The following is a 261,993-nucleotide window of genomic DNA, read 5'->3' as shown; positions in this document are numbered from 1 at the left end:
TCTTTCCAAAAGTCTCCTTTCGTCACTGAAGTCTAGCTAGAGTCTAGTCTGATCCTTTTAAGATATTTCGTGACGAATTTTAATCTCACATTTCTTTCCTTTGGATGAATTTACGCTAATGCAGTTTTAGTTTATAAATTCAATTTCCACACGATGTCAAAATCGAAATTACTCTAAGCACAACAATATGTTAAATACCTATGTAATTACAATTAAGAGCATACTTCAGTGAAACGGCAAATAATTTTCAACTATAGGTGCGACGAAATTTTGCACTCGCTGGCAATCGGAGAGCGAAAGTAGAGCTGTAACCACGTCAATTTGTTTCGTGATGGCGACGGGGGTATTAATTCTTAAATCGTGCAAAGATGACTAAAAAACGTTACCCATTTACTTGAAAAGAAAACATGTCAATGAATATATTATTATTGTTACTAATAGAACAATAAACAGAACATTAAATGGATGCATGTTGGTTTTTTTATGATTAATTATGTTTTGTTCTGCAGGCGTCGTTTGCACAATCTTTGCGTCGCGTAGTCACGATCGTTTTAGACCATGCCCCAGCTGAAGCACCTATAGCCTAATTAATTACAACTTCATTTCGATGAAAAGAAAAAAAAAAGATGAAATGAAAGTGTCAATCGTATGCATTTTTATACCAATTCCAAATCGAAGTGACATTTATTTTCATAAGTGGTTTATTTATTCTGATAATAGTCGCCGAGGCGTCATTTATGTGAGATATTTATTAAGTATGTTAAAATATTGATAAAATATAATATATATTTCCGTCGATGAATTTACTGTAATACGGTCAACTGCATAATATATACAGATTTCCGAATACAGTCTGCCAGTAGCGAAGGGTGGAGGTAGGCTGTTAAGATCCGCCATAAATAGTGCACATTAAACTTTGTTTAGTCATACGTATTTGTTTTTATTAAACTGAGACTACAATAATTATTTTTAACTGATGGTATTGGTTAGTTTTAAAAAATCAATTAATCCCTGCCTAAACCAAATCATAATAGTTTGGTATATTTTGGACGATACGACAAAATTGTGCACACTTTTTCATTCATATTTTTATTTTTTGTTTTCGTATACCTCGTATTATAATTATTGTTGGTTCATTTTTTATATTAATTAACCCTGCTTAAACCAAACTACAATAGATAACAAATATTATTCTATCTGTAAAATATTCGAAGTGATTTGATTTAATTGCATAATTTTAGATATTTTATAGATAGATATATAGTATTTTTTGACTATTATATATTATTATGGCTTGGTTTTCGCATGGTTTAATTGAATTTTAAAAACTAACTAGCACCACCTGTAAACTGTAGTCTTGTTTCAATGAAAACAGATACGTATGACTGACAAAGCTTAGTGTGCACTATTTATGGCAGATCTTAACCAGTGATGTCCCGTGGGGGTAGGCAGATTGAGCGTCGAATGGGGGCGGCAGTTACTCGAAGGGCGGCAAATCGAGGAGAATCATTTGGTATCTATAGAAATAGCTATCTACACTTAGTAATAACGAAAATATCTTTCCATTAAAAAATTCAGTTTACTGGTTGGAAACAAAATGTATTAAATGACATAAAAGGTTTAATAAGACTGTATTTTTTTTTCTCGAGTTCGAGATGTCTAGTTTACTTCCGTTTCCCTTCGACTTCTATGGTGACTAGAAACGACACGTGCGCGGATGATACAAAATACTGTATAAAAAATGGGATGACATTGTGGTGCTGCCCAGGGGCGGCATTTCGTCTAGGGACGTTGCTGATCTTAACAGCATACCTCCCCTCCACCCTTAGCCACTGCGTTCTGCTCCAGAAGAAGCTTCAACATCTTTGGTTGCAGCGAATTTTAGTTTTTGTTGCTTCATTTTTTTATATTTAAATTGCTTCCACAATATAAACATTTCTTCAACGTCTTTGGTTAGGCCCTTAAATGTTTATAGGCCCTGTGGTGTACAATTGTGAATAATGGGTAAAACATAAACGGCCTCGCATTAGAGTGACATCAAGTTGTGAGTACCTATAGACCAGGCTTAGCGAACCTTTTTACGAATGCATGCCAAAATTTCCTAAATATTATTTGTCGACCATCTGACGTGCCAAGCAGTTTTTCATGAAGAAAAAAAAACAGTTTTTTAGGAATTCTATTAAAAAATGATAATATTATAGATTCTAGATACTACACACAAAACATAGCACACATAATATTATTAAAGTTATTATTATTACAGTTTGTTCAATTCTGCCAAAATTATTACTACTAGCTCCACCTAGTTTTTGTTTCTTATTTAGTACACCCATTTCTTGGGTAGAAACGTTTTTTTTGATACTGTATTACTTAGTTGCTCCGATCAGATGAGGCATTCTCTCGCTACAGTGTCTCAAACATTGTACATCGACCAAAATCAGAGGTTCGCGGTGCGCCTTCCTCCGCCGCCTGATGAAGTCAGTGCGATAATATTATTTGTGACACATAAATCCTAAGGACCGACCTATTCAATTATATATTTACATTACATGTAATGCTCATTCTTGAAGAGTATTTAGGCTGCGCGCAGACGGCAAAGCGAAGTTTCGGATTCATCCGCCAAACGTCGTTTACGGGTCGAATGCGTTTTGTTTGCGTTTCGTTTACGGCGATATATCGACGATGCTGTCCAAACATCTGGACAGAGAAAACACAGTTTTCAAGGAGATTCATAAACGCCTTTTTTTTAAACTGCACCCTGCTGCGAGAGTATTTATCTCTCATTACAGTGGTGTACAAGGGTAAATAAATCAATATAAAATCAGTACATAATATTGCATTATACCTACATTTATTTTCCCACTATTGCTTCTTTTGGAGCTGGACTGTTTTATATCGATAGCGTTTTGAAAATTACCTATTATTGTGCCTATTATGTATCATCATAAACTTTGTCTGATCAATACTATCGACCGAGGGTACTTGATGGAGTTTGAATTTAAATTATAATTGATTTAAGTTTTGTACTATTATTATTTATTAATACAATAAAAAAAAAAGATTATAAGTGAATACACGAAGAAAGGGTAAAAACCTTATTACCTAGATACCCACTAAGTAAAGGATGAAGTATAAAAACATAATATTGTGAATAATTTGAATACTTGCATTGTTTCTAAAAACTTGTTGTAAATACTATTAATACATTCGGTAGGTAAGCAGTTTTACAAAATAAAATAAAAAGTTTTGACACAGCACAGCTATGAGAAGAAGTATTTCATCAGAAGAAAGGCTCGCCATAACTAGAAGGTAAACTAAACTAAACTAAAAAATATACATATACCTATACAAGTACATAGGCACATACCTATCAATAGTAGTAGGTAGGTATTCATTATTCTCACTACAATATATTATTATTGGTACCCGTTTACATTTTAGTGTATATATATATAGATCATCTAGATGAACAGATTTTAAGGGAGATATTTCAAATGTTTATTTATAATATGTGACAAAACAGAACACCCGGAAAAAACCTGGCTGTTCTGTTTTATCATGTTCTGTATTGTTATTGTTTTGTTTTGTCATGTTCTGTTTTGTCATGTTCTATTTTGTCATGTTCTGTTTTGTATTTTTTTTACAATGCGATCTGTCATTATTGGATTAGTTTCGTCGTTTCCGTTTGCGAATCGATTGGTAAATATTAGTTGTAAAAATAATATTAAAACCGAAGAAAATGGTTACCTACGTGTAAATTGTACGTACTTATAACATTTCACCGGAGCACAGTTCACCGTGAGCTTTCTTCAGTGACGTCCCTAGATAAAATGCCTCCCCTGGACAGCGCCAAAATACCACCACATTTTTTTATACAGTATTTTTCATCATCCACGAACCTGTCGTTTCTGATCACCAAAGACGTCGAAGGGCAACGGAAGTAAACTAGACATTTTCATTTTTTTTTTTTTTTTAAACATATTGTGGACATTACAAATTATAAGTTTAAGACGTTCACAACATGACATTTAGAAACAAAGACATATAAATATAACAGTAGATACCTATTACATAAAAAAGAGATATATCAAGATAGGTACAAGGAAGTACACCGGATGAGTTAAGCAGACCCTATTTTAAGAATTAATAAAACAACATCCACCTAAACTCATTCTCACGTAGGTGGAATATATCAACACCCGAAGCAATTTCGTTGAACATAGTTATCGCTCTCCCAATTGGCATTACCAGTGGCAGGTTGGTTCTGCACCTTGGGAGAATAAACAACTGATGGTCTCTATTTCTAAGATAGTTATCAGGGACACACAGGTCAACACTGCCCAGAATGGCAGAGTTCTCATATATACCTCGTATAAGTCAAAAAAATACAGTCCTGTTAAACCTTTTATGTTAATTAATACATTTTGTTTCCAACCAGTGAGCTGAATTTTTAATGGAAAGATATTTTCGTTATTACTAAGTTTAAGTGGGTAGCTATTTCTATATATACTTTGGTACTGTTATTGTACTATACTTTATAATATATTATCCTCGATTTGCCGCCCTTCGAGTAACTGCCGCCCCCAAGCGACGCTCAATCTGCCTACCCCCATGGGACGTCACTGGCTTTCTTATCGGAAAGAGATGGTCATGTACTATGTTGCAATGACATATTCTATGTTGTCTGTATTTCTAATTTAATTGCATACATTTATTTTCTACTGTCTTTCCCTTGTATCCTGGTAGTTTTTATTATCTACGCATTTTGTAAGTGTTTTAGGTGTAAGTCAGTTTATATGAAGACAGGCGGGAACCGCGTCAGTTTTCATAGCCGAATTTGACAACATTCATGAATTATTCAAGAATGAAAACCTAACCCAACCTAATGTAATTAAATCTAGCCTAACATAACAAATAACCCAGTATATCGGCAAATTTCAACCGACAAGAATCGTATTTTATTTAGACACGCATTTTATCTCAGTACTATACGACCCGAAGAGGTTGGACGGTCTTTATACGACCATATTACATTTCCGATACAACATTTCACGGTGAAGTGTGAAACGGAAAACTGCATTCATATAGAAAATACGCATAGCTATGTCGTCATTATTTTTTAATATTATAAATATTTGTAAGATTTATTTTTTTAAATAATTACTTACCTATAGGTATTTTTTTCTTTCTTCAAAATAACACATTCGCTTGCCATGCAAAATCACCTCGTTCAGTGTCGCCAACCATACTATAACTATAGTATTTGTACTATAATTTTGGTCCGCGTACTATGTACGATATAAAACAGGTATAGTTCGCCCAAAATACTATAATTTTGAATATAAGAAAAAATATGTAAAAATTACTAAAATTTCGACATATCCGTTAAATAAATTGTTGCATAGTACTATAATTTTGCAATATAAGAAGATTTGGTGAACTTGGAAAAAAAATAGCTCGAAAAATGTTTTTTTTTTTAATTCTTCGGTAAGCATTTTTGGTTTGAAGAGGTACCTAAATAAAAAGGGGTCTCGGAGTTTCTCAAATTCTTCGTTATTTTTTTTCTGAGAAACAAAAAACTTATATATTTTGAACAGATGATAATGCGTACTATATTTTTCCCCCAAATACTATAATTTTGGAGGCTCTGTACTATAATTCCACTTTGAAAAGATGGCAACACTGCCTCGTGTGCCATATGTTCGCCATCGCTGGTATAGACTGTACATATTGTAACGTGTAATTATTTTTAATACGGATACATCAGATAAAATACCTACATGTCATTGAAGTTTTAGTCTAAATTGAAATAGGTATATACCTACTAGTATATAGATAGTAATATCCTACCGAGGTATTAGAATAATGCGACGTGGGAGTAAAGTAAACACATAGAACTCTATTGAGCAACTTCAAATCTGTTATGTACGTGATGATCTCATGTAGGTAACTGATAAGTGTTTCTGATTAGAATCGTTTCGGTCGAACTAAGTTTGAGAATCGTTACACTGACAGATTGTGATCGAATCCGTATATCGTCGGTGTTTTGTAAAAAAGGCTAATTAACCAAAATGCTTTTTTACAGGAGGAGGATTTTTAGCATTTGTAATTTATTTATTAATTACCTGTATATGATTAGGGAATCCAATCCCGAGCCAAAATTCTGATCCCGGGATTTCGGGATTACAATTTGACAATCCCGGGATCCCGGGACTGGTCCCGGGATTGACATTTTTTCCATTGTTAATATAAAATTTTTATATTTACAAATAACATTGATAAAATCGGTCAAAAATAAATCTAGTATAATTTATACTATTTAAGACATTTATTGTTAATATTGTATACGTTCAATCTTGGAAATACGCAATTTTAATAATAATGTGAATTTAATATTAGATTGCTGTTTCTGATAGTAAAGACTTAATGAATGTATTAGCGAGATTTAAAATAGTAAAGCAAATAATCATGGCGTACTTATGCTCTTTCCGCTTCATACATCTAATTAGTCAGACAAACATGAAACTGCCGTAAAACGTATGATATCATCGTGGAATTACTTTGTTAACAGTGCGAAGTATTGTTTTTTTTCCAATCTTTCCAATTTTAATAATTTATGTGAAAAAATAAAATGAATCGGCAACCTACACATGGGTATAAATCAAACTTCATTCAAACTCAGTTTATTTCTAATGTAGTTATTTTTTATTAAAAATATTTTTTCTGTTATATTTTCGCTTTCATTTTATTTTCCATAAAAATTGATAAAAAATCAATCCCGAAATCCCGGGATTATGTTAATCAATCCCGGGATTCATAGGTATCGAAAATAGCTCGGGATCCCGGGATTGGAATCCCTATATATGATTATTATTTATATGATGAGCAGATTGAGCGTCGCTTGGGGGCGGCAGTCACTCGAAGGGCGGCAATTCGTGGAGAATCATTTGGTATAATATATAGAAATAGGCACCTAAACTTAGCAATAACGAAAATATCTTTCCACTAAAAAAAACAGCTCAGTGGTTGGCAACAAAATGTATTAATTAACATAAAAGGTTTAACAGTAAAGTTGTCAGGTGTATCTTTTAAGGACCTCAGACTCTGGTGATTTGTGTAAGACGTGTCTAACTTAGTTATATTATATTTATGCGCTTTTTATATCTAAATTTAATTTTGTATGTTTTAGTGGTATTATTTTGTTAGTAGTGTGTACATACAACACATTTTTTAGATATTGGAGTCATGGAAGTATGGTAAAAAATACTGCACAAAAAATGGGGCGGAATTTTGGCGCTGCCTAGGGGCGGCATTTTGTCTAGGCACGTCACTGATGATTATAAATGTCTAAACAAGTTTATAATAAAGCTTAGAAAGAATACTGTCCAGTGGCGCACCCAGGATTTACTATTGGGGGGGGCCAAGGAGGAGAATGTAAATTAGTCCCATAGGCTCTTTTTCTTCTTCACACCCTAATTTCTCGTTTATCGGCCTTTAGTCTATTGCACTCGGTGTACCAACACCATGGTTCCCACATCCCATGAAATGGGCCCTCAGGCTAGGATATTTGGCGGCCCCTCTACCTACCGCTAAGAGAAAAGGCAGTGTGAAACACTACATTAACGTTGTTGAAATTGTGTTTTAGTACAAATAGTGATCTCATACAGTGAATTATTGGCGATTTTTAATACATCTACTTTAATAATGGAGCTGCCGAGTATCGACACATAATAATCAAAAAATATATTGCACAATTATATAATTGAAAATGTTCATGGCCATGAAGTATAATAGCACCGCAGGCGACTTTTTTTACTATTAAAGCTAATTTATGATGTGTGTTTATCTCACTTATCTGGTTAACCTGACACGCCGGGCCCCCCACAGCCCGGGCCCTCAGGCTAGAGCCCTGTTAGCCCTTCCCAGCCATGACCTACACCACTCCGGAATTCGGGTGGACACCGAGAATTTTTTGACAGTTCCATTAGGGATTAGGTTTTTTAGAAACCCAGACATTTATTAGTGTTTCGAAATTTTTGTGTTAGAAATTAAAATCTAAGAATTTTTTCTAAAAAGGGTGCTGGAGAATTACAAATCATTTTTTTCCGTGTTTTTATTTGTCTAAGCCCAATGTATAGTTTATCGGCTTTCAATTTCAATGTATAAAATCATTCTGATAATTTTCATGTTTGGGGGGTGCCAGGGCCCTTTGCCCCCCCCCTGGGTGCGCCACTGATACTGTCTTTAGGTATAATAGGCTTTATAATATAATATTTTAAAAGGTCTAATATGTCACATTCGCTTTTTATCCGTGACACTAAACTAAGGGGATATTCGCCCTTACGATTATCATTTGTAAGTGCCTACTTTCCTGTGGAGATACCTACAAATTTGCCGTTTTTACACAATAAAGCTAGTGAGGCACATTTGTTGTTTTTTCATTAAAATCTCAATTTCGCCAAAATGGTTGATTCGCCCTTTTTACAAAACACCGACGATATCCTACTTAATTATAGAGACGCACTTTCTTTCGTGATTCGTCGACTTGAGACGAAAGTATACAGGAAAAGCCACAGTGTCAGGCCGGAAAGTGGTCGTGGCATGACCCCCACAAGGAGTGGGCTGACATAAACATAAATAAACACACATCACAAATTTGTTCAAATAGTAGAAAACACGACTGCGGCGCTATTTTACTTAAGTAATGACAATTATCGAAGGAAATCCAGGGGGGAAAAGGCCGGTGGGAAAGCCACGCACACGATAGGGTGATAACATTACAAAAGATGCCAACCAGCTGCTAAAAATCAGGAACTGGAAAAGACGTGCGGAGGACCGTTCCGGCTGGAGGACGGTGGTGGTGGAGGCCAGGACTCGACTTGAGCTGTAGCGCCATCGAAGAAGAAGAAGAATGATGACAATCATTAACATTTTAAAATAAGTATGATGCACTTTTTGATTATTGTCTGTCGATACTCAACAATCCAAGTGGTTGCATTCCCTTAATTTTACCATTTGGAAAACGCTACTGTGGAACGTCACAACGCCTTTAACCTTAGCCATAGGTAGGGGGGCCCGCCAAAGGCCCCGCATCACGATGTGGGGGGCATGGGTCGTTGCAGTGACGTCCTTAGGGAAAGTGGGGCCCTTAGGATTACTTAGAATGCCTTCCGTTTTCAGTAAAGTTGTAGTCTCAAATTGTATGCAAACAAATGCATTATTTAGTTTCTGTTATCTTAAACACACAAATCCAACAAAAATCTTTACAAACAAAATGATCAACACAATATTATCAACTATCTACCGAGGATTAGAGCATTTCACGAAACCCATTCCCAGACAAGAGTAATTTTAGGTAAGTTGAGGTCTGGGGCACTAATATGCTTGGAAGCCCCTTATTGAAAATGTTGCTTCTATGTTAAATTAATTAATTAGAATACATAGAAAAAATATAAAAGTAGATATAGGTATATATTCTTTATAAGATGGTCCAAAAGGTCCAATGACAGTACCTAGCATGGCCCCCACAAGGGGGGGCTGACAGGGCTCTAGCCTGGGTGCCCGGCGTGGTCGAATAGTTAAGTAAGATAACCATACACCACAAATTTGGTGTAATATTGAAAAAAGTCGCCTGCTTATTATTTTACTTAAAAAATATTAACATTTAAAATGACTGTGCTACGCACTTAAGTGTAGGTAATAATATATTATGATGATTGATATAAAGGGGGTACATGCTCAGCGTAGGTCAAAATGGAACTTTTATTGCATTTTCAAACCATGATCCTGGACATTCCTTAAACGTCGTAGATAATCTATTTATAAAATTTTGAAGCCTTGTTATCCTTTATATTTATTTTAAACATTTGATGACTGCAAAAAGTATTTTTATCACATAAAATAGTGTTATTTTAAACCTCTCGCTCTAATGTTTAGAATATAGTCATATTTCAGTACATGAATGTGCAGCGGTGTTAAGATTTTTTACATTTATTAATTTTTAAACGCATTTATAAAACCATTAGTATAATTTATGACGAGATAATTTTTGTAAAATATTTACGATAAAAAATTATATTGATACTCTCTGTGATCCCAAATTTGACAAGAATTAGGCATTTTATTATTCAAAAAATGGGCAAGATTAACACATTTGAAGATAATTCTAAAGATACTTATTATAAGCTATGTCTTTGAGCATTCAAGTGTAATAAACATTCTACGAATAATGATTGCTTTATAATAATTATTGACCTAAGTATAAGGTAGTGTTTTTTTGAAATACGCCATTTCTTTTGTCATTCCCCATTGGTTAAGCTACGACATACGGCCGTATCCATAAATTGACAAACTAAAATTGAAGTAGGGAGTAAGATCATGTTACGAGTAACGCGCGTGTTTTATTTTCTAGTTATTTTTAGTGTATTTCTTGACTAATGACATTGACTATTTATCCAATATGATGAAGGTTAGCAAGTTACTTGACTGTAATCAGTGCTTCATAATATGATGCCAAGTAGTGCCGACAACTCGATAATTCTTGATTTATTTAAAAATACAAAGTATCGCAAAACAAACGAAATACCTACCTACCCATAATCCACGGAATACCAGTTGGGGAGCACTACTGTAGATCATCACACTGCCCTTAACCTTAGCGATATGTAGGGGGCCCGCCAAACATCTTGGCCTGGGGGCCCACTTCAGTATGTGGGGATCATGGTACTTAGTATAGTGAAACAGTAGTGTATTTAGTACGTAATATAAGTGAAACAATCACATACACCCAGGGTTTGAGAAAATCACATAAAATATATTGTGACCTCGCTTGGAATTGAACCCGGAAGTCCTGGATAAAATACTACCGCATCACGCACTGCACTACGAGAGCTGCCATTGGATATTACAGTATAAACATTCGATAGGCTACTAGGATATCTTGCTTCTGTTATTGAAGGTAAACGAAAAAGTATGGTACCTGTTCCGTGGTTGAAGCGACGTGAAACTAAAGTAGTAGGCGAAATAAATGTGGAAGTAAGTGACATTATAAAATATTTACGGAACCTCCAAACCATTTTTCTTTGTGCGCGCCTGGTGCATGATGACCTCAGTTTGTGGTAACTGCTCCTGAGGCATTCCCAGTCGTAGGAAAAATGCTGATTCAAACGTAAGGTCCCGTAAATCGGGTATGGATTGGTAGGTATATTAACTTCAATGTAAATAAATATCTTTGACTACATCCTCTCCGGTGATATGATGTAATCTACTGTCATGATTGCTGCTCGAATGTGGGCCGAAATCAGATCGGAGTCCTTACATTAAGGGGCCCTGCCGTCAGAGACAGAACGGCAATTTATTTTGGACTTCCTTAAGTCCATTAAAATAATGTCAAGCGAGCAAAGTTATATTTTCTTATTGTTGACTTTATTTGTCAGGGCTGATCGATCGGTGGCTCGCGGTTTGAATAAGGCCCAAAACTGCCAACTGAATAATGCGTATATTTATTGTGTATTGTGGAAACTATAATTACCGATAAAAAACAATATTTCACACATTTTAGTTGGTAGATCGATTGTGTGATTGGGCATACAAGTTGTAGGTATTAATTATCCTAGAGGCGGCGGATGAAAGTATGTTGAAGCAGGCAGGTTATATAAAAAAGTATGGCGAGGCAGGGCGGTAATCAATTTGCGGCAAAATTAACGTTAACATTATTATATTATATGGGTACGTTATAGTGACTAAAGTAAATCCTCCGTGATGCCCTGCATTTTTTTTTATCGCGTCGCTATTTCTTGTAAATTGTCGGCTGGTGTTAGCCTGCTTCATTCAGTTGTATGAGAAAGCCGATTCCTTGACCCTCTTTTTATTTAATACCTCTATGGTATTATCAATGTGTATGGGGAACAGATGCGTTGGTCGAATGGCTAACAATCGTTACTCATAAAAAGTTAATAATACAATATCCTACACTGTGGGGAGCATGCTGCTTAAATTCAGTCAAAGCACATTTGAGTTAATGGCGACCTCAGTCTTGCGTAATTTCTCCTCATAATTTCTCAGTCATAAAACCATGGCCCCCACAAAGGGGGGCTGACAGGGCTCTAGCCTGGGGGCCCGGGCTCAGGAAGGGCCCGGCGTAGCGAGTCGACCCGATAAGTGATATAAATACACATCACAAATCCTCGGCACTATTTTCCTTCAGTAATGTTATAATTCGGAATTATGTGTTTGTACGATACAATTTTTATTTGTGTATCGATACTCGACAACTCCATAATTCAAATGGATGTATTAAAATATTTAAAAAAAGCACTAAAAATATACACATTAATTTTACCGCGTACACCATTTGGAAAACGCTGTTGTGGAGCATCACACTGGCTTTATCCTTAGCGATAGGTAGGGGGGCCCGCCAAAAATCCTAGCCTGGGGGCCCGTATCAGGATGGGAGGCCATGCATAAAACATACTTATGCTTTACATTCAAACTTTCTTAAACAATTCTCGCGATACGCCCTATCAAGACCAGCGGGTCTATTCTAGTGATAAAGCGATAGTAGGCATTTGTTACATATTTGTATTGAAGTAGGTATTATAATTGTTACAATAAGTTAGTTGTCTAAACAGTCAAAACTGTCTATCACTCTCTAAATTTTATCACAGCCAAGAGAGGTGCTGTTAAAATATTGCACCTATTGCAACAATTACAACCAGCTTATTGTAATTGTTACAATAAGTGCTAATATTTTAATACAAACCTACCCTAAGTTTGATAATATTTATCACTTTATCACTTTAGCAGTCGATAAGTATAGAATAGACCCACAGGTGTGGATTAGACCATTATATCAAAAATACACAAAAAATATTATCAACCAAGCACTTTAAAAGTAGGTAGGTACTTCAGATAGGTAGATACTACCTAAGTGGTGAGTGCACACTGCGCATAGTGCCTGTAGATACCGTAAAGCGAATCCCGGATCGCAAAAATTGACTCAAATGGAATAACACAAAACTTAAATCAATTATATTTTACTTCAAACAATATTTGAGAACCACTGCGTGTTGTTATTCTATCGATAAAACATCTGCTCGACTGATATTGATTTTAAATTCGAATATTATTTTGTTTTGTGGGTCACGTATTTACTTTGGCGAAAAATTCAAGACTATAATGACATAATAAAAACATATTATAATATATCCAGGGTTTCCAATAACGGGTTTTCTACTATAAACCGGTATTTTACCAACCAACTTTATTGTTAGTGTATAATTATAATATTATTATATTTTTATCAAGTTTGCTTTTATTATGTCCTCACCTCAATACTGCAACTAGATAACATTTTTACTGTTTTTGAGATAGCTTTTGATTTTGAATATGATTAAGGGGGGACATGCTCGTCGAAGGTCAAAATTGAGTTTTTATTGTATTTTCAAACCATGATCCTGGACACTATTTAAACGTTGTAGATAATCTATTTATATAATTTTGAAGCCTTATTATCCTTTATAGTTATTTTAAACATTTAATGACTGCATAAAGTATTTTTGTTACATAAAATAGTATTCTTTTAAACCTCTCGCTCTAATGTTTTAGAATATAGTCATATTTCGGTACATAACTGTGCAGTGGTGTTAAGATTTTTTACATTTATTAATTTTTAAACGCATTTATAAAACCATTAGCATAATTTATTACGTGATATTTTTGTAAAATATTCACGATAAAAAATTATATTGATAATCTCTGTGATCCCAAATTTGACAAGAATTAGGCATTTTATTATTCAAAAAATCGGCAAGATTAACACATTTCAAGATGATTCTAAAGATACTTATTATAAGCTATGTCTTTGACCATTCAAGTGTGATAAACATCTTATGAATAATGATTGCTTTATAATAATTATTGACCTAAGAATAAGGTAGTGTTTTTTTGAAATACGCCATTTCTTTTGTCATTCCCCAGTGGTTAAGCTACAACATACGGCCGTAGCCATAAATTGACAAACTATAATTGAAGTAGGGAGTAAAATGATATTAACGCGCGTGTTTGAACATGTACCGTTTAAAAAAAAAATAAAAAAAAATTCAGTTAGGTACATGTTCAAACACGCGCGTTAACATAATTTTACTCCCTACTTTAATTATAGTTTGTCATTTTATGGCTACGGCCGTATGTTGTAGCTTAACCACTAGGGAATGACAAAAGAAATGGCGTATTTCAAAAAAACACTACCTTATTCTTAGGTCAATAATTATTATAAAGCAATCATTATTCATAAGATGTTTATCACACTTGAATGGTCAAAGACATAGCTTATAATAAATATCTTTAGAATCATCTTCAAATGTGTTAATCTTGCCTATTTTTTGAATAATAAAATGCCTAATTCTTGTCAAATTTGGGATCACAGAGATTATCAAAATAATTTTTTATCGTGAATATTTTACAAAAATTATCTCGTAATAAATTATACTAATGGTTTTATAAATGCGTTTAAAAATTAATAAATGTAAAAAATCTTAACACCACTGCACAGTTCTGTACCGAAATATGACTATATTCTAAAACATTAGAGCGAGAGGTTTAAAAGAATACTATTTTATGTAACAAAAATACTTCATGCAGTCATCAAATGTGTAAAATAACTATAAAAAATAATAAGGCTTCAAAATTATATAAATAGATTATCTACAACGTTTAAGGAGTGTCCAGGATCATGGTTTGAAAATACAATAAAAACTCAATTTTGACCTTCGACGAGCATGTCCCCCCTTAAGTATACATTAAATTTCCTTCTCTACAAACTGATAAAACTAGGTAACTAGGGAACACTATTAATTTTGTGTTTGTAAATATTAAATAATTAGGTAACTTTACTGTCAAGGCTGTATTCTGTGAGGACCAAATGTCTTTTGTTTAACGCGTGCGTGCTACCTGTGCTCCTGTATGGCTATGAGACAATATGGCATCTTACTAAGCTTCAAGAGTCTCGGCTTTTGGGCTTTGAGAATTCGGGTACATTGGTACGACCGCGTTACAAACACCCGAGTTCGTGAGCAGACCCAACAGCCTTCGGTGATTGAAGTTATCACGAAGAGACGCTTTACGTGGTTGGGACACGTATTCCGGATGCCGCCAAAGAGTGCGGCACTTCGTACCCTTGTGGCACAGTCTCAAGGGTTCCGTCGCCGTGGCTGGCCCTCCCTCACCATGTAGCGGTGCTACAAGAGCGACCTACGTGCTGCAGGTCTGACATGGCGGGAGGCGCAAAAGTTGGCGATGGACCGAGGGAAGTGGCGCCAACTTATGCTTGCCCTATGCCCCAATGTTGGGACGTGACAGGGTGGAAGAATAAGAAGGTAACTTTAAAACCATAAATGCATTAAATAAATAAATTAATATACTTACCTATTATCTACAATATTATTTTATACAATTGAACATTATTTAATTGTTCCCAATTAGACGAGCACAATTTGCCAATTTTTATTTTAAATTAATAAATATAGCCAGGCTATCCATGGAATTAGCAAAACCGAATGGTTTATGACGGTCTCACCTTACGCCGGAACCGTTTATTGCCGCAATAAAACTTGTCGAGTGTTCACTGACTTGTCTTCGGCTTTGTATACTCGGTTGCCGCGGTGTTCTATTATGCTCACAGTATGCTGCATTCAAATAACGGTGTTTGTATATGCACGTCTATGTAAAACAAGTATTCCTTATATTAAAACAGAAACATATTTTTTCTCTATGGTCAGTTTTTGATGTCTATGTGCACTTAACTGTCAAACAAACGATATTTTTTCACATTTTGCCGCTAGGTAGCCCTAGTAGTCCACATATTTTGAACTCGCTATTCAATGACATTAATGTCATTGTCGCTATTACATAATTTTATATTATTTCTTTTATTTTTCGATTAATACTATGTACATTATGGCCGGATAATCCGAATGCCGAATAAACGTTATTAAAAATAAATATAATCATTACAATATAAACAAATGAAAGGAAATGGTTACCTATCGTGATAGTATGCCTACCTACCCTATAATTATTATGCATAAATCGATTCCAGCATGATGTGAATTGTGTTGTTAAAAATATTGTATTATATTTATTTGATTTTCATGAATCTGCGCTAGATTAGCTTCATCTACGAAAGCAAAGTTTAGTACCTATAAATAAAGCATTCATGATTGAATAAAATGAAGCACCAATTATAGGATCAATTGTAAAATAGATAATACCATTAGACAATAATCAAAATAATTCACTGAATCATAATGAAATACGGAAGAAAACAAGTACCTAGGTATGACAATTATCAACAAACGCGGGCTGTCAGTTGATCTGTCAAACATCGACTCTGACAAATTTAGCAATCGGTTCGCTCAACTTATGGTAGAGGGGCATTCGGTGTACGGATTCGGCGAGATGCTTATATACAAAATTTGGATGAACGCAATTATACGGGCGTATTATATACCTGGCGTAAAATCGCATTCGAAAATTTTGGATGAACACCCTATTAGTTTATGTTAATCAAGAAAAGTTATTTTTTTTTTATTTTCCCAATAATGACCAAAAAATCAGAGTTATCCAGTTGTAGTATTGAGGTGACAATATAAGTACCTAAGTATACCTACGTCTTATTTTGCAGTTTTACACAATAAAGCTGTTATTTTGGCATTGTCCAAATGAAGATAGTTTCATAATTAATACATAAGTCATGTTTTTAAACTCATAATTTTATTGCATAGTGTTTGTTGCCTTTTAGCAATAAACTGTACAAGTACCTACCTACTAAATTGTTTATATTTTTTGTATGAATAAAATTTTATTTAAAAACAAGCAGTTTTCTGCAGTGGACAAAGTGTGCTGACAAATTACCTAGTTATAGTTTTATTCACAGGTGCCACTGTTAATTCATAATACTATGACGTGATCGATTAGAAAAGTAATGTGTACATACCTATTAAATTTAAGGGTTAACGAAATAAAAAAAAATCGAAATAGAAATCCAATAACTTTTATTGATTTATTTCGCTGCGCTCGTGGAGACGCCATTACAGCCGAAAATCGTACTTTGCCAACCTTAAATTTGGGAAAACCTGCATTATAGCATAATTGTCTGAAAATTACTCCGTACTACTCAGTCGATATCTCATTGGCTGTATGGGTACCATATTACATATACAGTGACGTCCCTAGGATGTGCCGCCCTTCAGCAAGTGCATGACTGCTTACTCCCGTGGGTCGTCACTGACCATATTATATTACTAATAACGCCGACCAGTGAAAACTTTTCGAATGGTCAGAAATTGTATAAACAAAAATGTCTATAATATTAATTTTATTTAGCTAAAGTCCTGTTCTAGAATATTATGGTAAATAGGTCATACGTAACTATTTCTTGAAATATTTGAAGTTGGGTAACACTATTATCAGACCGAGACCATATTACTTCTGTGTACACTCTGAGGATCTACCAGTTAATCCGCACCCTGCCAACTAGGTACATCAATTTACGTCTCCCGATGCTCGTTTTCTCCTCCAAGTTGTTTTTAGAGTTTTGGGTGGTTGTGACTTCAATCTCTGAGATGATTATGGCATGTCCATTGCTCAACTGAGACATCTTCCTTTCTATTTTTACATAATATAAAGCGATATAAGGATCGCTGTATGATACGATCATGCAGGGGTGCACACAAAAGGTGTTATGGGGGTGCGGTGTCCATATCAATCGCTGGAAAGGGACGGGGTACCATTGACCGCAATTACCCCACCTACTTACTACGTATAGCTTCTCGTCACACTACTGACTCCCACCGCAATTTCCGGGTGCATTCCTCATAGCGTGACACTCCTTTACTTTGAGTGTAAGAATGAGCACCTAGTTATACCTAATTACTGATTCTCATCCACGAGTTATTGTAACCTGAAGCATCCACAAATTACTAGCGAATGCACGTGGTCTAAAGGTCAAACTTATTAAGAACTAATGTCTTTTATATACCTATGCCGCGTCAGATTCAGACCAGTTAATTACGAGGGTGGGTCAATAAGTCCTTAGAAAAGCCGACAGGTGGCGCGACTAGTACTGTAAGCGGTTTGTTTTCATGCAGCGGCACTACCGATTCAGTATGCTGCGAAGTTTCAATCAGATTGGTCGGGTTGTTGTGTGTTTCTCGTACATTTAAAAAAAAATTTGCTTGTGGAAAATGGAAAAATGGAAAATGGAGAAAATTGAGTTTAGAGCTGTTATTAAACATTTTAATATAAAAGGGTTAACAGCAAAGGAAATAAAAAATGAGTTGGATTTAGTTCACGGCATATCTGCTCCTTCACTTGCAACTATTTATAACTGGTTAAATGAATTTAAACGTGGTCGTACATCAACAAAGGATGAACCACGCTCAGGACGTCCTGTAGAGGTGACTACACCAGAAATGATCAATAAAATCCACGATATGGTGTTAAGTGACCGAAGATTAAAGTTGAGTGAGATAATTGAGGTTACAGGGATCTCAAAAGGTAGCGTCATTTCTATTTTACATGACAAATTGGGCATGAAAAAAATTTCTGCAAGATGGGTGCCGCGTTTGCTCACAGTCGACAATAAACGCAATAGGGTGGTGGCCTCTAAAGCCCTGTTGTCGCTCATGCAACGCAATCCGGATGAATTTTTTCGTCGCTTTGTGACTGTAGATGAAACATGGATACACCACTATACTCCCGAGACGAAATAACAGTCAAAGCAGTGGATTGCGAAAGGCGAACCATGTCCAAAGAAGGCGAAAACCGTAAAATCAGCTGGTAAGGTTATGGCTACTGTATTTTGGGATGCACGTGGAATTATTTTCGTTGACTATTTGGAAAAAGGAAAAACAATAACAGGGGATTATTATGCATCTTTATTGGACCAGCTAAAAAACAAAATTGAAGAAAAACGGCCTCATTTAAACAGGAAAAAAATCCTCTTTCATCAGGACAATGCCCGTGTTCACACATGTTTACGATCAATGGCTAAAATTGAAGAATTGAAGTTCGAATTGGTCGACCACCCACCGTATTCGCCAGATTTAGCCCCTAGTGACTTTTTCCTTTTCCCAAACTTAAAAAAATGGCTAAGTGGACAACGTTTTTTTTTCAAATGAAGAAGTCATCGATCGGACAAATGCTTATTTTGAGGACCTTCCGAAAACTTATTTTTCTGACGGTTTAAAAAAAATTGAGAAACGTCTAACCAAGTGTATTGAGCTCCAAGGAGATTATGTTGAGAAATAAAAAAAAAATACAAAAATAAAAACTGTTTTAATGCTTTTTTCTAAGGAATTATTGACCCACCCTCGTACCACAACTCGATCACTGCTCGAAGACATGCCTGGCCTACTGTACCTACAAATTAACATGATAATTAAATGTTGTAATTAACTGATCAGCAGTGAAAGTATAATTAGTATCTAATGGCCACACGCCAAGCGTGTCTTTAGCAGTGAAAGAGCAACATTGGATGTCTTATTATGCAGCCCCTGGAATGGGTCGGGCATGAATGATCAAACAGTGACAAAGTGTCTCACGTTTAGTGGACAAGGAAAGCAGAATGGGGAGAGGCCACGACTTCGCCCAAACTATTAGATGTTTGTACCAGATCAACACATTGAAAAAAACAACAATTACCTAGGTACCTATTTGTTTTGTACACAGTACTCAGGATCGAAATTCAGAATCCACGGCTTCAAAGACGGCCACTCTAACAACTGAGCTACCGTGGGTACATGACGATAATGAAAGCTATGTAATTATTTAATTTAAATTTAATTTTGTATTAAAAAAACGTTTGTAATCATAACCAATAAAGTGTACTTCTCTATGACATTTTATTTCTTAGGTTGTCTGGCACTTTTTGATTCGTCAAGTTTCGTACATGGAAAGTCAAACAAATAGACCGTGGTGAAGTTAGCTATGGGAACAAAGGCGAATAGTGCAGACGAATTTAGTTTTATAAAACATACAGACAACAATAATAAGGACGGTTGTCGTCTGATTCCCGGTTCAATGCATCGGAAATAATTGAATCCATTGTGATAAGCGAAACTAGACCCTATTAATGCCTGTTTACGTATTAAAACAGTTGATATTTCCATGAATAAAATTCATGACTAACGAAATTCCTTTGCAATAGTCAGCACTGAGTCATATTGCATTAGTGATGGGCTGCGACGGACTTTCTATCTTATCTACCTATTTATAAATAAATATTATATTATTATAGGTATAGAGGTATAATGTTCAATTATATTGGATAGTGCTATGGAAACTAAAAGACCACATCATGACCGTCCTAAAACACAGGTACGACATGAAGTTTGGAGGATGTATGTGATAGTTAAGTAGGTAGTTACCATTAGGGACAGAGTACAGTGAAAAAAGCTAAGGGATGCTTTCATTAAGTAGTGGATCAATCTCGGCTGATTAAGATTATATTTGTGCATCTTATATAACGTGATCTTGGTTAAATGAATGGCTAGTTATATATCTTTGATTAATGTTGCAGGTTCATTATCATCTACTGACGATTAGAGAATTTCTACGAAACCTCCGCTCCGCTCCAGCTGATAGTCCATCGACACACAAGACGTGTAGCTTTGTTGCATTTGAAGGGAGGTTAATTGACGGAATTCTTGTATTTATGCCAGATGGGAGCTGAATGTCACACTCTATGGCAGCACCTAGCGAAAACGTCCAATCTACGCGAAGCGCCTCTTTGCGTCACAGAGTAGAGACTGACAAGACGTTTAACGTGAGGCTCCGCGGCAACGCGGCATCTATGCAGCGGAGCCTCACGTGAAACTTGACGGTCTCTAGTCCCTTAGTAACTCACGAAATCGAGTACCTACATATTTAAACCGTGTCCCTGAGCCATAAAACAGTTCGAGTGGCGGTGTGATGCGCGCGTGCCTCCCTGCACCTTGAACGCATCGCACCGCTTCTTGCAGTGTGCTCCGCCACTAATATTCAGCGAAGACGTACACTCTCAAAGTTCAATATTATTTTTTAACATTTTTTTTGTCTTGGAAAAAAGTCGTATGGAGCATAGGTAGCATACGCGTGTTAAACAAGGGGCATTTGGTTCTTTCAGAATTCTCCATAGTAGATTTAAAAATCTGGCTCTTCAAAATGTGTCAGACCTAGAAAGTTGTAACTCTAAAAAATGTTAGGTACAAAAATGATCAACTAAAAACGTATTCCACGTTTAAAAATATCACATCATTTAGCTAAAAGACATTGTAAATATAATACAAAACGACTTATCGTCTTTTGATGTAATGGAAAAAAGAAAATGGTTTAAATTATTTTGTAAATTGTAATATTTTTCATGTAATGATATTCAAGTCCGATTATTGACAGTTACGGGACCGCATCGTAAAAGAAGAAGACGTACTCGTGTTAAACGTAGGTAAAAAGTAATGCCCACCTCTATTATCTTGACACCGCGACCTAAAGTGAAGTGTTATCTTTAATGGAAGACACGCCCGCGGTTGTTTTGTATTTTTATCGGTTTATTACACTAAATAATTAATTAAAAACATTATTAAGATAATCATAAAGAGTGCACCTGACACACCTGTGCAATAATTCCGCTGGACTGTTCAATTTTGACACTTAAAAAGATGTGAGTAAAAAAACAAGGATAGCTCGCTTTCATACCTACTGTCATTTACATTGTTTTTGTGTCGTTTTTAATCAATTATATGCAGTTAAAATGTATAAAATGTGCACAATTACACGCAGGATCAATATATAATTAATTTTCACGATTTAAAAAGTGGTTTTCGTTAATATTTAGACATTTTTGTGACATTTTTCTTATCGCAGACTGACATTTGTATTATCCATAGATTCCAGACATTCTAAATTTGAATTGGTGAAGGTATTCAATTTTTTGTTTTGATTCCATAGAAAGAACAAAAGAATAGATAAAAATCAATATAGCTCTATGGAATTTACCTATATACTCTATTATTCGAATAATTTTACCGTTTTTCATAACAAAAAAATAATTTTGCAAGACTGACATTAAATAGTAATTAGCAAAAATGTACGAAATTCAGTTTAATAATTGATGTCATAGATTTATTAGGCAATATTTTTTATATTTCCTTTTAAAAACAATGCATTGTTACATACTTTACAATATAATTAGGTCCCTACCTAAAGTAATTTACTTATTTGTTTTACTAATTAGGTAGGTAGGTATACGAGTAATAATAATTATTGGCAGTTTAGTAATATAAATATACATTGTAATAAATAAAAAAACAGGGTAATTGTGCCGCAGAAGTGGCCATGAGCTTTTATGATTTTCTTTTTACGAAAACAGTTTATTCCATGTAGACAAATATTATAATAAATACCGTTTTCTGTCGGCACATCGGCTTTTCGATCCAATAACCGAAAAATTTTAAATTTTCATACATTTTTCACCATTATTACAAACTAAGATTATATGAGGTAATATTTGGTTGGGGTAGGTTGGATTAGGTTAGGTTAGGTTTGGTTTGGTCTAAAAAGAAAGTTGTAAAATCTCATGGCCGCCTTTGCGGCACATTTACCAAAAACAGTTATGACAATGATAATGGAAATGTTTTACGGTGTGTGTTCCTTTTGTCATCAACAACTTTTCGCCATACGAGTGAATGGATGAATTGAACAAATGATATATGAAGCATTTGTCTGTTTGCTAGAACATATCGTAGAAAGATTCCATGGGTCACTATTTTCATTGTTATCAATCCAATAACTAAGCGTATAAGTACTGTAGCTATGCATAACAAACAATGAGTGTTTTGCTACTCTTTGTATTAATTTGTCTATTCATTGTTACGCTTTCCTAATTGATCCTGGTGGTTACAGCTGATAATTTATTATAATCAGTTTTCTACTTTTAATGCTTGAAGAAATTAATTTGGAATAATTCGACTGGCAATGCACTTCCGAATTCACCATCTGAGATCGCCATTGTTGTTAACTACGTGGTGTATTCATCACATGCATACAAGGGCGGGTGGGGGTTTCAGCTCCGGAACCCCCCCTCAAGGAACGAAAAAAAATACGTATTATTTGGTGTATAGAATATTACTTCTTCTTCGTCAGGACCTCAAGACAGAGGATCGTGACTTCTCTCCTCTTGTCATTCTACAAAATGCGAGCCCTATGTCAGTGGAACTCATGAAAAAATGGAACCATCTGAGGCATCCAATATTTGTTTTAATATTCTGACGCAGTATGTATAAAGATAATAAAGCACAGATGACACGATCGGAACTAATGAACCGAATAATTATTATGATCGTCATGCACATTCGGTAAACACCAATTGATGTGACAGCTGTAGGCCAGTTGTTTATCGCTAGATTTATAGTGGGAAGTGTCTGGGTAAGGAAATGTACCTAGAAAAGTGTGGTATTTCGCGATTGAAGTGGCAAGAAGCTAATGGTAGGTGGGTATCTGAATATGAATTTCAAAAACTAACCAATACCATCTGCAATTTGTATTTTTAGTTCAATGAAGACAAATGAATGTGACTGACAAAGTTTAGTGTGCACTATTTATGTCGGATCTCCACAGCGTACCTTCACCGTTCGCCACTGTTATCACGTCTCATAGGCCCATATCTCAGAGTAATGATAGCGCCTGCTTTTCGGCAAAATGAAGCCGTGTTTCTTGCGTATAACACACAGTAGAACCTCAATTTAACGTTTTTCTTAGCTCGTATTCTTATTTGTCCGGTGGTTCTTTGTCCGGTACAAATCTTGCAATCGATTTTTAACTAACTTTCCTACTAGCTGGACATTTGAAACTTTTAGAATATATCAGAACACGATGCCAATGCATTTTTTTAATACTTTTAGCTATCTTTAAGTAGAATTGAATTCATTTTCAGTTAATTCTGTTTTGTATGAAAAGTTATTTCGACACCATTATTGGTTGTTAGGGGTCTGGGGTCCTAGCAACTAAATTATTAATATATACATGCGTTACTATGGAAATCAATATGACATGTCAAGTACAAATTTTTTTGATTGTTTAAGCTAATCAAGTCAAGTTTATATGGTTCAACAGAATTTAAAAATGTTGTATATAAAATCTTGTAATTATTATTATTATCAACATAACTATGAAATGTTATACCATCACGTTGTTTCTCAGCACGGCTACCAAATTTAAACACATCATAGTTAACTATAATTCGTCTCTGTTCTGGCAGAACACACTAACTGGAGAATACTAGTTTTGAGTAATTTGACTTTGAAGTTGTTAAAATGTTTGAAATAATGGTCTATCATGTGAGTTTATTAAGTAATCGTAAAAAGGATGACTTTAAAATAAAAACTGTCTATTTATTAAGAAGGTTTCCAGACGGTAAAGTTTAAAATAAGGAACATTTTGGTACTAACTCAATATGTCATTTTTTAGAATTAGTGTCTTCTGCCAGAACAGTGACGATATGTTCTACTAAAATAACTAAAAATAATAATTATCACTCTATATTTAACATAAAAACAATAAATTTCAGCAACACATGCTCGCAGTTTTAAAATGAATGTAATCATTCAAATCCATTTTTACCGGTGACGCTTACAAAAAATATTTAATTCAGCTGTAGAAATTCTATCTTTGCCGAATGCTTACTCACTCGCACTTATGGTTCGTTTTGTTTAGGCCTTGGCTCATATGCATTTTTCTCTGGTCCACCGATTCAATTACACCGCAGAGTTATCCCGTTTGTTATAATCTAAACTCGTTGAGAAACGCTACCATGTTTAATATTGAAGTAGGTAGGTATATAGATAATAACATTTTCATAAGATAAGAATGCAAACAGTGATTCCTTATTTATTTATGGTTCTTTGACAATGATTGATGACACATTGACTTGGTAATATATTATTTAAAAGACAAATTATTATATTTCATCATCAAAATTAGCTCCGATCAATCCACTCTTGGATGAAGACGTCAGTGGCGATGGTAGTCTGTCAAGATCAGATATAAATAGTGCACTTGAAACTCTTGTCAGTCGTACTTATTTGTTTTCATTGAATTAATGCAAATTGCAGGTGGTGCTGGTTAGTTTTTAAAATTCAATTACATCCTGCCTAAACCGATCCATAATAGTGAAGGTAGGCTGTGGAGATCCGACATAAATAGTGCACACTAAACTTTGTCATACATACTTATTTACATTCATTGAACTAAGAATACAAATTGCAGGTGATGTTGGTTAGTATTTAAAATTCAATTAAGCCCTGCCTAAACCTATGTATGATTTAATGGCGTACGGTAAAAAATAATAAGTACGATGATTCCATTGTCTACTTGCCACTTTCAAATAAATACTTCTCCACTGTTGATTTCTTGATTATTATTAGATTTTCCCATGCCATTCATAACACCGCAGATAACTGTTCTGTACACAGAACAGCACACTTAGATTTTGGAAACAACGAAACGGCGTTATTGGGTGTTATGGAGTTATGTGGTCGGAATAGACTTGCTATAAATGTACCGCATAAGCGAGAAGTTTGGTAGTTTTTAAAGAAAATATGATGTAGTTAGAGCGACGCCGAGTGAGAATAAACAATGCAATAGGCTGCATGTAAGAGCAGTCAGAAATAATAATGGTAAATGGTAATTCATGTGCAGTAGAAGAAATCGCAAACTGCGCCATTTCTAATTGACTCCGTAAAACATTATAGGATTTGTTTGCCAGTGTAATCTTCTTGACTAATTTTGTTTTGAGAATCATTCCTCAAAGTCGCCAAATAATGCCAAAAATGCCAAATATATGATTTCATGACCACATTCTCTGTTTAAAGATGTCTCATTTAGTTTATGTGCAATTTTCCAGATTCTAAGTAATCAAGCAGTTAATTGAAGAAAATGTCTGACCACTTTGGAACGCTGAGCCTGAAATGGGATCCCAAAAATTTGGAGATCCGCACCATGTCCGTGGAGAAGACCCTGGAGCCGCTGGTGCTTCAGGTGACCACACTCGTCAACACCAAGGGACCCAGCAAGAAGAAGAAAGGTATATTTACGTAATATGTGAATAATTACGATTCAGTTTCATATTGTGGAGCCGTTTGATAGTTTATCTCGCATGTAATCATTCAGGATAACAAGTTTTATACTTTCACTAGTCATTATAGCGCCTGTACACGTGCAACGATTTAACATAGCAATAGACTTGTCAAATCAATTAGAATGCCACCCACCATTTTTTTTGTGGCTGCCAATAGAAGAAGAAAATTATTAACATGTTACCTACCTAACAACCACATGTCAATGAAATGAATATAAGACTCCTATGTAGATAGTATTCCTTGCTATCGATTTAAATAGTAGTTATGAAACCAATATAATATTGACTTATTTTTAAAAAATGTTAAAATTTGGCTCCAGCCACAGACGAGTGGCGGACTGATTGCTGCTTTCTGATGGCATGGATTGCTGGTTTAAATCCTGTGTCTGCCAAATTCACATATTATTTTTGGATACAGCTCATGGACTTAATATTATAGCACCTGTACATGTGCATGGGTTTACTGGCACCAATAGTGTGTAAATTAAACTATCGCGATAATAACTGTTCACATGCAAAAGTGCTGACTGTCTCGCCAATCTCATTTTTCAGGCATAAGCAAAACACGTCATTGTCATTGTATGGTGCTCTTTGACTGGTTGTGAAAATTAGTAAACATCAAAATGACTTGGACGGTGTAGTTCGTATTTTTTTCCAGCAGGTTCACCACTACCGTTCTACTGAGAATGCGCATACGTCATGCAAGTTGCTACTATCGTGTGAAAATTCGGAAGCCGCTTAACTTTTTTGATCCATGCATGCAGTCTTGCAACGTGCACGATAATACATGTTTGCATTTTATTGTTACGGTCGCGACGGTGCACGTATAAACAGGCTATTACTGCGTACCGTCATATTGTAGTATGCTTATTACAAATCCCTCGTCATTCATCACTGTGTCCTTTCACACAAGACAGCACAATGACGCGTCAGCCACATTACAGAAGTCGCACTGTACATTTAACGTCTTATACGTATACTTATTGATAATTTTGATACTTTCAGGTAAATCGAAGAGAGCCAGCGCACTGGTGGGCACGGTGGAGAAAGCCACGGAGAACTTTATCGAGAAGGGAGAGATCATCGCTTACGAGAACCCCGACATCACCCAAGAGATGCTGGCCGCTGTAGAGGAAGTCAGGAAGACAGGTAAGACATTTGTCTTCATTTACAACTTTTACAATTACCTTTATTTATGCATTGAACCAGTATAATAAAGTGAAGAAGGCCCAGTCGCAGCGCATCCCGCTAATGGTTTCAGCTGTAAGCCTTCATCAAAAGACACAATACACCATTATGTATGATTTAATGACATAGTTCTTGATATTTTATAGATGGAAGAATATTTTTTATCTATTATGGTTTGCTTTAGACAGGGCTTAATTAAGTTTTAGAAACTAACCAATACAATCTGCAATTTTTATTCTTAGTTCAATGAAAACAAATAAATATGACTGACAAAGTTTAGTGTGCATTATTTATATCAGATCTTAACAGCCTACCTTCACCCTTCGCCATTGCAATAGATAGTAATAATGGTAATTTGTTTGTTCGAAGGTGGCGCCATGTCGCTTGCGGCTCGTGAGTTTTCTGAAGAGCCGTGTGCGTCAGCTAAGCGCGGTGCTATGGTGCGGGCGGCCCGTGGACTGCTGTCTGCCGTTACCAGACTCTTGGTGCTGGCTGATATGGTCGATGTTCATCTATTACTCAAGAGCTTACGCGTGGTAAGATATCGTCATTCATTAGAATTACTGAATCAATGTGTATTGCATTGTTATATTATGTTTGTATTAATTATATACAGTAGTACTGAATATTATCTTCAAGAGTGACCTACCATTATGTCTTAAGCGTAGGGTGATCAACCAATGTGTGCTACCCGTCCCCACGTATGGCTGCGAGACGTGGACCCTCAACACGAGAGATGTCCAAAGACTAAGAGTCGCACAGCGAGGCATGGAGAGGTGTATGTTGGGCATCAGGCGAAAGGACTGTAAGAGAAATGAAGGGGTTAGGAAGCAGACAGGAGTACGCGATGTAATAGACGTTGCCAAACAGCTGAAATGGAGATGGGCGGGGCGCATTGGTCGCCGAAAGGATGGCCGCTGGACAAATGCCGTCATCCAGTGGTACCCAAGGGGCACAAAACAGCCACAGGGTCTCCCTAAAAGCCACTGGAATGACGAACTGGTAAAGTTCGGTGGAAATACGTGGCAGCGAACGACACAGGACCGAGAGAGTTGGAAGAAGCTTGGGGAAGAAGCTTTTTATGCAGTATAACTTAGATATAACAGACTGATGCAAATGAGGGGGTGTCCATTATAGCCGAAAGTCTGTTATATTGAAACACAAACAAAATCTCGTTTGTTCGTCTTCGGATGATATATCCAGACACAATCGTTGTGGAGTAGCATTAATGTTCGATGTCGATGCCTCTGTTTTCGGTAATTCTGTTTTGAAAAAATAATCAAGTTTTGTAAAATTATGAAAATGCGTGTAATATAGTTAAAATTCGTCATCTGACAAATAGTCAATAATAACGTTATTAGATCGACGAGATGATAACTTGGTTTTTGGGTGTGCAGTTCTTCTTGCTACGAGGGTGGGTCAATAATTACTTAGAAAAAAGCATTAAAACAGTTTTTATTTTTGTATTTTTTTTTTATTTCTCAACATAATCTCCTTGGAGCTCAATACACTTGGTTAGACGTTTCTCAATTTTTTTTAAACCGTCAGAAAAATAAGTTTTCGGAAGGTCCTCAAAATAAGCATTTGTCCGATCGATGACTTCTTCATTTGAAAAAAAACGTTGTCCACTTAGCCATTTTTTTAAGTTTGGGAAAAGGAAAAAGTCACTGGGGGCTAAATCTGGCGAATACGGTGGGTGGTCGACCAATTCGAACTTCAATTTTTCAATTTTAGCCATTGATCGTAAACATGTGTGAACACGGGCATTGTCCTGATGAAAGAGGATTTTTTTCCTGTTTAAATGAGGCCGTTTTTCTTCAATTTCGTTTTTTAGCTGGTCCAATAAAGATGCATAATAATCCCCTGTTATTGTTTTTCCTTTTTCCAAATAGTCAACGAAAATAATTTCACGTGCATCCCAAAATACAGTAGCCATAACCTTACCAGCTGATTTTACGGTTTTCGCCTTCTTTGGACATGGTTTGTCTTCGCAATCCACTGCTTTGACTGTTCTTTCGTCTCGGGAGTATAGTGGTGTATCCATGTTTCATCTACAGTCACAAAGCGACGAAAAAATTCATCCGGATTGCGTTGCATGAGCGACAACAGGGCTTTAGAGGCCACCACCCTATTGCGTTTATTGTCGACTGTGAGCAAACGCGGCACCCATCTTGCAGAAATATTTTTCATGCCCAATTTGTCATGTAAAATAGAAATGACGCTACCTTTTGAGATCCCTGTAACCTCAATTATCTCACTCAACTTTAATCTTCGGTCACTTAACACCATATCGTGGATTTTATTGATCATTTCTGGTGTAGTCACCTCTACAGGACGTCCTGAGCGTGGTTCATCCTTTGTTGATGTACGACCACGTTTAAATTCATTTAACCAGTTATAAATAGTTGCAAGTGAAGGAGCAGATATGCCGTGAACTAAATCCAACTCATTTTTTATTTCCTTTGCTGTTAACCCTTTTATATTAAAATGTTTAATAACAGCTCTAAACTCAATTTTCTCCATTTTCCATTTTTCCATTTTCCACAAGCAAATTTTTTTTTTAAATGTACGAGAAACACACAACAACCCGACCAATCTGATTGAAACTTCGCAGCATACTGAATCGGTAGTGCCGCTGCATGAAAACAAACCGCTTACAGTACTAGTCGCGCCACCTGTCGGCTTTTCTAAGGACTTATTGACCCACCCTCGTATCTTCACTTCCATACTCATTTTCCAAGATCATAACTTCATCTTCAATTTCACTTTCAGTCATGATTAGGGATCCTGGGATCCCGAGCTATTTTCGATACCTATGAATCCCGGGATTGATAAACATAATCCAGGGATTTCGGGATTGATTTTTTTATCAATTTTTATGGAAAATAAAATAAAAGCGAAAATATAACCGAAAAAATACTTTTAATAAAAAATAACTACATTAGAAATAAATAAAAAAAATTAGAAATAAATGAATAAAATAAATAAATAAATAAGTTTGAATGAACTTTGATTTATACCCATGTGTAGGTAGCCGATTCATTTTATTTTTTCACATAGATTATTAAAAATGAGAAAGATTGGAAAAAAACAATGCTTCGCACTTTTAACAAAGTAATTCCACCATGATATCATACGTTTTACGGCAGTTTCATATTTGGCTGACTAATTAGATTTATGAAGCGGAAAGGCCATAAGTACGCCATGATTATTTGTTTTACTATTTTTAATCTCGCTAATCCATTCATTATGTCTTTACTATCAGAAACAGCAATCTCATATTAAATTCACATTATTATTTATATTACAATATTATTTACTCCATTAAACTTGTGTATTTCCAAGATTGAACGTATACAATATAAATGTCTTAAATAGAATAAATTATACTAGATTTATTTTTGACCGATTTTATCAATGTTATTTGTAAATATAAAAAAATTATATTAACAATGGAAAAAATGACAATCCCGGGATTGTCAAATTGTAATCCCGAAATCCCGGGATCAGAATTTTGGCTCGGGATTGGATTCCCTAGTCATGATGTGATATCTAGGGTCACCTTCATCTACTTTTAACCATTGTAAACTTATTGAATGGAGTAATAAATCCATCCATTCACTTTATGTAAACAAATTCAACTGCCGTGCAGCCGTGTGAATTAGCGGCCAGCATTGCAAACGTCAGTGCTATGTTCAGTTTACGAGCAAGACGGCATTATGACTCGAATTCGAGTGCGAGAGGTATGACTTGATCATCATGCGCAGAACGTTGTTTACAAGTGGTGATACTTGGATTTAAACATGTATGTCATTAACAAGATGTTATTAACAATTTTCACAGATATATTGAACTATCGGTTCTACTGTATTATATAAATGCTATGCCATCTTGTTGCTGCACAAGATATCAATGCTATTCAATGTTTCATAGTATTCTAGAAATATGATGGATGTTTTTAATACATGTTGGATTCAGTGTTGTAAGATGTCCCAATATTATTAAGGTTTGGTTCCATCACATCCTAAATCGGAACCTCAGGTCCTTAGTTTGCTTCCAGCTCTTTAAAAACTAATATACGTATCTACCTACTTAGTTATAGGTGTATTATGTTGAAGGTGAGGCATATGGATACCACAATTTGTAAGTCATTATGTTGAAATGTTGATATATTATTTTTGTGGAAACACTATGCTTAATTAACTCATTCACTGCTGACTAGATAATGACTTTTTAATTACCACCTTTAAAATACATGTTAATTACATCGATTGGCCGCCTGGTCATTACGCGCCAGGTGTGTCTTCAGCGTCCAAAGTATTAACATACTCCATTTTGAAACGAGTAGTCACAACAGTGGCAGCCACCAGTTTTGCCATTTTAATTGAAATTTCAGCAGGTCTATTGGTTACATTTGAATTCAGATCGAAGGTTAGATTAATTGCGTGATCTTTTTGAAGATTGTTGTGAGATTTTGACAGTGGCATGCTTTGTAGGCGATTAATCTATTCTAATTGAATTTTGAAAATTTCATCTGGCAACAATGCAAAATACTTTTTACCAAGCCTACCTACCACCATCTTTTACGCTCTAAAAAATGTATGTAATATTCTTTATAAACGATATTTGTCAAAGATCTTTGACAGTGTAATACCGGCCATACAAATACCAGCTGTCAATCGCGTAACTTCAAGTGATCTTTGTCATGTACACGTAGGGCGGGTCAGTAAAAGATGACCAACCCGACAGTGTATACTATTGTTGTGCTAATTTTTCTTTGTTTTGTTTCAGGTCGAGAACGATTTGGACAAGTTGAAGAATGCCTCTTCCCAGGGAGAACTGTTGGAGAACATTAAACAGTTTGGAAGGAACGCACGTAAGTTTTCCCAAAGTAAACTTAAAACTTGATTATGCCAGTGGCTTACAAACTTTTACATTTCACAGCGTCCTTTGCGTCTGAAGATTTTATCTAACTAACCCTTGTCTGTCTGCGTTGTTGGGATTTATCTCTACCGAAAATTTTATATCCCGCGTTGTCAAACTCTATTGCAGAACACAGAGGAATAATTCATTGAAATGCAGATATGTCCAGTATCTCTATTCTAACATAACATCTCATAATCATACAAAATTATGATAAAAATACTATGATGTATTCTATGCATTTAGTATGAAATAACACTTTTGACACCATTTCCGCCGGTTATGATAATTAGATAACCACTCAACCTAGCTAGTGACGACATCGTACTACGTGCACATCGCACAATCTTGCGACCACTCTCTGTACCAAAAGATTTGCTTTTTAGATAAGTAACTATTTTGCGTACAGAATTCGTCCGTAACATATTGGGGTTATCTCAGATTGTGGTAATAGTGTTATTGGGTGTTATGTTATTATGTAGTTGGAATAGACCTATTTATAGAAGTATGTTGTAAATTAATGCCAATTAAATTTTGAGTGTTGCAATGTTAGGTTACGTTGGAGATCCGGTTAAGTCGATGGGTCGTTTTATTGACATGTATTCTTTCATGTGGCAGATGAGCTGATGAATCAAGCGGCGAAACGGCAGCAGGAACTGAAGGATCCGCAGATGAGAGACGACCTGGCGTCAGCCCGCGCTGTTCTCAAGAAGCACTCCACCATGTTGCTCACAGCGTCCAAGGTAATTCCTCTTTTAAATTGCCTATGTAGTTGGCTGTATCACAGTTAGCTGTGATATGCTGTATCAGAAATAGATGGCTGTATAGTATTGAGATCAAATTTATGTCTTAATCAGAAGAGTGGAAGGAGTTAGGGGAGGCATCAACCTTGGTCGATGATGTTATCTTGCAGAGTAAACGTGAGAGGTTCGGAAAAGATGAGGAACAGATGGACGGATCGAAGGAAGAGTGATTTGTGTTATCCACTGCCTATTGGGGTGTAACCAAGCTGTAGTGAAGGCTGTCCGATGATCAAATTATCCAGGTCACGATTGTCAGTCATGATATTCTGACAAAGAAGAAGTTATATAACCACTACTCTGACTGTTTAGACATTTTTTACTACAATCTGAATTTTCATTCCAGGTATACGTGCGTCATCCAGAACTGGCCGCTGCCAAGGCTAATCGTGATTACGTTCTGCGTGCGGTCTGTGCCGCAGTGGGTGCCATCGCTAGCGTGGCACAGGGACGTGCTCCCCAGGCACCCAGGGCCCCCGGACCAGGGGAGCTCGCGCACGCTCTTGACGACTTTGATGTAAGTATTCCTTTTCGCACTGTTTACTTTGAACAAAGTCTCATACATTTAATTGTTATTTTTTATGTATGTTGAAGGTGGAGGAGATGGAAGGTCATTGTTGTTTGATTGTTGAGAGGAGAGTTTATTGGTTGATACAAGAATACACTGAATTCAATAATAAGGATGATAACATGAGATTATAATCACGGATAATAATGTACAGGTGAGATCGATATGATCAAGAGATTACTATGTCGAGTGGACTCGTGACGATAGTAGTACGTCGCATGATGGACTCAATGCGTTAAGTGAAGATTCATTGATTGTCCTTCTTATTTATATTAATCCTTTCAACGCGAATGGCACACCTGTTGTACACTAACCATGGCCATTCGATATAATTAGCATGTTATTTAAATGTGGTAATTATATAGTAATTAAAAGCTCCGCAGTCAACAAGTTAATGCAGTACATATAATAATATATGTACTGCATTAATATTATACAGAATTTTAAAAATTAACCAACACCATCTGTAAATTGAAGTCTTATTTCAATGAAAACAAATACGTATGACTGACAAAATTTAATGTGCACTATTTATGGCGGATCTTAACGCTTTCGCTGCTGAAGAGATAATGAGATTTTAATTGCCCCCTTTAAAATGCACGTTAATTACATCGATCGGCCGCCTGGTCATTACGCGCCGTGTGCGTCTTCCGCGTCCAAAGTATTAACACCCTACCTCCACCCTTCGTCACTGGGTCACAATATGTTTATGTGATTTTCTAAAAGTCTGGGTGTTAATTTGATTTTTTTCACTTCTATTACTACACTACCTTTTAACCATACTAATGTCATTAGGCCTCATGGTCCCATATGTATATATTATATTTTTTCATTTATCTAAATAATTTTTAAATTATTAATATTATATTATTTTAGGAACGCATGGTGATGGAACCTCTGGCGTACAACGAAGTGAGGACGAGGCCGTCTCTCGAGGAGCGCTTGGAGTCCATCATTTCCGGCGCCGCCCTAATGGCTGACTCGTCATGCACAAGGTATGTTTGAAAGACATTAGTATCATTCAACATCGTCATCGACACTAAAATCTGATTTGGGCTTGGCCACCTACAGTAAACGTCTATTATGGTTACATGTAAATTGTACATATTAAATTTCACCGTATACTATATGGTCATCTCTATTGCATCGAGATGAAAAAATTACGCGTAGTTCGTGGTGCATTGCAGACAATAATCTTCCAATTTTATTAGATTCAATATGAACATTAATTTGATTGATTTTAAAATATCTGATAATAACGCTATCATCATTGTTATCAGATATTAAATTTGATATGTTCGATTTGATATTTTACCTAACCTAACTTAACTTAATGTAACCTGACAAATAATCCAGTATATCGGCTATTTTCAAAATTAATTTGCCGCTGGCTTCCTGTAAACCGACAAGCACCATGTTTTATTTTGACATGAATTTTATCTATTACTATACGACCCAAACAGGTTGGACGGTCTTACGACCATATATTTCCTATACAACATTTCACGGTGAAGTGTGATATGGCGAATTGCATACGTATAAATTTCCGGACACGACATATTATAATAGCGACTGATCGCGGTTGGTTTCGTCACGTAAAACTATTAATCTGTTTTAAGGACAAAAACACAATGCACAAATACTTGAAGTTGCACAGTTTTGAAAAAGTTATTGAAATTTTTAGCATAGGCATTTGGATGCCAAAAATTCGCAGATCACCAAAAAATATCCATGGATTATCGGTTGAAAAACACTTGTCTAGACCTCTTCGCTTTCTTTTCTGGTCTACTGCAGAGGAGTCTTATTGTGACATGGTTTGCCTCATGGTGTCACCCCATTTTTACACTTGGAATGAACAGGGAATTATTCTACAACAATGTGCTTGTACTTTGCCATTAGCCATCTTTGTCTCGTACGACTCGACTCCGAAGATACGTCTCAGTATCTTCCTTTCAAAGGTATCCAGTTTCGTTTAATCTGTCATTGATAAAAGGTTTTTGTGCATCTTCATTTTAATTTTCTTTGAGAGCCGTCTAGATCTGAAGTGCAGTCAGCTTTGTTTGACAGAGTAATAATAGTTCTCATGATTGAGGAATGGTGCGTGATCGGATATGACCTTCGTCTGTATGGACAGATCCTCGTAGTCCGAAGCATAACGCACCGACTTATTTTACCGTAGTTCTGGATTGGATTCTCAGTGAGCTATTGTTTCACTTATATTACTAAATACATTACTGTTTGACTACACTACTGTCATTGAGCTTCTTGGCCTATCGTAGTGTAATAAAGAATATATGTTAAATATGTATTCATCGACTCTCTCATATTTGTAGTTATAAACGTGAACACTGGCATCTATATCGAAATAGTGTCACTTTTATATTCATGTTAATTTGCTGTCTCGGGTACTCACCCGATCAGCACTCACCTGTCTCAATATCTATTATTTTTTGCTTACAGAGACGAGCGTCGTGAGAGAATCGTTGCCGAATGCAATGCTGTGAGGCAGGCGCTCCAGGATTTGCTCCAGGAATACATGACCAACGTAAGTGTTGACTGATTATTAATACTATTTTTTTTGATGGTTTGTGGTGTTTAATATCGTGTCTGCACTAAAACAGTTCTGGAAGATAATAACTAAGTAACACAGTTGGGTCTATTATTTGGGCCCCGTATCAGTTGAAGTATAGCCATCAATAGAGAAGGTTCAGAAGAAATTCTATGTGCATTTGTAATAATTGATATGCATTATTTGACAGGCCGGCAACAAGGAGCAATCGGACGGCTTGGAGAGGGCCATCGATCAGATGTGCCGCAAGACGCGAGATCTCAGGCGTCAGCTGAGGAAAGCCGTCGTAGACCACGTCTCTGACAGGTAATTCAGTCATTAACACAAATAATCGTAACTAGACCAATATGTTAAGAACCTTTCTGAATGGCAGGAGAGGAGCTGGTTCAGAAGAACGATAAACCTGAAAAGTCGGGCCGTGAATGGCTGGCATCAGGTCTGAGGGACTTTCATCTGGTTATATGTGGATAGAATGGTAGAGAGAATACATTTTATACCATCACAGCATACACTTAGAACCTACCTGGGTATCTATACACAAGGCAGCTATCATCGGCTACCGAGGGTAGTTAATGTATTGAGGCAGCTAATTGTTACACTAAGTTAACCGCTGAACTGTCAAAAAGTGCTATGTTTTAACTACACCTCTCTTGGTTGTGTTAACTTTTAGAGACATTTTTTGTTGGTAGCAGAAGGCAATTGATGTGATTGTGTTGGAGCTGAGTGTTTTTATTTCTTGGACAGAGTATAGAACGAACCAGTCAATCATCCAAAGACTATAGAAGGAACGACTCACGGCAATATATTTGAGACGCATTCTGCAGTTTTTTGGACATTCGGATAACCTGGAGAGATTGTTTGGTAGCCTCCAGGGAAGGTGAAGCGGAGAAAGAGCATTGGTGCGCTGGAGTGACCGACTGAAGGAGCTTACTGGGGGAAGCCTTCACTCTGCACTGAGAGAAGCAAGCAGAGGATCGAGAGGGGTAGGAAGTCTTGGTCGCTCAGAAAATGACGGAATTTCAAGGTGGTCACAATCCTCAGCCATGAGGGAACGACCAAGAAAAGATAATAACACTATTATTTGTCGTTTGAACTTGCATATGCGATTACGGGAAATACACGCAAAAAATAATGGAATAAGAATAGGATGACTACATCATTTGGGCGATTTAGGTTATAAATTTATTTGAAATATCGCAATACTGTTCTGTGGTATTAATAATTTTATTATGTTGACAGTTTCTTGGAGACAAATGTGCCGCTATTAGTGCTGATGGAGGCAGCCAGGAACGGCCAGGAGAAGGAGGTGGAAGAGTACGCTGTCGTATTTACCGAGCACGCTAACAAACTCGTCGAGGTGAGAAATTTTGATTGGTTTTTCTTTTTGACCATTTCTTATGTGGTGCCTCGACGAACTCCTCACCACAACACGTACAATGGTGAGCTCTACGGCCTCTACCAGTGACGAAGGGTGCCTGTTGTAATAACTCGTACGACAGCCAAATTTAAAATCATGTTATATAGTATCATCATTTATGGCACTACAACCCTTGGCGGGTCTTGGCCTCCTTCAAAAACTTGCTCCATCCTGGGCGATCCAGTGCCGACACTTTCCAGTTGCTTTGACCGAGCATTCTTTAATCTCCCGTGGCGCAGTCCAGCCATTGCAATTTTGGCCGTCCAGGTCTTCTCTTGCCCTCGGGGGTTGCGTATATAGCATGCCTTGCTGGTATATTATCCGACATTCTATGCAACTGGCCAATCCAGCACAATCAGCATTTTCATATGCCGCACGATCTTTTCGTTCCTATAAAGTGTGTATTTCTCCTCACTATACCTTGACCCAGTGGCGAAGGGTGGAGGTAGGCTGTTAAGATTCGCTATAAATAGTGCACACTAAACTTTGTTAGTCATATGTATTTGTTTTTATTGAACTAAGACTACAATTTACAGATGGTGTTAGTTAGTTTTTAAAAATCAATTAAATCCTGTCTAAACGAAAGCATACTAGTTTTTGTCTAATTTGGGCGATACAACGAAATTGTGCACACTTTTTCATTCATAGTTATTTGTTTTCGTTGGATTAAAAATACATATTACACATATTGTTGGTTCATTTTTTTATTTCATTAAGCCCTGCCTAAACCAAACTATAATAAATAAAAAATATTATTCTATCTATAAAATATTCAAAGTTATGTATGATTTAATTGCATAATTTTAGATATTTTATAGATAGACATGTATTTTTTGACTATTATCTATTATGGCTTGGTTTCTCAGGGTTTAAATGAATTTTAAAAACTAACTAACACTTTCTGTAAATTGCAGTCTTATTTCAATGAAAACAAATATGTATGTCTGAAAAAGTTTAATGTACACTATTTATGGCGGATCTTAACAGCCTACCTCCACCCTTTGCCACTGCCTTGACCTCCAAATGCCACTTTCTTGAACAACCCCAAAGGTTCTTCTCAAAATTCTCCTCTTAAGGGAGGACATAAACATCCTACGAATAATGATTGCTTTATAATAATTATTGACCCAAGAATAAGGTAGTGTTTTTTTGAAATACGCAATTTCTTTTGGCATTGCCCAGTGGTTAAGCTACAACATATGGCCGTAACCATAAATTTACAAACTAAAACTGAAGTAGGGAGTAAGATCATGTTAACGCTTGTGTTTGAACATGTACCTAACCGAAAAAAAAAAAAAAATTTAAACGGTTTTTTAAATCATTATTCGTAGGATGTTTATCACACTTGAATGGTCAAAGACATAGCTTATAATTAGTATCTTTAGAATTATCTTCAAATGTGTTAATCGTACCCATTTTTTGAATAATAAAATGCCTAATTCTTGTCAAATTTGAGATCACAGAGATTATCAATATAATTTTTTATCGTAAATATTTCACTATAATAATGTCGACATAAATTATACTAATGGTTCAATAAATGCGTTTAAAAATTAATAAATGTAAAAAATCTTAACACCACTGCACATGCATGTACTGAAATATGACTATATTCTAAAACATTAGAGCGAGTGGTTTAAAAGAATACTATTTTATGTAATAAAAATACTTTATGCAGTCATCAAATGTTTACTATAAATATAAAGGATAATAAGGCTTTAAAATTTTATAAACAGATTATCTACAACGTTTAAGGAATGTCCAGGATCATGCTTTGAAAATGCAATAAAAGCTCCATTTTGACCTACGATGAGCACGTCCGCCCTTAAAGATATCCATATCTCTCTCATTCTGTTTGCTGAGCGCCTGGTATTTTGATCCATATGTTAATACTGGGCGCAAGAGAGTTTTATAAAAGGTTGTTATGGTTTTCTTTGAGAGTGCCTTGTTCTTTAGAACCCTTTGGAGACCAAAATAGTGTTTATTGGCGAGGGTGAACCGGCGATTTCATGTCATATATATATTTATATAAAATTCTTAATGATTCAAAAGGAGGTTAGCAAGTAAGTGCTCGTAGGTATCAAGTTCTAGCAATCAAATATCTGATTGCAATGACTGCATTATCGTCAGATATTTGATACCAATCAATATGTAATTAATGTCCTTATTGAATCTATTAATATTGGAACATTACTATCTGCAATGCTCTGAACAGTGCGTTATTTTTTTTATCTCAATGCTTTACGGCCATCTCTTTCCGGTAAGACAGCTCATGGTGAACTGTGGTATGGCGAAATGTAATACGTACAATTTATATTTAATCGCTGATAATGATAAATGGCTGGGTTTATGCACACAGAACAGATTAATAAACAGAATTTGCACCTGCGACCCGCAATCCGCAATCACCTAGCCACAATGTTTTTAGACCATGCCTCAACTGAGGTATAGCCTTAAGTTTATCTCATATTCTTTCCTACCCGAGATCGGTTGCCTGTTACTCCACACCCGTTAGTTATTTCAGTTCCCATTATTTATGAGTTCCATCGTCATGCATGACTAAGGTAAACGAAGAGATGATCGACCTTGTACATGATGGAAGGATAGTCTCGATTGAAAACTTTGGGTGTCCAAAACGGAAGGGTAGCGGCTTTGGACAGGCTTAGATCGAGACGGATGCCGAAGGACGCCGAAATGATTATTGTGTGTTTTGATTTAAATTCTAAATTAATATTATTTATTTGCAGGTTGCCAACTTGGTGTGCTCAATGTCAAACAACGAAGATGGCGTTAAGATGGTGCGCCACGCTGCCACTCAGATCGAGAACCTGTGCCCTCAGGTAATTAATACTTTTTACTGCTACAAGCGATTCTACAACGTTTTTAGTATGGTAGAATTATTGATCGCTTCTTTTTTTGTCCCATTGCTATTATCAGATCATTTGATAAATATTGCACGACATAGTCAATGCCGTTGATTGACTGATTTGTTCGCTGTCTGTCAATCATGTTATTTCCTCTGTGATAGCTACAAATTTACGAAATGTTAAATAATTCTTACTGGCTTTTTTCATTGAGTTGCCGTTCCATTGTTTCAGGTGATTAACGCGGCTAGGGTTCTGGCGGCCAGGGCCCGTTCCCGCGTGGCCCAGGAAAACGCCGAGGTGTTCTCCAGGGCGTGGGAGTTGGGAGTGCGTCTCCTCACCGAAGCCGTCGACGATATCACGACCATCGATGATTTCCTCGCAGTTAGCGGTAGGTTTTCAATAAAGAATTTGGATCTTAAATGGAAGTAGTCTGATATGCATTTTATAGTTTGAATTTTGAATTTTGGATTGAACGATTATAATATGTGTCGTTATATTGGTACCAAGTTTAATATTTTCTTCTATTGGCAGCTCTAAAATCAAAATTGCGGCTCACGTTTGTTGCTCATGTTTGTTGCTCAGTCTGTATATCTGTCTTCATATTTTACATGGACGATTTTTCAATCAGTTGTTTCTTGTATACACAGAGACTTGAAATTTGGTACACATATGCTAATGTGGTAACAATACAATATTCTATTCACATTCTTCTCAATATCATAAAATGGTTTCGAAGTTAAGATTAAAATCCTAGAAAATGATGCATTTGCAACATTTATAACAATTTGGCATCTTATTTATGTCTAATAACTTTATTCTTTTGTTTTTCCGCAGAGAATCACATTTTGGAAGACGTGAACAAGTGCGTTGTCGCTTTGCAAGAGGGAGACGCCGATTCGCTCGACAGGACTGCCGGAGCCATACGGGGACGTGCTGCAAGGTTGTGAATCACTTTCTTGATTGATAGTTTATAATCCACATGTAAATTTTAATTATTCGATTATTTTCTATATGTTTCTTCGCCGTATATTAAAAACACATTATTATGCATAATATGGGTGGAAGCAGGAAAGATGGCGGCTTACTTAGCTTGTTTGCCTGTGTATTTATGTGATGTTTCACTTATACTACAGCAATATTATTTCACTACACTACTGTCATTGGGCAGTGATGTGTTGCAGTTTTCAAAAAAGAATAAGAAGGGGAAAGACTGTCTTTGTTTGCGCATGACATGACATGTCTGTTCAGTTTTTCTACTAATTTTTCTGAGTAACTTCTTCATCTTATTGTGCCATCCCCTAGCGGAAGTCGGCCACCATCAGGGTGTTGTCAACTTCACTCTTCCAGGACTCATTTTCCTTCTCAAGTTGATCACTCTTAACCCTCGCAAATCGTAGCCTTTCCGCACTCTTTCCTTCTTGCCCATTAAACGTTACACGGTTTGACGGTTCATGTTCTCGATACGTGTCATGTGGCTAATCCATTGCAGACATTGGGTTTTGATAAATCTGATGATGTCGGTCATCGAATAGCATGTTAAGATTGTAGAGATATCGCCAACTTCTTATTTCTTCGATCTAAGATATGTACACATCAAAAATATGTAACCCAAGAACAATATCTTCTATCTTTCAAACTGCGGTATCCACTGAAATATAGTCAGTCGAATAAAGCCGTGGATATTATCTATGTGGCCCCGAGTACATACAAATTTATCATGCGTTTGATTGGTGACATAATGTATTTTGATTTTCGCAGGGTCTGCTCTGTGGTCACCCAGGAGATGGACAATTACGAGCCTTGCATCTACACCAAGCGCGTGCTGGAAGCTGTCAACGTGCTCTGCGATCAGGGTAAGTCGTTTTGAATGACACACGGATCCTTCATCAATTTTGACATGTATTTAATGAATATGCATTCTATTTATTTGTTATGTGATCATTATGCAGAGATGCCATTGTTAACTTAACCAGACTAGGTGTCAGATTATTGGTCGTATTTCGGTAAATAAATGGCCTTACATGTGTATTAACTTTAGATGGCCGAAATTGGACGTTTAGTGACTAGTACTGTCACGTTTTAATTGTTTCGAAGGGCATTAACTCCTTCGTGCGTGTCTAGCCACAGACTAGTGTCGGACTGATCGCTTTTGACGGCATGGATTGCAGTTTCAAATCCTGCGTCTGCCAAATTCACAAATATAATGTATAAAATATATACAAAAAAACTTTCGACTATCCAAAGCCTATGTTTGAATGTGTTAGTAGAAGATTCGATAGACTTGGATATAGTATATCTCTGTGTACGTGAATCCTGAATAAATTCAATACTTGGAGACGGATGGCTCTGTTCTAATTTTTTACCTTGAAATATTAGCGACTGTGCATGGATTTACTGGCACCAATAGTGTGTTAATAATAATTATACTATCCCAATAATAACTATTTACACGCAGGAGTGCCGATTATATCGCTAATCTCATTCTTCAAGCGTAAGAGAGACGTGTTGTTGTCATTGTATGGTACTATTTGACTCGTTCTGAAAATTGATAAACGTCTAACTGCTCTGCACAGTGTAGTTCGTATTTTTTTCGCCAGGTCCACCACTATCGTTCTACCTACTACGCATGCGCATACGTCATGTGAGTTGCAACTATCTCGTGAAAATTCAAAAGCCGTTAAACTATCTTGATCCATATATGCAGTCTTGATAATACGTGTTTACATTTTGCATTTTATCATTATGGTCTTTACAATACGTACTGTCGCCAGCACAGAACAGATTAATAAATTGAATTCAGATAGGTTACATCACAATATACTACATTTCGAAGCAGGGTTTTGAATGTGTGAGTGTCCTACAAAAATGAAACACGCATTATAGATGTACAATAGTGTGTGTTGCAACCTTCAAATACACCAATATTGATTGAGCATCAGTGCATAGACCGAGAGCAGTTGTCAGAACAAAGGACAAGCGTATTTTAAGTTTATCCCATATTCTTCCACACTCGAGATCGGTTGCCTGTTACTCCACACCTGTTAAAGTATTTCAGTTCCCATTAATCCGCGTTGTAAACTGGCTATTATAGTACTGAACTAATGGCTGTTTGAGAGGGGCTAAAATCCTTTCTGGATTGTAGAGCGTGTTAAAAGGTCTCTGTTATGTTGTGTTAGTGACTTTCATTCATCAGTTAATTATCACGGAGTAAACGATGTATTGTTTGAAAATAAACAATTATATAAACAAAGTGAATAATTGGCATTAGTTTGTTTTTGTGTAAGTTTATTTTGAAGTTTTATTCCTTGTCGAGGAATTGCAACACGCAATTATATTGACCGAAATGTCATTGACATGTTAAGTAGTAAATATTTTTTAAATCGATAAATAATTTTACAATTAAAAAATATATATATATAAGCAAGCGTTCAGTGTTCTTTGAGGCCAACTACTTTGAATATTATTGATCAAATTAAAATTGATATATTTTCCTCGTTATAGTATTGATGAAATTTTTTTTAAACATAAAATTTTTCATATAATGGAAATGCTATTCACTTTAAATCCTTGTTGGTTATATCTAACCGAGCTTTGCTATCGCGAAGGCAGTATTTAAAAATATATTTTATATAATGTATTAACTCATTTAGTGCTAACACCGCTACTGGCGCGTTTGGAGTTGTTGGCCATTAGATATAATTAACTTGTTATTTAAATGTGGTAATTAAAAGGTTACCAGTGATTGTGTTAAATAATTTTTTTTTTTATTCAATGAAAATATTTCTCAAGATTTAAGAATGTAATATTCTTTTATTGAACATTCATAATTTGAAAACACAAAGTATAAATCACTAGAAAAAATCTTTTTGAAAAAATACGACACCAAGCAGGATTCGAACTTGCGCCCCTCGGGAATTGTGTGCATGATCTTAGTTATATACGGAAACAACTCAAAATAACTTGTTCTAAGATAATGCCGTTTAAAAGTTTTGTACAATGTTGAAGCCTCGATTTTTTAAATAAATGTGCTTATTTTTTATTTAGTTCAATTGAACTTAGCAATGCAAGATGGAATTTTACAGTTTAACCAATAATCATTCCAGATGTTCCTTTTTATAATTGAATTAATGATTAATCCCAGATAGGGTTATTCGATTTTATGACCCGTTGAAGAAATTTTTGATTTTTTTTATTAAATTATAAAGAAAAGACATTTCTACATCGAATGGCATTATTAACTCATAACCTTGAAATTTTGAGTTGTTACCCTTTTCAACTATGGTGTCGAATTGTACACTGACCACTATTTTATGTTTTATTTCTAGTGGTTATGTATTTTTTAGAAGTGTTGAAAATATTAGCAAGTACAAGTACGTTATAACTAAAAATTATTATTTAAATTAAAAAGGTAATTCAATACTTTGATTTAAAATACAAAAGCAGATTGATTGTCAATTAGTGATACAATTTAGAAAGTGCTTCAGAAAGTACTGTAAAAACTATTAAAGTTAAATTTGTCGCAATTAGATTGGATACCAATAGCATAGTGTTCAGTGCGCTTGGGCGCGATTCCCAAGGTGGTGTCGTATATTTTTCAAAAAGATTTTTTCTAGTGGTTATATTTGTTATAAATGTTTTCAAATTATGTACCTATTTATTTATATTGTTTTATAAATAATAATTATGTAGTTTCTAATTGTATTAATATAGTGCTTCCAATTGAAATTATCTGGAATAAAAAAATAATGGTTTCCCATCGGTTGATTGATTATATCTTCAAATAATGTATCAAAGAAAATTCTTAGATGTCACTAGTAAGTATTACACCTTACTTGAAAATTCGAAAAGGGACGAAATAGGGAGGGGGTGTTTTTTGAAATTCAACGAATAAAACGATTGAGTAAAATTAACAAAAATACATATATATATATTTAATATTTTACATACATAGGAAATATACAACTCCGCATTGTTTTTTTTGCGCCAAACACCTCCGTATATAATATGAAGGCGTTTGAGTTTTCTGTCTACTAATCGATTATCATAAATATATACAGTTTTATTTAATTATACACGGCACACACGATCTATATATATATTTCAATAAATATCCCTTTATCATAAATATAAATATCAAACGCACGCACAAATTCACGCCGTCGATGTGGACGTACGAAAAAAATACGCAAACAAAAGCTATACAACAAACGAATCTAACATTTAAGTATTTTAAATGATTTATTTAAAAATTTTAACAGCAATTTGATCACGTCGTAATTTATTAAAAATAAATTATTAGTGTTGTGTTTGTTTTTTTTAATAAATTAAATAAAATATGTCAGAGACATCTGTTGGTACACTGTCGAAGTAAAATAACAATTATTTATTTCAAAAGCGAATTAACCGCATTGTTTTGAATGAATATTTTTTTAAAAGTACGGTTTGTTATCAAAGGAGCGCAGATGTGAATGCTTTTCGCGTACTTGACTCTTTTCCAATAGTTAGTTTAGTGGTTTGTCCTTTTTGCTAGTGAGATGTTGACTTGGGTTCGCTGACAGACGTCGCTAATTTACTTCTTGATGGGTGTTTCCTCCTCGGGGTGAGCGGCGTTCCATTCCAGAGACCTCAGAATGTAGTCTGGGACTGGGTGGGGTGTGGGAAGATGGGCGCCCTGCGTCAAACAGACAATACAAATTAGTAAATACTCCATTTTTAAAGACATGTTTAATAGAGGGGGATTCTTTCACGTTAAGAAATACAAAATCTACAGTGTCGATTATATCTAGAGGGAAGGACGTTTTATTAACAGATTTTTGTTTATACGAGAAATGGATGTTAGCCACTTGCTTAACGTATTTGGTAAAAAACAATATGTGAATTTGCCTGACCACTGATTCGAACCCGGAACTCATGACACTATAAGCCTACACGTTACCGTTTGTCTAAAAATACAATTATTAAAATCATCTCTGTTGTTTATATTGCCCTTTTCTAGGCTTGTAACTTTAACTGCTTTTCAAGACAGCCAGCCTGGCGAATAGATATCAGAGTACAACTGTGAAGATTGCTACAAATGAATCTGTAATGCAAAATGACTAACAGCTTAGCCGTAGCAATCATTTTTTAGGTTCACTTTCATTTATATAAGCTCATATAAAGATGGCTTATTATTGAATGGAATTCTTTTAAGTTTACACTAAAACCTGTGGAATAGCGGTGATGTAATCAACCGTTCGTAACTTTGATACAAATTGTATACTGTGGCGTGACGAACGTTAGACGCCATTCAGCTGTATACCAAGAGTGACTTCCTACACTATTAGTCCATGTGGGGATAGTAATATTAGAGCTTGCGGTGTGAATTTATAGAAGTTGAAAAAAGTTGGTTCTTTTTTTACCTGTGGTTGGTAACCGTTGGCATCAGCGGTGTAAGCGAACTGCACTGGGGTGCCATCGGGGGCGGTCCATTGGGCTGATCCTTGTACTCCCTGTGGGGCGAGACAAAACAAAAATCATCAATAAGGGTTGTTGAAAAATGAGAACGTTCATGCTATATGTCGTAATTTCAAAAGATAGAATATTCGTGCAACGATTGTGATCGAATATATATAGGGTAAACTGCAAGACACTGTTAATTTTTAAGTTAATTTATAAAATGATAAAACATTTAATTATTACGTACAATTATTAAGTGCAATATATTATAGTAGTTTATTCAATTTTATTTGTATTATTGAAAGTATTACATTCGAATTACGGGTTATTTTCCCGTACATTGTTTAGTGTTAGTTGTAACATTATAAATCACATAAGGCTAAAAAACCAGATGTATGTGCCGATAGACACATTAAATTTACTTGCAATACTTTAGCATATTTTGTCGTAACCTGCCTATTCTATAAACGCTGTAACACGTGTAAGGAGATATATTATGTATATGTGATATGCGTACCTCGCTGCCTCCCTGGGCCTGTCCAGCGATACCATTGCCGGTCTCATAGCTCCATTGGTAATGACCATCTTCGGCGATGTCCAAAACCTGCTTCAGGATTGGGGCGGCGGCATCAGCGCTGGCGTGAGCCAAGTGTGATACGTCTCCGAATACCTGGACGAACAGGAAGGTGGCGCAGGCCAGAGTTACGAGGAATCTCATCTGCGGGGGAGAAAAGAGGAGTTATACGTTGTTATATTCCTTTAGAACTGTGTTATGCTCCTATCTTTAAGAGGCCAATACAAGCAACGCGATTGCGTTGCCTACAGTATCCATACACAATGATACGTTGTTATAATATAGCTGGTTGTAAATCTACGGAAAAAGGCAGTGGCCCAGAACAAAACCGCGTCTTACTAAGTCAGGCTAAATTAGCAACTCTGGATGGTATTCATTGCCAAGTTAATCCAAGCCAAATTGGATCTGTAATTGTTGAATAAAGTCAAATATAATATTATGTTTCTACATCTATAATGACATATTGATCGCTGTCTAAGCTTGTATTGTTATTCTTTTAGTTTGCCGATAAAAAAAAAAGATTAATTATTTGTAACGTTGTAACGACTCGTTTATGATCTGTTATTAACGTAATAATTTATTTTTTATAACGATGCGTTTTAAGGCCGTCGTATTATCGCGATTATGAAAGCAATTTACGCATACAAACGACGTTCAGGGATAGTAAAAATGCAGCTACAAGCTATGGGATGCTTTTATTTACAAAAAAGACAAAAATGATAACACAATGTGATGCCGTATAGGTAAAAAGTGTATGATTGCTTTTAGTTCAAAATATTAGTGTTACTCGAAAACAACGCAATTTAAAAAAAATATTTTGTTACAATATGTATGTCTTTACATTAATTGTATTTAAATGTATTAATCCGATATATATTACGGGCCCAAAGTGTACTGGTGCTCAATGACAAAATTGAATAGCCGTACTTGGAGAAACTGTTAACATTTTAAACGAATTCGCAGTTAGTAGCCTATTGGAAAGGCTGGACAATCTCGAATTAAGTTTTTTTTTTTAATTTAATGAATAGTTTTTGACAATGTCATGCTAAACGGACGAAACCGGTACTGATCACAACTAAACAAAAGTTGAATAATGTATTGTTCAATAATTTTATTAATTTATTATTTCGTTATAACCTTTGTGTCAAAATTTAAATATTACAAGAGATACAAAAAAAAAACTGTTTAAATAAATGAAGATAGACTTTCAATGTTTTTTATAAGTATGGATAACAGACAGTAAAAGGCTTGTCACCATCGAGTTTTTGCAATAGCTCCGACGTGATTACTACGTAAATTTGAAGTATTACTTTCATATTAAAATGAGACATGTTTTACAACACTATGAAAGGTGAAATCAACGAATAAAAAATATTTAAAAAAATTATCTCTCAATTATTGTATAGATTTATGTTAATATGGCATAATAGTGCATTAACAAAATAATTTATTTTTTATTGAATTGAATTGCAGTTGAAATTAATAATCCTTCAACGGGGTAATAAAATAATTGATTGCCACTGCAGCGATGCGTTTATGAGCCGTTAACGTAAAAAATTGTTTTTTTTTTCAATACAGACGAGTTAACAAATTAATTTGTTAACAAATCGTTTGTTTGTTAATTTGTTTCTCACCTTGATGTGTTTGTTTGAACTGCACTGAAAGTGAACTGATTTGATAAGACCCGCGCCGGTCCTTTTATACGAATTTTTTTCGGCCGGCAAAACGAGATCTCCTCTTGATGTTGTATGTAACAGCATCGCGGAGATGTTGTGAATTATTTAATATGTAAATACAAAAACGGGTATGCGAGCGTCTTCGTACTATGTCAAAGAACATGCCAAATGCCAAATTGTATTTAATAATGTTGTATTTTTTGTAACCTTATAATATTAGCTTCAATTGGGCTCTATTTATGTCAGTGTTGAATACTTCTTACTAATCGATATTTAAGGCTTCATCGTCAGCCGGTGTAAATCTGCTGTTGGATGAATGCATCTTCTAGCTTTTAGCCAAATTGTGTGTATCTAACGCAACTGTGGCACCCAAAGGCAAAGGGTTACATGTAAATTGTACGTAAAACATTTCACCGTGGCACAGTTCGCTGTGAGCTTTCCATCGGAAAGAGATGACTGTACACTATACGGTTTCCGAACAGTGCCGTCCCTATACAAAATACCACCCTTAGGCAGCGCCAAAATGCCTCCCCTTTTATACAGTATTTTTAATCATCCTTTTATGACTCCAATATCTAAGAAATGTGTTGCATGGATACATTACTTAGTAAAAAAATATATACTTAACCACTATATACAAAATTTAATTTAGATAATATAAAAAGCGAATAAATATACTTAATAGATTTTAGATACTTACCCAAATCACCAGAAGCCTGAGTTTCTATTTGGTGGATATTTCTAACACATTTGGTCTCTGCCATTCAGAAATAAGTACACAGATTTATTATTTTCAAAAATTACAAAATAATGTTAGCTATTTCTATATACCTATACCAAATGATTCTCTTCAATTTGCCGCCCTCAAGCAACGCTCAATCTGCCTACTCCCACGGGACGTCACTGAATATGAATATTAATTCAATTTTCATTTTTCACGATTTTGGCAAAATTCATGAATTCAAGAATGAAAACCTAACCTAACCTAACAAATAATCCAGCTATTTTAAAAATTTGTTTGCTGCTGGCTTCCTGTAAAGTGTAAACTGTCAAGAACCGTGTTTTATTTAGACATGCATTTTATGTCTGTGGGTACTGTCCGACCACGGCAATAATATATTTCCGATACAACATTTTACGGTGAAGTCTGATACGGCGAACTGCATACGTACAAGTTTCCGGACACGATGGCAAAGGGTGTACAGTAAATTTTGTCACTCAAATGTATTTGTTTTCTAATGGATTTAAATTCAGATTCCATCAAGTACCTTTGGTCGATTTGTTTTCATTGAACTAAGACTACAAAGTGTAGATAATGTTTGTTAGTTTTAAAGATAATTCATAGAATAGGCCGAGCGATGTATCCTGGGTCTGGCACATATTATTTTTCAATTTCTGTATGGACCTAATTATGGCCACCACAAGGGTAGGGCTGACAGGACTCTAGCCTGGGGGCCCGGCGAGGCGACTCAACCAGATAAGGGAGATAAACACACATCACAAATTCGCTTTAATAGTAAAAAAAGTCGCCTGCGCTGTTTTCCTTCAACAATGTTATTATTTTAAATGATGTGGTTGTATGATACAATTTTTAATTGTATATCGATACTCGACAACTCCATAATTCAAATGGATGTTTTAAAATATACAAAAAAACACTAAGTATACACTTTAATTTTACCGCGTAGGTACACCATTTGAAAAACGCTACTGTAGAGCGTCACACTGTCTTTATCCTTAGCGATAGGTAGGGGGGGGGGGGGGTCCTCCAAAGATCCTAGCCTAGGGGGCGCGCGTCAGGATGTGGGGGGGCATGGATCTAATAGGTTGAGCAAGTGGCTAACATTCATTTCTGTTGTGTGGCGCATGAATAAGTGTCCCACGATGAACTGCATACGTACAACTTACATGTAACCTGGTTATGCGGGCTTTAATTGAATTTTAAAAACTAATCATCACCATTTGGAAATTGTATTTTTAGTTAAATGAAAACAAAATGAGTACTATCACTGACAAAGTTTCGTGTGCACTATTTATGTCGAATCTTAACAGCCTACTTCTACCCCTCGCCACTGGTTAATACAAACCTCCACTTTGTGGAGACCCATTATGATCGATTTTAGGATCGGATATGGTAAACAAAAAAATGTGAAATAAGTACTTACTGCACTTTATGTTTTATTTTAATGGATGCAATGTCTCTCTAGCAAGAATTGACAGTTAACACTATTAATTACGGTGACTATTTCAGTCACTAATCGAGCCGATGATAAGCCGTCAACTCGAGAACAAATTGTGGAATTTAATTAAATATTGGCTTAATAGATACCATTGATAAATTTACTAAGTGTATGCATATTCAATGCGTATCAATAAATTATGGTTCACTATACCAGGATCCCGATCGTTTTCTTGTTCGGTATAGAACGGGTCCAGAAACCATACAACATCCAGCGGAGAACGGTGTTTATTTAAAAAATACAATAGCAGCATATGCAGTCCGAGTGTCCCAGGTTAATATCCGGGCCCGAGAAGCGATGATTTTGACGTATATATTATTGTCTTATTTCAATCATATTATATTAGTATAACCAGGGAACTAAGAAATAATGGGAACTGAAATATATAACGGGTAAGGCGATAGCAGGTAACCGACTCGAGTAAGGAAGAATCAGTGTTAAACTTTCACACGTGTCAATAATACGTTTTACATCGAATACTGAAAGCTGCTCTCGGTTTATGCATTTACGCTCATTTAATGTTGGTGTATTACACACACTATTGCACGTGCATAATGCGTGCTTCATTTTTGTAGGACACTCACACATTCAAAAACCCTGCTTCAACATGCGGCGTATTGAATATAGCCTATCGGTATTCTATTTATTATCTGTTCTGTGAGTATAACATATGCGCGTACATACACATACACATGGAGTGGGGGGGGGTCCAATTAACAAAAATATCCATTATAATTTATTTTTGTTTTTTAAGGCGGCGGGAGGGGTGGTAGTAACAGAATTCAGCAGGTTTCTTAAGCAGAGTTGGTAGCTAAATTGATCACGACGATCGTTGAATCTGGTTCGGTGTGCGTGTCTGTTGGTGTAATAATTAGGCTTTTACACTTAAGTGCGTCCGCTATCGGCTATTGGCAAATGATAACTGACTTTTCGTGGCCGGTCGAATAGGATTCAAATAAGCTATACCCCAATACACTACATTTTAAAGCAGGCCTTTGAATGTGTGAGTGTCCATGAAAATGAACCACGCATTATTTATAGACGTGCAATAGTGTGTATTGCAACCGTCAATACACAATAGTGTGTATTGCAACCGTCAATACACCAAAATTAAATGAGCGTCAATGCATAAACCGAGAGCAGTTGTCAGTATTCGACGTATGACGCATTCTTAACACGTGTTTAAGCTTATCCCGTATTCTTGCACACTCGAGATCGGTTGTCTGTACAGACTAGATTAATAAATATAATTCAGAAAGGCTATACCCCAATACATTTTGACGCAGTGTTTAGAATGTGTGAATGTCCTACGAAAATGAGCCACGCATTAAAGACGTGCAATGGTGTGTGTTGCAACCTTCAAATACACCAATATTGAGTAAACATCAGTGCTTAAAACGAGAGCAGTTGTCAGAACGAAGACAAGCGTATTATTTACACGTATTTAAGTTTATCTCCCATTCGTCCATACTCGAGGTCGGTTGCCTGCTTCTCCACACCCGTTAGCTATTTCAGTTCCCATTAATTCTGTCTTGATCGGGCCACAAGCCATACAGCTCGCTAAACACTAGCTGTATTGCGTGCAAAAAACAAATTCGTACCAGAACTTACTGTCGAACAAGAACTTCTTGTCCACGTGTTAAAACTGTGAACTAACAAGCCCCTCCTGTTTAGTTAATCGCACTTCCGTATTCAAATGAGAAACACCCCTAAATATTTCATTTTACGCTTCCGTGGTGTACAGATCTATATATTTACGTAATTTGATGCTTTTTATAATTCATAAGAATATGTCTAAAACGATCAGGAGTGATGTTAGAATTATTATTAGTAAATTTTTTGATTATAGGAGTCGTAGATACCTACCTAAAAATAGAGCCGATGCATTATTTAAACACGCGTTGCCGCCATGACAGGTATGTCACTGAGAAGTTTTTTATATGCGACTACAGCGACTTCCGGTTATCATATTGTCGGACAGTAGATGTTCATTTATTAGGCCCAATTCTGTGAAATCCCGGCATGCTGAAAGGATACAGATGTGGGTCCGGGATCGAAAACCCTATCTCTTAAAATATACAATATACACCGTTAACTAAAAATACTATTGACATTTAGTTTAATTTATATTGTTGACATATTCGTAGTAATAAGCAGGTATAAAATATATATTTATGTAATATTTAAAATAGATTTGTTTTTATCAATATTTTAGCATAATAAATATATCACACAAGAGGTCTCGGCGACTATTATCCGAATAAATAATCCATTTTTGAAATGTCACCTCGAGTTGGAGTCTGCATAACAAATGCATCCGATTGTAACTTATGAAAAATTCATCGAAATCCAGTCGCACTAAACTGGATAAGTTCGATTTCGACATTGTTGGGAAGTTGGATTTATGAATTAAAAATGTTGCATTAGCGTAAACTCGTCCGAAAGAATGAAGTGTGACACTAAAATACGTCACGAAATATTGTAAAAGTATCATTGAAGTTTATCATTGTTTTATCATTGGACCAAGTGTCGTTTGTTTAACGCGTGCGTGCTACCTGTGCTTCTGTATGGCTGTGAGACATGGCATCTTACTAAGCTTCAAAAGTCTCGGCTTTTGAGCTTTGAGAATCGATGTCTCCGCCGAATGTTAGGGGTACATTGGTACGACCGCGTTACAAACACCCGAGTTCGTGAGCAGACACAACAGCCTTCGGTGATTGAAGTTATCACGAAGAGACGCTTTACGTGGCTGGGACACGTATTCCGGATGCCGCCAAAGAGTGCGGCACTTCGTACCCTTGTGGCACAGCCTCAAGGGTTCCGTCGCCGTGGCCGGCCCTCCCTCACCCTGCAGCGGTGCTACAAGAGCGACCTATGTGCTGCAGGTCTGACATGGCGGGAGGCGCAAGAGTTGGCGATGGACCGAGGGAAGTGGCGCCAACTTGTGCTTGCCCTATGCCCCAATGTTGGGACGTGACAGGGTGGAAGAAGAAGAAGAATCATTGAAGTTAATCCCTCCAAACCAAAACCCTCCCCGCACCACATTCGGTCTTAATCGAGCGTATCACGGGACCCTACTGTGGCGATGTGAAGCATCTATTTCAATTTTGTCTGGGAATGCCCTGGGAGAAAATACCCAAGACTGAGGTTGCTGTGCTCAAATTGAGCTCTGACTGAGTTTAAAGAATTTACTCTAATGCAAGGCGCCAGGGGGCGAAAAGCACATGGAAATTACTAAAAAGAACATGAATTTAAAGTATATATAACAAAGAGAACGAAGCTAATTATATGGACATCAAAGATTATGTGAAGATATCTTCCCGCCCGCAGTAAGACGCTGCAATTTTTTTAAATGCAAGATGATTTGCCTTAGCAGCTACCAAGTCGGACGGCCCGATGGGCCCAACAGCTGGTTGGACCGACCTGAGCATCTCCTCTCGTTCAAAGTATCAGACTAGTATGCTAAATGGGAAGGTGTTCGATTCGTTTCTATTCGAATGCAGCTTGAGTGACGTATAGGGCATGTGAATGCAACCGGCGCTAATGTCGAATGCATTCTGGCACATCCGGAAATTTGTACGTATGAAGTATAATCCCCGACCATGTCCGATCCTAATAGGATCATAGGTTTGTATTAACAGATTTTGTTATTACGATAAATTGATGTCAGGCATTTGTTCAACCTATTAGGTCCATACTCCGACTTATACACAAATTGAAAAACAATGTGTACTCGCCAGACCCATGATTCGAACCTGGGACCCACGACACTATAGGTCGACGGTTTCGGTTTGCCCGACTATCTGAATCTCTTTCGCCAGACGACAGCGAAAATCGCTCTTGTAATATAAACCCCTGTGACAGTAATATAAACTAGAATATAGATTTATGTAAATAATAGAAAATGCGCTATTTTTGTTATTTTTGAAGGCCAGGGGAATGTTCAACCAACCCATTGCGCCCGTCTGATATTAAGTTTCCGTTCAGTATATATAATACGTTCGTCTGTATCTCGTGTTTATCTTCCCTTCTCTCGTCTTGGTCGTCCCCTCATGGTTGAGGACCGTGACCACCTTGTAGTGTTATCATATTTTGAGCGACCAAGACTTTTCACCTCTTGATCATCTGCTTCTCTCAGCGCAGAGTGAAGGTTGACCCCGGTCAGCTCCTTCACTTGGTCGCTTCAGCGCGCCGACGCTCTTCCTCGGCTTCGCTCTGCCTGGAGGCTACCCAAAACCACCAGTCTCCCTAGATTATCCGGTCTGCGCCACGTAAAGATTTCATTCTTGAATTCATGAATTTTGCCAAAATCAGCTATTAAAATTGAATTAATGTTCATATTCAATCTAATAAAATTGGAGGCCGTATAGTGTACGGTCATCAGTTTCCGATAAAAAAGCTCACGGAGCACTGTGCCACGTTGAAATGTTTTACGTACATCTCTCACCGTTAGGGTTTATTTTTTATTAATTAGTTGGTAATACGTTTTGTACGATTTTTTTTCTGTACGATTGTGAAGATAGAACGTTTTACATAGATTATTTAATTAATTAATAACGTTGTATAATAAATATTGTTTAATTTTATTTTAATATATATTATTATTTATGACCAAAAATCGGTCAAAGACTTTTGACGATAGACATGGTGTTGAAATTTCTCATTAATAAAAAAAATGCCTATACGATTTTGGCAGGGTCGCACCGCAGAAATATTATTCATTTTTTTTAACGGATTTATAAGGCTATGCAGGCGATCCATTGACGATGCGAAAGCTCGCAAGTTTTGCCCACGTACTGCTAGTTCAACGTACTAATAATATTATTAGTACGTTAGAGCTGAAAGTCTGTAAGTCACGTGTTCAATATTTTGCAGGACAGCAGTTCTAACATAGTTTATCTTCTTCTTCTTATTGTGCCATCCCCTAGCGGGGGTCGGCCACCATCAAGGCGATCTTATCTTTGCCGTCTGCTACCCTGAACAGTTCAGTGGAGCTGCACTCGTACCAATCACGGGGGTTCTTAAGCCACGAAATGCGGCGCCGTCCTCTGGTATGCTTCCCATTGATCTTTCCTTGAATGACAAGTTGGGGAATGCTGTATTTTTGTCCTCTCATAATGTGGCCGAGGTACTGTACTTTCCTGGTTTTGATACTACGTAGAACTTCTCGGTCCTTCCCCATTCGATTGAGAACTTCAACATTTGTCACCCGGTCAGTCCAAGGAATTTTGAAGATGCGTCTAAAGTTTATCCAATCTATTTAAAATACTCACTCGTGTTCGGACTAAAACTCCGTATGTTGGACTTCCGCACTTTTGCAATTAATCTTTTTGCTATTGCTTAAAGAAAAAATGACTTAAAATGGACATCCACTCTTTCAGCTGTAAACAATGACAATGTCATTGGCTCTGAAGCATAATAATAGGACTCCCAAATTTTCAAAGAGAACGTGAATACACATTAAAATCTGCATGCTTAATTACGTAAATTGTACGTAAAACATTTCACCGTATCACAGTTTGCCGTGAACTTATCGGAAAGACTTGACCGTATACTATACGGTCTCCAATTTTATTCGATTCAATATGAACAATAATTCAATTTTCATAGCCGATTTCGGCAAAATTCATGAATTCAAGAATGAAAACCTAACCTAACCTAGTAAATAATCCAGTATATCGGCTATTTTCAAAATTTGTTTGCCGCTGGCTTCCTGTAAACCGACAAGAACCGTGTTTTATTTAGACATGAATTTTATCTCAGTAGGTACCATACGACGCAAAGAGGTTGGATGGTCTTTAATATACGATCATATATTTCCAATACAACATTTTTACGGTGAAGTGTGATACGGCGAACTGCATACGTACAAATTTCCGGACACGATTTGAAATTAGACATTGTATAGGAATATATTTATTTCGTATTTTGACAACCTTGCTAATGGCACGCGTAGAAAATTGAAGAAAAAAAAACATAAATCGTGACTGATGGATTTGGTATTTTAAATGCGAAACTGCATCAATGCAATGCCACATATATATACACAATAGTTCGTATCATTATTTGCTTTCTCTTCCACTAAATACCACGTCTTCGCATTATGATTTTGGGCGTATACCGCGGCCTAGCGAACGGTAGCTGGGGTCGTCACAGGAAGAATGGTACAAAACGATAGAACAGATTAACAAATATAATTCCGATAGGCTATAGACTATAATATATACCAGTAGCGAAGGGTGGAGGTAGGCTGTCAAGATACGCCATCCATACAGTTGCATCTTGAGTTGGGTATTTCCCGAGAAAACCTCATTCCCGAGATTCGGGATTTCCCGAAATGATGAAATTTTGAATTCTCGAGATTCGGGAATTCCAGAAAAGAATTCTCGAGATATCGGGAAATTTAAAAAAAAACCTGTAAAAATCCTAAAATCAGTGTAAAAACAAACGAATTCCATTTTTCTTATTTATGTAAGAAGACAACAAAATAGAAGTAGGAAAACAAAAATAATTCAAAACATTACTTATTAAAATAGTATTTCAAAAAATCAATCGCTGCGTCTGATAATCGCGTACGCTTTTGATACACAAAATTCCCTGATGTAGAAAAATTACGCTCATTTTGAGTCGACGTTGGCTTAATTGTATTAAATGTCCCGACCAATCTTTGAACGTTTTGTGTTTCCTGTCCACTTTTTTCATGTAGAAAATCGTTTTTTCAATTAATATTTGATAATAAAGAAATCTTGAATCACGAGTAAAGATTCTCGAGATCCGGGATTTCCCGAAATGTTAAAAATTTCAATTCTCGAGATTCGGGATGGAAAATCTCGGAAATTTCTCGAGAATTCCCGAAACCCATCTCTAGTTGCATCTCTAATATTTTGCCACATCAAAGAATGTACAATTTGAAACATATTATGGAAGAAAACTTAAAAAGTGAAAAACTGCAGTTATAACCGTCTGCCATCAGTCACCACAGTACCGATATATTATTGTCACCGTATTGCCACCTGTGCACCGAATAAGTTCAAATCTCTGATTACAAGTCAAACTTAAACGAAAAAACCGTTGACAGTTAAAACACATGTATAATATACTGTAGCCTCCTGAAATTTAAGATTCCGTGCTTTTAAAATACAGAACATAAATAGAATTCAGATAGGCTATACCCCAATACAGAGTTTTGAATGTGTATCTTACGAAAATGAACCACGCATTATAGACGTGCAATAGTGCGTGTTGCAACCTTAAAATATATCAATATTGAATGAGCGTCAGTGCATAAACCGAGAGCAGTTGTGAGAATGAAGGACAAGGGTCTTCTTAATACGTGTTTAAGTTTATCCCGTATTCTTCCACACTCGAGATCGGTTGCCTGTTACTCCACACCCGTTAAGTATTTCAGTTCCCATTAATTCTGTGTTTTCTGACATTACCTGGCATGGTATCTAGACTAGTGATTCTCCAACTGCGGGGCGCGGACACGTGCTGACATTTTCGTCTTAATTTTTTTAACAAGTTCATTGGGTTCCTACATATTTATTCGGCACGAACAAATTCAAGAAGTAGTTTTGAAATTTTGATTTACACGTAATTTTTCGACGTTTTAAAGTAGGAAAACATGTGGAATGTACAGCGTTACAATATACAATATCTGACCACAAAAATGGATACCTTTTCTAGAAAAGGTTATAGACATCTGAAAAAAACTCTAAGAATCGTCCTAATTGCAACGTACAGTTCAGTTTTAAGTGCATGCGTTACAGCGACGAAGGGTGGAGGTAGGCTGTTGAGATCTGACATAAACAGTGCACATTAAACTTTGTCAGTTATATTTTTATTCGTTTTCATTGAACTAACAATATAAATTGTGGATAAATCGGTATAAGTTAGCTTTTCAAATTCAATTAAACCCTGCATAAAGCAAACCGTAATAGATATTAGATACAATATTTTGTTATCGATTATGGTTCGGTTTAGGCAGGGCTTAATGTAAATTTTCCGGTGGAATCAATAAGTCAATCTCGAATAAAAATATCAATACTTTACAACAGTGATCGCCAAACGGTCGCTCTCGAGCTACCGGTAGCTCGCGATGTCATTTTCGGTAGCTCGCGTAGGAAATTTTATCATATTTATAAATCTCAAATTTTATTATTAAACTCCGAAATGCAATTCAAATTTTAGTTTGAATTGCTCTCAAAATGAAGGCATTGTTTTGTTCTACATACTTATGTGAATCAACGTTTTCCACTATGAAGGTGGTTAAAAGTAAATATAGAAACAGACTCACATAATATGTACATCTTGATAATTGCGTTCGAATGGGAGTGACAAGGTACTCACCGAGAATTAAGTTGTTGATGAAAGTGGATGCCATTATTTTCACTTTTACTCACACTTATTTCAATTATGATTTTGTTTATAAATAAATAATTAAAGTAGGCATTTTATGTTTTATTGGAAGTCCGATGTTTTAATTAATTTTAAGTAATATAATAATGTCACGTATGGTACGATAAAGGACGATAATAAAAAAATATAAAGAAGGAATATGTATAAGTAGCTCATCAGACAATTTCAATTTCTGAAAGTAGCTCACATCCTTATTGATTTTGGCGACCACTGCTTTACAAGTTCTACACTTAACCTACTCTCAATAGTTGTCATACCTATTTGGTATTCTGTCTTTCATCTGCCGTCTCTAAGCAGTGCATGATATACCAACCACCACAGGGCATCATTGATTCTTTATTTATTTTTTAATACCCATCACCTGAAGTCAATGTGGGCCTTATGGCAGTTGTGTAGAGCATGGTTTCCCAAACTATGGGTAGCGACCCACCAGTGGGTCGCGAGCGAATATTGAGTGCGCCCTCGCCACTGTATACATGAATTAAAAAAAATAGGAAATGATAAATTTGTTTCAGCTATTTTAATTCCTAAAAATTTAAATAAACTTAAGTTACGGAAAATATTGTGATAAAATAATAATAATTTGAATTGCCAATGCACTACAGATGTTTTGGGGAAGAGATGAAAAAGTTTGATTCGTTGCATTGGATTTGTAACCCATTTCAAGACGACTTACCAACTAGTATGTCAACAAAAGCAAGTGAAGAATTCATTGATTTATCAGAAGATCACTGAAAAATAGTTTTAATCGTAAACAGTTAACGAAATTCTGGCTCTCAGTTGCTGATAATTATCCTTGCCTGTTCGAGGCTGTTCGATGAAGCTATGAAAGTCCTCCTCCTCTTTACTACCTCATATCTATGTGAGGTCGGATTTTCGGCTATGGTTAACATTAAAACTAAATACCGAAATAAATTGGATATATCAAACTCACTGCGATTGCAAACTAAAGTTGAAGTTGATCCTAAAACTGTAATGATGAAAAATAAGAAACAAATACATCCTTCCCATTGAAATAACTTTGTAAAAAAACCTTGCAGGTGTAGGTATTTAAGTAATATTTTTTTTTATTTAAATTGTGTTTCTTATTTCAACAGTCTTTCATTCATATTGGTAACACTTATATATATATTTTTTTTTAATTTCAATTAGAACAAATAAGACAGCATTAAGTAGTTCCACGACTCGCCACTAGGGAATCTGAGCATTACCAATATGTATGCCCTCTTTTCTCTAAGACAGCTAAGAGGTGGGTCCCAAGATTGGAAATTTTTGTTAGATGGGTCGGAGCCCAGTCGACTTTGGGAACCACTGGTGTAGAGAATTACTTTCCAAGAAATGAAAACTAATCGCGAATTATCCAAAAGTAATCACATAATTAATGAAAATTTGGTAATGCATTCGTCGCCACTATTAAATATAATTTAAGCACATGATTAACACAATTATACTAATAATATTTTAATTGATTATTAATGTCAAGAAATAACCAAAGCACTCGAACATTGTACTTTTGATATTTTTTGTAAATTTTGATATCCGTTAAAAAAACCCACAGGGTTTTCAAAGTATTAATAATATTACAATTAGTAATAAATTCATAAACACAAATTCATGATATTGTTGGAACTAATTAGAAAATGTATTCTGTCTCTATCTATACGTATAGTATTTAACTCATTCGCTGCTAACTATATAATGAGATTTTAATTAGCACCTTTAAAATGCACGTTAATTACATCGATCGGTCGCCTGGTCATTACGCGCATGTGCCTCTTCAGCGTCCAAAGTATTAAGCAAAGACAAACGGCCTATCTGAATGCTACTCGAGGGAACTGGATCGACCATCCAAGCGCCGAGACCTGGACGAGGAGACGGAAGAATTCTGCAACGCCAGACGCCGAGAAGAGGAAGAACTGCGCGGCATGACCTGTATCGACGGACGCCCTTGTTTTGTTTGTTCAATTGGAAGCACTTTTTATTTACTAGAGACCCAATCATTCAGACCTGGCCTCGGTCGGTCGCGAAGCCGCCGAAACCAGGTTACATTCAACCGAACCATGCTAAACTACAGGTAGGCACTATATATAAAGGGGATAGGCCATAAACATAGCCTAGGTGTCCCAATAAGTATAGCACAATACCCTAAGCAAGCAAGGCTATCTGAATAGTCTTGATAATGGTGTTACAACCGAAATAGCTATCGACAAAACCTTTTTAAAAACCTGTAGAATTTAATATTAATTATATTTTCATTTCTTGTAAAATGGAATTATACCAAGTAAATGTATGCTAACTTAATTAATAAGAATTACTTTCGTTTTCTTTGAGAGGAGTCTAGATGTGAAGGACTCTTCGGTAGCTACGTGCTGATTCAACTCTGTTTCTGGCCCGGGTATTGCGAAATATTTCACACATAATATATGTGCTATAATATATTATATATTATTAAATTGAAACTAGGCGCTGAGTCGACCCCGGACCGGTTGACATCTCGGGCGTGACCCCGCGCATCCGAGAAATGTCACTTGTAGCCATTTTGAATCGTCCCATCGGTCGCCATTTGCTTTTTCCGTTTCGTTCAAGGTCGGCTGCATTTATATTTTTACACTACGATTCATTTCGTCGTTTTATGACCGCATAGCCATAGCCCCTCGATTCAACCTGTAATGTTTGTACCTATCGAAATAGATTTTATGTTTAATGTACAGCCAAGCGCGAAATCCCGTCAACAATCTATACTATTCTATACCAGTGGTTCTCACGTAAAATTTAACTGTGGATGCACAATTGACATTGACCACAGAACAAATAATAAATAGAATACCGATACGCTATATTCAATACGCCGCATGTTGATGCAGGCTTTTGAATGTGTGAGTGTCCTACGAAAATGAAGCACGCATTATGCACGCATTATGCACGTGCAATAGTGTATGTAATACACCAACATTAAATGAGCGTAAATGAATAAACCGAGAGCAGTTTTCAGTATTCGACGTACAACGTATTCTTGACACGTGTGTAAGTTTAACCCGGATTCTTCCTTACTCGAGTCGGTTATCTGCCATCGCCTTACCCGTTGGGTATTTCAGTTCTCATTATTTCTGAGTTCCCTGACATTGACAGTTCTATGGAAACGTCTGGTGGCCGCACCAAATTTCATTTTTGTTGTGATTGAAAAAAATAAAGCTAAATTTTATTTTCCAAAACATACTGCTTTTTTCCAATGCGAGCCGCATGGGGCTGCTACTAAGTTTACATCTGTCAATTGGCTTCGATATATATTTTTTATGAAGTGCATTACACTGAATGATCTTTCACAGTATACAGTAGTAGGAAAAATCAACAATATTAATAAAGCAATTGTTGCCAATTCTTTGAATTGACCTGATTCTTGGTCAACGTATAACTTCGACCAAAATTTTTCAACCGTGGTATTATTAAAATAGTTTTAAGTACTTGGTCATAACTCATTTCCAATAACGCATATTTAACGTTAGCCCAGTTAATTAAATTAGATACTGAAAATTATGTTGGTGGCTGCACATGAGAACCACTGTTATATACTATTCATAAAACCACTATTTCTTCATCTCCCCGTTTGATTAGTTATAAATAATATAATATAACTGAATAACTAATACACTTCGAAAATAACGCACTAGCAATAATATAAAGTAAGACACGTATTGAGAAATACGCTGGGTTCTCACCGGGTTCGATTCCGGGTGAGATCACAACAGTGACGAAGTGTTGATTGAAGTAGGCTGTGGAGATCTGATATAAATACTGCACAATAAACTTTGTCAGTCATACTTATTTCTTTTCATTGAACTAATGCTACAAATTGCAGACGGTGTTCGTTAGTTTCTAAAATTCAATTCAACCCTGCCTAAACAAAACCATAATAGTTTAAAGCATGCTACTGGAGATCCGAAGAAAATAGTGCACACTTTTTCAGTCACATTTATTTATTTTCGTTGATTTAAAAATATATATTATAGATGTTGTTAGTTACTTTTTTTTGAAATTCATTAAACCCTGCCTAAAGCAAACCATAATAATAATCGATAAAAAATATTCTTCTATCTATAAAATATCTAAAATGATGTATGATTTAATGGCATAATTTTAGATATTTTATAGATAACCGAATATTTTTTGACTATATTATCTATTATGTTTTGGATTAAGTAGCGTTTAATTGAATTAAAAAACTAACAAACACATTGTAGTCTTAGTTCAATTAAAATAAATAATATTATGTTTGACTGATAAAGTTTATTAATGATGCACTATTTATGTCGGATCTTAATAGCATAACCTCCCACCACCCGTCGCCTCTGATTCTATCCATGTGGATCTATTCTATACTAATCGACCGCTAAAGTGATACATATTATCAAACTTAGGGTAGGTTTGTATCAAATTACAATAATTATTATATTTATACAGCACCTCTCTTGCTGCTTTTAAAATATAGCATTTATTGCAACAATTACAAACATCTTATTGTAATTGTTACACTATGTGCTAATACTTTGATACAAACCTACCCTAAGTTTGATAATATTTATCACTTTAGCGGTCGATGAGTATGGAATAGAATAGACCCACAGTGATATTGCCAGGACGTGTTCTAATATAAGTTTCATACCATCGACACATTGTAGTCTTAGTTCAATGAAAACAAATAATATATTATTTGACTGACAAAGTTTAGTGTGTACTATTTATGTCGGAACTTAATAGCATACCCTCCCTCCACCCTTCGCCTCTGATTCCATATATACCTAATAATAATACATGTTAATCACACTTAAATGGAGTCCAATTGCCAGGACGTGTTCTAATATAAGTTTCATACCATCTACACATTGTAGTCTCAGGCCATCCGTTCACGTGAATACTTAGAATGACGAGACTGAAACTCCAGTATCTAGATAATGTATTTCAATGGCGGCTCGCTGACGGCAAGATTGGAATCTCTCAGTTTCAAAACGTCCGCGACCGAAACCGAAGAGACGCGGCATGCTAGTCTCCCAGTCTCTCAGTTTCCAGTCATCCAGGAAAAAAAACAGTGGTACCAATATCAGTACATTCGATGAAAAATCATATTTTCTTACAAAAATTGGTAGCACTGAACTGAACTAAACAAGCAATCAAGTCGAGATATCAAAATTTAAAGATGGGCGAACCTATTTTTAATTTAAAATATGTGGCAGAAGTTGAAATACTCCTGGTTGTATAATTACAGGCTGCTAGATATTACGGAAAAAGCTTAGAATGAAGTAAGAAAGACAATGCGTTTGACAGTTTAAAGTTATGAGATTATTAGGTTTTAGTAGCTTCGTGTGCGAAGCATCAGTCACTGGCCAGTTTATGAGTTCCATCACCAACCAGTTCGTCAGATTTTAGTTTTTGCTGGAACGGATGGTCTCAGTTCAATGAAAACAAATAATATATTTGACTGACAAAGTTTAGTGTGTACTATTTATGTCAGATCTTAACAGCCTACTTGAATGCTTGTCTTATGTATGGTAAATGACAATTGGCATAAATTCCAACAAGAGACAAGGTATCATATGATGATTATTTACGTTTTGTAGGGTTATAGTTCGAGCATACAATAATTATTATCTCTTCTTGGTGGACTCGGAGGACACTACTTTCGTGTCGTTTGTATACCCGCATCTTCTTTGTCACGCGATATTGTTTGTGCGAAATAAAAACGAAAGTGATTTTTTCCTCTCCCATGCGAAAAATATTCAAAATATTCCCCAGCTCCGTTTTATAATGTATTCCTGTGGAAATAAATTAAAATTCAAGTTATGCTAAATTAAAAATTAAATTTAAATTTGAAAGACAACGAGATGTATAATTTATGGTATTTGATTATGTAGATATGCGAGAGATACAACATAAACATGGAATTCACCCGTCCCGCACCACACTCGGTCTTGACTATCACGAGGCCCTACGTTTTTTACACCTGGGAATGTTTCAGCAGGGCTATTAACACAGTTAACACGGTAACGCGTTTGTGTTATTTTTATAGCTCCAAAATAACACGGATATTAACACTGAGAAATTCCATAAACAAGGCAATTAACTACGATAATTGTAAGCACAATTAACACGTTTTATTTGATTTCAAATGCATCTCATTAGAATCTCCGATTGGATAAAAAAAAGTCCAATTGAAGACGTGATAACTGTGCTCGCGGTTAACGTCATGGGTGGCCGTGTTAAAAAATATCACCCCTTAGATATTGTCAACTTCCCATAATAATTCACTGTCTGAGTAACATATCATAATTATCACTTTTTAAGTGAAAGAGCTAGATTAACTCTGCAGGAGCAGTTACTCAAGACTTAAGCCAGCCCCCAAAGAATTTGGACTATGAATAGAATGAGCCTTATACGTTATTTATGTTACGATATATTAAATTATTTAGCAAACACATGAAGCATAATGATTAAGTTGATATTGATCAATTAATATTAACATCGTCAATTTTGTAAATGGATTTACACAAATTTTACAGAACTTTTTAAAGTAAATAATAATGCCGCTGTGTAGTATTATTGGGGTGTCTGTATACGTCTTATAAATTGGCAGATACAGTCATGTCATAGCAGTAATGTAAAGTTGTCTGCGAATGAAGCTGCAATGTGAGGTCGCTTGTACTAACTTAATCATTTTTGCTTCAATTTCATACATTTTTGCTCCATCTCTACTGAACAAGGTTTTTTTTAACATCTTTAGTCACTACGCATTCATGTATGCTTTGACTGAGGTTAAATTGTCTTATTTAATAAAAAGTGCCCGTGGTAGATGGTAGCACTGTCAACCGACAACAATAAATTATTCTAATTAATAACTATATAGTTAGTATCTAGGAGCGGCAGGTTATATGAAAGTATGGTGAAGCAGGCTAGTGTGGTGAAAAAGTATGGTGAGGCGGGCTGGTAATCAATTTGTGGCGAAATTTCCACGTTGACATTATATTATATGGGTACGTTATAATGACCAAAGTAAATCCTCCGTGATGCCCTGCATTTTTTTTATAGCGTCGCCATTTCTCGTAAGTGGTCGGCTATTGCTGGCCTGCTTCATTCAGTTGTATGAGAAAGCCGATTTCTTGCCCCTCCGTTTATTTAATACCTCTATGGTTAGTATGCAAAAAACAAATCTAAAACAACACGGCCATACAAAACTATAAACTAAGTCCTATCCGGCGCTATATATTTTACTTATTTCTCTAGTACCTACGTCTCTGAGGTGCTTTATATTATATTTTTAATATATATGTAGTATTCATTGTCTAAGTTTCATTAAAATAATTACAAGATAAAAAGAACTTTTTATATACCTACCACGTTTTTAAATTTTCTGTTGAATCATATAAACTTGACAATTCTATGTACCTATTAATAATTTAGGACAAATAAGGCAATTGTCAACAAATCATTTTTTTGCTATTTTGCAACAAACAAATATAGAATACTGAAATGTCATTTTCATTTCTATAGTAACGCTCGTATATATTAATAATTTAGTTGCTAGGACCACCCCCTTAGCAACCACTAATAGTGGATTGGATTACGGATTTCTTCCGAAATAACTTTTCATACAAAATAGAATTAACTGAAAATGAATTCAATTCTACTTAAAGATGGCTAAAAGTATTAAAAGTATGCATTGGCATCGTGTTCTGATATATTCTAAAAGTTTCAAATGTCTAGCTAGTCAGGAAGATAGTTAAAAATCGATTGCAAGATTTGTACTGGATAAACAACCACCGGACAAACAAGAATACGGGCTAAGAAAAACGTGGTAAAAAATGTGATCGTCATTCCATTTATGGCTATAAATATGCTTCCGATGGTAATTGGGTTGGGAACCCTTCGTATGCAGAATCTGTAGACCGCACGCCACTGTTGCTGACCCTGCGTTAAATTATCATTTCATGTTAGGTATTTAAATGTTTTATTCGATTTTCAACCGCGATACAAAAATAAAACAGGTGGGTCCTTATTATAATAAATTCAATACTCAGTGACGAAGGGTGGAGGTAGGCTGTTAAGTAATAATTAGTGTACACTAAACTCTCAGTATATATAAGCGTAAACGTATTATTTGTTTTCATTGCACCGAGACTACAATTTACAGATGGTATTTGTCAGTTTTTTTATAATTCAATTAAACCCTGAACACCTCGCCATCATAGATAATAGTCAAAAATATTCGTCTATCTATAAAATATCTTAAATTATGCCATTAAATCATACACCATTTTAGATAGATTAATATATATTTTTTTTATCTATTATGGTTTGCTAAAGCAAAAGGTAGTATTTTTATGAAATACGCCATTTCTTTTGGCATTTCCCAGTGGTAAAGCTACAACATACGGCTGTAGCCATAAATTGACAAACTATAACTGAAGTAGGGAGTAAGATCACGTTAATGCGCTGTTAGAAATGACGTATTTCAAAAAAATACTACCTTATTCTTAGTTTAATAATTATTATAAAACAATCATTATTCGTCGGATGTTTATCACATTTGAATGGTCAAAAACATAGCTTATAATCAGTGTCTTTAGAATTATCTTCAAATGTGTAAATCTTGCCCATTTTTTGAATAATAAAATGCCTAATTCTTGTCAAATTTGGGATCACAGAGATTATCAATATAATTTTTTATCGTAAATATTTTACTATAATAATGTCAACATAAATTTTACTAATGGTTTTATAAAAGCGTTTAAAAATTAATAAATGTAAAAAATCTTAACACCGCTGCACATGAATGTACTAATATGACTATATTCTAAAACATTAGAGCGAGAGGTTTAAAAGAATACTATTTTATGTAATAAAAATACTTTATGCAGTCATCAATTGTTTAAAATAAATATAACGGATAATAAGGCTTCAAAATTGTATAAATAGATTATCTACAACGTTTAAGGAATGTCCAGGATCATGCTTTGAAAATAAAATAAAAGCTCCATTTTGACCTTACAGCACGTGGGCCGTTAATGAATTAAAAAAAAACTAACTAACATCATGTACAAAATGCATTCTTAATTCAACATAAACAAATAAGTATGTATGAAAAAGTGTGCACTATTTTGTCATATCGCCCATAGCATACCAAAACTATTATGATTTGGTTTAGGCAGGGTTTAATTAATTTTTAAAAAACTAACCAACACCATCTGTAAATTTTAGTCTTAGTTCAATGAAAATTTATACGTATGACTGACAGAATTTATTTTGCACTATTTATGTCATATACCTCCTCCACCCTTCGCCACTGCGATACATCGAAACTAGGCGAAGAACAGAGGTATATTATTTTTTTTAAATTATTTATTTTTAGTTCGCCAAAATAACATGTTATTTTTTATCGAAATAACATCATCTATCTGTTCGTATATTATTATAATATTGTAATCGGCCTATTGTGTTGGATAATTTACGATGGTTTTCAACTGTTGGTATTTCTCTTGCAGGAAACGGAATTCTATTTAAAATCTATGACAATATATTATTTCAATTTTTATATCTCTATTTTTCACAATATTATAATATTTTTTTGAATCGATGACGCATCGCTGAGATGTTTGCAAACTGTTTTCAATGCAGTGCCCGTTATTCGCACGGGGAACTCGCCGTACGCATTGTGCTTTCGGTTGTTTTATCTATCGGAAGCAAGACAGGGTCAATCTTCGCGCGTATATCGTTACACGCCATAAGGTGTCGTCTCCTAAGGATTTAATTCTATATAACCATAAAGAGCCCGTAACTATCGGGCTAACTAATAGGAATATGAGCATGGTTGACTGCGAGACATACCGATGAATTTCTAGCCCATTACTTTCGACAACAAAGTTGAGTAGAATTGCTTAATCATTAATATAACAGTATATAAATTCCTGCATTTTTTCATACACTCTAGAAAACTTAGTATAATTATTTTAATCTTTTTGTATGGTTTTATCGCCCCTTTGACGGCGACCCGCCGATCAGGTCCTCACTCCAATTCTGTTATAGAACTTTACAATTCTGCCAAGCTCTTCCGTTCTACCCACTGCCAGATCACCTTTCAATTTGTCGACATTCTTAAAATATCAGCAATTCGCAGCTGTACTCCGTGTCGTTCATATTTAGGGCGTTGTACTGCTACGAGGGTGGGTCAATAAGTCCTTAGAAAAGCCGACAAGTGGCGCGACTAGTACTGTAAGCGGTTTGTTTTCATGCAGCGGCACTATCGATTCAGTATGCTGCGAAGTTTCAATCAGATTGGTCGGGTTGTTGTGTGTTTTTCGTACATTTAAAAAAAAAATTTGCTTGTGGAAAATGGAAAAATGGAAAATGGAGAAAATTGAGTTTAGAGCTGTTATTAAACATTTTAATATAAAAGGGTTAACAGCAAAGGAAATAAAAAATGAGTTGGATTTAGTTCACGGCATATCTGCTCCTTCACTTGCAACTATTTATAACTGGTTAAATGAATTTAAACGTGGTCGTACATCAACAAAGGATGAACCACGCTCAGGACGTCCTGTAGAGGTGACTACACCAGAAATGATCAATAAAATCCACGATATGGTGTTAAGTGACCGAAGATTAAAGTTGAGTGAGATAATTGAGGTTACAGGGATCTCAAAAGGTAGCGTCATTTCTATTTTACATGACAAATTGGGCATGAAAAATATTTCTGCAAGATGGGTGCCGCGTTTGCTCACAGTCGACAATAAACGCAATAGGGTGGTGGCCTCTAAAGCCCTGTTGTCGCTCATGCAACGCAATCCGGATGAATTTTTTCGTCGCTTTGTGACTCTAGATGAAACATGGATACACCACTATACTCCCGAGACGAAAGAACAGTCAAAGCAGTGGATTGCGAAGACAAACCATGTCCAAAGAAGGCGAAAACCGTAAAATCAGCTGGTAAGGTTATGGCTACTGTATTTTGGGATGCACGTGAAATTATTTTCGTTGACTATTTGGAAAAAGGAAAAACAATAACTGGGGATTATTATGCATCTTTATTGGACCAGCTAAAAAACGAAATTGAAGAAAAATGGCCTCATTTAAACAGGAAAAAAATCCTCTTTCATCAGGACAATGCCCGTGTTCACACATGTTTACGATCAATGGCTAAAATTGAAGAATTGAAGTTCGAATTGGTCGACCACCCACCGTATTCGCCAGATTTAGCCCCCAGTGACTTTTTCCTTTTCCCAAACTTAAAAAAATGGCTAAGTGGACAAGGTTTTTTTGCAAATGAAGAAGTCATCGATCGGACAAATGCTTATTTTGAGGACCTTCCGAAAACTTATTTTTCTGACGGTTTAAAAAAAATTGAGAAACATCTAACCAAGTGTATTGAGCTCCAAGGAGATTATGTTGAGAAATAAAAAAAAATACAAAAATAAAAACTGTTTTAATGCTTTTTTCTAAGGAATTATTGACCCACCCTCGTATATGTAAAATGTCCTCCAAAACATCACATTCATCACAGAGCTGTTAGTCGTTTCTTCCCATGAGAACATCAAATCTTTTACCCATTGTGTGACCTGTTCTTAAGCCACAGTATCAGCTTAAGCTCATTTCCCTTCTGGTGATGGGTATGGTAGAATGGAATTACTCCATTTCCCCTTTTCCAGGGATGCTTGTGGTGAGAATCTATCCACATGCTTTGGCACATTTTCTTTATGGCCTCATTCCATTCCAGGTATTCTGGTACCCACTGATATGGCATCCCTGATTGGCCAGCTTTCTTTGCCAGATCATCCGCCCTTTCATTACCCTCACTACCCATTTAATGACCGTGATCTTAAAGTCGATAAATATCTATTGATTCGTTGTATAAATTAAAACAAGTAACAGCATGAAGCCTTATATAAAAATAATTAATATTATTTTTAAGTTATCAGCCTTCAGTATATTTCTTCTTCTTCTTTCTTCGGCCATATCCGCCCCTTAGTTGGAGCATATGGACACCACGCGGCGCCTCCAAGAATCCCTGTCGCTCGCCAGTCTTCTTGCTTCGTTCCAGGTCAAACCAGCATCCCGTAGCTCCGCCGTATACACTCTATAGATAGTACTTAGCGGCCTTCCAGGACGCAGGAATCCGGTCGGCTTGAAGAACAGGCAAGCCAGGTTGAGGACAGTATATTTGGATTAGTGTTAAAATCCTTATATGTATATTATAAACTTCAAAGATTTCACTTATTAAGTTGCGAAGATTGTTACACATTAATCTGCAATTCGAAACGACTTGCAGCTCATTCAATCATTTGTCTTAACCTATTTTAGGCCCCACTTTCATATTATATTTGACTTTAATTTTTGACTGGACATTCTGGCTTCGTTGGCAATGCTATGTGAGGTTGGTCTTGTTACCCGTTCAACATGTCTATGTGGTGGAGAAATACAGGATTGAAACCACATCTTACTAATGTCATAAAATTCGTACGAAAAGGGAAGAGCTGCTCAAGTCGGTTGGTTCAACCAGCTATTGTGCCCATCGGACCGTCCGAATTGGTCACCACAAAGGCCAATGTTGTAGCTTTATATACTTAGATTAGTCGGCAGTTTAGTATTAACTTTTGTTATTTACTACATTTTTTAATTTTGCTTCTACGTGCTCCTCTCTCTCATGTAATATATTCAGTCAAAGCACAGTTGAGTGCACGGCGACCTTAGTCTTAGATAACTACTCCGGAGACGTCCCTAGTTATAAATATATTCTGATGGTTCACATCCAAATGTATGGTTCCGTGATCGCCTGCTTAAGGACCAGCGCATCTATTCTATATACAAGGCTCACATCGGCGGCTATCAAGGGTAGTTTATAATATTTATGTATTGAGGTATTATAATTGTGACAATTAATAGGTTAGCCGTCTAAACTGTCTAAAACTCTAAACTGTCAAAACTGTATATCTCGCTCCAAAAATTTACACAGCCAAGATAGTTACTGTCAAACGTCAGTTCTGTTTTCCGTTCAGTCGAGGTTTCAGTCGCCAGGTTACTTCGAAATCGGCGGTGCATATTTACGTATTTTGTATCCACTAAAAATGAATATTATTTTTATAATTACTTTCTAAACATAATTGGTTGGTGTAATGCAGTACCTATGTTTGAAGAAATTATAATATTTCAATCCAAATTAGAAAAGTAGTAGGTATTAAATATATTTTTTTCGACCATATCCGATTCTAATAGGATCTTATGGGCCTCCACAGAGTAGAGGGTTGTATTAACAGATTTTGTTTTTTACGAGAAATGGATGTCAGTCACTTGCTCAACCTATTAGGTCCATACCCTGACTCACACACAAATTGAAAAACAATATGTGTACTTGCCAGAACCAGGATTAGAACCTGAGATCCACGGCGTGATAGTTCAGCGCTTAAGCCACGCGGCCACCATTACACCAGTACCATTACAAGATATAGATAACTTTTTATGTACAACGTTTTTAAATTTTCTGTTGAACCATATAAACTTGTCTTGACTAGCTTAAACGATTAAAAAATAATGTACTTGACATGTCATATTAATTTCCATAGTAACGCACGTATATATTAATAATTTCGTTGCTAGGACCCCCCCCCCCTTAGCAACCAATAATGGTGTGGAAATAACTTTTCGTACAAAAAGGAATTAACTGAAAATGAATTAAATTCTACTTAAAGGTGCTATTGAAAAAATGCATTGGCATCGTGTTCTGATATATTCTAAAAGTTTCAAATGTCTAGCTAGTCGGGAAGTTAGTTGAAAATCGATTGCAAGATTTATACCGGACAAAGGACCACCGGACAAATAAGAATACGAGCTAAGAAAAACGTGGTAAAATATGGCGACATACTAATTTACACGTCATATTAACTGGCAACTCTAAGAATGGAGACGATAACTGATAAAAAATCCATCCTGTCTCGTCTCCGCTTTGGTTTCCGTCGGCCGCTTCAGTTTTGCATTTACACGTTAGTTTATCTAACAGCTCGACGGTACTGGAGACTGATTGTATAGTTCAGACGGGAATGTCTTAGAATGTGCTCCGAATGGGAAGAGATGCTCAGATCGGTCCAACCACCTGTTGGGCCCATCGGGCTGTCCGACTTGGTTGCTACTAAGGCCAATTATCTTGCATTTAAAAAAAATTGCGGCGTCTTACTGCGGGCGTGAAGATTTCTTCACATAATTTTTGCTGTCCGTATGATTAGCTTCATTATTTTTGTTATATATACACTAGAATCATTTTTATTTTTATAATTTCCCTGTGCTCTTCTCTCCCCGGCACGTTGCATTAGAAAGTAACTTTAAACAGAGTCAGTCAGAGCTCACTTTGAACGTAGCAACCTTAGTCCTGGGTATCTTCTCCTAGGCCCTAGGGCATTCCCGGCTTAAAACTGAACTAGATGCTTCACATCGCCAATGTAGGGCCACGTGATACGCTCGATTAAGACCGGGTGTGGTGCGTGGCAGGTTTTGGTTTGGAGAGATTAACTTCAATATAGTTCAGACGGTTAACTTATTGTAACAATTAACCGCCTCAATACATTAATATGATAAACTGTCCTCAATAGCCGCCGATAACAGCCTTGTGTATAGAATAGGTGCGCAGATGTGGTACTGGGTGATATGATTTGGTGGGGCCATTACCTTCAGTGATCGCGCCATCGAAAGAAGAAGAAGTAATCTAACAGATGCCACGTGATATCAGCCTAGGAATTTACATGCATAATATAGTGTTATTAAAAATTATCGTATTGTTATTTATTGTCTCTAAGGAGGGACGCTAATAATCCGACCTTTCATTGCATAACCTGGTCCAAATTAATTATGGGCCATTAATATCCGGTTAGTTTCGCCTTGGGCACCTGCGCGCGTTCGTCATCAACCCCTGGGATGCGTGCCACCGTTTGACGTGAGCGGTAACCGGACAAAACAGAACAACCAGGGGAAAAATAAAACATTCATTTTTGTGGAATCTATTTATTAATTAAATACTTATATGTGTGGTTCATTTTCGTAGGACACCCACACATTCAAAACCCTGCGTCAAAATATAGTGTATTGGGGTAAAGCCTATCGGAATTATATTTATTAATCTGTGCTGTTCTTGTGAACGTAAAAGTTGTCCGGGTACAGCGCAGTAAAAGGTTTCCCTTCACACTCTCCAAAGACCTGTTAGAAGAGATTCACTTTTTAAAATGTCACGGTCAAAGATGGGATATTTTTTTTTCCAAAAAAGGCATAAATTAAAAAAAAATAGTAAGTAGGTACATACCGGCCGTGAGTATTCTTTTGGCTGTATGTAATTGCGCCGACTTAACTAGATTTAACGGTTTTTTAAACGACTGAAAAAAACTACAAAAAAACGTAAAAAAACAGGTCTTGGAGTATTTTCGATTGTTGTGCATATTTTTAATTTTATGTTTTTATTGAATTTATAATAATATAAGTATTGTTTTGTTTAGAAATCGTTTTGTGTATTTGTTGTCGATTCGTTGACTACAAGTAAGAGATGCACGAATATTGCTCTAATATTATAATAGTCCAGTTAATAAGGATTTTACATGGAAATAATACCTCTAAAGGGAGGCTTTTTATATTATGCACAGTGCGAGTGGTTACGTCATGTAAATTGTACGTATTACATTTCACCGTAGCACATGCAATGACCGTGTAACATCGAGATAAATAATTACAAGATAAAAAGAACTTTTTACATACCACATTTTTAAAATTTCTGCTGAATCATATAAACTTGACAATTCTATGTATTAGAATTTAGGACAAATTAGGCAATTGTCAACAAATCATTTTTTTGCTATTTTGCAACCGAAACACAGAAGAAATTAGGTTTGTAAGTAAATTAGAAATACAATCATAATTATATAAAATTCTGAATGATTCAAAAGGAGGTTAGCAAGTATAACATCTAATATATAAAAATTAATATTTGTGTGTTTGTTTGTTCGTATTTAATGCGCAGCCATACCGTTCATCCGATTGCAATAAAACTTTGTAAACTTATTGCTTGCACTTGCGGGAAGAGTATAGGCTATTCTAATATATAAAAATGAATGTCTGTCTGTCTGTATGTCTGTCTGTCTGTGTGTCTGTCCCGTATGCGTTCCTATACCATTCATCCGATTGCAATGAAATTTTGGTAAGTGGTTGTATGTACACCCATGAAGGTTTCTAAATTAGAAAAATTATCATCTTCTTCTTCTTCTTCATTCTATCTTCTTTTATTCGTATGGTCCCTATACCATTCATCCGATTGCAATGAAACCTTCGTCAGTTGTTGTGGTAACACCCGCAATGGTTTTTGAATTAGTACAACCATCTTCTTCTTCTTCTTCTATTCTATATTCTTCTATTCGTATGCGTTCCTATTCCATTCATCCGATTGCAATAAAATTTTCGTCAGTAATTGTGCAAACACCCGCGAAGGTTTCTGAATTAGTACAACCATCTTCTTCTTCTTCTTCATTCTATCTTCTTTTATTCGTATGGTCCCTATACCATTCATCCGATTGCGATGAAACCTTCGTCAGTTGTTGTGGTAACACCCGCAATGGTTTTTGAATTAGTACAACTATCTTCTTCTTCTTCTTCTATTCGTATGCGTTTCTATTCCATTCATCCGATTGCAATAAAATTTTTGCCAGTAATTGTGTCAACACCCGCGAAGGTTTCTGAATTAGTACAACCATCTTCTTCTTCTATTCTATCTTTTATTCGTATGCGTTCCTATACCATTCATCCGATTGCAATGAAATTTTGATCAAGTGTTGTGCTCACGCCGCAAAGGTTTCTGAATTGTTACAACTATTTTCTTTTTCTTCTATTCTATCTTCTTCTATTTGTATGCGTTCTTATATCATTCATCCGATTGCGATGAAATTTTGACCAGTTGTTGTGAGTACGCCCGCGAAGAGTTCTAAATTAGTACAACCATCTTCTTCTTCTTCTATTCGTATGCGTTCCTATACCATTCATCCGATTGCAATGAAAAGTTGATTAAGTGTTGTGTTCACGCCCGCAAAGGTTTCTGAATTGATACAACCATTTTCTTCTTCTTTTTCTTCTATTCTATCTTCTTCTATTCGTATGCGTTCTTATACCATTCATCTAATTGCGATTAAATTTTGACCAGTTGTTGTGCGCAAGCCCGCAAAGGTTTTTGAATTAGTACAACTGCCCTCTTCTTCTTCTATTCGTATGCGTTCCTATACCATTCATCCGATTGCGATGAAACTTTGGTGAGTTGTCGTGCGCACGCCTGCAAAGGTTTCTGAATTAGTACAACCATCATCTTCTTCTTCTATTCGAATGCCTACCTACACCATTCATCCGATTGCAATGAAACTTTGGTGAGTTGTCGTGCGCATGCCCACGAAGATTTCTAAATTAGAAAATCATCTTCTACTTCTATTCGTATGCGTTCCTATACCATTCATCCGATTGCAATTACATTTTGATCAAGTGTTGTGCCCTTGCCCGTAAAGGTTTCTGAATTAGTACAATCATCTTTTTCTTCTTCTATTTGTATGCGTTCTTATGCCATTCATCCGATTGTGATGAAATTTTGACCAGTTGTTGTGCGCACGCCCGCGAAGGTTTTTGAATTAGTACAACCATCTTCTTCTTCTTCTATTTGTATGCGTTCCTATACCATTAATCCGAATGCAATGAAACTTTGGTGAGTTGTCATGCGCGTGCCCACGAAGATTTCTGACTTAGAAAATCATCTTCTTCTACTATTCGTATGCGTTCCTATACCATTCATCCGATTGCGATGAAACTTTTGTCAGTTGTTGTGCGCACACCTGCGAAGGTTTCTAAATTATTATTATATAAAATACAAAGTTTGTTGTTTGTTTGTTCCATCCAATTTAATTTTTTTTTTACTACATATTAATAACATTAATAACGTTTTCATATTTTGGATTCGATTTTAATTTAGTGTTCTTATGTTTGACCTTTACTCCTATTAGAATTATTTTCATATTGCCATATTGTATTACAAAGATATTTTAATATTAAAAAAATAATTACCTATTATTATTTTTCAAATATCTAAGATAAATATAACCACGAAGCGACCCTGTGCGAAGCCGGGTACTTCAGCTAGTATTTAATAATAATGAGTGTTATTAACAGATATTTGATTCTAATTAATATAAAATTAATGTTTTTACTGAATCAAATAAAAAATTAACATTACTGTCTGCAATGCTTCACTAAAAACGCATTTTTACGACGTTTTTCTTAGCTCGTATTCTTGTTTGTCCGATGGTTGTTTATCCAGTACAAATCTTGCAATCGATTTTTAACTATCTTCCCGACTAGCTAGACATTTGAAACTTTTACAATATATCAGAACACGATGCCAATGCATTCTTTTAATACTTTTAGCCATCTTTAAGTAGAATTGAATTAATTCTCAGTTAATTCTGTTTTGTATGAAAAGTTATTTCGACACCATTATTGGTTGCTAGGGGTCTGGGGTCCTAGCAACTGAATTATTAATATATACGTGCGTTACTATGGAAATCAAAATGACATTTCCGTATTCTATATTTGTTTGTTTGTTTGTTTTTTATTTACTTCATATCAAGCACAAGTTTGAGCTTATTGAGCATAATAATTCAACAGAAAATTTAAAAACGTTGTAAGTATATAAAAAGTTATTTTTATCTTGTAATTATTATTTAATTTGTTTACCCTATTTTGATATCATTTTAATTCCCCCTATCGAAAATATTGAATGTCAGATACGAGGTGTCAATGTTAGACCATCGAAATACTACATTCAAGAGGTGTCAATACTGCGAATTTAATGGAGTTAACTAATGATATATATCAATAATACCTAAGCGATGGTGCCCATAGAACGCGTCGGGCGGGCGAAGTCGGCGTATGAAGTGTTTATTCATAACCATAATCACACGTCTCTTCCCGCGCATTACCCTTCACCTATGTAATAAGCGGCCCAAGCAGCACAAAATAATTATTTTTACAGCGTCTCTCATAACAAAGCAATAAAAATATTATATTATTTCGGGGCTTGTCATTAATATTTACGACGACATTATTCAACCAGCGAAATATAGGACACGGAACAATGACTTCTCTGTAATTAAAAAATTGCTTTTCGCCCGTCGATCGACGACGCTTCGCGCAGCGTAATTTTGGTAGCCGTGTTCAATGAATGGACTTCTTTGTATTTTCATTAAATCGTATCGCCGAGAAGCGAAAAACAGTGACTCATACGGCAGGCGGGGCGCAAGGCATCGTCAAGTCCAGTGTGCGCTGGCGTATTTGATTACGTTGTATTTTCGATGATTTACGCGCTACTAGTAGAAATTTTGCGCGAGCGCCGCACTCGCTGCGTCAATGGGCTTTATGCCTTACAGTCTTTAAAAAAGTTATATTAGTAAATACAAATATTCTTACATGCTAATTTTTATGCTTGCTAAATGCTACATACTACAAAAAACTACTCAAATGGAATAGTACAAACTTAAATCCATTAGAATTTAAATTCAAATTCCATCAAGTTCCTTTGGTCGATAGTATTAATATTAATCTATCAAGAAATTACTAAATTTCATTAATTTATTTAATACCATTTCGTTGTTAAAATGTTTTATTTAGATCTATCGACAATTTTTCTAAACACTTTGAAAACGTCTTTTTTTGACTTTATTAGCTAAAGCCTGACAAAGCGACGCAGTATTTGATGACATTTTTTAGCTTGTTAATTATTAGTTGTTTGATATAACTTTTTATATAACCCGACAGGTGGCTAAAATTAAAAATATTATAAAACCCAAATGTTTCAGACATCGTTGTGGAAGGTATGTAGTATTTGGGAATTGTTTTGTATGTCGTTATTTTGATTGTCACGTAATATGACTGAATGAATAGATGAGGTAATATAGTCGGTCCAGAAGATGCAGTGGCGAAGGGTGGAGGTAGGCTGTCAAGATCTTCCATAAATAGTGCACACTAAGCTTTGTCAGTCACACGTAACTAATATTACAATTATTTATAGATAAAATTCAATTAAACCTTGCGAAAACCTATAAAACATCTAAAACTATGAAATTAAATCATACATAACTTTGGATATTTTATAGATAAAATAGTATTTTTTTTTATCTATTATAGTTTGGTTAGGCAGGGCTAAATGAATTTAAAAAAATGAACCGACAGTATGTTTAATATGTGTTCTTAATCCAACGAAAACAAATAATTAGTATGAATGTAAAAGTGTGCACAATTTTGTCGTTTCGCCCAAAGTAGGTATACCAAAACTATTATGGTTTGTTTTATATATAATATATTGTATCGACCATGTCTGATCATAATAAGTTCATATGGGCCTCCACACAGTGGAGGTTTGGATTAACAGATTTTGTTTTTACGAAAAATGGATATCAGCCACTTGCTCAACCTATTAGGTTCATACTCTGACTCATACATAAATTGAAAAACGATTTGTCTACTTGCCAGACCCAGGATTCGAACCTGGGACCCTCGACGCTATAGACCAGGGGTAGTCAACCTGGCCCCTACGCCCACTAGTGGGCGTTCCAGCTTTAATGGTGGCGGTAGGGGTTTTAAAACATTTTCATTATGTTTTCATAAAATTCTCCGTGATAATTTAAATTCCTTTTACTGCAAATATTGAAGAGGCTAATACAACTTGCCAAGAAGAACTGTCACAAATTTTATATGATGAAGAAAGTAAACATAACTTTGATGGTGGTAGATATGAAAACTTATGGCAAAATAAAAAAATGCCTGTCTTATATCCAAATATGTGAAAAATGATATTTAGTTTATTGATACCTTTCCCTACCTCATATCTTGTGGAATCAGAGCGGAATGCAGAATTCAATATTTCGATCTTAAGGATAAGTTGCCGAAAAGGATGACTTAACTATAGACTATACTGACCATAGAGTTAAGGAATCCTTAACCATAGACTATTTTTATTATGAAGACGCCCCCTTCTGTATTACCATTTACCACTGACAGCTGCTGTCAAAATAAATTCGCGTGTCTATAAAACAGTCTATACAGTCATATTCATTTAACAATTTATCTCAATATGGATATTGATAGTGTTAATTTGTTTGGCATGTACATGCAGCATATTATTTTACTTTTTATACGCCAGTCCGCAGACATACAAGATGCCAGACAGAATGACACTTGACGCTAGTGTTACTATGTTAAAAAATATCTTGCGGTGCCTGTGAAATCACGTATAATGGCTGATAACGGAAACATAAGAGTATTATAATTAAATATTAATTATGTGTTTATAGTTATTGCATTTATAAAGTGCAGTTGTCATATTTTTGTCATCGTTTAACAATTACAAAATAATTTACTAGAACCATAGAAAAGAGAATTTTTAAATATGGTATTATTTTCAATAGAAATAAACGAACGAAGCTTTTAAGACGAGGTGAACCATAGACAACATGATCTTAACTAAGGACATGTTTCTGCATAGTGTTTTGTGCTAAGGAAATTTTAGTTATAATAAATGTTTCTGCATTCCGCTCTCAGGCTTTAGTGGTGTTAATCATATTATGACCAAAGAAAGAAACCGCCTGAATATTTCCGAAAGAGGAGACCTTCGTTTGTTCCTCACAAAAATTTTGCCAGATATCCAGTATTTAGTTTCGCAGCATCAGCGTCAGGTATCTCATTAATAATTAAATTGATTAAATGTAATTTCATCAAACAACATGCTTCTATATATGAAAAGTATAAATAAAAAGATGGATTTAACTACAGTAAGTTGTTTTATAAAGATTTATTCTGCCAAACTTAGCGAAAGTCTGACATATAGTATTTGGTAAGTAATTATTATTATATGCTTTAACTTGTTGTAACTCTGCTTTATAAATTTTATAAAGTAAAGTTACTTCTCTACTTTATAAATCACCATTGCCATTTAAACCATTATAATGGAGTTCGATCACATAAACACCAGTTCAATTATTTGGTTAGTTAATATATAATTTTCCTACACTTCCCGTATATGACTTATTTTAAACTTCGGACTTCATTCAAAGAAACCATAAAACCAGTACATAGTCAGTGGCGATGCTTATTACTGACTAATTTTTACTCTTTCATACATTGTTACTACTTTTTTTTTACTTAATAACAAGGTTGCCCGGGATACCGCGGAAACTTGGATGGGAATCTCTGATCTAAACTATGTACTGCTGAATTCTTTATCGGTTTTTACCACCTATATTAATCCTGAAAATATGACTGAAGGTCGACTACGTTTACTGGACGCTATGAATTATATTGCATTATTCATCTTAAAACTTCTTTCATGGACAACGTGAGCCAGGGATATCGTTATAGTACTTCAACACAGCCACATCTTGAAAGACTCCAGTTTTCTGACAGCCCTCTTTTGCTAGTTAACTGATTTACTTATTTGACATTAAAGTTATTTAGGTGTTTGGCAATTATCTAATCAATATAACCATCAGAGTTATACTGCAAGGAATTTATTTACAACTTACTTTGGTTACGGTGACAAAACGATTAGAATGACCCTTGGCATAATCTTTCGAAGTTGAGCACAGAAAAAATGCGTGTGTGATAACTGATAAATTATAAAAAAATCACCACGTGATGAATCTACATCTACCCTCAATTGACAAGTTTTCAGACAATTATTAGACAACCCTCTGTTCAATCGAATAGTGCCGCAAGTTCTAATTCAATTTTGAATCAATATTTCAGTATTATTAATGCTATTGTAAAAATTGTCCATATTGCTGTGTCAATTGTTTATAGAGTGATGGTTACTGTGATGGTTTGTATGTTTTAGTACTAGTGTTGTTGTTATTAGTCTCCCGAGGTCGCACCAAATAATACCATATTTTTTATCAACAATAAATGATTTCATTTCTTACTGGACATTTAAAAACACCTTACTCGCTAAAGTATTAAAAACGATTGCAAAACCATCGAAATAAAAGCTGATTTGATAATGGCTCAGTAGATAGTTCCCAAAATTATTCACCATTTCAACCATGACGTTAAACAACGATCGTTGTTAGCATTTCTCACTGTTATTATGAACATTTGCATTCAATGACATTATTAATGGACAACGCACTCAATACAGTAGCTAGCAAGTAAATTCGCGCATAGGGACATTCACACATGTATAGGTAGACGTCACGCAATTTCAATTATGCGATATCACGCATCGGGAATTTATAGCAATGTCACCTTTATTGTAAAGGCGTTAGAACAGTGTTTCTATGTCAATGTTAATTTGAGCGAACCCGTTCGAACCGATCCATTCGGCCGACCGACAAAAAGCATCGGGAATTTACAGCAATATCACCTTTATTGTAATGGCGTTCGAACAGATTATGCCATTCGGCAGACCCGACAAAAAAGTGAGTGTCATTTTTTTAATATGGATATAATCTGGAAGCATCTGATCGCACTCGAGTGCCCAGATTTATGTCTTTAAAACAGAATAGTATATTATTTCTTTCAAAAGTGCTTCTTCTTATCTCAATTCTGATCTAGATTATCAATGTCTTCTCGTACATGGGAACATAAGTATTTTGCGTGATCTATTTTCTTTTATAATTCAACAATAATTGCAATGTCAATATGTTAAAATTGATGATTAGTGCAGCTTTGGAACATACACATCGTTGTAATATCACATAAAGTATCATGGACAAATAAAAAACAGCTATATTATCACACATTTTATTTATAAATATATACAAATATTTTTTGTTGTTTTTTTTAAAATATATTTTACGTGTAAAAAAATAATAATATTTACATTTTTATACGTGAACTAGGAGGGTGGATGATATATATGCATATAATATATATTATATTTGAAGGATATATATATAATATAATAATTAATAGGTGAGCAATGAATCGTGTATGACACGACTCAAAAAATCACACCGTTTACATATATATAATTTACGATACTATATATATACAGGATACATATATTTATAAAAATTTATTTTGTTCAAATCCGTTTCATAAATTTCCAAATCTTGCCAATGTTCAATATAAGATCTCTTGGTTGGACCATTGCCAGAAGAGTTGAAGAAGTAGTGTTAGAACAGATAGAAGATTAGTCTAGATCGAGTACACCGCGCCAGAGTCCCGTGCATAATAATACATGAAAATAGATTCAGCAAAAATGATCAAAATTTTTTGACCACTTTTGAAGAATTTTAGTCAATTTTGATATTTTTGCGAAAAATAAAAACATAATCGATGACACATTTTGTATGCAATATGATGATGTCTTTCGTTTAAAAATTGGAGAATTTTTAAAGTTTTTACATCGAAAATACTGTTTTACAAAAAAATAAATTTTTTAGTTTTTTTTCGCTAAAATATCGGTGCATAAGTGATAAATAATATATAAAATAATATAATATAAAGAATATAGAAATATAACAGGTGTGCAGTATAAAAGGTTTGGGATCTGGATCGCGGTGTACCGAAAATATATTATGATCTTCGATGTCAATTTAGAGAAGCCAGCTGGGGTCTGTGAGGTCACCACGGCCGATGGATGACATATTGATATGTTTGCTGTGGCGATCGTTGCGCGTGGTGACCGTGATGTTATAATCTATACATATTTTAATTGACTAGGTGAGGTGTTGACGTGGTCACTTAACGACGGGTGTCGGGCTTTGGGGGGTGTTGTCTGATGTACTCGAGAGCCTTCAGGATGGCTTCTGGGACGGGGGGAGGAGTTGGGAGATGGGCACCCTGTAACAAGAAAAAAACATTCGCTATTAGTATACACACGTTTGAAATAATGTCCATTTTTAGATTAAATATAGTCTTTGTAGCAAGCCAAGATTGGAGAAACAGAAGTAGATTATCGTGCAATAGTAAATTCGCCCAGCTGCGACTAAAGCGACAGCTGTCACACGCGTGACATTTAAAGGAATACATTTAAAGTTATTGTTTTTTTTCATTATTTTCATGTTAGAACAAATATTCATTGATATGCTTTCTTTTTCAAGTGCAAGCTTAGACTGTCTTAAGTTCTTAATGTGTGTTATCAGTAGCGAAGGGTAAAGGTAGGCTGTTTAGATCCGCCATAAATAGTGCACATTACACTTTGTTAGTCATACGTATTTGTTTTTATTGAACTTAGACTACAATTTATTTACAGATAGTGTTGGTTAGTTTTTAAAAATCAATTAAACCCTGCATAAACCAAACCATAATAGGTTTAGTATACTTTGGGCGATACGACAGTATACGAGTATTTTTTGACTAATATAGGCTTAGTTTTCGCAGGGTTTCATTGAGTTTTAAAAACTAACCAACACCATCTTTAAATGGATCTTACCAGCCTACCTCCACCCTTTGCAATTGCAATAATTAAGCCCACGATCAAAATTGCTGCAAAAAGATATTAGGTTGTCTATGCTACGTCGAACGTAGTAGTCGCGATTCTGTACCCAATTAAAATAGTTCTAAAACAATGCTATATTGATGTATAAAAAGTTTGCGACACATGAATCTTAAAATTTATTGCAGCCGATTTACATGTTAATCCACAGGTCCTTTTCAGTTGGAACGTTTTTGTATACTTAATAGATATAACTGTACGATTGTCTTCTTCTTTACCTGTGGCTGGTATCCGTTCTCGTCAGCGACGTAAGACAGCTGGATTGGTGTGCCATCGGGTGCGGTCCATTGTGCGTTTCCTTGTACGGCCTGGGCTTCATTTTCCTACAAACAAATCAAAATTAACAACATCGTGTCAGTATATAGATAAAAATACTTTTGACAAAGTCCTACATACAACAAGATTCGTGGAAAACCATATATCTACCACAGTGTTTGAATATTAATCAATGAATAAACATAACTCATTCAATAAATTATTTTAAATGTGTAGGGAGACATGAATGTACTACACGCACAACAGCACAATCAATTTCAATAGTAGTCAATTCAAATTCATCATCGTTCATTGACAAATGGACTCTATCATGGGCCCCACATCCTGAAGCGGGCCCACCTACCTATCGCTGAGGTTAAGGGTAGTGTGGTACTCTAAAGTAGTGTTTCCTAAATTATATACGGATGTTATCATTTAAGTATCTATAGGAATCATCATATAGGTGTCACATCAAATTACAATGCACAACTATATATTAAAATTTTTAATAGTCTTGAAACAAAGTAGCGCCGCAGGCGACTTTCTTTAAAACTATTACACTAAATTTGTGATGTCTGTTATGCCCGGGCCCCCAGGCTCTTTATAAACAATGCATTTGCAAACTGCAAACCTGTGGCTACATTTGTGTTAAACTTTTCGCGCCTCCCTTTGCAACACTTCGCGTCTCCCAGTTTGGAAATCGCTGACTTAGGTGTTATTTCAAAGCACAGTATCCGGAATGCAATATTTATGGCTTTTCTAGTCCCAGTCGTACAGTATGTTACTATTGTGATCACTTGTGATTATGACATAATGAATGGATGAATCACAGTCATAATATTTATTGTCTTTTACATACCTTTCCGATGTTCTGGAGGGATCCTTGTTCCTGGGCAGCGATTCCGTTTCCGGTTTCGTAGTTGAACTGGTAAGATCCATCGACTCCGATGTCGAGGCTCTGCTTGAGGATTGGCGCGTCAGCGTCTGGGCCTCCTTTGTTCAGGATGTGGGAGACATCGGCTGACACGAATGCCACCATCAGGAAAGCTAGCAGGAATTTCTGGAAACAGATTTTGATATTCATCAATACATGTGATTAAGATGTGATTTTATCAAAGTCTCGATGTTTTCTGTGATCGTTTCCCATCGGGCTACATAGGCATGTTGTATATTAAAAAGAATTAAAAATAAACTCGTTACTAAGGGAATATAATTCAATGTTCACCACTGACGTAAATTATATATGATATGATAATTCTACATGATAAACTGATACTAAGCGATTATTTTTTAACGTTTAGCATTGAAGCGTGCTGGTTTTTATTATTTTCCACTAATTTTAATTGCATGGCGCCATCAATAACCATTGCTCGCTTTTGACGACAAGAAACCATGCTTACAATAAATATAATTCAAGTTTTTTTTTATGCTACAGTATGAATTACACATTATATTATATTCTTTTTAATAGTACGACAGTCCACGTGGCCCTCATATACCCCGGGTGAGAGCCTGCGCCTTTTGCACTGGACCACGAGGGCGTTGTGTTGGGTTAGAAATTAGGTGATAATATCATCTACTATAAAGCACAAAATGTCTCTAATTAAGTGGACGTTGGTGGATTATTTTTAGCACTGTTTCGTCAATAAGAAATCGTGCCTTTTGAAAAACGTATAGTAAGCTTTTGATTCACTATATAAACAACATCAAATTAACTACACCAATGCTTTATTTATACTGAACATTTTTGCGTAGTGTTAGGTTAAGTTAGAAATTAAGGTAATCATAGGTGTTATCTACTATAATGTACATAATGAATTATTTAATTAATTGGGTGATGATTGATTTATTTTTAGGGTTGTTTTGTCAACAAAAAATCATTACTTTAGAGAAACGTACAGTACTTACATAATGTTGCAACTTGTATATAATGTTTTTACTTATGAATAGAAATAATACAGTAGTTTACGTTGATCACAATTTTATAAATTTATAAACGACTTTTATGCGTCTGCTTATAATGCCGTGGATACCATGTTTGAATCCTCGGTGTGGCAAATACACAATATTATATTGTTTTCAGTTTGTGTTTGGAGCCAGAATATGGACCTATTATAGGTTGCATAACGTTAATTACTCGTAAAAACAAAAATCTGTTTATACAAACGTCCACTCTGTGAATGCCCTTAATATGATCGTATTAGGATCGGGCATGGTCAAAAGAATATATCGTCACCTCAATACTACAACTAGATAACTTGATTTTCACTGCTTTGAGATATTGAATATGATTCTACATTTCCTTCTCTACAAAATGATAAAACTAGGTAATTCAGAAGTTAATAGGAACTGTGTTAATTTTTCATTTAATAAATGCATTAAATAAATAAAATAATACCTATATTTACAATAATTTATGATACAATTGAACATTATTTAATTGTTCCCAATTAGACAAGCACAATTTTTCATTTCTATTTTTAATAATAATAATTTTAGCCTAGATTTGTGTTAATCATGTAAGGTTTAAATTTTATTTCCCCATCAATGACCAAATCAGAGTTATCTACTTGTAGTATTGTTGTGACGATATATTTGTTTGATTTAATTTTTCTACTTGTCCCCAACTGATATCTACAACATAATATAAAACAAAATATGCAATATTGGTTTGTTTCAATTATCTTTCCTGTCAATGTCAATTATGAATTTTGACGACAGATCAAGAGAAAGTTTGCATATTTTGGATTCGATTTTAATTTTACACAGTTGATATTTCAATATTGATTGTGATGTTAACTAAGGTAAATAAAGCGACCTCGTGCGAAGCCGGGTACTACAGTTAGTATAAAAGTTATTTAACCAATTCGTTGGTGATGTATAGTTAATTGTACGCAATGTATTTAATCGTGCCGTTAGAAAAGCGTACAGCAGTTAATTTGTAAATAACGTTTAACACCAAATTAACTAGTTGAGTTTTTGTTATTATAATGAATTGTACTGACCATTTTTGCGTTGTGTTAGGTTCACAAATTTAAGATGAACTGTGTATTTTGAAGCACGACCTCTCGCTTTTATACTGGGCCCGTCCTGACTCCCTCCCTGTTCGATTCGTGTATTTCGTGTTGTAAAAACATGAAGGCCTAATATTCTTGTGTGTAGGAAGAAGAGCCATTTTTTGTTTGTTAAAATTGTGTTTAGTTACTTGTGTTTTTTTTTTTTTTTTTTTAAACAGTCTACGTAACCCAATGTTATGGATATTGTAAACTGCTAATGAGCCGTTTTATCAGACTGAGTTTTTTTTTGTTTTTGCTTAAGTGAAATAAAGCTTTGTTATGTATTAATACGGGGAGTCCTTGTGATATCAATAAATTATAGACATCGCATAGCATTCTACTTACATTATTTTATATTTGATCAATCGGTCAATAATTATATAATCTATTACATGTACAGATCGCAGATCAGATTAATGACCAATGCTTTGACGATGGATTCGGTCTATTACTTTATAATAGTCAGGCCATAAATCGCAAGAAACACAGCAGGCGGAGGGTTCTCAAGTATTACCAATATTATGAATATAACATATTCTTTAACACGTGTTAAGGTTATTCCACATTTCTCCACACTATCGATTTAAACCTTGTTATAACTTCACCTAAAAGGCAATCCACTACCTATTATTTATGTACAGATATTGACAAGAAAAATCATGTATGATAAGCAGTTGTGACGGGTGGAGGTAGGCTGTTAAGGTATGACATAAATAGTGGACACTAGACTTTATCAGTCATACTTATTTGTTTTCATTGAACTAAAAATACAACTTGCAGATAGTGCTGTTTAGTTTTAATAATTACAAGATAAAAAGAACTTTTTATATTTTCTGTTGAATCATATAAACTTGACAATTCTATGTATTAATAATTTAGGACAAATAAGGTAATTGTCAACAAATCATTTTTTTGCTATTTTGCAACAAACAAACAAAATATAGAATACTGAAATGTCATTTTGATTTCCATAGTAACGCACGTGTATATTAATAATTTAGTTGCTAGGACCATCCCCTTAGCAACCAGTAATAGTAGATTGGATTACGGATTTCTTCCGAAATAACTTTTCATACTTTATTTAACTGAAAATGAATTCAATTATACTTAAAGATGGCCAAAAGTATTAAAAGAATGCGTTGGCATCGTGTTCTGATATATTCTAAAAGTTTCAAATGTCCAGCTATTCGTGAAGTTAGTTAAAAATCGATTGCAAGATTTGTACTGGATAAACAACCACCGGACAAACAAGAATACGAGAAGAAAACCGTGGTAAAAATCGATTAAACGCTGCCTAAACCAAGCCATAATAGATAATAGTCAAAAAATATTCGTCTATCTATTATGGTTTGGTTTAGGCAGAGCTTAATGATTTTATAAAAAAATTATATAACCATCTGTAATAAATGTATCTTTAATTCAACGCAAACAAATAAGTACTTATTACTGAAAAAGTGTGCAGTATTTTTATTCTATACTTACATAATCTATTATGGTTTGGTTAGGCAGTGTTTAATTGAATTTTAAAAACTAACCAGCACCATCTGCAAATTGTATTCTTAGTTCAGTGAAAACAAATAAGTATGGCGGACAAAGTTTAGTGTGTACTATTTATGTCGGATCTTAAATAGCATATTTCCACCCATCTACATTGATGACAAGGAAATCTATTTATTATAAGCCAGTTTCAGGGTTTTTTGAGGCAGGATGTTTTTATTCTGCCCTGGTCTCGTTTACAGAAAACATTCGCGTAGGAATAATAGGAATTATACAATGATATGATGTTATATGCTCCTATCCTGATGTATCCAATCATGGACTTACGTTGTGAGACACCACAAAAGATTAAACAATATAAATAATAATAGAAAAAAATCGTGAAATCAAGTTTAACCGACCATATCATATTGGTGATGATTTCAAATTGATATCAACACTAATAAATAAGATAACAGATTTGGAAGGACATCGTATGAAAACACCGTGCCAGGAACTTAAAATAGTCTCCAATTTAGAATAGAATAATATGTTTATTATTGTCATTGCATTGGCACCTGTGCACAGTAAGTCAAGTCTCTAGTAACAATTCAAATTTATGCGAAAAAACCGTTGACAGTTAAAACCCAGGGCTCGAAATGGACCGGAGCGCACCGGAGCACCGTTCCGGTTCATGAAGTCCACAAAATTATCGCTCCATCTCGTAGAAAAATTAATTTATATCATATAACAATAAATCTAACACACTTTTTATTAATATATATATATATATACATAATTAGATATGTACCTAACAATGTTGGTATTTTCGGAAAATTATTGAGCGCTCCGGTTCGTAAAATTTCCCATTTCGAGCGCTGTAAATAAAACCACAGATATAATATACTGTAATCGTACGCTTACGACTTCATCAGGAAACACAAAATTAATGGGAACTGAACCTAACCTAACGGGTGTGGAATAACAGGCAACCGATCTCGAGTGTGGAAGAATAATGGATAAACTTATCACACTTGTCAAGAATACGTTATTCCAAGCTTGTCCTTCGTTCTGACAACTGCTCTCGGTTCATGCACTGACGCTCATTCAATATTGGTGTATTTGAAGGTTGCAACACATGCTATTGTACGTACGACACTCACATTCAAAATCCTGCTTCAAAATGTAGTGTACTGAGAGGCATATAGCCTACCTGAATTATATTTATTAATCTGTTCTGTGGACTTCACGTTATACATTCCTCTATTAGGCATATACCCACCAGATGAGATTTAAATTCATGATTCTATTTTTTTTTTAATATATATATACAAGGATTGACAATTACCTACATCAACAGATCATATTATTTTGATTTATAATTAAACATAATTAAAAACTAACGTGGGTTTATTGCGTCTATTATACCCTCGACCCGGAAATATAGCGGATAAATTTACAATATTACATTATATTTATTTTAACAATATGTTTGGTCGCATGTCGCATATCAAAAAGGATATGTGCTGCGTTTTATGACAGCGGCCATTTTGATTTAGCCATTAAAACAGGCTCTGAGAATTATTTGAAACTTTTTTTTTTTACTGATGTTAGTTAGCCTTCGAAAAATATGTTTAGTTGTTCGACCTTTTGTCAGCCTCCTTGTCCATTGGTTTATTTTTAGTATGTTCACGTTATACCCCTTCGTCGGCTCTCACATCAAGACACGTCTCGCCTGCAAAGTATCGAATACGTCGATGTGATGTCATCGTTCTTCACAAAAGACACGTTGCCAAATGGAGTTCCGAAGATTGATCGAATGCGACTGTTTAGTATTAAAAAAATCTGTTGTTGCAATCGACAAGTTGCATGCTTCTAGGGCTCGCTAGAAGCGCTAAGACGCTAGGTCGCATACAAACACCTACGAATTGGTCATTCCTATACCGGTCCGCCGATCACCGTATCCAAATATAATATATACGTTTCGAAGGTTACGTGCGACTGTCGCTAGGTGGATTTGCGCGGTTTTCTTATGCAACACCGGGTCGTCGTCAGACGAGGCGAGCTTAGATGTGAGAGCCGGCTTATGCTCTAATTATGCTACTCGTAGTTTATGGATTTCTTTTACATTAAGCGTCCTTGTGTCACACTGATTGCAATTCATTTAAAGTCAAGTAATTTTAATAATATGGTTTTTAAAACAATGTGTTTATTTCTTATGTCGTTGGAACATCATTTGAAATTAGAACGCAGGTCATGTTGATCTTCTCTCCATGATGGATTGCGAGAAATAACACATTAATAACACTTTTCGCGTGAAAATAATATTTAATAACACGCGCGCAAGTGCTAAATTCGACTGCATCTCAACACTGGCATTTTAGATGTTTCAAAATCGATCAATCACACGAAAAAACTCGAATTATTAATTATTGCTGTTTTCAGTTAAGTGATGTCGTTGTTATGTTGTAATATAACTACCAGTTCGCGCTGAGAACTCGATCTCACTTCGATGTAATACGATGGCCATTGCGACTACGCATGCACTATGCATGTACGACTCATGTTCTTTTGGTGTAGTCTTCCACCGATTTTTTTTGTCAAAATTGCATTAGCAGATTGCCAATTTGCACAGCCAGGAAAATCTTCTTCTTCCCATGCCTTTAAGACCCTGAATTACAGTAGCGAAGGGTGGAGGTAGGGTGTTAAGATCCGCCATAAATAGTGCATAATATTAAACTTTGTTGGTCATACGTGTTTTGTTTTTTTTTGAACTACGACTACAATTTACAGATGGTGTTGGTTAGTTTTTTTTAAATCAATTATACCCTGCCTAAACCAAACCATAATATAATTAACTATTTCTTTTATTCAACGAATAATTCACAAGATTTAAGAATATATCATTCTGATTATTGAACATATATTATTTTGAAAAAAACACTTTCTGATAGAGTATATCTATAATAACCAATAGAAAAAATCTTTTTTGAAAAAAATTATGAAAAAATGAGCTGATTTGGAAGGCACGCTGATGGGTAGGTATAGAAATTGACCAATAGTTAAAATTTGTTCGCTATTAGTATGTCACGCCGTAGCATAATGGCTTAATGCGACGGATGAGGCGTATACTCGGGAGATACAGGGTTCGATTCCCCGTCGGGGTGACTTACTTCAAAAAAGATTTTTTCTATTGGTTATTATATACTCTATCAGAAAGTGTTTTTTTCAAAATAATATATGTTCAAACCATAATAGTTTTGGTACTTATACTTTTGGCGATACGACAAAATTGTGCACACTTTTTCATTCATACTTATTTGTTTTCGTTGGATTAAGAATACATATTAACATATACCTATTAATTGTTGGTTCATTTTATTAAATTCACTAAGCTCTGCCTAAACCAAACTATAATAGATAAAAAATAATATTCTATCTATAAAATATCCAAAGTTATACATGGTTTAATTGCATAATTTTAGATTAGACGAGTATTTTTTAACTATTATCTATTATGGCTTGGTTTTCGCAGGGTTTAAATTAATTTAAAAACTTAAATTTTTTTAGATTTTTTTTTTCATTTTTTACGTATTTTGTCAAAACTTTTTTTTGGATTTAAGAAATTTCGTCTACCTTTTTTTGTTATTTGTTTGTTAATTTCTCGACTTCTCGAGAACCTCATTGGTGATTTCTCGAGATTGGCATTTTCTGATTATTTCCCGAGAATTCTCGATCACAACCTCTACTTAAATATAAACCTAATCGTCGTAGATGAGTGACTTTTTTATGAATTTTACCAGTACTTATCGACTTAATCCAACGGCTATGTTTTAAGTTTAAGTCTCGAATGATCGCACTGATGCAAGAATAGATGCTGTTTCATATTTTAACAATGGGCTCGCTCGGTTCCGTGACAGTAAAAGCCACAGTGTGTATATACTGTCTTACAAAAATGGTCTCTATTTTGATTTAAAATATCGTATCAATCACCCGATTGACTTGTGACATTTCAACATTTTAAACACTGGCATAATAGGTGTTCGAAAATAATCATATTACGTGTATTATGCAAGGGATTTTGACACTTAATTTGCCTTTGTTGTGGTTTTACATTTGTTTGACATTTCAGCATACTTTGAGATGTTATGTGTGTTTGTTTGTTACGTGGGGACAGAGTGTACCGAAAATCATGTCTATTCAGGCGCTAGAAAAGAATATATAATTATTCGATTAACTATGGGGATGAAGAAATCCGTTAAGGTAATTACATGAATCAATGCTTGGACAGTCTGTAGTGAAATAGAAAAGTCCAGACAATATGATAGATATAAAATTCACAAAAAGGTCACATACCGAATTAAGATTTTCCGGGATTATTACAATTTTCAAACAGCCTGCGGCGCCGCAGTAACCCCCATCCGAATGTTGAACACCACTGTTCTACGATTTGATTGCCATGTGAATCGTTGTGTGCAATAGTTTTTTTAGTGATTGATGATTGATCACGACGATCGTGGCTGCTAATCGGCGAGACTGTTCGTTCAAGGCCGGCCCCGGACTATCGCGCCCCGGAAACTTAGAAATCGACATTGCATAATTACATCGAATGTGTTAATACAATAACAATATTACATTATTACAACCGTCGTCGTTATAACTTTGAGAATAAAGCCATATTTGAGGACATTAGTTTCAAAGTCTACAACCCAGTCCGTGATGGGGCTCAGGACAGAGTACACGCACATTACACAGTCACGCACACAAATCTAAATGAACACCTTTGACTATCGTCTATTTGAGTTAATTATAATCTTGGACTATAACGCCGTAGGTCCCAGGTTCGAAACATGGGTCTGGCAAGTACACATATTGTTTTTCGATTTGTGTGTGTCAGGGTATGGACCGAATAGGTTGAGCAAGTGGCTGACATCCATTTCTCGTAAAAAACAAAATCTGTCAATACAAACCTCTACTCTGTGGAGGCCCATATGATCCTATTAGGATCGGACATGGTCGAAAGAAAAGAAAGAAAGAATAATGTATAATGTAAATTGATAAACGTGTACAGCGCGACTCTATATCAAGCCTTCTACGTCACCACGATCGTTTCTGGAACTAAAACTTCAATTACTTTTCCCGTTACTACATACTGTTACCGCGCCCATAATTCAGTGTGTGTTTGATATCGCTTCGATTTTTATTAACATTAAAATGCCTAAACCTTTGCGGAAGCAGATGAACAGTATTATTTCTAATGTGTATTGTGAAAAGAAACAGAAAAAAAGCTTTTAATTTCAGATATCACAATAATTTCAATATTAAATGTTATATTTTTCCTGAAAGGTCATAGTTCTATTTATCACTTCTATTTTTTCATGTTGTGTTTCTTTGTGTTTTGTCATATTATGTTCTGTTTATTCATGGAACCATCTGTGTCTACCAGTTAATTTCGTTGTAATTAGCATAATAGGAATACATATATATATATATAAAATTATCCCTGGACATGGAAGATCAGTGCGATTTGTAGTTCCGCAGATCGCCAGCAAGATATTCGCAGCCATAATACAATAGTACTTAAGTCTACAGTGCATGATGAATTAATATTCATTTGGTTCCTTGCCAGGCGGATGCGATAGATATACCTATTATTATGTACGTGAAAAAATCTCGATAGCGCCAGGGATATAGTGTCAGCGAAGCTATTCTATACACAAACCGGCTATCGACGGTAGTTTATCATATTTATTTATTGAGGCGGTTAATTGTTACAGTAAGTTAACCGTATAAACTGTCAAAAAGTGATCCGTTTTAACTTTTAGAGCGAGATATACAGTTATGACAGTTTAAACGGCTAACTTATTGTAACAATTATAATACCTCAATGCATTTATGATAAACTATAATATGATAAAATACCGTCGATAGCCGCCTTGTGTATAGATTAGACCCACTGCTATGACAGGTCAACACGCAAAGATCACGTGACGTAACGGGTATAGTGCGGGGCGGTTCGGTTTGGTGTGCTATAATATGTTTGTGTTGTCGCAGTAACATTCCGGCCTTGGAGAAACATGAAAACCAAAGATATTCAATAAATATATTAAAATCTGTCATTTCTAACACATTCTGTCCCCGTACAACATCCAAAAGGTGCAAATCGAATTCTAGAAAACGTCTCCTCCAAATGTATATTAATATATAGGCATCTATCTATACACAATGCGATTTCGCAATAGGCCCAGAATACACAGATATCTCTACAATATTGAATTCTCGCCGGAGAGGACTCGGCGCAATGTTGCGTAACGCGGCGCGACCGCTTACGACCTTTCGGATGCTGGCCCCCGCGGGTTTCGCAACGCCTCTTTGTCGGGCCGTTAATTATGCGAACGCGTCAAATGCCGGCGTCTTGGCTTGGCATATCGATCTCAGTTAACCACGAGTATTTTCATGTTTTTTTTTTTAATTTTTGTTTTTATTGTTCGCAGTAGATTTTTTCACGTACATAATAATAGGTATATCTATCGCATCCGCCTGGTAAGGAACCATATGAATATTAATTCATCATGCACTCTAGTAGGTACGCAGAGAGTGATTACACTGTAGACTTTGGTACTATTGTATTATGGTTGCGATTGTCTTGCTGGCGATCTGCGGAACTACAAATCTCACTGATCTTCTATGTCCAGGGATAATTATATATCGTCTCTGTTCTGGCAGAACACACTAACTGGAGAATACTAGTTTTGAGTAATTTGACTTTGAAGTTGTTAAAATGTTTGAAATGGTTTATCATGTGAGTTTATTAAGTAATCGTAATAAGGATGACTTTAAAATAAAGACTGTTTATTTATTAAGAAGGTTTCCAGATGGTAAAGTTTGAAATAAAGAACATTTTGGTATAACTAACTCAATATGTCATTTTTCGAATTAGTGTCTTCTGCCAGAACGGTGACGATATATGTATTCCTATTATGCTACGGTCGTCCTACCTAATTACAACGAAATTAACTGGGAGACACAGATGGTTCCATGAATAAACAGAACACGAAGAAACACAACATGAAAAAACAGAAGTGATAAATAGAACTATGACCTTATATAGATATAGAATATAACATTTAATATTGAAATTGTGATATCTGTATAACACAGGTTTTCAATACGCCGTAAAAAATCAAATATCATTTGTGCATTCTTAATCGCTGCAAAGCCTCAATTAAACGGGACTCCACTCGGTGTTGCCGGCGAGCTAGGTATATCTCGTCTTAATCAATCTAATATGTTCAAAATGCTTGGGTGAAATAATGAGCTACATTGGACGCCAAAGACGCGCCCAGCGAGAAAAGACTAGGTGGCCATTCGATATAGTTAGCATGCTATTTATATGTGTTAATTAAAAAGTAATTATCTAGCCAGCAGTCAATGTAATTCTGTGGAGTTGTGCATGATTATCGAATTCGGATTATCGAAATGAATGTTTTATTTTTCCCCTGGCTGTTCTGTTTTTTCATGTTCTGTTATATTATGTTCTGTTTATTCAAGTTCTGTTTTTCTCTACCAATCAATTCTTGACTGGGTACGGTGGAAACATTCAATTATGTACTGCATCGAAATTGCTGTACCAACGATTTTATATGGATTTTAATAATATAAAAATATATAAGTACTTTGAAAAACTTGTTTCCAAGATAATCTTTTTTATTATTTTTAGAACTTCTTCAAAAAAATATATTTTTCACATATGCTTGGATCTTTTTCCTTTAAAAAAATTCACCTTAAATTCAGCTCGAGAGGTTTTTAGCTTTCATTCTAAAAGTTTCCCACATTACATCTGAAGAAAATATCCATGCAAATACTCAGTCGATTAGTTTGCATGCGCTACGTTTTTTCACATTACAAACAAGAGACATCGACGAACGGTGAAGACCGAAACCTAGTCGTATTTATTTAATTAAAAATATGCTTCGAGTTGTTTCAGTCTATCGGCCATTATTGAGTATAATATCGCGGGTCGTGTTAATAAATTAAAAGATTCACCATGAAACATAATATACTTTGTATTGACATTGGTTACGGGAAAATATAAATAATAATGCCATAAAAATATTTTTATTAGTTTTGTGACTTTTTAACATTGAATTTGTGTAGAAGCTTTAAATATTTTACATTTATAATATTAAATATACCGAGCTTAGCGATAAACTAACAAATTCGGTGATATAATGATCGTTGAGCTAAATGAACTTTGACATTGGGAAGAGAATTCAATGGAGCCCGTTGTTATGGAATTTTATTGTTTGAATTAATGAATTAATAAATGCCGGTTTGCTAGGACCGCATTAAGGTGTTTCAGAAACCTTAGGCGTGAAATCCACATAACGCAGCGAGTGGGGCGCTCGCGCAAAATTTCACAAGTGGCGCGGTGAATCATCGAAAATACAACGTAATCAAATACGGCAGAGTACACTGGCTTTGACGAAGCGCTGCGCCTGCCTGTCCCATAATTCAAAGCAAATAGGTGGAGGCGCACGCGTTGTTTGGCTTCTCAACGGGACGAATTAACGAAAATACTACTTATTCAAATATGTCAAAGCGGCGACAAGGGACGCGCGCTTTTTTATTTATCCGCTTCTGGAAGCGTTGATGATAGACGGGCGCCTTGACATTCTTTTAATAACAGTAAAGTCATTGCTTAGTTGCTGGGTATGCGATATATTGCTAGTAGAATTATGTCATCGTGAATATGAATTACAAGCCGCCGAGAAATAAAATAATATTTTTATTGCTTTGTTATGAGAGGCGCTGATATTAATAATTATTTTGTGCTTCTCGCGCTCCTTATTAGGTACATAGGTGAAGGGTAATGCGTGGGTGGAAGGAATGTCATTTCGGTTGTATTCACGCTTTACGGGCCTACTACCTAGTGAGCGCCCCGATTCGCCGCGTTTGGTGGGCTTTGTCCCTTAAATCCATTGAATATTTATGTTGTTGAAGTGTTTAAACCTCGATGTTACAATTTTGTCATTTATTTTTTTATATTTCCTGTTATTGTTACACTGCATCATGACTACCTACCACCCAACGCTACGGTTAAGTGTAGTTTATCAAATGGTATTCTGCGAGGTAAAATTGAGGGTATTCCGTGTATTTTGCAACGTTTTTATTAGATAGTATTCTTGTTTGTCCGGTGGTTGTTTGTCCAGTACAAATCTTGCAATCCATTTTTAAGTAACTTCCCGACTAGCTAGACATTTGAAACTTTTACAATATATCATAACACGATGCCAATGCATTCTTTTAATACTTTTGCCACCTTTAAGTAGAATTGAATTCATTTTCAGTTAATTCTGTTTTGTATGAAAAGTTATTTCGGAAGAAATCCGTAATCCAATCAACTATTACTGGTTGCTAAGGGGGTGGTCCTAGCAACTAAATTATTAATATATACGTGCGTTACAATGGAAATCAAAATGACATTTCAGTATTCTGTATTTGTTTGTTTGTTGCAAAATAGCAAAAAAATGATTTGTTGACAATTGCTTTATTTGTCCTAAATTATTAATATATTATAGTATTGTCAAGTTTATATCAGAAAATTTAAAAACGTGGTATATAAAAAGTTCTTTTTATCTTGTAATTATTTATCCATTATTTTTAATTAAATTCACTAAATCATTGAGTTTTCGGCAGTCGGCATCATATTATGTAGTACTGATCGCGACCCCTTTTTGCGGTAGTCAAGTAACATGCGACACGTCGCCATATTGGATAATTAACAAGACTTTAATCTCCTTGTTCATATTGCCTTCGCAGGAATTTAATTTATTGATAAATTATGGTTGCAATCATTTGTATTTTATAAAATAATTACATTTTTTAAATGTATATTTTATTATCTTCGTTCATAGATCTTATCTTAGCTGTTTGACCCGCCACGCCTATTCCCCAGACTGGATCATTATTAACCCCCCTGCACTGTATAGTTTAGTAACATACAGTGAACGCAAAAATAATGAAAAGTCGTTTGGCTTCTGGGTTAGGCTGAAGCATTGGTTAAGAGCGTACTTCAGTGAAACGGCAAATAATTTTCAACGGTAGGTGCGACGAAATTTCCCACTCGTCGCCTGGCCTCGCCAATCGGAGTCCGACAGTAGAAGTCTGCGCACGTCGATTTGTTTTGTCATGGCGTCGGATGAAAATATTCTTAAATCGTGTAAAGATGACTAAAAAACTTTACGAATGTACTTAAAAAAGATAACATGTCAATGAATGTACTATTATTATTAGTAATATAACAATAAACATAACATTAAATGGACGCATGTTGGATTTTTATGACAAATTATATTTCGTTCGGCACGCGTCATTTGCACAATCCGCGCATCGCCTAGCCACGATCTTGTTAGACCATGCCTCAACTGAAGTATAGCCTTAAATCTGGAATGAAGAAATGTGGAATAAACTTAAACTCGTAATTTTCAAAAAGTTTGCAGCATTTCACGGCGAGCGGGCGAGAAAGTCCTTTCCTAGTGCCACACCATCCAGAATCTCGGGAAGTTGCTTCCGGGACACGCTCAGCACAAAGGCGTCTAACGTTATTTACGTCACGGTATACATGGCGTAACGCAGGTTACGTCTGTGTGTTCATATTCATTAAAATTAGTCACGGAAACGATTGCTTTGATTAGATTAGAAGTATTAAACCAAAGTTGTCTTCAACGTTGTGGTCTATGGCGACTGTTTTTCGCATTTCCGTATTATTAATCTGTTAGGTGTTTGTGATAATTGTTAACAGCTATCAAGTAATAAATCGAGTCGTAGATTTTAATATACCAATTTATATTATCATTGTGGGCCATTTAAATTAACCGATCCACCCCTGTTTACTTGTCTACACATTATCTATGGTACTATCCTTAATTTAATGTCTACTCGAAGCGGCAGAGAAGTCTAGACGTGACCCAGAGGTCGAGCATCATTTGGCCACCCCTGGTTTATATTGTATTCCGTGTGGAAAGTAAAAGTTGTTATGACTCTTCTACGAATAATACTTACTTTTGAAATTTCGACCTTTTTAACGATATCTACTTAATTGTTGTGGTTACACGCAGAAACTAGAAACGTTTGAGATTTACCAGTCTGCTATGAATTTCAGAATTACTAGTAAGGTACCTACCTATCTAGCGCAACGTGACATGAAAAATGTATAATGGGCGAAACGCAAAAAAACTACAAAATAAACCGATCAAACAACGTTTTAAAGCAGGGCGCTTTATGACGGCAAGGCCATAAAACCCAAGTAGAAAAGGTGCGCTGATTGTCAACAAATATTGAAAGCGCGTTACATTTACGTGACAAACTTTAATGCATACTTATTATGAGACAGACGTAATGACATATTCTTTAACACGTGTTTGAGCTTATCTCATATTTTACCACACTCGAGTTAGTCTGTTAATGTCATACCCAGTTCCCATTCATTTTGTGTTCCCTGATAAATACTTTTAAAGGGTTTTCATCAAATGTGAAAGGTCAACTATCATTCTTACGGTTTATATTTTTTTAACAATGCTCGATCCTAATACGATTGTGTGGGCTTCCACGGAATGGAGGTTTGTATTAACATTTTTTTTAATACGCGAAATGGATGTTAGCCACTTACTCAACCTATTAGGTCTATACTCTTGAGTCCAAGCACACATTGAAAAACAAGATTTGATTTTTTAGCAACACCCGAGATTCGAACACGGGACCCACGACATCATAAGACTGACGCGTAACCGCTCTGCCATATTGGGCGTCAAAAAATGAATCCCAAGAAAACTTCATTATTAACAGTATCACAAATAATTGAATATTAGGTATGAATCCAATCCCTAGCCAAAATTCTGATCCTGGGATTTCGGGATTACAATTTGACGATCCCGGGATTGGCATTTTTTTCTATTGTTAATATAATTTTTTTATATTTAGTAACATTGATAAAATCGGCCAAACGTAAATCTAGTATAATTTATAGGTACTATTTAAGACATTTATTGTTAATATTGTATATCTACGTTCAATCTTGAAAATACATAAGTTTAATGGAGTAAATAATATTGTAATATAAATAATAATGTGAATTTAATATGAGATTGCTGTTTCTGATATTAAAGCCTTAATGAATGGGTTAGCAAGATTTAAAATAGTAAAGCAAATAATCATGGTGTACTTATAGCCTTTCCACTTCATAAACCTAATTAGTCAGCCAAATATGAAACTGCCGTAAAACGTATGAGAGCATGGTGGAATTACTGTGTTAAAAGTGCGAAGTATTGTTTTTTCCAATATTTATCATTTTTATTAATTTATGTGAAAAAATAAAATGAATCGGCAACTTACACATGGGTATAAATCAAACTTTATTCAAACTCAGTTTATTTCTAATGTAGTTATTTGTTATTAAAAGTATTTTTTCTGTTATATTTTCGTTTTTATTTTATTTTCCATAAAAATCGATAAAAAAATCAATCCCGAAAGTTTCGGGATTATGTTTATCAATCCCGGGATTCATAGGTATCGAAAATAGCTCGGGATCCCGGGATTGGAATCCCTAGGTACTACTATCGACCGAGGGTACTTGATGGAATTTGAATTTAAAGGCACTATGCACACACACCGATGCTAAATGCACACAGTGTAAAAATAATCGAGTTTAATTCCTATGATTTAAATCAACACCATTTGCAATGTGTATTCTTGGTTCAATTAAAATAAATAAGTATGCCTGACAGAGCTTAGTGCAGTATTTATGTCGGATCTCCACAGCCTACTTCCACCCTTTGTCACTGTCGTGCTTCATGCGTTTGCCTGCAACGTCTGTCAAGATGTTATATTGTGCACAACTATTGTGATTGGCAATTTGCGTCGGGCCTACGAGATATTAAAGAAAAATGTTAAGTATAATAATATTATAGGAGATAGAAAAAAAACCACGTTAGAATGCCTTAAGGCTGTATGTCACGGCCACGTCGATGTTAAACACAGGTATTATGTGGTTATGCAAGCACGAGATCGGAAATTATTAAGCCCGTTTATGAAGATGTTTTTACGTGGGTGGTAGTTGTATAAAATTAATCTATTACATGCATAAATAATTTGTGAGATGTTAGGTAGACAAAAATATAATTAATTTGTACCGAACGGTTTGACGTTAGTACAAGGTTCGGTGCGAATATTTTTATGCGCGATAGAAAGCTCATCCAAGGACGGGCGAAAAATGAACCGTACCCAGTGGCTATCACCAAATGAAAACATGCAGTGAACTTTTGTAATGTGATTCAATTGTGGCGGAAGTAATTTGTTAATGTAGTGGTGTGACTTCGAAAAGAGACCCATAGGTGGCGCTAGCGCTATGTAGACGGATTAGGATTTAACTCTATGTTAACTCCATAATTTTTATCTTCCTTTCTTAACTTCTTTAAGCACTACGGTGCTTGGTTGTAGCATCAGTCCGTACGGCTCCGTTTCGGGACAGAATGAGCACTTAAAATCTCTTCTTTCAGACACGTTTATAGCGTCATAAAGGCGGCCGAATATCCACGGCTGTACATACATGCCGGGTGGTGGTAACAAAGTAGTCTTACATCCAGTTAGCTTAGTTTGATTAGCTCTGACCCTTTTACCATCTTCGTGGTCGTACACTCATGGCTGAGAATCGTCACCACTTTTAAATTTTGTCATCCTTTGAGCGATCAGGACTTTCCATTCTTCTCGATGGTCGCTCCAGCGCGCAGACGCTCTTCCTCTGCTTCGACTTCCCTGGAGGCCACCCAAAACCACAAGTCTCTCCAGGTTATGTGACGATATGACAATATGTCCAAAAAAAACTGCAGAATTCGTCCCAGACATATTGTTGAGAGCCGTTCCTTTATCTGCAGTCAATGGATGATTGACTGGTTCGTCCTGTGCTCCGTCCAAGAAATACGAAGCATTCGACGCCAACACCACATCTCAAAGACATCAATTGCCTTCCGTTTCCTTTTGATCATACAGGTCCTCTATTTCGAAACTAAGCACCTTACCGAGATACGTTTCTAGTGATAAGTGTGATTTATAGTTGTCAAATGTGATACCTACCTGAACTAATCCTTGGCAAGTTCGTCTGGTTATTTGGTCGAGCGAGTCATCTTATCTTGTTAATCTGTTTTCGTATAGGTACCGTTTGAAGTATTATCTGTTATTGTTGATTTATCTCTGTGAACTCGGAATAAATACGAAAACCGGAAGTGTTTCTATTGTTATAAATAAAAAAAACATACTAAGTGTATTAAGGGCGCGTGGGTTATCTTTATATTTTATTATTATAGGGTTATCGAATTAGTACTATTGATTTTCACAACGTCATAATAGCCATTTTCTCCCTTGATTCCCACCAAAATTGACATTTATGTTCAGTATTATTTGGGAAATCATCATGGAAAGATACACACAGTTGTACAGCATATACGAATTGTTAAAATTTATTACAACGGTAATGAATCTATTCGAGATAATACGTTTCGGGCATTACGTGAAATGTGTGTTCAAACTAATCGACCTACAGAGCTTACTGTTCGTAGTTAAATTGGAAAATTCGGTTCAAATGGTAATGTTTGCGATGGTAAGAATCCACCCCGTCAAAAACGTAAACGTAATAGGTACATAGGTACTCAAAATGGTTAAATGTTAATTGTACGTAAAACATTTCACCATGGCACAGTTCGCTGTGAGCTTTTTTATCGGAAAGAGATAACCTTATAGGTACTATACGGTCTCCAATTTTATTAGGTTCAATATGAACATTAATTCAATTTTCATAGCTAATTTTAGGAAAATTCATGAATTCAAGAATGAAAACCTAACCTAACCTAATAACACAACGTCAGGGTTGACGACTAGTTCAGTGACGTAGGCGAACCCCGGGGTGTCAAAAATTAAATTGTATATTATGTAGGTTTATTTTATTAAGTACTAGCTGAAGTACCCGGCTTCGCACAGGGTCGCTTCGTGGTTATATTTATCTTAGATATTTGAAAAATAATAAGAGGTAATTATTTTTTTAATATTAAAATATCTGTGTAATACAATATGGCAATACGAAAATAATTCTAATAGGAGTAAAGGTCAAACATTAGAACACTAAATTAAAATCGAATCCAAAATATGAAAACGTTATTAATGTTATTAATATGTAGTAAAAAAAAAATCAAAATTGGATGGAACAAACAAACAACAAACTTTGTATTTTATATAATAATAATTTAAAAACCTTCGCAGGTATGCGCACAACAACTGACAAAAGTTTCATCGCAATCGGATGAATGGTATAGGAACGCATACGAATAGTAGAAGAAGATGATTTTCTAATTCATAAATCTTCGTTGGCATGCGCATGACAACTCACCAAAGTTTCATTGCAATCGGATTAATGGTATAGGAACGCATACAAATAGAAGAAGAAGAAGATGGTTGTACTAATTCAAAAACCTTTGCGGGCGTGCGTACAACAACTGGTCAAAATTTCATCACAATCGGATGAATGGCATAAGAACGCATACAAATAGAAGAAGAAAAAGATGATTTTACTAATTCAGAAACCTTTGCGGGCAAGGGCACAACACTTGATCAAAATGTCATTGCAATCGGATGAATGGTATAGGAACGCATAAGAATAGAAGAAGAAGATGATTTTCTAATTCAGAAATCTTCGTGGGCATGCGCACGACAACTCACCAAAGTTTCATTGCAATCGGATGAATGGTGTAGGTACGCATTCGAATAGAAGAAGAAGATGATAGTTTTACTAATTCAGAAACCTTCGCAGGCGTGCGCACGACAACTCACCAAAGTTTCATTGCAATCGGATGAATGGTATAGGAACGCATACGAATAGAAGAAGATGGTTGTACTAATTCAGAAACCTTCGCGGGCTTGCGCACAACAACTGGTCAAATTTTCATCGCAATTGGATGAATGGTATAAGAACGCATACGAATAGAAGAAGATAGAATGAAGAAAAAGAAGAAAATGATGATTTTTCTAATTCAGAAACCTTCATGGATCTGCATACAACCACTTACCAAAATTTCATTGCAATCGGATGAATGGTATAGGAACCAAGGAAGAAGAAGAAGATACTTGTACTAATTCAAAGACCATTGCGGGTGTTACCACAATAACTGACGAAGGTTTCATCGCAATCGGATGAATGGTATAGGAACCATACGAATAAAAGAAGATAGAATGAAGAAGAAGAAGAAGAAGGAGAAGATGGTTGTACTAATTCAGAAACCTTCGCGGGTGTTGGCACAATTATTGACGAAAATTTTATTGCAATCGGATGAATGGAATAGGAACGCATACAAATAGAAGAATTTATAATATAAGAAAAAGAAGAAGAAGAAGATGGTTGTACTAATTCAAAAACCATTGCGGGTGTTACCACAACAACTGACGAAGGTTTTATTGCAATCGGATGAATGGTATAGGGACCATACAAATAAAAGAAGATAAAATGAAGAAGAAGAAGAAGATGGTTGTACTATTTCAGAAACCTTTGCGGGTGTTAACACAACAACTGACGAAGGTTTTATTGCAATCGGATGAATGGTATAGGGACCATACGAATAAAAGAAGATAAAATGAAGAAGGAGAAGAAGATGGTTGTACTGTTTCAGAAACCTTTGCGGGTGTTAACACAACAACTGACGAAGGTTTCATCGCAATCGGATGAACGGTATAGGAACCATACGAATAAACGAAAATAGAATGAAGAAGAAGATGATGATTTTTCTAATTCAGAAACCTTCATGGGTGTACATACAACCACTTACCAAAATTTCATTGCAATCGGATGAATGGTATAGGAACCATACGAATAAAAGAAAATAGAATGAAGAAGAAGAAGAAGATGATGATTTTTCTAATTCAGAAACCTTCATGGGTGTGCATACAACCACTTACCAAAATTTCATTGCAATCGGATGAATGGTATAGGAACGCATACGGGACAGACACACAGACAGACAGACATACAGACAGACAGACATTCATTTTTATATATTAGTATAGCCTATACTCTTCCCGCAAGCGCAAGCAATAAGTTTACAAAGTTTTATCGCAATCGGATGAACGGTATGGCTGCGCATTAAATACGAACAAACAAACACACAAACACACAAATATTAATTTTTATATATTAGATGTTGTGACATAAGGAGCACGGATAGATGTTATAAATAAAAGCACTCGGTGTCTATTATCAGTTTGTATATGTGCTCTGTTCTTGTTTAAACTTTAAATTATATATAAGATATTTCTTTGATAAGTACCTATACTTCTGAAATGCTTCAAATTACATATATACCTATCATCATGGGCCCCACATCCTATAGCTGGCCCCCTACCTACCGCTAACGTTAAGGGCAGTGTGATTGTCTACAGTAGTGTTCCCTAAGAGGTTTCCACGGCACCCCAGGGTTAAGGGTATTCCGTGTATTTTTAGCGATTTTTAAATAAACCCAGTTGATTTATTGAGTTGTCGACACTCAGCATATTATGAAGCACTGATCGTGACATCGTTTTGCGGTACCCAGGTAACATGGAATCCTTCGCCATATTTGATAAAAAGCCATTTCGTAAGTCAAGAAACATAAAAAATAATTATAAAATAAAATTCTACGCATGAATTATCATTTAATTATATCAGTCATCATATCACATCACACAGACACATATTTTGAAATGGAAAATAGCGCCGCAGCCGACTTTTTTACTAAGTATTAGAGCAAATTTGTGTATTTAACTGGTCGACTTGCCACGCCGGGCCTCCTCTAAGCCCGGACCCCCAGTCTAGAGCCCTGTCAACACCCCTTTGTGGGCGCCATGCCTGTCATATGTTCAATAAAGAATGTTTCTCTTTCTTTGCAATATTCGTTATGGAATTTCCCTGTCTGTTGGTATTATAACTGGGAATGGTGTGCTGACGATGAATCGGTCTCTGGGAGACGTTCTTCAGCAATGGTCTCACTTATTGGAAATTTTCCCGTGAACAATTCGATGCAAGAGTTGATGTACGGTCTTGAAACCCTAACCCCTTGTGCGGGCGCCCATATATTATATATTAACCGCGATGTCTCAAAAGTTTCCCTTTCATTTTCGAAGCGTCCATTAGGACAAGTTTCGCCATCTCCGGCTGATTTAGTGGTCGCACATTAATATCAGCGACGGGTGTAAATCGAATGCGGAGCCGCAGTCCACTTTTGACGTCGATAAATTATCCGAAAAGAGGCTGAGAAGGCCTTCAACTTTGACACGGGCTTACGGCTGCCGCTGTCGGCGTCGAACGAAAGTAAAAACGGACCAACCCACACACGCGCGCCGCTGAATGATGTTATCGACTGTGTGTTGCAGAAAGGAGTCAATTCCAAAATTTAAAAGATGTAAAAAAATATTTTATTAATCAATGAATAATAGAACGAATAATACACAAGATTTTTGAATGTGGCATTCTTTATTGAACGTAAATAATTCGGAAGACGTAATCGTGTTTCTTCTTAAGAAAAATATTTTTTAATCAAGTAACTATTAACGTTTTTGAAAATAACTTATTTATTATTACTATTAACTCATTATTTTCTATTCTAAAAAAATATATTATAATTAATTTACCAACGACATCAGCTATCTATAGGTTTATATTATAAAGTTGAGCTTGGATTACCAGGTATCTCAGTACAAATTTATAAGACGGTATTGTGTAGATTTTTGTGCTCAAAAATAATAATTTAAACTAAAAGATTATATACAATAAGATTTAATTAAAATAACTGATAATACTGATTATTTATATCGGGAAATGGGTAGCCATATAAAGCAAATTCTATCGCATAACAAATATTATGTTGGTGTTATTTACCGTCTTAAATATTAAATTCACCTCTAAACAGGACACAAACATGGTATTAATACGCACCTACCGGCTATGGCACAATACAATCAAAATATGCTCCAAATTTAGTAAACAAGAGTACAGGAACGAGCATAAAACTCTTAACATATTTTTCGTCATCCACCAAGTGTATGAGCGAAGCGTAATAACTGATTTTATTAGTGTTTTGTATACAGTGCATTTTTTCTTCTTATTTTTTTAAACATTACAACTGGCTATGACAGTATATACGAGGAGTAAGTCAGGCAACCACAGAAACACACAGGCTTGAGAAAATCACAAATGTGTCGTAACCTCACTAGGAGGATATGTATTGGACTAAGAGGGTCTACACCAGTGGTTCTCATGTGCGGCCACCAGAGGATTTTGCTGCGACCACCAACACCATTTTCAGTATTTAATTTAATTAACTGGGCTGATGTTAAATATGAGTTTTTGGAAGTGAGTCATGACCATTTTAATAATACCACTGTTGAAAAATTTTGGTCGAACTTATACGTTGATCAAGAATCAAGTCAATTCATAGAATTGGCAGCAATTGCTTTGTTAGTAATATTGTCGATTTTTCCTACTGTGAAAGATTATTCAGTGTAATGCACTTCATAAAAAACAACGCCAGTTGTCATATGTAAACTTGGAAGCAGCCATGCGACTCGCATTGGAAAAAATAAGTATTGAGGAATTTCCATTTGCATTATTTTTAAATCAATAGATATGTACTAAATTGTTTAAATGTCTTTTATTAAATGGATTTGTCTTTTTGTAAATAAAATTTAGCATTAATTTTTTCAATCACAACAAAAGCGAAATTTGGTGCTGCCACCAGACCTTTCCATAGAACTGTTAATGTCAATTGAGCGGCTACGGTTAAATTTCACGTGGGAACCACTGGTCTACGCTATTTATTTTATTTCAAGTGTAATTTCAATGCTTTATATTTTAGTTATATTGTTACTTTCGGTGGACCGAAGCGATATTATTATCCGCTGCAAAATAAATAATGTTTCATTTTGACCTCGGTGCCTTTCTGTAATCGCACATTTCTTTATGCATATTACCATAGTGATAATAATGTTACATCCTCGCATTTTTTATGAGTCAATATTGTTAATACGTAAAAAACACGTGAAGAGGAGGAGGTCGCTATCTGAAAGGTCATTCACGTCTCAGCGAAACAAAATTCACTTTTGACAATTTATTAACTATATTTATTTGGGTGTCTTTCATTGTATGCCGTCGCAGGGCTCTTCAATACAATTATAGCTTATTCATTATTTGCTATTAAACACCTGTAATTATCAGTTATTTCAACGCGTGCGTGCTACCTGTGCTCCTGTATGACTGTGAGACATGGCATATTACTAAGCTTCAAGAGTCTCGGCTTTCGAGCTTTGGGAACCGATGTCTCCGCCGAATCTTAGGGGTACATTGGTACGACCGCGTTACAAACCCACAAAGCCTTCGGGATTTAGGTTATCACGAAGAGACGCTTTACGTGGGTGGGACACGTATTTCGGATGTCGCCAAAGAGTGCGACACTTCGAACCCTTGTGCCACAGCCTCGAGGGTGTCGCTTTGGCCGGCCCTCCCTCACCCTGCAGCGGTGCTACAGGAGCGACGGAGCGACCTACGTGCTGCAGGTCTGACACGGCGGGAGGCGCAAGAGTTGGCGATGGACCGAGGGAAGTGGCGCGAATTTGTGCTTGCCCTATGCCCCAATGTTGGGTCGTGACATGGTGGAAGTATTAACAGTGGCGAGGGGTGGAGCTAGGATGTTAAGATTCGACATAAATAGTGCACACTAAACTTTGTCAGGCATACTTATTTGTGTCCATTGAACTAATACTATGCGAATCGTGGTAGTTCATTTTTAAAATTCAATTAAACCCTGCCTAAACTAAACCTATTGTGGTATTATGACATTAGATAAAAAAAATATTCTTCTATATAATATTACATATATTACACCCACGGTGGACGCGCGGCTTAAGCGTTGGATTACAATGCCGTGGGTCCCAGGTTCGAATCCTGGGTCTGGCATGTACACATATTGTTTTCAATTTGTGTGTGAGTCAGGGTATGGACCTAATGGCCTAATGTGGCCGACATCCATTTCTCGTAAAAAACGAAATCTGTTAAGACAAATCTCTATTCTGTGGAGGCCCATAATATGATCCTATTAGGATCGGGCATGGTCGAAAAAAAAAATAATATTATTGTTTGGTTAGGCAGAGTTTAATCGAATTAAAAAAAAAACATGTGCAATTTGTATTCTTAGTTCTCACTCTTGTATGACTGAAAAAGTCTGTTATTCATATTATTTTTGTCGGATTTCCACAGCCCACCTCTACTGTTATGGTTTGCTATAGGCAGGTTTTAATTGGATTAAAAAAAAACTAACCAATACCACCTACAATTTGTGTTATTTATTCAATGTACATAAATAAGTATGATTGACAAAGTTTATAGTGCATTATTTATCTCGGACACAGCCTACCTCCACCATTCGCCATTGTTAGGTAGTATAAGAAAAAAAAAATATGGTTAAGTTCGAAAGACGGTAGATCCGATACCTAACGGGTGTGGAGTAACAGACAACCGATCTCGAGTGTGGAAGAATATGGGATAAACTTAAACGCCTTTCAAGAATACGCTTGTCCTTCGTTCTAACAACTGCTCTCGGCTTATGCACTGACGCTCATTAAATATGTGTATTTGAAGGTTGCAACGCACACTGTTACACGTCTATAATGTATGGTTCTTTTTCGTAAAACACTCACACATTTAAAACCATGTGAAAATGTAGCCTATCGGAATTCTATTTATTAATCTGTTCTGTGGGGTCTAGGACGATTTGGCACCGGGACAACTGGACGCCACGGAATTCGAAAATAAATAGACGTTCGGTACTTATAGGTACTTAAAAAAATAATAATATTATTATTTATATTTAAATGATTATATTATGATTTAATAGTTGGTGAGAATGTAAATATTCAGACGTAAATAATGATTTAATCGTGCATATGTTTAAGTTCTAACGAAAAAAGAGTTTTTTTATTTTATATAAAGCCTTAGGCATGGTAATTCTCAATCCGCAATAAAGAATACATTATGTTAAGAGTAAAATGAATTAAAACTACTAAGTAGTAGATAGAAACTGATAAAAAACCTCGTCTACGTTCTGTATACCTGTCTACAACAGTACGGCGTCCAATTGTCCGGAGTCCAGTCGTCCCATTCCCATTCTGTGGTTATCAGTATAAGGGTGGTTAGCAGTTTTTAAATCCTGGTACTGCAAGAGTTTTTATATAAGGTCCCGAATGTAGAAAAAGTATTTTATTTATACATGCAATCGCTTACAATGAAAGAATGTGATGTGCCCAACTGCATACGTACAAATTTCTGGACACAGTTTTCGCAACCTCGTTTTATTATCATTACGCAGATACTTTCTTGTCTTCTTGCTGGTTCTGGTTTTAACGTGCATGTATACATTCCGCGTATTTCATTCATCAGGACGGTGCCCAGATATCCGTCTTTCAGTTGTCACGTTTCCCCCCATGTGGAGAGCTAGAAACACCAACATATGTTGAAAAAAAAAACGTATTTTTTGTCAATTTAAATTAAATAAATATAACTTCACAACATCTGAATACATCATATGAAATAGTATGTCGACTAAGTTAGTGTGTTATTCATTATTCATTTAGAACGTATGCAAATTTATCTTTGATAGATGCCATAGGATGAAATAAAATCAAGAATATAAATTGAATTTTATAATATGTTAATGCCTATATATGCCAATGACAATGTATTTATTATTTGCCCATTAAATTTGAAGGAAAAAGAAGAAGGTACATATTAAATATTATAATAAAGCCTACAAATTTGTTTTTTAATCGGCTGCCATTTTGGCTATAGCACCATTATCAAGACTATAAACATAATTCGATACGATTATGTTTAGATATCATTGCCAATAGGCTTGATTGTCCTTGTCGTCTTTAAAACTCGTGACTTGTCTATACCAGTGGCAAAAAAACCTACTTACTATTAGGAGGGAATGGGACAACTGGGCGCCGCATAGTCGAATGAAATAAATATACTGAACATACATAACTTGAAAACACCTCAGATATATTATACCCACTAGAAAAAAACATATTTGATTAAAAATACGATGCTCGACATGATTTGAACACATATAACCACTGATATCGCGCCACTGTGCATTAACTATTTATGCTACAAGCCTCTTATCTTTTTTCAAACATGTTTTTTTCTAGTGGGTACTGTATAGTATACGTTCATCTCTTTCCGATAAGAAGCTCACGGCGAACTGTGCCACGGTGAAATGTTTCACGTACAATTTACATGTAACCAAGCAACCATACAGCTCGTGACACAATCAAATTATTTGTCTGTATCATCGTCAGCCTGAATCTATCCACTGCCGGATGAAGGCCTCTTCAAGCTGCTTCCACTTCTCTCGGTCCTGTGCGTTGCGTTGCCACGTACTTCCGCAGAACTTTATCATTTCATCGACCCAGTGGACTCTAGGCCTACCTTGCGGACGTTTTGTACCTCTTGGATACTACTGGATGGCTAAACTTGACCAACGATTGTTTCTTCTTCGAGCTATGTGTCCAGCCCATCTACATTTGAGGCTTTTAATGAACTCTATCACATCGCAAACCCTTGTCTGCTTCCTTATCCACTCATTCCTCTTTTTGTCCTTTCGCGTTATGCCCAGCATGCACCTCCATACCACGTTGTGCTAGTCTAAGTTTCTGAATCTCTCTTTTACTTAGGGTCCATGTTTCACACGCATATGTGATTACGGGAAGCACACATTGGTTGAACACTTTGTGGTTTAGGTACAGTGGAAGTTCACTTTTGAAGACATTATTCTGGTGGCCAAAAGCACTCCAGTCTAGCTTTACTCTGCGAACAATTTCATCAAATATACATACATCCATCTATAGACACTTTGTTATCCCATACAAATGTAGTTTTTTAACTGTTCGAGCTGAGTGCCATTGATGAGGATCTCTTTTTGGCCCGCAAAGTTTTTGTCTTTGTATATTGTCTATCTATACTTAATATATTTCATATTTGATAACCGTTTACTGGTAGGTTACAATGATTAAGGGTTGAGACAGATTTTGGAGATCGATTTTAGTTGGTGAATTTTATTGGGCAGTCATTAAAATAATTTCGTTCGAATGCTAGAAATTCGATGAATTTTGTTCGAATAAGACGCTATTAAAATACCGTTCTCACGCCTTCAATTAATCGGCCAAACGTCATAATTTGTACGCCTCCGTATAATAACATGGTGTATAAAATATTATATTGAATGGACACGATGTAAAATCATGTTGAATCTTCGATAACCCGTTGTTGACGCAATTCAGCTCGTTGATTTGTTTCGACATCTCTCACAAATGCACCTTTTATAAAGTTTTAGCATCATTTAACGAACAGGGTTAACAGAAATTGAATGTCATAATTAAAATAATATATATGTCGGCGATGGTATCGATAACGGAGGCCTGTCTAAAACAGCAGGTGTCCTATTGATTGACGGCACCCGAGAATTTAATGGGGTGCATTTTTTCAAATTCAAATTTATTTATTTACATAATACAGTCGAACTTGGTTATTACGATCATGGAAATAGCGAGATCTCGGATGTAATGAGTAACAATCGTTGACATTTTACAACGTTTTTCTTAGCTCGTATTCTTATTTGTCCGGTACAAATCTTGCAATCGATTTTTAACTAACTTCCCGAGTAGCTAGACATTTGAAACTTTTAGAATATATCAGAACACGATGCCAATGCATTTTTTTAATACTTTTAGCCATCTTTAAGTAGAATTGAATTCATTTTCAGTTAATTCTGTTTTGTATGAAAAGTTATTTCGACACCATTATTGGTTGCTAAGCGGATGGTCCAACCAACTAAATTATTAGTATATACGTGCGTTACTTTGGAAATCAAAATGACATTTCAGTATTATTTCTATCAGGTACAAATTTTTTTGATCGTTTAAGCTAATCAAGTCAAGTTTATATGATTCAACAGAAAATTTAAAAACGTTGTGTATAAAAAGTTCATTTTATCTTGTAATTATTAGGTTATGATTTTCTCCATACATTTATTCGCTTTTATTACGAACTCCTTCTCGGGTATACCGAACAAAACTGTCAATGTGTCGATCGTTTAAAAACAATATTTTCGACCCTAATTGATAAAATCCGACCGGGCAGTTAACTAGACCGATGCCGCCGGGATAGGATTACGTTTATGACACTGGTTAAGTGTCTAAGTACCTAATTGGTGTTTTCGCCGACAACATTGAAAAAGTATCCACGCATATGGTTCAAATTGCATGTAAAAAATGTAAGTTTTGTGAAGTCAGGAATCCATGCTTGTGTCGGGGATTTTTACGATGGTTTTTCAGATTTTTTATGTTCTATGCTGAAATAGAACGTGGCGCAAAAAATGTTATATAACGAGTAATGCTTATAACGAGCAAATTCAATCGGTCCCATCTTCCTCGTAATAACCAAGTTCGACTGTATAGCAGTGAACTGGCGAAGGGTGGAGGTAGGCTATTAAGATCCGACATAAATAGTGCAAATTAAACTTTGTCAGTCATTTGTATTTGTTTTAATTGAACAAAGACGACAATTTACAGATGGTGTTGGTTATATTTTATTATCTAAATTCTAAACTCATTCATAATAGATTTGGTATGTTATGGGCAATCCGACAAAATAGTGCACACTTTTTCATTCATACTTATTTGTTTTCGTTGAATTATGAATGTAATAATATTATCACATACATAATTTTGAAAACACTTCTGAAAAAATATATTATAACCATAGAGGTATTAAATATAAAGAGGGGCAAGTAATCGGCTTTCTCATACAACTGAATGAAGCAGGCCAACAATAGCCGACAACTTACGAGAAATAGCGACCCGATAAAAAAATCCAGGGCATCAGGGAAGATTTACTTTGGTCATTATAACGTAATCATATGATATAATGTTAATGTGGAAATCTTGCAGCAAATTGATTACCAGCCTGCCTCACCATACTTTTTCCCCATACTTGCCTGCTTCACAATACTTTTATATAACCTGCCGCCCCTAGATTATAACCAATAGAACAAAGTAAGACACTCCGCATGGAATCTGCATCTCTCGGGTTTCGCGCCCATGCACATAGACCACTATGCTATAGGCGCCATACTTATTTGCGACAAATTTTAATTAAAGCCTCTTAATACTCTATGAAGCGTTTTGCAAATTGAGTTACTATTGGCAATCGGCTTTTGTATTTAAAATCAAAGTAGGTATTACTTTAATTACTAACCGACGTCACGGATCACTCCCAAGATTTTTTGTTGTAACTAACCATAGAAATCTAAAATTCTCCATAGTTATTTTAGAGACCAATTATTCTTCTTCTTCTTGGTGCATTTTCACTATTTCGCGGATTTTTTTGCTTTTATCATTTTTTTGCGGTGCACCGGACCGGTTAAGAACCACTGCCGTATAGTATACGGTCATCTCTTTCCGATAGAAAGCTCACGGCGAACTGTGCCACGGTGAAATGTTTTACGTACAACTTAGGCGTAAAACCCACTTAACGCAGCAAGTGGGGCTCTCGCGCAAAATTTCACAAGTGGCGCGTAAATCATCGAAAATACAACGTAATCAAATACGCCAGCGCACACTGGATTTGACGACGCATTGTGCCCGCCTGCCCCATGAATCATCGTTTTTTGGCTTCTCAGCGATACGAATTAACGAAAATACAACGTAGTCCATTCATTGAACACGGCAAGCAAAATCACGCTCCTAGCAGCGTCGTCGATAGACGGGCGAGAAGCCATTATTTCATAACAGTGAACCCATTGTTTAGTTTGCTGCGTGTCCAATATTTCGCTGGTAGAATGATGTCATCGTGAATATTAATTACAAGCCCCGAGAAATAATATAATATTTTTATTGCTTTGTTATGAGAGACGCTGATAATAATTATTTTGTGCTTCTTGGGCCCCTTATTACATAGGTGAAGGGTAATGCGCGGGTGGGAGGGGGCCTACTCAGTAGTGAGTGCACCGAGCGCTTTTTTGGTGGGCTTTATGCCTTACACGTAATCGAATATGCTCACCCAGGATCCATCAAAAATGAGTGTCGATAGGATAGGCAAATCTTTGTAAGTTATCATCCATGTTTCGCGAAAATCACACAACTTTGTGAACACCGTGTAATGGTACCTATGCAATATTTATTTTCATTGTTTATCATAGCAAGTTAGTTGCAATGTAGTGTTATTAAATTTCAAGTATGCAGGCTTTCGATAGCTGGTAACACAGCAAAGTTCGCAATAGGTCAAACTATCGTATATCTATTAGGAACGTTTTATATAGACATATTATGTGCAGTAATCATTAATAATTACGAATGTAAATTAATCGATTGATAATTTTATTACATACATATAAATATACACATTAAATTATTTTGATTTTTGTAGACTTTGGTATCGCAAAGTAGGCTTAAATTGTCTCGAAAACAAAAGTAATGAACTGCTTTGCTGAACCAAAAGCGATCCTCGTCGATGGGTCAACAGCTAAGTCTATCTCTGACGACAAATCGTCGCTGTAGGATTGGTTTGTCGAATAGACCAAATGTCAAATGTTCAGGAGATGAAAAACAAATTTCATTATCCTATATTTAAATACATGTAGGTACTTATTTAAATTGTTGTTTTTACAGCATATACATGCTGTATTCATTACAAAGTAATTTAAAGAAAAGGATGGTTCTGGTCCATTTAGATACAAAAAATGATTCTGCATTAAAAGGTCGATTTTGCCAACAACGGATATTCGACAAACCAATGCTATAGCGACGAAATGTCAATAATATACATGGCGCCTGAATAGTATCTTAAAATTTAATTACTTACTTCACTCTGTCATGTCTCGGAATTGGGGCACGGGGTAAGTACGAGGTCGAGCCACTTCCCTCGGTCCATCTCAGCCGCGTCTCACGCCATGTGAGACATGCAGCGCGTAGATCGCTTTTGTAGCACCGCTGCATGGTGAGTGATAATAACGCTGTCATTATTGTCAGATATTTGATGGGTACGTTTTGATACTCTACGTATACGATATGATTGTATTTCTAAGTTTCTTCTGTCTTTCCCTTGGTTTTTATTACGTATTTTAAGTGTTTTATGTAGACTTGAATTTGATCTTAATACTATACGGCCATTTATTTCATACGGCAGTTTACTGTGATACGGCCAATTGTATACGTACGAGAAACGGAGAACTGTGAGAGGAAGATAGTGGTCGCGATAAGAAAATGCAGTTAAAAGTGTAATTTTCTTCTTTTTTTCTTTCGTTTGACCATGTCCCATCCTAATAAGATCATATGGGCCTGCACAGAGTGGAGGTTTGTATAGACAGATTTTATTTTTACGAGAAATGGATGTCAGCCACTTGCTCAACCTATTAGGTCCATACTCTGACTCATACACAAATTTAAAAATAATATGTGTACTTGCCAGACCCAGGATTCGAATATGGGACCCACGGGCCACGATGCTAAAGTCCGACGCTTAAGCCACGCGGCCATCGTGGGTGTAATTTACCTCAATGCAATACTGTGGATTTTCGTTCACGTCTTTGACCTATTCTGGTAACGTGCACAATTGAATATTGTGATTTTGTATGTGAAGTAGTATCTTGGTATTATAATTATGGAACCCTTTCGTCAACCTTTTTGGTAGAATATAATATTATGATGAAATTAATACTTATGTTACATAATATTACTTATTATGTACGTATTTAAATTTAATGTCATACGATTTTGAAGATTTACGCGGCAGTCACAGAATCTTCGGTGTCTTATGCTACCTTTGCCCTTGACCCAAAAGCGTTCATATTAATTTTATTGAAATGTGCGCCGGTTCCGAGAGAAGAAGCATTAAAGTCCGCTCAATCGAGTCGTCGTAAATTATTTACTACACACATAAGTAAACATATTTTAATTTTATAGCACAGTTAAAGTGCGTTTTACACTTGTCAGTTCCGTAGGCCGTTACGACGTGTCGGTTAGGTATTCACATTTACGAAAAATTTCTGAACAGATTTCAGTGGCGAAGGGTGGAGGTAGGCTGTTAAGATCCGACATAAATTGTGCACACGAAACTTTGTCAATTTGAATTTGTTTTCATTTAACTATGACTGCAATGTGTAGATAGTCTTTGTTAGTTTTTAAAATTCAATTAAACCCTGCCTAATCTAAGTTAGTAGATAATAGTAAAAAAATATTCGTTTATATATGTCAGGGTTTCCCAAACTATGTTCCGCGGAACACCAGTGTTCCGCCGAACCTGAATAGGTGTTCCGCGACCATTTGGAAAGGTTTTATACACTGCAACACATTTAAAGATCTTCTACTAAGTAGAAGTAAAATAAGTAAAACTAAAATAATTAAAGAATCTACTTCATATTGAAAGGCGAGTGATGATCAATCTCCACTGATGTTTATGACGTCAAGTATCTAGAGAGGTCATGGCTCCCAAAAGGGGGGGGGGGGGGCTGACAGGCCTCTAGCCTGGGGGCCTGGACTTACGGGGGGCCCGGCGTGAGAAATCGACCAGCCAAGTGAGATAAACACACATCACTTCAAGCATACTAATATTTAACTATTTAGTTTTACCATTCTTACAATTTTTGATTATTGTCGATATTTGAATCGATTATGCTTTGATATTGGACAGGGCTTAATGGACATTACAAAACTAACCAATACCATCTGTAAAATGTATTCTTAATCCAACGAAACAAATATGTATGACTGAAAAGTGTGCATTATTTTTGTCGGATCGCCCATATCATACGTAAACTATTGAGCTTTGGTTTAGGCAGGGATTAATTGAATTTTAAAAACTAACCAGCACCATCTGCAAATTGTATTCTTAGTTCATTATACACAAATTCGGATGACTGACAAAGTTTAGTGTGCAGTATTTATATCGAATGTTAATAGCCTACCTCCACCCCTCGCCACTGACAAATTTATATTATTATTCTTTCCAATTTAAAATGGGGCAAACTCTGTTTTAGCGGGGTAAATGATTATAACAATCGAATATAATAACAATGTACCTACACTTAAACCCTGGTCAATGGGTAAGGTTAGAATTCTTCTTTTGTTTAAATTATATATGGACACTTACTCAATAAAAATCGGTGTGTGTACTTATGTATGCGCGTTAGAAGTTATACTTCTTTGGCGTAACAAAACAAAAACAAAACTTGTGATAAACTAGATTCTTCGACTAGCTCTTAATTATATTGTTAAATTACACACTCAAGAAAAAGGACCGCTTATTGGAATGCCGTTGGTTTATTTCTATATACTTTAACTTATATAACTAAATTATATAATTATTTATCTTTTTTTTATTTTTAAAGTAACAACTGTCACTATGACGTTTAATAGTTTGTTTACGTAAGGAATTGCAAATGGCCGACAATAATAAATTCGCTGCCTAGCAACGGTATAATTCTAAACTATAATAAATCATACTGTATAATCGTCACTATTGCAGTATCATTCTGTGGCGTAATGGTTGTGCTTTCGGCTGATAAACGAACAATCGTTGGTTCGAATCCAATCGAGTGTGTTTTTTTGTGTGAAAAAATAAATTATGTGTTACATGTCACACGCCAAAAATACACTCTGATCTGATTTTTAAACGCGCCTAAAGAAGTATAACTTCAAAAAAGTTAGGTATTTGTTTCAATATTATTTTCAGTATTGATGATGATGTATGATGATGATATCAGATGATGATATGATTCAGTGGCGAAGGCTGCCTGTTGAAGGAAGGTAGGCTGTAGTAGGTAACAGATTCTGTTATTTTCTGAAAATAGTATCTTTTCACAATTTTCGCTCCTAAGCAGATCACATTGTCCTCCACAGAATGGAGGTTGAATTAACAGATCGTTTTGTATCACAAATAGATACCTTTAAATCACTTACTCAACCTATTTAGGGTATTATATTTCTTACGAAGGTAAGTTTTAAGTAATGCTAAGGAAAACAATGCCAACAGATAGGTAGGTGGGGAGGTTAATATTAGCGTGCGTCTGATGATAATACCCCACCCCCTACCTCGTTCCGCTCCATGTTATTATAGAAGACATTTCTATTAATAAACACTAGTGCAGTATTCCCAGATCGTGGAGAATTTCGAAAATATTTCTCACACGAACAAATTATGGAAAAAAGAAAGTTCCAAGGAATTCTGCCCCTTACATAACGTGAATGAAATATGTTATCATCTGCGCCGGATTTAGGCTTGACCTTGGATTAATACATATCGGGGGGGGGGATAGAACAGCAAATTACAAAATGCTAAATATGCCTTTGTTATAACAAATTGTGATTAGTTTGAATTGTATTGAAAGCTAGTTTTGTCGAGATTTTGGAACCTGTAGTTTAATTGCGTGGGAGTGGCAAATGTTTTCAAAATATATTTTTCCAACATGGAGCCCCTTACCACTTTAGCCAATTAGCTCTATGGTAAATTGTACCCTGATTATCATCCAGTGCTGTGATTCTGGCAAATGAATCGAAATACTTACTGCCTTGCAGTTAATTTAATCACCTTTTATTAACTTCACATTGAAAAACACCATCTGCATAGAAGAAGGATTCTCTTCAACATCAATTTATTCGATTAGTTATTAATTTTAAATCTCGAAATTGTTTTTTTTTTGGAAATAAAAGTGACCGATGAAGGCTGACCACTTGCATAATTTAAAAAAAATGTTATTAGTGATCTTTAACGAAAAGAAAAACACAAATTTAATTTCAAGTTTGACCTATGTCAAAAAAAAATCGGACGTACCTGCCTAATATGATTGAGTGTGATATGTAGTATAGCCAACGATAGATTAGGCAGGCGGTGCCGAAACCCTGGAAAAAGTGTTTACATGTAAATTGTACGTAAATATTTCACCGTGGCACAGTTCGCCGTGAGCTTTCTATCGGAAAGAGATGACCTTATTCTATACGATTTTGGCAAAATTCATGAATTCAAGAATGTAAACCTAACCTAACAAATAATCCAATATATAGGCTATTTTGTTTGCTGCTGGCTTCCTGTAAACTGTAAAGTATAAACCGACAAGAACCGAGTTTTATTTAGACATGAATTTTATGTCAGTACTCTACGACCCAAAGAGGTTGGACGGTCTTTAATATACGGCCGTACATTTCCGATACAACATTTCTCGGTAAAGTGTAATACTGCATACGTACAAGTTTCCGGACACGGGGGAAAGTGCCGCCCACAGATCAGATTAATAAAAAAATAAAATTCAGATAGCCTATGCCCCAATACACTATATTTTAACGCAGTGTTTTAAATGTGTGAGTATCGAAAATGAAACACACATTACAGATATTAATACTATCGACCGAAGGTACTTCATGGAATTTTAATAATCTAATGGATTTAAGTTTTGTGCTATTCCATTTGAGTCTTTTTGCGACCCGGGTTTCGCCTTTCGGCATCTTCAGGCTCTATGTGCACTTGTCAACAGGTAAATGACAACGAATGTAATTAATTATAACCTATATAATAATTCAACACAATACAGCAGGTAAAAACTTTATCACCTACCTATTAAGTCAAGGATCACAATACAAATATAACAAACAAATTATGAATATAATTTCTAATTGATTTAAGATTTGTACTATTCCATCTGAGTCGTTATTTGCGACCTGGGTTTCGACTTTCGGAATCTTCAGGCACTATGTAGGTACCTACACTCACCAAAAGAAAAATATACACTAATTTTAGTTGAGTTGAAACATTGCATTAGAGTTTTTGATTTATGATCATGTCGCAAGCGAGACGGTTTACTATGTGCGACCGGGCATGATAATGGGACAACTATCGTTGGCTTTACTATATAACCTGTTACAATAATGTGATGGTCAATCGATTTAACCCATAAATGTCAAATTTAGCAAGGGCATATAAGTATTTCTAATTGGTTTTTACCATAAGAAGATTTGGCATATTTTTTACACTGGCAAATTTTTATTGATGTGTTATTTTTTTTATAACTTCATTAGTTTTTTTTTGTCCCCGGATTAAGAGATGGCGCCTTCATCATCAGCGATCAAAGACGTATTGAATAAAAAATATTGATTAATAATTCTAACTACGGTAAAAAAATGGCAGAGCATCCATTTCTGAAGACGTGTGTTCGGGTCCGAATCCCGCGTCTGGCAAAAATAGTAACTGTGCTTTTTTCAATCTGTGTTTGATCCATAGAGGTATTAAATTAAAAGAGGGGCAAGTAATCGGCTTTCTCATACAGCTGAATGAAGCAGGCCAACAATAGCCGATAACTTACGAAAAATAGCGACGCGATAAAAAAAATTCAGGACATCACAGAGGATTTACTTTGGTCATTATAATGTACCCATATAATATAATGTTAACATTCAAATTTTACCACAAATTGATTACCAGCCCGCCCCACCATACTTTTTCGCCATACTAGCCGGCTTCACCATACTTTCATATAACCTGCCGCCCCTAGGTTTGATCCATAGCGAGGACCTATTCCTAACAGGTATTCCTCGTAAAATAGTCCGTTGATTCACTAGGAATTCATTAGTAGTAAAAATGTTATTTTACAAAAGATGTTGAAAATAGGGATTGCAAAATACCGAATGAATATATTTTCAATATCGGTATTTCTTATTGAATCAATATCTACCTATCAATAAATATAACTATTTACATATATTTAAAACTCTATTTTATAGCAACCTAATTTACACCTACACACATTTATTATGCCGACCTTTGTAAATATGTATAGATCATAATATTTTAGTACTGCTAATTTTTACAAAATACAGGAAAATCTCTCTGAAATTCAACGTTTGTTGGATGTACTATCATCGTTGGATCAATGGTTATAGAATAATCGCGAAAATTCTATAAGTATATTTGAGGGATTTTATATTATTATTTTTATTAACCCTTGTTGATTTCAGTCGATATATTTAGGTTCTGGCAGTATAAAACTTAAGGCTATACCTCAGCTGAGGCATGGTCTAAAAAGATCGTGACTAGGCGATGCGCGGATTGCAGGTCGCGGGTGCAAATGACGCAAGCCGAACAAAATATAATTTGTCATAAAAGTTCAACGTGCGTCCTTTTTATGTTATATTTATTATTATATTCGTAATAATAATAGTATATTCATTGACATGTTTTCTTTTTCAAGTACCTACATGCGGAACGTTTTTTAGTCATCTTTACACGATTTAAGAATATTTTCATCCAACTCCATCACAAAAGAAATTGACGTGCGAACAGGTCGACTATACCTCTCCGAATGGCAACGCGCGCTGCAAAATTTCGTTCCACATAGTGTATAGTAATTTAGTACTTAGTAAGTAATGAAAAACTAATATTAAATTCATTTTCGAAAAACATAAACGTGTATGCTTTCTTAATACCGAAAATACCGATAATTTTGATTTTTGAAACCGGTATTTCGGTGTCGATTAAAAAATGAATACCGGTTTCGAAATACCGGTATTGCAATCCGTACTTGAAAACACCTTCTTTTCTATACAGATGGAGCTTGAATGTATGAAATTTAAGCAAAAAAACGGACTACTGGTCCACTGATTAACTTAGCTGCAAGTGTCTAGCATTGCATGTGCATTTGCAGAGAACTTCACACTACTGCTATTATATTTATTTGCCAATGTATACAAAGACAATCTGTCACAATGAGTAGATAAGCAGCCAATAATACTACACTTCGGCATTATTATTTAGTTGAAAAATCACGTAAAATTTGTGTAAAATCGTTAATAACAGCACTCGAGTTATTTAATCACAATGGACATAAAAAAATAACCACCATTGGTTGGCGGCTCTCGTGGTGCAGTGCGTAAGGCGCTTGCCTTCCACCCGAGAGTTCTTGGGTTCGATTCCCGATCAGGACACACAATATTCATGTGTTTGTCTCAAAGCCTGGGTGTTTGTGATTGTTCAAAATTACTAACAAACCACCTTGTACGAAAAAGCAAGGACATGGTTATTAATAATTCTAAAAAAAAAAAAAAAAACCACCATTGGTTGTGTAAGAAAATCAGAATGACAACTGAGCGATCTTAATATTTGTGGAGTTTTCCCAACTTAACCATGCTTCATGCGCTTTTCAAAATAATTTAAAATGTCAACAGAAATAACGTATAACGATTTTTAGCCGCGTTAACGTAAAATCGACAGAATTTAAAGAATGCGAGACCAAAATTCGTCACAAAATATCATAAGGGCAGCTTGATATGTGTGGGAGATGTTGTAATATAACATTCGAAAAAAAGAAATTAGTTTTCCTGTCAATTCAATGAATTGATCGCAGCACAAGAATGAAGCCATACATATTTTTTTAATATCATCAGCAAAGTGGTACCTACAGTCCACTCAAGTATAGTCCACCCCGAGATACTGTGTCTCTTGCTAAGCTGACCAACCACCTCAGATTAGACTTTACCCTTACACTGAAGAGGCGTCTCTTGAGTGGTTGAGTGTCTTCCATCCCTTAGTCATGGTGTACTGTCCATAAAATGCAAGAAACACAAAGCATGCCGAGAGACTTCAAATATTACCAATAGTGAATGCCGTTTCGTTTACATTACAAACTTTAATAGACATAACTATCACTCAGAAGGCAATCCACTTCCTATTATTTGTGTTGCAGTTGAACGTACTAACAGATTGTCATTTCTATTTTGTTTGCAGTGATGGGCAAGTTTGCGGCGCGCGTGGAATCCGCTGTGCAATCGCTGGCTGGTGGTCAACCGAGAGACGTGGACGAGAACGACTTCATTGATGCATCACGTCTCGTCTACGATGCCGTCAGAGAGATCAGGCGAGCTGTCCTCATGAACAGGGTAAGAAAGACCTGATGGCTAAATTACTAAATGATTAGCTCAACGACACGTCGATTTACACTAAGTACCATCGATCATAGACAACTATTATATGTGACAATTCAGATAATAATTGGATCGTTTCGACACTTGGCTGTCATCGGCTTACGCCAGTACTTCTCAAATGTTTTTTTTTTATTTATTAAATTTGAAAAAACTATTCAAGGCCCTCGGAAAAAAAAATAAATTGAAGAAAACAGGGAAATTTCAATATACAATTTAATCGACCATACAAAAAGTGCTTTAGTGGAACAATTTAACTTTGAACATGTGCAGATGTGATTTATTTTAGTGGGCAATAATTGGGTAAGGCAAATGTGATTAATGTTACGGATGCCATCTTTTTTTATTTTGAACATAACTGATTACTATAAATAAAGCAATGGTGCACAACGTATTTGAAAGTAGGATCAGTTAATCCTTTTTCTAATTATTCGCGGGCCACAGTGGGTAAAAGTGTTGAGAAATAATGATATATTATACTAGATGAGACATACATTTTATTATTTTAAATTTAATAGATACATATCAGCTACTCCAATCGCTCTCCACTCTGTATTATACATAGTATAATAGGAAAGTAGAATTATGTCATATTCAATGAAAAATTTAGTGATGATGTACTTGTTATTTTGGGCCACATGTGGCCTGCGGGCTGTGGTTTGTGCATCACTGCTCTAAAGCCATTACACTACTGAATTTACATAACTTCATCGAGGTTAAACACATTCTGTGCAGACCAGTGTTGCCAACCGTACTATAATTATAGTACAATACTATAATTTTGATTCTGCAAAAAATGTAAAATACTATAATTTTACGCCAAATATGCCAAAATACTATAATTTTAAAGGATTCGAGCCGAAAAATGTTCCTGTACTATATTTTTTACAGAAATACTGTAATTTTTACGCCTTTGTACTATAATCAGCATAGAAAAATATGGCAACACTGGTGCAGACATCACAAAAAATTATAATCAATAAGTTTTATTATTGATGGTTTTATTATGAAGTTCTGTTAATATAATACATAAGTATTGTTGCATAGGACGATGAGGAGTTGGATCCGGAGGATGTGGAACTCGACGAGCACTACACGCTGGACACCAGGAGCAAGTGTAAGGGATTGTGGATGCATAATGGATGGACTTTGGACATGTTATCTGTTGCTTGCTAACGTTTATGTTCACAATCCACACTTATCCCTTTTAATTTTGTTAACATATTGGCATATTCCAGTGGTGCGCACTTTCATATCAATAGTGCCACTCAGGGATGTTGGATTTCCAACCGTCTCATGGCAATAATTGATAAATATAGCTTTTGTGCATATCACTGGTATATATGCAAATGATTTTGCCATATTTTTAAATTAGTTGACCAACGATGTTGGGCAACTGTCACTTCAGTGTGTACAGACCTTTATATAATAAAAAATATTTCTGATAATTACTAAAGCGTGGACAACACGATTACGACGTAATAAATATGACGTATTGGTGTCGAAGACTTTGACTAAAATATTCTTTACTAGTAAAAAGAAAGAATTTCTATTGCCCAGCCGTAGGATCGAACTTGTGGCCCAAGGTTTTAGAGATGGCCACATTACCAATCAGGCCACTGTGGGTGTTGACTAGCCTCTACTAGGCGACCTTCGTAGTCCTGTGCGCAAGGCGCTGGCCTTTCATCTGGGGGCTCCGGATTTGATTCCCGGTGAGATCACAATAATATGTTTACCTATGTGATTTTCTCAAAGCCTCCGTGTTTCTGATTGTTTCACTATTATCATTGGGTCTCATGGTCTGTTATAGTGTTAAAAAGAATACAATATATATGTTCAGACAGATTCTAAATATATGCTAGTCAAAATGAAAAGAAAATTTAGCTGCAAGTCATTTCGCATTGAGTATTCATTTGCAACTTTAGATTCACTCAGTCAATTCCATAAATAAATTATTAAATCTACATAATGTATTGACTAGAATCCTAAAACTTGTATTTGTTATGAATGAATGGTTATTTTAAAGTTGACCATTGGGTGAAATATCTTCGACTTGTACTGGAACCAAAGCATTCACATTACAATATAAACATAGCTACGACTGGTTGTGAAAAAAAAAGACCACGTTAATTATTGTGCATTAATTACAGTCAAATACGCCGAACCATCATTTAGAATATTCGGATGAACACCCAAAAAATTTCATTTTTCTTATGTATATTATCGAAATGTCATCTGTCGACAATGACGACTATAAACATTGCTGTCATGCTTCAATGCACCAACTTTCAAAATATTATTTTTCTGTGACTACCAATTCAACCGCACTAATAATGAATGATCCGGAATTTATTATGATCAAGTGCTGTATTATGAAAAGTTAATTAACTCTTTGATTCGTACTTTTATTATCATAAAGGTTTGCACCCACTGAAGTAACAACACGTTTAGTCAACTATCAATAAAATTGACTGACAGTTTTCAAAATTAATTTTTGTATTTTAAGTTTGTAGCTGTTTTTGTTTTCGACAGTTAATTTTATAATGTTATAATCAAGAAATATTGGCACACGTTTGTATGAAAAATTATTAAATTTAAAACGAATAAAAATAGTTCTGCATGTTTGTATGTGTTTCCCGATGTGTCAATAATAATAATATCAAATGTCTAATAACCATTCGTGTATGGTTTCGGTGTCGCCATTAATCCTGCATCCTTCGTTTCAGCCGCCGCCATTTTGTGTTGTCGCCCCCATCCGCCATTTTGTTTTGTCTTGTTTCTGTTTTTTTTTTTTCAGCTGTTTTTTTGATCTCCCAGCACGTAATAATTTATGAAACAAACATCTTTTATTTGTTGTATTAAATAATGGATTTGAATCAGTAATATTGAGGAATTCCGTGATCAATGCTGTTATTTCATCTTCTCAATCGTTAATCAATAAATAACGGACAGATGCTCCCATCCCATAGCATATTTTGAGCCGAAAATTAATAGTGTCCATTAACAAAATTTGCCAAAATGTATCAGAACCACACCCGAGGTCATCTCACGCTAAACCACCAACCTGGCGCTTGCAGTTTATGCACTTTGTTGTCACGTGATCTCACGTAGTGTTTATTTAAGTGGTTTGGAATATTCTGATAGTTATAGCATGTGAGCACATGCAACGTGATGGTGATGTGTTTCTAGCGTAAGTCTCTTCGCCCCTCATGATCCTTTCCTTGTATCAGGGCAGAATGAAGGCTGCTTCCAGTAAGCTCCTTCACTTGGTTGCTTCAGTGCGCTGACATTTTTCCCCTGCTTCGCTTTGCCTGGAGGCTGCCAAAAACCAACAGTCTCTTCAGGTTATGCATTTCATACTGAATAATATATCAAAAAAACTGCAGAATATATCTCAGACATATTGTCAAGAGCTGTTACTTTATCTGGAGTGTTTGGATGTTTGCCCGATTCATCCTGCGCTCTGCCGATACAACATTTAGAAAGCGTAATTATTGCCTTCTATTTCATTGGCCTCAGAGTCTATGACTCAATACATTTTCATAGCAATTGAAATTCCTAGATCCTTCCTTGTTATAATGGTAAAACATAATATCGCACTTTTTGCAATTCGTGCGCCTTCTTATTTCTGCTTCACATTCGCCTTCGCTCTAATACAAATGGAAACCGAGTTAAAATGACAAGTTAATGCGAATCGTCATCACTCCACTTTTGATGATGTGGTAGAGCAAACTAAGTCTAATGACTAATTAAATAAGATATAGGAGGACTACGCCACTGTTGTCAATGAGAAGAGAGGAGAAACAGATATTAAGAATTGACATATATACCGTGTCTTGCTCTATCATAGTCGTCCGAGGTTGGAAACAGTTTGTCAGAATGTTCATCTTTAGTTATAGTCAACCGTTCCAATGATGGGCTTATAGTCCGAAATACCTGTCGATGTAAATGACTCATTTAAAGTAGAATTAATAAAAATAAATTTCTTACAAAACCATTAAATCTAATGATGATTATTTAAAGGTCTGTACATACAAATAAATTGGTTGACCAACAAAAGTGTTGACATGCGTTGCTGAAATGTTCCAATTAATATAATGTCGAATGGAAGATGTTTGTTTTATTTAATTGAAAATGGTGGTTATGTGATATTTGCATCCTGCTTATTTTAAATTATGTGTTTGTGCAAGGAACAGGTATACTATATAGAACAGGGGTTCTTAACCTTTGGATAGCTTGGCATTGAGTTGTAGTACATATGTCTAAAATGCATAAAATGTCATGCATAGACCAAAGTAGAATGACAGTCACACAAAACTGTTAATAATGATATCACATCATGATTGTTGCCAATTTAAAAAAAAAATGATTTCCCATTAATTAGTTAAGTTATCTTTTAAAACTCCACAATATAAATTAAAAGTTAATATGAATACGTGTATTAAATAAGGCTCTAAGTACCAAAAAGTAGTATTGCCTGTAGTTACAAAATACCGAGTCGTTGCAGTAAAATTTCATGAAGCAGACCTTTTGAAAAATGTAGTTTTACAGTGTGAAGCAATTACGGCAGTTTCTATAATTTTAGGTATTAAGAACTCGCAAGTGTCAACACACCATCTTCAGCTATTTTATATTGAATGCCGTTGACCACTGCAGTGCTACTTACACCATTATAAATAAAACACGCCAACGGACTTACAAAGTCGACAGGTTTAATTATTTTGCTGTGTTTTTTGACTTGCTTGAGGCACTTAGACTATAGTTGAAGTTATTGGCGTTGGTATGTAGAATATTTTTCTATAAAAATGTCAGTTTTTATTATTTTGGTACTTAGCGCCTTAATTAATACACGTATTCATATAATGAACTTTCAATAATTTATTTGTTGCTTTAGTGGTTAACTAAATCAATTGACGCATTGTGGATACAGTATACCTAGATATTTTTTTATTGACATGACAATTAAAACGTATGTCATGCTATTGTGTGTTTACGAATGTAAATGATAATATTCAGAGCTCCAGACTCCGGGTTAGATTCCCGGCGAAGTCACGATATAGTTATGTGATTTTCTCAAAGCTTAGCTGTTTGTGATTGTTTCACTTCTATTACTACACTAAACTGCTGTCATTGGGCCTCATGGGGTTTTATAGTGGTGAAAATAATAATAAAAATAATTTATATCTGCGCATTAAATCAATAGGGCTTTGGTTGTTGTTTGCATGAATGCTCGTGACTCGCAATTAACTGACAGATGTCATCTGTCGCCAGTCCTACGAGCCTGTTCTTACAGGCACCACATTTGTTTACATTTTTTCCACTATTCGTTGAATAGCCGATATACGGCAAAATAGCCAATTGCGATTCATGACATTCAATGGATCTGCGATACAATGGTTTTGTTTAATTCTTGTTTTATAGTATACCTGTCCTAAGTGTTTAATTATTAATTTATGCTTTGTTTTCTGTGTTCATTCCTTTGTTTGTTTGTTGTCTATGAATAATAATCATTGCACGTTCCCGTTTCTCTGTGTTGTCCATAGACAAGCGAAGATCTCGACACAGACACGGAGTTTGAGCCAGTCGAGGATATGACCATAGAGACCAGAAGTAGATGTGAGACTGTTTGAATTATTGTTTATGGTTTAATTTTTTCGCCTCCGCTTTGTACCGCTGTCGATGTTCATGCTATATGTGGCTAAACGCATGCTTATATGTTGTAATGGAGGTGTGATTGGACATAATATAATATATGGAATATAAGGTGACGTTTTTGCTAATCTGAAATAATTGGCATTAGCGTATTGTCTTCGTGCACACGTTGCAAATCATTTTGCACCACCACAACAGTTGGTCAAACGTGTGGCTGTTGTCACTGAGGAATATTACCAATTATCAACAAACGATACACTTTTCAACAGTGATCAATAAAGTTATAATAAACTTGAATCAAAATTAGGCCCCCTGTGTGTAAGAGTGTCCCTATAGTCGTGGGTTCGAATCCCGCGTTAGATATACCTATTCAAATATTGTTTTTTCAGAGTAAAATAAACCAATAAAAACTGCAGTTTTTTTAATAAGACGCTGAATTCTAAATTTGCTATCATGTCAATCGTATGTACGATCCGTGATTCGCCTTTCGGCATCCTCAGGCTAATAATGGTGTAAATCACTGTTTATTGGCAACAAGGAACTACAATTAAATGAATAAGACTTATATATTCTATAATTTTTCAAATATCATCACTCCATTTCTAACTTGTCGTAAGTGCGATAAAATTTTTTGAGTTTGAAAATTCGATCCAAATATGTAAGATGTTTGCATATAAGACAATGTAGAATGTATTGCAGTGCTTACTGAAGAGATACAAAAAATCACGTGTTTGTCATGTCACTTCTAAAAAGTTATTTTTCACATACAACATGTTAGAAATGAGGTGATAATATGACATTATGACAAAACTAATGAAGATCACGCATTACAAAAAACTATGAATGAATATAACACTCTTATTTGCAGTATTTTTATTACGGGGTGCCATTTTTCACCACACCAATTTAGTACCTACGCGGTTCAATTATGGGGTGCCAATTTTATTCGCATAAATTATTATTAAAATTGTTGTAATTCTACGGTGGGTGCCAACTTTCTCCACAGTAGTCGTATGTATAGTTTACTAATTACGGGGTGCCAATTTTCTCTCTCTCTTTCTAAATTTGGCATGATAAATAATGCTTTGTTCTTGTGAATTACAGCGAGTGCCCATACAGGAGAACATGGCGTCGATGAGTATCCGGATATCAGCGGAATCACAAACGCGAGGGTAAGTCAGCATTAAGTCAGCTAAAAAGTTAACATAATTAATGTGATTGCGAATTGTACATTTTTGATATTCTGCAAATGAGGTTTCATTCTCGGATGATTCTTTAAGACAAGTTGGGCTAAACACTCAAATTAGCTATGTTGCTATAAAAATAATAACAATATGTGAAATCCATTGTAGGTATAAAATGCTTACCTATAACTTTTGATATAAGGCGGTTTGAATTTTGTTTCAAAGTGTTTATTAATCGATCGATTGTACATTGTCAGGAGGCCATGCGGAAGATGACTGAAGAGGACAAGCTGAAGATCCTGCAGCAGGTAGAGCTGTTCAAGCGGGAGAAGATGACTTTTGACTCGGAGGTGGCCAAGTGGGACGACGCCGGCAACGACATCATCGTGCTAGCCAAGCACATGTGCATGATCATGATGGAGATGACAGATTTCACAAGGTATCATCACTTGGGCTTATGTTTATGATTATGTACTGTTTTAACTGCCGTGAAGTTAGACGCACAATAGTGATAAAACTTTATGCCAATATACCGGCAACTGGAATTGCACTAAGCGAAACATCTAAATCATTCTAAAATAATGTTTTTTATTCCGGGGTTCTCAGGGTTTTTGTCAGCGTGAAACCTATGGCATTCTTGATTTGGTCCGTCAATCTGGAGGGAGGTCTTCCTCTTTCACTCCGACCTTCAACCTGATGCTATATGATTCCACGATGGCCGAGCGGCTTATCACACATCAGGGTTATAATGTCGTAGGCAAATTCTCATTGTTTTTAATGTGTGTTTGGACCCATAGTATGGAGCAAGTGGCTAACATTCATTTTCTCGTAAAAAGAAAATCTGTTAATACAACCTCCGCTCTGTGGAGGCCTATATGCTCTCTTGGGATTGAATATAGTAAAAAAAATATTACCAAAAATTTGAAGAGAAAGGTGAAAGCAAACAAGTTTGTCTCGAATCTAGAGTTTGCTGATTAAGGAGTCGTTGGCATGTTAGGTCACCCACAAGATTCTCAGCATACGCCTCCAGTACCACATTTCAAAAGTGTATAGCTTCTGCCTTTCTCTCGCTTTTATATGTAGAAATCAGAAAGATTAGATGCATGTAAAACCATCCGCATTATTTTTGCGGCATCTCTTCATTGGGACATTCCTAAAAAATGCTGATACTTCACATCCAAATGTAGCAACGCGTTGAATGTTGAATGCTGCTCTAAGTCATTCACATTTGGATATCGAGCACTCTATCCTAATGCTGGAATTGCCATAACTAATACATCTGATTTTGTTTGTTATTCCAGAGGCCGAGGCCCCCTGAAAACGACCATGGACGTCATAAATGCAGCAAAGAAGATCTCGGAGGCAGGAACCAAGCTCGACAACCTGACGAGAGAAATCGCTGACCAGGTATGGTTTAGATAGCCGTGAATGTCACCTTACAACATTCTCCTGCCATTTTGTGAATCACTCACCTGTCAACATGTCATCTTCATAGATGTCATGAAGTGTCTTTACCAATTAAACCAGCATACTAGTTTTACCGATAATAACTGTCGTTCGATGCAAATGTAGAGACAAATCTCTCACTCAATGGACAACTTATACTAGTAGATTGTATAAATTATTTCTTTGTGTTTCAGTGCCCCGAGTCGTCAACGAAGAAAGATTTACTCGCCTACCTTCAGAGGATCGCGCTGTATTGTCATCAGATGAACATAACCTCGAAAGTGAAAGCCGACGTGCAGAACATCAGTGGAGAGCTCATCGTCAGCGGGGTAACCGTTTTCTTGCACATTTATTCAAATGCCCATAATTCGAATTATGCTGTCTTCATCTAGCAGTGGATCGACTCCAGCTGAGTATTAATTCAAAATTTATTTTGCTATTTTAGTTGGATAGTGCGACGTCTCTCATCCAGGCTGCCAAGAACTTGATGAATGCCGTCGTGTTAACGGTGAAGTCTTCCTACGTCGCCAGCACCAAGTACACGAGGCAAGGAACAATCGCTGTGAGTATTCCCAAAGTTTACGTGATCGTTATATATATTTACTGGTCGTATAATTAAATTGCAAGGTATAAAAATAATAAGTATCGATTATTAATTGCACTAACTCCATTATAATACTTTTGAAATAAAGTTTTTATTAATTCTTTATGATAATTGAGTTATTTACTTTGTGTGGAAGAGAAGCGGTATGTATTTGCTACAGTGTGGAACTTGTATAACAGTGTATCTAGGCCAGACAGGTAGAAGCTTTATTACCAAGTATAAATATGGCAGGACAGATTCACAATTCGCCAGGCACCTTATAAAACAATGATCACATTGCATATTCAACTCATGGTTCTATAATACCTGTCTATCTATGTGACATTGGTCAACTGAAGGGACGTTCATAGACAGAAATCACATATTGTGGTTTCGTTTGAATTGTCAGCGTTCCCTATTTGAATTAGGATTACTTATCTTTTGATCGTTCTGAGGAGTCCTAAACATCTGCCAATGTAAATGACTCAAATATTAAAGAAATAAAAAAAAAAATGTTTCAAAACCATTATTACAAACTTACAAAACCGATCATTATTGATGTAATTTAAAAACACCTTAGATAGCATAGTTATTAGGTAATATCTGCAAAGTACTATCTTGGATCAGGAGTTTGGTAGTGAGAGCTCTTCGCAGATGAGCCAATGACTTGCGTTTGAATCCCACTGAAGATTTTTTCTATAATTTTTCTAATATGTAAGTATATTGTTTCTGAGGCTTTCCAAACTATTTATGATGAAGTCTATATCGTCTCTGTTCTGGCAGAACACACTTATTGGAGAATACTAGTTTTGAGTAATTTGACTTTGAAGTTGTTAAAATGTTTGAAATGGTCTATCATGTGAGTTTATTAAGTAATCGTAAAAAGGATGACTTTAAAATAAAGACTGTTTATTTTTTATGAAGGTTTCCAGACGGTAAAGTTTGAAATCAGGAACATTTTGGTATAACTAACTCAATATGTCATTTTTTCGAATTAGTGTCTTCTGCCAGAACAGTGACGATATTATATATTTCATATCGTTATCTTTTCTTATTGTCCACTACAAGAGAATGCATTGACAACAGTGGTGAAGAGTCAGTACTAAACGAATATTTTAACATTTTGTTTGATTTGTAAATTACGAAAATATGTTTAACCTGTATATTAGTGATGTGCCAATCTAACAAATAGTATTGTAAAATCATTGTCCAAAAATCCTAACTCAGAAATGTATTATTAATACTATCGACTGAAGGTACTTGATGGAATTTGAATTTAAATTCTAATGGATTCAAGCTCTGTACTATTCCATTTAAGTCGTTTTTTGCGACCCGGGTTTCGCTTTTCGGCATCTTCAGGCGCCGTGTACACTCACCAAAGGGAAACACACACTGACAACAAACTCTCTTTACTCTAGCTTCGAGAGTTCGAGACTCGAGAGTTTGTTGTCAGTGTGTGCTTACCTTTGGTGATGCCGAAAGGCGAAACCCGGGTCGCAAAAAACGACTTAAATGGAATAGTACAGAGCTTGAATCCATTAGAATTCAGAAATGTATATCTACAAATAATGCCGCACCACAATGAAAAGGCCCCATGATGGCCGAGCGGCTTACGCATCGCCTTATAATGTCGTGGGTCTGGAATAATATTGTTTTTGAATTTGCGTTTGACCGAATACGTTGGGCAAGTGGTTAACATCCATTTCTCGTAAAAAAACAAAAATCTGTTGATACAAACCTCCACTCGGTGGAGACTATGATACTATTAGGATCGGACATGGTCAAAAAGAAAAAAAGACAGTAAAATAAGAATTCTTCAACTATTACGCGTTGATTCGAACAATTTTGTCACCCATTACTGTTCTGGTAATGTTATGTGTACTGCAGTGTCGAGGGGTGGAAGTAGGCTGTTAAAATTCGACATAAATAGTGGACGTAAACTTTGTCAGTCATACTTATTTGCTTTCGTTGAATTAAGAATACATAATATGACAAATGGTGTAGGTTAATTTTTTATAATTCATTTAGCCCTGCCTAAACCAAAACATAATCGATAAAAAATATTCATCTATCTATAAAATATCTAAAATTATGTATGGTTTAATTGTATAATTTTAAATATTAGTTAAATCAATATTTTTTGATTATTATATTCTATTGTGGCTTGGATTGGGCAGGGTTTCATTGCATTTTAAAAACTAATATACACATAGTCTTAGTTCAATGAAAACATATACATTTGACTGACAAAGTTTAGTGTGTACAATTTATGTTGGATCCTAACAGCCCACTTCCACTTTTCGCCACTGGTGTACTGGTATATGTGTACTCTTCGCCACTGGCCAACATAAGATGATCTCTTGTTCATTGAATTTCAGTTGCAGGCTTTAATCAAATCGTAATTCGTACATTCAAATAAAATGATGTATTCTGAATTAAGAATTACGAATTATTTTATTTAGTGACGGTTTTCTAATATATTTTTTTGTATTCCCGTTTTTCTAAAATGCGGTGACGCCAGAATCAGTATGTAAGTACAAGTGATGACATTCCATGCACTTGTTTTATGCCATCGATCGCTGTCCACCATTTTGTAATATATACTCAACAATCCCTTCAATCACGCAGCATCATGTCAACATCACTCTTCTGTTTTTTTTATTATCCATTTTTCTGTCACATTATTCATGTCTTTTTTTAAACTGTCAACACTAACGCAATACTAATAATTGTCACGCACTGTCAATGACATTATTAATGGACAACGCACTCAATATAGTAGCTAGCAATTAAATTCACGCACAGTGACATTCGCACATGTATAGGTACATCACGCAATTTCCATTATGCGATATCACGCATCGGGAATTTATAGCAATATCACCTTTATTGTAATGGCGTTAGAATTGTGTTTCTAGTGTCAATGTTCATTTGAGAAAACCCGTTCGGCAGACCCGACTAAAAGCATCGGGACTTTATAGCAATATCACCTTTATTTTAATGGAGTTAGAACAGATTATGCCATTCGGCAGACCCGACAAAAAAGTGAGTGTCATTTTTATTCCCAGATGATCCGTCCATATTAATGTCATTGCGCACTGTTAACATGTATTATTTCTCTCACGTGAGACAAGATCTATAATCTGCGCTTGATGGTTCTCTTTTATTGGCTTATAAAACCGCGTCATTGGTACTGTGATCGATCTGAGATATATTCATTGTACGCCGATACAGTTGCATCTCGAAAGCCTCCAATCTTCTGATGGTCTGTTCATTTAAAGTTCGAGCTTCGACTCTGTTAAGGAACCTCCAAAAACACCCATAGATGGGAAGAAAAATTACAATATATTGATTTGTAATTCGTAATTTTTATTTTGAATAATAAGTATTATTGTGTAATCCGTAAAGTAAATTTGCACAGTATTAATTTCGGTAAAACAATGTCTCACGAGTTATAAATCTCACTGAAATAATATGTCACAGTGGAAAACGGTGCTTGAGAAAATGTATATGTATTAGTATTGTGCGGTGTTCATCTTTTTATTTTTGTATATATATATCTATCACCTAACTGTTGTCTATATATATATTATTTTACCTGTTTATTATCCATGTTTTCTAAGGTTCAGTATTGTAGAGAATGTCACTAATCAGCTGTTATTCAGGTAAATAGTGAATAGTGATCAGTATAAATTAGTGTGCGCATGTATTTAGCACAACTTGTGACGAAAGACTAGAAAATAAATAAAGCATAATTGTTTTAGATAGCAATTATCTATGCAAATACAAAAGATTAGCAGTATTAAATTTGTTTTATTGTCAATAAAGAAATATACTATACTTTTTCCATTGTATGTCAATTAAGAAATGTTTTAATAATCATCAGGGAATTGTAATTTAAAATAATTGTAACATTTTCGTATCTGTCATCCATTTTGATTTTTGAGTGGCTTTCGTCGTTGGTTTGATTTAACGTAACGTCGAAATTCTACGAATCTCTGTCTATATTTAGTATTCTGTATACTATACAGAATTGAAAATTTATATAGATTAAGGCGATACTTCAGTGAAACGGCAAATAATTTTCAACTATAGGCGCGACGAAATTTTGGACTCGCTGGCAGTCTGAGAGTGAACGTCGAGGTGTCAATACGTCAATTTGTTACGTGATGGCGACGGGGGTATTAATTCTTAAATCGTGTAAAGATGACTAAATACTTTACCCATTTACTTAAAAAAGAAAACATGTCAATGAATATATTATTATTGTTACTAATAGAACAATAAACAGAACATTAAATGGACGCATGTTGGATTTATATGACAAATTATATTTCGGTCGGCATGCGTCATTTGCACCCGCGACCCGCAATCCGCGCATCGCCTAGCCATGATCTTTTTAGACCATGCCTCAACTGAGGTATAGCCTTAAACAAAAGTGAAGCCAAGTCTTGACCACTAGAACTAGTGATGAATATTGGCTGCAAGAAAATAAATCAAACCGAACTTGAAAAATTACCAATTATTATTATATTAATGCTATCGACCGAAGGTACTTGATGGAATTCGAATTTAAATTCTAATGGATTTAAGTTATGTACACAACTTAAATCCATTAGACTAATTATTAAATTAACACTAAGTTATTCCGCAATGTGGATTTATTGGTGGCAAACTTCACACTATTATCTGTTATCTTGTATCTGTCAGAAATTGCAAGCATTACAACATAACTTTACATCATCTATAACATGGAAGGTTTCTCTTCAATATCTTCATTTGTTACCTATCTTCTTTACAATGTGTAATTGTTGTTGATTTTAATTTGAACAGTCACCGATTGTGGTGTGGCGGATGAAAGCCCCCGAGAAGAAACCGCTGGTCAGACCGGAGAAACCGGAGGAGGTCCGCGCCAAGGTCAGGCGCGGCTCGCAGAAGAAGCAGCCCAGCCCGATACACGCCCTGTCAGAGTTCCAGAGCCCGACCGAGAGTGTCTGAGTGGAATTTTAGGTTAGTTTTTCATTGGAGTGAATTTTTTTTACATAGGGTAGAGTGAATCATGCTGAAAAACGTTGTCGGAATGTCCTGACAGCTAATACACCAGTAAAACTGCATTTTACCATTCAAATTTTCAAATTTATTCATTTTTCATAATATAGTGAACTTAACAAATTACAAATTCAAGACGATCACCCGTGATATGAAGAAAAATTAAGAAATATGTATCTAATTAACTGTTTTTTTAAATTCACAAGATTTAAGAATGTAGCATTCCTTTTTATTGAACATATAAATTGAAAACATTTCTGAAAGCAACAATTTGGAAAGCGCTTCTGAGAGTATCGCATCAACCATTAGTTAATCCGTCGCAATTAGATAACATGCCTATTGCATAGTGGTCAATGCTAATTCTAATATAATATGTTTTTCTTTTTTTTTCAGAAGTACTCTGTCGATCCTTGGCAGCTTCAAGCAAGATTTTAAATATATATACATATATATATATAAAAAAAATATATATATCTACATATAACAATAAAAACTAAGTATTTGTATTAAAAAAAAAATTAATAATATATTATAAAACTTAGCGATTAAACATTGAGTAAATAGATGTCACTGTTTTAAGTATGTAATAATTTAATCGTCGTACGATTTATTACTTGATGAAGGCCTTCCCATACTCTTCCTTCCTTTCTCCTCAGTACTTAATTTTTTCGATTCATGGTCGTTTTGGATTACACCCAACATGCGTCTCTCCATGCCATTCTTAATTTTTCGATCTGGCCTAATTGAGAGTAAGTGATTCAGAGCACTAGAAACGCATATTGACTAAGAACTTACGTCTGCAATGGCGAATGGTGGAGGTAGGCTCCGGAGATTCGACATGAATAAAGCACACTACACTTTGTCGGTAATACTTATTTGTTTTCGTTGAACAAATAATACAAATTGCAGATTGTATTGGTTAGTTTTAAAAATTCAATTAAACCCTGCCTAGACCAAACCATAATAGTAGAGGTAGGCTGTGGAGAACCGATACTAATAATACACACTTTTCAATCATATTTATTTGTTTTCATTGTACTAAGAATACACAGTTTAGTGTGCACTATTTATGTCAGATCTCTGTAGCCTACCTCCACCCTTTGCCACTGCTAGTCAATTAAAAATATCATATTGTTCTCTTGCCTCTTTCAATTTGAATTATTATTATGTACTTAAAACAGAATTCTATACATCCTTTTAGAGTGTAAGCATTTTTTTTATGATTACTACCATTGTATCACTGTATAAGAATCAAAATTGCATAACTCGATAGAAATACATGTAAGATATTGTCGTTTTTTCTTCTTTTGTCGTATTATTATTGGATACGTCTAAATTAACGTACGGTACAATGACACACTCATTTATTGTCACAATCAAAATACGAATGAATTTTGTTCGTTTATTATTAACTTTGTTAATTTTCGTCTAGTCGACGTCTGTGCATCTTATGATGCATCGAATAGAACTACTTAATTAAACCAGTGTTTCTCAAAAATACAACAAGCACAGTCTCACATGGTTGGCATCACTGCTTGAATCGACATGACAAATTGAATATTTCTACGAAAAAAAATGTTTCCGCCACAGTATGGAAAATATTAATTTAAATATTCAATATAGATATTGATTTGTGGCCCATATAGCGAAATAAATAATAGCACTGTAAAACTATATTTAACAAAGTATTGCCGTCATAATCGTCAGCGTTACAGTCTACTATGGGCGTTTGGCCACCCCTAAGAAACGTCTCCGATCGACTTTGTTATCCTAAGATGCTATCTCTTTTTACTAGTTAGTTTTAGACTGTTGGGTGTCGTGCATCATTGTGCCGTGTTAATTTTGACTAACTCTTTCAATGCATTCCTAAAGTTTTAAAAAAAATTTTAATCATTAATGGCGTATATATAATTTTTTGATTATTTTTCTTTCTTATTAAGATGTAATTAAATCTGTATTAAGTGTACTATTATACCAACTGGTAATTGGGCGATACGCATTCATAGGTCAAGTAATGTTTTGGCGAAAATGACTTTTCCGTTATATATTATATATGTGTACGAATATTCTCTATTCAAAAAGTATCTGTCCTTTGGCCGTAAAAATATAATTACTCACATCTTCTTTCTTCTTCGATCATATCAGCTCCTTCGTTAGAGCATGTGGACACCATACCGCACCTTCAAGAATCCCCGTCACTCATCAGACATCTTGAGTCTTCCCAGATCATGTCAGCGTCCCGTAGATACGCCGCCGTATACACTTTGTCGATGGTATTTACTGGCCTTGCAAGATGCCGGAATCGAGTCTACTTGAAGAATAGGAAAATGTGGTTGAAATTCTTTTGGGGAATCCACAGTAGGTCCTTCTTCACTTTCGAAGTGATGAGAGGCTGCATGATCCGAATTCTTACCTCCTCGTTACTATTTAAGTTATATCATCGTATACCCAGTATCCGACGTAAGCATATTACGTTATCGAAGCTCAGTATACGGTTACTCTAAGCCTTCATAAGGTGCCATGACACGCTACCGTAAAGCACCGCCGTTGTGACCCAAGTACAGTCCTGAGTACGTTTCATAAAGTCCGATCACGGTTGATTTCGTCAGGTTTTAAAACCATTAATCTATTTTAAAAACAAAAACACAAAGTACTAACACTTGCGGTTCATGGGTTTTGAAGATTTTATTGGAATTTTTTGCATATGCATTTGGACGCCAAAAATTCGCAGACCATCAGTAACGTGTGAATTCGCTAGATACGTTATTCAAACCCACAACCCATTACAACACTGTAAGCTGACATTTGATCTATGATTGCGTAACGCCATCTGAATGCCGTAGATTTTAACGTGTGTATTAGTTTTAAGTATATTTGTAACAATAGTAATTATTAATATTCACTGTAGGAGTGAAGCCAAAATTGAGAAGGACTTTATCATAGAGTTAAAAAATAAAATAACGATTCTTTTTGTAATATTTTATAATTAAATATAAATATATTTCACGATTAAATATATTTATATTTCACAATAAAATATATTTGTATATTTCACATGCACAGATTGGGTATAGTTACGGTATAGAGAGCTAAGTATCACAATAATTGTTTTCTGTGCAATAAAGAGATAACCCCTTTGCGCGTGATTAGTTTCTGTTTGTATTTAATAATGTCCCAATTTTGCTGAGGTTACTTACACATTTTCGGTATCTATATAGCATCGGCGAAGGGTGGAGGTAGGCTGTTAGGATCCAACATAAATAGTGCACATTTAACTTTGTCGGTCATACGTATTTGATTTGAACTAAGACTACAAATTGCGGATGGTGTCGGTTAGTTTTTAAAATTCTATTGAACTCTGCGTAAACCATGCCATAATAGATAACAGTCAAAAAATATTTGTCCATCTATTATGGTTTGGTTTAGGCAGGGCTTAATGAATTTAAAAAAATAACTAACTCCATCTGTAATATTAATTATGTGTTCTTAATTCAACGAAAACAAATAAGTATGACTGAAAAAGTGTGCACTATTTTTGTTGGATCGCCCGTAGCGTACCTAAACTATTATGGTTTGGTTTAGGCAGGGTTTAATTGATTTTTAGAAACTAACCAGCACCATCTGAAAATTGTATTCTAAGTTCAATGAAAACGAATAAGTTTAGTGTGCACTATTTATGTCGGATCTCGACAGCCTACCTCTCCACTCTTCGCCACTGCTATAATCAGATATCAAAAGTGTGGTAAAACAGGAAACAGCTTTATCAAGTATGTTAGGTAATTAATATTACTTGGAAATTTTGGAAAGTATGTAGTGCTTATTTTTTGTATGTATGAGTACCTACTATTAATTTAGTGTATTTTTAGTTTGTAAAAGTATGTTTTTTCTACTGGTAATGATTTTCATTTGTAAGGGCGTCTCCATACGTAAAATCAGACTTCATCGGTTTGGAGGGATACAATAAAATTCTGCCAAAAACATTCCAATTAGACATGTTGCTATGAAAATAATAAAAGCATTTTATACACAGAGCAGTTCGTGGGGTGAAATCCATTTTCAGTTATAAAATCAGCGCTCAAAATGGTTTCGGTCCATTTCGTGAAATTCGCGAGATTATCGTTCAGTCTTGTTTAAAAATTAAATATTGTATTCCGGTACGTGAATTATTTAAAAGTAATAAAATGCGAACCTTGTCAGAATCATAGTAAAAAAATTATATTTATGACGTGACAGAGTCCTCGATTTTAGTATGCGGCACCGACAATATTATGCCCTAATCTTGCATGCGACAAGTTAGACAGTTACTCCATTTAACGGTTTTGGAGCTTGGCAGGTTTATTCATATCGCACCGTGGGTGTAAAACCAAGGCATCTGCAAATTTTTCAGTTTCGAGATTAAATGCAAAACAACTGCAAAAGTCGTGAACTTGATAATGTAAAAGTGAAGTAACTGAAAGAACATGCAATATAATGTAGATATAAACCAAATATTAAGGTTTTTTTTAGAAACTCTATTTCTCCTAACAAAACGAAGACTTCAAACCCTAATATATCCAAAATATGTCTTTTGCAGATGCCTTGGTTTTACACTCACGGTGCGATATGCAATGCATAAATATGTAAATATTTTAGGAAACTTCCTTTTTTATCAAGCACTCCGGTTTGTATGTCTTCCATTTCGAGCGCTGTATAAAATGCTTATAACTTTTCACACAAACCAGTGACATGTTTAAAAATCCCTTTTCACCATAAATGTGAAAACTGCCATTTGTACTCCTTTAATCCTCATTAAAATGACAATTACGTTAATTTTACTTTGTCATAATTGGTTGAAAATAACGTCATTTGTCTCAGGAACGCAGTGTTTTGAAATTTAAAAGCAGCTAGTTCGTTATAATTGCGTGTTGTTAATATTAAATGATATTTTATAAACGTTTAGTGATTGATATAATATGTCAATTAAACCCCCTTTTCTGTATTTTGTGTTCTATGTTGTGTACCTATCTTCCGCAGATTTGAGGTCATAGTACCCGCACCCACGTCTTTAGAGACAACCACTCTACCGAGTACTACATACTACTTTGCCATGTTCGATCCTTAGATAATTATAATATGGGCCTCTGCAGAGTGTATTAACAGATTTTTGTTTTTACGATGAATGGATGTTATCCACTTGCACAACCTATTAGGTCCATATTACTCTGACTTAAAATACAAATTGAAAAACAATATGTGCATTTGCGAGAGATCGAGGATTCAAATCTGGGACTAACGACATTATAAGCCGCTCGGCCATGGGTACTGCGGGGCTAAAAATGTAGAATTTAATATAATTTTTAAACTTCTTATTAAAAAGGTGTTATTATTTAAATATTATGTTTTATTATCATGTTACTTGACATATCGACTGCTTAATATGCAAATTTGACCAAAAATGGGATTTTGATGGCATTTTGCAATGACATTAATATGGACGAATCATCTGGAAAAGAAAATGACACTCACTTTATAGTCGGGTCTGCCGAATGGCATAATCTGTTCTAACGCCATTACAATAAAGGTGATATTGCTATAAATTCCTGATGCTTTTTGTTGGGTCTGCCGAACGGTTCGGTTCGAACGGGTTCGCTCAAATTAACATTGACATTAGAAACACTGCTCTAACGCCATTACAATAATGGTCATATTGCTACAAATTCCCGATGCGTGATAGATATCGCATAATGGAAATTGCGTGACGTCTACCTATACATGCGAATTTACTTGCTAGCTAGTATTGAGTGCGTCGTCCATTAATAATGTCATTGGCATTTTGTTATAAAGGATGTTTTCTATGCTCATGCAAAATTTCAAACTCCTAAACCTATAAATAAATGCGTTATCTTTCTTCAAACAAAACAGTCAACTGCAGGTGTCAAATTTCCAATATCGTAATTGAAACAACTCCGCTCTTTATATAAATTTTTTTTATATATAAAAGGGAAGCAATAATAGTGTATTAATTCATAGTGCAGCTTATTTATAAAAAACAAATTTTTACTAAGTGTATTTTTGGAATTGTTAAATTCCGCTCGATAAGTTTATAAGTTAGCTAGTTTGCAGTTTAAGCATTCGATATGTGTATTATTTATATGTACTATTAATAAGGTGTATTGTTTAATGCTGTGTTTATTTTTTTTTATTATTCTTCATTCATATCGATTATACCAAAAAATAAGTGAATATAATTGTCTTATATTAATTAATAATTCATAATTCGTCTCTCTATAATTCGAATTATATAATTTTTATTACCTAGAACAAAAAACTAATAATTTTCTCTCATTCCATCAAAGTGTTTCTATTAGTACGTAGTTGAAGAGAATACATTGTTTATTTTTTGAAGTTTTTCTAAATTGTTTTTATTTTAAATATTCAAAATAATAAAAAAAAAATGATAATAATCTAAAACAGTATTAAAATATTCAATAAGACTAAATATAAATGTCGAATGTGAACATTTATGAATTTGTAATTGTAATTAGCGGCTAATTTATATCAAGTTTTTATCTAAAAAGTATTTAAACAAATAAAAAGAAAATACAAAAAAATCATACATTTGGAGTTTTTATTTTTGTGACAATACTTCCTGCCATCATGTTTTGGCTGACTCAAACTCAAAAATCAATCAAGTGGCCAAAATATTAACGGAAACTTGTACGTGTACAGTTGGCCATTTCACAGTTCACCGTGAGGTTTATAATAGATCGGTATGCACTTATAGATTAAATTCATGAATAAATAAAACATTTATTACAGTGATTTTATTTGACGCAGACGACCCGATTGATTCGTCGAAGAATTTAAACCAGTCATACATTTTTTTTTTTGACCATGTCCGATCTTAAGTGTACGGCCTGAGTGGACAGCGTTCGGCGGGGCGTGTGCAACTAAAACGTATACTCATCAACAGAGGTTATGTAATTTACATTCCACTGACGTTAAAGCGTCAATGACATTGAGCTACTTGTTGGCGAATTTACAATCTGCCTGTAAAGTCGCCCAGTGTCATCATTGAACAAGCTAACAAGCAGGTTGTAAACAATCTACAGAAAAAAGTTGAAAGCCGGTCAACTTTACATGCTACACGCCGGCGTGTGGGCCTACTGCGTCTGCGCAGTAGAGAGTAGTAGCGACCTCCCGGTAAAAAAACGAACTACGTTCTGTCAAAATAGTCGCTAGCTTGTTGGCTTCTCAGCGAATGGAAAGTTTTGTGTGTCATCATCACAATCGCAGTAGCTGAATCGCCCGCTTTTAAATTCGCCAACAAACAGCTTGTAAAGTAGCTCAATGCCATTGACGCATAAGAAAGTTTTTTTCAGGTGAACTCAAAATGCTAAAAATTTAGATATGTTATTTTGACCCTAAGGGGCCGAAATATTCTTTGCTAGGCGTCAGTATGTGTTGTTAAAACTAGCAACAATACCTCGAGATGAATAAGTTTAAAAATAAATTAAACTAGGTTGGGACCAAAGATGTTTCGTGTAGAAGATGGAACCTTCCCTATCAAAATCACAGACTGAAGCAAGTTTCTTTTTTATACAACAGCCTTTCAAACTCATCGAAAGAGTTACTCAGTCTCTATGAAAATTAATACACCTAGGGTCGTATTTTTTGATTCATTTCTATATGGTTAGGTTAGGTTAGGTTAGGTTAGATTTTTATTGACATATTTGGATGGAACTAAAAAGTCATAAAATAAAATGTTTTAATAGAAGTCATTGTTTATTGAATCCATAGGTACAGCTTTGATCTCGGAGTAAGGTAAAATGAATTTAATGCAGAACAATAAAAATCATGTTATAAATACGTCATCATATATAGATGAGGATTGATTCTTTACTCATTGCGTTAGTGTTGACTAAATCTGTATAATATTGATTTGTGACATTTTTTATATACATATTACATCAATGGCAGTGTAATGGGATTTTGTACATGATTTCATTCAAAAGATCAATTTGAAAGTGAAAACACAAAATGTACGCTGGTTAAGCATCAGACGCGCGTCTGAACTCTTCATATGACACATAGCCGTCTTTGTCCAGGTCGATTTGAGCTAACGCCGGGTCGACGACGCTCGAAAGTTGTTCATCGGTGTGGATGCTTTTCAGTTTGTTGACTTCACCAGGTTCATCTATATATAGATAGAATTACGTAAGGTTAAATACGGACGTAGCAAAAGGTTATACGTCTGATACAAAATAAGTAATTTGCTAAACTTTGTCAGTGACACTCATTTGTTTTCATTGAACCAAGCATACAAACTACAGATGGTGCCGGTTAGTTTTTAAAAATCAATTAAGTCCTGCCTAAACCAAACCACAATAGATAAAATTTATTCTTCTATCTATTAGCCGGCTCGCACATCTAAACTCGTCTCGTCTATTGCACAGCCATAAATCAAACCTCAGAACTTTGCTCCGATGTTGCATATGAAGACCGTGCACATAGGCGTCTAGCAACAGTCGCGCGTAACCTCTCGAAACGTTGATATATTGAATGCAATCGGCTAGCCGGTATAAGAATGACCAATTCGTAGCGGATGCTTTTGCGTTCTGGCAGCTTTGACTAGCAGCCTGAGACGCATGCGATTTGTTGCTAGCAGCACTAGATGTTTTTTTCATACTAAAAAGTCGCATTTCATCAATGTGCGGAGCTCCATTTGGCAACGTGTGTTTTGTGAATAACGATGATATCACTTTTGCGTATATGAGACATTGTAGACGCAACAAGTTTAGATGTGCGAGCCGGCTTAAATATCTAAAATTATGTATGATCTATATTTGGGTTTAATTGAATTTTAAAATAACCAACACTACCTGCAATTTGTAGTCTTAGTTCAATGAAAACAAATATGTACGACTGACATAGTTCGGTGTGCATTTTATGCCGGATCTTAACAGCCTACCTTCACCCTTCGCCAACTGCTTCCTATAGAAACAGGTTTCTTCAACGTCTTTGTTTAACGGATTATCCATGACATGTAGTAGGTATGTATAATATAGAAAGATTTATAACAAAATGTGGTGACTGCAATTTTGTTTGTTGAGATTGTTGGACATTTCATATGTTGGGGATCGGAAAGAATCAAATAGGTAATTTTAAATAAAAGACAGAATTGTATAAAAAAATTTAACATAACAAAAACAGAATATTTATTCACACAAATCGAACGACAGAACAAATCAATTACACTAACGCTCATTTTTCATTGTAACAATATAACAAATACCTACACCAATAATAGGACATCACAAAAACAATAATATAATATAAAGAAAATTGTGACAATACTTTCATTAAATCAGCACAATACGATTATATCCCTCACCCACCGACAGTAAAAGGTAGGTTGAGAAATTTAATATTGACATTCTCAATCAAATGTGAAAAGACTTAGAAATTCCGCATAGTATCAAAACCAAAAAACTAAAACACCTCGGACACATTACGAGGACAAAAATAGTTATCCTCGACTTGTTATCCAGACAAAGATAAATGTCAAATGTAGCAGAGAACGACGCCGCATTTCGTGGTTTATGAACCTCTAATTGGTACGAGTGCAGCTCTGCCGAACCGTTCCAGCTTTATCGCCGTGATGGTTAGGGGATGGCACGATAAAAAGATTATGTTTGATATTTCGGTATTGACAAGATGCCGAGTATCGAGTATCGATACCTTTTCTATCGATATGATAGCCTTAAGGCGATACATCAGTGAAACGGCAAATAATTTTCAACTATAGGCGCGACGAAATTTTGGACTCGCTCCCTACTCGCTGGCATTCTGAGGGAGAACGTCGAGCTGGGCACACGTCAATTTGTTTCGTGATGGCAACGGGCGTATTAATTCTTTAATCGTGTAAAGATGACTAAAAACATTACCCATTTACTTTAAAAAGAAAACATGTCAATGAATATATTATTATTGTTACTAATAGAACAATAAACAGAACATTAAATGGATGCATGTTGGATTTATATGTCAAATTATATTTCGTTTGGCATGCGTCATTTGCACCCGCGACCCGCAATTCGTGCATCGCCTAGCCACGATCTTTTTAGACCGTGCCTCAACTGAGGTATAGCCTGAAGGCCCACTATAGGCAGGCCGTGACACGAAACTGTAAACTTCGATGGTAGTGCTAGTTATTATTGTTCATACTTCGAATGTAATATGGTAAACTGTTATATAAAATAATGATTGATGCATATTGAAATAAATGGTAAGAATTTGAACGAAATATGCAACTGAAAATCTTCAATTATTGCGAATAGGTTATCACATTGGATTTGAAGATAATCAATAATAACAATTAAGGGAACACACGAAACTAATGTGCTTACCCTACTGAGTGTGGGTATGTCAAGCTACGGATCTCAAGTGTGGAAAAGTTTGGGATAAATAATTTAAAAGTTACATTCGTATCATAATAATATGCATTATAATATTAATACTATCGACTGAAGGTACTTGATGGAATTTGAATTTAAATTCTAATGGATTCAAGCTCTGTACTATTCCATTTAAGTGGTTTTTTGCGATCCAGGTTTCGCCTTTCGGCATCTTCAGACGCCGTGTACACTCACCAAAGGTATACACACACTGACAACGAACACTCTTAACTCTAGCTTATATAATAAATCAATACTGACGATTTACACCTCTTGAGTGTAGTATTTTTATTGTTTATAAAGAATAATGATCTATTATTAGGTTTTGATGATTTATTATAAGATGCTATCGAGTGTATTGTTATTAATAAGATAGGGTTTTTACTAATTAGGTTTTTTACTGACACTTCAACTATTCATAATTTGTTTATTGTATTTTTTGTGACTTTTGACTTGATAGGTAGGTAATGGAGTTTTTACCTACTTTATTGTATTGATTTATTATATAAGCTAGAGTTAAGAGTGTTCGTTGTCAGTGTGTGTTTACCTTTGGTGAGTGTACACGGCGCCTGAAGATGCCGAAAGGCGAAACCCGGGTCGCATAAACGACTTAAATAGAATAGTACAGAGCTTGAATCCATTAGAATTTATATGCATTATAGTTTGTCACGTAAATGTAACTTACTTTCAATATTTGGGGACAGATCTGCGGACATTTTTACTTAGCTTGACCGTCATAAAGTAACCTGCTTCAAAACCTTGATCCACTCCGATGGCTTTTAGAATTCTATCTTATTAATCTGTTCTGCGTAACTAGCACTAACATGATTGTAGTTCACAATTCATTGCCATGGTTTGCATATAATCGGTCTTGCCCTAATCCCATTCGGTTTCATGGCTTTTCACAGTTGTATATTATTTTCAATAAAGAATGCCACATTCAAAAGTATTGTGTATTCAGTCTTGAATAAAAAAATCAATCATTAGCCTTGACATTCATAATATATGAAATTTCTATCTCCATAGAAGAACGTTTATCTTCAATATTGTTGGCTGAAACCTTGCAGATGCACACCGTTGATACTTCTGTCTCAACACTTCTTCATTGGTGATATCACCAGACCAAGATGTCTTTAACCTTTTCTATGCCTCACGATATTACTATACAGTATCTGACAGGCCGCAGATTTTTAACGACACATGTTGAATGTAGAGCGAAATACTGATAATTTGTGGCTTAGTAGTTCTTAATTATTCAAATAGATGTCACTGTGTGTTTAATTTTTTAGATTATGCAAATCAATTGACAGTGGCTAGTAATTTGTGTTTAAAGTCGGACGAGATAACTATATTTGTATGTGCGTCCTGTTGATTATGGCCTCATAGAGCGAGAGAACTCGCTGAAGGCATAGAACCAGTTAAAGACCTTCGATAAAGCCAAACCTCGAAAAAACTAAAACAAAATCCTATTTGTGGCTCCACCATAGATTATTATAATAAAAAAACAATTTTGTACTTTAAAAGCAATAAAGAATAACAAAAACTATACAATAAATAGAATTACATAACAAGATTAAAAACTATGATATTATAATATGATACGTCTATTTTCAAAAACTGATAAATCCACATGTCAGAATTTAACAAAAAAATACATGTGTAATTTTCAAAATCTGCTGAGAGTATCTGAAAAAAATGATTGGAGGTGTCACAAGATTTTCGGTATTTTTTGAAACTGTCCCCCATTTTTAAACCACCCTATAATTTGTTAATAAACGCATTCATTGAAAACAATCAAAATCAATATAATACAATGTTATCATGGAAATATTTATTGAGTTTGTATTATTTTCACATTTCCTTCAACGTCCCCCAATATTTAAGTCACAAATAATTAATTATCGTACTATATCAGACTCCCTCCCTCCTTTAGGGTATGACATCATATGTGGGTAATACCAGCCCCTTAAAGAAATAAATCAAAATTTTGTTTACTACAAATATTAAATTGTGGATTTGTCTGCATTTGAAAATGGACGCTTCATATTTTTGTACAGCGTAATTCAATCATACATCAAGTCACATAACGAGGGCTTAGTGTCAAACAACACTATCTACAAAAGTGCAACTTTACAGGAGAGCCAAAAATCGTTATTTTAGATTCTTGTAACTCAACAAGGGAAATGTTTATTTAAAACCTAATGTTAATATTTTATGATTTATTGTGTATTGTACATTTATCTTACTTATAATGATGTTAAAATTTATAGGGATAGTTTTTAAAAAATATGAAAACAAGGGTAACTTATGTAGTTAGCGTTAAACTTTACTGACGATTTAATAAGAAATTAGAAAAGATTGACATAACGTTGTTTGACTATCATGTAGCCGTAAATGTAAAATAACGTTATCTAAAAAATAAAAAAAAACACTTTTTTGTAGATAACGTTGTCTGACTTTAAGCACTCATTAAGTCCTATGAGTTTAAACTGTAACTGGGCGGAGTCTTATGAAGTTTTGCAATATAATACAATTCCACAGTGATTTTGGTGTGGTCGAATACGTCTACGTACAGAAAAAATCTGTAATTTGTCACATTAAAAGATGGTAGCTTATTTTGACGTTTCATTACCGTGCACTTTTGATATTTTTGTGATTGTTCATCTAAATATTATAAATAATTAAAAATAAATTACTAGGTATATTCTGATGAGACCGTTATATTGACAATATCTACACAGTGCAGGTTATTTATTATCAGACTTTTTTTTAAGAAGAATAGTTATTAGCCATTCGCACTGACCCATTGGGTCATTGCACTGGATCAAACGCACATTGAAAAAACAACATGATTTCTTTAGGAAGATGCGGCTTCAAACCTGTGACCATAGAGGTATTAAATTAAAAGAGGGGCAAGGAATCGGCTTTCTCATACAGCTGAATGAAGCAGGCGAACAATAGCCGACAACTGATAAAAAAAATGCAGGGCATCACGGAGGATTTACTTTAGTCATTTTGTACGTACCCATCTAATATAATGTTAACGTTCAAATTTTGCCACAAATTGATTACCTCACCATACTAGCCTGCTTCACCATACTTTCATATAACCTGCCGCCCCTAGCCTGTGACCCACGGCTTCGTATTGATACAAAGACAGGTACTCTCACAATTAGGGCAACGCGGGTGTATTATATTTAAGTTAGATTTTGTTAACACGCCCCATCCTGTCGCCTTATCAAAACTAAATTATTACAGATATTTTTCCACACACTATTTTTCTGTGTGCACGTCTGAACTTGGCGTATATTACGAACCAACCAAATCAAGTGTCAAAACCATCGAATTGATAGTCAGAATTATTTCATGTAATTGGTATTTACAATCCAACGATCAACGTGGATCGTTGAATTTGGTTTGGGTCTCCCGGTGTAATTAAACTTTGACAATGATTTTTATATAATAATTATAATCTGTCAATGTAATGACGGCTTAATACCAACTAGGCCGGTGTTGTTTTCTTCAATATCTCTGCAATTAAAACAGTTTTAGATATACATCACTTGATATACAAATGTATGACACCGTATCAGTGGCGAAGGGTGGAGGTAGGCTGTTAAGATCCACCATAAATAGTGCACACTAAACTTTGTAAGTCATACGTTTTTATTTTATTCGAAATAAGACTACAATATACAAATGGTGTTGGTTAGTTTTTTAAATTACAAATAAACACTGCGAAAACCAAGCCATAAAAGATAATAGACAAAAAATACTCGTATATATATAAAAATATCTAAAATTATGCAATTAAATCATACATAACTTTGGATATTTTATAGATAGAATAATAGTTTTATCTATTATAGTTTGGTTTAGACAGGGCTTAATGAATATAAAAAATGAACCAACAATATGTGTAATCTGTATTCTTAATTCAACGAAAATAAATAAATATAAATGAAAAAGTGTACCAAAACTATTATGGTTTGGTTTAGGTAGGGTTTAAGTGATTTTTAAAAACTAACACACCATCTGTAAGTTGTAGTCTTAGTTCAATAAAAACAAATACGTATGACTAACAAAGTTTAATGTGCACTATTTATGGCGGATCTTAACAGCCCACCTCCACCCTTCGCTACTGCACCGTATATTATTATGCGAAACATATTTTTATACAAAATTATTTTACAACTATGTGTATATAAAATCATATAAATAAATTAAAATAAATGAGTCGATAATGAGGAACAATGAATTGTGTAATATCAGAGTAACAATATAACGTGGTGACCACGCAATCATCATATTTACAGTGGTTTTCAAAGTGTGCACTATATTATGTCTGTAAGTGATGCAGCTTAAAATACTCGGGCAAAGAAGTAAATTTCTTGTCATACTATAATAAGGTCTTTACCAAGACAAGTGTTAACTTGTCGTTGAGAAACAGCAGTGTTCAAGGGAGGAGGTAGGCTGTGGAGATGCGGCAAAAAAGATGCTCACTATACGTCAGTCGTATGTTTTCATTGAACGAAGAATACAACTTGCAGATGTAACGTATGTAACGATGCCTACGTAACCAAACCATAATAGATAATAATTAAAAAATATTCATATATATATAAAATATCTAAAATTATGCCATGAAATCATACATAATTTTGGATATTTTATAGATATAAAAATATTTTTTATCTGATACGGTTTGGTTTAGGCCGGGTTTAATTTAATTTTACAAACTAACCATCACCATCTGCAATCTGTATTTTTGATAAAATGAAAACAAATAAGTATGACTGACAAAGTTTAGTGTGCACCATTTATGTCGAATCTTAATAGCCTACTTCCACCCCTCGCCACTGCTATATACACAGGATGTACGAGTAACGCACGATAAAGAAACCTATATTCGAGAAGCCGCAAGGGCTGGTTAGCCTCATACAAGTTGGAGGGATAGTGTCGAGTTGAATCTAAAGACATGAATGTCCAAAACCGTGGCATTTTAAAGACCTCAATGGAGCGGATGCTGGGGGTTAAGACCCACATTGGGTAGTAGCGCCGGGAAGAAGAATAGTATAGAGAAATTCACATGGACTTACGCTGTGAGTGAAGCAATTTAATTATAACTTTTGAGAGTACATACTATTATATATATTATTTTTAACATTACAACAAACCACAATGTCCAATGACAGTAGTGTAATGTATTTTGTAATTGAAGAGAAACAAACAAACACCCCGGCTTTGAGAAAATCACATAAATATACTGTGACCTCACCGAGTTGAACTCGGGGCCCCCGGATGAAAGGTCAGTGCCTTACGCACTGGACACCGACTAGATCGGTTAACAATAATAATTCAATTCATTAAAGCGTTTACATAAAATTTGATAATGAAAATAGTACTATAGCTAGGTGTTTTTACTCAGTAGCTGTGTCTAACTTGAGAATACTCATAATATGTCCACTCATCCCATTAACTAATGGGTATTTTTTTATAAGAACGCTGTGAAATGAAAAAGTTTGAAAACCACTGATATAAATTATTAAAATGTTCTTTCTTTTATTGATAATTGTATGGTGACCACGCGGCACCTTCAAAAAGGCTGGCAAGTGGCGGAGATAATTTCATTTAATCGCTACCGGACATTTTGAATTCCAAATAGTCAATGTATCCGTCGTGGTCGAGGTCAGTTTTCGACATCACCTCGTCAACGGTCTCAGCTAGACTGTCGTCAGGTATACCAACCGCGTTCGCATCCTTGTCACCTAGCAAAGCATAGACAAACAGAACAGATAATGACAATAGACAACAAAACACAATGCGAAGAAAGCCAGATCAATTTATTCAATACGGGTCATACTTGAACTTATTAATGGAAACCAGCTTATTAAATTGGACATCACTATCAAAATACGTTAAAGACATTAACTAGATTTTTCAATATGCACCTTTATAACAATGTAGGTTTATTAAATTCAGGTGCTGAGGGATGAAAGTGAATAACATATAAGTAAAAAACTAGTTTTCAGAATAATATTATCTATTTATGCATGCTAAAAAGATTCACACGCCACGTTTGTATGTCAAAGTTATACCTAAGCATTTTATTACCATAACAATACGTTTAGTTGCTACGTAAACGTAGCATGTGTGTGTGAAAAGTCTGTTTTACAGGATACAATAGTATATAATATAGAATGTTGTATTCATTGTAAAACTGTATAATATTATTATACAGTTTTACAATGAATGCAACATTCTATTCATTATCAATTGGATATTACAAAAAACTTTTGCAAAGACAAGCACGAGAAATTATTGTTTTTAATGTGACCGAATATTTAAGTGATGAAAAAACAGTACAATTTGAAATATAATATTGTTAAATCGGCAAACGAAGCAACTGACGTACCTATCAGCATCATTCAGGGAGTAGGAAAGGCAAAGAATTGATAGATATGACGTAACATAAAATTTTTGATCGGTTATTCCTTTAACCCATTCACTGCGGACCAGTTAATTACCATTTAATTACCACATTTAATTAACATGCTAATAGTATCTAATGGCAACGCACCAATTACGTTGGACGCACGGGATGGGTTAATTACACTCCGAATAGATGGAAAAATGCTGTGAGCACGATATAAAAAAAGAAGATTCTTATAGGGCAAGTGATTTAGGTATAGACACACATATCGTCACCTTACTATTAAGACCTCGTAAGTCCGATACTATGGAAAAATGAAGTTTGTTCGACAAAATTTGAACAAAAAAACATTTTAAATCATATCGAAACCTCAGTTATCTAGACTATGCTGTCCATCTATCGACAAATTTTAAAAACTCATAGGTCCCAGGGTTTCAAACATGGAATTAAAATCTCGTATTTCACAATTTATACGCCCACGGTGGCCGCGCGGCATAAGCGTTGGACTACAAAGCCGTGGGTCCCAGGTTCGAATCCTGGGTCTGGCAAGTACAAAAATTGTTTTTCAATTTGTGTGTGTCAGGGTATGGACCTAATAGGTTGAGCAAGTGGCTGACATCCATTTCTCGTAAAAAAAAAAAAAAAAACAAAATCTGTCAATACAAACCTCCACTCTGTGGAGGCCCATATGATCCTATCAGGATCGGACATGGTCGAAAAAAAAAAAAAAAAATTTCACAACCAGTGTTAGCAGATTCATCAATTGGAGAGGTGTTTAACCCATTCGATGCGGACCTTTTAATTAATATTTAATTACCTCATTTAAATAATAACATGCTTATTATATCTAATGGCCACCTGATGGGCAACGCACCAGTCGTGTTGGACGCAGCGAATGAGTTGAAATATTGTTTTTATTACGTTTTTCCTTCCCCTCAACATTCTTCTCAAACAGACTTACGAGGTTTTAACAGTAAGATGACGATATGGAAAACTTGATAATAAGCATTGGTGCGGAGTCGGATGACAGCGATGATTATTATTTTCAGCACAGAACAGTGAATCTGATGAGATGTCATAGAAATGCGCGGTTTATATTGGAAGTAATTTAATAATTCATATTATTGAAAGTATTTTTAATGAATTGCTACGTGTAATACGGGCTGCCGTTTTCGTAACTGACCAAAAACTAGCGACCCCACTCGATCTAAAAAAATTGTTGTCTAGTTATAATGTGTCATTGATTCTCACAGTGGTTTAATTTATTTTGAGTAAAATTAAATAGTTTTCAATCAATTGAATCAAAAAACCCTTGAATGGAATATCTGCTTTTTGCTTTACATAATATAAAAATGTGATGTGGAAATACGGAGGTCAATTCTTGGAGCGTTGTGAGAGGAAAGGATGAATACGGAGGGGATGACATTACAAACACCAAGGCCTGAACAAAAACGATGCATGAGTGCGAGTGAGAAAGTATTCGGCACCCTTATAATCTCTGCGACACGCGCTAGAGTAAGATAAAAGGTCTACATATGTATGAGTTAGTTTCCAAAAGTGTCGCCGGCAAATCATGGCGAATCACTTCACTTAGCGTCGATAACCTGCGAGCTCGTGTTGCTAAAATTGCTATTTTTTGTGTTAAACATAAAGTCAGTGGTAAATATTTTTAGTTAATTAAGTAGAAAAGATGGTTCTGTGTGTTGCATTAAAATATGGTAGCCGTACTGATAAGCAAGAATATGATATTAGTTTCATAGGTAAGTTGATACATGTTCGTGATAATTTATTTGTATATTATTATATATTTTAATATCAGTGACCTAGTGTTTTTTTAAAATCACTTAAATTATGGGTATTTTTACCTAATGGTTGCATTTTGACCGCTTAAAAATACTATATAACTTAAAAAAATAGAAAATTATATTTTAATTCTGAGCGTCTAGTGCGAGCACTAGCGAAATGGTCTATGGTCTCGAACATTTGTAGACGAATGCGTTCGCTCGCCCACAAACCAAACGCACGGCACGCGGCTTCATTTAGCAATGCAACGGATGGCGTCTAGATGTATCTATAGTCTATGACAAACACCAATGCCCTGAATCGAAAGTTAAGCACAAAATTTAATTAAAATGCAAATTAATTACAATTTGATTTTCACTTTGGCATGCGATGAGTATTATGAAAGTTATGCTTGTGCAAACATTAGTCTTCTTGATATTTTTAAATATGATATCCAATAATGGCAATAGAAGCTTTCTAAATGTTGTGTTGATGATGAACGCTTTGTATTTCTTGGACAGAGCACAGTCATCCGGAGACTACAGATAAAGGAACGGCTTTTGACAATACGTTTGAGATGCATTCTGTAGTTTTTTGGACATATTGTTCGGTGCAGACCGGATAATCTGGAGATTGGTAGTAGCCTCTAGTGAATGCGAAACAGAGGAAGAGGGTCGGTGTATGGAGCGGCCACGTGAAGAAGCAGACGATCGAGAGGAGTGGAAAGCCTTGGTCGCTCAAAAGATAACCAAATTTCAAAGTGGTCACACTGCACCAGTAGCGAGGGGTGGAGGTAGACTGTTAAGATCCGTCACAAATAGTGCATATCGTCACTGTTCTGGCAGAAGACACTAATTCGAAAAAATGACATATTGAGTTAGTTATACCAAAATGTTCCTAATTTCAAACTTTACTGTCTGGAAACCTTCATAAAAAATAAACAGTCTTCATTTTAAAGTCATACTTTTTACGATTACTTAATAAACTCACATGATAGACCATTTCAAACATTTTAACAACTTCAAAGTCAAATTACTCAAAACTAGTATTCTCCAGTTAGTGTGTTCTGCCAGAACAGAGACGATATTAAACTATGTTAGTCATGCGTATTTGTATTTATTGAACTAAGACTACAATTTACAGATGGTATTGGTTAGTTTTAAAAAATATAATTAAACCCTGCCTAAACCAAACCATCATAGTTTTGGTGTATTTTGGGCGATACGACAAAATCGTGCACACTTTTTCATTCATACATATTTGTTTTGCGTTAAATTAAGAATACATATTACACATAGTGTTGGTTCACTTTTTTAAATTCATTAAGCCCTGTCTAAGCAAAACTATAATAGATAAAAAAATATTATTCTATCTATAAAATATCCAAAGTTATGTATGATTTAATTGCATAATTTTAGATATTTTCTAGATAGACGAGTATTTTTTGATTATTATTTATTATGGCTTGGTTTTCATAGGGTTTAATTGAATTTTAAAAATTAACCAACACCATCTGTAAATTGCAGTGTTATTTCAATGAAAACAAATAGGTATGCATGACAAAGTTTAGCGTGCACTATTTATGGTGGATCTTTACAGCCTACCTCTACCCTTCGCTACTGCATTGTACAAGCATTATAGTAATAATAATGAAAGCTTAGAAATATAACTCTGCAACGTGACATGCACTTATTTATTTGAAACATAATATTATTAACTGTGCCATGCCAAAAAGGTGTTATTGACGCTACATGGGAATAAAATCAAATATTATGACAGGCCTTTAGCCTGGGACTAGCCAAGTGAGATAAACACACATCGCAAACATGCACTAATAGCAAAAAAATGTCACCTGCGGCGCTGTTTCACTTCAAGCATACTAACATTTAATAATATGTGGTTACTTACAATTTTTGATTATTGTCGATATTTGACATGTCCATAATTGTGCATATCAACATAATAGTGGGTGTATTAAAAATACAAAAAAATTACTAAAAATATCCTTAATTTTACCTTGATCACCATTTGGAATATGCAACTGTAGATTGTCACATTGCCTTTAACCTTAGCGATAAGTAGGGGGTCCGCCAAAGATCCTAGCCTGGGGGCCCGCTTCGGGATGTGGGGGCCATGATCTAGGTACAGACGGAGGACCATCTTTTCTCATGAACCGTGCGCATGAAAAAGATGGGGTATATTGTTTTTAACTGACCGGCTGACAAATCTTGTCAGTTTAACGACAGTTGCCAAAATTGGCAGAACGGTTAGCTGCGCTAATAAATAACCTACAAAATAAACTAAATGTTCTGTTAAAATTTCCGGGTTTGCGAAGTGTTCCATTGCAGAAAAAGTTTGGGAAACCCTGAGCTAGATAATGCGCCTCAAATTTGATGGTCTCGATTAGTAGGAAAACCGAGACAGTTAGTCCTTCCGCTGACAAGAATACTCAAAAAAGACGCGACTGAAACTAAAATTCCAGCCAGTATCTAGCTAATGTATTTCAATGGCGGCTCGCTGACGACAAGACTGGAATCTCTCAGTTTAAAAACGTCTGCGACTGAAACCGAACAGACACGGTATGCTAGTCTCCCAGTCTCTCAGTTTCCAGTCACCCATAAAACAGTGGTACCAATATCAGTAGATTCAATGAAAAATCATATTTTCTTACGAAAATTGGTAGCACTGAGCTGAACTAAACAAGCAATAACAAGTCAAGACGTCAAAAGTTAAAGATGGGCGAACCGATATTTAATTTAAAATATGTGGCAGATGTTGAGAAATACTCCTGCCTGTATAATTACAGGCTGCCAGAATATTTCCGTAAAGATATTACGGAAAAAGCTTAGAACGAAGTAGGTAGGAAAGACAATGGGTTTGACAGTTTGAGGTTATGAGGTTATTAGGTTTCAGTAATGCCGTGTGCGAAGCATCAGTCACTGGCCAGTTTGAGTTCCATCACCAACTAGTTTGTCAGATTTTAGTTTCTCCATGAGAGAAGGGCGGCTTGTTTACCTACAGAGAGACTTATGAGTGCTAGGGTTGATCGACTGGAGAAGGAAAGCGAGGAACCGGGCAGAGTGAAGGAGTCAGTTTGAGGCAGCCAAGGTCTATCCTGGGCTGCAGTACCAGAGAAGAAAAAATAGCTATAGAGGTAATTCATACAAAAAAAATAACAGTATATATTTTACTTAACAAACATGTTTTTTTATTTATTCATAACTATTATAATTATTACATCTTTTAAATACAAAATTCAATTTATTTATTACTTAAATATACACAGGTGTTCAGTTCTAAAGTGAATTGAGTCCAAAAAATAAAATAATATATTAGTTTTTTTTTTAATAAATAGGTACCTGCACAAACTGTTGGCCATTTTAGGACAGTCTTATGAAGAAGTCAAACGAAAGAAAACACCACCGTAAACCCTGGTAACTTTGTCCATATGTCGAAATACGTCATAATATGCTTTTCATTCACAGTATGCCACAGTGGCGAAGGTTGGAGGTAGGCTGTTCCGAGATAAATAGTTCACATTCATTGTACATATAGCAGTACAATGCCCTAAATATGAACAACACAGAGTACAGCTGCAAATTGCGGATATCTTGAGAATGTCGACGAATTGAAAGGTGTCCTGGCGGTGGGTAGGACAGAAGAGCTTGGCAGAATCGTAAAGTTTTTTAACAGAATTGGAGTGAGGGCCTGATCGGCGGATCCTCTTCTAGATGAGAAGAGGCGATATGACAGCGAGTCGCTGTCAAATCCTCAAAAAAAATTGTCCACATTAAACTTTGTCAGTCAAGCGTATTTTTTTTCATTGAACTAAGACTACAATTGCAGATAGTGTTAGTTAGTTTTTTAAATTAAATTAAACCCTGCGTAAACAAGCCATAATTTAGATAATAGTCAAAAAATATTTTATAGATAGAAGAATATTTTTTATCTATTACGGTTTGGATTAGGCAGGGCTAAATGAATTAAAAAAAAAACTAACACCATCTGTAAGCAAACAAATAAGTGCGACTAAAAAAGTGTGCACTATTATTGTTGGATTGCCCATAGCTTAAAAGCTAATAAACATAATTTGTAGTCTTAGTTCAATGAAAAAAAATAAGTATGACTGACAATGTTTAGTGTGCACTATTTATGTCAGATCTTATCAGCCTACCTCCACCCTTCACAAGTGTATGCCACGTCTACATATCCCGTCAGGCATGTACCGTGACATAGTAGCCGTAAGAAGCCCTTTAAAGTTGTACAGAAAGTGTCCATGATTATTGTTTCAATAAGGCTTCAGAGTTCACTTTGAACAGACTACGCCTCAGTTTAAAGCGCGGAGATTCACATTTTCTCTTTCTCTAACTCCTACGGTACACCATCAGTGATACCGTACGAATCAAGTGATATTATGAAGTCACGAGAGTTAACATAAACCGGTTAACGAAATAAAAATAGGAATGGTTAATGTTTTCCATTCAAAATTTTAATGAAATAATATTAATTTTATTTATTTTCTATATGGTGTGATCGATCAATATCTATTCCGCATTCGACCGGTCGACATACCTGGTGTGGACGAATCCAAATTGGTTTCTATCTAAGAACCAGACATGGACAAAGAGAAAAAAAAATTAATAAACGAGACATCAATCACTAAATCGTAAGTCATACCCATTGAAAAGCCTTTATCTTCAAAATGAATTATATTTGGACCTGTTACGGATGTCCTATATAACTGAAGAAAAGACAATGTTAGACCCATGAACAAAGTTACCAGATTACAGAGTAAATAAATAATAGTACACGTTTCTTATATGCCTACTACCTACTCGGTAAATTACTTCAGCATTTAACCTTCCCTTTACGATACTAATAAATTCCATCCATTCCGGTGATATCAACTTGGGTTACCATACGAGATTGACAATATTACAGTAAGTAAAATGCCTATTTTTGCATGTGTCCGAAAATTTGTACGTATGCAGTTTGCCATATCACACTTCACCATGAAATGTTCTATTGGAAATATATGGCGGTATATTAAAGACTGTAAATTCATGTCTAAATAAAACACGATTCTTGTCGGTTTACAGGAAGCCAGCGGCAAACAAATTTTGAAAATAGCCGATATAGGTACTAGATTATTTGTTAAGATTAGATTAGGTATTCATTCTTGAACATTATTGTCTGCAATGCTCCACGAACAATGCGTAATTGTAAAAGATGAAAATCTCGGTGCTATAGTATACTATACGGTCATCTCTTTCCGATAAGAAAGCTCACGGCAAACTGTGTTACGGTGAAATGTAATACGCACAATTTACATGTAACCATTTTTGCAACATAGATGCGTCTAATAATTTTAAAATCATTATTTGCTAGTTGTTTGTATTATCTATAAAATTATCAAAACGCATCAAAAATTAATTATAATCACACAGTGCCTGAAGATACCAAAAGGCAAAACCCGGTCGCAAAAAATGACTCAAATGGAATAGTACAAAACTTAAATCCGTTTATATATTTAAATTCAAATTCCATCAAGTACCATCGGTCGATAGTATTAATATAATAATATCGTTTTAATTAGATGTAATATTGATGATTCTAAGAATAGCTGAAATATGAAGATGACGAAATGCATATTAACTGAAATATTTATATTTTAATGGGCTGGGTAACCTTAGGTGACATCACGGTAACGGGAATGTTAACAGTGGAGAAAACTACCAGTTTAGCGATTATAACAAATGAAAAGAATAACAACACAGACATAAATAGTATTTAATTCAACAATATTTTTTTTTTTTCGACCATGTCCGATCCTAATAGGATCATATGGGCCTCCGAAGAGTAGAGGTTCGTATTAACAGATTTTGTTTTTTTACGAGAAATGGATGTCAGCCACTTGCTCAACCTATTAGGTCCATACCCTGACTCACACACAAATTGAAAAACAATATGTGTACTTGCCAGACCCAGGATTCGAACCTGATACCCACGGCGTGATAGTCCAACGCTTAAGCCGTGTGGCCACCGTGGGTGTTTTTTTCAACCATATTTGGCCAAATTCAAATAAAAACAAATGACATATTAATTTTTGTATTCACTTTCTTATTTCTTCAAAGTGTGACGTCAGTTATATACATACAAATATTGGTTACTATTACAGATCCAATAATTTCATACCATTTAAAGACGTCGCCAGTTTTTCACTTATTTTAATTAATTAATTGCAGATGTAATAATATAAATCAAATTTATGCTATTCGTTGCGTGAGTTGAGGTAAATATTAGATAATCGCTTCGCAACGAGTTTTTGCCTCCGGAAATTGACGGTAATCGAATACCAAGGAGTTCCACTAAGTGTTGGACACATAGTAAATCGGTACTGTGTCAAAAAAAACTTAATAAAACACGAAACGTTAGGTACAAAAATAATTATTAAAAATACTACATATCTTAGAAATAGTTCAATATAAAATTATTTATAAAACTATATATTGTATAGAAAGTGAAAGAAATGGTTACGTATCAAAGAGTTTGGACCATAGCTAGAGGGAGTCATGTGAACTTTTCGTATTACAATACTCAATAGCAGTGGCGAAGGGTGGAGGTAGGCTGTTAAGATCCGCCATAAATAGTGTACATTAAACTTAGTCAGTCAAACGTGTATGTTTTTATTGAAATAAGACTACAATTTACAGATGGTATTGGTTAGTTTTTAAAAATCAATTAAGCCCTGCCTAAACCAAACCATAATAGTATTTGTATATTTTAGGCGATACGACAAAATTGTGCACACTTTTTCATTCATGCTCATTTGTTTTCGTTGGATTAAGAATACATATTACACATATTGTTGGTTCATTTTTTTAATTCATTAAGCCCTGCCTACGCCAAACTATAATAGATAAGAATTATTATTCTATCTATAAAATATCGAAAGTTATGTATGATTTAATTGCATAATTTTAGATATTTTCTAGATAGATGAGTATTTTTTGACTATTATCTATTATGGCTTGGCTTCGCAGAGTTTAATTGAATTTTAATAAACTAACCAATATCATCTGTAAATTGTAGTCTTATTTCAATAAAAACAAATACGTTTGACTGACAAAGTTTAGTGTGCACTATTTATGGCGGATTTTAACAGCCTATCTCCACCCTTCGCCACTGCTCAATAGTAGTTCTACAAAGATTTTAGAGTGAATAATTTGGTAGCCATAGAAATATTAATATTCTGTACGTTGGAGCATTGAAAAATGTTTTCATTGATTGTTTTAATATTTTACATAATTATGGATTCGGCTGCATATCTATGTGCAAGAATAATTGACGCCGTCTAACCTTTCACAGGTTACATTAAATAATGTATTATAATGTGAATGTTTTAGTTTCGGTGCAAGTCGAACATGTTTCAGATTCAAAATGGTTATAAAAACAAATGTTCGTAACAAATGTCAATTGCAGAATTTATTTTGCACATTATAGAACAAGGCCTGAACAAAAACGATGCATGAGTGCGAGTGAGAAAGTATTCGGCACCCTTATAATCTCTGCGAAACGCGCTACAGTAATATAAAAGGTCTACATATTTTTAAGTTGGTCTCCAAAAATATCGCCGGTAAATCGTGCTGAATCGCTTCACGTAGCGTGTTGTTCGTGTTGCTAAATTTGCTATTTTTTGTGTTAAACATTAAGTCAGTGGTAAATATTATTAGTTAATTAAGTAGGAAAGGTGGTTCTGCATGTTATATTAAAATATGGTAGCCGTACTGATAAGCAAGAAGACGGTATTACGTTTCATAGGTAAGTTGATACATGTTCGTGACAATTTATTTGTATATTATTATTTATTTTAATATCAGTGACCTAGTGTTTCTTTAAAATAACTTAAATTATGGATATATTTACCTAATTGGTTGCATTTTGACCGCTTAAAAATACTATATAACGTAAAAAAACAGAAAATTATATTTTAATTCTGGGCGTCTAGTGCGAGCACTAGCGAAATGGTCTATGGTCTCGAACATTTATAGGCGAATGCGTTCGCTCGCTCACAAACCAAACGCACGGCACGTAGCTTCATTTAGCAATGCAACGGGTGGCGTCTATATGTATCTATAGTCTATGTTATAGAATCAATTTTTTGAGTGAATATAAAATTGTTTTGAAATTCTTGCAGTTTTTGACAGATGCCAGTAATAATAATGGTGTGAAATTACTACAAATGAATCTGCAATGCGAAATGACTTGCACATAATTCAAACGTTAGTAGTTAGAAGTAGTGTTTTTTCATATTCACATGCGTGTACGTATTTATGCTCCATCTAACAAAAAGCAGATTTTTCCTTTTCGTTAACATTTTTGTTCATAATTGATTTTTTTCGGCTGTGTCACTTGATCTGTTTTTACAAAATGTCTACAATATTATAAATGAAAAAAATACATAACATAATTCTTATATAATAAGATTAAAAAAAAATAAAGATTTAAATTCATTTTTCCTAATACGACCCTGTAATATATTCAAATTAAAAACTCAAATATATTTTTTTTGCACAACCGAAAATTTTTTATCTAAATAATATAATTTTTTATATTTTTGTAAAATAATTAATCTACAAAATGCATTTGACGGTAAAACTAGAACGGTGCCTTTCAGTAACGTTTACGTTATTCGAACTGACGATGGTTGTGCGGTGAAACGAAACACTTCACTAGGCAGAAACTCTATTACATTTTATGTCGTATTTGATCATTTTATGGTAAGTGCAAAATTGAAATGTTAAATGTACGTAGGTTACACAGTTTTAGTAAGTTTTTTGAGCGTTTTCATTTGTTCAATGGCATAGGGTTTGTACTATACATATAATTAATATTTTGCAAGTTGGCACATAGAAACATGGCTTCAATATTAATAGCCGACATGTTTATCGTTGGCAGTTGACGTTTTAATACGATAAAAAAGTGAAAGCCAGTCGCCATAGACTGGGGCTTTGAAGCCAGTTTTGGTTTACGACTTAAGGACGGCTAGGCTATAAAACATGCGAAATACAAAGCCTGCCGAGTGTCCTCAAATATCACCAATATTGAATGCGCGTTTCATTTACGTGACATACTTTAATGCATATTATTATGATACAGTTATAAATATTGAAAAGCAACATAATATTGTTGAACCCTTGTTAAAGTTTATTGAATTTTATTTTTCCACACTCAAAATTGTACCTTTCTATAGCCACACCCAAAAAGTAACATATGTATGCATGTAAAACATGGACTCTTAATGTAAGAGCAATCCAAAAATCATGAGTAGTGCAATGTGGCATGAAAAGGTGCATGTTGAGCATAATACTTACAGATCACAAAAAAAAACAAAAGGATCAGGAAGCAGACAAGAGGTTGCTGAGCAGATGAAATGGTAATGGGATAGAAATCGCGAGTCGGCGAGTTGACAACCGCTGGATGAATACCATCATACAGTGGTACCCGAGGGGCACTAAACGCCCTAAAATCCACTGGATAGACAAACTCATATAGTTTGGTGGATGTACGAGACAGCAAAGAGCTAGGGACCGAAAAGAGTGGCAGTGAATCGACCCCGACGGATGATGATACGAGTGCTATGGATTACAAACACTTGTGCACTTTCGGTTAACCAGGTGACATTGAAGGTCTCTTTTAATGAAAAAGAATTAGTTTTACGCATATTATAAATTGATCAAAAACCACATAATCTGACTGATTTCTGTTTACGAGTACCTACATGACATATTATCAATTTTCTGTGTGATAGTAATAAAAAATTAATTTATTGGAATGTTAAAAACACAACGCACGTTTTTCAGTATAAAATCTATATAACGGGTGGCTTAAAGAGAATAATTTATTCAAATGTCGTTGACATTACTTTGAAATGAGCAATTTATACTATCTATGTTCACACTTAAACGGGATATCTTTGAAAGAAAAAATTTGCAGCATGTTTATCTGCACCGCAAGAATACCCCAGTTTAAATTTGTCGAACCAGCCTTTACTTGGTTGAAATTCCACCTTAGAATCTACATTTAATGGAGTGACATCTATGTTGATCATTAATCCATGATGACAAAGATCTCTCCATTTCATCCATCACTATGCCGTGTCTTTTGGAAAAAACCTTTGAAGATATATTTCTATCGTAGGCCGATTGAAGCAAAAGATTCATTTTGTCCGGTTCAACACTGCAGTTTCTCCACTTATCACTTATGTTTATAAATGTATACTGGCAAAATATTTCAGGTGGAAAATCTAAATGTTAAATGTACAAAATAGCGAACGTACAAAAGTCGAGAACGGCCTGTATATGGAAGATACTCAGTTAACGAAGAAGCACGTTTTTAATAGAACAGAAGATCTAGACTGCAATGGACCAGCTGTGTAGAAAAAGGTGCAGTAACCCTGAGACTAAGACAGTAGGAATAACAGTGGAGACGTTTCCCAAAGACGACCGAGACCCATGTTGGGATGTAATACCAATGATGACGATGATGAATCGGTATCCATCATTGAAATACTGATGTCTTTTTATGCATACCAGCGGCGAGGGGTGGAGGGAGGTTGTCAGTCATACTTGTTGAATTAAGAATACACATTTTAATAATTACAAGATAAAAAGAACTTTTTATACACGTTCTTAAATTTTCTATGTATTAATAATTTAGGACAAATAAGGCAATTGTCTCATACTCAATCAAAAGAATATTTTTTTTGCTATTTTGCAACAAACAAATATAGAATACTGAAATGTCATTTTGATTTCCATAGTAACGCATGTATATATTAATAATTTAGTTGCTAGGACCACATTCTTAGCAACCAATAATAGTAGATTAGATTACGGATTTCTTCCGAAATAACTTTTCATACAAAACAGAATTGACTGAAAATGAATTCAATTCTACTTAAAGATGGCTAAAAGTTTTAAAAGAATGCATTGGCATCGTGTTCTGATATATTCTAAAAGTTTCAAATGTCTAGTTAGTCGGGAAGTTAGTTAAAAATCGATTGCAAGATTTGTACCGGATAAACAACCACCAGACAAACAAGAATACGAGCTAAGAAAAACGTGGTAAAAATCAATTAAGCCCTGCCTGACCGAACCATAATATTGGTCAATCTATTACGTCTGATTTAACGGCATAATTTGAGATATTTTGTAGACAGATGAATATTTTTTGACAATTATCAATTATTATGCTTGGTTTATGCAGGATTTATTTGAATTTTAAAAACTAACCGATACAATCTAAAATTTGTATTCTTAATTCAATGAAAACAAAATAAGTGTGACTGTCATAAGTTTAGTACATATGCACTAATTATTTCTGATCTCCACAGCCAACCTCCACCCTTTGACACTGCAGTGGAGGCAGCCGGATATATACGATATATAGTTAATTGGTGGCGAATACTAACAAAAAACTAAATTCATTGATCTGACAGATGAATTCGTTTCATTTGTTTCGAATGTTTTATATTCATATTCAAAAGGTTTGTTTACTTTGTTCAAATATGTGTGCACCGGATACATTTAGACTCGATGAGTTAATTTTGGATACAATACAAGCTGTAAATAATGTAATAGCAGTGTTCATATCACCAGGTAAAAAATATTTGACTTTAATAATTAATTTCGAAATCTCATTCTCTGTCTGTATATGAAGCAGCGGGGTTAAATCATAAAATTATCCCGTGGATTGAAGCAAGATACTTGTACATGACAAAGTACATCTTTACCTGTTTGCCGTATTGATTTACGTATTCGTAGATCAAACTACTATTTTGTGAGTATGATACGTAATTACGCAATAAACGCATAACAGTCAAATTATTGTTAGCCTTCACCACCAATTGTGTATAATCGTACGGATTCTATTGTAACGGCTGCCTCCATTGAACAGTCTAAAAGTGAATGATGGTGACACTCTTGGTTATATTTGGGAAACATTGTCAATATCAAATCCACTCCTTGTAGCGAAACAAGATTTCCATACGATAGTTTGAGACTAGTTGGTCAAAGGTCTTATTAAAACAGCAGAATAGCGCCATGTCATGTAGGTAAACTTTTAAAATTTATTACTATCATTAACGCTATTAATTTTTGTTATTTTGTTGCGCCTGCGCTTTCTGCTGCGCCCTGACAAATTCTGGATAGTCTATGTAGCCATCTTTGTTTCCGTCGTCCATAGACAATATTGGATCTATCAACCCGACTAATTCTTCATCGGCAAATATTTTCTCTTGTACTTGGTTTGGCTTCTGGTGTTCTGTTGTGTCATCGTGCTTATGTTTAGAACCTTGCTCTACGGTTGATTCAAGCCATAAACAATTTATGACAACATTTAATTCATAAGGAATTTACGACAATATATTATGACGCATTTATAATAGAAACAATAGAGAATTTAAATTTATTAGAAATAATAAAATAATTTTTAATAGCATTGACATTTACCATAAATTTAATGAAGTATGAATGTATATAAAAAATTGATCGAAAGGTGAGAAAAATATTTAAAATAATCAATAATAGTTCAAAGATCAATTTAACAATGAACATAAAAGAAAAGAATACAATTAAATTCACAATAAAATATAGATAGGTAGGTAAAGCATCAAAACAATTATAATTATTATGTATACATGATACAATTTGTTTACAATGTATATAGCCATAATTATTTTAAAAGCATAATCAAAACATTAAAAAAATACAGATAGCAGATTAACCAAACCAATTATTGTGGATACATGATACAATTTGTTCACAATGTATTTAAAATAATTAAAAACATTTTACCATACCCAATTAAAATACATTTGTACACAATAATAACCAAAGAAATGTAGTTTATTAATTGGTTTGAAGCATTGACACCAATAAAACAAAAAAAACCAAACAATTATTATGTATACATGATACATTTTGTCCACATAAGCCATAAATTAAGATTAAAAAAAAAAATACATTACCACAGGTAAAAGATTTCACAATACCAAAACAGAATACACAAACCAAAAATAACGTTATTGTATTTTATTAAATCCACAAGCAAGCGCGATCAAAACAGCCAAACAATGCAGCCAATAGGATCCCAGGAAAGTAGCAGGTTTTGATTGGTCAGGGCGACGGCGGCATCGCGGGACGTCCACAGACAACACAGGGACAGAACAGAGAAGCAGAATATTTAGTTATTTGTGACATAGACAAAAAGCCAAATATTGATTACAAGTTACAAGTGTTTCCCACAATCACGACACCCTTTTAGAGACACACCCCGCAACCCATTTTTGATAACAAATAACGAATCATTTTTTCATGTTTTTAGAAACCAATAGAAGATTTCCCTGTTCAGAGCCAGATTATACTTTATTTTAAGTCGTCGGACCTGTCAACTGACAATTTTTTGACTGAGACAGATTAGACACCTTTTTTTAGGTCTTCTGATTTGTCAATGAAAAATTTTCGATTCCAAATACAGTCGAACTCGGTTATTACGATCACGGATGTAGCGAAATCTCGTATGTAATGAGGAAACATTCGTTGACATTTAAGTTTATGATTTTCTCCATGCATTTATTCATTTTTATAACGAGCAACTCATCGGTTATACCAAGCTAAAATATCATCGAAAATTTTCTTAAATCTGTTAATGTGTTGATCGTTTAAAAACATTTCGACCCTAAGCAATAAAATCCAACCGGATAGGATGCCGCCGGGATCGGATTACGTTTATGACACTAAGTGTCTAAGTACCTACCTAATTGGTGTATTCACCGACAATATTGAAAAAGTATACATGCATATGGTTGAAATTGCATGTAAAAAATCCAAGGTTTGTGAAGTCACAAGGTTCATTACAATAAACAACTTCTTTTGTACCTAGTTTATGAATGCCATGCTTGTTTCGGGGAAAAATTCTAATTGTGTATTTTTGTTTGAGTTGCGACTTTTTGTGTTATGTGACCGCTCATTTAAAAATACCTATTCTTTGATAAAACGAGTAACGCTTATAACGAGCAAATTCAGTCAGTCCCATCTTCCTCGTAATAACCAAGTTCGACTGTATGTAATATTATTTTATTCTGATATTTTAAATTAAACCATTGTTTTACTGACAAATTTACAGTACAGCAATGCTGAACTGAAGTGTTTTGCCGTACTATATACATTTAGTATCAAATTTATAGTACAACCACTGTAATTGAGGTGCTGAGTAATTGAAGGCCAAGCGGTAATGTGTTGGCTTATAATGCCGTGGGTCCTGGGTTTGAATCCCGGGTCTGGAAAATTCAGATGTTGTTTTGAGTACGGACTCAATAGATTGAGCAAGTAGCCAACATCAATTTCTCGTAAAAACAAAAATTTGTTAATATGATCCTCTTAGGATTGAACAAAGTGATGTAATGTAACGTTATTAGTATTTTTAGTGTTTCAAGGACGACAAGTCAGACTTAAAACATTAAAATTTGATCAGTTGTTATAAAAATAATAACAATGATTTACATATACACAAAAACGTCCATAATTATTTATTTTGCATGTACATACGTCACTTGTAGCAGTTTAACCCTCAGCAGCTCAATTATAGTATCGTTGGTTATCTCTTCAGATAGTTTCCAATACTGACGAAATTTGACATACATGTCAAATGTGTAGTTGTTAAGGAAATATCTACGTGGATAGTACAACAGCTTATTGGTAAAGCAGTCACCTGGCATGCGATAGATGCTGTATCGAATCCAACTCGATCCAAGATTTATTCATCCAAATAAGTATTTTTATTGAAGAATATTACACTCTTAAATATTGTATCGATAGTTTAATTGATAAAGCACCGTGCCTTAATTGTGACGGTTGTGGGTTGAAATCCCTTTCGGGAGGAATATCTTTTTAATTAAAATTTAAATGTTTCAAATGATGTAAGTATGTTGAAAAACAAAATAATTAATTTGAAATTAACTGTGAATAGAATAAGTAGTCTTACCGTGCCAATGGATTAGGGATTTGATGAGCTCGCAGCCGTCGAGTTTATTATTATTGTCTGCGTCATGCATCTTGAAGTAGTGGAACTGCAGTTCCTGCTCCGACATTTTGCTGGTGTCCATCGGTACCTCCATATGCTCGGCTATGTGCCTGCAATCAACCATTGAACCGTTGTTAAATCAGAGAAAATTACAGGACTTTAACACAACATTTCGTAAAACGTATATATACTGAAAAATGAGGTTTGAAATTTGTCACTGTGCTTGTAAAGAGTCAGTTTGGGGTCACCGAAATCTCATTGGCTGCAAGCTGTTCCATGCCAATTGGCCGACCAATGAACAGCGCTGATTTTTCACAAAATGATAAAAAATATCTACGTATTATAGTTAGTTAAAAAACAGATTAGCTAAACCAAAGAATTTTGACACTTACTAGATAGAATAAGTCTTATATGCATTCTGTATGAGGGATTTTAAAGGCAGTTCGATTTTGGAGTGCTTGTATTGGTAGTGTTCATTATTTCGTTTTTCTATTGGCAGTCTTGAAAATTAAATGGCGGCTCACATTCTTGTTTGAAGTCTATTGCTTTGTTTACATAACCTATGAACGCATTTCGCAGTGTATGTATTGTTTTTAGCTGTCTACATAACATTGTTGAGGAAGTATCTTTCTAGAGGTATTTATTGATAAATTTTATATTGAAATGTCTGCTTTGATATACATAGAATCCACATAGAATCGTGGATGTAAATAACTAATTGGGTAAATCTGAAATTATATTGGAATGTCATAGTAGAAGTGTGAAATCCACTTCAAATGAAGTTGCAATGTGATGTCACATGTAGTTAATTTAATCAGTAGATCAGAGGTCCCCTCTTTTGCTTCAAATTACATTAATTTAGGCTTCGTTTCTATGGAAGAAGGTTTTTTTTCAACATCTTTGGCCAACACTATCCAAAACGGTAAATCAAAGTAACGGAATAAGAATATTTTTAAATTAGATTTGGTTGAACACAACTATTACTCTCCCCAATTGGCATTACCAACGGCAGGTTAGTTGTACATTTTGGGAGAACAATTAACCGATGCTCCTGATCTTTGCTCACGGCACACAGATCAACACAACTAAAAATGGCAGAATTTAAACTTATATCATTAAACCCGGCCTTAAGCATCGTGGGTCCCAGGTTCGAATCCTGGGGCTGGCAAGTACACATATTGTTTTTCAATTCATGTATGAGTCAGAGTATGGACCTAATAGATTGAACAAATGGCCGACATCCATTTCTCTTAAAACAAAATCTGTTAATATAAAACCTCCACTTTGTGGAGACCCATATGATCTTATTAGATTCGGATATGGTCGAGAGAGATTAATAAATTGGAAAAAGTATATGCCCAAATAAAGATCTCTTGTAACATTCAAACTATAGTACGTAAGCATGAGAGAATGTCAGTCAGATAATGAGGATAGTCGCCATATGGCCTCAAGTAAAGAAGTCTTAAAAAATTCTTTCGAACCCCTTCACCATAAGGTCGTACTTCGACTGGTACAGGGCGAAAACAATCGACCCACTCTGCTTCTAACTATAAGTATTGTCGAACAAGAACTTCTTGTCCACATGTTAAAACTGTGAACTAACAATCCCCACCTATGCTGGTAAATCGCACTTCCATTTTTAAATGAGGAACGCCCCCAAATTTATCATTTCATTTTACGCTCCCGTGGTGAACGGATCTATTAATTTAGCTTTTTATAGTAAAAATAAGTTTAAAACGATCAGGAGTGATGTTAGAATTATTATTAGTAAACTTTTAATTTATTGCAAAGGAGAAAAAGAGTCGCACCTAAACACGCCTCTAGCACGTGTTGCCACCATGACAGTGAGGAATCTTCTACATGCGATTACAGCGACTTCCTATTATCGCCGATTTCTTGTTGTCGGACAGTATGTTAGCAAATCCAAGAGAAATTCATTCGGATAAAGACACGATATCTGGATGGATAGTATCCATACAGCTTCTTGCGATCAATTGGTCAACGGTTTGAAGTAATTTAACAATGCTTACTCTTTCTCATGGGCTATATTTCCTGGGCTGAGTAGTTGAGGATTGTGATGCCCCGACTGGTGACCATCGTGACCATGCGGAACTGAAATTATAAGTCATTTTTTTGTTTAGTATTAGGAAAATTTGACGTACAAAACACATCCTTGAAGTAATCAAACAAATGGGAAAGGACAGAGGAGTTCTGCATAGTATCACAACCAGAAAACTACAGTATCCCAGTCACATTATGAGAAGGCAAGTATAGGTTTCCCTAACTCCAAGAAGGGTCAATGGCAGTGGCGAAGGGTGGAGGTAGGATATTAAGAGCCGACTTAAATAATACACATCAAACTTTGTCAGTCATACTTATTTATTTTCATTGAACTAAGAATACAAATTGCGGATGGTGTTGGTTAGTTTTTAAAATCTGCAACTTGTAGACATAGCACATGTACACATTCATTGGTTTACTGACACCAATAGTACCTATGTAAATTAAACTATCGCGATAATAAATGTTTACATGCAAAAGTACTGACTGTCTCGTCAATCTCATTCATCAAACGTAAGCGAGACGCGATGTTGTCATTGTATGGTGCTATTTGACAGGTTGTGAAAATTGCTAAACGTCAGAATGCTCTCCGCGATGTAGTTCATATTTTTTTCGGCAGGTTCATCATTATCGTTCTACTGCGCATGCGCATAAATCAAGCGAGTTGCAACTATTGCATGAGAATTCAGAAGCCGCTAAACTTTTTTGATCCATGCATGTAGTCTTGTACGATATTACGTGTTTACATTTGCATTTTTCGTTATAGTCGCAACAATACGTACTGCCGCTAGTAAATCCATGCACGTGTAAACGGACTATTTAGTTCAATCAAAACAAATACGTATGACTGACAAAGTTTAGTGTGTACTACTTATGTCGGATCTTCACAGCCTACCTCCACCCTTCGCCACCCTTTTTTCCCAACCATAAGTTAACACTGGCCTTATTTTAGTTTTATTTAACAAGAATTTGCTTTTTGTCCAAGTGTTATAGACCCCATCAGTCACTTGCAGGCATTAATATTGTCTGAAATTGCAAACTTTGTAAACCACTGTAATATTATAATATGATTCTGTGGTCACCATGTTATATTGTTTCTCTGACACCACACAATCAATATTCCTCGTGACATACATCCTACATGCAGGACTATTAGAAAGTGTGTCCGGATTAGAATGGTTAATACAGTTCTTCATGAGATGTATCGGAGATAGACAGATGTGTAGTATGCAGCCACTGGATCAATGGTAAATGTAGCAGAGGACGATGCCGCATTTATTGAATTTCCTGATTGGTATAAGTGTAGGTTCACTGAGGTGTTCTGGGTAGCAGACGATAGGGCAAAGATCATTCTGATAGTGGCCGATCTTAGACAGGGGAAGCCGCAAGAAAATCTACAAAATTTATAAACACCTTGTTGATGTGGCACGTGTTGTTGTGGTTGCTGTTGCTGTTGTTGAAATTGTTGTTGTTGCTGCTGCTGTTGGACATGTTGTTGTGGTTGTGGAATGTGTTGCTGCTGCTGCTGTTGCGGTTGTTGCTGGTACTGAGGCTGGACAGGCACCTGCTGCTTTAAACAAAAATAAATTCGTAAATTATTAAGACACGTTTTAACATATGCTGTAATTTGATATTTTAAATGTTTGTTCATCTAATCGTTGATGGGCATATATACATGTTTCATAGACATCGAGTATAGTAGAGGAGTTTTTTTGAACAATTTGTTTGAAACTCGGGTGACCGTACAAAAGTATGAGACAACCTAGAGGCGGCAGATTATATGCAAGTATGGTGAAGCAGCCAGGATATATAAAAGTACGGTGTGGCAGGCTGGTAATCAAGTTACGGCAAAACTTTCACGTTAACATTATTATATTATATGGGTACGTTATAATGACGATCGAAAGCCCAAAGTAAATCCTTCGTGATGCCCTGCATTTTTTTTTATCGTGTCACTATTTCAGTCGCCTCATTTTTCAAAAAAAACGTTTTTTTCGGTTAGGTACATGTTCAAACACGCGCATTAACATGATCTTACTCCCTACTGCAGTTATCGTTTGTCAACTTATGGCTACGGCCATATGTTTTAGCTTAACCACTGGGAAATGCCGTATTTCAAAAATATACTACCTTATTCTTAGGTCAATAATTATTATAAAACAATCATTATTCGTAGGATGTTTTATCACATTTGAATGGTCAAAGACATAGCTTATAATCAGTATCTTTAGAATTATCTTCAAATGTGGTAATCTTGCCCATTTTTTGAATAATAAAATGCCTAATTCTTGTCAAATTTGGGATCACAGAGATTATAAATATAATTTTTTATCGTAAATATTTCACTATAATAATGTCAACATAAATTTAACTAATGGTTTTATAAATGCGTTTAAAAATTAATAAACCTAAAAAATCTTAACACCACTGCACATGGATGTACTGTAATATGACTATATTCTAAAACATTAGATCGAGAGGTTTAAAAGAATACTATTTTATTTAATAAAAATACTTTATGCAGTCATCAGATGTTTAAAATAAATATAAAGGATAACTAGGCTTCAAAACTATATAAATAGATTATCTACAACGTTTAAGGAATGTTCAGGCTAATGCTTTGAAAATACCATAAAATCTCTATTTTGACCTTCGTTGGGCATGTGGGCCCTTAAGAATACATATTACAGATGGTGAAGATTAATTTTTTTGAAATTCATTAAGCCCTGCCTAAACTAAACCAAAATAGATACAAAAATATTGTTCTATCTATTATGGCTTAGTATACGCAGGGTTTCATTAAATTTTAAAAACTATCTGTAATTTTTAGTCTTAGTTCAATGAAAACAAATACGTATGTCTGACAAAGTTTAGTGTGCAGTATTTATGTCGGATCTTAACAGCCTACCTCCACCCTTCACCACTGGTTACTAGTACAATCAGTGCTTTATTTATTAATGTTAGCTTTACATTTTTTTTAAAATTTGAGTACAATCTCTCTGCTTTTATCAAAAGTGTTATTGATATCGTAGGTCATTAACCAACGTGTTCATGCGGGTTATTTATTTAATAATTAAATGGATTTATACTCAATTATATTAGAAATTTCTAACATTATAAACTTTTTATACGTAAACTTTTGCCCGTGCTCAGCATTATACAACATTTTAAAATTGCCAAGAACGTTGTAGAAATATTTTTTTAACTGATTTAACCCTTAAAACTTAAAAATATGTAATATCTCGCAAGCACAACTTTCCACCAACTGGCACGTTGGCATGAAAGAGCAAATTCTTTTATTGCAAGAGGAAAGCTCGGCCACACATCTGCATTTAGAACATGGGTGGCCAACCCGCGGCCCACTGGGTGTCAACTTGTGGCCCGTGGAGCAGTGAGAAAATAAAAATAATATCAAATGCTGCCGCTAATTGTGCTAATTTCGCAAGTTGAGATTCGACATTGGCTCACGATTTTAAAAAGCACCGTGTACTTTTTCCTGGATTTGCAAAGGCATCCGTAGACGTGAATTTATTACCGGGAAATTTACAAATGGAATATTGTGAAATATGTTGCGATGAACATTTTACAAACATGCTCTAATGATGACTTTTCTATTTGGAAACACTTACACGTGTGAACAACTTTTTAGTCGGATGAAGCATATCAAATCCCGAGTGAGAACACGAATCACTGAATTTGGAAAACTGTTGCTAACTGTATAGGAACAACCTCTGCTAACTGTGTAGCAACAACCTCACTCGATATCGATATTAATGCACTTAGTTCTGCCACACAAAATCAAACGTCTCACTAAAAGTTATTATTTTTATATTATTTTGATTTTTTATTACTTATTTAAAAAAAGTCTAATCTAATGAATATGTTTGATTCTCATTTTTGTTTTATTTTATTAATATATACCTACTTAATATATATTTCTTTTTTTTGTATAATAAAAAAATCAGTTGTGAAATCTCATTTTTAGAATCTGGCCCAGCTGCTGAAAAGGTTGGCCACCCATGATTTAGAATAAGCCAACCCTCATGAAGCACGTCTTCGTGATTACGTCAGTCACTGAGGACTAACATGACAGCTCACAAACTCTATGAGTGTTTGTAATGCAGTCGTACTAGTATGCCCCTGAGAATTGGGCGGAGACATTATCGTACTCAAATTTCAAAACTCAAGACCTTTGGGCACTGGCAACATAGCACATCTCACCGCCATATTGGAGCACAAGAAGCATGCATGCGTTGAACAAGCGGAATTTTTCTTCACAGAATACAGCATTAAGATACTGTTTGCATAAGAAAAGATTGAATGTTAATGTCAATTATATCAGTATTACTGATTACTAACGTTGAGAAGGCAGAGGTTAGTTAATCGCAAAAATACTTGTGTTGTTAAAACTTTTAGTAATCAAATGCAGTATGCCAATCAACTCGAGTAAAGAGCTACAACTTGTTTCGATAAACAAACAAAAAAATCATTGATCTGACAGGAAAATTCATTTTGTTTGTTTCGAATGTTCTATATTATTGTAAATTTATCTTTTCCAGGGTCACTGCATTTCAGTTGAATGGATGACCTAACAGATTACACTTTATGAAATTATAGATGAATTGGGTCTGGCAAGTACACATATTGTTTTTCAATTTGTGTGTGTCAGGGTATGGACTCACTGGTATCACTGTTTCTGTAAATTCAATGATGGAGAGTGCCAACTCTAATGTATTGGTATTTTGTATTTTGAATTATTATTCAATATCTATACTAATATCACTTAATTTTAACATTACATTAAATTGTTTGCGATATTGCATCCATAGATAATAGACAACATTCTTATAGAAAATACATAGTGCCAGCCACTAAAAACAATAAACAAGAGATTTTGACATGAGTCGAAAATGTGTAGGCATGTAGAAAATGATAAAAATCTTATTGAGTCATGCGGGTGTCGATGCAGTGCAGAACGCGTGAGGTGACCGCATTGCTGTACTGGTGATTTCGGCAGATTTTGCTAACTGACAATGTTCGTTTAAAGGTTTAACATGTGCTACGGGATGGGAGGATCAGTTTGATAACATTTTAAACACCAAGAAAAACGACATTACACACTTTTTTCCAGTAACGGCAGTTTACAGCAGTGATAAAATGCGACATATATATAATATATTTGAACCTTTAAGGTCTCACAATTCTGGTATGTATTTATTAAATATATCTGTATTTTCTTACGTGATGCTGTACAGGAACGTGTTGTTGGTGTCCTCCCGGATTGTGCTGTGGCTGAAAAAAAGAGACGGATCAAGTTCAGCAATGTACTAATACCATGGCCCCCACAAGGGGGGGGCTGACAGGGCTCTAGCCTAGGGGTCCAGGATTAGGAGGGTCGACCAGTTAAGTGAGAAAAAAAGTCGGCCTCGGCACTATTTCACGAGTGGATTTTAATTTTATAATTACTTTTAGTGTGTTTCCTGACTAATAAAAAAGACTATTAATCCAATATGGCAAAAGATCGCATGTTACTTGGCTATGACATAAGGGGGTCGCAATTAATGCTTCTTAATAATATGATGTTGAGTGTCGACAATTCAAGTGGATTTATTTAAAAATACCAAAAATCGCTAAAAAAAACGGAATACCCTTTATTTTACAAGTAACCCTGGAGTTCCATGGAATACCATTTGGGGGAACACTACTGTATAACATTACACAGCCCTGAACCTTAGCGATAGGTTGGGGAGCCCGCCAAACATCCTGTTATGGGGGCTCGCTTCGGCCCCTACTACACCCTCTAACGTTAACTTGAGTCCAACGGGCTGATTTTGTCAATTATTGATTCTGGTTTCATGAACAGAACTAATGCATCATGCCTCCTATTTTTGAAGAAAATGCTAGCAGTGTCGTTGGCTATTTATGTCAGGAAAAGAAAAATGGCTTACGGAACAAAAGCAACTATTTTATGAGCGGGCGGCTCTCGTGGTGCAATGGGTAAGGCGCTGGCCTTCCACCCGAGAGTTCTGGGTTCGATTCCCCCGGTCATGACAAAAATATTTGTGTTTTTTCTCAAAGCCTGGGTATTTGTGATTGTTCAAAATTACTAACAACCACCTTGTACGAAAAAGCAAGGACATGGTTATTAATAATTCTAAAAAAAAAAAAAACTATTTTATGCGACGTATAGCTTTTAGTGATAGAGGTCACCAAATTGATAAAATGGCGGTGGGCCAAACATATCGCATGGCGAACGGACAACCGCTGGATGAATACAGTCATTCAGTCGTACCCGAGGGGCACTAAGCGGCCACAGGGGCGCCCCAAAACCCGCTGGATTGACGAACTTGTCAGGTTTGGTGGAAGTACGTGGCAGAGAAAAGCAAGGAACCGAGAAGAGTGGAGGGAACTGGGGGAGGCTTTCATCCAGCAGTGGATTGACCCCGGCTGAAAAATATATAGCTTTTTGTGAAACTTGAGAAAACCAAATATATGGGTGTATCAAGAGGGCCGGAAAGACCTTGTGTTATGTTACACAACAGCCTTGTTTCGTGTACCTGGTGACGGTAACCTAGAAATCGAAATTAAAAGAAGAATTATCCTACGTAACAATAATGACACTTAGGTCAAATGAGGTTGCTACGTTCTAGGGCTTTGCACTGACACTTGAAACGTATCTTGCACAAAACACTAATAAAATCAGTTGTCATGTATAGCTCAGAAGCCTGGTGTATGACAAAAACATGGAAAGAGAGTTGGGTTCATTCGAGCGAGATGTGCCGTACTTTCAGACCCATCAACGAAACAGTCAGCGTGGAGACGAAGATACACTTTATAAGGGAGCGTGCACATCATACAGTCCATCAAATTGGACTGCCTTAAATGACTAGGCCACTAGGAACTGGAAAGAAGTAGCTTTGGATAGACCTGGATAGATGCAGATGAAAAAGGAGATGGCCAAGACACACATAAAAGACAGAAATGTAGCTTTTTGTATCGAATTAAAATCGGATTGCTGTTGAAACACTCGACAACGTTATAAACGCTGATTGACAACGCTGTTAGGCGACCGAATAGTGTTGTCACCTGACATACAATCTGATATTACGTTTGAAAAAATCAAAGTGTCCATATTATGACATATTAATATTTTTACTCAGTTTATAAAAATTGCTATGTAAACCCGTTTTCTGCTGTTTTTCAAATTGGAGCGGAAACCAGCTTGGGAATCTCCAAACAAAAGTGAGCCCTTAAGAGTGTGTCCGTTATAAAGAGAAGAGAAAGTGTTTTTACCTGGTAGTGTTGTGGTGGAACTCCTGGAGCGACCCGCTGCGCAAAGCCGATGGCCAAAAAGTTCAAAATGACTCCTAATAACAAGTCTGTCTTCATTTTGGAATGTATTTTTATTTCTTATGGTTAGTTACCGTTGCTATCTGAAAAAAAGCATAATGAGAACTTATCGTTTATGAAGGATGCACATTTTAAATTACATACAATGTTTGTACGTTTTTGTCAAAAAATGCTCTGTAATTCCGGCAGTGCAAATGTACACTTGTCAAAATGCGAAATTGAAATATATTGCAGTTTTCTGTTGTTACTTTCATGCTGTGACAATAATTCACTGCAATCTTTTCATTTTCGAGTGCAAGCATAGAGTTTTTCATAAGAAATTTTGTTATTATAATTGCAATTAAACACATGAAATTGTGTAATGCGAAGGATTTAATGTATTGAGCCTATGCTAGATGTAGCTCGTCTGGTACATTTTAATTTACTGTGTGTAGAACCGGCAATAAAAACTTGAAAAAATATTTAGTCAGGTAAGTAAATACTTATTGAAATATATCTGTCAAATTTTGATCCATTCGTTAAACGTTTGCTACAATATGAAAGATAAACAAGGAATTTTTAGGTTTCACTGAAGTTTCCACTAGAATTTAGATATTTGTTAAATTAACCCACAACATCGGATATCTTTCACATTATTTTATAGTTTCCATATGCTACGTCTCTGAGAAGGATACGGAAACAGAAACTGTAGATATCATAATAAATGATTTTGAAAAGAAAGTTATTAAAAGCACCAATATAATTTAAAACAAAAATATGTTTACCTACCTACCTATTTACAAAAAAAAACACTTAAAATATCCGAGAATTTTTATTTAAATATTGTGACTTTACATTCGAAATAATCAAAATTGAAACCGCATAAATTTAACCTATGTGGTAAATGTCAAGAGTTTAGTCAGATATCTACGTGTACAACGGATAAAAAATACATTTTTAAGTTGTAAAAGGAGTATTTCATTAAAATATAATATTGATAGTTAATTTTTTATACAGCTATATAAAAAAAAACAACAAACAAAATTATGCCGGGCTATATTTTTTTTTGAAAATGGAACGCAACATCTGTTTTAACATCGAAATGGCTAATAAGTTATGTTTTATAGTATTATTTAGTATACAATTATGATAAGTGGCTCGAATGTGTCGCGTGTGTAATGCGTTATATTTTCTATTATTTTACCAGCATTTAACTCACCTGAGTTTATCGCAGTTACACGTGAACATAAATTAATTTATTACCTATAGTTTTGTTTTCAGGTGGTTTTCTGTGGACACGTCAGTCTGTCAGATTTGTAAAATGTAGCCACATGGAAATTAAAAAATAAGTGTAACCATTATTACCATAAAGCAGGTCCAATAAATCTTTCATAAATGGCCCACAACAAAATAGTCGCAATATTTTTAGTGATAGTTTAATTAATTTAAATGTAAAAGTTTTATACTACCACAACTACAAAACCGGTATTCAAGTAAAAATAAGGTTATTTATAGTGACCTTACTTTACACTTTCAATAATCCAATATATTATAATAGCTTTTTTGAAAGGCTCTTATTAAAAAATGTTGTAAATAAACAATAAAGATATTGCATTCTAACAATGATTAAAAAACTAATAGGCAGGTAGTCAAATAACAGTTCTTTATTATTTAATAGACAAATTATTATTACATTAAAATAATTATTATTATGTGATTGTATTGAGTAAACCAAATAATAATTTGTGGAAAAGTAATTGTGGTAGAAACACTAAAATTGAATGTCAAAAATGGCAGCTAATAAACATTGACTATTAATTTCTTGAAAACTGTCAAAAGTTGTACAAAAACTCGTTAATTTGTCATTTCTAGTCAATATTGTAACAAATATATAGTAATTATACGCGTTGTTTCGATCTAAGAATACATTTAAGCTTTTATAATTGAAGAATAGTTTAAAATGGAGTTAAAGAGAGAACCAGACATACTGCAGCTTGATGGTAAAAGTGATTTGGATACTACGACTTCTGTGAGCATTCAATATCAAGAAAACGTAATGATTTCCATAAAGGAAGAATGCTCGAATCAGAATGTAAAGGTGAAGTTGGAACAAGATGAGAATTGTGAAGGATATACTAAAAAAACAGAGGTAACTTAAAATGCTTGTTTTCTTTGATTAGATCGTTGAATTGAATTTTTTTAATCGTTATCAATACTGCAAGCTAATGTGGGTTTAGCTCCTTTCAGAACATGCCTACTTTGTCCTCTGTCTGCCACAAATTACGTACTGCAGAGCCACAGTGATGTTTGTCTCTATTTACACACTACAACCACTTGTTTTACGTCTTTCGATTATTGGTAAATGTGCCGCAGATTCCGTCATGAGATTTTACAACTTTCTTTTTAGGCCAAACCAAACCTAACCTAAGCTACACCAACCTAATATTACCTAATATAATCATAGTTTGTGATAATGATGAATCAAAATGTATGAAAATTTCAAATTTTAAATTAACAATTATTGGATCGAAAAGCCGATGCGCGGACAGAAAAAGGTATTTATTATAATTGTCTACATGGAATAAACTGTTTTCGTAAAAAAAATTAACAAAAAACATGATGGCATCTGCGGCAAAATTACCTGATTATTTTATTGTGAACTCAATGTGCAATTCCCAGTGGTGCTCGGTTATGATTGGGAGACTGCGCTGGCTAGGTCTAGAATAATGTCTAACTAAAAAATTCTGTTAATGACTGCCTTGTACTTGGGGTTGCAAACAGTAAAGCAGCCATTTTTAATACGGATAGGTGGACGCAGTTGTTGGGCGAAGAGAGGACCCACCACAGGTTGACACCCAGCTGATAATGATGATGATGAAACCAGGCGCACGAATGATATGGGAGGCGGGGTCCATTTTAGAAAAAATATAATTATTGTTTTTTAAGGTGGCGACGTTAACAATATCTAGCAGGCACCACTGACTTCTGTATTTACCCCGCCTACTACTTATCGCTTATAACCGCAGAACCTCCTCACTTTATGGATACCCACATTCCCCATACCCAGACACTTTGCACTTTGATGAACAACTGCCCTGCAGCTATGACTACGTGTGCTCACCTACGTATTATTGCAACCTGTCACATCCACAAGCGCTTGTTGAATGTGCATAATTATTATCGTTAGTGTCCGTTTGTGTCGTCTGCGCTGATTTATCTTTTAGACCTACTGTGTTAGATTATTAAAGTGAATATTGGATGCCCCAGATGGTGGCACCATTTCATGAATGCCACCGTTTGTATCGAAAATATTCATGGATCTGTAAAATGCCGTATAACTCATTGAAAAGGCTCTTTGATAGCCAAATCATCTTTGGTCACGTTCCTCAGTCATGAGGCCCTATGAAGTAGAAGTGGAAGTAATATTTCATTCATCTAATCTAATTTTTTTCGTTCTTCGAGGGGAGTCCTAACCCCCCCCCCCCCGGCCCCCCTACTTCATAGATTAAGTGGATAGAGGTCTGTTAAAGTAAGTTATTTTCATCGAGTTTTTTTATTTTGTTTCAGGACATCGACAAGGAAGATAGTCATATCAAATCTGAAATAGAAAAACAGTGGTTACGATACAAGAGGAAATTTTTAGACATGGATAATAGTCATCATGACCTGTCTCCGAGTGAACGGGAATATATTAAGAGTGAACCGGAGACTGACAGAGAATCTAGTCGAAGCCCTGAGGTATAATTATTTTATAATGACATTCAATCAGTGACATATCCAGAAAATAATCAGTCACTCTCTTCTCGGATCATTCCCTTATGGCTTAGGATCATGACCACCCTGAAATGCAATCATCTTCTGACTTACTAATGGTAAAAATACAGTCGAACTTGGTTATTACGAGGAAGATGGGACCGACTGAATTTGCTCGTTATAAGCGTTACTCATTATATCAGAAAATAGGTATTTCTAAATGAGCGGTCACATTACACAGAAAGTCGAAAAAAAGTTGAAAATAAAAATTCTGAAAACTATCGTAAAAATACACGAAACAAGCATGGCATTCATAAACTACAAAAGAAGTTGTTTATTGTAATGAACGCTGGTAGGTACTTACGGACTTCACAAACCTTGGATTTTTCAACCATATGCGTGGATACTTTTTTTATTATTGTCGGTGAAACACCAATTAGGTAAGTACTTAAACACTTAATTAGTGTCATAAACGTAATCCGACCCTGGCGGCATCCTGTCCGATCGGATTTTATTGCTTAAGGTCGAAAAAATTTTAAACGATCGACACATTAACAGTATTTTAGCTCGGTATATCCGATATGTTGCTCGTTATAACAGTGAATAAATGTATGGAGAAAATCATAAACCAAAATGTCAACAAATGTTTCCTCATTACATCCGAGATTTCGCTATGTCCGAGATCGTAATAACCGAGTTCGACTGTACATTGTGATCACGTCATGTGAGTGCATGTGAGCTCACAGTAAGTTCGCTCCATGGTTAGAAAATGTTATCAGACAGATGCTCCATTCTGTAGCAAATTTTGAGTCGAAGACAAATAGTGTCAGTTAGCAAAATCTGCCAAAATGTATCACTGCACACTAAGGACACCTCAAGTGTGTAACGCCACACCACCAACCTCACGCATGATAGAAAGTAAATTTACACATTTTCGAGTCACGTGTCATTGTTTTTAGTGGTTTCGAAGAGCGCTATGCTATGAATGCTATGAAGAGCACTATAAATGATTGGTAATTGTCACAATGTTTTTGTAGGTTGTCAGTTTTTATTACTGAATGTTGTGATTGTTATCGCACATGAGCTTATGTGACGTGATGGTAATGTGTTTCTAACATTAGATTCTCTATCCTTCACGGTCTGAGTGACGGCTGCCCCCAATAAGCCCCTTCTCATGGCCGCTCCAGCGCGCTGACACTCTTCTGAGGCTACTTAAAACCACCAGTCTCTAATGCTGCAGAATGCGTCTCAGACATATTGTCGACCGTCGTTTCTTTATTTGGAGTCTCTGAATGATTGACTGGTACATCCTGTGCCCTGTACAAGAAATACGAAGCATTCGGTGTTAACACCACATTCAAAAGACATTAATTGCCTTCCGCTCCCTTGCTCTCAGGGTCTATGACTTGACACCATACAAAAATATGAAGAACACTAATGTTTGTACAAACTTTATTATTAACGATCATTAGATGACACCTTTGTGGTTAATAATTTTGACTGTGGAGTCAACGTTACCCCAATATTTTACCATTTTACACTATTGCTATACTATGCATAATTTTTACACTGTGTCGATTTAACCTAACTCGACATTCAATGCTTCTCGGGCTAAAATTGCAGACAGTTCTATCGCATTGTTACTACTACACTACTGTCATTGGGCTTCATGGTCTGTTGTACTTCTAAATCTTCTCTATAGAGTCAAAACTTTTTGATATAATATCATCATCATCAGGGGCGCGACAACCCGGTGTGGGTCCTGGCCTCCTCCAACAGCTCCCTCCACCTGTCCCTATCCAGTGTGGCCGCTTTCCAATTTGGTACCCCTAGAATACGGCAGTCACTGGCAGCTCCATCTAACCAGCGAATCTTTGGCCTCCCTCTTCTTCTACGTCCTATTGGATTGCTGGACATCACTCTCTTTGCCGGTTCATTGTCATTCATACGGTGCACATGACCTAGCCATCGCAGTCTCCCAATCTTAATTGATTGAACTGCGCTGCAATCTTCGTACAGCCCGTAGAGCTCAGCATTATATCTTCTCCTCCAATTGGTGCCATCCCTGATCGGTCCATATATACGGCGGAGAATTTTTCTTTCAAAAATGTTCAGGGCTCGTTCATTTCGCAGAGTTAATGTCCAGGTTTCCCATGCGTAGGTGAGCACTGGCTTTACAAGTGTTTTGTAAAGAGTGCTTTTAGTTCGGCGAGATAGTAAGCGGGACTTAAAATGTCTTAACAGATCAAAGTAGCATTTATTCGCAGACATGATTCTCTTGTTGATTTCTTCTGTAATATCGTTATGTCGAGTTACAAGAGATTCAAGGTATATGAAACTGTCGACAGTATCAAACTTGTATGCACCAATATCTAACTTTGGTGCGACTTCTCGTGGTGTGACATAGACAGGCATGTATTTAGTATAATTAGTTTTGATATAATATGGCTTTCGTTATTTTTTTACAGATTCCTCAGTCAGAAGATGTGCGGAATGACGACATCAGGTCTGAATTTAGGCCGAACTATCAAAATGTAGCACAAGACAGTACTAAAGCGAATTATTTCAATTTTGCCGCCAATGAATCCAGTGCTGCCAATTGTTATAATAATATAGAAATCGTCAAAGATGATAAGCTTTTGAACTGTGAACTATGCGGCTACGTTTGCAAGCAAAAGGCAGCGATGCGGCGGCACCGGAAATTTCATAAAGATAATGAAATTTTCGAGTGTGAATTTTGCGACTTTAAATGCAAGCGTAAACAGAATTTAAAAGCGCACGTTTCAATACACAGCACGGAGAAACCGTTTGCGTGCAATCTATGCGAATACACGACACGGCTTCATAAACATCTGATAGCTCATTCGATGGTGCATAGCGATTTAAAGCCTCATAAATGCAGTCAGTGTGATTATCGGTGCAAACGGAAAGAGCATTTGAAGATACACATGGTAGTTCATAGCGAAGATAAACCGTTTGTCTGCACCTCTTGCGATTTCCGCTGTAACAATAAACAGAAGTTACGGCTTCACGATATGACGCACACGGGTCTTATGCCATACTGCTGTGATCAGTGTCCGTATAAAAGTGGTCAATTGAAGCAATTGAAAAGACATAAATTGGTTCATAGCGAGGACCGGCCTTTTAGCTGTGACGAGTGCCATTACACGTGTAAACAGTTGGGTCACCTGAAAAATCACAAAATGACGCACAGCGATTGCAAACCTTTCGCGTGCGACCGGTGCGATTACAGAACCAAACGGTCTACGTCACTCAAGTATCATAAGATGGTGCACGAGGCTGCGATATCTTGAGATACTCGCTGTGAATTATCACAATGAAATCGAACGCATACGAGAGATGCGATGGAATGTTGTCTGTCTATTTGATCTGATGATATCCCGAATCAGAACAGTGTCACTGATATAGCGATAAACAAATTATAGATGATATAAATATCTCGAGGTTAGATTATTTATTTGATGTCACAGTCAATATAAGGAGAGTGATGCGAATGTTAGATTGTGATGTTGTGGAATCCGTAGTGATAGATACATAATTTTGTACGTTGATGGGGTATTATCTATCTACCGGATGCGGCGAAAATCCTGAGTCAGAAATGCAATGGTGTTGCTGTTGTCATAGTGATAAAAAAATCAAGCCGTGCAGAGTAAAGAAGCTGAAAGTTTCGAGGTTTGATTGTGATGTCGTGGTAACTGTAGTGATAAATAAGTTATTATCTGTTCATGGGGTGCTATCTATCCTGAGTCAAAACAGTAGTGACGTTTCTGTTATCATAGCGATAGTAAAATTATAGTCTCGCAATCGTGTGCAGAGAGTTGTAAATGTGGCATTGATTTTACCATAGCGGTAGATAAGTCACGGGGTGTTATCTGACTACTAAATGTGGCCATATCTTGAGACATGGCAGAGATGCGAATGTCTGTAAATTAGATTGTGACGTTGCAGTAGCCGTAGGGATAAAACAGTATTGATTATCATGCGGTACTCTATCTATTTGAGGCATTGAGATATGAAAAGATTGCCAGGCTCTGGCTACACGGTATTTTCGGTTTCACCAATAATAACACAGTCGGAGTAGAGACTGAGATACACAGAATGGAAAGGGTTACGCATGATAAAGAAATTGATATTCAGGAAATCGGATGTCAAACGAAGACCTGGTCGACCTCGTACAAGGTGGAAGGATAGTTTCGAGTTGTCTTTAACCCGGCCGGCGCCGATGTCACACACCTTGTACAAATCGGCCAAATTCGCAATGCGCATGTGTATAAATCGATGCCACCGCGTCCATATTCATCATACGGGACTGATTTTTTCACGTAAATTTGGCCTGATTTGTCCTTCTCCTGCCACCTATGACATATTTTAAAAGCATTGGTTCTAAATATAAAATAATCACCAAAGTTTCGAACCAATTCGTACGGCCAAGTTTTGCCGGTCGACAGAAATCAGTTTGAACTGCGCGCCGCGACTGCGCAGTATACAACAGACTTTCAACCGAGCGGGCCATTGCGCGGGATTGTATTTATCGCATACAAGTTGAATATTTACCGCAATCGTTGATAAATACTTTTTTTGCTGTCTGGTGTACTTATCACATTAAAACTGGCATGATTAACTATTGAACGTATGATTTTATTTTATCGCGATTTTTAAAATACTTTTTGTACTGTCTACCGTGTCCCATTTTAGTGAATGTGAAAATTAATACTGATATCAATAACTATGGTGTGTGAGTTTAATGGTTTCTGTGATTTGGCGTTTCTTAATACTGTAGTTAAACATTTTAAAAACATTTCATAGTTTTATAGTGCGTAAATATGGAGGAAGAAAATGTGCGTACTAATGAGGAATTGGACTCAGATTATGACATGTCGGAAGAGGAATTGGAACAACATGAGACTGATCATGATGTTGACGATACGGACTCTGACGAGCCAATTGAATTTTTGCGGTCATGGAGAACTGGTCCGTATATTCCAATAGTTCACGAATTCAATGATTGTCGATCTGGCGTGACATCGAACGACTTGGACGAATCCTCTCCCGAATGTCTTTTCTTTGAACATTTTTTGAATAAAAATATAATGTCGGAAATAGTGAACCAAACGAATACATTTTTTAACCATTCGTACAGTGCGGGAGACCTCGGACCGAAATCGCGGTCACACAATTGGACAGACACGTCAGTGCCGGAGTTGTATACATATTTTGCCGTATCAATGCTGATGACTCGAAATAAGCACACGTCGATAGAGGAACATTGGAGTACCGATCCTTACCTGCATGCAGACATTTTTGGGAAAATAATGGCTAGAAATCGATACCAACTTATTTTACAAATGCTTCATTTTTCTGATCCTAGTGTGACCGCCTCAAATGATAGACTAGCTAAAATTAGATTACTGTTAGAACACACAAGAACAATTTTTAGGGAAACGATGATACCGTATCAGAATCTTTGCATAGATGAGAGCATAATCGTGTTTAAGGGTAGATTAATTTTTAAACAATTCATTCCTTCCAAAAGACATCGATTTGGAATAAAAATGTTTGTGATGTGTGACGTAATGACAGGATATATTATTGACTTTATAATTTATTGTGGGGAAGGGACTGACATACAAGACAATGAAAATCTCGGTATTTCCGGTGCGGTAGTGACAACGCTAATGAAAGACTATATCGGGAAAGGTCACACCTTATGGTGTGATAACTGGTATTCGAGTCCGGCGCTCTTTAAATACCTTCACTCTCACAAAACGAATGCTTGCGGTACAGTGAGAAAAAATCGTAAAGATATGCCAGAGTTCAGCAAACTGAAAAAGGGAGATACCGAGGCTAAGTACAATAGTCCACTTTTGGCTCTGAAATGGCACGATAGGAGGGATGTTCACATGCTATCCACCCTCCACGATGCATCATTTGGACCAACGGGAAAAGTGAACTATAGAACTGGCGAAAACATTGAAAAACCAAAATGTGTTATAGATTATAACAAAAATATGGGTACGGTAGATAAGTCCGACATGATGCTTAGCAACTTGTCGTGTATGAGAAAATCGATCAAGTGGTATAAAAAGGTCGCATTCCACATGATCGACTTATATTTATTAAATGCTTTTTATTTATATAAATTTATTAAATCTGACAAAAAAACATTGGGCGATTTTCAACTCTGTGTAATAAAACAACTAGTGGACAAATATTGTGTGAGAATTTCAAATGCACCCCTGCCTAAGCCGACAGCGTCAACTAGCGATAATCCCGTACGATTATTGCCCAAAAGTGCAACGGGACATTTGCCAGAATACATTTTACCGACACAAAATACCGATAAGCCTAGAAGAAAATGTTTCGTATGCGGGAATTCTAAAAAAAATCCGAAAAAAACAAAACTCTCTCGCTATATGTGCCCAACGTGTGATGTTGCGTTATGTCTGTCACCTTGCTTTAAAATATATCACACATCTAAAGAATTTTAAAATAGGTTTATTATTGTATTTGTTTTTTTTTTAATATGTGAGTTCGTGTTAATTTATCAATAATATTCAATAAGTGAAGTGTTTGTGTAGTTTAAATATATTAAAAGGGTCCCCTTTATATTTGTTTACGACTCAACCCGAAGACATTAATATGTGATTTATCGATATGCACTTGAAAATTAGTAATGCTCGATTCGTGGGAACGTATGCACAAGTGTCGAAATATTACACACCGCGCAGAGCTCTAACTATTTGCTACAAAATGGCGACTGCGGTAAGTTCTTTCAAATTTGGATAGCATTCGTTTGTTCGAGTGTTTCTGATATTATAACTGATTTATTACGGTTTTTTAGTGTGTCGAAATTATCTTAATGGCTTTGGGTTCTCGACTGGAGCTGTGACATATTTTTTATTGCTTTTTTTAGTATAGAACAAAGACGATAATGAAATTCATGCGTAGTTATGGTGCGTCATACGATTTTTGAGGCAGGTGCCGGGTTAAAGACCTTGAGTGTCCTAAACTGGAGACAGATGCTTGAAAATTCAAAGAGCCACAAAAGGTTGTAGTGGCAAAAAGAAGAGGTTTGGAAAACACTGATATAGTAGAAGGTTTTTATTCAATGTCGATGATAATCTCTCGTATCTGTGTCATGTTAAGTTATAAATGAGGGGTCTAGAAACAAAATTGACAGTTTTCTGTCTCGTAAACTATTGGATAGTCAATGCATTATAATTTCTGAAACAACTATTCTAAAACGCTATTTATTGTTCGTATACGAACAACACTTTAGAATACTTCGCTTAGAAGTTATACCTATAAGAAAGCAGTGGCGAAGGGTGGAGGTAGACTGTTAAGATCCGTCATAAATAGTGCACATTAAACTTTGTTAGTCATACGTATTTGTTTTTATTGAACCAAGACTACAATTTACAGATGGTATTGGTTAATTTTTTTAAATCCATTAAACCCTGCCTAACCAAACCATAATAGTTTTGGTATATTTTGAGCGATACGAATTAACAACCCTTCGCTACTGTAAGAAAGAAATTTATTTTATGCAAATGGAAACTTCCGTTTTTGTTTCTAAAGCCCTCGAATTGAAGCACTGTATATCACTTGTTGTGTAATAAATGATAATAGGCATATTATTTTATCATTTAAGAAGAATATTTTGGTTGTATGTAAATTGTATGTAAAATATTTCACCGTGGCACAGTTCGCCGTGAGCTTTCTTATCAGAAAGAGATGACCGTATACTATACGGTCTCCAATTTTATTAGATTTAATATGAACATTAATTCAGTTTTCATAACTGATTTTGCAAAATTCATGAATTCAAGAATGAAAACCTAACCTAACAAATTATGCAGTATACTCGTATCAGCTATTTTCAAAATTTGTTTGCTGCTGGCTTCCTGTAAATCAGTGTAAACTGACAAGAACCATGTTATATTTAGACATGAAATTTATGTCACTACTATACGACCCAAAGAGGTTGGACGGTCTTTAATATACGGCCATATATTTCTGATACAATATTTCACGGTGAAGTGTGATACGGCGTACTGCATACGTACAAGTTTCTGGACACGGAATATTTCTACCATTCTATGCATCTGTAGGTTTGCAAAGATTCTCAGCGCTCACCGGCACGTTTGCATTCCCAACACACAACGGAGAGGTACTTCAAGTGTCTTGAGTAATTAATTTTTTTCTATACATAATAATTTATGTCAATCTACAAATTCATATTGCAATCAAATTAGTAATGTTTTGAAGGAAATAAATGTTGTTTCAAATTTCTAACATGGTGTTTTATTTGTTTTTTTTGAAGTTATACTTCTTTAGGCGCGTTTGGAAAATCAGATCAGAGTGTATTTTTGGCGTGTGACATGAAACACATAACGACTGTGTTTAGGTAAAAGGGCATAACCCTTGATTTTTCAAAAAGTGCTTTTATTAGATATTAACAATGTATACAACTAAATACACGTACAATGCCGATTTATTATCTAAATTCAGGTTTTAATTGAGCTTTAATTAAATTTTAATTTAAAGTAAAAAGCATTTACCCTCAATTTTAATGATTTTCTGTAATAACTTCTTTAATTATTAGTAGATCGAAAAGATATTACACCAAATCATCAATCATCATGCACCCAATGTCTTTGCCTATTTTTTTTTATTAATATTATACCAAAATCATTCAAAAAACGTTTTTTGCCTCTTGTAAAATTGGTTCTGTGTGGGTTACATCCTTTTTCCTAAACACGGTCGATAATTTATTTTTTCACACGAAAAAAAAACGCACTTGATTGGATTCGAACCACCGATTGTTCGGTTATCAGCCGAACGCACTACCTTTACGCCAAAGAATAAAACTGCAATAGTGACGATTATACAGTATAATATCGTCACTGTTCTGGCAGAAGACACTAATTCGAAAAAATGACATATTGAGTTAGTTATACCAAAATGTTCCTTATTTCAAACTTTACCGTCTGGAAACCTTCTTAATAAATAAACAGTCTTTATTTTAAAGTCATCCTTTTTACGATTACTTAATAAACTAACATGATAGACCATTTCAAACATTTTAACAACTTCAAAGTCAAATTACTCAAAACTAGTATTCTCCAGTTAGTGTGTTCTGCCAGAACAGAGACGATATGATAGTTTAGAATTGTTCCGTTGTTAGGCAGCGAATTTATTATTGTCGGCCATTTGCAATTCCTTACGTAAACAAACTATTAAACGTCATAGTGGTAGTTGTTACTTTAAAAATAAAAACAACGATAAATAATTATATAATTTAGTAAAATAAGTTAAAGTGTATAGAAATAAACCAACGTCGTTCCAATAAGCGGTTCTTTATCTTGAGTGTGTAATTTAACGAGATTATTAAGAGCTAGTCAAAGAATCTAGTTTATCACAAGTTTTGTTTTTGTTTTGTTACGCCAAAGAAGTATAACTTCTAACGCGCATACATAAGTACACACACGATTTTTTTTTGATGTATTAAATTAATGTGTGATGTGTGAGTGTGTGATTAATATTAATAAGATAGAAATGTGAAAGCCATCATAGATTAAGGTTTTGAATATTTTGTGTATTGCTTCACAATGGACAGGCCATAAAATGCAAGAATTACAAATACGTGTTTGTTGCCTAACACAATTATTCCACTTTTCTTACATCTACCTACTTGATTAAAACCAAATGTTTACTGTTTGACGCTTGCGTTTTGATGGTGCTGATTTACAGTAGCGAATCATGGTATCTTACGAAAGCTTAGAGAAACTGTATATGTACTGATTTTCGAGATCTGATGCCTTCGACAATGAGATAAGAGGGTGTTTTGTCAAAACTCCAAGATTTGTTCGGCTGTGTTCGGCGATGGCTCAGAAGAGTCAACATGGCCCACATTTTCTTCAAGACGACTAGATTCTGGCGTTTCACCGGAAGGTAGCTAAATACTGTCATCAGGGTGTATACGGTGAATAGGGTGAGTTACTGTACGCTGGCAAGACCTGGGAAGGCGCAAGAAGATGACGAGCTCTTAGCAGACACGGGTTTAGAGAAAGAACATTTTTTATATACCTACACATATTTATACCTGTCACGCTCTACTCTGGATTATGTCCATAATATTTATTTATTTAAGAAACCAAAACATTGTGGACATAACAAATCTAAATTCAAGACGTGCACAACATGAGATTTACATTATAACAAATATTACCCTCACAAGAGAGAAGAAGAGAATAATAAAAAAAAGAAAACATACAAAATACATAGCATGTCTGTGAAAATGTCTACGTCTTTGGGGAGCGCATTGACTAGTCTTGCACTCCTCGCTAATGGTCCCTGATAGGCTTGACACAAGGAAACGGTTCCGATCCAGAATAAATCATGGCTGCAACAAAATAGGTAATTAACAGGCGCATGTAAATTCAGATTCACTAGGACACCAGCATTGGAAACCATCCCTCGCGATAACAGGCAAAAGTGTTTCAAGAGGAGAAGAGACCTACGAGATTCTACAGAGTGAAAAGTAAGCATGCCTTGTAGAAAGGCAGTCGGAAAATAATCATTTGACGAATTATCGAAAGGAAAATATTTATATGTCTTAAAATAAAGACATCGAAGAAATTTCTTCTGTACGCGTTCTAAAATAAGCTTATAGAAAACCATATAAGGACACCAGATAATCGACCTATATTCAAGAATGCTATGCACTAATGAGACGTAGAGTATACTACGTAAGACATTTGGATTCGTGAATGGTTTGGATTGTCGCATAATGAATCCTAGAAGCTTACTCGCACGTAGAGCTGTAGAAGTTATATGCGAGTGAACAGATAATGAAGAATCAAAAATTATCCCGAATAAAAAGATCTTTCGCCTCAGATTGACTCTTTAATGTAGGTACTTTTTGACATAATATAATTATATTTAATCAGGGTTCTTGACCTAGAAAAAGTAATACAGAAACATTTATTTTGTCAGTATTAAATTCTAATTTATTCTTTATTGGCCAACTTTCAAGTGAACAGAGATTTCGCTGTAATATGCAACAGTCCAACTCATTGCGAAATATATTATGTAAGATGGAAGATAATGGTTTTATTAAACTGACAATAAAAATTATACTATACCCATTCAATATACAATTTATTTCTACAAACAGCAAAACCACTTGTATCAATTCAAAATATTTTTCATTCAATTATCATTTTTACTATAAATTGATTCATAAATCAAATCATTCATACGATATACAAATTATTCATCAATCAACTCGTTCAATACCTACTCGGTATTGATTCATTCTAACAATTAATTCATTCCATAATTATTGCAAATTCATGTCAAAGTTTTATCTATTCTGTTAATGCATTCTTCAATTTTGAGATTTTCAAAGTGCGAGAGTGTCCTGTTGTAAGTAATTTTTTTATTTGTCACCTGTCTGTCAAATTGGTCGCATGGATTATACTTATGGTAACCGAGTTGTTAGAGCAGCTGTCGGATAAATCCATGATTTTGTATGTTTGAATCTGCAGTTGGATAAAAAAATACATGCTGTTTTTTAATGTAGGTATTTCATTCAGAGGCGAGCGGCTAATAACCATTCGTTATAAAAAGGATATTAATATTATAACCTCCACTTTGTAGGGGCTCATATACAACGCTTGAAAGAATGAACATGGTTATTCAATTTTCATTACTGCTTCATCTTATCAGACTAAAGCGTCGAAATGCAGAACAATCACAGTATCATGCCGATTTCCTCTATATTTAGTATAATTTCCCATGTGAAACCTGAAGTACGAAGATTGATTATGTAGAACCCCTTGAGACGGTCGGCAACAGTGATGGAATCCATGCAGCTGTGTCACTAGAGTACGAAGTGTCGCGCTGAAAGTCATATTCTGAAGTGCTTTGAAGTGTTTCTACCAATGTACTGGTAAACTAAAGCTTATAAGTTTTGGTAAGGTACCATGTCGTCTCACTTCCACACAGAAGTACAGGTATCACGCACATATGCGTTGAACTAGTAACATTTCACAGAATATGTACATGCATTGATCTCCACACGACTGAATGCCCATGTTTTTTGTTATCATCATAGGTGATGGATTTTGTAATGCGCAAGACGGTTAGCTTCAGAAGTTCAATATACATTAACTCATTTAGTGCTAACACTGCGACTGGCGCGTTTGGAGTACTTGGCCATTAGATATAATTAACGTGTTATTTAAATGTGGTAATTAAAAGTTCAGCAGTGACTGTGTTAACGGCAGAAAGATAAGATTTTGTCATTATGTTGACTGGTAGCTCAAAATAATAACAAAAGCACTCGCCTGGAAAATGAAAGATGCATGGTACAAATCCTACTTGTTCTACTTTCTTTTCTAGGGTTTTTTCTAACAAGTATGTTATCTAAAACTTTTAAAGAAAGATACCTGTAGGTAATTATTATTATGGATAAAATGTTTAACTATGTTCCTAAGTTGTTGATGATGCCAACAATCTTCTTTCTCAACAATCCAGCTAGAACGATCCTTCACTTCATCTTGTAGCTTTAGTTATTATTGTTAATTCACTCGCTTTCTTGATGGTGTCGCTCCATCTGGAAGACGCACGCCCTCGCAACTTCATCCCTTCAACTCCACCAGAGATTACTCAACTCTCCAGGTTGCTCGGATCTTTTCCTACCACTTGAACGAAAAAAATAGAAACACAGGAGATGAAAATTTTAAACTGGCTACGTACTCAGAATGTAAAAAAAAGTCTTCAAAAAGAACAATACTGTAATATTTATAAATAACCAAAGAATTTGGATTATAAATAAGAGTCTTATCAGTACGTTATTAATTCTGTCATGACATTTGAAATTATTAAGCAAGAGCATGAAGCGTTATTAAGTTGGTAAACTCAACAAATATTAACATCGCTCAGTTGGCATTATGATTTTCATACTCAAGCAATGGCGGGCATTTTTTATATTCATTATTATTACTCACTCAAATGCAATAGGTACTTAGGTAGGTAATAATTTTGTAAACGGTTTTACAAAAATTTTACTTGATTTTTCAATTAGATAGGTTCCTATTTAATAATGCTGAAGTGTATACCTAGTAATAGAATTGGTTGCTTATTTAGGTATTGTGATGAATTGTCTTTTTATACGGCCTGCAGTAGTGTGAAGTTATTTGTAAATGAACCTGCAATGAGTAGGTAGTCACTTGTAGCTAACTCAATCAGTGCAGCACTCGAAATGGAAAATTTTACAAACCGGAGCGCTCGTTTATTTTCTGAAAATATTAACATACCTAGAATCTAGTTTTGTGTTTTATAAAAATAAATGTGTTCGATTTTTTGTTATATGGCCATTCTAGCTCAAACGGTAAATATATTTTTTCGACGAGACGGAACGACACTGTTGTAGATTTTACGACCCGGAACTGCGCTCCGGTCCTTTCGAGCCCTGAATTAGTGAATCTTATTTTCGCTTCAAGAAGGTTTTTTTTAAATTTGGAAATAACTTATTCATAGCATTGATTAAATTGGGTAAAAAATATAAATATATGGCAACATCGTGTGTAACAAAACAAAATAACTTTTGTCTATGATAAATAAATGTCAAATAGCTGAAACGTCAACCACTTCTGCTATATAGACTGAAACGTTTAAATGGACATCAAAATAGAGCTGGAAGAAGATGCAAATGGTGTTGCAAGACAGCCGGCGTCTCCCAGCTGGCCTGACGTGCCGATAGAGCATCCAGAGAGTCTAGCAAAGGACAAAGTTGACATAAAGGAAGAAGTCAATGACAGCCCTAATGAAGTCTCTGGAGTTAGTCTTATGATAATAATTTCTATTAGGGCCCTATGCATAGTCGTACTATAATAATGTAAATAAATGGGGTTATGCGTTATCCATACGACGTATTTTAATACAATAAATGGTCTAATCTAAGAGTAATACATACTACTAGAGAGAGGATATTCATCAGTTATATGCGTATTAATTTGTATATATAAATTAATAAAGACATGATTAAAAGCAGAACCTTAATTATCCGGAATAATTAGGTTAAAAGTACTTACTTCAGATAATGACATAAATGTTCGGACAGTCGAAAAAAATAGCCCGTTTTATGTCTTTTTTTATTGCATTTAAAAAAAAATCGCGTTTAATACCTACTATTTTTTAAAGCTCATGGGATTGTTTTTATAATCATAAACTGATCAACTGATGAATCCACAGAACAAGTTAATAAATATAATTCCGATATGCTATAACCCAATACATTACATTTTGACGCAGGGGTTTGAATGTGTGAGTGTCCCACGAAAATGAATCACACATTATATACGTTCAATAGTGTGTGTTGCAACCATCAATACACCAATATTGAATGAGCGCCAGTGTATAAAACGAGAGCAGTTTTCAGAACGAAACACGTGTTCTGTTTATCCCATATTCTTCCACACTCAAGATCGATTCCCTGAATGGGTCAGGTTTGATTTTTTTGCTGCGATCGTAGAGACGTTCTTACAATCGAAAATCGTACATAGCCCACTTTCAGTTTGGGCAAACCCGATATAAAATCTCCAACAAGTAAAGCATAACGCGTTTATTTACATAAGTATCACTATGCATAATGCCCTTAGCCAAAGGGCCACATGCTCAGTCATACGAGTGTATGTACCTATTGTAGAAACGAATTATATATTCACGATATTTAAGCAGATGTAATAATATTTATACTTTATCTGAAAGGATCCTGTCGCGGTCTCAAAAAACATAAAGTCTCAAGGATACTTCCATGGTGATACAGAAGTCACCGCCCAAGAGACGATTCCTATAGAATTTCACTTTGGGGAATGCTCCTATTCCAAGACTAGGACTATGAAAATGGTAATTATTATTTATTAATTTGTAGACGATCTAGAGATAATGTTGCATTGTGAACAGCAGATATTGAAAGTCTATAACCAGTGGCGGCTCGTCCATATGCACTGCGGAACTGCAGCACCCCCAAGCAAATTGAGAAAAATGTAATATTATAATATACATAAATTGCACCGATACATCCAATAATTATCATATACCGCGGTCCTAATAGAAAGTGTCGCATCACATGATTTTGTGCAGTACCATTTTAGATGGAATATGCTCGAGTGGGCGAAGGAAGGGCTCGCAGCTAGAAGCTTGGTCTGGTACTGCCACTCCGGCAGTATTTCGTGTTGCATCCGTGCGGATGCAGCGGCTCTGAGCACGCGCGCGACAGCTGTCGAAAGCAACGTAAAGGTGATAGACCCTTTTTCAAGGAAAAAGATAGACGAATCAATTTTATAATGAAATAAAAATACATAATACACCTAATGTTTAATTTTAATAATCTTGATGTTGATAGTATAATATAATCCAATTAAACATTTATTTTTATTTTTAATCAACCGCAGCACCCCCAGATATAATATCCACGAGTCACCACTGGTTATAACTAACATGTAAAAGTGGGTTGACACTCGACTCCGTTGGGCAGGTCGTGTCTCAAGGATGGAAATACCCCACATTATTTTAATAGATCGTTAAGGAATTTTAGTTGAAGTCGTTGGACTGTTTGGTTTGACTCTGGATTACATCAGTAAATTATCTGGTGACTGAGCTCATTGAGCCATCCAACCTATCCGCCACAAAAGACAATTTTGCTGCGGTACAATTTGCAGCGTCATACTGCGAACTTTTGACATTTATTCTTAACCCCCACTCTTCTCGGTCCCTAATTCCCTAATTCATCGCTGTCATGTATACGCATCGAACTTTATGAGTTCGTCTGCTGTATGACAGCATTTGTCCAGCGATTGTCTACCTGCCGAGAGACATGTCCAGTCCATTGCCATTTAAACTGCTTAGTGATCTACGTCATTTCGTGCACTCTTGTTTTTTTTCTTTATCGATTTGTTTATTTTATGGTCTTTCCGTGTTATGGCCAATATGCACCGTTCCATGCCACGTTGCGCTACTTAATTGTAATAATTTGATTTGGGTATTATAGTCTAAATTCTTTATGTAAATCATTATTACTATTTTTTTATGAATACATTTTTGTTTTTGTTTATAGAATCATTCTCCGATAGATATTGGTAGAAGAACCAACGAAACACAAATGGTAATTGAGAATTATGATGAATGGATGGGAGGCAGTGTTTCCCGACATAAGGACACTATTCCGTCATTTAATGAGATTAATATACACGTAAAAGACGTTAAAAAGGAAGATACAAGTATTCAGCAGGAAGTTCGTATACATTTGGAAAGAATGAAATTTTTTAAAAACAATTTTATTTGTAGTATTTGCCATGATATTGTCTCGACGCGTGCGTGTTTAAGACAGCACAGATTAATCATCCATAACGAAAAAGTGATCACACCCAGAATGATCAAAAAAGTGACCACATCTAGAATTATCGAAAAGCGCCACATATGCCCCGACTGTCCGTACAAATCAGCGAAGTCGTTCGACCTCAAACGGCACCGTTTGACCCACACGGGCGAGAAACCTTATTCCTGTGACGTCTGCCCTTACAAGTCAACGACTTCCAGCGATCTGACAATACATAAACGGACACACACGGGCGTCAAACCGTACGCTTGTGACGTGTGCCCGCGTACTTGTAACACCAAAAGCCATTTAAGAAAACACAAACAAATTCACACCGGAGAAAAGCCACATACGTGCGATATTTGCAATTTGAAATATACGACTTTCTCTGATCTTAGAATACATCTTATGATTCACACTGGCGAAAAACCACACCACTGTCCGATGTGTACATTCAGGTGTCGAAAGCCTGGCGATTTGAAGGTTCACATTAGAAGCCATACTGGTGAAAAACCTTTCTCTTGCGATATATGCGAATTTAAATGCTCTTCTGGTGGCGGTCTAAGAATGCATAAAAAGATCCATAGTGGCATTAAACCGAATCAATGCGATTTATGCCCGTACAAATCTGTGCTATCTGGTGATCTAAAGAGACACAGAATGACACACACGGGGGAAAAACCGTTTACATGTGATTTTTGTATATACAAATCGATAACAGCTGGCGATCTTAGGAAACATCACAAGACTCATCATATGGGAGAATAGTTATGCTATTTAGACACGAATCGTTTACCTACGACTGACCTTAAATATGTAAGTCACTGGCTGATCGAAGTCAGACATACAATATTTTGTCAGTGGATGCTTCATGATTGACTAATAAATAAAATGTGAAATTAATTCCAGTCAGTGTTCTTTATGAACGATCTGAAAACATAAGTGAGTCAGTCAGACGCCGTTGTGGACGGAGATATGGAAATGCCTCATACGGTGAAGATTACAAGAAAGTACGTTCTTCATGATTCGATGACTTTATAACCACTCAGATTAAAAGAAAAATTGGGAAGACGCCTCATCTTTATGAGTCGCAAGGAATTTAAATCGTTTTGATTCGTCTCATAATTGTAGGAGAAGATAGAGTAGGAAGAAAGATATTCTCTTGGCTACGTAACCCTCCGTAAGTGACTTAATGTCCAAGGCATCGGGGATCTGATACGACTGGCCCGGGATAAAGAAGTGTACTGCACGCCGGCCGCCAAGCTTCGATAGAAGACGGCACCAGAAGATATGTGTGGGCACCATGGCCCTACATCCTGAAGCGGACCTCCAGGCCGGGATCTTTGGCAGCCCCTCGATTTATTGCTAGGATTAAAGGTGGTGTGATAGTTTACAGTAGCGTTTTCTAAATGGTGTTCCAGTTAAAATTAATTGTATTTAGTGTATTTTATCACGTTTTATTAGCTTGTATACTTGTTTTTCCAGTACACATTTTTTCTTGTGTGTCCAGTCCTAGCAACTAAATTAATAATATATACGTGCGTTACTATGGAAATCAATATGACATGTCAAAATGACATTTCGGTATTCTATACCTATTTATTCAGTATTTCTATCAAGTACAAAAAAAGTATTTATTAATACATAGAATTGTCAAGTTTATATGATTCAACAGAGAATATAAAAACGTGCTATATAAAAAGTTCTTTTTATCTTGTAATTATCTAACGATTTTTTTGTATTTATAATAAATCCATTTGGAGTGGTCCAGTACTCGAGTCGACATATAATAATCAAAAAAGCATTGCAAAACCACGTGTTTAAAAATGTTAAAACCTTTTAAGTGAAACAGCACTGCAAGCGACTTTTTTCTCTATTAGAGTGAATTTGTGAAGTGTGTTTATCTCACGGTAAAGTAAAAGAGTGACTCGTGACACACATGACCGAATCAGTCAGAGCGAATAATAAAATGTAATTATTGATTCAGACCACCGCCATCTTTAGATTAATAAAGCCTGAGCATAACTTTTTGCACAAGCAACGAGTGGTCTCTTGCAAGCAGAGTTTGGTATTCTGTAATGACTGAAGAGTATATATATGTTATTAGTTATTGTCGTTTAGAATCGACTGTCACATTGATAAACGTCCTAGTGTATTATGATATTATTGTACACAGAAGAAGTTTACTTACGTTGATCCACACTTCCAATTATTAATAACATAGAACCACTAAATCAGATGATCTCCAAGGTCTCCAAGATACATTAAAATAATCTGAAAGAAATCTGAAACTAAGAATACTCCGACAAGTGAACACGACAGACGCGTCAGTTTGAGCACTCTATAGACAATGACAGGTCATCCATAGAGAACGGGAGGGGCGGAAAGGTAGGACCAGGTCGTGAAATGTATCGGCTTTCCTCTTCAGTTGGCAATGTTCAGACCCATTGTCACAATAATTAAGCGACTTGGCTACTGTGGTTTCATGCTCTAATTCAGTGTATCTGAAACTGTTGTGTGAATTATTTGAATTGATCGAATTAACCGTACTATACTTTTAGTACGTCTACTAGCTACGTACGATAATTTTAAATTTCCGTACTATAATTTTATTTATATGTCTAATAAGATCGGATGGCTCAATGAGCTCAGTCACCAGATAATTTACTGATGTAATAGTCCAAAGTCAAACCAAACAGTCCAACGACTTCAACTAAAGTTCCTTAACGATCTATTAAAAGAATCTGGGGTATTTCCATCCTTGAGACACGACCTGCCCAACGGAGTCAAGTGTCAACCCACTTTTACATGTTCGTTATAACCAGTGGTGGCTCGTAGATATTATTATATGGGGTGCTGCGGTTGATTAAAAATAAAAATAAATATTTATTTGGATTATATTATACTTACTATTAACATCAAGATTATTAAAATTAAACATTATATTTATTTCATTGTAAAATTGATTAGTCTGTCTTTTTTTCTTGAAAAAGGGTCTATCACCTTTTCGTTGCTCTCGACAGCTGTCGCGTGCGTGCTCAGAGCCGCTGCATCCGTACGGACGTAACACGAAATACGGACGGAGTGGCAGGACCAAGCTTCTAGCCCCGCTCCCCGCGCCCCTTCTTCGCCCACTCGAGCATATTCCATCGAAAATGGTACTGCACAAAATCATGAGATGCGACACTTTCTATTAGTATGAGATTTGACCTATAGAAAGCATTACCTCTTCCTACTTTGACCACGTCTGTCGCATATTATAAGCGTAAATTGTACTTACTAAAATAATTTGGGAGTCCATGACTTAGCGTCAAATAATATGGATGGATGTATGTTTGGGTTGTAACAGCCTCCTTACGAGGGTCCCACGAAATAGCTTCCTGCGTCTTAGAATATCTCAAATTTGAAGTAGTTGGAATAAAGCGTCTAGTAGCATTTAACGACAGCTGTACGGATCAAAACGATAACTATAAAATGGCCTTAGCATGAATGAAAATCGCAATGGATCAAAGCAACAGCGTTTCAGTCAGAGACCACCAATTCTTGGTTTCGGGCCATTCGTACATGAAAAATGATTCAGATTTCGGGAATGTAGAAGCCTGCTGCAAGGAAAATGGTATACTACGAGCCCACTGACTGATATGCTCAATCTCTGATTATAGGTGCTAATGATGAAAGTAGGCTGAGAGACCTATTCCTATTATAGTTTTTATCGACATACTACGTATAATTTTATTTCACGGAATGCAGTGTTACCAACCGTACTATAATTATTATAGTATTTGTATTATAAATTTGGTCCGCCTACTATGTACGATATAAAACAGATATAGTAAGCCCAAAATACTATAATTTTGAATATCGGAAAAATAATGTAAAAATTACTTAAATTTAGATATTTCCGTTCGATAAATTGGTGCCAACTCCTATAATTTTGCAATATAAGAAGATTTGGAGAACTTTGAATAAAAATTGCTCGAAAAACGTACAAATTCCCTTGACTTTGGGTATAAAACGAAATTCCTTGAATTCTTCGGTAAGCATTTTTAGTCGGAAGAGGTACCTAAATAAAAAGGTCTCGGAGTTACTCAAATTCTCCGTTATTTTTTTCTGAGAATCAAAAAACCTTTATATTTTCAATACATAACAACGCGTACTATATTTTTCCCCCAAATACTATAATTTTGTAGGTTCTGTACTATTCCACTTTGAAAAGATGGCAGCACTGACGGAATGCTTTGTATACTTGAATTTATTAACAAGAAGACGGCAACACTCTAATATGCTACCTCATGTTCGCGTGCGTAGTGACGCATGAACGTTTTGACAGTTTACTCTTTAAATTCTTTGACATGGATATAAAAACGGAACCGTCCGATGAAATATTGCCCGAAGAATCGGCAGAAGGCATCAGGGAAGGTGCATGCAAATTGATGTATTCAAATATCTTCAAAAGCGAGGACGATTTTGACATATCGGTAAAACAGGAACAAAGCGACGAGAACGTCACAATTGATATAAAAGAGGTAAGAATTTGTTTTGTTCAATGTATAGACGATAGTCTTTATAATTTTGTTACTATGGCTACGCAATACATTCTTAAACGGGAGTAGGGGTGTATTTTCTTGTAAATTAAACACCACTTACATTGTAACAGTTAAGTTGTGATTATATTGAGATGCATGTCGCGTACTATCACGTGACGTCACAGTAAGCTGCCGCTACGGGAACAAATTTGCAATATCGTTTTTCTACGTTTTTTAACAAATGTTATCAGACTGATGCTCTCATCCCTTAGCACATTTTGAACCTTTAAACAGACGTTGCCAGTTAATAAAATTTGCCGAAATCACCAGAACAACAATGAGGTCACCTCACGTTGTACTGCACTGCATCGACACCTGCATGACTCAATGTACGTTTTTTTTATAATTTTCTACATGACTACACATTTCTGACTCATGTCAAAATTGCGTGTTTTTTGGTTTTAACCAAAGAGATTAGACTTTTAACGGTTGGCACTATGTATTTTCTATAAGAATGTTGTCTATTATCTGTGGTCTGCAGGTTGGGTTCTGTTCAAAATATTATCTATGGATATATTATCGCAAGTAATTTTAACGTAGAAACTGTTTGAAAAATAATGGAAATTACCATGAATAATTATTCAAAGTACTAATACATTAGAGGCGGCACTCCCCATCATTGAATTTACCGAGTTGGTGATTGTTCAAAATATTCTGCAGAATGACGAAATCATAGACTAAATTTTGTCGCCGTGACAGTATGCGACGTGCATCTCAATAATATAGTCACAACTTTATGTATTCCATGACAAGTTTCTTGCTAGACAATTATTTGTATTCTAAATACAGTTTTAGTTTAGTTTAGTTTTTTATCAAAATACCTAGTAAAGACAACTGAAAATTGATCCGCAATCTGCTTTACAATTTTAAATGTAGAAACTAGTGACTAGAAATTAGACAAATAACATGTAGGTATCTACATAATATATAGATAGTTTATATTTTGTGTATATATTATATACCTACGTATTCTTTTCATTTTTTCTCGATAGCTTACTGCCTTATTTTAATGTGAAAGTTAGGTATATTATATGTTGTTGGGGGTGTAAAATGGTGTTGGCAGTCCATAGGACGAGATATCCAAAATGGCCGACAAAGTGTCTGCAAAGTATCTGCTTAAGCGGCGTTGACACGGTCCAAGTACGATCCAAGTCAGTGTTGCCATCTTTTTCTATGCTAATTATAGTACAATGGCGTAAAAAGTATAGTATTTCTGATAAATGTATGGTACAGGAACATATTTCGTCTTGAATCCTTTAAAATTATAGTATTTTGGTACATTTGGCGTAAAATTATAGTATTTTACATTTTTCACGGAAGTAAAATTATAGTATTGTACTATAATTATAGTACGGTTGGCATCACTGATCCAAGTAGACTTGGATATGAATAGTTAGTATGAAGATGTCTCATCCAAGTGACAGCTTCATACTATTTATTCCTATCCAAGTGACAGCTCCATACTATTTATTCCTATCCAAGTTAACTTGGATGAGTAGGACGCGGTCCAAGTAGCTTGGATAGGAATAATTAGTATGAAGATGTCACATACGAGTGCACTTGGATAGGAATAAATAGTATGAAGCTGTCACTTGGATGAGACATCTTCATACTAATTATTCCTATCCAAGTAGACTTGGATCGTACTTGGACCGTGTCAACGCGGCTTTAAGGCAGTTGAGGCACAGTCTAAAAAGATCGTGGCTAGGCGATGCGCGGATTGCGGGTGCAAATGACGCATTTCAAACGAAATATAATTTGTCATATAAATCCAACATGTGTCCATTTAATGTTCTGTTTATTGTTCTATCAGTAACAATAAGAATATATTCATTGACATGTTTTCTTTTTAAAGTAAATGGGTAACGTTTTTGGTCATCTTTACACGATTTAAGAATTAATACGCCCGTCACCATCACGAAACAAATTGACGTGTTTCCAGCTCGACGTTCTCTCTCCGAATGGCAGCGAGTCCAAAATTTCGTCGCGCCTATAGTTGAAAGTTATTTGCCGTTTCACTGGTGTATCACCTTAAGTCTGTCACTGTCCTAGATTGGCGGTAGGAGGTCTGAGTTTTTGATGGAGGAATTATTAAAACTTATGTGGTTATCTATATATATATTTTTTTTAAATAGGAAAATGGAAGTGTATTGGACTGTCAAAATATAAATAACTATTGTCTTACTGGGAGCAGTTCTAACATTGCAAGCAGCGAAATCAATTTTAATGATGAATATCCAAAGACAGTTTATAGAATCCAGGACATAACGCCAGAGTATTCAGAGATAACGATTGATGAACAAAATGTTGAAGAAGAAGTGAAGTATGCAAAGAATAAAATATTAGGTGACTCAGCGGAGCGAAGCAGTAACAATGCTGTTCATCGCGTGAGTATCTTCTTCTTTCTTTGCCATATCGGTATATGCAGTGACGTCCCTAGACAAAATGCCGCCCCTAGGCAGCGCCAAAATACCGCCCATTTTTATACAGTATTTTTTATCATCCTTTCATGACTCCAATATCTAAGAAATGTGTTGTATATACTAACAAAATATATACCACTAAATCTAATTTAAATGCCATCCTACTTCAATAGACAATATTGGGACTCCACAGTTTCAGATACATTTAAAAATACAACTGACAACATTTAAAGCTCTCGAATGAATGGCAATAATATCTGGATAAATCAATTAGGTACTTGAGTACATGTACCTACCTATAATTCAAATATAATTCGGAAATCTGCACGTATGATTGTTGGTCATCAAGGACGTGACGTCCAAGCACAATGGAAGTCAACTAGACATCGCGAACCCGACAAAAAAAAATACAGTCCTGTCAAACCTTTTATGTTTATTAATACACTTTGTTTCCATTCAGCGAGCTGATTTTTTTAATTGAAAGATATTTCCGTTGTAACTAAGTTTTGGTACCTATATATAATATAACTAATGATTGTCCACGATTTGCCGCCCTTCGAGTAACTACCGCTCCCAAGCGACGCTCAATCTGCCTACCCCCACGGGACGTCACTGAGTATATGAACATGATTCGGTGCCGCCAAGAATCCCTGTCGCTCGCAAGTCTCTTGTGCATCTTCCTAGGTCATGCCAGTATGCCATACCTCTGTGGATGCTATTTAGCGGTCTTCCGGGACGCCGGAATCCAGTTGGCTTAAAAGACAAACTGGCTATGGTGAAATTCTCTTGGAGCATATTATACTTAATAAAACATTTCACAAAGATATGCGTAAAATTTCTCAATTCTGATCTGTTCATTATTCTTCGTTGCGATTATAAAATAGTATATGTTTCATAACCACTCCGGCTCTAGGGTGACAATGATATCATATATTCGAAAAAATATATTTTTACATATATATTATTTATTTATTAGTACATATTATATTAATACAATTGAATATCATTTATCTAATTTTATGCGAGGTACTCCACACACTATCACACGTGTCGTGTGACAGTGAGACAATATAATGTGAGGCGCGACGAGAGATGCTCAGTCCGAGGCGTGATGATAAGGAGTGCATGCCCATCAATTGTGATTAGCTATTTATTGAAGTACTCACAATTGAACAATGCTTAAAATGAATATTCAATCGATATCAGTAAGCTATTATTGATGTAGGTATGTCACGATTGAGGAATGTGCTGACTGTCGCGTTGCTGCAACCTCGCAGCATTTGCTGACCAGGCTTGGGTTGTTGACCCTCACAGGCGTATATCACACTTACTGAATGTGCTGACTGTCGCGATAATTGGGTTTTACGCTGATTATCGCGTTGCGGCAGTCTCGCAGCGTTTGTTGACAAAACCTGAAGTTGTTGAATCTCACAAATATAAACCCTGTAATATTAATACTATCGACTGAAGGTACTTGATGGAATCAGGCGAAACCCGGGTCTCAAAAAACGACTTAAATGGAATAGTACAGAGCTTGAATCCATTAGAATATAAACCCTGTATATAGCATGACAATTTTTTCTCTTTTCATGACTGTATCTAGTTCAATAAGTGTGCCATTTACTCTTCAATAGTTTGGTTGGTTGCCCAAGAAAAGATAGACGATAATGAAACTGTGAGTGACACCGAATTGCGTTGCTTACGAACCATCGTAATTGGCTTTGTCGTGGTAGCAGATTATAGAGCAAACATAGCTCTGAAGGTAGATTTAGTTGAGCTCGCTGCTATGATATATTTTTGATCTTGTAACTTAAAAAAAATGTTTTTTTTTATAGGTTTATGGACGTTTGAAAAATGATCATAAAAGTATAAACACTCCTCCCACTGAGAGCAGTTCAAACGCTAGTGTGAAACACAGAATTTATTTTGATGATTACGAGGACAATACAGATCCGATGATAGCTCACATCGATTGTTTTGCACAAGAATTGGTAGATTTAAAAAATAAAAAACGTGGTAGTCCAACGGAAGTTAGCAGTCGGTATGCTCTGCAACGTGTAAGTATAATATATGAAAGCATCACCGTTTTCTAACCATACTGTAATCATCTAAATCAGCATGCTTCAATATGCTATATGAAAGCTTCAATCTGTCTCTGTGGTTCCACGTAATTCAGTCGAACCTTACTATTTCGTCAATCCAGCGTACCTTTCAGTCAACGTTGGGTGCCCACTGGATCAGTTATGTGTCTCATCTTATTTGTGATGTAAAAGGGGTGAGGTAAGGACTTCCTAGTCCGGTATATCGTCCAATATGAAATTGCAATATGGGAGCGATTATCCGGTCAAAGCAAAGATAGGCACTGTAACAGGTGATGATTTTCATTACTGACAATTAAAATTATTTAATTTGTATTCTCTTTTTATGTAAAATCTTTTCATTAACTATTTCTTTTATTCAACGAATAATTCACAAGATTTAAGAATGTACCATTCTAATAATTGAACATACATAATTCTGAAAATATAGCCAATAGAATTTTTTTTTGAGAAAAGATAGACACCTGGCAGGATCGAACCTGCGTCTCTTGGCTATCGCGCCCTGTGCATTACCGCTATGTTACGACTGCCATGCTTAATTGCGACACATTGGCCTTTTTAATACCTGCTCATAAGCGATCTCCATTGAGTTACAGTAGGAGATCGGTTTTTGTATTCTAAATTAAAGTATATATTACTTTAATTAGGCACTAACCGACGTCACAGATTACTCCAATATTTTCTGTTGTAACTTGGTTGAATTTGCTAATAATTTTAATTACTTAACTATTTTTTTTATTCAACGAATAATTCACAAGATGTTGAGAATGTACCTACCATTCTAATTGTTGAACATACATAATTCTTAAAATACTCGAGAAAATATAGCTACTAGAAAAAATCTTTTTTGAAAAAAGTAAAACACCCAGCAGGATCGAACCTGCGTCTCTTGGGTATTGTCAAACCACCCACGACCCTGCATTTCCCCCAGTCTCATGTTCTGCCGCACTCCTATGCCATTCCAGATCCCGCCTCCACGCTCCATACCCAGGCGCACCTGCCTATATATTTCCCATCCAATTCCAATCCACTCCTCTTTCCCTACATTACAATCTGATCAATTGTCACAATTCCCACCATACATACTACCTATCAATTCGTCACATTTGGCGCCCAACGTGGGGCGCCAATATCACGTATAAAAGAGGTATGGGGTAGGTGGGAATTGTGACAATTGATCAGATTGTAACGTAGGGAAAGAGGAGTGGATTGGAATTGGATGGGATGGGAACGCATGAGACTCGGGGAAATGCAGGGTCGTGGGTGGTTTGACATTACCTCTAAAACCTCAGTTACCTGTCCGTTTACTTTACTCATTCGTGTATGTTCCTATAATATAAAATACATAGAAATGCAATTAGGAATATCTCGGTTTTGAGCGCCACTCTATGAAATGCATAGAGACAATGATAAAGGGAATTTAAATAAAACGCGTGTAAAGAATGTTAACAGATGTATAATTAATATATAAAATTTACTAACGGGCGACAGTGTATAAAGGTGTAAATTAATCAAATCAATTACGAGCGCCTAACGTAGTATAATATTCAGACAATTTAGAATACAAATAAAATGCTAGTTCGGTGGACTGTAACGTAATGAAAATATTAATAAATACCACGAAACAAATATGCTCTTCATCTCATCTTCAAAGGTTTCGAAACCATGGGCTTCCTTTGATCTCCTGGCCTGGGAGCGACGTTCTTCGGTTGAACATAATCAACGTCTCAAAAACGTCAGGAAATCAAAGCCATGTGCCTCTGGTCCGAGGCTTCAGGAGGTCTTCTTCGCTCGAACGATCGGAACGGAGAGAGTGAATTTCGCTTCGCCTTCAAGTTAAAAACCCGCCTTGCTTGTTTAGCGCCGGAAATAGTTCAGACGAACTGTGTTGAAACTATCGTAGTGCGCATGCGTACTGAGGTCGATCTTTTGCGTTTTGTTGCCATATGAATAAAGTGTGTCATGTGTAAATAACATGACAGTATTCAAATTTAATCAAATCAAATCAAGCACCGTGTCAACAACCCGATACAATAATCCCAATTACTTTGTAGGTGTCTAACCCGCGATGTTATGCACGACATCACAAGAAGTATATACGTCCACTGGATACCGTGACTTCTGATAGAATCAGTAAAGGAGATGGTCATATCAATGTCTTGGAATCTGCATCCGAAGAATGGATGATACAGCATTCAGAAATAACTATAGATGAACAAAACGTCAAAGAAGAAGTGCTCACGACTCACGATGTCCAACATAGTTCCCAGACTGAGATGAATATAAAGGCATATACCGATAAAAAACCATTCAAGTGCGACATATGTCCGTATGAATCTACGCATTTATTTTTTCTTCAAGAACATAAAAAGAAACACACTAGTAAAAAACCGATTGATATAAATAAAACGAGACGTCATATCAATATTTTGAAATCTTCACCCGAAAAACGATTGATACACCAGATTGAGATAAATAAGACAACACATACCGGTAAAAAACCATTCAAGTGCAATATTTGTCCATATGAATGTACGAAATTATTTTTTCTTCAAATACATAAAAAGAAACACACCAGTAAAAAAACATTCAAGTGCGATATATGTCCGTATGAATCTACGCATTTATTTTTTCTTCAAGTACATAAAAAGAAACACACCAGTAAAAAACCGATTGAGATAAATAAAACGAGACGTCATATCAATATCTTGGAATCAGCACCCAAAAAACGGTTGATACAGCATTCAAAAATAACTATAGATGAACAAACTGTCAAAGAAGTTCCCATGACACATGATTCTCCGGATGTCCAACATAGTTCCCAGATTGAGATAAATAAAATGGCACATACCGATAAAAAACCATTCAAGTGCGATATATGTCCGTATGAATCTACGAGTTTATTTTTTCTTCAAGTACATAAAAGGAAACATACAAGTAAAAAAACGATTAAGACATATCAAGTGGGACGTCATATCTTAAAATTTGCACCCGAAAAACGGTCGATACAGCATTCAAAAATAACTATAGATGAACAAAACGTCAAAGAAGAAGTTCCCATGACATACGATTCTCTGGATGTCCAACATAGTACCCTGATTGAGATAAATAACCCGACTCGTCATATCGATATGTTGAAATCTGCATCCGAAGACCGGATGATACAGTATTCTGAAATAACTATAGATGAACAAAGTGTCAAAGAAGAAGTTCCCATGACACACGATTCTCCGGATGTCCAACATAGTTCCCAGATTGCGATAAATAAACCGACACGTCATATCGATATCTTGAAATCTGCATCCGAAGAACGGATGATACAGTATTCAGAAATAACTATAGATGAACAAAACATCAAAGAAGAAGTTCCCATGACACACGATTCTTCGAATGTCCAACATAGTTCCCAGATTGAGATAAATATACCGACACGTCATATCGATATCTTGGAGTCTGCATCCGAAGAACGGTTGATACATCATTCAGAAATAACTATAGATGAACAAAACGTCAAAGAAGAAGTTCTCATGACATTCGATTCTCTGGATGTCCAACATAGTACCCTGATTGAGATAAATAAACCGACACGTCATATCGATATCTTGGAGTCTGCATCCGAAGAACGGTTGATGCATCATTCAGAAATAACTATAGATGAACAAAATGTCAAAGAAGAAGTTCCCATGACACACGATTCTCCGGATGTCCAACATAGTTCCCAGATTGAGATAAATAAAACGGTACATACCGGTAAAAAACTATTTAAATGCGATATATGTCCGTTTGAATCTACGAATTTATTTTTTCTTAAATCACATAAAAGGAAACACACCAGTAAAAAACCGATTAAGATAAAGAAAACGGGACGTCATATCAATATCTTGGAATCTGCATCTGAAGAACGGCTTATACAGCATTCAGAATTAACTATAGCTGAACAAAACGTCAAAAAAGAAGTTCCCATGACACACGATTCTCCGGATGTCCAACATAGTTCCCAGATTGAGATAAATACAACAGCACATACTGGTAAAAAACCATTCAAGTGCAATATTTGTCCGTTTAAATGTACGAAATTATTTTTTCTTATAGCACATAAAAGGAAACACACCAGCAAAAAACCGTCATCGGCGCAATCTAATCTCAAACAACGTAAAACGTTACATACTGCTGTAGCACAATACCAGTGTGATGTGTGTTTAAATAAATTTATGAATCGCGCTGTTCTCAGAACACATCAAAGGACACATATTACTGAAAATTTATTTCACTGCGACAGTTGCTCGTTTAAATGTACGCAGCTCGGTGGTCTTAAAACTCACAAAAAGACTCATACTGGTGGAGAACTGTTTCAATGCGATGTTTGTTCATACAAATGCACGACAGTATCCAATCTCAGACAACATAAAATTACTCACGTTGCTGAAAAATCAACTGAGTGTCCAGAAATATCGATAGATGAGCAAAATGTTAAACAGGAAGTGGTTACGCAACTTTATTCTCTCGATGGTGAATGTAGCTCTCGGGTTGATTTACGAAAACTACTTAAAATGGCGTACAATATTGAAAAATCATTTAAATGCAATGTATGCTCGTTTAAGTGTACCCAACTAGTCGATCTCAAAACACATACAAAGACACACATTGTTGAAAAATCCTATGAATGTGATGTATGCACAAATAAATTTTCAACAGAATTAAGTCTCACACAGCACAAAACGACACATGGTAATAAAAAATCATACAACTGCGACGTTTGCTCATTTGAATGCATAGAGTTAGGTAGTCTCGAAAAGCATAAATTAACACATACAGAGAAGGAACCGTATCAATGCGATTTTTGCACATTTAAATGCAAAAATCGGTTTCGTCTAAAGACGCATGAAAAATTACATAGTAGTAGTAAAGAATTATTTCAATGTAATAAATGTTCATTTAAATGCACGGGATTCGGTGTTCTTAAAGCGCATAAAAGGAGACATACTGGTGGAAAATTATTTCAATGCGAATTTTGTTCATATACATGCACATCATTTTCCAATATCAAAACACATGAATCTACACATGCTGATAAAACAGAATATCAATGCACCGAATGCCCATTCAAATCCTCGCGGCCTGCTTTTTTGAAAACGCATCAAAAAGTACATACCCGTGAAAAATCTTACAACTGTGGTGTTTGTTCATTTAAATGCTCGCGACTCGATGATTTGAAAGCGCATCAGAAAACGCATATTGGTAAAAAACCATTTCAATGTGATATATGCGGGTTTAAGTGTATACAGTTATTTCGTCTTCAAACACATAAAAAGACGCATGCCGGTGAACCACAGCATGATTGCAATGTTTGCTCATTTAAATGCTCGCAGCTTAGTGAGCTTAAAGCGCACAAAAAAACACATATAGTTGAAAAAACATACCAATGCGATATTTGTTCTTTTAGCACTTTGTTGTTAATTAATCTCCTAACACATAAAAGAAAACACTCGATTGACGAAGTAGTTTAATTCTTTAATCGATTCTGTACCAAAGCGAACATGTTCGCGGATATGGACGGTCGCACAAGGCCGACCATACAAAAACGCTTACGTAGGTTCAGGCGTTTGTTTTGAGTAATTTAAAATATCGAGCATGTAGTGACATCTATTGTTAGGAATATATAACACTGATTTTTAAAAAAATGCTAGAATTTAATATGACTTTTAAAAAGAGCTTCGCTGTTTATCCGGTATATGCCGGTAGTGTAGGGTTACCACTTCACCTTTTATTCAAAGCAACAAATGATTCGGGATTTCCCTTTGTTCAAATGAAATATCAGTTGTACGCGAATATTTTTTGGAATTGTCTTTGTACAGTTGGAATATTTTTTTGTTGAAGTGTGTCATCTTATTTATTTCGCGCCTGGAATTGGAGTGTATAGTTCATTTATTACCACGTTTTTGTTAGCTTGTATTCTTGTTTTACCGGTGGTTGTTTATCCAGTACAAATTTTGCAATCGATTTTCAACTAAATTCCCGACTAGCTAGACATTTGAAACTTTTAGAATATATCAGAACACCAATGCATTCTTTTAATACTTTTAGTCATCTTTAAGTAGAATTGAATTCATTTTCAGTTAATTCTGTTTTGTATGAAAAGTTATTTCGGAAGAAATCTGTAATCCAATCCACTATTATTGGTTGCTAAGGGGGTGGTCCTCGCAACTAAATTATTAATATATACGTACGTTAGTATGGACATCAAAATGACATTTCAGTATTGTATATTTGTTTGTTGACAATTGCCTTATTTGTCCTAAATTATTAATACATAGAATTGTCAAGTTTATATTATTCAACAGACAATTTAAAAACGTGGTATATTAAAAGTTCTTTTTATCTTGTAATTATTTCTTGTGAGCCTTACAAATAGTATGCACGGGAAGAAAAATACGTTTATAATATTTGTCAAATTATTTCGGGAATTCATCGGTACGTTCACAATTGCGATTGCGTTTCTTGATCTGTGAGTGTTTGTTTCAATTCTGTTTCTTGTGTCATACATGTGACCTGATTAATTGTATAGTAGGGAAGCTGTTGTACCTTGGACATGGTTGTACCTCGAACACAAGCATGTTTTTGTATATTGGCGCCATTTTATCTTGAAATTTACAATAGTAGTTTGAACAATTTCCGCTAGGTGGACACTTGACGCTAGTTTCAGACGGAAAACGGCACGCGTGTTTATGTGAAGTGATTTTGAAATTATTCGTTCGTAAAAGTAAGTTTTTTTCATTTATTTTTTTATAAATATATGCTATACTATGTTTCATGTGTGAATAAGTAATTGTGTAATTGAATTAAATTTCATATGTCTATAACATTGTGCTATTACTTATACATTTTGTAGACACCCACAGTGGCCGCGCGTCTTAAGCATTGGACTATCACGCCGTGGGTCTCAGGTTCGAATCCTGGGTCTGGCAAGTACACGTATTGTTTTTCAATTTATGTGTGAGTCAGGGTATGGACCTAAAAGGTTGAGTAAGTGGCTGACATCCATTTCTCGTAAAAAACAAAATCTGTTAATACAAACCTCTACTCTGTGGAGACCATATGATCTTATTAGGATCGGACATGGTCGAAAAAAAATTAAGGATTTTATGCTCAATGCAGCTCCACCTGGAACATGTGGTGGTGCTAAGTCACAAAATGTAACCACTAGACCAGCGGTTTCCAACCTGGGAGGCGCAATCTATTGCCAGGGGAGGCGCCAAAATTTTTGAATAAATTATTTTTTATACCATAATATCTACAAATAAATAAAAGTTCATATCTTAACGTAACAGTAAAAATTCAGTGCATGAATGTTTATTTTAATATATAATAAATATATTTAAATCCTATTAAAAAAATATTTGGAGCGGAGAAATTTAAAAATGGCGCTTTTGCAAACGCTCTGTTTCGGTAATGCACAAAACGACCGCTGGTTGCATGAAAACAATAACCTTAAATTTAAATGTCACTCGTAGCTAAAGTGTCAACTGAAGCGTGTAGGCAGGGTGTGATATTTTTTTTTAAAATTGTTTTTGACGTGATTTCTTTAATATAATATAACAATAATACATGTCTCCACATTTAAATGATTTCTACGCCAGATATATTGAAGCAAACAAAAATCTATTTCCTGAGTTCTTGGTTAGTTTGCTAATGCATTTTTCATATAATTTTATTAATAGTAAAAAAAGTCGCCTGCGGCGCTGCTTTATTTCAGGGCTATTAAATATTTTTAATATATGGGTGAAAGATCCTGGCCTGTGGGCCCTATTCACTATGTGGAGCTCATGATAAAATCCATTAATTTTTGTCAATGAACGATGATGAATTTGGTTGACTTCTTTTAAAATTGATTGTGGTAATAAACAAGCTCATTCGTCGCATGAAAAAAAAATTAATTAAAAAATGAATTTGATATAAGTAAGTAGTAAAAACTTGTGTGTTAAAAAAGTGTCTGTATTATTTAATGAAATAAAGGGGGGGAGGCGCCAAGACTAGATTTTTTTTAAAGGGAGGCGTAGTAACATAAAGGTTGGAGACCACTGCACTAGACAGAAGTGTCTTTAGGCGAATCAAAAAATATTACAACACTGTTATGAATGAATTTAAGGTGACTCCATGAAATGTAGGAAAACCAGTAACAATCTACTCGTATGATATCGCTCAGTTAGTAGGAAAAGCTTTTCCCTTAGCTTTGACACCTACCAACACTATGAAGCGGTTTCAGGTTACAGGATTTGTTCTCCTTAATGAAAATATATTCCAAGACTACGAATTTTCGCCATCGGATGTTACTGATCGCCCATTTCCAATTGAAATTGGTGAAGACATTGTTCTCCAAATTGATTCTCAATTTGTTGAATCTATTGCTTCGACTTCAACGGCCCTCACTCCTCAAAGCGCGATGAATACTCAGCAAAACCTCACTAGCGTTAACTTTAAGTACTATTGTTCACCTCCTATGACAAGACCTCACCCCAAAGCTGATTAGGGAGAGATAATTGATGTTTTATTATTAAAAACGAATCATTTTATGTGTTACAATACCTACCTAATTCTTATTAAGATATGTTATGAAAAAAAAATGTTCCATAAAACATATTTGTGTCACTAAATTTCAAAATCAGCTAAGTTCACCTTTAGGTATTTTTGACTTTTTTGTGAATTGTTGAAGAACTACTGCTTTCTAAAATTTCTGCATTATCGAAATGTGGATCTTATTAATTTTAAATGTTCTATAATCGAAATAATATAAACTCGTGACTATGTACTTGAGAAAACAAAAAGCTAGTTTTTCTCCTATTCATCCATTATGGACTTGGCTGATTTTGAAATCTAGCGGCACATTTGTAAAAAGCTTTTTTCTTTTATTGTAATATACGAAACATGTGAATTTTATACATCTGTGTTTTTATTTAGCATACCTAAATGATCCCTAATTACATTTTTAAATGTATGTCCAAGGTACAGCCTGCATAAGTTCGAGGTACAACACCCCTGTTGTAGCTTGGACCTAAATCCACATTCTTTTATATGGCCTAAAATCATCATGAATATCAAGATATTTAATTTAAAACATATATCAATGCATACTCAATAGATCAAACTAACTAAAGTTGGCGATTTTACCTATAACAAGTAATATATAAAAAATCAAAAAATGAAAGTAGGTCCGAGGTACAACAGGTTTTTAACTTGTTAACAAATTTATATTATCAATTCATATTTTTACGGTGCTTGAACTATTTTTGTAACTTTTCGTTTTGATTTTTTCAACTCCTTGAATATGGAAGGCGAATCGAGTACTTCGGGACTTCATCAATCGGCTGAAGATCTTTTGGACAGGGTTGGCATCACTCCTGAATCTGACGAGAGTGATTTTGAATTGAGTGATGACGAAGAACAAGATGCATCTCATTCTCCTACTGTCGATGGATCGATGCCAGTTTTCGAATGGGAAACTGGAGACTTTGTGCCAAAAATAAATTCGTTCAATAGCTCAAAATCAGGATCAGATTTTGAAAGTTTCGGCAATAGCGAATTGGACTTTTTTAAATTGTTCGTGGATGACAGTCTCATAAATTTTGTAAAAAACGAAACGAATAGGCAGTACGAGTATGTCAAGAGCACTTGCGACAAATTGAGTTGGAGACTTAAACAGTGGGCGGATGTCACAGCGGGTGAAATATATCTCTTTATTGGAATATGTTTCTTGATGACCAGTAATTCGAGGAACAAAATCAAAGACCACTGGTCTACAGACTTTTTATTGCATTCACCAGTTTATTCCAAAACGATGTCTCGTAACAGATTCCAAATTATACTACGCATGCTACACTTCTGTGACAATACCCAGCAAACACAGGGAGATAAAATGTTCAAAATAAGATTTATTGTCGAACATTTCAAAAAAATATTTAGCGAACATATGTATCCCTATATGAACATCTGCATTGATGACAGTTTGCTGTTATTCAAAGGTAATCTGTCATTTCGTCAATATATACAATCAAAGGCAAGCCGTTTTGGAATAAAAATTTTTGTCATCTGTGACTGTGCGACGGGGTATGTTTTGAACTTTATTGTTTATACTGGAGAAGTGACTGAATATACTACACATACACACTTAGGTATTTCGGGTAGTATAATTATGACTCTAATGACGCCATATTTAGACCAGGGACACACTTTATATGTGGACAATCGGTACACAAGTCCACTTCTATTTCAAAGGCTTCATGATAGAAAAACAAATACTTGCGGTACAGTGAGTAGAAATAGAAAAGGCATGCCAAAACTCACAGAAAAATTAAAAAAAGGAGAGCTGAAAGCTTATCACACTGCAACTATTTCAGCCCAAATTTGGAAAGACAAAAGAGAGGTATCCATGCTAACAAGCCTCCATTCTCCCGTTCTTGTTGAGACGGGAAAAGTAACTTACCGAAATGAACCTGTCATCAAACCTGAATGTATTCAAGATTTTAATAAAAATATGGCGGCAGTAGAGAAGTCTGATACGGTTCTTTCAAGCGTACATTCATCGCGAAAATCGATGAGATGGTACAAGAAAACATTTTTTCACATGATGGACTTGTCGTTGTTGAATGCACACATATTATATTGCCAAAAAACGGGAAAGCGTGTCCCGCTAGCCGATTTTCAGTTGGAGTTGATTCGCCAAATATTAAACGAATTCAAATATAAAGTGCCCCCAAAATTCACGTCAGCAAAAGAAATGTCTGATTTACCATCGCGGCTTACAGAAAGACATTTTCTTGAAAAATTACCACCAACTAAAAAAAAAATTAAAACAACAGCGAGATGTGTAGTTTGCTCGTCGAAAAGATTAAGAAGAGAATCGAGGTTTCGGTGTAAACAATGCAAAGTGACCCTCTGCTTGGTACCGTGTTTTGAAACTTACCACACCGTAGAACACTATTGACTTGAAAACTCTTTCTAAAGTTTAGTTTTGTGGCGACCCTGACAATTTAAAAAAAATAATCTTCTGTTTTTTGGAAGAATACTCGTCCAAATGTGACATTTTACATATGATTGAGAAGTGTTTATGATAAACTTTCAATATTTAAAAAAAAAAAATAATTAAGTTTTATTTTTGCTGAAAAATTCGTGGCCTCTCACTTGCCGCCATACAAAACCTGCAAGCACAGATCAAGTTAACCTGATATACACGAGCTTCTGAAAACAATTTCGATGTCGACATCTTAATATCGCCGCCTTCAGATCTCGAATCCATGAGCCGGTGCGCTCGAAGAGTTGTGGGACGCGATCTGGCGTATGCCGCCGCGTTGCGTGCATGGCAAGGGCGATGGACGTCCTCTTCCAAGGGCAAGGGTTATTTTTACAATATAAAGTAGGGCATAGATATACCCAAATTGACTTTAGACCACAGGTTCTCAAACTTGTTTTGACTACCGCCCACTTTGAAATTAAAAAAAAATCTAGTGCTTCCCATATTTTTAAACTTACCTTTTTACATTACCATCTGTTGCGTATGTCAAATACAGTTATTGAACATTTTTAAACATGCATATGGATAGGATAGATAGGGTGAGACCCATATTCTTTTCTGAGATCAAAGAGTGTTTCAATGAGAGGAAATAAAACTGATACTTAATCATATTTAGAAGTATTTTTATTAACAATAAAAGAAGGTTTTGAATTTAAAACTTATCTAATGTGAAGGATGAATCTTCGGATAGCCGCGATCGACCGAAAATCTGTGTATGAAAAAACATAGACTACGTACATGAAATATAAAGCTGCATCCACTATTACATGCGTAAACGATTCTAATTTAACCGTATATACGGGACTCCAAGCATTCGAGTAGTAAATCGCATCTCAAGTGGTGTCGTGTCTAGATTCCGTCGGATTTTTATAGATAGAATTTGCCTGCCGTCGCCCCTCTAGAATTTCTTATCGCCCCCTAATTTTCATTGAGCCTTCTACTGCCTCCCTGAAAGCCTCCAGCGCACATAAGGGAGCGTTATCGCTCACTTTGAGAAAGATTGCTTTAGACCATTAGACTTCTCAGTTCCTAATCGGACACAGTGATTTTGCATCCAGACTGTCAGCTTGGCCTAATAGAATCTCTGACTTTCTTATGTGGCGAATTGCAGGATGCCGATCATATCCTCTGTGAGTGTCTCCATATGTTGGTTGTATAGGAAGATAATATTCTCAAATCTTTTCGACTCAGTTGAACCGGTCAGTAATTGCGGCTCTACCAAGGAAAATTTCTGAGCTCTTTAAGTGCGCGGAATTTTACGGCGAGCAAGAGGGTCGTTCCTCATCGAGGATTGACTAATATATTATTTATTTATTTATGAAAACAAAACATTGTGGACATAACAAATCTAAATTCAAGACGTACACAACATGAGATTTACATTATACAAAATATTACCCTCTCGTAACTAGCTTTTAAATAGCACGATGACTCTTGAGCCGCTTTTGTAATTAATATCTGACGTGCAGAAAATTTTCTTTTTAGGAAAAGTCATTTGCTTGGTCTTGTCGAAATTGCCCTTCGTACTTTACATTACATATTTACATGTTTAGCCTCGTAATGCCGTTTAATATTTATACTCTTTCAAGCAGAAGCAGAATCATTGTATATCAAGCATATGGGCTTTGTTTTAAATTCCACGAAAAAATAGTTTATAGTCCATCTGTCTTAAAAACTTCTCAGTTCTTCTGCGACTCTTCTCTTCTTTGGTCCAACATCTTATCTTGACGCCATTGCAGGTCTTCGGTTTTAACTAAAAAAATAAATAAAATGCCATCAGTGATAATATATAACTTTCTGGCAAAAAATGAGATGGCGTTGGAGAATTGAAGAAATATGTAAAGTCCATAAGTATCTGATTCGGGTTAATTCATTAGTAAAATTAAAATACAGTTTCTTAATAAAGTAAAATACTAAAAAAGGCCTTGTATTTTTATACAAGAAAGAGAAAACTAAAAAAATAAAGCCAAATATCATAGAATAATTAAAAAAATAATAGCTGGATTTGCTTACCTTCAATGCACTTAAACAGTAAAGACCTCGGTATAGTAGACAAAATACTCGTTATGGCAGCCTGTATTCTTATAACGATAAACGATAGCGCGATAACATACACAGCGACCACACCTCCAACAGCGTTGCAAACTAGCCGCAGAAGAGCTGATGCCAGTGTTGCCATATTTTTCTATGCTGATTATAGTACAAAGGCGTAAAAATTATAGTATTTCTGAAAAATATAAAGTACAGGAACATTTTTTGTCTTGAATTCTTTAGAATTATAGTATTTTGGTATATTTGGCGTAAAATTATAGTATTTTACATTTTTCGCGAAATCAAAATTATAGTATTGTACTATAATTATAGTACGGTTGGCATCACTGGCTGATGCACAATGACGCTTGCGCGGCTTGGCGAGGGGAGAGGCGGGTGTAGGGAGTATGTGCGTGTTTGCGCGCGAATTCAAATTCGAGCGAGCCAATATCGAATCTCAATTTGCGAAATTATCACATCTAGCGGCAGCTTTCGATAGTATTTTTATTTTCTCACTGCTCCGCGGGCTACAAGTTGATACCCAGCGGGCCGCGGGTTGGTCACCCATGGTTTAGATTATTGCATGATGAATCCTAGAAGCTTACTCGCACATAGAGCTGTAGATCTTTCGCCTCAGATTGACGCTTTAATGAACTTTTTGACATAGGTAATATAATTATATTTAACCGGGGTTCTTGTATTCTTGAGTGCATGCAGACTAATATATTCGGAAGTTACTCCTGGGAAACTGAGCACAACTTCGAAAGTCGTATATCGTTTGTTACGCCACGAAATACGCCTGCATAACGGATGTGGAGACGTGGCAAGTGGTGGTGGGAAAACAAAGTATGGTTAAATGAGTGCTAAAGGCTATTACTGCTGTCATATTATCATAACATAATGGTTAGAAACCATATAAATGCATCATTTTGATTCATGGTCCGTCCACATATATGCAATTTAATTACAATAACACTTTATTTAGAGCAAAACAATATAAATCAAAATTCACATAATATATAACTACCTATAATATGAATGTGATATAATGTCTATTATATGCTAAATACCTGGAATCCTGGAAGAAATATGCCATAATCTGGTTGGAGGAATGTGAGCGATGGATATATTAAAAGTGTATTAAAAATGTTTTTTTACTGATAGAATTTAAAAATGTATATATTTTACTTTTTTAAAATACATGTTTTACTAAAAAAATGCGTTTATATTGAACCTATTTCCTCGTAGACGACTGCTGTACTAACTAACCCACGGTGAGTGTACTACAATCTAAACATGTAAAGCATATAACAATCAATGTTTCCCAAGCATAGGGGAAAGAGTTGTACCTTGGAACATATTTTAATTTCTTTTATTGTGTTAACTGTCAATTCATGGTGGAACTGCATTGTATTGTTGTTTGATTTAATAAAACGCATTTTTTTTTGTAGTAGGTACTTATTCTACTTTAATAAATAAATTTGGACTGGTTTCGTCTGCCTCAGAAAGGACATTTTCAACTGAATATATATAGGCAATGGATAGCCCATATCACCTACTTTAGCAGATTTCTTCATGGATATAGTCAGTGGCGCATCCAGGGGGGGGGGGCAAAGGGCCTTGCCCCCCCCCAAAAACATTGAAATTGAAAGCCAATAGATTAGACAAATAAAAACACGGCAAAAAATGATTTGAAATTCTCCAGCATCTCTTTCAACACAAAAATTTCGAAACACTAATGTCGGGTTTTTTTAGAAACTCAATCTCAAATGGAAATATCAAAAAATTCTCGGTGTCCACCCGAATTCCGGAGTGGTGTACACCAGTGGCGCAGCCAGGGGGGGGGGGGCAAGGGGCCCTGGCACCCCCCAAACATGAAAATTATCAGAATCATTTTAAACATTGACATTGAAATCCAATAAACTATAACTTTGGGCTTAGACAAATAAAAACACGGCAAAAAAATGATTTGTAATAATTCTCCAGCACCCTTTTTAGAAAAAATTCTTAGATTTTAATTTCTAACACAAAAATTTCGAAACACTTATGTCAGGTTTTTTTAGAAACCCAATACCTAAGGGAACTGTCAAAGTCCACCCGAATTCCGGAGTGGTGTAGGTCATGGCTGGGGAGGGCTGACAGGGCTCTAGCCTGGGGGCCCGGGCTGTGGGGAGCCCGGCGTGTCGGGTTGACCAGATAAGTGAGATAAACACACATCATAAATTAGCTTTAATAGTAAAAAAGTCGCCTGCGGCGCTATTACACTTCACAGGCATGAACATTTTCAATTACTTATATAATTGTGCAATATATTTTTTGATTATACGTGTCGGTACTCGACAGCTCCATTACTAAAGTAGATATATTATAAATCGCCAATAATTCACTGTATTATACCCTTAATTTGAACTAAAACACAATTTGAGAAACGTTAATGTAGTGTTTCACACTGCATTTAATCTTAGCGGTAGGTAGGGGGCCCGCCAAATATCCTAGCCTGAGGGCCCGTATTAGGATGTGGGGACCATGGTATAGGTACACCGAGTGCAATAGACAAAAGACCGATAAACGGGAAATTAAGCTGTGAAGAAGAAAAAGAGCCTATGGGACTAATTTACATTCTCCTCCTTGGGTCCCCCCCAATATTAAATCCTGGGTGCGCCACTGGATATAGTCGAATCTAAGATTAGCAATTTAAATTCATTTAGGAAAATCATTTACTGGTATAGCTATGTAGATGATATCTTGGCTTTGTGGTCAGGCACGGATAGACAATTGGATATATTTATAAAAGACATAACTAGTATTAATAAGTCAATTATTCAATTCACAATGGAACTAGGGAACAGTAAAATTAACTTCTTGGATTTAACAATCAATGTTACAAATAACAAACATACATTTAGCATTTTTAGAAAAAATACCTTCAATGATAACATTATTAATAACACTTCTAGACATCATATTACACATAAATTATCAGTTTTCCATGCTTTTATACATCGTTTATTAATGGTTCCTATATCCGTAAATAGTTTTGATTTGGAGTTAAAGACGATTAAACAAATCGCTTTTAATAATGGTTATGACTCACGTTTGATTGATCGCATTCTGGCCATTAAATCTAAAAGTTTGGTGATAGATGAAGTCAGTATTAAAAAACACTGGGTTAAATTATGTTTCTTAGGAAAAGTGTCTGAGAATATTTTCAAGAAAAATAGATAAAAATCTTTTCAATGTAACATTTTCAACACACAAAAATTGAATTCAGTACTGGTGAATACTGAAGATAGATTCATTTTCAAGAAATCACTACCATGGACGAAATTCATATTATACTATATATTTTTTTTACGGAAATACTACCTACCTAATAATTTCTTGGCCGCGAACAATTATTCGGTGCAAAAAGATGGCAACACTATTTTTGGCCTAGCATAGCAACACTTGTTTTATTTATTGTTTGAAGATGTCAGATTTACTTTATTATGTTATTTTAATATAATGGAAATGTATATTAAAAGTGAAACGGAAGACGATGCTGGATCATCGACCGATGTTAATTATAAATTGATTAAACGCTCGCAACGTCCGGAATTGAAAACATCCCAATCATTTATCAAACAAGAAAATATTGTCGATGCGTATGATGTCAATTTTGAGGTTATATAAATACTTATTTAATTATTCATAATATATCTTCGGTCGATCACTTCTAAACCTTTTTGTAGCGCATCAAACAACCGAAATCGTGGTCTTTCAGGAGCTTTTTCGGTGTTAATCTATTCATACGAATCACGTGGTCTGTCCAAAGATGAACGCGTGGTTTGATAACATTGGGGATTGGGAGTTTCATAAAAGAGCTTATATATCTATATTATAAAGTGTACGGCCAGATGCTATCTTCGAAGATTGTGCCAAACATCTTACGCATGGTTTTTGGCGCAAACACACGTGTTTTTGGTCAGAGGGTTGGAGAGGGCCCTTTCTTGAGCTGCTCCGCTCCAGCTCTGGTCCAAGTAAAAAGTTTTAATAGGTACTTAGGTATTATATTATCTAAGTTTTATTATTATTATAGTGCCTGTATACGTGCACTTACTGGCAGCGTATTATTAGTGCGTATTTTAAACTATCGTGACAATAACTGTTTACACGTAAAAGTGCTGAATGTCTCTCCAATCTCATTCTTCAAGAGTAAGCGAGACGCGATGTTGTCATTTTATAGTACTATTTGACAGGTAGTTCGTTTTTTGCCGGTTTTGCAGGTTCGCCACTATCGTTCTACTACGCAGGCAGAATTTTCCAAACTTTTTTGATTCATGCATGCAAGCCTGCAATTTCAGTGGGGGTCTATTCTATACTTATCGACCGCTAAAGTGATAAATATTATCAAACTTAGAGTAGGTTTGTATCATCTCTCTTGCTGCTGTTAAAATATAGCACTTATTGCAATAATTACAACCAACTTATTTTAATTGTTACAATAAGTGCTACCTAATCTTCTTCTTCGACCATGTCCGATCCTAATAGGATCATATAGGCCTCCACAGAGTAGAGATATGTATTAACAGATTTTGTTTTTTACGAGAAATAGATGTCAGCCACTTGCTCAACCTATTAGGTCCATACCCTAACTCACACACAAATTGAAAAACAATATGTGTACTAGCCAGACCCAGGATTCGAACCTGAGACCCACGGCGTAATAGTCCAACGCTTAAGCCGCGCGGCCACCGTGGGTGTCAAAATATGTCAATAAGTGCTAATACTTTGATACTAACCTACCCTAAGTTTGATAATATTTATCACTTTAGCGGTCGATAAGTATAGAATAGACCCACAGGATAATACATGTTTACCCATACATTTCTTGTTATGGCCGCGGTAATACTTGCTGTCAAAAGTAAATCCATGCACCTGTAAACGGGGTATTAGTTCTTTTAATTATTAAACAAAATTACTGTCAGCAAATCGTCTTTCATTAACTGCCTCTTCTGTTAAAAAAGTGAGGCTATATTTATCAATCAGCAGTGTTGCTGTGTTTTCAATAATTCTAATGTTGCAAAATGTCAAATATGATATTTTCATTCATCCGTTCATCATACATCCGGAGCAGTAGAGCATTAGATATTTTTGGTGCTCCAGGTAAAACCCCGTTGCTCCACTGCTCCGTGTTCTTGCTCCGAGGTCCGATCCAACGGTCTGGTTTTGGTGAAGCACTGTCATTAATGTTGATTGTCTTTAAACCGTGGCACAATATGTTTAAACAATGTTTAAAATTTCTGTTGTCAACATTTAAATTAATGACAATTTATATTTTGTTTGTAGATTGCCAACGAGCCTGACGCCGAAGTAAAGTCTGAAGTCATCGAAGAAGCCGCCAAAAGCTCTAACTCTTCAGATCAGTATGGAGGACGATGGAATGTGTCAGTTCTCAATAACGATTCTCAGGTAGGTGCCTAATTTCCCAATTTTCTCGTATGTAATTCTCGCTGAGGAGTAAACGAGTTCAAGTAACATAGATATTACTAAAAAGCAGAGCTTTTTGTTGAAAATTAAAGGTGCCGGAACTCACTTGTCTCATTGTACCTAACAAATTTGTATACAATTTTAAACTAAATAATTTCAAGAAATGAAGACATTTTTATATACCACGTTTTTAAATTTTCTTTTAAATCATATAAACTTGACAATTATATTATGTACTTATTAATAATTTAGGACAAATAAGGCAATTGTGAAATCATTTTTTTGCTATATTGCAACAAACAAATATAGAATACTGAAATGTCAATTTGATTTCCATAGTCACGCACGTAGGTATATATTAATAATTCCTAGCAACCAATAATAGTGGATTGGATTACGGATTTCTTCCGAAATAACTTTTCATACAAAACAGAATTAACTGAAAATGAATTGAATTCTACTTAAAGATGGCTAAAAGTATTAAAAGAATGTATTGGCATTGTGTTCTGATATATTCTAAAAGTTTCAAATATCTAACTAGTCGGGAAGTTAGTTAAAAATCGATTGCAAGATTTGTACTGGATAAACAACCACCGGACAAACAAGAATACGAGTTAAGAAAAAGGTAAAATGAATTGGGGCTGAATTCCAAGTCTGTTATGGGCGGCATTTTGCGTAGGAAGGGCAATGAATGTTACTCTCCGCCTTAATCAACAACAGTTGAAATATTTTCATTGGAAGTAAATCAATATTTGATAACTAATTCCATGGCTTAAAACGATGTTTTTTCCAGATTTATACCAAGCAATTCGTAACACAATGTCACAACTCGTATTCGGGTCCTCGATCCACATCCGAAGAAGATGAAGCCGAGATGATGCAGTATTCAGAAATAACAATAGACGAACAAGATATAAAACATGAAATAGCCTTACTCAACATCCCAAAAGTGGTTCGAATCAATTTGAGAAGGGTTATATATTTTCCGCGCAATTTTATTTGCCGAGTTTGTGATGCAGTCTTTGGATCCAGAAGTACTCTAAAACGTCACAAAACAATTCACAACGATTACGTTAAAGAAGAAAAGTCCTCTGATGAGTCAATACCGCGATCCAGTAGCCTAGACAGTCACCAACGGGACCATGTCGATGACTTTAAGGTTAGTTTTCATAAGTTGTAGTAGAGTTACATTTTTTGGCCGATCCAAAGATGATAATATGGTCCCCTTACAGAGTGAAGGTTTGTATTGATAGATTTTTGTTTTCACAAAAAATTAATGAGCCATTTGCTCAACCTGCCAGGTCCATGCTCTGACTCAAAACAATATGTGTATTTGCCAGAACCAAGATTTGCACTTGGGACCCACGACCATGGGCCCCACAAAGGGGGGGTTGTCAGAGCTCTGTTCTGGGGGCCCGGGCTTTGGAGGGGTCCGATGTGGCGGGTCGATCAGATAAGTGAGATAAACGCACATTCAAAATTTACTCTAATAGTAAAAAAATGGCCTGCGGCGCTAATTCACTTCGGAAATACCAACATTCTAAAGTATGTGGTACCTTATACGATACAATTTTTGATTATTGTGTGTCGATACTCGACAACTCCATAATTCAATTAGGTAATTTAAAAAATCCAAAAAATGGCTAAAATTACACAATACCCATAATTTTACCTCGAACATCATTTGAAAAATGATTGTATAGCGTAACATTGCCTTTTAGCGATAGGTAGGGGGGCCTGCCAACGATTCTAGCCTGGGGGGGCCGTTTCAGGATGTGGGGGCCATGCTCACGACATTATAAACTGACATGTAAGCCGCTTAGCCCTAATGTCTGAGTTTAATGTGTGATTTATGTGTGATTCACGTGGGGTGTCATTAGTGTGCAGTGATACATTTTGATAGATTTTGCTAGATAACTGACGTTATTAATATTTGGCTCAAAATGTGCTACGAGATGGGTTCATCTGTCTTATAACATTTTAAATACCAAGTAAAATGACATCGCACACGTATTTTTGCGCTTGGCGTGAGCTCACCGTGAGTGCACATGTTCTCACGTGACGTGATGGTAATGTGTTTCTAACATAACTGTCATTTTGTTTTTTGTCGTGTATATATTTTTTTAAATCTATTTTTCAGAATATCACGATTAACGTCGCTAATATAAGAGCAGAATTTATTCACCAGTCGGACCACTCAAGTATAGATTTCGATGAAGATGCAACGTGTCCCTTAAAGGACAAAGACACTTTTGCAGCTGGATGCTCCTATTCTCAATGCATGCCAGAAAATCAGGTACGATATAAGGGTGACCGGACAAAATAGAACAGTGACAAAACAGAACAGCCAGGGGAAAAATGAAACATTAATTTTTGTGGAATCTATTTATGAATTAAATTTTAAACGAAATACATATACTTATATATAAATATTAATATTTAATAAAAATCAATTTTTAAGTGAAATCATCAAGGTATAATATATAATACTTTCATTTTTTTACAATACTGTTATTTTGAAAATAATACATTTTTTTATATTATAGAGTATATAAAATTGTAAGTATAATGTAATCACTGCATGTTGGCCATTCGGCGTAAATACCTAAATTTATTAAACTGATTATTTCGTTGTACCTAGTCACCCAATCATTTTGAACATATTATATTGCTTAAGATGAGATATCCTAAGCTTGCCGGCAACACCGAGTTAAGTTTATTTGAGGCTTTCTAGCGATTAGTAATGCGGAAATTAGGTATATAATTTGATTTATTATGGCGTATTGAAAATCTGTGCTATTAAAAATCTATCTACATAATAGAGATAGGACAATTTAAATATTAAATTTATATTTTTCCTGAAAGGTCATAGTTATATTATTTATCGTTGTTATGTTTTGTCAGTGTTCTGTTTTGTCATGTTCTGTTTTGTCATGGAACCCTCAACGTAAACGCAAAGGGTGAATGTAGGCTGTTAAGAACCGACAATAATAAATGCACACTAAACTATGTCAGACAAACGTATTTGTTTTTATTGAATTAAGACTACAATGTGTTTGATAGTCGAGTGGATAGTCAACCAAGAAGGAGATGTAGAAGTGGACTGGCTTCATATAGGAAGACCCGGTAACAGGAGAAGTGTGGCGAGAGATCAGAGTGAGTGGAGAGCGGTTGCGGAGGAGGCCAAATCCCACCCCGGGATGTAGCGCCGTGGAAGAAGAAGATGGGTTTGTTAATTTTTTTAAATTCAATAAAACCCTGCCTTATCCAAGCAATAATAGATAATAATAAAAAAAATATTCGTTTACCTCTCAAATATAAAAAAAAAACATAATTAAACCGTTAGAAGAATATTTTTATCGATTACAGTTTGGTTTCGCCAGTTTAAGGAATGTAAAAAACTAACCAACACCATAAAAAAGTTAGTATGACTGAAAAAGTGTGCACTATTTTTGTCGGATCTTCCATAGCATTGCTAAAGTATTATGGTGTGGCTTAGGCAGGGTTTAATTGATTTTTAAAAATTAACTAGCACTATCTGCAAATTGTATTCTTAGTTCATTTAAAAAACTAATAAGAATGACTGACAAAGTTTACTGTGCACTACTCTTTACACGCTGACCAGCTTCCACATTGCCGACGGCGGAAAGGTAGACGGGCGTGCATGGTCCCCACAATGGGGGGGGGGGGGGGGGCTGACAAGGCTCTAGCCTGAGGGCCCGGGCTCAGGAAGGGCCCGGTGTCACGAGTCGACCAGATAGCTGAGATAAACACAGATCACAAATTTGCTCCAGTAGTAAATTGTTATTTATTTATTGTTATAAAAAAGTGTTATTAATAATTTAAAATATTTGGTTGTACGATGCAATTTTTAACTGTGCCGATAATCGACAACTCCATAATTCAAATGGATTTACACATTAAAAATACACCTTAATTTTACCGCGTACACCATTTGGAATACTCGACTACAGTGCATCACACTGCCTTTAACCCTAAGCGATAGGTAGGGGGGTCCGCCAAAGATCCTAGCCTGGGGGCCCTACTCAGGATATGGGGGCCATGTGGGCGTGCGCTGGATCACCCTGCGTTCAATGGTCCATGTTTGCGTTTACTATTAAAGTCATAAATAAAAACAAAGATACTAAAAAGTAAATTAATCATTATTTCAATTTTGTTTCCAGATTTCTGTCTCGCAGAATATTGTGGCTTCCCTTAATAATAAAATTGATCTGGATAGCGAAAATTCAAATGAATTGATTATGGATGTTGAAGATAACATTGAAGTCGAAACCGCGTCTACTAAGTTGACATACGAAGAGAGGATGCACGAGTATTTGGAGTCTATGAAAGAACAACATATTGAACACGCGACCTTAGTCGATTCCCCGAAGATAATTCGTTCATGTACAAGTAATGATGTATTTGCCGAGGTGGAAAAACTGTACAGTTGTGACCTTTGCAATTACAAATGTGAAACGGAAGAGTCATTGACAATTCATAAATTGAAACATACAAATGCGAAGACATATATGTGTGATATATGTGCTTCCCAATTTAGACTAAGTGATTGTCTTAAAATACATAAAATGATTCACACCGGTGAAAAGCCACATGCATGTGATGTGTGCTCATACAAATGTAAAACATTGGGTGACCTCAAAAAACATAAAATGATTCATACTGGTGAGAAACCATTTCAATGTGACATTTGCCAATATCGATGCAATCAGTCCAGCCAACTTAAGAGTCACAAGCTGATTCACGGCCAAAAACACCAATTCAAATGTAATGAGTGCACATACACGTGCACATCAGCAAGCTGTCTTAAAAAACACAAAATGATCCACAGTGGCGAAAAACCGTTTAAATGTGATGAGTGTAGCTATCGATGTATTCGATCTAATCAGCTGAAACTTCATAAAAAAACTCATTTATACGACAAGCCTTATGTTTGTAATATTTGTTCGAACGACTATACCACGAAAAGCTCACTTAATTTACATAAAAGAAGTCATTCTGGGGAAACACCATTTATGTGTGATAAGTGTTCATATAAATCAAACGATCCCAGTAGTTTACGAAAGCATAAAAATATCCACACGGATACAAGCTAGTGAAAAAACGAACCAATTAAAATCAACGCATTGAATAGAGTGTAAAAATAAACCCATTACTGTGCAACAAGATCTTCTTGGCTACGTGTTAAAACTGTGAACTAACATAGTTTTAACCGCATTTCGATTGAAGCGCCTTCCGGTTAGCGACGAGTTTTCCACGTGTTAAAACTGTGAACTACTACGAATCCTCCTATTTAGTCGACGACAGCGACTTCCAGCTTGTGCCTAAATCGTCTTGTTGGACAGTAGAGTAATTCAGACCCGCATACAAAAAAATTGTTTGGGAGGAGGGGTTCCATTTAAAAAATATATATATTTTTTTAATTGATTTTAAGGCCCCCCGTAAGCCCAGACCCCCAGGCTAGAGGCCTGTCAGCCACCCCCTTGTGGGAGCCATGAACTATCTAGATTATTGACGTCATAAACGTGGAGATTGATCATCACTCGCCTTTCAATATGAAGTAGATTCTTTAATTATTTTAGTTTTGCTTATTTTACTTCTACTTAGTAGAAGATCTTTAAATGTGTTGCAATGTATAAAACATTTCCAAATGGTCGCACAAAACACCTATTCAGGTTCGGCGGAACATAGTTTGGGAAACTCTGGTCAATTGTTTGTTTAAATATGTCCGAGTCACGTAGTTTTAAGTGTGTCAACCATTAGTTTTTATTGTTTTCGATAATATTAAATATGACATTTTATTGCTATCTAAATCTAGTGTGTCAACAATGATTTTTAATAGGAATGCTAACGAATATAGATATACCGTCATAGATCGTCCGGTGTTCGAATATAGAACTAAGCTCATCACAGTATACAAAGTTTTGAATGCTATGTCAAATGTTAGCATGTGCCCTAACACGGCGGACAACTTATACTGGTAGATCTATAGACGGATCCATAACAAGTGTTATAGAAAATATTCGATTCCTCCAATTTGAGGCGTCTGTAACTATACGAACCCATTTTTTCTCGTCCAATGTTGACAGCAAAACCTCCTACGAGATTCTTGTCTTCCTATATCATATAATACATTGTATTATTACTAATTATTATACTGCGCTTGAAATGGATAATTTTACGAACTGGAGCACTCGATAATTTTCCAAAAATAGCAACATATATAATTTTATAGTGCGTACCATTTTTGTTATAATATAAACTACATATCTTAAAATTATTATTTTCACGAGACGGAGCGATAATCTCGGGGATTTCATGAAACGGAGGTGCGTTCCGGTACGCTCCAGTCTATTCCAAGACCTGTAATCTGTGTACTTATTGCCATTTATTAATTATTATTAGTGAAGACAACATTTAAATATAATATGACGTGTGTTATCATTTGTTTATGTATGCAGGCTACCTACTAAGGATTGATAAAATCAATATGTACATTTATTATTATGATACGAAAATGCATCGAGTGTGGTATGCGCACGTGACGGAAGTAAAACTTTTGTGTTTATTTCCGTTTTCGGACACGTAAATTATAAGTACCAGCCATTTGTAAATTGCCTTTCTTTTTTAATGTTTTAATAAAATACAATTTTTAATTTAATCCTATTTAATTACTTTTTATTCATAAAATATGTGGCTGTAATCCAGATCTCAATTATAATATTATATATTAAGGGGGGACATGCTCGTCGAAGGTCAAAATTGAGTTTTTATTGTATTTTCAAACCATGATCCTGGACACTCCTTAAACGTTGTAGATAATCTATTGATATAATTTTGAAGCCTTATTATCCTTTATAGTTATTTTAAACATTTGATGACTGCATAAAGTATTTTTATTACATAAAATAGTATTCTTTTAAACCTCTCGCTCTAATGTTTTAGAATATGGTCATATTTCGGTACATAACTGTGCAGTGGTGTTAAGATTTTTTACGTTTATTAATTTTTAAACGCATTTATGAAACCGTTAGTATAATTTATTACGAGATATTTTTTGTAAAATATTCACGATAAAAAATTATATTGATAATCTCTGTGATCCCAAATTTGACAAGAATTAAGCATTTTATTATTCAAAAAATCGGCAGAATTAACACATTTGAAGATGATTCTAAAGAAATTTATTATAAGCTATGTCTTTGACAATTCAAGTGTGATAAATATCTTATGAATAATGATTGCTTTATAATAATTATTGACCTAACCGAATTTTTTTTTATTTTTTTTTAAACGGTACATGTTCAAACACGCGCGTCATTATCATTTTACTCCCTTCTTTAATTATAGTTTGTCAATTTATGGCTACGGCCGTATGTTGTAGCTTAACCACTGGAGAATGACAAAAGAAATGGCGTATTTCAAAAAAAACACTACCTTATTCTTAGGTCAATAATTATTATAAAGCAATCATTATTCATAAGATGTTTATCACACTTGAATGGTCAAAGACATAGCTTATAATCAATATCTTTAGAATTATCTTCAAATGTGTTAATCTTGCCGATTTTTTGAATAATATAATGCCTAATTCTTGTCAAATTTGGGATCACAGAGATTATCAATATAATTTTTTATCGTGAATATTTTACAAAAATTATCTCGTAATAAATTATACTAATGGTTTCATAAAGGCGTTTAAAAATTAATAAACGTAAAAAATTTTAACACCACTACACAGTTATGTACCGAAATATAACTATATTCTAAAACATTAGAGCGAGAGGTTTAAAAGAATACTATTTTATGTAACAAAAATACTTTATGCAGTCATCAAATGTTTAAAATAACTATAAAGGATAAGAAGGCTTCAAAATTATATAAATAGATTATCTACAACGTTTAAGGAGTGTCCAGGAGCATGGTTTGAAAATACAATAAAAACTCAATTTTGACCTACGACGAGCACGTGGGCCGTTAAATATTCAATTTTTACGTCTGTACCAATCATGGCCCCCACAAAGGGGGGGCTGATAGGGCTCTAGCCTGGAGGGGCCCGGTGTGGTGAGTCGACCAGATAAGTGAGATACACACACATCACAAATTCTCTCTAATAGAAAAAAAGTCGCCTGTGAACTGTTTTGCTTCTATAATCTTATTTAAAATAATGTGGTTGTACGATACAATTTTTATTTGTGTATCGATACTCGACAACTCCATAATTCATAAGGATGTATTAAATTAAAGTATACAAAAAATACATTACAATATACACATTAATTTTACCGCGTACACCATTTGGAAAACGCTACTGTCGAGCGTGTACACACTGCCTTTATCATTGGCGATAGGTAGGGGGCCCGCCAAAGATCCTAGCCTGGGGGCCCGCTTCAGGATATGAAGGCCATGGTACCAATATAATATAATTTAGTGACGTTATGAGTTAGCGTATCTGCAGATTCATAACATTACGAATTGATAATATGATTTCATAATAATTTCAACATATTAATTATTCATAGTTCGCCGGCCAATAAATAGCGGATCAGAATCGATTGGACATATCACTCAATTACAAGTTTCCGTTAAAGACACATCGCACCGAATTACCGTTATATTTATTACCATATTATTGTATCGATTGTACCCTTGTAGTTATTTGAAATAGTAAACAAATTCTCGTCTCCATAATCACTAACAACTTTCATCTGCAAAACCTCTCCTCCGCCGAACCAGAATACAACGAATATATATTTTATGCATACTGCCACCTTTTAAATATTTCCAGGACCCGAATGGACCGGAGCGTACCGGAGGGCTTCGTGAAACAGATAAAGGTATTGCTCCTTCTAGTGGAAAAAATAATTTGACCGTCTCAGCTAGATGTGCCATATAACAAAAAATCTAACACACTTATTTTTATAAAATACACATCAAACTTGATAACTATGTTAATATCTTCAGAAAATTGTCGAGCGCTCCGGTTCGTAAGCTTTTCCATTTCGAGCGCTGAATATTTCTGGTTATTTCACAAGATTTATGGACGTAACAATCTTTGTTGAATATCTATATTTTGGAAACACCTCAGAAACATTTTATTTAAAAAAAATAAATATTGAAATTATCTCAGTACATTGATTCAACTATCGTGACAATTTCTTCTATGGTATATTCGTGTTAACAAACAATCACAACGTTAGCTGATTTTAAAAAGCGCGCACGCCGTTCTTGCGTAGATAGCCGTGAGCGTGAATGCGGGATGTGGGGCGGGATGCGTCGTGCGACCGCCAGTCTGTGGCACTGGCAAGCACGCAACACCGTCGGACGTATGGTCGCTTCCAATGTGTGCGTTATCGGCATATTGTGTCTCGTGAGATTTTGCGATTGACTTTTAAATACACATTGTTAAGAGTACAAGTTGCTAGAACAATGGCGTCAAGTAGTAAAGACGTTGGATCAAAGAAGAGAAGAGTCACAGAAGAACTGAAAAGTTTTCACGACAGATGGACTATAAACTATTTTTTCGTGGAATTTAATACAAAGGCAATATGCTTGATATGCAATAATTCTGTTTCTGTCTTGAAAGTACGAGGGGCAATTTCGACAAGACCAAGTAAATGAATTAAAAAGAAAACTTTCTGCACAACATCGGATATTTACTAGAGCGGCTCAAGAGTCATAATGCTATGTAAAAGCTAGTTATGCAGTAGCCATGATACTAGCAAAAAAATCGAAGGCATATTTAGATGGTGTAATGGTTAAGGAATGTTTGGAGAGTGTCGTTGAAATTCTGTGACCAGAAAAGAAAACGGATTTCTCAAAAATAAGCCTGTCTCGTCAAACTATTACTAGGCGTGTGGATGACATTGGAAAACATATTGAAGATAATTTGAAAAATCGAGCATCCAAGTTCATATTTTATGCTCTAGCATTGGATGAAAGAAAGCACAGACCTAACAGATGCCGCCCAAGTGGCGATTTTTATCAGGGGCGTTGATGTCCATTTTAGCAAAATAGAAGAATTAGCGGTACTGTATCCACTTAAGGACACTACTTGCTCACGAGATTTGTTAGGAGCTGTTACATCGACATTGAATCGCTTTTCGTTACAACTCAACAACCTATCGGGCGTAACAACAGATGGTGCTCCAGTAATGGTTAGGAAACACGAAGGTTTAGTAAAATTGATTGAAAATGAGGCCTGCAAAGTTGGTAATACGAGGGTGGGTCAATAATTCCTTAGAAAAAAGCATTAAAACTTTTGTTTGTATTTTTGTATTTTTTTTTTATTTCTCAACATAATCTCATTGGAGCTCAATACACTTGGTTAGACGTTTCTCAATTTTTTTAAACCGTCAGAAAAATAAGTTTTCGGAAGGTCCTCAAAATAAGCATTTGTCCGATCGATGACTTCTTCATTTGAAAAAAAACGTTGTTCACTTAGCCATTTTTTTAAGTTTGGGAAAAGGAAAAAGTCACTGGGGGCTAAATCTGGCGAATACGGTGGGTGGTCGACCAATTCGAACTTCAATTCTTCAATTTTAGCCATTGATCGTAAACATGTGTGAACACGGGCATTGTCCTGATGAAAGAGGATTTTTTTCCTGTTTAAATGAGGCCGTTTTTCTTCAATTTTGTTTTTTAGCTGGTCCAATAAAGATGCATAATAATCCCCTGTTATTGTTTTTCCTTTTTCCAAATAGTCAACGAAAATAATTCCACGTGCATCCCAAAATACAGTAGCCATAACCTTACCAGCTGATTTTACGGTTTTCGCCTTCTTTGGACATGGTTCGCCTTTCGCAATCCACTGCTTTGACTGTTCTTTCGTCTCGGGAGTATAGTGGTGTATCCATGTTTCATCTACAGTCACAAAGCGACGAAAAAATTCATCCGGATTGCGTTGCATGAGCGACAACAGGGCTTTAGAGGCCACCACCCTATTGCGTTTATTGTCGACTGTGAGCAAACGCGGCACCCATCTTGCAGAAATATTTTTCATGCCCAATTTGTCATGTAAAATAGAAATGACGCTACCTTTTGAGATCCCTGTAACCTCAATTATCTCACTCAACTTTAATCTTCGGTCACTTAACACCATATCGTGGATTTTATTGATCATTTCTGGTGTAGTCACCTCTACAGGACGTCCTGAGCGTGGTTCATCCTTTGTTGATGTACGACCACGTTTAAATTCATTTAACCAGTTATAAATAGTTGCAAGTGAAGGAGCAGATATGCCGTGAACTAAATCCAACTCATTTTTTATTTCCTTTGCTGTTAACCCTTTTATATTAAAATGTTTAATAACAGCTCTAAACTCAATTTTCTCCATTTTCCATTTTTCCATTTTCCACAAGCAAATTTTTTTTTAAATGTACGAAAATAAAAAACAACAACCCGACCAATCTGATTGAAACTTCGCAGCACACTGAATCGGTAGTGCCGCTGCATGAAAACAACCCGCTTACAGTACTAGTCGCGCCACCTGTCGGCTTTTCTAAGGACTTATTGACCCACCCTCGTACTTCGATGCTAAATTTTCATTGCATTATTCACCAGGAGAATTTATGTTCCAAGTCCCTTAAAATGGATCATGTCATGAAGGTGGTCATCAAAACAGTGAACTTTATTAAGTCCAAGGAGTCGAATCACCGTCAGTTCCAAGAGTTTCTCAAGTCTTCGGATTCAGAGTATAATGACATTACATTTTATGCAGAAGTAAGATGGCTGACCCGTGCCAAAATGTTGAAAAGAGTGTTTGATTTGAAGCAAGAAATACAATCATTCTTCGCAAGCAAGTCAAAAAGTATCCCATAATTTGAAGACAAGGAGTGGGTTAGCGACTTTGCATTTCTGGTCAATATAGTTAGCCACTTAAATGTTATTAATACTCGTCTACAAGGGAAAGATCAACTAATTAATAACATGTATAATCTTATTTCCGCATTCCAAATGAAACTTGGGCTTTGGGAACAACAGTTAAGGACAAAAATCTTCGCTCACTTTCCTACATTGTTATTGCAGCCAGACGTCACACAAATGGCGGCGGATAAAATAATACGCTTCATTAATATCCGACTTGAACCTGGAATTTGAAAACCGATTTAAAGATTTTAAAAAGCATCGTGTGCTTTTTGATGCTTTTGCAACGCCATTCTCCATAGACGTGAATTTATTGCCAGGAATTTTATAAATGGAACATGGTGAAATGTGTTGTGATGCACAGTTAATGGAGAAATACAATCAGGTTGGTTTAGAAGAGTTTTACAAAACATATTTGGACAAGGAGAAATATCCTGCATTTAAAAAACACGCTGTATCGATAATTTCGCTATTTGGAAACACTTACACGCGTGAACAGCTTTTTAGTCGAATAGAGCATATTAAATCTCAAATGAGAACATGAATCACTGATGAGCATTTGGAAAACTGATTGCGTGTAGCAACAACATCGATGCACTTAAAGCCTCCCCCAAACCAAAGCGAATATTCGCAGCGAATTCGCAACGCCCTCGCTATCGCTGTCGCTACCGCTTGGATTTGATGCGAATTTCGCGTTTGGCCCCACACCAAAGCGTCAGCGACGCAGCCATAGACTAAATAATTTTATTTACGCGCCAGATTTAAAATTGTAAATATTATTAATATTTTACGCCAATTATTCTATAATTTTTATGAATTAAATATAAAAAATACACGTACACTATAGCGCTTTCAGAATTGCTACAACTTTTACCCACTTTGCGTAAAGTGTATTTTAATTATCTGAAACAAGGTGGCAGCATTGGATGCAGCCATAGACTAAATACATATACGAATGTCAAAGTGACAGTTGTGTGTTGACAAAATGTACACGTCTTCTGAATGCTTATTACACGCTGAAGATATAATGAGATGGCGTGCGACAAATTACATCGACATTTAATATAACCTTACTTTATGACAGGGCAAGATTGCCATGGCTCATAGGTAAGATAGATTTACTCAGTTTCATAACTGCACATATTATAAATAAGCATTTACCATGAAGGGTTAACAGGATTTGAAGGTAATATGCTATTGAAATAACATGTCTCCGTTATTTGAATTGTAGATTTTGACTATTTTGCGTTTCTACGCAGAGGGAGCGTACCAAAAACGGGTAGGCCAAGTCTTCTGCGCAATGAGCCAGGCATCAGTAAGCAGATGCATAGGAAACGTGTCCGATGCTATAATAGCAGTGCTTAGTAATACTTACATACAGTCGCCATACAGCGCTGACAGTCTTTAGTGTTGTGTTGATACCCTCTGATCAATTTATACAATATTACAATGTACATGTCATGTAACTAGAGTAACTGCGCATAGACACAACAAGTAAATTACCTACTCAATAAGAATTTAACGGGAATATTATTTTGTGTCGGTAAAAATATTTTTTAATTTCAGACTTCAAGAAAGGGCAGGTTTCCCGAAAATCATTGGGTGCATTAACTGCACCCATGTGCGAATATACCCGTCATACTTGGAGACTTTCAAAAATGAGCGCAGAAAATTTTCTGTAACTGTGAAATTCGTAATAAAATTATGTTGTTTCTGATACATTCATATTCATTACGTATAATATCATAACATGACATTTATTTTTATGCAGGTATCTGACATGTCTGACATGGACATTCTGGCAGTGAGTGCCAGATTTCCTTTGAGTGTTTATGACCAATTCATATTTAGTGGATCGTTGGTAAAAACTGAAATGAAACATCTACAGAACGACAAGAATTGGGAATTTTGTTTTATTAGGGAAGTATGTTAAACTTTACTTTACTATGGCAGTACCAGTAACAAATATTTTTGTTTGGTTTATATTCATCCGTATTTTGTATAGGTACTTCAAAGGAATCAAAATTTTGCATAGGTATGAATATGATATTTAATGAAACAGTTTTTTAATTATTTAAATCCTGATTTCTAATATTTTTACAACTTTCAGTCGAAAACATATTCAAATTAACAGACTGTGTATATTGAAATCATTCTAGTGCCACCATAGGCCAGCCAGACTCACTACACGGCTGCCCGCTGTTTGACCAGGGATGTGATTGAGTGTTTTTGGATAATGGACCACACCAGATCGCATAGCTACAGCAACAAGTGCAAGACCAACCGTGGCTATACATACAGTATACATGTATATATTAAATATAATTTATGTATATTTATTTATGGCTTATAGACCGAAACAAAATATGTCACTTAACTGTACTTGAATATTTTTGCAGGATCATTCAATAAAAAATACTTGGTTTAGGTTAAGAAAGTTTTAATAATCATTTTTGCACAGAATACAAGAAAAATATTTATATAATTATTAGAATTACAATGAGCTTTAAAAGTAACACGATATTGTAATAAAATGGACAAATATGAAAAAAAATAACAATAAATTGTATATAGATAGGTAGACAGGGTTCAGATGATTCTGGCAGTGCAGGCGACTCATTTAGGTGTCAGTATTGTTACTTTCAAATGACAATAACACCGTTCCAATGTGATTCGGTCGTGCCAGAAGACTCTGTCCTTCCTCTATTTAGTAACCGGGCGTTTTACAACTTTAAATGAAAATTAAGTGGGTATATAGATAGTATATTTTTTCTAGTACAATATTATTTAATTAGGTGACTTTTTATTTCTTTATTACTTGAAATGGTGTTTATATGGTAGATGGATTATAATGGTTTTGAAATATAGTTATTTTTGTTAATTCTACTTTAACTGAGTCATTTACCTTGACAGCTGTTTCGGCACATAAACTCATTTTCGTAACATTCAACAATAATTTGTGATTATAAAAGAGCTACAGGTCACGTAGCAAATTAAATACGCTTAGTTAAATAATAAATACGTACCAAATATATTACAAAATACACCTAATATACTTACATGATACTGTGTTGTATAACATTTAAATTTATATTTTTGATTTTGATTTACATACTTAAATGTACCTACATAAATTTGTAATGTACAGTAGGTACTTAATTACATTTTTAACATTAGGAAATTACCATTATTCGATTCTATCCACCCGCCATGTCTATAATCACCCCAACGCTGGATAGAAAGAGACATCACACAAAATTGGCTGTTTGATAATAAATGGTAGTTTAAAAATATTTTAGAGTATGATTATGTCCATAGAAACAGGTTTTAAGTCATTCATATTTGTCCGAATAATGTGTAGCAGAAAAATAGAAATTTTAAAAAGGGTCTATTCAGTATTCACCCCATTCTACGGCAAACATTTTTCTTAATAAAAATAGGTACATCAATAGAGGAATCATAAAATGGACCTTGGCCCTCGCCCACGCCTTATTCATCCTTGTATATTATATTATCACACTTAATGTTTTGGAAAATTCATTAACATTGTGCACAAATGCCACTTTTGTTGATTGACACTTCACTTAGTTGATCTCTTTGTTCACGTGAAGTACAATAAAAGTATGTAGCAGCGAAGAACTAGAGACCGAAAATAGTAGAAGGAGCTAGAAGAGGCTTTCATCTAGCAGTGGAATGACCCCGACTGATGTTTATGATGAAATATTATTTTATTCCTGTTAATGCCGGGGGTTTCATTTTTAATTTCTTCTGGTGCTTTGTACCTACGTTGAAAGGTTGAAGATCTTTGCGAAAATTAAATTCATCACAAAGCATTAGTATATCTCCAACATCATTCAGGTAGGTATCCATGATGATAATATAATATTATGTACTTAGAGGAGGTATCTGACCTTTATATTTACATGCACATAAAATTATTAATCTTATTGCCTAATGCAGACCAAGATATACCTACCTACATAATATTACATGAACAGAAGTTTAAGAACATCTCAATTAAGTTTAAAATGTTTGTAGGTATACAAATTAATGTGAAACAGAAAACATTGGTTATGTTAGATAGGTACATGGAACATGTAGATATTATCTTTGTTCGCGGTCGGCACTGGGCAAAACCAGTTTATTAGCTCAATATACCTATACATAATGAAGGAAATATATACCTAGTAGGTATATAGGTACATAATATCGTTTTTGTGATTGAGGTCTCTTGAGATCAAAAAACAAACACAACCTAGGTATGTCCTACTGTAAATAACCCGATAGTAAGTAGTATGTAAGGTTTTTGGTCTAAAACCTTACAAAATACCACAATGACGACATGGAGTACCTACTTATCTACCTATATGTATATTATATCTTTAGCTACAATAGAAATGCTATGCTGCATAATGTTAGATGCAAAAAAATAATCTTAAAGACTAGGTACCTATCTAACCTAAAAAAATATTATCAACGAATATAACATGGGTATTTACGTGACCGATACCGAATATGATTGAAGTAGGTATTGTAAATGATACCTAATTATAACATTATTGATATGACTGCTCAAAAGTCGAAACCAAAACGTCAAACGATCGCAATAAGTTAGAACTGTCAGTGCACTAACAATCAAAGTTATAAAGTTTCTGTTATTAAAGGCTGTGCATGACGCAAATTAATATGTATTTTTTAAATATCGGGACCTTAGATTAAAGTTATTTATTTATAATAGCGTATTCATCCTGTCAAAAAACTTTACATACTTTGGTTCGACAAAGATACCTACATAATATTATTATGACGACCTTCATACCATTTTCAACAATTTCCCTGCCAATTTCATCCCATATCTTATCTTTCTTTCTTATGTTTTGTAGTCACTGTCAGAGAAATCATAAAGGATTGGATATTTCCGGACCAACTCGATCAGCTGCTCAATGTCTTCGCCATTTTGATTTTACTAATTCCCTTGGCGAAATTGTCCGCCGCGAATAAATTCGCTGTCGACAGAGTTCCCGAAAATCGCAGCGAATATTCGCTGCAAATTCGCACTCAAGACGCAAGGCGGTCGCGCAAGCGTGCTCTGTCCCGTAAGCCAATACGAGCTTGATTGGCGAATAATTCGCTGCGAATATTCGCCGCGAATATTCGCCGCGAATATTCGCTTTGGTGTGGGGGAGGCTTAATTCTGACAAACAAAATCGGACGTCTCACTAAAATTTATTATATTTTGTTTATTTTTTATTATTATTTTTTTGTATTGCATAACTCTAATCAAATAAATATTTTTGATTCTCATTTTTGTTATATATTCTTAAAAAACAATATATTTCTTGTTTGCTTTAAATAATAAATTTTGTTGTATGGCCCGGTAGAAAATCTCATTTCTAAAATCTGGCCCGGCCGCTGAAAAGGTTGGCAGCCCACGGTCTTGCACGGTGCCTAATCTCTTTGGTCTATGTTATCGAAAAAGATGGCAACACTGACTCCGCCGCAAGATGGCCGGTCATTCTGAAATCTGAACTGAATTCAGCACTTCACTAAACATCTCGCTCTCCATCGTAAACATCCTCAAGATGACGAAATATCTAAAAACCACGTGGACCAGCGCCGAGGACACAGTCCTAGTTGAATTGGTGCGTTCAAGAGTTCCATCGTATTCAAAAAACAACTCAAAAGACTGGGTATTTGATGAGATCGCTGATGTTAATTACAACGGAAAATCAAGTAAGTAGAATATTAGTTATTAAGTACACCTACCTATTTAGGTGTGGGATATTCAAGAAATTTACTAGTGTCATTTTTGTGTGTAGTTGCCCTGCAGTTATAATAATAATAATATACCTATTGATTTACCTACTTTAGTAGACTTCATTTTCTCATGTTATTTTGTGACTACTTTGTAAAGTACTTGGTACCTACCTAGCATAGCACGCCACGTCTGTTTTTATTGATAATATAATCTATACATTTAATATAGGTTATTTCTCACATCACGAAATATTGTATTTATTACCTACCTATGAATTATGGTACTTTTAATTGGCATCTAACCTCAACCTAACCTCACTATTGATCCGCATCCACGTGTCAACCGTGTCCGGAAGTTCGCCGAATCGAATTGTGAAATGTTTATTGGAAATAATAATATATGGCCGCATATTAAAGACTGTTTAACCACTTTGGGTCGTATAAGTACTGACATAAAATTCATGCGTAATAATAAAACACGATTCTTGTCGTTTTCCACTTTATAGGAAGCTAGCAGCAAACAAATTTTGGTAATTAAGGTATGCCGCAGATGCCCGCATAAGTTTTTATATATTTTTTTTTTACGAAAACAGTTAATTCGATGTAGACAAATATAATAAATACCTTTTTCCTCCGGGGCAAATGCTTTTCGATCCAATACATTATCACAAACTAAGAATGCGAACTCGAAATGTGTGGGTCTTCATCTGAATGCGGCTAAGACCAAATCCATGTGCAGTGCTGCATGCATCGACGCCGACACTCCTCTGCGGGTTTCCAGTCTGCCCGTCGAGCTGGGGCCTTATGTTGTAACTTGCGAGTTGAAGTCGCCCGGTCGACATGACGTCATATGACATCATTGTGACGTACTACCTGAGTGATAATAGAAATTAACGCTACTCAAATACTGGCGTTATTCATTGTCCCCATACACAAATAGGTGTTTCAGCATAATAATATCTATGGTGAGTCGTGTGCTTGGGCGGCTCGCCTCGATGCGTGTATTGAGGTTACGTCACAATTACGTCATGTCGTCGGGTGACTTTATGTCACAAGTTATAACATAAGGCCCCTGGTGTCTAGGTTAAATACTTGGGTGCCACAGTTACCGACGATGGTGGTATTTCTAGTGAGCTTGGAATCTGCACGGGTATGGCGGGATCCGCATTCAACTAATTTGGAGTTGCATCGAGGTCAAGGCTGTATTCTGTGAGGACCAAATGTCGTTTGTTTAACGCATGCATGCTACCTGTGCTCCTGTATGGCTGTGAGACATGGCATCTTACTAAGCTTTAAGAGTCTCGGCTTTTGAGCTTTGAGAATCGATGTCTCCGCCGAATCGTAAAGGTACATTACAAACCGCGTTACAAACACCTGAGTTCGTGAGCAGACACAGCAGCCTTCGGGGATTGAGGTTATCACGAAGAGACGCTTCTTCACTACTACTATTCACGAAGAGAAGTCAGCGAAGCGTTGGGCGGCACGCGCAACTCAAACATAACCTGGAGTGAAAATGTTCGTAAACAGTCTTTTTGGTTGTAACTTTATACGGTTATACGTTTGAGTTACGCGCGCCGCTCATCGCTTCGCCGACATCGCTCACGTAAGACGTAGTGTAAATGTTCATTTTGAATCTAAAGCCTAGTATGTTCTTGCTCGATCGAGAATGTTACTTGGAAGCATGCTTGTCGTTGCGCCCACACAGTCGAGCAACTCGACACAAGACACTGTGAGGCCACCGTCGCACCGCCACGACTTCGACCACGAGTGAGAGTGAGGCCACACGAGCCTTGCTTGTGCGTCCTCACTCTCTCACTCAAACTGCATCGAGCAAGAATTACGGACCTTGAATCTTTTTCGGATCGACCAATTTGCTCGATCTCGAACAAAAAACCATCGAGCCAGATGGTACACAAGTTGAGACATGTTGGCATGAGCGTAAAACCGTCGAGCAAGAACGTGCGTGTGTACTTACTATGATAAAATTGGAGAGCGTATAGTATACGGTCATCTCTTTCTGGTAAGAAAGCTCATGGTGAAATGTTTTATATATAATTTACGTGTAACGGTGTCATCTACCTACTCAACCTTTGTCAGCATTGTTGTATTATGGTTGATAATCCAATATAATATGTGAAATTAATAAGTATTATACACATATAAATTAAAGTTATTCTGGAACCTATGTATTTTCTAATGATTAACATGTTGCTAGAAGTGTTACTTGTTATTTTCGCTAACTGCTTTGTTTAACTTTCCAGTAATGGATGTTAGGAACCGCTGGGCGAATGTTTGGACAACTTTCACCGCAAACTTGAGGAAGGTGAATGCGTCTCAAAAGAGCTCATCTACGTGGCACTTATGGATGACTGCCAGTTTTTGTTGTCGACATGTGCAGTACGGGAAAGCCACAGCAACTGAGACAGGACGATCCGGTTGTAGAGTTTGTTGAGGTGAGCAATTTCTGCTTCTTCGACCATGTCCACCCACTAGCTGGAGCATATGGATATCAAACGGCGTCCATATGCTCTAATATATATTACAGATGATGTTGGTTAGTTTTTTAAATTCATTTAAGTCCTACCTAGACCAAAGTATAATCTATAAAAATATCCTTCTATCTATAAAAAATATCTTAAATTATGTCAGGTTTAAGGCTATACTTCAGCTGGGGCACGGTCTAAAACGATCGTGACTACGCGACGCGAAGATTGTGCAAATGACGCGTGCAGAACAAAACATAATTTGTCATAAAAAGTCAACGTGCGTCCATTTAATGTTATGTTTATTGTTCTATTACTAAATAATAATATATTTATTGACATCTTTTCTTTTTCAAGTAAATGGGTAACGTCATCTTTACACAATTTAAGAATTAATTCCCCCGACGCCATCACAAAAAAAAATGACGTGTTCACAGCTAGACTTTGGCTCTCAGATTGCCAGCCAGTCCGAAGTTTCGTCGCACCTATCGTTGAAAATTATTTGCCGTTTCACTGAAGTATGCTCTTAACAAGGCATAATATTAGATATTTTATAGATAAACGAATATTTTTTGACAATTATCTACTATTGTTAGGATTAGACAGGGTTTGTTTTAGTTTTAAAAACTAATCAACACTATCTAAACCAGCGGTGCCCAACCCGTAGCTCGCGAGCATCGTGTTGCTCGCGTACCGTTTTATTGTGGCTCGTGTTTTCAGATTATGTATTAAGCGCGCAGTGTATGTCAAAAGCAGTTATTATACAATCGCAGTAAACCTAACTGTCAAACATGTGGAAAATTGGGACACACATCTCCCAGTTGCTAGGTATAAAAATAATAATAGACGGAAAGTTGATACCTTTGCGCCTAAAAACAACGCACAGTATGGCAAGAATAAAGAAATATATAACTAATGTAAGAAGCCAGGTCATTTAATTGAAAATTGTTTCAGAAAGGATCCATCCAAACGTGAAAAGTATTTAAAGGATAGGGAGTTAAATGTCAATGTCATCTCAAAAGACTCAAACAAACTGTCATGGTGCATTGCGATGGAAGACGAGGAATAGAATACAATGCACATCTGTCGGATTCAGGTGAGAAAGCTGATGGTTTAAGTTTTTAAATTTAGCTTGTTCCAATCTCCATATCTGTTCTTTTAATAGAAACACTCTGATCAACCATTGACAGCTTTCGTGAAACAAGTAAATATTGATGAAGATCTTAAAGATTTACCTTATTTGAACCTTCTTTTTCTTTCGACCATAGCCGATCCTAATACGATCATATGGGCCCCCACAGAGTGGTGGTTTGTATTAACAGATTGTATTTTTACGAGAAATGGATGTCAGCCACTTGCTCAACTTATTAGGTCCATACTCTGACTCGTGCACAAATTGAAAAACAATATGTGTACTTGCCAGACCCCGGATTCGAACCTGGAACCCTCGACACTATAGACCGGCGCTTAAGCCACACGGCTATCGTGGGGGTTTGAACCTTAGAATATATTATTATTATTAAATATTAACCAGGAAAAATGAATTCCGATGCAGATTACCTATTAGCATTTTAACTACTAATAGTACTATAACGATTTTCTAGAAATTCTTTTGGAAGGTGATGCCTTTAATGTAACATGTAATGAATATGTGGAATATCTGTTAAAAACTAATAATGATATTAAGAATTCTACTCCTTATATGCCTCAATGCAATGGATCCATAGAAAGAATCCATAGTACACTGAATTTCCCATTTACACGGTAGATACGTTCCACGCGATACCGTGTTAAAAAAAATGTGTAAAAAAAGTATACACTACACATTCTGGCCAAATTGGTCTCCAACATGCATTCAGAGTTGATGGCTTTGCACTGTGTTATTTCGAAATCATGTAAAAAAAAACCGTGTAAAAAGGTAGATCAGTGTACTTTGAAATATTATCTTAAACATTATGTTAATCTCGATCAAACTAATTGGGACGAATTTATATCAATTGCCTTGTTAAGTTATATGTAATAAGTACTAATATTCATGCGACATCAAATTCACTCCTTACAAACTAGTATTCTTAAAGAAAGCTATTATACCTAGTAGTTTATATCGAAATGATACACCTACATAATATATATAAGCTCGCTCTCAAATCAGAACTCGCCTTGTTTGCAACATGTCGAATACGTCGATGTGATGTCACCATTATTCCCAAAACACATGTTGCCAAATGGAGCTCCGCAGATTGGTCGAATGCGACTGTTTGTTTGAAAAATAGTCTCCTGTTGCAAATCGACAAGTTGCATGCGACTCAACCTACTTATCGAGAACGGCTCTACCGAGCCTGCGCTTGCTCATATTATTTGAGGTAGCTTGCGCAAACCGCTCATGTTGGCCATTAGCCATTCCTATCTAGATGTAACTGCTCGCCGAGTTCTATGCATCCAATCAACAGAAATAGCAGACGAACGCAACAAAATTTCATTTGTGCAAGAAATAGAGAAGCGCATGCATGTTTATATGACTAACACGGAGAGACCTGTGTGTCATTTTTCCTTAGCTGGGGTTCAACTAAGTTCAATAGGAACTTGGAACAGTCCGGACTCATTCTATAGTAATTCTGGATGAGTTCTGCTTCCATAAAGGATGCACTGTGCATCGATATATGCCTAATTGACGTATGAATCCAATATTTTCGCCTTCTACATAAATTTCTGCAGTACCAATACATAATAATCGCTGTTTCAGCGTCTGATGACATATTTGCGTAATGGCGTTTGACGTCTAGCCGGAGTATCGTTTCGAGAGATTACGCGTGAGTGTCGCTAGGTAGATATGCGAGGTCGTCACATGCAACACTGGGTCGCCGGTCTCGGAAGGTTTGATTTATGGCTGTGCGGCACACGAGGGGAGTTTAGTTGTGAGAGCCGTATAATGATCACATGACTCAAATAACTCATTTAGTAATTGAGTTAGCATTTACTTGGTAGAATTCCATTTTACAAGAAATGAAAATATAATTAATATTAAATTTTACAGGTTATTAAAAGGTTTGTCGATAGCTATTTCGGTTGTAACACCATTATCAAGACTATGACTAAACTCATTTAGAGCTAACACCGCGACTAGCGCGTTTGGAGTCTTTGGCCATTAGATATAATTAACATGTTATTTAAATGTGGTAATTAAAAGGTACTTAAAAGGTTAGCAGTGAATATTGATTTTCTCAACCTCATAAAATCGCAAGAGAAAATATTTAGAAATTTAAAGAAAAATCTAAACAAAGATACGACTCTACTAATAAAAAATAAACATGTATATAAAGTAAGAGACTTAGTCGTTATAAAGAGCCATCCTCACTTAAGCCTCAATCACATTGAGCTTCTTTACGAGCTGTTTATTGGCGAATTTAAAAGCGGGCGATTCAGCTACTGCGATTTGGTGATTACACACAAAACTTTCCATTCGCTGAAAAGCCACAAGCCAGTGACTATTTTGACGGAACGTAGTTCGTTTTTTTACCGGGAGGTTGGTACTGCGCAGACGCAGTTGGCCCACACGCCGGCGTGTAGCGTGTAAAGTTGACCGGCTTTCAACTTTTCTCGTTAGAGTGTTTACAACCTGCTTATTAGCTTATTCGATGATTACACTGGGCGTCTTTACAGGCAGATTGTAAATTCGCCAATAAACAGCTCGTAAAGAAGCTCAATGTAATTGAGGCTTTAAGAAAAGCATTATCTCGCAAGTTATAAAGGACCGTATGAAATTGCTGAAATCAATACATCTATTAAAGTAATTTTGAAAATAAGGAATAAATTAGTAAAATATCACGTTAATGAGATAAAGCCCATCAAAATAACTAATGTAAATTTTGTAATTTTCAGTTAAACTTCTACAAGACGAATAAGATCAAGTTAAGATGGAATAAAACTTTACAACGCCTCGTGATAAAAGACATTAAACAATGCGAAGCATTCGTATAATAAATTGTGTACACATGGATAAATGGAAATATAATCAAAATTGTGTGCCCATCATTAAAAGTTGAAATAAGATTATTGTGAGAAGTGTCATTTTTAAGATAAAGACTGATGTGAGGTTCCGTGTTTTAAACGAAGTTGCGTTTAATTCTGGAGAAGAATTCGAAAGAATATTTAGAATTCAAACAGTCTCAGCATATGAGTTGTGCAAAGACAAAATAAGACGGAACTTTCGTATGGAGGTAAGGAGATAGAAAATGAAGTTAACCAAAATGAAGCTTCGGTTGTGAGACATGATGATGGGGCTTACCTTTAAAAGACTTCGATAAACTGAAACATTTATATTTAGAAATTAATATACGAGAACAATATTGATTGCAATGTAAAAGGTAAATAACGTTGTTTCAGATTCTTGTTGCTAGCGTCGCTACAATGGAGCGATTGTTCATTATTCATTATGTTCGTCTATTATTACAAGGTTGCAGAACTACAGGGGTTACCCCTGTATCGTATATTTGAGCGTTGTTATATCATGTATGCGTTGATACTTTAATATTATTTACTGTTATTCTTTGTGGAATCTCAGAAAACAATATTTTTTTAAGATTGTCAATAACGTGCTATATATATTTATTTTGTTTATACTATATTACTTAAATATAAGGATTGTTTATGTTCGGATATTTATAATCCATATAAATATTTATATATACACGTACTAGACTACTTATATTATGTTTGCCATAGGTTTCCCTAGGTAAATAATTCTGTTTCAAGGCAGGTAATTTATGATAATGTTTTGAATATCTGTGTTTCATACTTTTAAATGATGTTAATTTGAAAGTTACTTAACAACTTTCCAATATTTTTGTTGAGATAAATATTAAGCGAATTAATAAGTTTATAAGTATAACCTAATTAAACCCTGACTAATTACAAATATGTAAGTTAAACCTCATTAACGCTGAATTAATTACAGTTATTGGATATTTGCAAGAATTTTATAATGTGTTTAATGTGTAGGTACTTATATCTTTATGTAAACTTTCTTTTTAAATAATATAATATGATTATCTATATCTTTTTGAATTTACATTAATTAGAACATTAAACATATTTAGAAATGTATTACTGTTCTCAGAATAAGTCGTAGTTCCTTCGGAGTATCTAGTTCTGATATTTCTTTTTTGATTTTTGGTCATCTATTGTCACTTCTGAATACTGTATAATTCTTATTTAAATATCTTATCTAAATATTTAATTATTCACATATTTCAATTTAATTAGGTATAGGAAGTTGTCAACTAATTTGTTAAATAAATTATGTTTACCGATGCCATAAAATAAAAAATACTATTATTCACTTTTTCAGATTTGTGTGCATGTTTGTTTCATTTGCTATTCTCTAAAAATAGCTTTTCTTGTCTCTTTTTATACATAAATTATTCCATATTTTACTTAAGATGTCAAATTTAAATACGAAACGAAGTCCTACATGGTCACATTTTACTATAATTTCAGCTGACGTAACTAGGTGCGATATCTAGAATTAATTTATCAAGTATTTCAACGGAAACAACAAATTCGCAACATATAGTTAACAGCGCCAATATTTCTAATTCATCACTTTCGGCCCCAATTATACCAAGTTCATCTACGTCCGTAACCCTAAATAATATAAACATTGGTAATGTAAATAATATAATTTCTGTGGCAACAACTAATATTCCTCTGACTTCGGAGTTCGACTTTCGATTCTGATCAACCCATGACCAAGGGCCAAATAAAAAATTATTCATCGGCAATTGTTAAACATGATCGTCAAAGATTACCTACCGTTTTCTATTGTAGAAAGTGAATCGTTCCAAGACTCTTGTTAATTCATTAAACCCTACATGTAGTTCACCATGCCGTAAAACGCTGTCAAATGCGCTGCTAGATGCAGCATATAACGAGTGCGTTGAAAAATTGTGCTATTAATGTGTTAAATGATGTAGTATTTTTCATGATAATGACAGATTGTTGGACATTACGTGTATTGAAAGTTATATTGGCAATGACTGCATATTTTAAATAGTAGTTTTCAAAACGAGTCTGCCTTATTGGATTGTTGTAAAGTGTACTGTATCGGGAAGTCATACTTCTGAATATTTGGGGAGAGTTAAAAAGAGCTGTTAGCGACAACGCAACCAATATTGGTAAAGCAATTAAAGATAACAACTGGAAGCACGTGCCTTGTTTTGCACACATGCTTAATTTAATTGTAAGAGCTGGAGTCACAGAACAGATAATAAATAGAATACCGATAGGCTATATTCAATACGCCGCACGTTGAAGCAGGGTTTTTGAATGTGTGAGTGTCGTACGGAAATGAAGCACGCATTATGCGCGTGCAATAGTGTGTGTAATACACCAACATTAAATGAGCGTAAATGCATAAACCGAGAGCAGTTTTCAGTATCGGACGTACAGCGTATTCTTGACACGTGTGTAAGTTTAACCCGGATTCTTCCTTACTCGAGACGGTTACCTGCTATCGCCTTACCCGTTGGGTATTTCAGTTCCCATTATTTCTGAGTTCCCTGGCTGGAGTTGGTAAATACCCAGGTTAAAGTGAAAAATATTGTTGAATTTTTCAAGCGATCGACTAAAGCCAAGGAGAAGTTTTTCACCCTTCAGGTACAAATGAACCCAGCGAGACGAGCGTTGTCGCTGAAACAAAACGTCATCACAAGGTGGAACTCAACATTTTATATGTTTAAAAGGTTCCTATATCTGAGAGAACCGATCAAAGCGACAATCCCTTTGGTCAATCCACAATTGCAGCAGCTTGATGCAACTGACTGGGATACTAGTAAAGTAATTATCATTTTTCAATGATGTAATAATCGAAATGAGTAGTGAAAAGACAGTAGCTTTATAATCTATGGTCATATTGCTAAGCCTATAAGAAATATTGCGTCAATTTTAAAGCAAATTTCATTCAGATGTTGTTATTATGGTAGACGCTATGTTGTCTAAGATGGACAAATACTTTCACCAGTTAGAATTCGATAAATTATTGGCAGATGCAACACTTTTAGATCCGCGTTATAAAAATGTTGGTTTTATTGAAGACAACTCCTGCAAAATAGCAAAAGATAACTTAACTATGCTTGCGAGAAATGCTCCAATAAGGTCATTTCTTCAAATTTAGTAATTGCTGAATTAACTGCTCCTAGCGATAGGCAGGGGGCCCGACAAAGATCCTAGCATGGTGGCCCACTTCAGGATGTGGGGACCATGCAATAATGTGTCGTGATATTTGTTTGCTATTTTATATTTAAAAATAATATTTCTATTAATAGCATGTTACTTTTGTTCTTTATTGTAGGTTTGTTTAGTAGTTAAGTTGATTTATTGTTAAATACTTCTCATGTGACCTTTTCTATGTATGTAATTAAAATTCCAATGATCATTATTAATCTAATAAAATTATTGAAAACATTCATCTACATTTTCATTTTTTAAGCATTACCTACCATGGCAATATACCTTCCATCATCAATTCTCAATATTTTAACATTTGATTCAATTGTCAAGTGGAATGACTGTTGACTATGTCGAGTGACGGACTCGTGACGATAGTATTGCCTCGGGTGACGAACTCGATGAGTGAGTGAAGATTCACGGATTGTCCTTATTTATACAAATAATGCAGTCCATATATTACAAGAGATATTGTCGCAATTAACAAATCACAACAGAACCTACTGATCTAGTCGTGCTTCAGGAAATGTTGACTTCGTTTTCGTATTGTTTTGTTTCGACAACAAAACATACATATTAAAGTGTGTCAATACAATACAAACATTCATCATCGTCAGCCGGGGCACCGTATCAAAAGCAGGTACAGGTGTATCAAAAAAGTCCAACTTTGTGATTATGATTAAAATCGAGGTAATATTAGGTATCTACTAACGCGAATTTATATATGGCGCCAAATAAGTGCGCAGAACTGTTTCACCCATTGATATACTACTGGATGAATCATATGCTTCTTAAAATGACACCCGATTTTCAGCGACTCGGCCAGTGTTAAAACTTACTGTTTTAATATCAGCCGACTTAACTCGATATAAGCTCACTTAATATTTGTCTCGAAAACGACCTGGCAATAATTATAAGTAAGCCCGATCTTGCTTGCATCTTACTCTAACTAATAGTCAGCGCATGACGACTTGCTCTGTCCGCTCAGACATGAATTTTTGGTAGCTTGCAAGCTTTGGGTTGCAGAACCCTTAGGGTCACTATTCCAAGAACGCAAATTTAGTTTTACAGCCAGGGCAATACAGGGGTGAACTTCGGGAATCCATGTTAACGGTCTTAACGCATTATACCTACAAGGAAATATTATAAGACGATATTCGTATTATCTTCTTTTGTAGTACATCTTTAAAATGACACTTGTATGGGAACTCCTCATCTAGTAGTATATCAATGGTTTCGACAACAAAACATACATATTTTAGTGTGTCAGTACAATACAAATATTCATCATTGTCAGCCGGGGCACCGTATCAAAAGCAGGTACAGGTGTATCAAAAAAGTCCAACTTAGTGAGTATGATTAAAATCGAGGTAATATTAGGTATCTACTAACACGAATTTATATATGGCGCCAAATAGGTGCGCAGAACTGTTTCACTGCCCGGGGCAGTAACAAAAATACGCCCTATACGTAATATAAAACTTTCACTTAGGTATGCAAACTTATGCTAAGTACTACTGATACCAGATGGAAATCTCCCACAGGAGACTACCTCAAAGGGCGGACCGAACCATCATATTTCCCAAAATACCACAGCCTACGTCCACTCTTCGCGGTGATCGCAACCCTCGGCCGAGCGGAACCCGTCTCCTTGAAATTCAAATTCGTCAAACTCCCGCCAAAACAGACGCGGTCTATCAAAAACGGCCGCTCGCGCCGCCACTAGTCAATCCGTCGGTAAAAGAGAGAGGTTCCCGACCGACGGATGAACATGACGCCGCCTGTCAGTTGAACGCGCGCAAAAAGCTCTCTGACATCAACCGCCGAACCAGCAGCATCGACCGCGAAATCTCTTCTCGCCTTCGCTCGCCTCGGACGCGAAGCCAAGCCAGCATTCCGGACAGCCCGCCAAAAAAGACCACATCTGACATCGGCAGATCGCCACGCCGCAAGCACTGACTCGCCTCGGATGCCAAGCAATCAATCAGCAGCCCAGCCGCGACACCACGTTGCAGCCCGTCAATTACCAACCGACCGCCAACGACGACAATAACCTGTATCGTATCTGTAACGACTACCCTGCAATACGATGAATAAACCAGCCTTGACCAAATACCCCGTGCGTTTCTGTCCCCCACCCCCGCTTTGACCTTGACGTTATCACGGCCTGCCATCTCCGCTTCAGAGCGCGCAGAAGGCCGGTGATAAGTTGATCGCCGTCAACGTGGGGCTTGTGGGCAGGATTGTGTCCACCGGAGCCAGCATCGACCCTGAGATACGCCAGCAGAGTGAGTACAACTGTGAACTTCCTCAAGCAGTGACATTTGCGAGTACTCACTCTACCGGGGGAGAAACACACGGCCGGTATTTACAATGTCAAATTGACCTTGTTTCGCGCGTGCAATCGCAACATCGAGACACGCGGCGATACGTTCCTCGCAGCGGAAATGACACACGAGATCGCGCGGAACGTACTCCCGCAAGTTCATTCGATGTGGAAAGCATAGCCAGACACTGCTGGGGGGCCGCGCAAAAAACCGCGTGGTCCCGAAACCTGGACATCAGCACTCCAGTGGCGCCCGACAACAGCATCATGGACATCGGCTCCATCGCAAGACGTGACAGCAGCATCGTTATGTTCCTCCGACCAGCGGTATCATCCGTCGACCCTGGCCCACGGAGGAATACGTAAGATGTCATGGCCAACGGCGTCGCGACGCTACACGGAGATGCCCCGGCTACCGACGCCGACGCTCTTCGTGACCGACGTCACCCAGCACAGCGAGGTGCCAGCCAACGGCGCTCGTACCTCAAAACCCAGGCGAAACATCTGCCACCAGCGCGGATGTCTCGCCTAGCATAACCACTAGCCTTATCAAGCCTAGCGAGTCTTAACGCACTGGAAGACGACACTCCTCGCAAAGACCCAAGGTCAAGCTTCAGTACCAAACCCCATAACCAGCCGCTTACCATTTGGCACCGGCGTTATCACGGAGTGCCCCGGCGCGACGCCCGGCACCTTCATGATATACCTTACGGCAGACCGAGGTTGGTCGCCTGGTCTCTGGTTGCCCAACCGGCGGTGACCAGCAGATACATCAGACACCGCCTCAATCGCCGACGGCCCAAGGCTACATCGGATCTGCAACCTGAGGGACCAAGAAGACTGAAGCGGAAGCCAAGATTCCAGGGACGCAGCAAGACCCCCAGCATTAATCGACCAACAAGACAAACATCCGACGCCAGAGAGGATGTCACGCCCGCCTTAAAACTACGACACCTATGGCCAAACCGCTTCGACGCCTTGGACGTGCGAGAAGACGACGCTCAAGAACTCAAGGTCCCACTTCCAACACCAGACCCCATCACCAGACGTCTATTCTTGGAACCGGCGCTATCACGGAGTGTCCCTGACTGACATGTCTGACACCTCCGCGAAAACCTCACGAGGAAGCTAAGATTGGTGCCCTGGTCTCTAGTCACACAATGGCGGCGACTAGCAGGCGCAACAGGTCCCACCTCA

At 35.5% G+C, this 261,993-nt stretch overlaps 8 protein-coding genes and 2 long non-coding RNA genes across 29 annotated transcripts; 7 read left to right on the top strand and 3 right to left on the bottom strand.

Moving 5' to 3' along the window:
• The first annotated feature begins 21,560 nt into the window (after positions 1–21,560).
• Positions 21,561–140,692, top strand: alpha-Cat (catenin alpha). 2 transcript variants are annotated; one of them, XM_085940535.1, is made up of 24 exons: positions 21,561–21,697; positions 25,937–26,116; positions 27,176–27,319; positions 27,728–27,894; positions 32,150–32,234; positions 32,900–33,024; positions 33,428–33,598; positions 34,526–34,644; positions 36,110–36,194; positions 36,409–36,524; positions 37,458–37,575; positions 40,383–40,475; positions 40,734–40,890; positions 41,337–41,442; positions 42,261–42,355; positions 126,054–126,205; positions 131,791–131,863; positions 133,004–133,071; positions 133,341–133,522; positions 134,385–134,490; positions 134,724–134,858; positions 134,975–135,091; positions 139,946–140,122; positions 140,555–140,692. In XM_085940535.1, the coding sequence occupies exons 2-23, from the start codon at positions 25,969–25,971 to the stop codon at positions 140,108–140,110; spliced, it is 2,727 nt and encodes a 908-aa protein (XP_085796661.1). In that variant the 5' UTR covers positions 21,561–21,697; positions 25,937–25,968; the 3' UTR covers positions 140,111–140,122; positions 140,555–140,692. The 2 variants fall into 2 exon arrangements, with proteins under 2 accessions (XP_085796661.1, XP_085796662.1); XM_085940536.1 differs by lacking the exon at positions 131,791–131,863 and adding an exon at positions 127,295–127,364.
• On the bottom strand, positions 45,404–49,182 carry LOC147076864 (larval cuticle protein LCP-17-like). The gene is made up of 4 exons (XM_085940538.1): positions 49,146–49,182; positions 47,455–47,655; positions 46,901–46,990; positions 45,404–46,173 (listed from the first exon to the last, which is right to left on the bottom strand). The coding sequence occupies exons 2-4, from the start codon at positions 47,653–47,655 to the stop codon at positions 46,072–46,074; spliced, it is 393 nt and encodes a 130-aa protein (XP_085796664.1). The 5' UTR covers positions 49,146–49,182; the 3' UTR covers positions 45,404–46,071.
• Positions 84,487–88,672, bottom strand: LOC147076863 (larval cuticle protein LCP-17-like). Its single transcript, XM_085940537.1, has 4 exons — positions 88,637–88,672; positions 86,491–86,691; positions 85,595–85,699; positions 84,487–84,721 (listed from the first exon to the last, which is right to left on the bottom strand). Exons 1-4 carry the CDS (start codon positions 88,637–88,639, stop codon positions 84,623–84,625), a joined length of 408 nt encoding a protein of 135 aa, XP_085796663.1. The 5' UTR covers positions 88,640–88,672; the 3' UTR covers positions 84,487–84,622.
• A 6,344-nt stretch (positions 140,693–147,036) lies between the features above and the next one.
• Positions 147,037–184,596, bottom strand: LOC147076861 (lymphotoxin beta receptor inhibitor). Of its 15 annotated transcripts, none has more exons than XM_085940517.1 (8): positions 184,506–184,596; positions 183,251–183,390; positions 181,199–181,249; positions 177,371–177,527; positions 175,927–176,008; positions 173,858–174,006; positions 156,240–156,365; positions 147,037–148,337 (listed from the first exon to the last, which is right to left on the bottom strand). In XM_085940517.1, the coding sequence occupies exons 2-8, from the start codon at positions 183,344–183,346 to the stop codon at positions 148,192–148,194; spliced, it is 807 nt and encodes a 268-aa protein (XP_085796643.1). In that variant the 5' UTR covers positions 183,347–183,390; positions 184,506–184,596; the 3' UTR covers positions 147,037–148,191. The 15 variants fall into 15 exon arrangements, with proteins under 15 accessions (XP_085796643.1, XP_085796646.1, XP_085796645.1 ...); XM_085940520.1 differs by having other exon boundaries at positions 177,371–177,524; XM_085940519.1 differs by having other exon boundaries at positions 184,550–184,596.
• A 469-nt stretch (positions 184,597–185,065) lies between these two features.
• On the top strand, positions 185,066–195,353 carry LOC147076860 (uncharacterized). 3 transcript variants are annotated; one of them, XR_015069372.1, is made up of 5 exons: positions 185,066–185,435; positions 186,854–187,024; positions 189,508–191,260; positions 194,039–194,375; positions 194,594–195,352. XR_015069372.1 is itself a non-coding variant. In XM_085940508.1 (3 exons), the coding sequence occupies exons 1-3, from the start codon at positions 185,247–185,249 to the stop codon at positions 190,351–190,353; spliced, it is 1,206 nt and encodes a 401-aa protein (XP_085796634.1). In that variant the 5' UTR covers positions 185,066–185,246; the 3' UTR covers positions 190,354–191,262. The 3 variants fall into 3 exon arrangements, 1 of the variants encoding a protein (XP_085796634.1); XR_015069371.1 differs by having other exon boundaries at positions 194,039–195,353; XM_085940508.1 differs by lacking the exons at positions 194,039–194,375; positions 194,594–195,352 and having other exon boundaries at positions 189,508–191,262.
• Positions 195,354–200,671: 5,318 nt separating this feature from the next.
• LOC147076859 (uncharacterized) lies at positions 200,672–205,152 on the top strand. The gene is made up of 3 exons (XM_085941378.1): positions 200,672–200,908; positions 201,839–201,976; positions 203,187–205,152. Exons 1-3 carry the CDS (start codon positions 200,747–200,749, stop codon positions 204,213–204,215), a joined length of 1,329 nt encoding a protein of 442 aa, XP_085797504.1. The 5' UTR covers positions 200,672–200,746; the 3' UTR covers positions 204,216–205,152.
• A 2,582-nt stretch (positions 205,153–207,734) lies between these two features.
• Positions 207,735–223,669, top strand: LOC147076858 (uncharacterized). Of its 2 annotated transcripts, XR_015069369.1 has the most exons (5): positions 207,735–207,973; positions 210,169–210,420; positions 212,292–212,513; positions 214,610–216,584; positions 221,885–223,669. XR_015069369.1 is itself a non-coding variant. In XM_085940486.1 (4 exons), the coding sequence occupies exons 1-4, from the start codon at positions 207,740–207,742 to the stop codon at positions 218,060–218,062; spliced, it is 4,161 nt and encodes a 1,386-aa protein (XP_085796612.1). In that variant the 5' UTR covers positions 207,735–207,739; the 3' UTR covers positions 218,063–219,407. The 2 variants fall into 2 exon arrangements, 1 of the variants encoding a protein (XP_085796612.1); XM_085940486.1 differs by lacking the exon at positions 221,885–223,669 and having other exon boundaries at positions 214,610–219,407.
• A 5,425-nt stretch (positions 223,670–229,094) lies between these two features.
• LOC147076857 (uncharacterized) lies at positions 229,095–237,805 on the top strand. Its single transcript, XM_085941377.1, has 5 exons — positions 229,095–229,314; positions 230,980–231,102; positions 231,914–232,279; positions 233,261–233,416; positions 235,305–237,805. Exons 1-5 carry the CDS (start codon positions 229,156–229,158, stop codon positions 236,235–236,237), a joined length of 1,737 nt encoding a protein of 578 aa, XP_085797503.1. The 5' UTR covers positions 229,095–229,155; the 3' UTR covers positions 236,238–237,805.
• A 6,169-nt stretch (positions 237,806–243,974) lies between these two features.
• On the top strand, positions 243,975–245,301 carry LOC147076856 (uncharacterized). Of its 2 annotated transcripts, none has more exons than XR_015069722.1 (3): positions 243,975–244,113; positions 244,573–244,684; positions 244,778–245,301. It is a non-coding gene; the product is annotated as an uncharacterized LOC147076856 (long non-coding RNA). The 2 variants fall into 2 exon arrangements; XR_015069723.1 differs by having other exon boundaries at positions 243,975–244,192.
• Positions 245,302–248,513: 3,212 nt separating this feature from the next.
• Positions 248,514–255,732, top strand: LOC147076855 (uncharacterized). The gene is made up of 4 exons (XR_015069380.1): positions 248,514–248,739; positions 251,025–251,216; positions 252,201–252,342; positions 255,126–255,732. It is a non-coding gene; the product is annotated as an uncharacterized LOC147076855 (long non-coding RNA).
• Positions 255,733–261,993: the final 6,261 nt, after the last annotated feature.

The sequence above is a fragment of the Rhyacophila brunnea genome, unplaced genomic scaffold, assembly GCF_057557595.1.
Source record: "Rhyacophila brunnea isolate RB1 unplaced genomic scaffold, BYU_Rbru_1.0 scaffold_13, whole genome shotgun sequence".
Classification (NCBI taxonomy): domain Eukaryota; kingdom Metazoa; phylum Arthropoda; class Insecta; order Trichoptera; family Rhyacophilidae; genus Rhyacophila; species Rhyacophila brunnea.
The sequence above is the reverse complement of the archived record's forward strand: the minus strand, read 5'-3'. Positions and strand labels throughout refer to the sequence as shown.

Coding starts and splice junctions, on each gene's coding strand:
- alpha-Cat (XM_085940535.1), top strand. CDS start 25,969: ATGTCTGACCACTTTGGAACGCTGAGCCTGAAATGGGATCCCAAAAAT. Junction 41,443..42,260: donor ATACGGGGACGTGCTGCAAG/GTTGTGAATCAC, acceptor TGATTTTCGCAG/GGTCTGCTCTGTGGTCACCC. Junction 126,206..131,790: donor GAGCTGTCCTCATGAACAGG/GTAAGAAAGACC, acceptor TGTTGTCCATAG/ACAAGCGAAGATCTCGACAC.
- LOC147076864 (XM_085940538.1), bottom strand. CDS start 47,655: ATGAGATTCCTCGTAACTCTGGCCTGCGCCACCTTCCTGTTCGTCCAG. Junction 46,991..47,454: donor AGGCCCAGGGAGGCAGCGAG/GTACGCATATCA, acceptor CTCGCCCCACAG/GGAGTACAAGGATCAGCCCA. Junction 46,174..46,900: donor CCAACGGTTACCAACCACAG/GTAAAAAAAGAA, acceptor TGTTTGACGCAG/GGCGCCCATCTTCCCACACC.
- LOC147076863 (XM_085940537.1), bottom strand. Junction 85,700..86,490: donor CCCTCCAGAACATCGGAAAG/GTATGTAAAAGA, acceptor ATTTGTTTGTAG/GAAAATGAAGCCCAGGCCGT. Junction 84,722..85,594: donor AGAACGGATACCAGCCACAG/GTAAAGAAGAAG, acceptor TTCTTGTTACAG/GGTGCCCATCTCCCAACTCC.
- LOC147076861 (XM_085940517.1), bottom strand. CDS start 183,346: ATGAAGACAGACTTGTTATTAGGAGTCATTTTGAACTTTTTGGCCATC. Junction 176,009..177,370: donor ACACGTGCCACATCAACAAG/GTGTTTATAAAT, acceptor TTATAATTTCAG/TTCCGCATGGTCACGATGGT. Junction 174,007..175,926: donor AATATAGCCCATGAGAAAGA/GTAAGCATTGTT, acceptor GGTTGATTGCAG/GCACATAGCCGAGCATATGG.
- LOC147076860 (XM_085940508.1), top strand. CDS start 185,247: ATGGAGTTAAAGAGAGAACCAGACATACTGCAGCTTGATGGTAAAAGT. Junction 185,436..186,853: donor GATATACTAAAAAAACAGAG/GTAACTTAAAAT, acceptor ATTTTGTTTCAG/GACATCGACAAGGAAGATAG. Junction 187,025..189,507: donor AATCTAGTCGAAGCCCTGAG/GTATAATTATTT, acceptor ATTTTTTTACAG/ATTCCTCAGTCAGAAGATGT.
- LOC147076859 (XM_085941378.1), top strand. CDS start 200,747: ATGGACATCAAAATAGAGCTGGAAGAAGATGCAAATGGTGTTGCAAGA. Junction 200,909..201,838: donor GCCCTAATGAAGTCTCTGGA/GTTAGTCTTATG, acceptor TTTATCTGAAAG/GATCCTGTCGCGGTCTCAAA. Junction 201,977..203,186: donor AGACTAGGACTATGAAAATG/GTAATTATTATT, acceptor TTTTGTTTATAG/AATCATTCTCCGATAGATAT.
- LOC147076858 (XM_085940486.1), top strand. CDS start 207,740: ATGTTCGCGTGCGTAGTGACGCATGAACGTTTTGACAGTTTACTCTTT. Junction 207,974..210,168: donor TCACAATTGATATAAAAGAG/GTAAGAATTTGT, acceptor TTTTTTAAATAG/GAAAATGGAAGTGTATTGGA. Junction 212,514..214,609: donor GTCGGTATGCTCTGCAACGT/GTAAGTATAATA, acceptor ATTACTTTGTAG/GTGTCTAACCCGCGATGTTA.
- LOC147076857 (XM_085941377.1), top strand. CDS start 229,156: ATGGAAATGTATATTAAAAGTGAAACGGAAGACGATGCTGGATCATCG. Junction 229,315..230,979: donor CGTATGATGTCAATTTTGAG/GTTATATAAATA, acceptor TTTTGTTTGTAG/ATTGCCAACGAGCCTGACGC. Junction 233,417..235,304: donor AATGCATGCCAGAAAATCAG/GTACGATATAAG, acceptor TTTTGTTTCCAG/ATTTCTGTCTCGCAGAATAT.